Consider the following 232,106-nt stretch of genomic DNA (forward strand, 5'->3'; position numbering starts at 1 on the left):
GTGCAGTGAGTGGAGACTATCGTCTCATTGCAGTGCTTCTCATTGCATTGGCTCATGTTGCGGAGCACAGGCTTTGGGGCATGCGGTCAGTAGTTGCGACTCCTGGGCTCTTGAACACAGGCTCAATAGTTGTAGCACCCGGGCTTCGCTTCTCTGCACATGAGGGATCATTCTGAATCAGGAGAGTTTCCCACATTGGTGGGTGGATTCTTTACCACTGAGTCACCAGGGAAACCCCCCCCAGAATGCTTTTAATAAGCCGTCATGCACCCTTGTCATGGATTAATTTAGGATTTCCTTAGCAAGGAACAGAAGAGACTGAATAAAGGTAGAATAAATAAACTCTGACTGCAGAGGAGGGGCCAGCAAAGGATCTGGGCTTGGTTTGAACAGAGGGTCACCACAGAGACTCCTCGGAAGCCAGAAGCAAGGAGACGGATCCCTGGCATCGAAAAGAGGAGAAAGTCAAAAAGAAGAGGAGATTTTACAGTATCTCCTGTCACCCAGGTCAGTTTTGTTTTGGGTTTTTGTTTTTGTTTTTCTGATTAAGGAACTTGCTGTGAATGAGGTGATTGAGGCCAGTTCAGTTCGAAAACTAATCAGGAAGCATGTTCAGACAGAACAAACCACTGGTGTTATATTCAGGAATTTATAAACCCTCAACCTTCTTCAGCAGAACAGACTGTGATTTGAATCCAAACTCTCCTAGTGAACTAAGTAACAAAGTGCTTCAAGGAAGAAATCTCATTTTCTAAAAACAGATTTTGAGAAAATCAGAATTGGAGCCTCTGACAGCGTGAGGTCCTCAGGGGACATTATACAGGGTCCAACAAGGGTTTTTTTGTGAGAAACCACACCATAGGTCCAGGGCCTTTAACAAGTTGTACAGAGATACTAGGCCATGTGCGCTCAGTGCTCAGGGAGATGGTCACGGGAGATGAGACCAGGCAGTCTGAGAGAGCCAACGCAAGTGGCAGAGCCCACCCCCTCCACCCCCACTTCCACCTCCACCTGGGCAGCTGGAGGGAGGGTTTGTTTAGCGGTGTATGGGCACATGCACTCCCTTTGGTATCAGTTAGCAAGTCATTTCCTGATTTCTGTGTTCCTCTTTTGACCCTGCCAACTAAGAATTCACTCTTCAAGCATAAAAATCATCTCTGTTTAGGGAAAACCCACTATATGGTGACATTCCCCTGCAGTTGAGGAATTTCAGCCCTGGAAATGGCAAAGGACTGTCTCAACACTGCCCAGCTAAGCCCAGGATTCCCAGTACAGCCCACCCTGCCTGAAGCCTAAGCATCCAGTCTGCCTTAGGACCACGATTCCAGGAGTGCTTGTGGGTGAAACTACCTGAGTTCGCGCACACATGACCATGGGTCTAAAACTTGCGCACTGTCTTAACACTGAGAAATTTCCCTCACCCTGAGTTGGCCCAGTCTGGCTCACAGCTACGTACCTGGACTAGGAGACCCTCGGGAGGTCCAGATTGTTGTTTTTTAGTCACTAAGTAGTGTCCAACTCTTTGCAACACCATGAACTGTGGCACTCCAGGTTCCTCTGTCCATGGGATTTTGCAGGCAAGAATACTGGAACTGGTTACCATTTCCTCATCCAGAGGATCTTCCCAACCCAGGGATCAAACCTGCGTCTCCTGCATTGCAGGCAGATTCTTTACTGCTGAATCACCAGGTAAGCCCAAGCAGGCCCAGAGCCTGCACCAGTGGCTCTTTCTGAACCTATGCAAAGATTCCTCACTCACCTATTGTTAGCAAACTACCCTCTGTGTTCCTGGAGGGCTGTCCTGCACACAGATGGTGTTCAGTAAGTGCAGCCTTTAATAAATGCAGGCAGTATCATTTTCCTATATCTTGGCCTGCAACTACTGTGAATGTCTTACAATAATTCTCTTGAAATCTGGCCTCGGGTGCAGATTTCATCATACCCCTGCTGGGATAGCAGTAACCAAAGCTTTGTCTTACCAAACACTTCTGGAAGGGGACACTGCTTTATAGCGTGAACCCACTGTCTATTTTAGTCCTTCCTGGAATCCTGAGAAATATTATTATTATCCCAACATAAATGAGGAAACCAAAGTTTAGAAAGGTTCCACCACTGGTCTAATACTTGACCTGGAAGTGAACATCAGACAGGATAGCTGAACAAGTGTCTTTTTGTCTTTGCAGGCAGTACTAGTAATAACTCTATTATTCTGCCTCCTCAGGAATTCTCTAGAATTTCCCTAGGTCCTGACCTCTCTGGTGGTCCTGGTGACCTCTAGAGCTTCCCTTGGCCACAGGGTCAAGGACCTTGCAAACCAGCAGATCAGCCTCAAAGGAAGTCAAGGGCCCATGATGAGCAAGGACATTTTTGGTAGTCATTGACCCAGCCAGTGCTGGGGACTTAAGCAGGGAAACACTCTGGTGTTTGTCACAGATTCAGAGATCTGACAAATTGGCATTTGTTAAACTGATGGTTACACAAGGAATCTTCAAACCATAAAAATTGGTATCTCCTACATCCTAGAAAGAATACAACTCTAAAATTCTACCTGCTATTTAAAATGTTACTCCTGAAGTAAAAGCAGGGGGAGGAGGAGGAGAAGAAATCTCTACCAATTTTGGTTTCTATTAAATGTTACTAGAAATTGTATATTTAATTAAATATTTAAAACAATAAAGATAATTTCTAATATTTTTATGTATTTGGCTGCTCCCGGTCTTAGTCACTGCATGCAGAATCTTTAGTGGCATGGGAACTCTTAGTTGCAGCATATGGGATCTAGTTCCCTGACCAGGGATAGAATCCTGGCCCCCTACATTGGGATTGTAGCATCTCGGCCACTGGACCACCAGGGAAGTCCCTTGATAGCTTTTATAATATTTATAAAGTTTATTACAAGCTGTCTTCAGAGCCTAAACAGGGAGACTGTTAATTGCTTGATCCCTAGGCCCATCTAGATTGTGGCCCTTTGCCCCAGTTCTCTTATCTTATTGGATAAGAAACGGCTTGTGACTTTGTTCTAGCCTATTTTAGAACAAAGCATTTAGATTATATGTCTTTATCTACAGTCTGGTTGAGTTTTCAGTTAGTTTTTTTTTTTTTTTTTTCCCCCTTGGATAAATAGCACTCAGTTCTCATCTTCAAAGTAGAAAATCAGCCTCTTAAAAATGAGTGAATCATTCTCAGGTGAGGGATCTGAACATACTTTGAAATTCTTCAGAAAAGAGATGTATCCATGTAAATCCATGGCTGATTCATGTCAATGTATGGCAAAAACCACTACAATACTGTAAAGTAATTAGCCTCCAAGTAATAAAAGTAAATGGAAAAAAAAAAAAAAAAGAAAAGAGATGTATCATACACAGCCAAGTAAAAACAAATTGATTAATTTCAGTTCATTTTTTTTCTTATTAGATTGAAAATCCACCAGTGCCAAGTGCCCCATGACTATCTCATTGTTCATTTTCTGAACACCAATGAAAGGCCCTAGGAAAACTTGACCCTTGAAGGAATAATCCAACATATCCAAAGGAAAACAACTACTTGACCAGAACATTCTTTAACCACCAAAGAAGGAGCCCAGTCTCACTATACAAAACAGTTTAGAGCAAAACTATATAACTTCTGAATATAACAGATGGTAATTTCTACAGTCTGAACACTGCTATCAAATTGCTAAAGTGTTGTGTGTTTGTGGTTGAGGTTTCCTTCTTCGGTTTTACTTTTAGTTTAGCTTTGTTTTGCAAGAAAGAAAGAGGAAGAGCTGCCTAACCAGGCCACAGGATGATTCCGGGAGGCTTCAAGGTTCCTGGAGTTCACCGCCACTGACTTCAGCCAGCAAGTGCAAAAGCACTCTTGGCTGCCTCAGCTGCAACCTGCGGCAGTTTTTCCTTCAGTTTATAGCTTAGAAGAATTGTGCACCAGGGGCTCCTCAACTCTTCCCAGACCTGAGCCGTGCAGCTCCCTCTCTGGGTTCTGCGTAGTGAAAAGTGTGTATGTGAGTGTGGGATGTGTGTGTTAGAGGACAGAAGAGAAATGGAGAGAGATTAATCAGCTCTTGGGCCTCATTTCAGCATCCTTCAGCCTGCAGCTTCTGTTGCCAGCCTGAAGTCTCCTGATACATAATAGCTGCGAGATGAAGTCTCCTCAGAAAATCCTTATGACTGCTCTTCTGTTTTTTCTCCTGACCCTTCACACCTTGGTCTCTTCGGGCTATGACAACTGGACTGACAGCAGACACTCCAATAGCCATTACTGCATAGGTAAGTCATTATTCTGTGCATTTAAAAAAAAAAAAAAAACTCAACTGTTTTTACTTCTTATTTACTTCTTTTTTAATATATAAATTTATTTATTTATCTTTGGCTGCACTGGGTCTTCATTGCTGTGCTCAGAGTTTCTCTAACTTCAGTTAGTGGAGGCTACTCTGTAGTCGTGTTGTTCTGGCTTCTCATTGCGGTGGCTTCCCTTGTTGCAGAGCATGGGCTCCTCAGGTTCAGCAGTTGTGGAGTGCTTGCTTAGTTGCCACAAGACATGTGGGATCTTCCCAGACCAGGTGTCAAATCCGTGTCCCCTGCATTAATAGGCAGATTCTGAACCACCAGTGAGTCCTATTCTGTGTATTTTTAATGTGAACATCATGGGGTCAAATTCTTGGCTTTCATAGAAAACCACCTATTTAATGACATCCATGGCCAAAAGAATCCAGTTAATGTATCAATAACCTCACTAGCAGATAAAAATTTTGAGTCTTAAAGCATTCACTCTGTATGCAAATATGTGTGTATAGAAGTGTGCTTGAAATAAAAAGTGTTGCTAGCTTGAAATAAAAGTGTTGCACCTCATTGGTGATTGAAATCTTTTCCCCCTGGATGCCAACTATAAGAGCCTGAAATTCTCAATTGCCTTTCAGGACAACAGGCAGCATTACATATCAGAAAGAAGGTAGACTTTGATCTTAGGACTGCTGCCACCCTCTTCTCCTCTGCTCCATCCTGTATAATCTGAAAGCTTGAGCAACTTACTTAACACTTCCATGCCTCTGTGTTACCGATGAAATGAGGCACATAATACCCACTTCATGGGGATGCAGTGAGAATTGAGATCATACATGTAAATTTATGGTGTTTGCACGCAGTAAGGATTCAGCAATCTTAGTTTTGTTCTTTCTGTCAGTGAGTCCAGAGTTGGCAATAAACAGACAGTCACCTGAAAACATTGAACACTGGCTGAGATATGGCTCTTTCGCTTAACTTTTATTGAAGTATTTTATTTCCAAGTTGTTGTTTGGTGTTTTTGTTTGTTTGTTGTTGCTGTTTTGGAGAGGAGTAAAAGTAGGGTAAGACCTTTGATATTCCTATCATACCTAGAGATTCCCAACAGGCTTTCACAGGGTCAGTCCATGGAGTCAAAGTCTGAGTAGTAATTATTCAATGAGCAGATCCCCAAATAAAATCCTGGTTTAAGAAGCCAGAAAAAGAACTCGAGGCCTAAGTATAGTGGCCATCTCTTACAAATGAAAAGTTTGGATACAGAGTGTGACACATGAATTATTTCTGGAGACTGTAGAGAAAATATCTGATTTAGTCCTATTTCCTGAAAAAAAGAATCATGATTTCCAGTCATTATACATGGTAAAGAACGCATCCCTGGTTTCAAAGTCTTCTTTTAAATTAAAACCTTAAGACCCAGATTCCATGAGAATGTATTCTCCACAGGCCTGGAAGCAGAGATCTGTGGCTCCGTTGGAAACATGCCTAGGAGGTTGTCCCCACTCAATATTTGGTTCCATCCAATAATTATTTACCACTTTCTATTTTCTCAAAACAAATACCTAAAGCTTATAAAACAGAAATGCTCTTGAGAAAGGCTTAAGTGAAATCAGTTTTACTTCTAGGATAGTTGAACTGAGATACTTGGTCTTCCACTTCCATAAAGTAGACATAATATACTGATTTCCTTTCCTGCCCCATTCCCAATGAGACATAGAGAGTTAGCAAGAGGTGTTGAGGGAATCCTAGGATGTGGTTGTTTTGATTACATATTACTGCAAAACAAATTTTAAAATAACCATTTTGTCATACCACAATTTTGTGGGTCAAGTGTGCGCCTTCAGCAGTTGCGGTGGTGGGAGGTACCTCCTGAAAGGGGGCCTGGGGAGGCCCTTAGTCACTGGCCAAATGTGAAGTGTCTTAGGAAGCAGCAACGTAAGCTCGCTCTACTTTCAGCTGGTGGGAAGAGGGAGAGGCTCTTGGAGAGGGTGGGAGCAAAGGAGGAATTGCCGGTTGAACTTCTGTTAATCCCAACAACTTTCAGATGAAAAAGCAAGACTACATGCCTTCCAACTCATTGGTTCCCATAATCCAGAGTTTGCACTTAAGAGGTCAACCCACAGAGAGAGGGACTCTCCTTCTGGCTGTCAATCTAACTTCCTGGAAGAGAGAGTCTGGGCTGTCTTCAGATCAGTGAATAAGAGGCAGGTGGGGGGGAACAGAGTTCACAGCGCAGATGGCTGCCAGTTTCGTGGAGGGAGGTGGCAGCGCTCACGGAAGTGGGGACTGCCATGCCTGGAGAGATGCTCAGCAAGGAGCCACGGTAGAAGCTACTGAGTGACTGAGCCAACGTCCCCATCATAAACAACCAACCACAGCGCCTATGCCAGGACGAGCCTTTGCAGTGGGAACCAACCAGCAGATGTGGAGGGCGTGGCCTTGAACATGTTCTAAAAGCAGAACTAAGCCATGCAAAACCCTCATGGCCTCTTTCCCAAGTTTTACCACCATTTCTTTGCCCTGAACTATACATTTCATTTGACAAGCAAACTCTGATTCTACTATTCTGGAACGGGCATTGCCTCTTTCTGCTGCTTTTCAAATGTTATGAAATTAGTAATAAATCATGTTCATTTTTGCAAAACATTATTTTCTTTACATGGGTGATTTAGGGGCAAAATAATCCTTATGTTTCAAAGTTATTGACATTTAAATGTATTGACTTTTGAGGTTGTTTTTGTTTTTATTTAAGCCCTATTTGGTGCTCAGGAAGCTTTTTAAAGAGTTTTAAAAAAACACTTTATTTTTCATCATTCATGTTTGGTTAAATATATAAAATGCCTTCGAGTAAGTTAAAACTTCCTCTCCCAACCCCCATATCACACATACAATGGTCAGAGATGACTTTATGTTTGAATGATAAAGACGAAGTGATCCTAAGCTTTCAGCCAGCAGGAATGGTAAAGTAACAATGTCACGGACAAAAATAAGAAAGATTTAGACAGAGCCAGCAGAGAAGGTTGAAAATCTATGATCCCAATTTACATGGACAGAAATTTTATTTTCTCTATTTTTCTATATCTGAACACTTGTTCATAAATCACCACAGTCACTGCTGAGGACAGAAAACATTTCATCTTTCTACTCGTGGGTTCAGATTCAGTCTTTCTGGATAATTCAGGGCTCTTTTCCTTCTCCCCTCTCTGAGGGTTGCTCTCAGTTCTTGTGGAGAGATTGTGTGTCACCCTGACACTTACAGTCCCCGGCCCGCAGAGCTCCCACATGGAAGTGTCATGACTGGTGCAGCTCTTTGGCTGGTATTGGCAGTCCACAGTCACTCCCTGCTGATGCCTGCTCACCTCCACGCTCACAGGCCCTGCTGATGCTCGAGGTGTAGCCATACGCCCTCTAGTTCCCAGCTGCAGCTTCACGCAACCCTCTGCCCTTTGTCCCTCACTTTCCCACTTCCCCTTTCCTAAATCCTCTACCTTTATTTTTAGATATCATAGAATTTAACCCTAACCATGGTGCAGATGGTAGATTTCTGATCACCTCAATTTTCACTAAGCTCACATTTGCCTTTTGTTTTTCTGGCTTGTTCTGGGGTCATACCCCTGCAGAGAAGACCTATAAAGACATTCTAGAGAGAGGTGCACAATTCTGGGGAAAGATCCCAAAGTGCACAAAATTGAAAAATCCAAGTGGAGGGTATGCTTTTCCTCAAGATGAAAGTGAATAAATTCTTTTTTGGAAGGAAAGGGAGAAGCAGTAAACTAGATCATAGTTTAAATATATTATGAGAAAGAGGGGGAAAAAAATATCACAAAACATTAAGTGGAGTGAAATCCCCCAGAAGTTATAACGTACCCACCTCTTTGTTTATAAGCTGTTGTCCCAGGTAGGATGAACAGCAAAATGCTCACTGTGGTTGTGTGGTTATCTGTGAGTAATGAGGTTACAAATGATTTGTAATTTCTTTTCAGTGCTTTCTGAATATTCCATATTTTCTAGAGGAGCTTGCAAAAACAATAGTAAGACATGGTGGTTAAGAGTAAGAGAGCTTGGACTCTGGGCTCGGACTGTCTGGATTTGAGTCCTAGCTCTGCCTCTCTGTACACATTTGACATAAGGGCACAGCTTCACCCTCTGTACCTCGTGTCCCCTGTCTATAAGATGAGATTACATGGGACCCGCATCCTAGGATGATGTGGAGGCTTAGGTATGTGTTCATACCTCCATTGTGTCCAACTCTTTGCAACCCCATGGAACTGTAGCCTGTCAGTCTCCTCTGCCCATGGGATTGTCCAGGCAAGAATACTGGAATGGGGTGCCATTTCCTCCTCTAGGGGATCTTCTTGATCCAAGGATTGAACCCTGGTCTCTTACATCTGCATTGGCAGGCAGGGTTTGCTTTTCTTTTCTTTTTTAAACCACTGAGCCACCTGGGAAGCCAGGGTGATATAGAGGGCTAGTGAGTAAATACACATGAAGGACTTACAACTGTGCTTGGTACATAGTAAGTACCCAAAGGAGTTGTGATTATGTACTCTTTGGGAAATCAATTAAAAAAATTGAAAATATGCTATAGAAGTCCTAAAATTAAACCTAACATAAAGCAAAGAGGCCCGAGCAAACCGAATAATTACTTGTCAATCTTTATCTGTATAACTACAAATTCTCAAATCTTGGCTATCTTATTGAAAGATTCACTTATGGGAAAAAAATATTTCATAGTCTATTAGCTTTCTATTGCTGTGTAATAAATTGCCATACATTCTTCAGCTTAAGACAACATAAATTTACTGTCTCACAATTTCTGCACATGAGAAATCTGGACATAACATAACTGGGTTCTCAGAATTTTACAATGTTGAAATTGAGATGTCAACTGGGGTTGCAATGTGAGTTGAGACTCAGGTTCTCTTGCAAGTTGACTGGTTGTTGGCAGAATTTAGTTTCTTGGATTTTCAGGACTGAGGTCCCATGTACTTACAAACTGTCAGCTGGGAGCACTCTCAGCTCTTAGAGGCTACTCCTTTACAAAGGAAGTTAACAACATACCTATTTCTTTAAGAACAGCTAGAGGAAAAAAAATACTCTATGTTTACAGGGTTCACCTGATCATGTTGGGTCCACCCAGGATAACCTTGACTAACTCAAAGTAGACTAACTAGAGTCCTTAACTACATATGCAAAATCTCTCTTATCATGAGTGCTAAGTGGCTTTAGTCATGTCTGACTTGGTGTGACCTCATGGACTATAACCTACCAGGCTCCTCTGTCTATGGGATTGTCAAGACAAGAATACTGGAGTGGGTTGCCATGCCCTCCTCCTGGCAATCTTCCCAATCCAGAAAATCAAACCCAGGTCTTCTTTGTCTCCTGCATTGGCAGGCAAGTTCTTCACCACTAGCACCAAATGGTAAGCCCCTCTCTTATCATAGAGCATAGCATAATCACAGAAGTGATATTCAATCACATTCTGAGGTTCTGCCCTCACTAATCTTATCATTCTGCCAACTACTCATAGAAATGATTAAAAAAGAAAAGTCTCCAAACTGAACGCTAAAGAGTATTGCAAAAGAGAATGTATGTGACTTAATCCCAAAGTCATTCACCAAATAGTCATGACTATATAGTGGAAATTAATAGATGAAGAGTATGCTGTGGAGTTAGGGTTTTTTTGTTGTTGTTGTTTTGTTTTTGAGGGGGAAGGGGTTGATAGTCAAGCTTTTTCCTCCCAGTCTTCACACTCAGAATTTGGAAAGAAAAACAAATTACTCCACTACTATTCCCTTTCTCTCATAAACTAATTGTTCTTCAATGTTAGCAAAGTGGACAAATCTGAATCTTTCCCTAGACAAAGTCCGCTTTTAAAAAAGTATGATTCCCACAATTTAAAAATGTCAAATGTAAATTAAAACAGATTAGATTGCCCTTAAACATAAGCCCCAGATTCTTTCAGATATAAACAAGTGCAAGAGGGAATTCTGCTTATTATGGTATGAAGGGCTAGTGACCCCTCTGTGCAAAAGGCCAAGCATAAAACTGGAAAGACTGTCTTAAGCAACCATTTTGGGACACTAAAAATCAACCATTGGACCACAATGAATTGAGGAATATTTATTCTTGAAAAACTGCTTGCACTTCAGGAAGAACAGTAAAACTCTGACCTTTTTGCCTGAGGCTGCTCCATCTACCCTTGCCCTCAGCTTAGTTAGTGAGAACAGGAGTTTCACTACTGTGGAGCTGTCTGCAAAAACCAGCAGGTCTACTGCTAATGGGACAGACTTGATTCAGCCAGGATTCAAGGATGGCTTTGTTGGCTAAAAGTGATGGACTCTGTTGGGAGTTAACAAGGAGAACATGCAGTTTGCTAGTTTAAGGTTTTGGCCCTAGGTGGGACAATGAAGAGCAGCCAGAAATTTAACAGTGAAGCCCTAGTAATGTGAGCATCATAGAAGGCCAAGATAAGGTTTCCACACATCCCTGATTGATTTGGAAACTGTGCATGTGTTGGGAAGACCTGAAAGAGCCCAAGAAAAGTGAAGCCAATAGCCACAACTTTGAATGTATTCACCAACCGATTTAAATTCATTCCCTTTTCTTCATAAAATGTAAGAGGAAGGAATACTTTCCATATCATTCCATATTTTACATTAATATCAAATCCAGACAAAGACATTACAAGAAAAGGAAATAGTAGACCGATATCCTGTATAAACATAGACACAAAAATCCTTAAAAAACATTTAAAAACTGCATCCAGCAACATATAAAGTAGGTTATACCCCATGATCAAGTACCATTTATCCTAGGAATCCGTGGTTGTTTTAAGATCTGAAAATCAATTAATAAGATATACCAAATTAGTAGAATAGAAGCTATAACTACATTATCATCCTGATAGAAATTGAAAAATAATTTGACAAAATCAATCACCCACCCATGTTAAAACCACTCAAGAAGTTATGAAAGAAAAAGGAGCTTCCTTAACATGATAAAAAGCATCTATGAAAACTTATTACTAATGTTATATTTAATGAGGGAAGACTAAATGCTTTTCTCTCAAAACCAGAAAACGTGATAGATGTCTACATCACTATTTGTACCTACCATTGTTTTGAAGACTCTGTTCAGCTTCATAAAGAAAGAAAAATAATATAAGCAAGCAAGTTGGAAAGGAATAAGTAAAACTATATTTTCAGACATGTTCCTGAATGTATAAAATCCTAAGGTATTTACAATAAAAGTACTAGAATTAGCAAGTTTAGCAAGGTGGTAAGATTCGAGATTAATATAAAAATTAATTATATTTATTTATATTAACAGTAAATGTTTAAAAACTGAAATTAAGAAAACAATTCCATTCATAATATGATAAAAATAGGAATAAATTTAACAAAAGGAATGCAATTATTCTACTCTGAAAACTACAAAACATTGTAAGGAGAAATTGAAGGTGCTTTACAGAAAAGGAGAGATACTTCAGACTAATGGATCAGAAGACTCAATAGTGTTAAGACAGCAATACTCCCCACATTGATCTAATAGACTAAACACAATTCCTTCAAAATCCTAACATCTTTTTTTTTTTTTTAGAAATTGGCAAGCTGATTCTAAAATTTGTATGGAAAAGACAAGAAGCCAGAATATCCAAAAATTTCAAAGAAACCAGGTAGAGAGCTGACACTATCTGATTCCCTACTCCAAATCATACATAATTATTATTTCAAAATAGATCTTAGACCTCAAGGTGAAAACTAAAGCTAAAAACTTTCAGAAAAAGTACAGAAGAAAAAGCTTTGTGATTTTGGACTGGGTGAAGACTCTTAGAAATGACATCAAAAGAACTATACAAAAAGAAAATACAAGTTGTACTTTATTAAACATTTTGTTCTCCAGAAAACATCATTAGAAAGTGAAAAGAATATTAAGAAACTATATTCACAAATCATATAGACATCAATATAGCAATTATTATTTTAGTTAACACAAATGATAATTTTCACTTTCAGAATCCAAAATTTTAATGTATGCGTGTGATACTCAGCAGTGTATAAATTTCAAATTTCAGTAGATCTGGGTAGGAATCACTAGCTAACCTGTGAGCAGTTGAATCACTACTTGTCTGAAAGGCCTCTCTGAGTCTCACATTTCTCATCTGTAAAATGGGAAGTACCAATCTCATGAGGTTGCTGTGAGGATTAAATGAGATATAGTTTGTGAAAACACCTAGTAGAGAGCTGAAAGAACAAAGGTCTTTTCATAATTTCCTAAAACTTATTGAAGTAGAAGGCAACTATTAAAAAGTTTATTCAATGAGAAACTGTTTGATAAAATACAACTTATTGTTTTTTTGTAGTTATAAAAGAATATATGACTTCCGTAGATATTTTAGAAAATACAGATATTTTTAAAGAATGTAATGAACTGTAGTTCACAAACTCAGATGATCACTATTGATATTCAGGAATATTTCCTTGCAAAACCATCTAGGTTTATATTTATAATGAGTATAGATCTTGTTTTATTGTTTTATTTAATTTCTAAAGTTAGATTGTTAATTAGACAAGTAAAAGTAAATACCTTTTTCTTTCCTCAAAATGTCTGTGAGAAATTTGGCAGTAGTAAGTTGTTGCTGGCAGGTGAGAACTTTTCAAGTTAGCAATTAAGTTTGTGGATAAAAATGATTGGGCATAGTCTAAGATTATTTCTCTATCTATCCATTTACTCATTATTTGTCTATGCTTCTTTCTATTCATTCATCTGTCCATCTATCCACCCACCCATTAATCCATCTTTCTCTATCCATTCAATCTCTCTCTATCTTAAAATTCAAATATAGAAGTAAATGGAAACATAAAGTTATACTCTTCTGAAAGAAAATCTGATTGGTTAATTTCTTTGATAATAAGATCTGACTTTGCCATTTAGGTTTATACAGAGGACATTTTTCATAGCTTGAATGAACTATATCTGCAGCGCCAACATTTGACAAAAATGTCTGTGAGGTACACAGTAAGATAAAGAATTTTACCTCAAATGTTGCATAGGCAAAAGTGTATTGAAAAGAACAATATTTCAACTTGCAAATTGTTTCTGAGCATATTAGTTTTTAACAAGGTCTCTTTAAGTGAAATTGTAGTAGGTAGAATTAAAAGGTAAGTCTTAGTAAAACTTTTTTTTATATTTCTCAGAAATTGAGAAAGTGAAAGGCTCCATTGATTGGGCAGCAAATGTTTTTGCAACTCAGTTTTATCAAGTTTTTTGCTTTCAATACAATTGAAGGGAGACTTAAATAATTTCAGTGATTGATCACTTTCAGATTTTTGACATTTAACTAAGAGGAGTTAAGGAATTGAGTGGCACCAGCATATCAGAAGTCCTTCCATTCTCTTTTACTTATTTAAATAAGCATGTTTTCTCAGCTGTTACCTCTTTAAAAATGAAAAATAAAAACACTGGGGTTAGCAGATGTAAGCTTTTATACATAGAACAGATAAACAACAAGGTCCTACTGTATAGCAGAGAGAACTATATTCAATATTCTATGATAAACCATAATGGAGAATTATATATTTAAAAAAGAATGTATACACGTACATACATATATCTGAATCACTTTGCTGTACAGTAGTAGTTAACACAAATTGTAATCAACTATACTTCAGTTTAAAAAAAACAGACATGATACTTGACATGAACCTTGTGTCTTTAAATGAGTAAGTAATATTTTTTGAAAGTATAGGTATTAATTGAAATAGCCCAACCATCTCATTAAAAGATGTAATTCCAAGAAAATTTTACCTTTATTTAGAAACTGTTTATCAAACTGACAATACATATTGCTTAGACAAGTTAATTTTACTAATAAAGAAAATTCTATCCAGAGGAATTTTAAAAATACTTTCAGTGTTTTATTCACAAGAAAGTAAAGGCTTTATTTAGATTTTATACATATATTTAGTGTGAAAAAATACCTTCAACCATAAAAATACATTATATTGGGATAAAACTCTAGAGGAAGGAAAATTCAGTGAAGTAGACTTTTCACTGAAATATGAGTTCAAGGAAAGGAATTATCAATGCAAATTTTTCACTGCGGAAGAAGTATTTGATCATATATTTTTAAAGTAGATGAGAGTAGATATAAGTCATTATACTATTTAGATTCTTTTGGATACATATGGAAGATTAATGTAATTTTTCTATTTCAATATTTACAATCTCCCTGAAATTGTACCCGTTGCAACTAATGGAACTTATATTCCTTAATAATATTTTAACATCCATTAAAATGTGGAAGGGTACAAAGCTTTTCAAATTTTTTGGGGGGGTTCAGAGCAAAATGTTTGAAAACCATTGATCTATATTCTAGTGGAGAAGGAAATGGCAACCCACTCCAGTGTTCTTGCCTGGAGAATCCCAGGGACAGAGGAGCCTGGTGGGCTGCTGTCTATGGGGTCGCACAGAGTCAGACACGACTGAAGTGACTTAGCAGCAGCAGCAGCATACTCTAGTGCATGAAGCTGGTGGTCTGTAATCTGACCTTCAAGCCGCTTCATGATCTATCTCCTTCCTAACTTGCTTACTCTTCCTTTCCCATAGAACCTGGGCTCTAGTCTTAGCCAGCTCTTCTCCTTCTTACATTCAAATCTTTAAAAATACTAGTACTCTCTTCCTCAAGTCTTTTCCTGCCTTTTTTTCTGTCAAATAAGGTCCTCCCATCTCATAACACTCAACTCCTCCAGGAAAATGTCACTACTTACCAAATGCAGCATTAGTTTCTTTTTCCTCTGTGTTCCCAAAGCACTAACAGGTCCCTCCACCAAATACTTGCAGGTTGCAATGATTAGATTATTTTTCTAATCTTCAGCATTTCCTAGTATTCTGTGATTTCTCTTATTCTTTGTATACTCAAGCCTCTGAGCACATAGTGGACGCTAGTAAGTATGCATTGAATAAGAACAGGATGGATTGACTCCCAGTGTCCTCACTGTCATTTCTTTATCATTGTTTCTATATTTCTAAATTTTATAAATTTCTAAATTAGCCAAGCCCACTATTCTGTATTTCTCAGCACAGTCTGCTAATTTCCTCTTGCTGCTTTGGTTGGACTCTGCCCCCACTTGGATGCCCTTAGTCTTGTTCTCACCAGTAATTGTCCAACATAGTGCCTCTTTGACTGTCAGTATTTTTGGGAGAGATGGCAGTTTGAAACTTACTGAGCATTTTCTCGTAAAAATAATATTCCAGGTGATGATTGGGTTTAGGACACAGAGCCTAATCTGCCCAAATACATTGAAAATACAAGATATCTATAATAAAAGTAAATTCAACCATAGAAAAGTAAAAAGATTAGTGATATTACATGTTTTTCAAAAATAGGTTTCTGAGCTTATATTTTTAAAAAAGAGTTTGGAGGATAATGTTCTTTACCCTATGATGGTCTCAGTAGGTGGGGTAGAAACTAACCTTAAACACCTACTCTGTGCCAGGCAGCATGTGCATTCTATGTGTTGTGTCACTTAATCCTCACAAGACTTTTGCCAGGTTTTCAGATAGCCTTTGCCGAATTACAAGCCTCTGTGCACTTACACAGCAATCATTTATTAGCCTGCAATCCTGAGGGTTGGCATTTTTTGATGGGCATTGTTCAGTGGCCCTTGAGCTGGTCTTAGGAAGGCTCACTTCTGCGGCTGCACTCAGTTGGCACATGGTGGAATGACGAGCCGGATATTTAGAATGGCCTCATGGCAACTACGGAGAAGGCAATGGCACCCCATTCCAGTATTCTCGCCTGGAAAATCCCACGGACGGAGGAGCCTGGTGGGCTGCAGTCTATGGGGTTGCTAAGAGTCAGACACGACTGAGTGACTTCACTTTCAATTTTCACTTTTCTGCATTGGAGCAGGAAACGGCCACCCACTCCAGTGTTCTTGCCTGGAGAATCCCAGGGACGGGGGAGCCTGGTGGGCTGCCGTCTGTGGGGTCGCACAGAGTCGGACACGACTGAAGCGACTTAGCAGCAGCATAGCAACTTAACACACACACACATTCCCAAACCTGGTAGCTGGCAGACTATTACTGGACTTTCCCTTCATGTGGCCTCTCCAGCAGACTAGCTCAAACTCATGGCTGTGAAATTCTAAACGGGAAAAATTGAAGATGCAAGGCCTCTTGGGGTCTAGAGTTGGATCTGAAAAGCTGCCACTTCTACATACTACTGATCAAAGCAAGGTCACAAGGCCTGATTCAAAGGGCTGGAAAATAGACATCACCTCTTTGTGGGAGGAAGTGTAAAATGTCTGTGACCATTTTTAATGTATACCACAAAGAGAACTTTATTATTCTGTTCTGTGGGTACCAAAAATCTGGGTTCAGGGAGGTTAACAATCCTGCCAAATATAACAACTCATAAGTGATAGAAAGCAAGATTTGAATCCAGGTCTGTCTGAGCCCCAAATTCTTCACTCTCTACTGTACCATGACTTCTCTCTTCTCTTTCCTCCCCTCCTCTCTCTTTTCTTCTCCTACCCTCTCTCCCTATCCATGTCCAGACTGAGAGAAGAAAGCAGAAAAAAAGGTGAAAGTGTATTCACAGCTGGGCTGTGTGCTTCCCTACCTGGCTTGGTAACTAATATCTTAGGGAAACAAGGCTGACTGTAGGATCATTTTAGGTGATTGTTTTCCTACCTTTCTTTCTTATTTCCTTTTAACCAAAGTGAGAAAGTCTGGGGATAGAGGTTGTTGGTTAGAATTACAACATATAAAACTATATCCTCTGCTGATATAAATCTGAGAACAGAATTTAGGCACTTGTGGAGGGGCACCGGGTTGGGGAGGTGGGTCATATGGGAAATGATCTTGAAAATGTCATGCTGGTCCAACAGGGATGCAAGGACAAAAATCCGGGTGGGCTGTGACTCCAAAACCTGTGTTCTACACTTCTCTGGTAGAGAAACCAGAAATGAAAGAGTCATCCTTGATTCTACCTTCCTCACATTTCTCATCAGTTCATTAATAAATCCCCTTGGGTCACCTTCCACAGTAGATCCCAGATTTGTCTATTTTCTTCCACTCCCACTGTCAATCGTTACTCTATCCAATAAACCATCATCTCTCCCCAGGCCCTAAATAGCCTCCTTCTTCACCCCTCTGCCCCCATATTTGCCCTCTAAGATCCTTCCTCCTCAGGACAGCCAGCATGATATTTTTAAGACATAGATCAAACGGAAGAAGCCCCCTCCTCAAAACCTATTCACAGCTCCCCATTCCTCTCAAGTTGAATCCTTACCTCTTTTCCATCTACAAAACTCACGGACCTGACCTACACCTATGTCTGCACCTCATCTCCTAATGCCAGGTTTTCCCAGTCTTATTGCCATCAAGTGGGTATCAGCTCTTCCTGCCTGCAAAGCCTTCCTGGCCCCTCAAACTGCTTGCTCCTTTCTATTATAGTAGCCATATTTGTGTGTGTTCTTCAGAGACGCCTTCTCTATCAGCTCTAGCTAAGTTTTACACCATCTTTGTTCTCATTGCCTTCTGTTACTTCATCCTGTTCCTTTTCTTCATTGGACCTAAAATTATTTATAAGTGCATGCATGCCTCCTTGTTTATGATCACTTTTCCCTAATGGAGCACAATCTCTGAGAGGGCAGGAACCACATCAGTTTGTTCTCAGCATGTACTCACAGCTCAGCATGGTGCCTGGCATCCAGAAGGGACTGCATACTGCGTTCCAGTCTCAGTTCCCTTGCTCTCTAGCTATATACTTGGCAAGGACCTAACTTCTCTGAGCCTCTGACTTTTGGTCTGTACAATGAGAGCAATAATTCCTACAGTGATGAGTCAAGTTGTTGTGAAGTTTAAATGAGATGAAAATGTATGCAAAACTCTTTGAAATCTGAAGAGGATATTCTAGCCATGTAATGAATTATTTATGCCCCAACTCGGGGTCAAAAAGGAAGTGTAGTCAGGCCAACCCTGGTTCTGACAACTGCCAGGTGCTTTCAAGGCTTCTCGATGAAGTGTAGGCTTCAGACAAATGGGAAATCTAATAGACCTCTCTCTGCAGTTGGCCGCATCTCCAACTAGCACAGATATGATTATAATTAGAGTTTTAAGAGTTCTGTTTCATTTCAAAAAGATTTCATGGTACAATCTGCAGTCTACCTGAGATGTGTGTCTAGAAGCAGATTCCTGTGGCAGGTGCTTTTATTCTAGCCTATTTGCTTCTTTTCTTACAATGTCAGGGGTGTCTGTTTCTATTATACTCATTATTTTCAGTTGCCAGGTGAGAAGAGATTTTCCATATGGGAGATTTCAGATGGTGACCACTGAGCAAAATACATAGTTCTCACCCACTCTCATCACTTCTTAAATGAACAGTAGCTTGGACAAACTTGCTTCAGCAAACCCAGGCCTTTTTATTACCAGCCAGAGAATGGTCTATAATGGGAAGAATTACTCTGCTCATGCATTTCTCCAAGGGAAAACATTTTTTCAGCCTTTCAAGACAGTGAAACCTCTTATTAGAAACGATAGCAAAGTCAATTTCTCTATTCTTGTTACTAAAGGATTCAGGACACACCTCACTGCAGACCCTAAATTAACAACCCAAGGGGAGTTGAGCTCGGTGGAAATGGGCGGGGATGTCCAAGTGAGTGGGACTCAAATCAAAGCTGAGCCCAGCATGGGCGTTTACATATTTCAAGCCCCATTACCTGCTTTTCTGCAGAGTTCTTTTGATCATAACAACTCTTTGCTAGGCAGTGTGGCGATAGTGGCAAGATACACCCAATCTTTAGAGACAGTTAAGGGGGGGGGGGGGTTCTTTTTATTTAGGACTTGCCAAGTGGCACTATCTAATGACTTCCTATTTAAGCGAGTAGTGCTAAGGAGCCATGAGAGTCATCAGTCCTTGTTGGGACTGCTCGGAGTAAAAGAAAACGTCACCTCTGTAAGGACAAAGAAGCAGGATGGTCTCAAGCAGTACAGTTCTCTTTGCATTTATCCTTCCATGCCAAGGATGAAAACAAACAGGTACGTACCTGTGTTTCACATCCACTCTGAGTGACAAATGCTGCAGCTCATTGATGAGATTCTATGAAGTGACTGCTATGCAAGAGCGCAACCCAACCTCTACCGCGTTCCTCTTGGACCCTGAGCTGTGTGTTGTGACCATTTGCTGCAGAATCTGCTGGCTGACTTGGGAGGACCCAGAGGAGTCGGGTGGAGAGGGAGGTGGGAGGGGGGATCGGGATGGGGAATATGTGTAACTCTCTGGCTGATTCATGTCAATGTATGACAAAACCCACTGAAATGTTGTGAAGTAATTAGCCTCCAACTAATAAAATAAAATTAAAAAAAAAAAAAAGAGAGAGGGGCAGGATGAGGAGTGGAGCCACGTCCCGTACCGAGGTGGGACAGAGAGCAAGCAGTGTCGTCCGTGAGATGACCGCGCTAGAACGCACAGTCAGCTGCACTCGTTAGCCCTCTTCTCTGGAGGTCTTCACCGAGTGGCCACTGAACTGGCCCTCAGGGGGCTCTCTAGTCAGTTTGCTTCGAGTCAGCCCTCTTATCTCCTTCCTCCAAGCCAGGCACTCAAAGTTAGAAATAGGAAGACCCCAATCCTGCCCACAGGAACTTACACTCCAAGTGTAAACTCTTTTTTTTTTTAATTAATTTATTTATTTTAATTGAAGGCTAATTACTTCACAATATTGTGGTGGTTTTTGCCGTACATTGACATGAGTCAGCTACGGGTGTACATGTGCCCCCATCCCAGACCTCCCCCCACCTCCCTCCCCACCCCATCCCTCTGGGGTGTCCCAGTACACCGGCTTTGAGTGCCCTGTTTCACGCATTGAACTTGGACTGCTCCTCTGTTTCACATATAGTAATATGCGTGTTTCAACGCTATTCTTTCAAGTCATCCCACCCTCACCTTCTCCTACAGAGTCCCAAAGTCTGTTCTTTATATCTGTGTCTCTTTTGCTGTCTTGCATATAGGGGTGTCATTACCACCTTTCTAAATTCAATATATATGCATTAATATTGGTGTTTTTCTTTCTGTTTTTCTTTCTGACTTACTTCACTCTGTATAATAGGCTCCTGTTTCATCCACCTCATTAGAACTGACTCAGAAATGTTCTTTTTAATATCCAAGTAATATTCCATTGTGTATATGTACCACAACTTTCTTATTCATTCGTCTCCTGAGGAACATCTAGGTGGCTTCCATGTTTTAGCTGTTTTAAACAGTGCTTCGACGAACATTGGGGTGCACGTGTCTCTTGCAGATCTGGTTTCCTCGGTGTGTATGCCCAGCAGGGGGATTGCTGGGTCATATGGCAGTTCTATTTCCAGTTTTTAAAGGAATCTCCACACTGTTTTCCATAGTGGCTGTACTAGTTTGCATTCCCACCAACAGTGTAAGAGGGTTCCCTTTTCTCCACACCCTCTCCAGCATTTATTGTTTGTAGACTTTTGGATAGCAGTCATTCTGACTGGCGTGAGATGGTACCTCATTGTGGTTTTGATTTGCATTTCTCTGATTAGGAGTGATGTTGAGCATCTTTTTATGTGTTTGTTAGCCATCTGTATGTCTTCTTTATAAACTCTTAAGAAGTTCCAGAAGGTTAGGTGACTTGTTCAAAGTTACACCATTTTACGTGACTAATCCAGTATTTGAACTTTGTTTTTTAAAAAAGCTTATTTTTTATTTCAAAACTTCTCCCTTTTTAACTATACCACACTGCATCCTCTTATTACATTGCAACATAATTACTTATAATTATTTTAAATTGCAGTTATTAAAATGTATTTAGCTCCACCTAACTTAACAAGTGATTAGCAGAGACATAAATCAAGATTGAAAAATACTTTATAAATGTTATAAATATTCACATATATTATATATATTTTATGTGTTTAAAAATGAAATTTGTTTATCTCTGGATGATTTAAGTGATGTTTATCTTTTTAACACTGCTATTTTAAAAATATTCTGAAATGAGATTGCATTGCATTCATCTTTTGATGTTAGTTGCTCTTTTGTGTCCGACTCTTTGTGATCCCATGGGCTGTAGCCCCCCAGGATCCTCTGTACATGGCTTTCTCCAGGCAAGAATACAGGAGTGGGTAGCCATTCCTTTCTCCAGGGGATCTTCCCAGCCCAGTGATTGAACTTCAGTCTCCCACACTGCAGGCAGATTCTCTACCATCTCAGTCACCAGAGAAGCCCCCTTCTTTGAAAAGTTATTGGTAAAATAAAACAAAATATATATGAAAATGTTTTTAAGACTGTAAAGTGCTAATAAGTATCAGCTACTGAATTCACTGCCATGTAATAAAGCCCTCAATGCATGGATTAGGTTAAATCACATCTAATCCACCTTGGTGATTGAAGTTGAATGCCCCAGAGCAAGGTGCTCCCAGAGCAGTAAGACTGGTGTTATCAAGGTTGAACTATCTCAGATTTGGTGAGCCCAGCTTTGCCAAAGGGTACAGAACAACTGAGGCCAAAGCCTGATCAGGTGTTGCAATGTCTAGAAAGTGTAAGTCTCTCCTTCTTTATTGGCAATCTCTCATTCTATGGGAGGTTTAATTTCTTTCTGTCTAGAGAAGCCCAATTGTACTATTCACATCTGTTATCAGCCACTTTCCCTCAAGGATTCCTAGTGGGAATTTGGTTTTAATGACACTGCATGTGAACTTGGGTCCCCAGCTCCTTGAGAAGATGGATAATAGTAAGCTGATTACTGGGCCAGCCACCCTGGAATTTCTTTATTTTAGATGTAGTCCTTCTTTTGTCTCCTTGGAAACCAACCTCTGTTAATAAATGCCACTCCTCTTATCTCAATGAAGCTGAACACTTTCTTCTCAAAGTTACTGATCTTTGACCAACCAACCCCTTGTGTATAGAAGAGAGTCCCCTCCCTTTGGACAAAGAAGGTTTGGGCTCCCCTGGCAATTTAGGCTGGTGACAGAACCTTCTAGGGGTGTTAGCCTAGCAATTCTGAGCCTTAACCATTATCATACATCAAGGTAGCTTGAGGAATATATTCTTAATTTAACCAAAGGTTCTTTCTAGACACTTATTGTATTGGTACATGCTTTCAAGCAGAGTGATTTATAGCTGGGAGGTAAAATAATATTTTACAATAGTGTTATGATTTCAAGCTTCCCTGGAGACTCAGATGGTAAAGCATCTGCCTGCAATGCAGGAGACCCGGGTTCAATCCCTGGGTCAGGAAGATTCCCCTGGAGAAGGAAATGGCAACTCACTCCAATATTCTCGCCTGGAAAACCCCATGGTCAGAGGAGCCTGATAGGTTACAGTCCATGGGGTTGCAAAGAGTCGGACATGACTAAGAGGCTTCACTTTCTTTCTTTCTTATGATTTCAAAGCCATCTTCATTTGTACTATTATCTCATTTAATCATCACAGCAGCCCTACAGGAAACTTAATTACTTTGCAGTGCGGAAGCCAAGGCTTAGAAAGGATGCATGATAAGCCCAAGATTCAAGGGCAGGACTCAGTCCCAGGTCTTCTGACTCCAAATGTTGGGCAATTTCCACTGCTTTTCTGCAATTAAAAATCTGAGCCCAGGTCATAAGCTGAGCATGCGTAAGGTGGGAATGATCCTACTCACAGTGAAGCTGTCTACTGCAGAAGGGAGGGAGAGCAGACAGCAAAGGCCAGTGTCCACTGAGCTTGTCCTCAGTGCTGGCTGGCTGTCTTCTACACACTAACTCCTATAAATGGCATCTCTTTCTCCCATATGATCAAAATGAAATGGAAATAAAGCAAGATTCAATTACTTCCCTGAAGTCACATAGCTTAAAAGTGACAAAAGTCAGCTGATAACCTGTCTTTCTGACCCCCAAAGTCACAATTTTATCATATTTCACTAAAAACTCAGCACACTCATTCATGTGGTTGATTATAAAAATCATGGCAAAGAAAAGTTCTCTGTTTTGGGAAGGTTTGTGTTCTTCAGGACTCACATATGTCCCCCTTTCTCCTTCCAGTCCTCCAGAGAAGCTTTCCATGTGACATAGCTGACTTCTCTTCTGCTCCCTGCAGGGTGTGTGCTGGTGGTGTCTATGATTGAACAGTTCACTCAAGTTCACAAGTCGACGGTCCAGACCTCAATGGAGAGACTGTGCAGCTACTTGCCTGGTAATGTAAAAAGGGTCACTTGGCTATGGGTCTGATTCTTTTCTTGCTTACGAGCCATCATGAGTGAATGTATACCCCACATGAGTTTACAGAGGAGAATCTGACTGTGTTCTTTCTGTGAGTTGATATTCTTATGAGAATCATAGGAATTAAAAGAAACACACAAAAGAACACTCTAGGCATTTTCCCCCCAGACATTCATTTTCCATCATAACAGAATGAAATTGCTGTGGACATTTAGGGAGTAAAATGTCAAATGGCCAGTTTTTTTTTTTTGATGAATCATTTATAATGATTTGCCCACCTAGTGATCATGACCTTAAGTACCAGGCAGGCCAAAAAATCAATAATAAGTAATTTTCAATGATTTATGTGAATTTAACCACATATGCATTCTCAAATGCACAAACATCCCTTCTGACACAAAGCTTCATTTAGTCTGAAAAGACAGTGGATCTTAAAATTCCAACCAGGAAAATAATCTGGGAACACTCCATTGATATAAATTGGATCTCAATAAAATCCCTTACACATCCTGCAAAAGAAGGAAATGATCTGTGGTTTAAACAAATTGTATGTTGTTGTTTACTTACTAAATTGTGTTTGGCTGTTTTGCAACCCCATGGACTGTAGCCCACCAGGCTCCTTTGTCCATGGGATTTCCCAGGCAAGAATACTGGAGTGGGTTGCCATCTTCTTCTCCAGGGGATCTTCCTGACCCAGGGATTGAACCCGCATCTCCTGCATTGGCAAGTGGATTATCCACCATTGAGCCACCTGGAAAGCCCTTAAGCAAATTGTACAGTTGTTTTAAATTTCATCAGAATGAGAATATTGATTCTATTTCCCTTATATTAGAATATTCTTAGGTGTACAATCACTTCATTGAGAGTCAAATTTTCATTTACTTAATGTTAAGGAACTAATTCTTCAAAGATGCCTACAATATTATTTTTAAGTAAGATAGTTGGACTCATGACAGTTTTATCTTTGACTTAACAAATGCTGTGTCAATGGCATCAATGCACTTTTAGAAAATTTATTGCTCACAGTCACAATGTACACTCATAAGCTCATTATTGTATTCAAAAATAAAAACTAAGAGAAAATAATACACAAATACATGTGCTTGCAATGTCCCAGTCTGACTACTGCTAACATTTTGACATAATTGCATAATCTTTCTTTCATGGAATTAAAATGTGACAAATAAACTAGAAGGCACTTTGGCCTCCCCTGATCCCAGTTCCATTTTCCTTCTACCTCTCTAGAGAACCATTCATGTGAACTTGATGGATATTAGCTTTGTCAAATTTTATACTTTTACATTCACTTCATTGTCTGTGAATCTATAGATCATATATAGTATTATCTATGGGTAATTTTTAAATATTCTCCTGGTAAGAGGAAACAAATGCAGAAAACCACACAAAATAAATGCATAGTTTTATCAGCTATTGAAAGGTGAACATCTCTGTAAACATAGTCCAGAGGAACAGGGCTATGTTCAAAAAGGAAGAGATTGGTGACTACTCCGAAAGTCCCATCCACATGCTCTATCCCATCATAAACTCCTCCTTCTCCCTAAAAAAAAAGAAAGAAAAAACAAACAAAAAAACACCTGCTTGTTACTATAATCATCTTCTTGTATTGCTTTATAACTTTATCATCCAAATGGGTATCTCCAGACACCATAGTTTTGTCCAGTTTTAAAATTTTTGATGTACCTTTTAAGTCCCATTGTAATCTACCAGTTCCTTTTCCATCCCTTCCTTTTCCTTGTAAGTGAGCTATGGAATTTGCCCTGTAGTTGCTGCATTTTGTTGGTGGCATTCCTGTGGTAGGATTGACTATGTTTCTCTGCATCTGTATTTCCTGAAAATGGCAGCTAGATCTGAGGCTTGACCAGACTCCAGTTTGATTTCTTGCTTTAAGTGATAGTGTTTTCTTTCTTCAGGAGGCCATCATAAGCGTTTTTCTCTTTTTTTATTTTTGTGATAATGGCATTGTTGATGCTCTGTGACTAAGTCTGTTACTTCATTTGAGGTTAAAAATGGTGCTGTTCTAATATATCAATTATATTTCATTTAGTAGTTGAAATATATTGAGTCAGTTTCCCGCATCATCATCACCGTTTAGAGATGTTTTTAGATAGTCGAGTTATTGTCTAAAGTTCATTCCTTAGAAAAGACTCATGGGAGCAATATTCCCTGAATTCTTGCATGTATTTTTTCTCGTTACTAATAGTACTATATATTCTAAGAAAGGCAGGATAAATGCTTGATTCTTTTTCCCTACCTGTCAGTTTTCAAATATTTCATTGCCTTTGTGGTATCATCCCAAACTAGTCGTTTAGTCAGTCCAGTTCAGTTCAGTCGCTCAGTTGTGTCCAACTCTTTGCGACCCCGTGGACTGCAGCACACCTGTCCTCCCTGTCCAAACTCCTGGAGTTTACTAAAACTCATGTGCATTGAGTCAGTGATGCCATCCAACCATCTTATCATTTGTCATCCCCTTCTCCTCCCATCTTCAATCTTTCCCAGAATCAGGGTCTTTCCAAATGAGTCAGTTCTTCGCATCAGGTGGCCAAAGTATTGAAATTTCAGCTTCAGCATCAGTCCTTCCAATGAAATATTCAGGACTAATTTCCTTTAGGATGGACCAGTTGGATCTCCTTGAAGTTCAAGGGACTCTCAAGAGTCTTCTCCAATATCACAGTTCAAAAGCATCAATTCTTCGGCACTCAGCTTTCTTTATAGTCCAACTCTCATATCCATACATGACTACCGGAAAAAGCATAACCTTGATTAGACAGACCTTTGTTTGTAAAGTAATGTCCCTAGGTTTTCTTTAAAGTATCATTATGAACTCATGAATTTATATGCATTTGATGAGTTTCAGTCTACTTCAGTTATTATCCATTTGAAGCTCAAATTTGTCTCATCTTTGACCAGTGGGAACTTCTGTAAGTTGACTCCTATGTCCTTTTGACATAAGTCTAAGTAATCTTTGATAGCTTCCTCACTAACTGGTATAACAGTTATACTAGCCTGTCTTGTACATTTCCAAGCGCAGGCTTGAAATCAGTCATTTCTTTTAGATGCTCTGGTTTCTTTTAGTGGGAAATAATGTTAAGACCACAATCTGAGTGCATAGGAATGTCATTGCTGCTCAGTTGGTCATTTTTTCTAGACTTCTTCTGTTGACAGTGATAGAAAGCATACATTATACATTTACATATATTATTTTAAGATAAAACATCTAATGAGTTCATACTGTCACTTTAAATTCAAATTCAGGACTGCAGGATTTTTTCTTTGCATCTTCTGTCTCATATCTGTATCTTCTATCCACAGTTGAAGTCCTAGCTCTCATTGACAAGGGGATTGATTAAATTAAAATATCTCATGATTACTCATTTACCTATCCTTCTTTTCACATACAAGAGGCTCAGGATGTCAATCTTAATACTACTATTATTAATATATTTTATAATCCCTGAAAGCAGTTAAATTGTTTTTTGAATATTCTTTCCCCATATCTCTACACTTTTTAATCATTGTACTGTATTATTTGAGCATACAGCCATTACATATAATATATACATTCCCTTTGCACCCTCATTTAGTTTTAGTTCCATCAGCAACTACAAGATTGATGTTCACCACCAGCCCTTATGCAGATGTCTCTCTAGTCGAGTTACTATCTAAAGTTCATTCCTCAGAAAGGACTCATGGGAACAATAGTCCCTGAATTCTTGCATGTTGATAACAAGCTGGCTTGTCCTTTATACTTGAAAGTCAGTGTTTTTCCAGATATAAAAATCCTTGGCATGTAATTTCTTTCCTAAGTGTTTTAAATATGTTATTAAAAGTTTAATGATAATCTAATTTTCCTTTTCTTATAAGTCATTTACTGTTTTTGCCTAGCTAGTTCAAATGATTTTTTTTTATCTTTATAAAATTTAGTAATCTAACTAGACTATATCTTGGTGTCAGTTGTTGTATATTGATGTTCTAGGCACACAGTATGCTCTCTCAATGTGTAGCTTCAAATACATTTTTTTATAATCTTACAAATTTTTAGTATTTGCTCAGTTTTCTTATTTTGGTTTTCTTCTTCAGGGATTTATAGTATCCATATTTTAAATCTTCTTTGCCTGTATTTATGATTTTGCCTATCTCTTGAATGAATAATTTAACAATTTTTTTTCTTCAGCTAAGACAGCACAAGAGATGATTTATTGTATACATGTTACATTCAGCCACAACTGAGAAGATAACTAGTCCAAAAATCACAGGTCCAGGGCAAAGGACCAAAGGAACTCCTTTGATATGAGCAAGGTGGGTCTCTCAAAGGTGGTCAAGGTGATCAGAATAGCTATGGATGTTCCAGATCCACTGAGACAAGTTCTAGATAGTAGGCATGCCATCCAACAATTTGTACCAGCATTGCTGACCTCTGTCTTCCCTATTTTCTGCTTCTGTGGCTTCTATGGCTATACAGGTTTACTTGGACCTCTGCCTCACCTTTCTTCTTTTGTGCTTCAACCTGTGCATTCACTTCTTCCTCCACTTCATTCTCATGGCATGGAGGTTTCTCAAAATATAGCTTTAAGGCCGAGAAATTTATTTATTTTTAGTTGGAGGATAATTGCTTTACAATGTGTTGGTTTCCGCCATACATCAACGTGAATCAGCCGTGGGCGTACATATGTCCCCTCCCTCTTGAACCTTCCACCCCATCCCACCCTTTCAGGGAATCAGAGCCCTGGGTTTGAGCTCCCTGTGTCAACAGCAAATTCCTACCAGCACCTGTTTTACACACAGTAATGTGTATGTTTCAATACTACTCTCTCTATTCATCCTACCCTCTCCTTTCCCATGGTGTCCACAAGTCTTTCTCTATGCCTGCGTCTCCGTTGCTGCTCTGCAAATAGGTTCATCAGTACCATCTTTGTAGGTTCCATATATATGCATTAGTATATGATGAACACTTCTTAATCACTTCATTTATTTTATCATGAAAGTTTTCCTCTTTTTCATCTGCTATTTCTCTTACAATGTCAGCTATTGTATTCCTTTCTTCTCACATTCATTCTAATATGGATGTCATCTCTTTTATAATTTTATGTTCTTCCCTGAATTCTTTTATTCCATTTCTGAGTTTTTTTCAGTTCTGATTTCTGTTGTTCTTTCATGTCTTGTATCATTTTATTAATACTTCTCACTCATTTTAAAATACCATTATGTTTTAATCCTTTTTTTGGCATGATTTTCTGGCATGTTTTTGCTATCTGTAAGGATGTGATTCTGTTCCTTATTCTTTTTTTTCTTCTTATAATAACTTTGTATGGGAGTTGACCTAGATACATTTCTGTTGCTCATTTTTATGTGAAATTAGTTTTCCAAAACGCTTAGAAAGAGAAGTGGTTCAAGGCAGCCTCTCCAAATGCACAGAATTCCTTCCTCTGTTGTTTTTGTTGGTGTTAAAAAATAAACACATGGCTGCTTGCATTTTGAGATTTTCTGATTCTATCTTCCTGCCCACTTTTATCTGGATTTTCTCTTTGTTTTGCTTCTATCCAGCTCATTTCTCCTCAGTGTGAGCCTTATCCTGGAAGAGAGCTCTGAGACGAGTTTCTAGAATTTGAGGATGCCTCACCACTCAAACGCCTTCGTCCTTCTAACCTTGAGTCTTTTGTACTCATCTGCTACAGAAGTGGGTTAAACCTCATCCCTGCCTTTCCCACTTTCAGCTGATATTCTTAACTGGCCCACCACACTTTGTCATCAATACCCAGGCTGTTTTGGCGATTTGCCTATTTATCCCTTGCATCCCTTTGCTTTCTCCCACACTTGATAACCCCCAAGTTTCACAGTTGTGAGTGGTTTCTTGCTGCCTTAATTGTATTTGGGGGGCTCATGGAGATATCAGTTTTGCTGTAATTAATGTTCATAGTGTTTTGGTTTTCCTATTCGGAAGCTTTATTTATTTATTTGATAGAGATTCAGTGAAATATCAGAACTCTGCTTCCTCCACCACAATCTTATCAGAATCCTCCCTGTGGGGACCTCATTTTTACATCAATGCTTACTCTATATACCACTCTGCAACTTGTTTTTCACTCAACAGTATGTTTTTTGGATCTATACATGTCAAGATATACATAGACTTAGGTCGAACCTCTAAGTTATTCTACAGTCCTTCACCATATAAATTTCCCTTTATTCTATTTTTCCATCCCCTTATTATTGGACATTCAGCATCTATTATAAACCTTACTTTATATTCTCACATCTCTGAATTAAAGGAAGAAGAAGAAAATGTTATTATCATTTTACAAGGAAAAAAAAAATAGTCATAATTGTCATTAAGACTTGTTTTGACTAGTTTTCATTTCTGTGTAGTAGACCACACTGATAGATATCACCATTTGTGCCTTGGGTTTGATTTTCTCTTTTTTAGGCAAAGTTTTGTTGCTCAAAGGTGAAAGCGTGAGTAAAAATCCCATTTCTCAGATGATCCTATTCTAATGTACCAGCAAAACATAAAAATGCATGAACCAAGATTGCGGGTATTCAAGGTTCCATCTTGGGTCCTAGTGACTCTTAACAGAAAATTTTTGTTCAGGTAAATCAGAGGCTGAAAGTCAGATTCCGATAAAATAGTAACTGGCTGTTCACCAAAGGGAAGCAACGTAGGTATCTCTGTCTTCAGTAGCAGGTCACCTTACAATTAGAGGGGCTTTTCAAAGAATTCATAACCCTACTTGGGGGTATTTTCATTTTATTAATTAACATTTATATCTGGATGGAAATAAAGTACTCAGTTCAGATTAAAGGCTCTTTCACCTGACAGACATAAAGGCAGAGTGGATGTTACTGTTTCCATTTTGTGGAGGTGGAAGAACAAACAGAACAGTCATATGAATTGTGTAGGGTACCAGTGACAGTCTGACCGTTGGCTAAAGATTTCTCCTTCTAGAAGACATCATAGGGCTGTTTTGTTTATGAAATTTAAATATATCCACACTGCCTGAGTACCCCCAGGGTTGCCTTCTCTCTAGAGAACCAGGAGAATGGGAGAGAGGGAAGTCAAATTATGCACAGCAACAGTTATGATTTTTAAAATTACTTTTAAGTAATACTGCTTTACCTCCAAAGCTAAATAAGTTTATAAAACATAACCTTAGCAGAAAAAGCATGCAGCAACATTCTTGAGAATAATCACTCAGTAAATCCTGTTGGCCTTTCCTGTGCCTGGGAAGACAGTTTTTTCAAATTGTGCAAAGTATTTCTGACCTTCAGTTTCACCCACTGCTTTTGCCTCTGGCTCTCATTAGTAAACACCTTGGAAGAATCTCAGAATTGCTAATGGAAAAATGATTAATGGAATCATTCTCACTAGGGGTCAGCAGACTCCTATGCCCTCAGTGTCTTGCTAGAACTTCACTTTCTTGGGTCACCTGTGCAGAAATCTTATCTCCTTGGAGTATGATAGTTAAAAACTGATGTCAACTTAAAATGAGAAAGGCCACTCTCCTTGCATTCTGTAGGCTCTGAAAATCTACATGCAGCCTTAGAACACACAGCCACAGAACTATCTTGGTGGTCAACTCACTGTGTTTTAAATGTCTAATTAGTAAGTTGGTATATACCTGCCATAACTGAGGTAGATAAGGCATCAAAAAATGTCCTAAGTACATTGAAATACATACTACAAATAACTTGGGCTTTTGGAATAAAAGATTTTAATCTCTTACTGAACCACTCTACCCTTGGGGAAGCCTTCAATTCTCAAAGTTTCTTCTCATAGAATGAGGGTAAAAAAACCACTCCCTCAAAAATTTCTTATGAGAAAAGAAATGATGGTAAACCTAAAGGTGACTTACTACCTGAAATGTTCTAGGTTTTATTTACACCCATATATATGAATGCACTTAACATATGACGACTGTGCAATTGTTCCTTTTTTAACCTTCCTTTGCCCTTGGAAGTGGCCATACCTTTTTATCCCTACGCTGTTTCTAGTCCTTTTCATTCTGGAGAAATTAAATGCTCTTGTACCTTCCTGGTCGAAAGCACAATTTAACTGCTGACTTTTTACATCAGATAGGTTACTAGCACTATGTTAGTGTCAATCTTTTGGTCAGTTATAGCAATAACAGGTTATCGTCTAATTATGGCTGACTGGGCCTGATCAGGCTTTTTCTAGAGACTTTGCCTATCTCTGCTCTGTACTCTTCTAGGTCTATCTAGAGTTTAGCTCTCAGAAACCCAGCTTTTGTCCCATGTAAGCCATTTCTGCAGTAGCCTCTCACTCTAAACAATCACAGAATTTGAGGAAACTGATTGTTCAGATGGCCCTGCACAGAGGATTAGGAAAATCTTGCTGCCACTCACTTCAACTTGAGCAAAACAAGATTCTAGAAAAAATACACGCTCACACACACGTAAGCATCTCGTATTTTACCAGAAAGAAGAAAATTGTTCTCTGCCTTTCAGGCAACACTGCAAGTGTATCAAAGAACACCTGGTGTCAATTTTTAAATTGCTCTGCTCTTGGCTGAGCTAGTGCTACAGGAACAACACTTTCCAAAGTGCTTTACAAGTCCATGTAATTTTGAATGTCAGTTATATAATCCTCCAAACTTCCAAGACAACATAGTGAAGGGAACTGAATCCTATTCCTACATTTTTTAGATGAGGAAACTGAAACCCAGAAGGGAAATCAACCTGACCAAGGTCGAAGCCAGTTACCCAGTGCTGAAACCCAAGTCTCTGAGTTCTGGAACATCAGAGTTCCTTAGGACCCCTAAAAAGGAACACCCAAGGGGTGCTGTTTTTATTTTACAGCAGTAGTATTGAGATTTAGTTCAATTATATATGCATTTAAAGTGTATGCTTCAATTAGTAATTAAGCCACTCAGTTGTGTCCGACTCTTTGCAACCCCATGAACTATAGCCTGCCAGGCTCCTCTGTCCATGGAATTCTCCAGGCAAGAATACTAGAGTGGGTAGCCATTCTCTTTTCCAGGTGATCTTCCCAACCCAAGGATTAAACGCACGTCTTACTCACAGCAGGTGCATTCTTTACCATCTGAGCCGCCAGGGAAGCCCAAGAATACTGGAGTGGGTAGCCTATCCCTTTTCCAGGGGATCTTCCTGACCCAGGAATAGAAACGGGGTCTCATGCATTGCAGGCAGATTCTTTACTAGCTGAACGGAGTTGTACATCCATCACCACCATATATTTAAGAATATTTTCATCATATCAACAAGGACTTCCACCCACCTGAGGTGCCCACTCCTAACCATCCATTCCTTCCAGCCCTAAGCAACCACAAATTGACTTTCTGTCTCTATGAATTTGTCTATTGTGGTCATTTCATATAAATGCAATCACAGAAGTATGTTTCTTTCATTTAGCATAATTAATGTTCATCCGTGTTGTACCATGTATCAGAAAGTCATTACTCTTTATAGCCGAATACTATTTTGTTATGTGTAGATAGACTATTTTGTTCATCCATTCAGTCATTAATGGACATTTGGATTGAATTGTCTCCACTTATTTGATTTTGTATATAGATAATTCCACTACGAACATTCATGTGTAAGTTTTTGTTTGGAAATATTTGTAATTTTTTGCGTATATGCCAGCAGTGGGCTTGTTGGCTCACATAATAACCCTATACTTAACCTTTTGTGGACCTGTCAGACTGTTTACCAAAGTGGCTGTACCATTTTATATTCCTACCAGCAGAATATGAAGATTCTAAGTTCTTTGCAGCCTCATCATTTCTTGTGCTTATCTTTATTTTTATTCTAGCATATCATAGTGGGTATGAAGTGGTATCTCATTGTGGTTTCTAACATTTTCCTCTAATAGCTAATGATGTTGACCATTTTTTCAAGTGCTAATTAGCTATTTGTGTAACTTCTTTGGAGAATATCTAGTCAGATGCTTTTTGAAAATGTTTGGTACAATTCACCAGTGAAGCTATCTGGCCCTGGGCTTTCCTTTATGGGACATTTTTGATTACTAATTAAATCTCTTGTTATATCTGTATTAAGATTGTCTATTTATTCTTGTCAGTTTCAGCAGTTTGTCTTTCTAGGAATTTGTCCATTTTTTCTAAATTATCTAATTTGCTGCCATGCAGATGTCATAGTATTTCCTTATCATTCTTTTTATTTCTGTAAGGTCAATAGTAATGTGTGATTGGTTTTAAGTTCCTACTTTAAAAGCGTAATGAATTTGAAGTCTTGTGCTTTATCACACACACACAAAAAAAGTCCCATGAAATTATTTTAATATGAAAGTAGTATTTACATTGGGCTTCCCTGATGGTTATTTACCATTGAGTAAGAATCTGCCTGCAGTGCAGGAGACTCTGGTTCAATTCCTGGGTTGGGAAGATCCCCTGGAGAAGGGATGGGCTACCCACTCCAGTATTCTTGCCTGGAGAATCCCATGGACAGAGGAGCCTGGTGGGCTGCAGTCCATGCTGTCACAAAGAGTGGAACATGAATAAGCAATGAATACTTTCACTTTCAAGAGTACTAGAGAGAGTTTCCATATTTATCTTGTTGTTCCATTTCCCTACTCCCCAAGTAACTGGTATCCCAGTTTGAGGTAAACATGACAAGAAAAATTCTCAGGGAGGGTTTCCCATCTGTTCCTGGACAGTCCATCTATCCTAACCTTGCTAAAGTCCTCCTTGGAATTACGAGGGTTCCACAGAGGCTGACAAACTGGAGAAACAGGACCAAAGAGTTAACAGGTTTCATTGTGCAAACAGATTGATGCATAAAGCCTCCCTGTACTCATAACAGGGGAAGCAGGAGGAAGGAGATTGTTTAGGTAGTGGGTTTGCATGTGTCTATGTGTGTGAGTTCTCTCTGGTGTAGATGGCAATGCAGAGACACCTGTGACTGTTGGTATCTTTTTATCTCTGGAATACCAATAGCAAAAGCTAAATAGTCAAAATCAAGTCTTTTTCCCCCACCCAAATGAATACCAGAGAAGAATATTTTCAACAAAGCAATACTTCAGATTATTTACTTGCAGGCAAATCCTGTTTCTGTCATCAACAGACGAGATCCTCACCACGAGATGTTCCCTGCTACACAAAAGATAAAATGAGACTCCAGAATTTAACTGTATTTTTATCAAAAAATTAGCATTCTTTAGCAGGTACAGTAAGCAAAGTAGCATTTACATAAATCAGAGTTGGAAATGATATTTTCATGGATACATTAACTGTAACATTTCTCCCAAATCCTTCTAATTAATCACTTGAATTAATGATAAATTAAGCACTCAGCTTCAGTTCCTAGTAAAGATCATTATTGACTCATGTGTTAAATTTATCATAATAATCTATTTCTCCTGCTTTATCTTTCTTAGAAAAACTGTTCTTGAAGACCACTTGCTATTCAGTGGTACATATATTTGGACCAGACATCATAAAACTGTGAGTATGCTAATACATTCATCTGATTCCATTGCTGGAACATGGGGAGAGAGGGGAGGGCACAAAACTGGGAGACAGCTGGCTCCATTTCTAGCAGAATGTACTTACTGCACATGGGCAAAGTCCTATCTGGTTCTTGTTAATAGTGGAAAATTCAAACCTGACTCAGATCGTCGTTCTAGGCAAAGTCTCCCTTCAAATTACCATGTGGCAACTTGGCTCAGTTTCTCTCCAAGAGCCATTTCGGAAGAATTTTGGCCAATAATGCCAACAAATGAGGAGATCCTAGTGGCTGGGACGGGATGTTTGCCCCCTTCCCTTGAGCTTTCCCTACACTCCCTCCTGGATTCGCAGGCCATATGCGTCTCAGGTTCTTCTCTCCTTGCCTCCCACTTGCTGGTTTCTGGCCTTCTCCACTTCTCCAACCCCTGCCCCTGGCTTAGGGTCCTCTTTGTGTGCCGTTGGCATTTTCTGTCTGCTTCCTTTCCTCTACCTTTTTTTCTTTCTTGAGCTCAGGACATTGAATCAGATACATCATATTCCTGTTCATGGCACTTTCTCATCAAGAATCCAAACTTGGCTTTCTTGTATTTCTTATCTCGTTATTTACCTAGTTATCCTGAATAATGTCATTAGCCCCCAAACCTACCACCCAAAGCAAAGTCTGGACCTTGACAATAACTTACCCTAACCACAGGGTCTCTGTCTTTATTCTCATGATTTTCTCCACCCAAGTAATAAAGTCCACGCTCATCATTCTCTTGTTTTTCTTTTTGTATAGTTTCATATATACATATATTTTATTAATATAATATATTATAACCATAAAATAATATATAAGTAATTATTAAAACTCATTATGATTATTTTCTATATTCCTTTAAAGCATATTTTAAAATTTTATTTATCTTTATGAAGAGAGTGTCACATCATTCATAATCTTTGGGGACCTACCACTTAAAATTTTATGCCTAAGATTCATCCATAGATTTGTGGCATTGCTGTAGTTCATGCACTCTGAGTACATAGAATATCCCATTGTGTCTCTACAAGAGTCTTTTCCCTCACTCTCCCATTGATGGGTGTTTGGCTTGTTTTCTGGTTTTCTCTCTTGTGAAGAGTGCTGTTGTGAACATTCTTACATGGTTCCTCCTTTATATGCCATTAGCCTCAGAGCAGAGTGGCTCAGAGAAACCCCCCACAGCAGGGTAGCCTGCAGACAAAAGAAACTTAAAATGATACAGACCAAAGGGACAATCGTGCTCCATTATGCTGTACCCCTACCTTGATTTTTGTTAATCTCACTCTACTGTGGTCAGTGATTTTTGATGGACCCTGGACTGGGAGTGTTTAAAAGACAGGGACTCCCATCTTCTTAGCTCATATCTCTATTACTGCCACTGCCTTCTAACAGGACCCCAGGCCTCCTGGATCCCCTGTCACCCTGCAAGGCCATAATCCACATTCTAGCTGGTCAAATAGCTTCTTAATGCAAAACTAATTATGGCAATCTCCAACATAAAATTTTTTACACACTTTGCAGGATTCCTTAGCCCCCTGCACAAAGCTGTTTATGACCTGATCTCTGAGAACATGTTCAGACTCATCCCTGACTGTTCTATAGCATACCACGCTACAAACCAGTTGTAATTTTCCACACACACCAGAAGGTTTTTGCTTCGGGACTTTTGCATGAAATGTTCCCTCATCTCCTACTTCTGTGAATCTTAGCTCCAGGGTCACTTCCTCTGGAAGTTTCCCTGACTCTCCCCAGGCTAAGATAGATACCTCCAACACACACACACACACACACACACACACACACACACACACACACACACACACAAATTCTTCCTTTCCTATGCAAACTCCTCTGTGCTTTTCACATCTGTTTGTAATGTAATTCTCCATTTACTTTTCTGAGTTGTTAACTAGATTGAAAGACTTCTGAGAACTAAGACTACATTTTTTCATCTTAAGTAAAATATTAATACTTAAGCAAAATACTGAATATACAGAAGGAAGGATGAAAGGAGGAAGGAGGGATCTTTGTATCTCCAGGAAGAGAAGTCACTCAGTTGTGTCCAACTCTTTGCAACCCCATGAACTGTAGCCTACCAGGCTTCCATGTCCCTGGGATTTTCCAGGCGAGAGTACTGGAGTGGGTTGCCATTTCCTTCTCCAGGGGATCTTCCTGACACAGGGATCAAACCCAGGTCTCCTACATTGCAGACAGATGCTTTACCATCTGAGCCACCAGGGAAGCCTGTAACTCCAGGGCTTGGGGCAATACTTAAGCATAGAAAGTCTTTGATAAACATTTGTTAAATTGATTAATTCTTTTTAAAAACAAAATTGTCACCACAGATGAACTCTGACTAGACTGCTCCAAAGAAAATTACTTGAACATATTAAAAAAAAAAAAAAAAATTAGCCTATAGTGAATCTGTTTACACACCTAGTCTAAGCCAAGTGCGCTGGGGAAACATCAGCTTGGCCAGAGAGGTTTTCTTGAACTTGGATTAGGGAACTGGAGAGGTAAGTAGAAAGCAGCCACAGATGCCAAAAAGGGCAGTACAGACAGTTATCTAAAAGGGATATCAGAGATTAGCTACCAAGTGTGCTGGGAGTAATAGGGAAGTGGCCTGATTTCACTGGGACATCCATTGTTATTCTATAACTGGCCGGAGGGTGCTGAGTGCAAGAGCCAGGTAAGCATAGGATCAAAGGGAGGACAGACTTTGCACTAGTACTATAGGTGTGGACTGTACAAGAGACAATCCCCACCTCAAATAACTACAAATGGACACAGAGGATTGAGAAAGAATGGGCCCAGGAAGCCATTGAAAGAGTAGGTGATAGGGAAAGGAGGAAAGTTTTTTCTTTGAGATGATTCAAAGTTATAAGATGGCTAATTCTCACTAGCATGGGATAAGTCACTTTGAAGAAAGATAGATGTAATAAACAATCCCTCTTTGTGGTTCCATCCACTGTTAGTTTTGTTTGTGAGTAATTTTTCAGTACCCCTATTAGTTATTTGCTGATAGAAATTTCTCTTCCTATTGTGGCCTCTTCTTACAGTTTGTTTTAACCAATCACATGAAGTTCTGGGTTGATGTAGACCCTGAACATGACAATCTTATAATTTAGTTTTACCTAAATTTCAGGCTTCCAATATTAAATGTGTTTCCCAACCCAGAGGGCATCTCTCCTCATTATTTCACTCCAGTCAATTCTCAGTGATTCATGGACTAATTATTCAGCAATTACATTTCCTACCCACTGGCAAACCACAAAATATTGTTAGGAAGTGGGGCACCTTAGCTCTCAGGCATTCATTCCCCCAAGAACCCAGGTCAGACAGGTTGGGCTGCTTCCAGGAGCCACATTGCCCAGTTGGCAACCATGTGCCCAGGCCTCCTTGTTTTGACATCCATTGTGCCAAATATTGCCATATCAAACCTGATGCTGGTCTTCTGCTCATCTCCCTTGCTTCATAGTATCTATGCTCCCAATCATAAATTCCTATATTCCAACTTAAGAGCTCTCAGAGTTCAGGAGAGGCCTAAACTACTCACATGTTTAGAAGAAAAATGCAAAACAGAGTTTATAACAATTTTGATACACCTTAAGTGTAATTAATATATTTTTAAAGAATAAAAATATAAAGTATTACAATTGAGCCATTCACAAGACAATGCAAGAGGGTGGGAGGGAGGCTCAAGAGGGAGGTGATATATGTATACTTAACAGCTCATTCACACTGTTGTACAGCAGAAACTAACATACCATGGTAAAGCAATTATCCTCCAATTAAAAAAATCCTAGGATAAACCATAATGAAAAAGAATAATAAAAAAACAGTATATCTATATCTATCTCTCTATATATAATTGCTTTGCTATATAACAGGAATTAACAACATTGTAAATCAGCTATAATTCAATAAGAGTAAATAAGAAAAAGGATAACTACAAGATTTCTATAAACGATTAAATTCCTAGTACACTCTGAAGACTGTAGTCCAGAAGTGGGATAAAATTGTTAAGTCATATGAGGAAGATCTTCTTTCAATGCTATGAGTGTGTCTCTGTGACTATATATTAATGCATAAATCCTCCTTTGGAAGTGATGTCAAAGGTTTAAATTTGAGAGCTTTCATGTGTGAAAGGCCCTGTCCTTGCTCTCTGCCATAGGCTATCACTCTACCTGTCTGTCCAAACTTAACCCTGACCTTGCTTCCTTCTTCTGAGTTATGATAATGATGAACGATCATCAGCATTGACTTCATTCTACCGTGATCCTAATTAAATTTGTTTATTAGCTCTGCCAAATGTGTTGAAGTTTCCTCCCCACAAGACTTACTCCTGTAAAGGTAGTAAAAGGATATAAATTGAAATGTGACCATTTTGGTCTTATTTGCTGCTCTGGAAAAGAGAAAGCAATGTTGGGTGGGAATAGTTATTACAGGTTTGGATATTTCCTAAGTGAAAGTGAAAGTTGCTCAGTCATGTCCAACTCTGCAATCCCATGGGATTCTTCAGGCCAGAATACTGGAGTGGGTAACCTCTCCCTTCTCCAGGGGATCTTCCCAACCCAGGGATTGAACCCAGGTCTCCCACATAGCAGGCAGATTCTTTAACACCTGAGCCACAGGGGAAGTCCAAGAGTACTGGAGTGCGTAGCCTATCCCTTCTCCAGTGGATCTTCCTGACCCAGGAATCGAACCAGGGTCTCCTGCATTGCAGGTGGATTATTTACCAGCTGAGCTACCAGGGGTGCCCCTGGTAGGAAATTTGGAGATTTCCTAAGGATTTCACAAAGTATGTGTAGTCTAGGCCTTTTGTCCCATGGTTGGTCAAGAGCACACATGCTACTTAGCCACTTCTTTGCAGCTTGCACATTCTTGTCCTGTTACACTTGTCTGGACTATGAGGCTCAGCATTTTCTATTCTTGCCCAAAGGAGAGCTTCTCACTTTCAGTCTTTCTGATGATAAAACTCTGGTCTTAGAGAATTCGGGAGGGCTACCACATGCCCAGCCTCCCTCTCCTATTTTTCAGTTCAGAGAATACCACTCTGAATGAGGGGCCCCCATCTTCACTCTCATATTCAAGTTCACTTACTTGAAATTGTGTTCTATTTGCAGGGGAAAGAGAATAGGTGGACACCATTTGATGAGTTGGCTCTTGTGTTTCCGAATTGCCACAGATGGGATATTGGCCTTAGGTTAAAAAAAAAAAAATTAAGCAGAGCCCTATTTATCACCCTTCTGAGTCCACTAAATACCAGATTCCCACAAAGACAGCAGTCATCAGTTAAATAAATGAACCATTAAATCGAGAACAGATGTGTGAAAACAGTCACCCTCTCCTGATTTACTGACCCTGGGTAGATATTACTTTGGTAATGGACCTTGTGTGTCGCAAACAGCTTGTCCCACTGCTTAGCCACCTTTAAGTTGGTTACCTTCCCCTCCACCTCCCATGCAGAAACCCTGGAGCCAAATGGATGATTCATGATGATCTCGCTTTGCCCTCTTAACTCAGGTGCTCACAAAAGGCTGAAAAGCCATCTTGCCGGTTACATTGTTAGTCTCATTCAGCTGGAATGAAATTTAGAAACCATAATCTTAGCCTATGTTTTCACATACTAGTGACCTTCAATTTTTTTTTTCTTTTTTATTGAAGTATAGTTGATTTATAATATTGTCTAAGTTTCAAGGGTACAACAAAGTGATTTGGTTATACATATATTTTCTATTAATTTCCATTATAGTTTATTGCAAGATATTGAATATAGTTTCCTGTGCTACATAGTAAAACCTTGTTGTTTATCTGTTTTGTATGTTAGTCTGCATCTGTTAATCCCATATTCCTAATTTATCCCTCCCCGCTTCCCCTTTGGTAACCTTAAGTGTGTTTTCTATATCTATGAGTCTATTTCGATTTTGTATATAAGCTCATTTGAACTATTTTTTATATTCTACATATAAGTAATATCATATAATATTTGTCTTTGTCTGACTTACTTCACTTATGATAACCTTTAGGTTCATCCATGTTACAGCAAATGGCATTATTTCATTCTTTTTTCTGGTATCATTTAATTCTTTTTTATTCATTTTCTTGGTTTAAGAAGTGTGTTGGGAGTGGCAGGTAGAAAATGAATATGGAAGATTTGTTTTAGCCCCTTCAAACCTAAACATAAACCAAAATGCTTGAAGAACAGTATCCTTACACCATCCCCAGGGGAAAAAGTCAAAGGTAAAAAAATTAATTTACTTTAAAAGGAAAAGAGATGCTTTGATTACACCTAAGAAAATGATTTCAGGTGTTTAAGGCCATGTCATAAAGATATTTTTTGCTATAAGGCTCAGCAAACTTTAAAATATTGTTCCCATCAAATTACACCCCTGTCCATTTCTCCTATCTCAATTTTATTCATGGCTTTTCTAGAAAAGCATCCCAGTGCCCATGCAAGAGGCTGGCTTACAGCTCAGTGCTGTTAGCCCCTCTCTCCCCTCCCCCAGGACCTTATTGTAAAAGTAGAATGCAAGTGGCAGAAAATCGTTATGATCCAGCAGCTACACAGGACTGGACTCAAAGGCCATGCCAGAATCCATTCCGGGGATTTTTACCTTCTTTCGAAATTACTGCTGTTTTCTAATACCTGAGAGCTTTTAAATAGCCTTTGTTTTGCCCTATTTCCCACCAGATTCAGAGCAAATATGAATGCTGATGTGGTGTGTCACACCCTGGAGTTTTGTAAACAGGATCCTGGCCAACCCTTGTGTCACCTCTATCCCCTTCCCAAGGTGAGTGGTTTTTCATTCTGAATGTCAGATCGCTATGACATGCAAGCCCTTTGGGCATGTTGTAAAGGGAGGTTCAGCTTCACTGGCTCCGTGGTTTGGGACAGGGACCTGCAAAATGACATTTTTCATTACATCACCCAGAATAATATTCCCAAAGTTCAACTTAGATGCCTCCCCCATGCTGCCAAAGAATGTATTTGTTGTTTATTTGGGACTATAATCTAGACTTGGGCGGGCAGTACATAGGAAATCTGGCCAGCCAAGGTAAGGAGAGGTTAAATCCCTCTCTACCCCTTAAAATTCAAGCAAGTCACTTTTATAGAGTGACCAACTCATGCATTTTGCCCAGGACTTTTCTGGTATCAGTACTGGAAATCCCACATCCTGGGAAAACTCAGGCAGTCGGTCCCCCTAGTCTAAGCTTTATTGTTCTCACCCGTAATGTGGTCCTAATAAAATACCTAAAATACCTCCCTACTACTTTTATTGGGGAAAGTAGGTAAATTAATACATATAAAATGCTTAGTGCAATACCAACTGCATAAATAAGTATTAATAAAATAGTAGCTAATATAATTATTAACAATATCCTTATTATTCAGAGATAGCAGTTCAGAATACCCTGTGTGCATTTTATCATGTTGGACAATTTTTTATTGGAATGCAGACAGAGACAGGCTAATGTTGACACAATTTCCTGCTAATGCTGTGTGCTCAGTCATATCTGACTCTTTGCAGTTTCATTAACTGTAGCCCACGAGGCTCCACTGTCCATAGAATTTTCCAGGCAAGAGTACTGGAGTGGGTTGCCATTTCCGACTCCAGTGGATCTTCCTGACCCAGAGATCAAACCTGTGTCTCCTGCATCTCTTGCAATGGCAGGCAGACTCTTTACCATTAGGGCTACCTGGGAAGCCTTACCCATGCTATGAATGAAAGTATAAGATTAGATCCGGTTAGGTATCAAAATAGTGATTTTCAGAAACTTCTATGAAAAATAAAATAAAATAAAATTTTATGCCCCCTTTCCCATAATTGTAGTCTTTCTGTGTATAACATAACAGACTTCTGATTACTTGTCATTTCCTTTTTACTGTTATTTTTAAAAAAGGCTAGTTTAACACATTTTTGGCCTTGGCATGGTTTTATTGACTGGCAGTATTAAATATCATGATCCTAAAAGATGACGCTGTTAAAGTGCTGCACTCAATATCCCAGCAAATTTGCAAAACTCAGCAGTGGCCATAGGACTGGAAAAGGTCAGTTTTCATTCCAAACCAAAAGGAGGACAATGACAAAGAATGTTCAAATTACTGCACAATTGCACTTGTTTCACAAGCTAGCAAGGTTAATGCTCAAGATCCTTAAGCTATGCTTCAATAATACATGAATCGAGAACTTCCAGATATACAAGTTGGATTTAGAAAAGGCAGAGAAATCAAAGATCAAATTGCCAACATCCCTTGGATCATAGAAAAATCAAGAGAATTCCAGTAAACATCTTCTACCTCATTGACTAAGCTAAAATTTTTGACTGTGTGGATCACAACAAACTGTGGAAAATTCTTAAGGATATGGGAATACCAGATCACCTTACCAGCCTCCTGAGAAACCTGTATACAGGTCAAGAATAAACAGAACCGAACATGGAACAATGGACTGGTTCAAAATTGGGAAGTAGGTCAAGTACATCAAGAGTACGTCAAGACTGTATGTTGTCACCCTCTTATTTAACTCATATGCAGAGCACGTCATGTGAAATGCTGGGCTGGATGAAACACAGGCTGGAATCAAGATTCACAGGAGAAAGATCAATAACCTCAGACATGCAGATGACACCACCTTTATGGCAGAAAGTGAAGAGGAACTAAAGAGCCTCTTGATTAAGGTGAAAGGGTAGAGTGAAAAAGTTAGCTTAAAACTCAACATTCAAAAAATGAAGATCATGGCATCCAGTCACATCACTTCATGGTGAATAGATGGGGAAAAAATGGAAACAGTGACAAGACTTTATTTTCCTGGGCTCCAAAATTACTTTGGATGGTGAATGCAGCCATGAAATTAAAAGATGTTTGCTCCTTGGAAGAAAAACTATGGCCAACCTAGATGGCATATTAAAAAACAGAGATAGTACTTTGCCAACAAAGGTCTATCTAGTCAAAGCTGTGGTTTTTCCAGTAGTCATGTACGGATGTGAGAGTTGGACCATAAAGAAGCCTGAGCACCGAAGAATTGATGCTTTTGAACTGTGGTGTTGGAGAAGACTCTTGAGAGTCCCTTGGACTGCAAGGAGGTCAAACCAGTCAATTCTAAAGGAAATCAACCCTGAGTATTCATTGGAAGGACTGATGCTGAGGCTGAATTTCCAATACTTTGGCCACCTAATGTGATTCATTGGAAAAGACCCTGATGCTGGAAAAGATTGACAGCATGAGGAGAAGAGGGTGACAGAGGATGAGATGGTTGGATGGCATCATCGACTCAATGAACATGAGTTTGAGGACACTCTGGAAAATGGTGAAGAACAGGGAGTCTGGCATCCTGCAGTCCATGTGGTCACAAAGAGTCGGACACAACTGAGTGACTGAACAACAAGTATTAAATATCATAAGCCTGTCTCCTTGAGCAGAGAGATAGAGATGTGAATATTTGGGGTACATGTGCATTTCATGCTACCTTGATGATTGACTTAAACCGCTAGTTAAATTTCCTTTAATTCTACCTGAGAAGCTATTGGTTCCACTGATATCTGGAAGAGTTTGTTAATTTTAATTAAAAATTTTTCCATGTATTCAAATATCACACAAATATGATATTATATATTTGCTATTTGATAATGTACACAAGAAACATCTCTATGTACAAAGGCAAGTGATATGGGTTTCCATGATTTCCTTAAATAACATCATTTTATATATTTTCACACTCACAGCTATACATTCACAAAATGTTCAACTTTATCCCATTTAAAATGACATTCTTTATTTTTATACACTGTAGAATTTATACTCAAAATAGCATTTCCTTGTCCTCCCATCACCATCCCCTTTTCAATTCCCAATTCGGGAACATTTTGGCCATCCTTTCAGAGTAAGAGAAAGTTAGAGGATTTCATCTCAGAAATGTTCGGTTTCCTCCTCAAATTCACATTGCCAACCTCCAGCTCTACAGATGACCCAAAAAAGAGGAGCAGTTGGTGCAGTGTGGACAGTCATCTGCCTCCATGATTTCATTTAACAGCAATAACAGGTATTTATTGAGCAGTCACTGTGCTTATTCTTCATCCTCTTTAATCTCCCAAATACCCCTGGCATGGAGGTACCCTTGGATGACCCCTTTTCTAAGACTGAGGAAATTGATAGTTAGAAAGGTTATGGAACTTGAAACTCACTCCCCTGGGGAAGGACCAGAACTGGATTCATGCCCCTGTCCTTCATTCGGAGAGGCTGGTTGACCTCTTAACCTTTATGTCAGTGTTTCTTGAAAATCTCCTCGGGGTGTCTCCTTACAGCAGTTAACTGAAATTCCACCACCAGAAGTAACCAATGTTAAAATATTGAATGTTTTCCTTTTAGTTTTAAATAAATTATATTAATTTCTTTGAGAGTTATGATACTGTTGTATATACAATATTTTATTTCACTTTTCCCCCTTAATATTACATTTTGAGTCTGTATTTTTTTAAATGGTACATGTCAGACCTTCCTTTTATTCCCATGACACCCAAATTACACCTACAAAGCAAGTGTGAATTAGTAGTGAAGATACAGGTATAATTTCCAGCCCCCCAGAAGCCTTCCTCATGACGTTCCCAATCAATAACACCCCCCATTACAGCCACTGCTCTGAAATCCACCCCAGAGTAGTTTATTTATATGAAGATCTACTCTTGAATTTCATGTGAATAGAATAATACGATACATTCTTCTTTGTGTCTGGCTTCTTTTGTCTGTGAGATTCCTCCATGTTATTATGAGTAACAGTATGGTTGTATGAAGTAGTCACACAGTCATCTTTTGATGTTACTCCTGCTACATCGTCGCATCTAGTCCAACCAAATCTTGCCCTCTGTCCAATAAATTTTGCACATGGATGCCAGAAATTTCTTTCTATAAATAGATACGATCTTGTCACTCCACCCCAATACGTTTGCTGAAGCCTGAGGGCGCCTACCCTGGCTCCTTTAACACATCTCTTGTCAGAGTTCCTGTTTTTTCTTTCTTTCCTGGTGTTTGGAAACTTCCTCTATTAAGACTCCCTTCCCGGGACGGGTCTCCGTCCCTAGCTCTTTTGTCTCTCTTTTTATCTTTTATATTTTGTCCTACCTCCTTTCGAAGACAATGGGCTGTTTTTCTGGGCGCCTGATATCCTCAGCTAGCGATCAGAAGTTGTTTTGTGAAGTTTGCTCAGCGTTCAATTGTTCTTTCAATGAATTTGTAGGAGAGAAAACGGTCTCCCCGTCCTATTCCTCCGCCATCATGGCTCCTCCCTGTTTTTTCTTTCTTTGAAGTTGCTTTGTTTTGAATGATACACCTGTGTGATTGTCTGTGTGTTTCTCCCACTAGGCTATAACCTCCAGGAAGTCAGATTCTATCTTCTTTACACTGTATACCCAGTGTGTAGGACAATGCTTTATACATAACAAAGAAATATTTGTTTGTTGCCTCAACTTTCCCACCTTCCCTTCACCTTTGTTCTTAATAATCCCTTCTGCCCAGAATGACCCATCAACATCAAGCCCATCCTTCGAGCTCATCCCACTCACTGCCACTTTGTCTGTGAATAACTCCTAATTCTCTCCACAAAATGTTAACTCTCTTCTCAGTCATCAGCATGAAATGCTTTTTGAGTACTACCGCATGCTGGTGCTGTTCAGAACGCTTCATACGTAATTAACCTTATGAAGTAGGTGGTGCTGTCGGCCACACATTGCAGGTGAAGAAAGGAGGGCACAGATATGAAGATGTTATGTTACATAGGTTTCCTTGTTGAAGTGTAAATATATCAGGCAGCAGCTCTGCAACTTGCCCATCTTTGTCCCCTCCGTCATGTCAGGCACATGCTTGATATATGACTAAATGTGCCAGGCACTGCACTGTACCTGGGTGATCTCATTTAGCAACGCTCTTGGGGGAGTATATATATCTTACAGATGAGGAAACCGAGACTAGGAGATGAGTTGTTTCCAGTGTCACAGCTGGTAAATGGCAATGAGGAGCTTTAGCCCTGAGTCTGTTTGTTGTTGAAGCCCAAGTTCTTTCCAATGTGCTCTGTGCCTTATTGGGGTACTGGTATTTTGAGTCAAACCACCGCTCCTCGGCCAGCTAATTCCTCACAAGCAGTACTCTACACACTTGAGGTCTTGCTTTGTGTGTGTTTCAGATGCCGGTGAAATCTAGTGTAATGCAAGCCATTGTCCCAGTGAAATGCATTTTACATGGTGGAGGAATGATGGAGTCTCTCTGCTCCAGGGGCTTGCAGGGGGAGCCCCACAGTGTAGAACAATGGACATCTGACTTTAGGGGGGCCAAAATCAAAAGGTAGAACAGCTTGTAGGGATCCCCTGAACCTATATCATCTGCAGCAAAGTTGAAATTTCAGCCCACTTCTTGCCAGTCCTTCAGCCACATCTTTATATCCATTTCTACCGTGTGCTCCAAAACGACAGTTCCATCTGTAATTAACTGAAGCAAGAAACAATCTGCAGTGTTCAGTGGGCACCAGGAGGATGGAGTGAGAAGAGGGGGTGTGGAGGGGAGAGGAGGACAAGACAAGGAGAGACAAGAGAGGCAGGAAAAGGTGAGGAAAAGGAAACCCGAAGGCTGTGTTGTAAAGATCACCCAGACGGTTTTGATGGGTACTTTAGGGGGGTTATTTATACCACCCCTCCTCGTATTCACACACAAAGCAAGGCCCTGCCTACTGCTGCTGTGTGTCTCTGTGTGCATGTGCCTGAGCGTGATTATGATACCACAGCTCGCCAGCTGAAAACTAGATGTGGGTCCTCCACGTGTGCCCTGTTGCTTTGGACCTCTCATTTTTAGGTCAGAGAATAACAGTGCACACGCTCCTGCTCCAACTGGGCCAGGGGCAGCCTGGAGCCTCCTCAGTTTTATGCGGCTCCCTCCTGGTCCTGTAACTCTGAGATCCCCAAGCAGACCCTGTAGCTTTGAACAGATCCCTTTCTTCACCACCCCTGAGTTGGAGGGACAGGCTGCATCTACCAGCACCTCTAAGGCGTGCTCAAGGCTTACTTCACAGCACTTTGATCCACATTAAAAGAGAATTATATTCAGAACAGGTATGCTAGTGAAGATGGATTCTCCTACTTTGCTGGGGCCTCTGGCCCATTTAAACTACTGCTAAAGAGATCTGCTGCCTTAGGAAAGCAATCTAGACTTTGCAACAGCTTTTCTCACAATAAATCCAATTTCTGCAGGAAACCACCATAACTCTCCAGTGCTGAGTGTGTGGGCCTGTGGACACCCACAGGGAATCTGTGCTTCCCTGGAATCCAAACAACCAGGAAGCTGACATAAGTAGATTCCGAAGTAGTAAATTAGCACTTTTTATGAGAAAGCGATGGGCTTCCCAGGTGGCGCTACTGGTAAAGACCCTGCCTACCAATGCGCGCTATGTCACTTCAATTGCGTCTGACTCTTTGTGACTCTATGGACTGTAACCTGCCAGACTCCTCTGTCCATGGCAAGAATACTGGAGTGGGTTGCCATACCCTCCTCCAGGGGATCTTACTGACCCAGGGATCGAACCTGTGTCTCTTATGTCTCCTGCATTGATAGGTGGGTTCTTTATCACTAGCACCTCTTGGGGAGCCCTAATGCAGGAGACATAGGAGTGTGGGTTCAATCCCTGGGTCGGGAAGATCCCCTGGAGGAGGGCTTGGCAACTCACTCCAATATTCTTGCCTGGAGAATCTCACAGACAGAGGAGCCTGGAGGGTTACGGTTCATAGTGACACAGGACAAATTCTTGTTCAGTTGAGGAATAAACAAGCTGACCTTAGGAATTTATATATTTTAAACATTAAATTTATTAAGAAAATATCTGGTATCTTTTTTAATGGAAGGTAGTAGAGTTTAGGGAAAAAATTATAGATGAGCAGGAAATTCGACATTTTCTAAGATTTATTAATCACTAAATGTCATCCTACAATGGACAGCACCTTTCCATTCATAATGATGTGCTCAGCTCTGTGAGCTCACCAAATACTTTTAGATACATTACCATCTAATCACCCCCAAACTATTTTTAATAAGCATTTTATTTTGGAATACTTTCAGATCTACTAAAAGTTGTAAAAATATCATACCATACCATGGAGAGTACACCTTCACCCAAGTTCAGTTTCCCGTAATGTTAACATTTTACCATTACTTATTTAAAACTAAAGAAACCACGTTATTCTTGTAATTGTCATGCACTAATCCTTAGTCAATAGTCACATGACTATTTCTTACCAGGTGTCTCACTGGTAAAGAATTTGCCTGCCAACACAGGAGACGTAAGAGACATGGGTTCAATCCCTGGATTGGGAAGATCCACTGGGGGAGGAAATGGCAACCCACTCCAGTATCCTTGCCTGGGAAATCCCATGCACACAGAAGCTGGTGGCTATAGTCACAAAGAATTGGACGTGACAGAGCATACAGGCACACATGACTATTACTAGTCATTACTAGTTTAGACTTGATTTGGTTTTCACCTTTTTTTTTTTTTTTTTTGCTAATGTCCTTTTTTCTGTTCTAAGATCTAATCCAAGACACATGTTGCATTTAGTGTTCCGTTAATTTCCTCTAGTCTGTGACAGGTTCTCACTATTTCCTTGTTTTTCATGACCTGGACAGTTCTCAGAGTACTGGTTAAGTATATTCATATAATGTCCCTCGAATTGGGATTTGTCTGATGTCTTTATTTTGAGTAGAGAGACTTACAGATTTTTGGAAGGAAAACCACAGAGGCTAAGTGCCCTTGTCGTCACATTTTATCAGGGATACATGATACCCATGCTATATTCAAGGGGATATTAACCTTGATCAGTTGGTTAAGGTGGCATTTGCCAGGTTTCCTCACTGGAAAGTCACTATTTTTACCTTTTCCTTTTCTTTATTCTTTAAAACTGAGTCACTAAATCTAATGGAATGGGGGCTCCAAGCTTACTTCCTGGAGAAGGGAGTATCTATCTACATACATTATTTGAAATTCTTCTGCAAAGATGTGTGTCTTCTTCCCTATCTATTTATTCAGGTATTCATTTATGTCAATGTATACTTGTATATAATACTTATATTTAAGTATTTTATACTTTGAGTTATAATCCAGTACTGTTACTTATTTTCTTGCTCAGATTTTTTTCAGTGTTGGCCACTAGGATCTCTTTCAGATCACCCTGTGTCCTTTTCAACACAGTGCCATTTCTTTTTTTTTTTTTTCCTTTGCTTGTCTTCCTGCTTTCATTTTTTCCTCTTTTCCTTTCAAACTTCCTTATTTTCTGGTAATGCCAGATGAGTATTATATGGTCATCTTGTATTTTTTCTGCCCCATCCCTAAAATCCACCCTTTTCTAAGATGACTTGGTTCCTTTTAATGGAAAATGGTGTTTAGAAACCAAGATCTAGTTGCCGGGTATTCAAGTTGTTACTGGAATGACATTGCTTCTAGATCCTCCTGGTGGATAATTTAGTAAAGTATGTATGTATGTAACCTATGAATCTATCCATCTGTGTGTGTGTGTGTGTGTGCGTGTACTGATGTCTCCAACTTTAGACAGTATCACAGGGCCAAACTCTATTTTATAGATATAGTTATTAAAGATAAATTGGAGTTGAGGCTTAAGGTCTGGACCTAGGTGTCATATCTAGTGAGTAGAACCTGAACTTAACCTGGGGCTTTGGACTTCAGACCTGCAACTCTTCACATCAGCACGTGCGTGTCTGGCAGAGATTACAAACCACATTCAGAGGAGCCAGTGCTCAATATCAGAAAGTAAACATCTCTTGGTTTTAGTTTTAATGGAAATATTATGAAGAGCTTAAGTTCTAAGAATCTTGCACAAGGGTCCCAACTTTCTCCTTACCGGTTAAATCATTTGGTCAGTCATTCACATAGCCAGCCACACCTCAACAAACATTTCTTGAGCACTTACTGTGTTTTTCTAGCCCCACTGCAAGGCACATTGAGTAAGCTATCTCTGTTTAGCATCACAAATCTGCAGGACAGAAATGACTCCTCCATTTTATAGATAAATCCACTGAGACCTAGAGGATCAAAAGACTTGCCTATAGTCCTGTAGCTTCTACAGAATGATTTTCTTTTCGGGCAGCAAATATTTATAGAGAGTGAATTATGTAGGACAGTATTCCAGCAAATGAGGCAGGCAGTCACGATGCAAATAGTGATTCTACAAGGGAGGCAGACTTGTAAACAAACTCTGACGAAGAGACAAGTGTTCTAACAGAGGGTTCAAAGAGGAACAGAAAGCTCAGCAGAGCAGGCCTGGGCTCTCCCTGGAAAGGAGTGGAGATAGTTACCTTCAAGGTGCAGCAGGGGTTGACTACATAAGCAGGCTTCTGGTTACATCTGCCTCAGAGCCCTTGTTTTCGGGTACTTGGCTTAGAACCCTTGCAGTTCTCTGTACAGTCAGCTACTTCTCCTCCTTCAGCTTTCTGTTGAAATGTCCCTCCTCACACTCCATCTGAAGGTCTTCTTTGTGCTCTCACAGAGCACTTGCTTTCTTTCATAGCACTTGAGGACCATGTCTTTCTCACTCACCATCATGTTTCCAGGACTGTGCAATGCCTGACACATAGTAGGTGCTTTATAAGTTTTGTAAACGAAAGACAAGATGGAAAGGGCCTTTCTGAACATGTATTTGCTTTACTTCCTCCCTTGCAGTGGTTTATCTGGTCTCAATGGAACATACCAGAGTATAAAAGGTTTAGCTGATTTTAGAACATGAAGCAGTTTTTAGAAATATGTGGGGAGTCCCACCCAAGGGCATCTGGTTCAGTACTTCTGGGGTTGATATTTGAGCAGCTGCACTTCTACAAAACTTCTGATGAGCATTGAAGGGTAAAAACTGTTGGCCCAAGCCTGAAAGCTGCCATCAACAAGTCTGAAAATATCGTTTCTCCTCCTGCTGCTGGCCTTTTCTTGTCATCTGGAACTTTCCCAGATACCCAAGGTCACATGTCTCCATTTACCCCCAGCCTCATCCTTGGTTCCATGACTTCTGCCCCTTTTCTCATGGATTCATTAACAAACTCTGTTTGTGGGCTTCAAGTCTCCAAACCCCCACTGCTAAGACCTCTTAGAAGGGCTGAAGGAACTGAAGCTTTTAGAAACAATGTGTTTAGAGTTCACTCCTTTTATGGATTTTCTCATAACGGTTTGCTAATTGGGCCAAATTAAACTGAAGTTATCTACACCCAAGGAGGAAAAGGAGGATACCTATTAACCAGCTCAGGTTGCTCCCATTCCAAAAATTAATATAAAAATAAACCCCAGGACTCCCATTCCTCTCCAGCCACTATCTAATTTTTCCCTCTTCTAATTGAGGGATAGTTCAATATTGCGGTTATGAGCACAGATCTTAGAGTCAGACCACCTGGGCTCAAAGCCTGGCTGCATTTCTTACTCTCTATCTCTCCTTAAACAAGTTGCTCAGTTGCTCTGGACCTCAGTTTCTTCATCTGTAAAGTGGACATAACACTCAGGCTGCATAGGGTAGTTGTGAATATTTAACAATTTAATATATATCTCCAAGTGTATTTATATGCATACATACGTGTAAGTGTGTATATGTATTTTATAGTGGGGTAGGAGATTGAGTTTTACGATGGGGCTTTCTTTGCTTGTAATAAGCATTAATAAATGCTAGGAGCAGCAGCAACTTCCAGCTGTCTTTTAAAGAAGGAGAGCTTTTCTTCACTTCCCATTTGCTTCTCAAGTAATTGCGGGTTGGCCTCTAGCCCCATCACTCTAATGAAACACTTCTCCTTAAGGTCACCGATGACTTCCTAAACATCAAATCCAGGATCATTCTTGTCCATTATCCTTTGCGTTTAACACTGCTTGCCACTCCCTTCCAGAAATTTCTCTGCTCTTTTCTGGTTCTCCTTGCACAGCTCTGAGGCTACCCTTCCCTTCCTAAGCACCAGGACCCACCCAGCCAGAACTCTGCTCACTCTGGGCTTTCTCTCTGAGTAATTATAGTCAGGACAGTCTGGCAGTTAAGTACAGACTGCCCGATGCTGTTCTGCGGGGATCAGTGACCCTGGCCCCACCATATACTTGCTAAGTGATTTGAGATGTATCATTTAACTGCCTTGTGTTTTTTCATATGTTAAATGTGGAATAGAGTAAAGCCTACCTCCAAGGGCTAATGTGAAGACTACACAAATTGGCATGTGTGAAAATTCTTAGAATAGTGACTGATCATCATAAACATACAAAACATTTGCTCTTGTTATTAAGCCTCACAAACAAAGTTCAAGACTTTCCTCAGAGCTTCAGCCACTGCATGCAGCTGCCAGATAAACATCTTCTTTTGTAGGTCCCAAAGACAGCTTGAACATAACATGTCAGAAACTGGACTATTATCTTTTCCCCACATCAGCTATTCCTCCCATATTGCATATCTCAGTTGTGATACCAGCATTCACCCTTCTAAATGATTCTTTCTAGTCTATTCCCCTTCATCATCCTCAATTCTGCCTGCCTCATTCAGGGACTTATCATTTCTTTGGCCATCTGATGCAAAGATTGGAAAAGACCCTGATGCTGGGAAAGATTGAGGGCAGAAGGAGAAAGGGGCAGTAGAGGATGAGCGATGGTTGGATGGCATCCTTGACTCAATGGACATGAGTTTGAGCAAGCTCCAGGAGATAGTGAAGGACAGGGAAGCCTGGCATGCTGCAGTCCATGGAGTCACAAAGAATTAGACACGATTTAGCGACTGAACAACAATAATAATCATTTCTAGGGTGGAGTCCTGCAGCAACTTTGTGACTGATATCTCCACCTCCCACCTTGAAACCCTCAAATCCAGGCACCCAAGTGATGTTTCCAAAATGCAAATCTGACAATGCTCCCTTTCTTGCTTGAATACTTCAGAGCCATCTATCAAGGTCAAGACAAAGCCTGAGTTCCATAAACTATCCTGTCCTTACCTCCCAGCCTTGTTCTTGGAGGAACTGGTTCATCCACTTCTCTGCAGCAGCTCAGCACTTATCATTCCCATCACATCCTGCTTCTTCTCACCTCCCAACCTTGTTCTCCTTTCCCCTGCACATGTGATGCCCTTTCCCTGACTCATCTTTTAAGATCTAGTTAGTTCAGTCGTCACCTTCTTCAAGAAAACACTGGACACCTATGCTCCTAGTCCAGTGAGGATTAGATTCCGTTCCTCAACGTCCCCATGATACTAACAGCTCTATCCTAACAGCTAGCATTGCAGTTCCCAGCTTGTATGTTAGTCATTAGTTTATGTGCCTGGAACTTGACTACTGGACTATAATTGTCAGACTGGGACTGTCCCTGAGCCAGTTCTCTCTCCCCACTACTTGTTCTGGGTATAGGAGGTTGGCACACTGCCCAATAAATGTGTGTTGAATGAATGGATTACATTTGAACCCAGTTCTTTCTATGAAACAGGACAGTAATGCCTTTATAATTCTTCTCTCTATATTCCTTCCCAACGCTAGCTAGTGTCTATACTTCCAGTGTGTCTTCTTCTTTACCTCTTTAACAGACCAAACCTAATCCTTAAAATGCCTTGATCCCATTTTCTAGCAATAAAGTTTTTTTGTTTTTCTTTTTAAAAAGGATGTCTTGATCCATCTATCTAGACTTGGGCTTTCCTGCCACTAATCTTCCAGATGACTCATCATGGGCATCCATTTTGTCCTTTCCACCTCTTCTTTCTAAACAAGGACATAATTGTCTCCCAGAAATGCATCTCTGTGTTATTCTCCTATTGTAACAACCTAGAGTTCAGTATAATAGGAGCCCCAACTTGAATGAGTTTTGGAGGCATAAGAATATGCCTCCAAAGGCTACCACAGAACAGAGGCTACCACAGTTCTTGGAATCAAGAAGATGTTCAATAAATGGTGACATTTTTAAAAAATACAATGAATCCATGAATGAGCACTAAAAGCTAATTGGCAAGAGGGTGGAGTTCAGAGTCTCCCCTATTTGAAACCAAAATGTTCTCTAGTAACCAGCAATTAATCCTTTGTTCTTATTCAATAAAAGTAATCTCTGATCCTGACCTCCAATTTTTTTCAACATGGGGTGTGTGTATGCGTGTGTGGGGGGGGGGGCGGTAAATTTCTTTAATCTATCTGTGTTATTACAACTTGACTTTTTAATGTCAGGTACATATAAAATAAAAATGAATTAAGTGTTCTCAGTTTAGCAGAATCTCTACGTCAAACAAGGAAAGGAAATTACTTCTGTCATCATTGTTACCTTGGTGCCTCCATGGCTACTACCACGGGCAACTATAACAAACCAGTAGCTCAAAACCTGAACTAAATTGAAAAAAATCAAGCTTCTCTTCTCCTTCGGTTGTTTAGTCAACCTACCCAGCTTGCTGTGTTTGCTCTTCTGTTCTCCACACTAACTCTGTATAGTATCTGAGTGTTTTCTCACAAATCCAGGTCTAGAAGAAAACAAATTATTAAATTAAAAAAGGAGCCAATTGTGTGATCATCAGAGTTTTAGGTTAAGGAAATTTCCTTCCTGAGTGATAGCTGTTCTTCAACTGTGACTTGGCAAACCATTAGAAAATCAAATGTTATTTTTGAAGAGAACGTACATCCAAGAACAGTTTTTGTGTGTCTTAATATTCTGGAAGACTTAATAAAGTTTTCCAAATTACCTCACTTAATAAATTAGTGCCACTCCTGGAAGACAAACATATCTTTGATAACTGAGGCCAGGAATGGTCCTTGGGTGAAAAAGTCTTGACTGATACTGATAGACTTTCAAGTCATGGACAGTCATCCTGTTATTCTCATAATATACATTTACTAAACCCCTACTGTATGATAGGTACACATTAGGGGATGAAAAATAAAAGGTAATTGACAACGACAATTTGAGTGACTGTAACAGACCAAAAGCTGAACTAAGTACTTATCATACATCATTGAAAATCCTCTCATACAATTGAAGAGTTATTCTATTATCCCAATTTTATAGATGAGAAATCAAAATTCAAGTAAATTGTTGGTTGTGGAGTTGTTTACTTGACAGTGTTTCTAAAGTTCCTCTTTAAACATCTCAGGAAATTATGAGCAGTGAGATAAATTACAGGGGAATATAGCCATCTAGATGCAGAAAAGTCAGCCTAAAGCTTAAATTGGAACAGAATATAGTGTCTAAAAATAAACTCAAATGCATTTGAGATTTTTGTTTTTGATAAAAGAAAAAAGTAGCATTTCAAATCAGTGACAAAACACTGGAATATTCAGTAAATGGGTGGGATTAAAGACTAGCCATTTAGGAATAAAATTTAAGGTGGATACTTGTCTATTCTTTATGGCAAAATAAATCCCAAATGAATTAAAGGTTGAGTCATAAAGAATGAAACCATAAAAGAAGAAAAACCTAAGTAATTTTATTCGTAATTTGTGATCCCAAAGTCACAAAGGGAAATATGAATGCATCTAACTGGTGAAAAACCTGGCATATACAAAGTCAGAAGACAAATGGGAAACTGGGAAAGCATTTTTGTAATATGCTACACTACGAATGATTTTCTCCATGATTCAAAGAGCTCTTACCAAAAAAAAAAAAAAAAAGAGCAAGCACGGCAAAAAAAAAAGCTTATAGAGAAAGATCAAAGGGCCAAAAATATAGGGAGAAATGATGATCCTTTTCTCATAATTAAAAAAGCAAAAATTAAATGAGATTCCATCGACCTCTTATGTATTTTGCCTCCACAAAACTCTTTGAAGGTCATTAGACAAGAAATTATCACAGAAACAGAAAGGCTGTAAATATCAGAGACCACTAAATTAAATCGTTCCCTGAAGACTTGAAGGCTTAAAACTCTAACAGAACTGAGAATAGCATTTAACACCATTCTTGAATGTACAGTCTGCTATTCAGTCATTTCCCCCAGCATTTCAAAGGATTTAATAGACATTCCAAGCTGCATTTTGGTTTAAGTCCACATTTGGAAGCTTGGAGAATATGTCTACTCAGATTTAAATTTTAAGTCTTATTTGGAGGTCATTAAATTCTTAGAGATCTCAAGAATCCTCAGTGGACAGCACTAACAACACAAATGTTAAGTTACCCTTGATTTCTGATAAGGAGAAGAAATCAGATATTTCCAAGGTAGGTACTTAAATGGTATTCAAATTTGCAAACCTTTCTTACCTGCTTTTGAGAAGTTAAAAAATAATGGCAACTGTATCTCTCTTGAGAATATGCTTTCTTAGCCCAAGAAAAGCTAACGACCCTAGTGAATTTGAACAGTTCTAAAAGATACTTTGAGTTTTAAAGTTTTAATAACTAGTCTCTCAGCTTCCACTCTTAGCCCTCATCTTTACCTAATTAATCACCCACATCAGAGCTCAGATCAGAAATCATTTCTTCTAAGAACTTTTCCTTGATGCCCCAAGTTAGGTCCTCTAGGATTTCTCTCCTTTCATGGCTCTCCGTGCTTCTAGAAATTATCACAATTGTAATGAAACAGTTATACAATAAGATAAATAGCTGTAAAATTATGATTTAATGTCTGCCCCTTCTGTTAAGGTGTAAACGCCATGAAAGCAGATAATCTAGCTGATTTATTTCTTAAATTCTCTGTGACTTCCCCAGAGCCCAGAACATTTCACTACATATATTAATTTCTCAATAAATATTTGTTGAATGAGCAATATGGTATACAGAATAATGGCCTCCCCAAAGAAGTCCATATCCTAATCCTCAGAATCACAAAAGACTTTGCAAGTATGATTAAATTAAAGATCTAGAGATGGAGAGATTATCCAGGATTATCTGGATGAACCCTATGTAATCACAAATTTCCTTATAAGAGAGAGGCAGGAGGAACAGCATGGGATAAGACTGTGATAACAAATGCATTGGTCAGAGTGATGAGGCCATCAGCCAAGGAATGTGTATAGCTACTAGAAACCAAAGAGGCAAGGAACATATTTCTCTCTGGAAACTACAGGAAATGACAGGAAAAGTTGTGGGATGGGAATAGTGTTATTTAAAATAAGACTTTTTTAAAAGGTATTTCCTGGAGAAAAAGGATAGAGACAGTGTGACTAAATGTACAAATGATACTAATAGATACACAAGGCAGAATTGGCCCAGGATAAGAAAAAGAGGAAATTTAGCTAATGGTAAAATATGTATGAAGAAAAGATATTTAACAGCATAAGGGAATGCATTCAGAAGTGGTGGTGTTTTTCAGTTACTTTCACAGTTCTTTCTTCTTTCTTTCTCTCTCTCTCTTTTTTTTCCCCCCTTTTTGGTCCTCAGAAGAAGAAAATGACATAAACTGATGTGATTTTTTTTCACATATTCCAGAGTCATAAAACTGGGGAATGTGGGGATATCAAAATCAAACTGGACTTTGGGAGAGCTAAATCCTACATGTTGGAAAATAGCCACTATAGGTTACAGTGGAATGCAGATAATGTGATAAACCAGAAAATTCCAGTTGGACAGGCTACTATTTGTTACAAAAGGAAATGGCAACCCACTCCAGTACTCTTGCCTGGAAAATCCCAAGGACGGAGGAGTGTGGGTCCTACACTCCTACAGTCCGTGGGGTCGCAAAGAGTCAGACGTGACCAGGCGACTTCACTCACTATATAAGCGATGCCTCCATGGGTTTATACTACTGTGTGCGCTGGTGATCAAGCAAAGGGCTGGCCTTTCCCCCTTTTTAGACTGCTAGGAAGCCATGTCATGTTGTCCTTGGAATTTTCCAAGTCCTTGAGTTAAAACATGCAATATACGTATCCATAGTTCTTTGGACTATAAACTTCTAGAGTGAGGGCTTATATCTCTGTGAGCCGGTGTGATGGCTTCCTCTGCAATTCACTCATGAGACTCTGAAGAAGATTTGAAACTGGAATAAGGAAACACCGCAATCAAAGGGAGAAAGTAACGAGAAATTGAAAAGATTTGACCATAACAGATTGCAGGATCAAATGAGTATTTCCCGAACCAAGCCCCTCATTGTTGATGGGGAATTTGCTCAGATGATTGCTCTCAGTGAGTCAGAAACATCATTATGGCTTCCAGCCAGGAGAGTTTTATATCCGGCTCACAATCTATTCCCCAACTTTCTCTCCAATCACTGATTACAGTTGCACCCTCCATGCTGAAGTTGTAGTTTTCCAGAAGATAGAAGTGGGGTCCTCATGCCTTAGAAACAATGGCTTAAAAACGCTAAAGTGCCAACAGTGAAAACGCTACCAAGGTGAGAGAACAATTATCTTCATTTTCATGCTGATTACAATTTGCCCCCTTTGCCTGTCTTTAAGACAAGCAAACGAATGGCTTTAACAAATGCCTTTGAGCCTTTACATCCAATTTTACAGATAGCAGAGACTTGGAGGTTATATTATTTAACCATGGCCATCTGCAAGCAGAGCACGTGGTCCCAGTCCCTGAATTTCAGCGCCTTTCCCACCATTGTCATGCTGTTTTCCAAGAATAAATTAAGTCTGAAATTTTAACACAAGCCAGATAATATCACCAAGGCTCAGGGGAATGGTAAATTTAGTTCCTATGGCATGTGGATGATTTAACGCGAAGGATCACATGGTTGGGGAAGAGCTCCGGCTCTGTATGCCTAGCATCTACGCACCTGTGTGGAAATTCATGTAACCCAGGCACAAGCGTAGTCATGAGCACATGATTCATAATGAAAGAAAGAAGAAATATTCATTCAACCAGTCATTTCTCTGTGCAATCATTCATTCATTCATTCCATAAGTTCTTCTAAAGTATTTGTGTCATACCATGAATTATATATTAGGAATGTAATAGTGAATGACACATAATCCTTCTCTTTAAGGGTTTTGTATCCTGGGAGAGAAGAATGACAGCAAACTGGTAAGACTACAATGTAGAAAGTGTTAACTAGCAATTACTATTATCCCAGTTTTATAGATGAGGTAACCGAGGCTTAGTGTGGATAAATAACTTGCCCCAAGTTACAGAGCCAGTAAGTGATTCTCTTCAGATTCAAATGAGACATGTTTGACACAAAAACCCTTGCTTTTACTCCCACTCTGGGAGATGTTAATGGGTGTGCTAGAAAAGAAAATTGTTAAGTTTTAAAAGTTTGTGAAGTCTGTAAACTAAATTCCCTGCTGGGAGAGCCATTGCACATATTAGCATATTCAAGGGGTTGAGCCACTTTAGGGTAAGGAGTACCATTTGGAAAGGCATTTCCCAAACATTCAGATGTTTCAGTCAAAGCACACTGCACTGTATTGACAAGGATGGGAAAACATGCAGAGAATACAGTGTACACGGGATGCTCCAGATCTCAATATAATGTCCCTCAACATTTCAGGAGTGTGGGTGAATTAGAGAGGACACAGTCACAAACTGGTCCTTCTCAGGTTCTGTGATGTTAAAGAGTTGAATTCTGGTACACTCAGAAGTGAAGGAAATAAAGAAAAATGGTATTATTAGACATGAGTTTCTACAGGGAATAATTTCTAGTGATCAAGTTCTTTGCTATCAATTATAGCAGCAGTAGATTTAAAAATTACAGAAAGTGCCTTTTCTTCACATCACACTTTGACAGCAGTGACAAGCTCCCACAAAGGAAGAAGCCCCCTGGGACATAAAACGATGCTTTTAGACGTGAAATTTTTTATTGTCAAGGAGCAGGCGTTTATGAGGGGGTTTAGGGATGGGGAGAAGCTCACTGATCTACTCCTGATCTTTTCTAAAAGTTTATTAGGACAAGCTGCTCCTCACTCCCAAATTTAAAGGCATAAATTAATTTATAAATGGAACAAGGTTTGAAAGAAGCTGTTCCTGAGGACTTGACTGCCCACTGGAGGTAGTAAATGCATAAATAATTCCAGTGGAAGACAGAAGAGTTAAGAGAAAAGGACAAATGGGGCTTTGAGGCCATTTCTGTTATGTAGGAAGACAAATGGAGGGTGCTCCTCTGCTTTTAATTTTTTATCAAATAGTGGCATGTCTGACCTTTGGGTGGAATTTGCGGTCTATTATTATATCTGTGTTCCACTATATCCTACGGTGACTATTTTCTAATACATAGGATTTAGCTTTACCAAAAGCATCTTTTAAAAGCACTCATGATTTCTCTTATGATGGTATTGCACTTTAACTGTGGGAGACAGCACTGCTCTTGTCAAGCCAAGACCATACACATCTGCCCTCAGCATTCCAGGGGGGACCCAGAGGCAGCAATTATTCCCGGCACAAGGGGTCAGAAGGTACTTGGCAAGACCCTTGTCACTTCTTCTTCTCCTCTTTTTTCTTCCTTGTCTGTATTTCTCTCTAAACATTGGTCTCCCTAGAGAACTGAGCTGGGTTAAAACCAGATCAGTTCTCTCAAGGGGATCCAAATGGCCCTTCCTAAAAAGATGTTTCCAGCACCTTCTCTCTGTTTCATCTCACTTCCACTTACTGTGCTTACTGTATCTGTTCCTGGTGCCTCCTTGCCAGAATGGGAATTTCAGGAAGACAGGAGTGTCCATTCACCCCCAGATCTCAGGGTCCTCACTACATCCCTGTACTGGGAACAGATCATTTTCAATAAGCAACAGGGCAATGCGTATTGAGTTCTTTTTTTAAAAAAGCATTTATTGCTGAATTTGTACTCATTATTGAAAATTTAGGAAAAAGTTATCACCAACTATTATTATGGCATATCTCTTTGCAAGGGGCTTCCCAGGTGGTGCGGTGGCAAAGAGTCTGCCTGCCAACACAGGAGACACAGGAGGTGCAAGTTCGATCCCTGGGTCAGGAAGATCCCCTGGAGTAGGAAATGACAACCCACTCCAGTATTCTTGCCTGGAAAATTCCATGGACAGAAGAGCCTGGTGGGCTATAGTCCACCGGGTTGCAAAGAGTTGGCTGAACACACACACGCACATATTTGTAGCGTTTTGTTTTTTTCTTTTCTGTATGTGCAAAATCTGATAACCTATTTTACCTTTGGCACAATATCATAAATGCTTTCTTTCAGTTTTACAGTTGAGTACCTACAATGTATCAGGAACTATGCTAGACCCTATAGATGCTTGAGATGGGCCTCAAATGCAAAGGGTTATTTCCAAAGCAGAGAAACAGGGGACCCATAATTAAAGCAGAGGAACACCACCCTCGATGTTGTGGAGAGTGAACTTTGAGCTAAAAAGGGCCACCAAAAAGGAAATCATAACAGAAATTTGCACCTCCTGGACTGGGGCTTTCAGACCCAAAGACAAGTCACTGAGCTTAGCATAGCAGGCAAGAAGACAAAGGTTCAAATGGCGTCTGTTTAGGACACTGGCTCTGAGATCTACAGCCAATTTCTTAGCTTTTCTGTATCTCAATTTCTTCATCTGTAAAAAGATCATATACTCTCAGAGATGCTGTGAAGATTAAATAACATAATATTTGCAAAGCACTTAGTGTAGCATCTGGCACAAAGCAAATCCCTTATTAAAGAGAGTTATTAACATGAAATTGCTTTCCTGTGAGTTATTTTATCAGAAAGCTATAGAATAATGCATTTATTGCTAAGTTATAAACTTAAAAAACCTAACTTTGGAAACCCAGAAAAAGGAAAGATGGGATACAGGTTGTAATATTGTCTAACTTTATTTTTATAGGAGGCATGGAAATTTACACTTGAGAAGGCCAGACAGATTGTCAAGAAATCCCCAGCTCTGGTAAGCATCTGACAGGGAGAATGCCAGCATTGTCCTTGGCACCGTCACCTCCCTCTGGCCCCTGCTCTCCCACCCCGAAGACTAGGGGCTACTCCTGACACAAGCCGACAACACTCCACAGTTGAACTGGGACTCAAGTAGGAATATGAACCCTGTCCTCTTTTTTTCTCTTTTTTCTCCTCCCTTCTCTCTACAGCTGCATTTCTCACCTGCAGTTGGAGCTGGATAATCCTTAGCTGTGGGTTCTGCCCAGGGCATTGTAGAATGTTAGCGGTGTCCTTGCCCTCTATCCGCTAGATGCCCCCCCATAGTCACCACAAGCAAAAATGTCTCCTAGCATTGCCACATCATCCTCTGGCACTCACTGTTGAGAATTGCTGCCCTCCAGCAGATGATATTGGAGGAGACTGTAGCCTCCTGCTCCATCACTTTCTAAATATGTGATCTAGGCTGAGGCTCAGTTTCCCTATCAGTGAGAGGGGGACAATGACAGCGCTCCATTCTCAAAACTAGGTATCAGGGCATAAGAGAGTCCATGTGTGTGAAGTGCCTAGTATCATACCTGGGACTTATCAAGCACTCAACAGATGCTAGCTAAAATCATCACCATTATTATTCCCTTCCCCTAATTTTTCCTCTTTGCAATCATAGTTTTATTCAATAGACAGAATGCTTAGTTCAAACTGGTTATCATTAAGTAAAATATTTGACTTGGGCCCTGCTGGTCAATCAGCCCCAGATGAAAAGGAAGCAGAAAGGTAAACCTTTGAAGAAGTGTCTCCCCTGATGCTAGCAGTTCTGGCAGGAAGGAAGCATTCATCAGAGATGAGAGGACATGGCCCTCATCCTTGGCTCCTCCCTGCTGGCCCAGCTTATCCTTCACCTGATGCAATACATTCAAAGTAGTATTGATTTGGCAACATGGAAATAAAGGGGAGGAAAATTCCTTGTGGCTCAACCTGCCAGATTTAGCAAATAAAAACAGAAGATTAAATTTGAATTTCAAATAATGAATAATTTTTCATATAAGTATGTCCAGCACAATATTTTATTTGGCAACCCTACTTGAGGGGAGCACATGGGTTTTGAAGTACAAGTCTGATACATGGTGAAAGACAGCATGAAGACATTTCTATTGATTAATCAATCATAATGCCTGCATCGTCAATTGTTATTTAATTCAGTGAGTAATTAAAGGCCAACCATAGCTGGTTCAATTAATCTGCTTAAGACGTGGAGTAAGAAATTGAAGCTTCACATGAAACCTTGACCACCACCTTCAGAACCCTAAACAGACTGGAGAATAATGCCATTTTTCTTTTAATTCTTCTCAACATGCATCTAAAAATTTATTCTCAGAGCCTTGTTTACTTCACTAGCACAAACTGCCTTGGCATTGACTCAAAGGCTAATTAGGACTTTACAATTTTTCATTTCTGTCACCAAAATTGCCAGCATAATTCATGGGGCAGGATTCCAATCATGCCTTGCAAGAAGCCAAAAAAAAAAAAAAAAAAAAAAATCAACTGAACAATTCAACAATAAAAAAAGCTCCTCAAAAATATCCTGCAATTTATTTACTCTCTAAATTAAAGCTATCAAAGAAAAAATAATCAGGAAATGCAAATAAGAGTCTTTAAAAAACTGCTCAGAGGATAGTGGCTGCAATTAATTCCATTGTGATGGCTGATGTAACTGTAGATCTAGCCAGAATGCAGAGAAACACACAGTAGGTTGCATATCATTTCAGCATAACCTGTCAGAAAATCCAGACTGGGGAAGAGTTAAGTGTTATGGCTGGGGAGCCGGGCTCGGGGGGTTGGGGGGAGGTCTTCATGGATTTGGCAGATGCCTGAGCTTCTAAATGTTTAGAATACTTGAGTTAAGTCCTCAGTTTATTCTCACAAAAATGTCTACAAAGTAGCTAGCATCTTTTTGTTATCAACCCCATTTTACAGATAAAAAAACTAAGAATCAGATAGGTTAAGCAATTTCCTCATTCCACATAGCTTGTAAGTGAGAAACCCATCATTTAAGTTCAGGTTTAGCTTCTGCCCAGTTTCTAACCCTTCCACCATTACAATGGCTTTCAACCAGACCTCCTCAGTACTGAATTTCAGGAAGCACCATTCCCATCACAGGCTGTGTGACTATTAAAATTGTGCAGTGTACAATCTGCACAGCTGAACCTGATGGCCCTGATGGTAAACCTACCTACTCAACAGAACCATCTGGAGAGACTTTAAAAATTGCTACTGTTCAGACTTGCCCAGGGCTTCCCAGGTGACTCAGTGGTAAAGAAGCTACCTGCCAAGACAGAGACACAGCTTGGATCCTTGGGCTGGGAAGATCCCCCGGAGGAAGAAATGGTAACCCACTCCAGTATTCTTGCCTGGGAAATCCCATGGACAGAGAAACCTGGCAGGCTATGGTCCATAGGGTTACAAAGAGTCAGACACGACTGAAGCAATTTAGCACTCATGCAAATTCAAGTAAAATAATAAATGACAATGGTTTAAAAGTACTATATCTCTCAGAAATTCAATTTTAAGTTGGCTATGTACAGAAAGGGGCTTCCCTGGTGGCTCAGATGATAAAGAATCTGCCTGCAATGCAAAAGAGAAGTTATGCTCCCCCTTTGAGCCTCTATTTACCCCATTCACCACATTCTCATTTATTTAACCTCTGCTTATTGTTCTGTATTCATTTAACATCATGGGTTGGGCAAAGCTCCAGATGCAAGTAGAAGTTGGCTAAATAGATGGCAAAAATGAAAATGCTGCCTGAATCCTATGCCTCAGGACAGCCCAGATTTGGGACTTTCATTTTAGATGGGATTATATGCAGCCAGATGTGCTGTTTAAATCCATCTCTGAGATAATAACAGCCCCCATGCTGCCTCTGTCTAGTAAGGTTTGAATCGAAAGGAAGGGGCTGTCAAATATGCAAGTGAGGATCTCTGCAGTGCTGCTCTGGGTCCATCTAAGTTCCCTTTGCAAGTTTGTAAGAAGAGGTTAGTCCATACCGTGTGATGAAAAACCTGAATGATCAAAACATCTGTCTTAACAGAAGGAGTTCTGGGGATCCCTGGACAAGCTACATCACCTTCTGCCTATGTCCTAGATCCAGTTTCTGCACAAGGAATGTCAAAGACAGCTGCAGCCTTCAGGCTGAATTTTGACAGTGAACAGCTGTGCATTTTTTTCCACTGTATCTCCTGTGTAATAATTATCAGGCTGTCCTTATAAAATGTTTGATGTATTGGTTATCATCCATGTTAAAATCTGCATTGCCATTAGGTTAATTAGACCAAGGCCTTCAGACAAAGTAAATATAAAAACAAGTAACTCAAACTTTCAAATGCAATCTGATTCTGGATCTTAGAAAGCGTCTCTACAAATTGCCACCCATGTTATGGTATAATTGCATGCTGGTGTGTGTTTTGCAGTGTGTCTACGCTGCTCATCTCACTCAGTTACCAGCTCTCCAAACATCCCATCTTTGCACCACCATCCCCCTCCTCCCGCCTTCCATCAGTGATTCCTAACCAGGGGCAATGCTGTCCCCCATCACCTCTCCTGGGGACATTTGGCAACAATTGGAAACATTTGGAGGCTGCTGACTATAGTGGCTAGATGCCGGATATGCTGCTAAATAGCTTACAACGCACAGGACAGCCCACGACAAAGAATTATTCAGCCCTGAATGGCAATAGTGCTGAGGTTAGAAAGCCCAGGACCAGGCCTTAGAGTCTTTATCTGCCAACGGGCTTTTCTGTCCCCTCTTGCCTTCTCCAGGCTTTCCTGTCTCCTCCAGAGAGGTCTTTCTGAAATACAATGTGGTCTCTCCCAGGATTCCCCACTGCCCTCAGGGCAGCACATGATGCAGCCTTCCAGGCTCATCCTAATATGTCCTTCCTTCCATGGTCCACCGCATTCTCCTGGCTCCTTATGCTCCAGCCAGGTTGAAATGTCCTGCAAGATGCCAGCCCCACTCGTAGGCCCACAGCCCTGTGCGGGGTGCTCCTCTGCTTCTCTGGCTTTGGAGTGGACTCCAACCACCTGGGACCTTTTAGAAATGCAGATTCTGATTCGACAGAGCAACGGTGTGGCCAGAGACTCTTAGTCCTAAAAGTTCCTGGATGACATCCAGTGCTTCTGGTTTGTGATCACACTTTCTTCAGCCAAAGTCTACAGCAGTGGTTCTCAAACCTTAGTGAGCATCAGAATGACTTGCAGCTATGAAAACACAAATTCCCGGGCCTTCCCCAGGCTTTCTGAGTCAGTAGATTGTGGTGGAGCCCACGAACTACGTTTGTAGCCAAGTCTGCAAACTGCCTTTGAGTTGAAAAGCGTGGAGCATCTGTCTCTTCCTTTCTCGCCTGCCTCCTCCTCCAGTTCCTAGAAAGCCGTATTAATGCCTGGACCACGGCAGCCCTCACAGAGCATGCTAAGAGCTGGGATTATCCACCCCTACGCTCCACTAGACAGTAAGCTCCACGGCGACAAGGACAGCCTCTTCTGTCTCCACCTCTTGCATGTAGTTGAGGGCACTAGTCAGGATTGTTCCTCATTCAAGAAAGTTGTACCAACATCATGAAGATCCTCAGATATCTCATTTATAGCCAGAAATGGTTACATGTCTGCCTTTGCTAGGGTCAGAATACTGACAACTGTTAGTACCACTCACAGCCAGCTGAAGGACTCTCTAGGTTGGTGAGAATTGCCATATGCTTCCCCGCTATCCAAAAGTAGACCATTCCTATGAAGTCTTTCCTCAGGCTAAGCAGCAACTACCTTAGGACTCATCTTGCTAACAGATGCACACAATAAGTGGAGATCAAGCAAGAAGCTCACAGACACGGGTCAAAGCTCTGGCTGCCTGATACTGAAGTGTTCAGTGTGGTTTCTGGGGAAGGAGCTGGGAGGGGCCCCTCAGGCTCGGGGTTACTCACCGGCTCCACACTGGTTCCTGCAGAACAGATGATGAACCGTATTTTTGCTTTTCGCTTTTTTTTTCTTTTTTTATGAAAGTGAAAACTCCTCTTCGAATTTCTTTCAGTTCATGAAAATAGATACTAACGTATGTCTTTCATCGAATCAAGGTGGCGTGACGTGAACGTTAAAAAAGCAGGAGATACCTGTCTCCCTTTCTCTCTTTGTTGATAAATGCCAGTTCCTGACTTTTTCTACCCAGTTGTTTTTCCTTTTGTCTGCGAAAAGCATCACAGGAACTGCAATACTTCTAAAAGCACTGTTTAATTAAAAAAAAAAAAAAAAAAAGCCAGGGTTTTTAATTTATCCCCCAGCTAGAGTCTTATGTAAACTGCTGTCTGAAATCCCTTTGTTCAGGAAACTCTGGGGGGCTTCATTTGCACCCCTTCCACCCCTCCACCCCCCAGGGAAGGGGTTTTCCTTCTTCCTAAGCCATCTCTCCCATTAGTCTTTATCTCTTAATAGGACAGAATTATCTTATTTGAAAACAGTCTTTATTTTTCAAATCCTTTTTTAAAGTCACTGAAGAGAGTGAGGACAAGAATGTTGTCTAAGTAGAATGGACCAAGGTGGGCCTCTTCTTCTGGGCAGAGCTGGAAAAGATAAGAAGATGGGACTAGCTGGCTGGGGGAAGAGAGACCTTCAAGCAAAGGAGCCAGCACAGAGGTGCAATGCATTTAGAGTGTGGGGACAGGAACAAGGGGTAAATTGAGTTAAGTAATATGGCCCAGATTCTGGAGAAAGAAGAGTCCAGAAATCCAAAATGTGGAGCCAAGAAGAGAGGAAGTATCTTTAGAAACTGGAGAACCATTTCTTGAAATGAATAACTCTTTCTGTTTTTGCTTTTCTCTCCAGACATTCTCCAGAAGTGGTTCTGATATTTGTTCACTCCCATTTTTGGCCAAGATCTGTCAGAAGATTAAACTGTATGTATATGAATGCCCCCTCCTGAGCACTAACGGGGAGAGCATCTTTGGTGGTTTCTGTTTTTAATGATGAAAATGATCTTTAAGTTAAAAGGCATCTTTCTGAAGGTGAAAGTGTTTCTTGCTCATGACTTGTATAGAAACTAGAAGACTAATTAGCTTAGAACAAATCATTTTGGAAATAGACTGAATACCAGCATCTTTGAACCTCCAAGCCTGACTTACAGTCCTGGGCTGGAACACAGCCTTCCTGCCAGTACATGCTCACACCGGGGACGGGACAGCCCCTCCTTGATCCAGACGAGGTCGGTCACCCGTTCTGATGGGGACTCTGAGCATCTTTAGTGCAAGGCACTCATGAGGCTGGAAAAGGACCCTTGTTTTCAAGAGCACAACCTATTACCTAAAAACCCTAGCTCTAATATCTATGAACAAGGTTCCAAATGCAGAGATACTGTCCAGAGTTCCCAAGCCCTCCTGTCTCAGTTTAAAATCCCATGCTCCAGCTCACTCTAAGATTGTGCTACTGTCCAGAATATTGAAAGACGGAACAGTATCCTAGTAGGCACGTTGGACTAAGAGGCAAAATAGCACAGGTCCCCTTCCACCCAGCTCTTTCCCTTGTAACTGGGGCAGGGCTGCTGCCAGGCTGTGTACGACCACCATTCCCAGGGCCAGATACTGAACTTTCACTGCATTTCTGCACTGAATTCTCATAATTCCATCACTATTCCCATTTTGAACAGAAGAAAACTGAGTCTTACAGAGGTAATTTTTCCGGGACTTCTTTCCAGTGGTTAAGACTCTGCTTCCACTGCTGGGGGCATGGGTACGATCCTTGGTCAGGGAACTATGATTCCACCTGCCACATGGTGTGGCCAAAAAGTTTTTTTTTTTTTCTTAAAAAAAAAGTAACTTCTCCCAGCCACAAGGACCCAACATACACCCCCAGATATATTGGGCCACATTTGTTCTCTGGAAACATCCCCTTTTGGATTCCTCTGCAGTGCTGTGTCTTGAGCCAGCTTTGAGGACTTGGGCCCCTTCATGTCTCCAAACCTCAGTTTTTCCATGTCTCAACTCAAGCCAAAGAGCCATTTGGAAGGTTTTAAAGATGCAGACTTCTTGGTCTGAGCCCTGGTGGGGGAACATGGCAGATTCCTAGGCTCCTGGTTAACTATGTCCTCCCAGGTGTTCCCATTCTAGTTCTGGAGCCAGACACAGGTGTTACATGTACAGATAATGCTTTAATGACTCAAAATAATACTCCTCTGTAACATACTCATTGGGACCATGCCATCTGCCCGGACCCCTGTTGTTTTTATTCTCACTCTTCTGAAGGCAGTTCCTATTACTTGAGTGCATTCTGGTCCAGCCTGGCTCTCATTGTGAAGGGATAGAGGGGAGAACTCTCCAGAGATGAGAGTCAGGCCTTATACCTGAACTGAGAGGTTGGGTTCATGTCTTAGAGTTGCTGTACTAAAATACCCCAACCTGGGTAGCTTGGAACAACAGAAATATATTCTCTCCCAGTGCTGGAGGTTGAAAGTTTGAAAGCAATATGCGGGCAAGGTCCCTCTGAGACTCTACTCCCACTGACATTCCCTCAGAGACTCTGGATAGAATCCTCCTTGCCTCTTAGCTTCTGGCACTGGCTGTCCATCCTTGGGAACCCTGACTTTGCAGCTGCATCACTCCATTTCTGCCTTCCTCTTCGTGCATGGACATCTTGCCTGTGTGTCTGTCTTTTCCTTTTTTAACCAGTCATATTGGATTAGTTCAGTTCAGTGCAGTCACTCAGTCTTGTCCGACTCTTTGTGGCCCCATGAACCGAAGCACGCCAGGCTTCCCTGTCCATCACCAACTCCCGGAGTTTACCCAAATTCCTGTTCATTCAGTCGATGATGCCAACCAACCATCTCATCCTCTGTCATCCCCTTCTCCTCCTGCCCTCAGTCTTTCCCAGCATCAGGGTCTTTTCCAACAAGTCAGTTCTTCGCATGAGGTGGCCAAAGTATTGGAGTTTCAATTTCAGCCTCAGTCCTTCCAATGAACACCCAGGACTGACCTCCTTTAGGATGGACTGGTTGGATCTCCTTGCAGTCCAAGGGACTCTCAAGAGTCTTCTCTAACACCACGGTTCGAAAGCATCCATTCTTCTGCACTCAGCTTTCTTTATAGTCCAACTCTCACATCCATACATGACTACTGGAAAAGCCATAGCCTTGACTAGATGGACCTTTGTTGACAAAGTAATGTCTCTGCTTTTTAATATGCTGTCTAGGTTGGTCATAACTTTCCTTCCAAGGAGTAAGCATCTTTTAAATTTATGACTGCAATCACCATCTGCAGTGATATTGGAGCCCAAAACGATAAATTCAGCTACTGTTTCCACTGTTTCTCCATCTATTTGCCATGAAGTGATGGGACCAGATGCCATGATCTTAGTTTTCTGAATGTTGAGCTTTAAGCCAACTTTTTCACTCTCCTCTTTCACTTTAATCAAGAGACTCTTTAGTTCTTCACTTTCTGCCATAAGGGTGGTGTCATCTGCATATCTGAGGTAGTTGATATTTCTCCCAGCAATTTTGATTCCAGCTTGTGTTTCATCCATCCCTGTGCTTCTCATGATGTACTCTGCATAGAAGTGAAATAAGCAGGGTGACAATATACAGCCTTGACATACTCCTTTTCCTATTTGGAACCAGTCTGTTGTTCCATGTCCAGTTCTAACTGTTGCTTCCTGACCTGCATACAGGTTTCTCAAGAGGCAGGTCAGGTGATCTGATATTCTTATCTCTTTCAGAATTTTCCACAGTTTATTGTGATCCACACAGTCAAAGGCTTTGGCATAGTCAATAAAGCAGAAATAGATGTTTTTCTGGAACTCTCTTGCTTTTGCAATGATCCAGCAGATGTTAGCAATTTGATCTCTGGTTCCTTTGCCTTTTCTAAAACCAGCTTGAACATCTGGAAGTTCACGTATTGCTGAAGACTGGCTTGGAGAATTTTGAAACTTACTTTACTAGGGTGTGAGATGAGTGCAATTGTGTGGCAGTTTGGACATTCTTTGGCATTGCCTTTCTTAGGGATTGAAATGAAAACTGACCTTTTCCAGTCCTGTGGCCACTGCTGAGTTTTCCAAATTTGCTGTCATATTGAGTGCAGCTCTTTCACAGCATCATCTTTTAGGATTTGAAATACTCAACTGGAATTCTATCACCTCCACTAGATTTGTTCATAGTGATGCTTCCTAAGGCCCACTTGACTTCACATTCCAGGATGTCTGGCTCTAGGTGAGTGATCACACCATGGTGATTATCTGGGTCATGAAGATCTTTTTTGTACAGTTCTTCTGTGTATTCTTGCCACCTCTTCTTAATATCTTCTGCTTCTGTTAGGTCCCTACCATTTCTGTCCTTTATTGAGCCCATATTTGCATGAAATGTTCCCTTGATATCTCTAATTTTCTTCAAGAGATCTCTAGTCTTTCCCATTCTTTTGTTTTCCTCTATTTCTTTGCATTGATCGCTAAGGAAGGCTTTCTTATCTCTCCTTGTTATTTTCTGGAACTCTGCATTCAAATGGGTATATCTTTCCTTTTCTCCTTTGCTTTTTGTGTCTCTTCTTTTCACAGCTATTTGTAAGGCCTCCTCAGACAGCCATTTTGCTTTTTTCATTTCTTTTTCTTGGGGATGGTCTTGATCCCTGTCTTCTGTACAGTGTCACGAACCTCCGTTCATAGTTCATCAGGCACTCTATCAGATCTAATCCCTTAAATCTATTTCTCACTTCTACTGTATAACCATAAGGGATTTGATTTACGTCATACCTCAATGGTCTAGTGGTTTTCCCTACTTTCTTCAATTTAAGTCTGAATTTGCCAATAAGGTGTTCATGATCTGAGCCACAGTCAGCCCCTGGTCTTGTTTTTGCTGACTGTATAGAGCTTCTCCATCTTTGACTGCAACAAATATAATCAATCTGATTTTAGTGTTGGCCATCTGGTGATGTAGGGACCACTCTAATGACCTCCTAAAGGAAATCAGTCCTGAATATTCACTGGAAGGACTGATGTTGAAGCTGAAGCTCCAACACTTTGGCTACCTGATTCCAAGAACTTATTCATTGGAAAAGACCCTGATTCTGGGAAAGATTGAAGGTAGGAGGAGAAGGGGATGACAGAGGATGAGATGGTTAGATGGCATCACCGACTTGATGGACATGAGCTTAATAAGCTCTGGGAATTGGTGATGGACAGGGAAGCCTGGCATGCTGGAGGTCCATGGGGTGACAAAGACTGAGTGACTGAACTGAACTGAACTAATAACCTCATCCTAACTTAACAACATCTGCAAACATCCTCTTTCCAAGTAAGTTCCCATTCACAGGGACCAGGGGTTAGAACCTCAACAGCTCTCTTTGGTGAACACAGTCGAGCCCACCACAGAGGCACTTTTCCTATGTTCCTCCATCCTTCATCTCATGAGCTTCTTGGATGCTAAAAGCCACTGAACAGCCCCCATCTGCTTTGAACGTATCTCAGGAGAGGAGAAGGCTGTGCTTCTGACCCACATTCAGAACCTCTTAGTTTAAGAACTTTTCCTGGTTCATCTGCCCACATGAGTTCCTGTAAGCCAGCTGTGTGAAGTGCTGGCCTAGATCCCGGAAACAGTTATCAACACTGCTTTTCATGAATAGAGGTGGAGGCGGACAGCATCAGGATATGAGGAGTGGAGGGGGAATATGAGACAGGAAAGAAGGTGCTGGGAGACTGAGAGACAGCCAGATCCCTAGGTCCCCAGGCCCCTGATCATTTTCATCATGCCTAGCTCTTGTTGAATTGAGACTCCTGTCTCCTCCTTGCTGAAATCATCATTATATTTTCTGTGTCAAACATGGGCCTGCAGGACCAAAACAACATCTCTGCAATTGAACCACCTTTGAAACACTGAATTCAAGAGCATCTGTGACCAGAGATTTTCCTGGCCCAGTTTACAAGGGAAACTCTTTTTATGAAAAAGCAAAAGCAATATGTTTTTCTTCTTCTAAAAATCATTGTGCTTCTGGTATAATTCATACCGGGTCACAATTTATTCAGTGCTGTTTGGTTTATAAAGCACATTTAAATGCAACCTCATTTATTCATCAAATAACCTGTGGCTCAGTGATAATAATGACAAGGAAGAATAACCCAGTACTGTCTCTTCACCAGGAACTCTTATAAAGGCAGCCCTGCCAGCAGACCCCATTTTTGTCCCCCTTTTTAAAGATGCACATTTATTTTCCCAAAGTCACAGAACTAGTCATGGATAGATATGACATTTGGACCCAGAACCATTACATTGTCTGTGCCTTGACTCTGAGCCCCAGTTTTAGATGAACAAGTTGGTTCTAGTTCATTTAATGCCTGATCCACTAACACAGTCAGTAGGTAGTAGAGACAAGCCTACATGTCTTCGACTATATTAACCCTTCCGTAAAATCCCCTCCAGTAAGAATGCCTCTCCTGCTCCTTGCCTCTCCCTGCGCCCCCGTTTGTTCTAATGCCTTCAAAATGCAATGGTGGCATCTCCACCCACGGTAAGAAGTTTTCCAGCTCCCAGCCATGTCACTAGCCTTCTTGGTACCCCGTGCTCCCTGGCGCCTGCTCCTGCAGCCTGTTCTTCCCTGGGCGCTTCCCCATCAGTCTCCCACACCTACCAACAGCTTTGGAAGAGTGAGAACACCATTTCTTGGTAAGCTTTTTAGCCCTGGTTCCTACCGCAGTGCTTGACCTCAGTAGGGACTCAGTGAAGAAACAAGTGAATAAGCAAAGAAAAAACACTAATTTATTAGAGACAAAAATGTGTAGGATACCAGGCTACTGCCATGGGGCAACCAAGGATTTTGTTATTGTTTTGTTCTGATCAGAATTCACAGTGCCTATACACTGCCTAATTTTTTTTATTGCAGCAATGGTGAGTCAGGAGTGTCCCCTCTTAATATCAATAATGTATTCTTTTTATTGAATTTCCAAATGCTTAAGCCCACCTATGTATTATTTCACATAAATTCACACAGGCTATCATATCCTATGTTAATTGCATTTTTAATTCATCATTCTTAGCTTTTTTCACACGTTCCTTCTTGCTTATGCCCTGCTCTTGCTGCTCACCTCAGTCCCTATCCCCTCCACACAGTGAGCCGTGTAAACATGTCAGTATGTATCTTTCCATGGTTTTCTCTGCTTTCATTGCATCTTACAGCAATGCATGTAACACATCCACGTGCAGAAGAAACAGCCACTCTGACCCTGCACTGCTGCCTGGGATTCAAATGTGAGGCAGATACTCATGGATACTCATTTTCCCTTGTTTTCTTTTGTTGTAATGCCCCAGTTTCATGACATAGTTTTAGGCATTTTGAACTTGAATAGCTCAATATTATGTAACGAATAACATTCAGCTGCAGTCACAATTGCTCACTGGGTCAAGCTTGTCAGCCCAGACCCCAGGCAGAGGGCAGGAGCAGCAAGCAGGTGATTGGCTGTACCAGCCAAGGTGATAACTGGAGTTCTAGGTATTTTCACTGTAAGTTTCCTGTTTTAAACATCTTTGCTGCCACAAATATTAGTTTCACCATATAACTAATTAGTGTGAGGCTAATTACAAAATTAAAGAGGCTTTATTACTAAATACAAAATACCTGAATATATTTAAAGGGTGAAAAGTGGAAGTCAGTCGTGTCCGACTCTTTGTGACCCCATGGACTGTAGCCTACCAGTTTCTTCTGTCCATGGGATTTTCCAGGCAAGAATACTGGAGTGGGTTGCCATTTCCTTCTCCAGGAGATCTTCCCAACCCAGGGATTGAATCCAGGTCTCCCACATTGTAGGCAGACGTTTTACCGTCTGAGCCACCAGGGAAGTCCTTTTAAAAGGTGCGTAGATTTAACGGCACTAATGTGCAGGTGACTGACCTTATTTTGTGACTTGTACCTGAACACTTGTCTTCCAGGTCTTTCATTCTTAGTATTTTACACATTGATTCACCTCCTCATTCGGCATCACGTTTTTTCTTTTTGCTAAAATTTCTTCCTTTGTTAGAGGAGGTATCAATTTCCAAATACTAGGATGTATATTTATACCCAAGCTTTATATTGCATCCCATTCCTGTGTTTTTGCCTAGAAAGGAGCCTGGTGGGCTACAGTCTATGGGGTTGCAAGAGTCAGACACCTCTGAGTACACACACGTGTGTATTGTGCTATGAAAGCCTCTATACTGTTGTGTGATCCTGGCATCTTGTCACGTGCATGTTGATAAACATTCCAGAGTTTTATAGGAAATGTGAGTTCAAATCTGCAATTTTCAGGCTCTCATCCTCTTTCTCCTCCACTGTAGTGTGTTTAGAAATAAGAAACTGGCTCTTGGGGCAAATCATCATCATTTGTCATGATTTTTGTATGATACATATCAAAACAAACTATCAACCAGTCATTTTACCTTTTATGGCAAAATTGTCTTATGGCCAATTAGTTACACAGTGAGAATGTTTATAACAAAAATGCTTGCTGTGAAGGTACTTACAGCAAAGAAGTTTACAGTAAAAATATCTAAAAATAATGGACATGCAAAACTGGATTGGACATTGTGTGGCTGGGAACCTGAAAATCTGAAGAGAATCCATGGGTTGAATTGGGGATATATCCAGAAACTAAAATGTCATAAGAGCAGACAACTTAGGCCTGTTTGCCCAGTCCTAGAAGCCACTCTTGGTATAGCTGTTAGCACTGTGCATAATAAAGAAAAAAGCTAATATTTTGTGAATACTCATCACATGCTTGGCACAGGTCTTCCTTGCTTCACATGTAACAACTCATTTAGTCTTTGCAACAGTCCAAGGAAGCAGATACTGACATTGACCCCATTTACAAATGAGCCAACAGATGTAAAAATGATGAAATAATTTGCCTTAAGGTTATGTACAGCAGACCTGGGATTCAAATCCAAGGAGTCTAATTTCAGAACCTAGAGCTATGTTAAAGGGCTTCCCATACTTTTCCTTCCTACTAGAATGCCTGTCACTCAGTTACTTGCTTTGAAAATGCTTTCTAATCCTTTAACTTTCGCCTTAAGATTGCCTCCTTCCCTGTAGAGAGGGAAATGTCTTCCCTCTGCGTGCACAACCCTCTTAGAGAATTTTCTCCATAGCACTGTAGATATCTATTAATACATTGTTTTCCCCATCCATCACTGAGCTCTTCTAGCATAGGAAATGTATCTAATACTCATCCTTAATATCTAATATGATGTCTGCCACATGGTAGGGACTTCAAAAATAGCTATGGAATGAATGAATGAATATCTTGGCATACAACCAGGTACCTGTAAGGATACACAATGTATCAAATTTATATACAATTTTGAAGAAGCAGTGATAGTAAAAGTCAACAATGCTTTATCCAAAACCTTGGAGCCAATTGTAATTTGGAATTCAGAATTTCCCAGATTTTAAGAGAGTGACATATCATGTATATACTGCAAATCACCACACTCACTTATACTCTTAGCACCTCCTGATCAAACACATTTATATTTCAGCAGTGAAATATATGGATAGTCATATTAAGTAGGATATAGATTATGAATTGCCTTAGATTAGTTTAGGTCAAATTTTGCCACCAAATAAATTAGCTGCAACGTTTGAAAGTAAGAAACAACTCTTGGTTTTCAGGACTGTTTGGTATGTGGGCTATGAATGAGGGATTGTGGAGTTTATGTACATTGCAACTTATGAGATTTAGGATGGCCAATCTACCCATGCATGTCTAGAATGTATGGTTTTGTTTAGTTACTTCGAGCCTTTAAAATAAACAAGTAAAGGTTAATTTAATGACCAAACGTTCTAATTCTAGAAATTCATTTGTTCCTTCCTTCAAGGACAAACTCTCACCCCCAAGGTGGCAAAGGTAGGAGGAGATAGTTTTGGCATGATTGAGAGAGACCTTTCACCCAGCGCTTTTTCTCAGACTGATAATACGGCTGTTTGGGTTTGTTCATCCTCTCTCTCCTCCCTACCCCATCCCTCTCCCTCCTCCTCTTCCTCTTATTCTTTCTCTTGCTCTGTGTCTTTCCTCCTTTTCTCAACTAGGAGCCTAAAACAACTATCCAAGAGGTCAAATACATACATGGGAGAACCCTACCTATTCTTACAGGGGATGTCATCTCCCAAGAGGTCTATAAAGTGGACTTCTGGTGGCTCCACTATCCCAGAGCTCTTAAGACAGGCTCCACACCACCAGTTAGGCTCCATGCTGGCTCTGGCTGAATTTGCTAGCCTTGAGACTCTCAGAACTGCTGAGAAGCTCTTGGTTTAGAAGACCATTTACTAAAACCTATAAGGGAGCGTGTTACTCTCTCTACATTTTAAGTTCCAAGAGTAACCTCACTCTGCCATATGATGGCACTTGCCTGCTACTCTGTAAGTGATTCTCCTAAAGGGAAAACAGTGTTTACCATTTGGAAGCTGGGGAAAGTCTGGTAGTGAGGACTTAGGGGAAATCCTTGCTCAAAGGAGGTATCCGTAGTTTTTGGCATTAATTGCTTGATCATCAATCACATCAATTACACCCAGCTCTTGAAGGGGAGTGACAACTAAATGCCTAATGGGTCTCAGATGAAGTGATTTAAAAGAGGAGAATCTTAAGAAAAGACTTCTGTCCCAGAATGTGTAAAATGTGTAAAATCTCTAGTACTAAGTTCATTGACTGGACCAAAAATGTAGTCTCCTTTCCTGAGGACCTCAACAGGCCATATCGCATGCCCTCTAAAACTTGAGTTCATTATATTTTACTTACCCATATAGGCCAAGTAAAGTGTCAGAGAGAAAATCATTCTGTTGAGTGGAGAGCAGAAATAAGCAAAGTTGGGCTGGTACTCAATTTTATCTTTACTTTATAAATTTTTATTTAGGCCCTTAATTTTATCTTTATAATGGGGTTTTGTTAAGTAAACTCAACACAGTAATATCTAAACATGTCTGTGTTTATTTTCACAAACACACTTTCTTTTTTCTTAGCTCACAGGTGTTTCATTTTCTTTCTTCTAGAGCTATACAAAATTCTGTGCCATTCAAAGATGCAGATTCAGACAAATATAGTGATTTCCCAGTGAGTATTGTTAAGAGTAACCAGACATTCAGTAAATATTGCATTGCTTCCTATAAATTTCTTTCCTTTAATAAGACAAGATTGAATGCCATTTGAATGTATTATTAATTTGATAATATACCATTTTATAATGTTTATATACCTTTATGGTATCTACACATGGACCATCAAAGTGGATCTTAGTCCTAGACTGTTTTCATTTCCTGAAGCCATTCCCAGCTGTAATTTTCCATGGGGATAACAGTTATCTTGATAATAGGTCATGAATTATTTTCAAAATTCTTAAATATACTTTAACTTACTTTTTAAAAGTGTATATGTGTTTTTGTGCACATGTTTGATTTGGAACAGTTAGGATATACTACCCAAAGCAATCTATAGATTCAATGCAATCCCTATCAAGCTACCAACAGTATTTTTCACAGAACTGGAACAAATAATTTCACAATTTGTATGGAAATTAAAAAAACCTCGAGTAGCCAAAGTAATCTTGAGAAAGAAGAATGGAACTGGAGGAATCAACCTGCCTGACTTCAGACTCTACTACAAAGCCACAGTCATCAAGACAGTATGGTACTGGCACAAAGACAGAAATATAGATCAATGGAATAGAATAGAAAGCCCAGAGATAAATCCACGAACCTATGGACACCTTATCTTCAACAAAGGAGGCAAAGATAATATAATGGAAAAAAGACAACCTCTTTAACAAGTGGTGCTGGGAAAACTGGTCAACCACTTGTAAAAGAATGAAACTAGAACACTTTCTAACTCCATACACAAAAATAAACTCAAAATGGATTAAAGATCTAAATGTAAGACCAGAAACTATAAAACTCCTAGAGGAGATCAAAGGCAAAACACTCTCCGACATAAATCACAGCAGGATCCTCTATGACCCACCTCCCAGAATGTTGGAAATAAAAGCAAAAATAAACAAATGGGACCTAATTAAACTTAAAAGCTTTTGCACAACAAAGGAAACTATAAGCAATGTGAAAAGACAGCCCTCAGATTGGGAGAAAATAATAGCAAATGAAGCAACAGACAAAGGATTAATCTCAAAAATATACAAACAACTCCTGCAGCTCAATTCCAGAAAAATAAATGGCCCAATCAAAAAATGGGCCAAAGAACTAAACAGACATTTCTCCAAAGAAGACATACAGATGGCTAACAAACACATGAAAAGATGCTCAACATCACTCATTATCAGAGAAATGCAAATCAAAACCACAGTGAGGTACCATTACACGCCAGTCAGAATGGCTGCTATCCAAAAGTCTACAAGCAATAAATGCTGGAGAGAGTGTGGAGAAAAGGGAACCCTCTTACACTGTTGGTGGGAATGCAAACTAGTACAGCCACTATGGAAAACAGTGTGGAGATTTCTTAAAAAACTGAAAATAGAACTGCCATATGACCCAGCAATCCCACTTCTGGGCATACACACTGAGGAAACCAGATCTGAAAGAGACACGTGCACCCCAATGTTCATTGCAGCACTGTTTATAATAGCCAGGACATGGAAGCAACCTAGATGCCCATCAGCAGACGAATGGATAAGGAAGCTGTGGTACATATGCACCATGGAATATTACTCAGCCGTTAAAAAAATTCATTTGAATCAGTTCTAATGAGATGGATGAAACTGGAGCCCATTATACAGAGTGAAGTAAGACAGAAAGATAAAGCACTTTACAGCATACTAACACATATATATGGAATTTAGAAAGATGGTAATGATAACCCTATATGCAAAACAGAAAGAGACACAGATGACAGAACAGACTTTTGGACTCTGTGGGAGAAGGCGAGGGTGGGATGTTTCAAGAGAACAGCATCGAAACAGGTATATTATCTATAGTGAAACAGATCACCAACCCAGGTTGGATGCATGAGACAAGTGTTCGGGCCTGGTGCACTGGGAAGACCCAGAGGAATCGGGTAGAGAGGGAGGTGGGAGGGGGGACCGGGATGGGGAATACATGTAACTCCATGGCTGATTCATGTCAATGTATGACAAAACCCACTTCGATATTGTAAACTAATTAGCCTCCAACTAATAAAAATAAATGAAAAAAAAAAAAAGCCAGAGTCAAAAAAAAAAAAAAAAAGAACAGGATATCATAATATTCTCTGTGAAATTCAACAAGCAAGTAACAGATGTCACAAAGTTTCCAAAGTTGATGGGCTCTCAGATACTCTACCTGGCAATTTGAGAAATAAAAGTGTTGTTTCACATCATCATGGCTCTTGATCCTTTTGAATCAGACATGTCAAAAATATAATAAATCCATGCAAGTAACCCGTTTGGCTAGAGAGTTTTTAATTATTCAGTAAAATTAATTGTTGGACACCATAAACCAATTGCTTTGGGGCCTGAGAAAATTGATGATTAATAGAGAAAGTTCAGGGAGTTGGATGGCCCTGTTGTTTGTGGAAGTACACGTAGACACATACACATGAACACACATGTACACACAGACACATGTATGTGAAACATGCATTCGCATAACCACCCATGTGAATGTACGCGTGCTCACGTATTTGCAAATTCACACAGATGCATCCCCATACTTTCACATATTGGCACACACACACACACACACACACTCACACACACACTCACACACATGCTACACCTGTGACTGGCCCTAGTACCATATTCTATTTCACCTCACTCGGGAGGTCTTAGCATATTCATCTTAATTTCCTTAGTGATCTCTGGTGTTCCCAGACTATATTTGAATTTGAAACTGCAGATGTCAATACCTCTCTGACAGCTCTGACTGGGCTTCACCGTGGACAACATCAAAGCAGAACTGGCCCTGTGTGTGCTCTTCCCTTTCAGACACTGCGAGGCTTTCACTGGCGAGGGAGAGATTGCAACGACAGCAACAGGATGGCATACCCAGGCAGAAGGTAACGGTCTCTGCTCATCACTGATTTTGAAAATTGCCTTCTGAAAAGGAGGCAGGAGGCATAATTATCTCCTCCAGCCTACGGGATTCATGCTTACAGAGAGAAGGGACCTCCGTGTCCTCGCTAAAGTAAAACTCAATGAAAAAAAACAGTAATTGTTCATTTTATTGCCCCCCAAAATGCTCATCGAGCATGGCCAACCACTCTGCATCATGCTGCATGGTAAACAAATAGAAATACGAGTTTACAGTCTAGTGGAAGATACAAATGAGTAGGCAGGTTATTGTGGACGTTTATCCGTTCTCCTGCTCGAGCTCTATAGGCAGCCCTGGGCCCAGAAAGAGTAGCCTTTTCCACCAAGAGCAAGGCAAGGACTGCAGGGAGTGGAGTGCGGGTTTCATTTTAGTCCCAGGCTGATGTTCAGCCAATCACATCTCAGAACTCAAACTGGATATGCCAGCCTTCATCTTAGCTGTGACTACAGTGCTGAAGCATTAACCAGATGTTTGGGACTTTAGAGGCGTAACTCTAATGGTGTCGCCTGTCTGAAGAAAATAGACTGCAGATGTGTTCATTACGCTCATCAGCACCATTACCCAACCATACCGCCCATGAATGTAGTCAGTTGTGAAAAGGCTGCATTTGGTCCCCAGCTCCCAGCAAACACCCAAAGCCAAGAGAATGACAAAGCGGCCAAGTGAGGCTTCTGTGGGCCACAACACACAATGGTGTGTGGCATTTTTCCTTGAAGAACCTGTTGGCTATCAGTGACAATTGGTGTAGCACTCATTCATTCATTCCTTCATTTGTGAAGCTGACATTCAGAGTGATAAATATATGCTGAAGACTAATGTGGCTGTCTTCTCTGTAGGCCAGACAACTGGGACTCATATCAAGATTCAAACTGTAATGGCATTTGGGTAAGCAACTAAATTCAAACTTAATCCTATTCTCTGGCTTTCTGCCCTACTTACAAGCCCATTGCCTGTTTGCTTAGTCAGACCTAAGAAAGAAGATAAGACGGTAGGCTAAGGCAACTCTTTTTCTGCTGCTTGAAAGAGGGGCATAGAATCCAATCACACGTGAAAAGTGTCAATGATGTAATGAGAGCTGAGGCTCTCAGTCACAGCCACTGTAAGTCTTGTTTAAGGTCACTCACACCTAACCCCTTGATTCTGTCTGAAACAGTGTGAAATTAAATGGATCGTGGTATTAGCAAAGTTTTTACAGCAACCCAAACAGCTGGTGGTGCAAATCACATGCTGTCACCATTTCATTGCAGTCACCTTTTTCCTATTTCATAAGGCTAGCCAGGCAGAGTGGAAATTACCTGTAGTTTTCCCACTCCCTACCTCCCGAAGCATCTATGCTGCTACCATGGTTCCTTATGAATAATAGATTAGTAGCTTCCAGTAGAGAAAAGGGAAGAAGGAGAAAAGCCAAACACTTATCTGAAGATAGCAACAGCAGCAAATCAAATTTTGTGAGGTCTTGAGCTTATAGGATTTGAGGGGTCCTCATGAAGGAAAAAGTATACCAAATACAAAAGCAAGTATAAAAGTATGATTAACTAGAATGATAAAAGAAATCTTAACAAATTCCTGGAGTCTTGGAAATTCAGGTCCTTTTCTTTTGAGATCTCTTTTCCAATTTAACAGGAGTGCTTAAGTGGAAACATTGTTCTGGCTGCAGCCAGACTCCTCTCCACCTAAAACACTCTACCGCTCCCAGCTGCTCCCAGCACTCACACAGGCGGGGATCGCACAAACAAGGGGCTTTGAAGTTTAAGATTCCTCAGCTTCAAGATAAATTGCCTCTGAATGGCTGCCTAATTTGTCTGCTTGGATGAAGAGGAGAAAGTGTCCGTAAATAGTTTCTTCTCTCCAGGACACTGATGGTCTGTTGTTTCTGGGATATGGAGAGCAAGACAGATTGTATCCTCGAATAGCCCACCCCACCCACCCTATCATTAGTCAAATTGCCTTCTCATGAGGAGGGGAAGACATCACCCCTAGTCTTAAGGTATGGAGGTGTCAGGACCCCTAAGGCAGCTCTTGTTCTAGACTCAAGCTTAGCTGTCCTGTTGAATGACATGGAGGTTATTAGTATGTGAAGCTCCTATCTTGGTTCCATGACCCCATCCCCGCCTCTGACATGTGACCCCATCTACATATGGAAGACCAATAAGAGACTGTGCTACACCAGTGAAAATCTACCAGGAGCCCAGAGAGGCAAGACTCAGAGTTCATCATCAGTTAATAGGAAAAAGGCACATGACCTTCACACCTATCCCTTTCCACATAGGAAAGATGACTCCCAGAATCACAAAATCATGAACTCAGAGAGGATTTTGCAACCACCAAGTCCAACATTTTCCTAACTGTGTCCAGGAACTCCTCTATCGAGTGGGAGGTTAAAAGATACGGGAGGAGGGGTGCTATAGCCAAGTTTAGAAAGTACTGGGTCAGATAAACCTAAACAGTTTTCTTTACTTCTGAATTTCTCATCATCTTTAATGTTTTATTGCACACTGGGAGCCCCCAAGACCAGGAGAGTGAACACACTGTTTCCAATACTTCTCTGACCATCAGGCTCTTCCTAGAATACTGTTAATACCATTGCTATCTAGGGGGATCCCAGTGCTCTCCAGACCAGTTTGACAAGCAAAACAAAACAAAAACCATAACTATATATGTGTATTAACTTTTCCTTAGGGTTATCCAGACTCTGCTTGAACCTTCCAAGGACCAGTTACTCTACTAATGCACAGACTTAGCATTCGTGTTAGGAAGTGACCTCAGCTATCGTAACCCTGCCCAACTCACAAGCTCTGCCTCACTTGTGGGTTTCTCAGTGTCATTGTATCAACATGTGGGATGATGTCTTACTGTTTGGGCTGCCTTGCAAAATGTAGGATGATCAGCGGCATCTCTGGCCTCTCCCTGCTAAATGCCCATAGCTCCCCCTTCCCGCACTGTAACAACCAAAGATGTCTCCGGACATTGCCAAAGTCCCTTGGGGATGGTTGCAGGGCAGGGGCGAGTAGGGGGCCGCCTTAAAATCAGTCCCGTTGAGAATCACTGCTCTAGAAGCATCAATCCTTAGGCACTGGAGAAGTCAGGATACTTAGAGCTCCAGTTCAGAGACTGCTGAGCCCACTCTACCCCTGTGTCCCAGGCACTGAATGGACCCTCAGTGCTCCCTCCCAGTGACACTTCCAGCACTCAGAGCTCTGCCCTGCATCCTTCTGAGCAAGATGGTCCAGTTTCTGGATCTCTCCTTATTCCTGCCCCCAGGTCCTTAAAGCCTAACTCACTTACATAGAATGTTGCGTTGGATTAAGGGCTCAAGAGACTTTAAAGGATTTTATCTACTGATTTGCCTTTGTGCTTTAAAAGCCATCTGGGGAGGATTTTGTACTTGTGACTCATAAATTTAAAAGCAAACTGATAATCTCATCATTTCTCTCTTAAAGGGTGTTGATCCAAAAGATGGAATCCCATACGAGAAGAAATTCTGTGAAGGTATGAATGGTAAAAGTCAGTGTATTTATCCTAATAGAATATTCTTTTCTAGTCTGAGTCAAACTGAATCAAACAGACAAATGAGGAAGTGCCTGATGCTACAGCATAATGTTGACCAGTTTACATTTGTTTTCATGACAAATTAGAAAAATATATGAAAAAAATTATAGAAATGAGGCAGAATCTAGACAAAGAAAAACTGAGTTTAACTGATTCCTTTATTGGGTGACTAGAAAGTTATCAGAGGGATAGTTAGGGAGTTTTGGATGGACATGTACACACTACTACTTTAAAAATGGATAACCAACAAGGACCTACTGTATAGCACAGGGAACTCTGCTGAATATTGCGTAACAACCTAATTGGGAAACGAATTTGAAAAACAATAGATACATGTATATATGTAGTGAAAGTGAAGTCATTCAGTCGTGTCTGACTCTTTGTGACCCCATGGACTGTAGTCTATCAGACTCCTCCATCCATGGGATTTTCCAGGTAAGAATACTGGAGTGGGTTGCCACTTCTGTCTCCAGGAGATCTTCCCAACCCAGGGATTGAACCTGAGTCTCCCACATTGTAGGCAGACACTTTACCATCTGAGCCACCAGGGAAGTCCCTGTATATGTGTAACTGAATCGCTTTGTTGTACAACTGAAGCTGACACATTATTAATTAATCAACTATACACAAACATAAAATAAAGTTTTTTTCTTAAAGGCTATAAAATAGATACCACGGTAACTTAAATCTAGCACTTCTCCAAATAAGAAAAATAGTGGAGATGATAATCTTCTATCTTCTCTGTGTCCTTCTCAATACCACAAGGTCAGACATCTGGGCTTGTTTCAAATGGGTTAAAGGCTTGTATCTGGGTAACTTGAGGGAGGCCGCCAAACTATAACCGCTGAGAGTTCCCGAAAACACTTGAACAAAAACTCTGTATTCCAAATGCCCAAATGCCACAGACACCTGGGTCACCAGTACTCTCTGCACTCTTTGTTTAGTTGCCAAGTCATGTCCAACTCTTTTGAGACCCCATGGACTGTAGCCTGCCAGGCTTCTCTGTCCATGGGATTTCCCAGGCTATGATACTGGAGAGGGTTTCCATTTCCTCCTCCAGGGGATCTTCGCAACCCAGGGATTGAACCCGCACTTCTCACATCTCCTGCATTGGCAGGTGATTTCTTTACCGCTGTGCCACTTGGGAAGCCTACCAGTACTCTTAGGAGAAACTTACTAATACCAACCACATAGTACTGAAAGCATGGTACTGCTGATGCCCAAAGAGCCTCAAACAAGACCCTATGGTAGCATCACTAGTTTTGTTTAGGCAGTGCTTTTTCCTAACATTTAAAAAGATTTCATTCACTCGACAGGATATTTCATGAATACCTATTCCTATTATGCACCAAGGACTATACTTGGCTCTGAGTTTTCATGGGCAGATATGATATAGTCGTTGTCCTCAATCAACTTAAAGTCTAACTGTCTCTAACCTGCCAGAGGAGTAGGATAGAGGTAGAAAATGTAAGGACCCAATACTTAAGTCATACCATTTAGAAATGCTGTTGGATGAATAAAAGAATGAATTAACAAACAAATGAATAAATAAGCATCTAAGTGAAACCATGGTGTGAGGCTCTGGGGTCACTATGGGAAGTCTCTTGGATTCCCTAAATCCCATCCCCTCCTCGATGTCCTGGGCCTTTTCAGTCCGCAGTTGCATAGCCAAATGCTAGCTGTCCCAGAGTCCTGAGATAGGGAGCCACTGGAGTAAGGCTGGACCGTCCTTGGCTTGATTCAGGGGGTTTGTAGGTGGGGAAAGGAGTCTCTCCTGTCTGACTCTGGGAGGCATCACTGGATTCTTTCAGGACTTTAAGAATTTTGGAAGAGTACATGCATCACCCATGGGTGAATTCCTCAGAATCAGATTAAATGATTTGTAACCTCAAATGTACAAGGCTGCACAGTGACTTTATTTCTCCATTTCTCCATCAATCAGCCATAATTGTCCATTTGACGCTTTCGCCTTTATAGATTCAGGACTTTAAAAATCCATAACATGTTTGAAAAATCAAAATTGCTCCATGAGATCACAAATTCCTAAAGTGAATTATAATAGAAATGGGTATGCTTTCTAAGAAAGCAATTTTCAGGACCAAAATCTGGGCATATTTCTGAGTTCAGATAAAGTTTTGATGTTTTTATTCATCCATCATTCACTCAAGAGGTTGCACAGTAGTTTGTTTTATGCGGAACTAGGAAACACACCTGCATCTCTATAGCTTACTTGGCAGTTTCAGTGGCCTAGAAATCTCATTCAGCTCCTAAATGCTATGCCCCTCACCCTCCAACACTCAAAAAGTGGCAATGTATCACTGTTATGATGCTCCATGCACGGAATACACACCAGGGTATGTGCTCACCTAACCACCTAACCTGGAGGCTCCAAACCACTTGAGTGCGTAAATAATGCAAATAAACTGTGCCCCCTAGGTTCACAGCCCAGGGGAGTCGTTTTGCTGGGAGACTCAGCTGGTGCTCATTTCCACATCCCTCCCGACTGGATCACGGCTTCGCAGATGTCTTTGGTAAGTAATTTTGGCAGTAATCATCCCCGACGTGCTGGCCTTTGTATTTGTTTCCCCCTTGCTCTCTATAAATGTAATGCCAGTTCCAAACAGGTGCGAATTTCCCTTCTCAGCACAATCTGCCGTAAAAGGCACATCCGCTGCCGTTTCAGTTCAGTCCGGTTCAAACAATGCGATAAGAACATCACTCTCACAACAAGACCATCTTGTCCATTAGAGAAGGAGGATGGTGCTCCTGACAGGTGGGAAGGAATGTGAGGACAGTGGGGAAGCGCTTGTCACATGACCACCGTGGGATGTGGTTCCTTTTTCAACCTGCTAGAAAATGGGACTGCTGATCCAGAGAAATTAAACTACAGAAATGATCAATTCTTCCTTGATCCTTTTTTGCACAGTGAAGAAATCAGACATGAACCTGAACACTCTCTAACTGGGCCTCTTCCAGTTTCCTAAACTGGGCAAACACAGCACCCCCTCATAAGGATGAGAAAACAGAGAAACATTTGAATATAGAAAAAATGTTCATGATCTCCAAAGAGGAGAGTTCTTTCAAAAAAAGCTTGTGACAGGAAAGTGAAGTTTGTAAGATATTAAATCAGATTCTCAGTAATAATTTGAGGAGACAGCACTTGTGAAAAAGAAACAGTCTGAGACCAGGGAAGACTACTTTTAGGTGAAACAATAATTGGCTGATGTAAAAATGTGATGGCCATACTGACGAGCAAGTTACACAATGAGAAACAAACAGGGTGAGAAAACCAGTCAGCCCACTGGGGAAATTCTGAAACTCATATAAGCGGCATATAGGGTAGGTCCTGGAGATTGACTAGGAAACCCAGAAGAAGAGAATACATCAGACAAAGAAGTGGTGACCAAATTTAAAAAAAAAAAAAAAAAAAAAGATAATTTTCTTTAGTTGTAGAAATCCTTGACTTTAATATAAAACCCACTGAACTCCAGAAAGTGTAAAACAGACTCTCCTCATCATGTCTGACTTTTCATTTTTATTCCGAATATAAAGAATAATCTTGCAGTCATTCTGCTCTTACAAATAACTGGAGACATACTAGGAGACAAAAATCTTTTTGGTATCAGACTTCTCTCTCAACAGTAAATTTTGGAAAAGAGTGGACTAGCTTCTACAGCATTTTGAGGATGGTGTGTCAAAAATGCTCCACCTGCCAAGATATTGCTCCCACATAAGAATCACAGAAACACATTCCCAGTCATCCAAAGATTCAGAAAACATAACAGATTTATACCTTCTTGAAAAAAATATTTTAGGAAGTATTCCAATTTCTCTGAGCATGATATTACAAAGGGAAGGCCAAAAAAATTTTACTAGGTTTAATTATATAAAATTTTCAAATGTGTGCAAATGTCAAAAAATTCATAAAATTAAATGATAAGTGAAAAACTAGAGCAATATTTATAACATATGATAAGATTTCAGTCCTCTAATAATAAAGAGTTCCTGCATATCAATAAGGAAAAAACACTTTAATTTTTTAATAATCAAGAACATGACCAATAAATATAAAAACAGTTTCATCTTCAGTAGTAATCAAAGAAAAACAGGTTAAAACAGCAATAAGATATCATCTATTGTCTGATAAATAGGCAACGGTTAAAAAGTGATGAAGGCCAACTTTTAGCAAGAATATGGTGAAAGGGACATGTTCATTCACCACTAATGAGAGCTTAAGTTGCTAGAACTTCTCTGAAAGCAACTTGACAATATGCAAAAAGTGCACCACCATAGGCTATAGCCCACCAGGCTTACCCATCCATGGAATTCTAAAGGCAAGATTACTGGAATGGTTTGTCATGACCCCCTCAATTTTGGACATAGCAGAATTCAAATCCTGGCTTAGTCACTTACCTTTAATTATTAATATTTTCTCTGAACTTTAATTTCCTTATGTATAATATATAAATAATGAGAGATATTTCATTAGAAGTTCAGGATGATTTTGTGACAGATGTTAAAAATTGGACTAGTTATTTCTACCTAACTTTCAACTGAGACCCCGAGATAATGTGGGTCAACTATTCCCACCTTCCATAGTCAAATATTAGAAGGACTGCAGCAGCACCCACAGAAGAAGGGAGGGAAAACTATTTCTGCAACCTGTAGCTTGAGGCTGGGAATGGCTAGTGTCAGTGTGGCATCGGGGCTCAGCTGTCCCCATGGGGGAAGAGTGTGATGCTTCCCCTCACTATGGGAGGCCACTAAGTGACTTGGACAGGTGTCTTCTGAGACTGGGGTCAAAAAAGCTGGAGTCTGACACTCTTGTGAGTAATGTAACAGTGATGACTGAAGCATCAGGACAGGACGAGTATGTGTCCTGGGCAAGGACATGGACCCCCCGGAAGGGAGAACCAGCCTGGGCCATTGAGAATCTTGGAAATGATTTCCCTGGATTTGATATCCATGTGGGGACTAAACTCCAGATGACCAGGGGCTGGAACATGAAACTTAAGTGACTAGTGAAAGTGAAGAAAATGTACCAACTCCACACCAGGATTTATTAATTCACTAGAAAATAGAAATAAGAAACATATTAACATAAATAACATATTTTTATAATAAATAACCTTATTTTCCAAAATAAAAGTTGAATTAGAATAATAGCACTCTTTTCTACTTTTGTGAATCTCCTTGATATCTGAATAAAAGACAGCTAAATTAAAAGACGCTTGCTCCTTGGAAGAAAAACTATGACAAACCTAGACAGCTATTTGAATTCAAGATAGCATATGTATGTGAAAGTCACTCAGTCATGTCTGACTCTTTGCAATCCCATGGACTATAGAGTCCATGGAATTTTCCAGGCCAGAATACTAGAGTGGATAGCCTTTCCCTTCTCCAGGGGATCTTCCCAACCCAGGGATTAAACCCAGGTCTCCCGCATTCCAGGCAGATTCTTTACCAGCTGAGCCACAAGGGAAGCCCCATAGAACAAAAGGGGGATGCTAAAATTATCAGAGATTAATCATTGCAAGAAGCAACTGCTGATTCCAGAGCTAAAGAACAATAGGAGGAAGAGGTATTACCAGAAGCCAGAGGGAGGGGTGCAGCTGGTGCTTGGACCACTGCACAGCCTGTCCTTTCGCTGCTGAAGTCACGTGGACCAGCTGTCTCTGAACCACTGAGGAATGCAGAGAGGAGATGGAAGCAGCAAAGGGGGCTGGAAGCTAGAGGCTGCTGAAGAATGCTGACCTCAGCTAAATGCCAGAAAATAGCTCCTCCTCTCCTTCTCCTGCCCTTCTTGTCCATCTCCCACCTGCACCTCTCATTGGCAGGGAGATGCAGAGGGGTCTGGGAAGTGTAGTTTGCAGAGTCCAGCCCCATGGCACAGAGCAGAGAATAGAGGAGTGGGTTTGGAGCCCAGAAGCCATTGGTGGTAACCCAGTACAGGTGACTCGAACCCTTTCAGAACAAGTCTGGAATCCATTCCAGCCAACACTGGGCACCAAAAAGCAGGGATGTCCGAGGAGGTTGAAGTACAACAGGAATCCTATGTGTTGGCTCAAGGCTGGATGACTGGCAGGAAACAGCTGTCAGAGGCTGGTGCTGATTATTCAACCTTGTGGCTCCCATGGAACTAGAGGCCTGGTTTGGTGGTCGGCATAGCCTCAACCCAATGGAGCCTCATTTCCTCAGGTTCTTATTAACCTAGGACCTGCCTCACCCAGGGAGCCCACCCTTCCCCCACGCCACTGGCTGCTATTCACCAAAGGCCAGATCATCCCCTCCTCAACTTCTTTTAGGAATCCTTCCCAAAATTACATGAAGAGGGTAAACAATGGAAAGTCGTCTTTAAAAATGATGCTGTGCAACCTTTCTCCAACCTTCTGCACAGACAGAGGTTCTGAATTTGGATTCTGTACCACTGACTGTGAAACTTAAAAGTACCCACTGACCCCGAACCCCACCCTGTAATCCCTCATGATCTGGTGTTCCACCAGGAACCATAGTGGGATCACCTCTTCCAAAGCGAACATTTGGCTACGTGGCCTTTCTCAGGGTCCGACAGTGGGGATGCATATTAATCATCTAAGACCCTTCAGGAACCCCCAGCAGGCTCGATGCCATTCCTTTGCTGCGCCAACTAGTAAGTCATATTCTGGGAAGAGCAGTTAAGTGCTACAGAAAAACAAACTTTCATTGTTCATAGTAAGCCATTCTGCCCTTTAGGAGACGAGTCAATATGTCTTTGCTTTTGTCTCCCTATAAGACAGAAAAGTCTCCTGCAGATACATCACCCATCCCAACTGTGCCTGTCGAAAAGACTCACAGTCATGAATATCTTTCCTGCAGTAGCCCCTCTCCCCTCCTGCTCATGCCGTCCCCTAGCTAAAGCAGCGTGGCACCCAGGAGGCCTGTTTACAGCTAATTAGATTAGGAGAGTGTTCATCTGGAAAGATATTTGTAGTTCAATAAAGAGAGTGTGAAGAATCACCCTCGTTGTTACACAGAAACAAAGGGTTCTGAGGCTCACTCTGCCAGGGACAGAAAATCCTGCCCTCTTCCTCTTTAAAAAAGAAAAACAAAAAGCAAAAAACCTTAGCATCTCTCCAAGATGTCCTCAGCAGTCAGGTTCAAAATGAGCTTTCCATATCACACAGAAGACTTCAGCTTAGAAAGATTTCAGAAGCAGAGAGCAAATCTGAGAACACTTTCATGCTGTCTTATTTTATTTTCTTTCAAAGAAAAAACAATCACTGCTTGAGTTGTTTTGTTGACAAAGAAGGGAAGGTAGAGAGATCATCAAGGCTAGTAATAGAAGCTGCCCTCCTGCCTCTTCCCCCATCTGCTTGAAAATTATTTCCAAAATATTAAATGCTGCGTTTCACTGAACCAGAATTGCATGACGGGCTGGGGATTGGTGGGGAGAGAAGAAGAAGAAACGATTTCAAAATACAATTTCCCAAATGTTTATTTTGCCAGCAAAGACTGTTGCCTGTACTATTATAAAATCTTCACACAACCCCTGGCAGGCTGTTGTCTGTAGGGTAAGAAGGTGCAGATTGAATTTCGTGCTGTGTCAAGGACAAAATGAATCCTTAATCTGGCTGCAGAAAATGCATATTCACCCAGGAGCAAAGCAGCTTCAATCTTTCAAGCCCCTCTGCACTTCTTTCCTCTCTTGGAGATGATTTTGTAAATCAAGCTAGTCTACTCTTTATTAGCCCACAGACAACAGAGCCAGTATCTGAGCTCTCACCCTGCCTCTCACTACCCGGCCCTGCCTTCGCTCTCTTGATTTATCAGTGAGCATAAAGCTTCCATTAAGCATAAAGGCTGATTTTCATGGTGCATAATAAAATATGGAAATTCTACCTCCGCTAACTTCATGTCGACTCCAGAAATATTAAGAGTTAGGGTACTTTTTAAATTATTCTTTCAGATGAGGAAAGGATGTTGTTTAATAAAACTGAACAAAATTACATTTTCTGCTCCTCAGACATCTTAAAAGCTGACAGATTAAAGATGATAAACAATGAGGAATGAAGCCCTGATTCTAGTTATTTCTCATTTATTCTGTCAGGAAAAGAGAGTTGTGTGTACCATGGTGAATCCTTTTCTCCAACAGCAATCAGGCCACAAGAGAAAGAATGTTCTTCTTCTCCCTCTCCCTGTTTATGGGCCCAGGGCAGACGGGCTGTTGCTTTCAGCCCTGATCCATTCAGTGCTCCTTTCTTCCTGCTCAAGGTGAGCATCTGCGTCTCTTACCTGACAACAAAGTCAGGATTTCTTGCAGCCTCCTGTCTCTGAAATCATTGATGATCTTAGCCCTCTATGCCTTCTGTAAGGATTAAAAAGACACAAACACTGGTTGTTTTGAAAAACTACAAGCGGAAATTATTTTAAGCTCCATACTTCTGAAAGGCATTTATAATTACTCAGCCCACATGCCTGCTCCCCGGGCATCATAGATAGAGTTCTTCACATAGAGAGGCAGCGTGAGTCAGTAAACACCTGTGCAATCCAGTGTGTTGTGAAGACCAGAGAACAATCCTTGCCCTCTAGTTAATTATATCTACCATTTTGCTTCACTCTCCCTCAAGTTTCTCGGCCATAAAATAGCTTTCATGGCAGTGATGCTTTATAGAGGAAATGTTTAGAATCTCAAATCTATTGGCATGGAGGAAGAGGACAATTCTAGCATTTAAAAATAATTTTGAATGGTTGGAATTGATTGTTATATACTAGTCGTTCACTGGTTCCTTCAAATAGTTCCCTCCATGCCTCTCCTGGGGATTACCCAGCCCAGTCCTTGCCAAAGGCTAGGAGTCAAGTCTGGCTTCTTTGTGGTTTTCTGGGGATTTTTTACTTAAGGCAATGACTGGAGGATTGGTCAGAGGTAGGAGCTAAACCATCACTCCTAGAGGAAAATCATGGGGAGCATTATGAAACACAAGGTCCATAGAAAGGGTCATACTGAGTGAAGTAAGTCAGACAGAGAAGAAATATCATATGACATCCCTTATATGTGGAATCTAAAGAAATGATACAAATGAACTTACTTACAAAATAGAAAGAGACTCACAGACCTAGAAAATGAACTCATGGTTGCTGGTGGCGTGGAGGGATAATTAGGGACTCTGGGAAGGTCGTGTACACAATGCTATATTTAAAATGAATAACCAACAAAGACCTATTGTTTAGCACATGGAACTCTGTTCAACGTTATATGTCAGCCTGGATGGGAGGGGGTCTTGGGGGAGAAAAGGGACATGTTTATGTATGGCTGAGTCCCTTCACTGTTCATCTGAAACTATCACAACATTGTTGATTGGCTATACCCCAATACAAAATGTTTTCAGTGTTTAAAAAAATGAAATACAAGGTTCAAAGATTCCAGAAGCAGAAATTGGAGATGGTATCACCAAGAATTTAAAGCCTGGTTGATAAAGAACCCAAAGGAAAGTAGATCAAGAAGAACCAAAGAGTAAATATACACAATGGAATATTACTCAGCCATTAAAAAGAATGAAATAATGCCATTTGCACCAAAATGGCTGAACCTAGAGATTATTATATTAAGTGAATTAAGTCAAAGACAAATGTCATATGATATCACTTATATGTGAAGTCTAAAAAATGTTATAAATGAACTTATTTACAAAATACAAATAGAATCACAGACATAGAAGACAAACTTATGGTTACCAAAGGGGATAAATTTAATAGGAGTTTGGGAGTAATATATAAACACTACTATATATAAAATACATAAACAACAAGGACCTACTGCATAACACAGGCTATGTGCTAAGTCACTTCAGTCATGTCTGACTCTTGGCACTATGGACATGTAGTCCACCAGGCTCCTCGTCCATGGGACTCTTCAGGCAAGAATCCTGGAGTGGGTTGCCAGGCCCTTCCTAACCGAGGGATTGAACCCAGGTCTCTTAAGTCTCCTGCATTGGCAGGTGAGTCCTTTACCACTAGCCCCCCTGGGAAGCCCATAGCACAGGGAGCTATATTCAATATTTTGTAAAAACCTATTATAGAAAAGTATCTGAAAAAGAATATGTATATGTATGTAGTATGTATATACAATTGAATCACTTTGCTATACACCTGAAACTAGCACATTACAAGTTAACTATAATTCAATTAAAAAAAAAAAAAAAGAACCAAAAAGGTCATGATTTCACATTGATAACATATCAGCCAGAAAAAAAGGAAGGGTAGGTCATCCCTTCTTAAAAGATTAATTATTAATCAAGCAGAGTAGAGGCTCAGCTGCTGTGAAAGAATCTCCAAATTAGTGATTTACGATGGAAATATACTTTCCTCTCATATAATAAGGTGTGATGAGAGCTGGAGGGTACCGCACAGAGGGTGGTCAGAGTAGTCAGGAACGTCAGGATTTAGATAATGCTTGACCAATAACAGCAACTGGTTAAAGGAGGAAGGAGAAGAAAGAGCTTGTGACAAGCCCAGAGGTCCGAGGGGCCGCAGGTGGCTGAGTGGTGGGAGAGAGAGGACCAGGAGAAGGGACTGGGGCAGTGGCTGGTGCTACGTGAGGATGGTGTTGAACAACCGTAGTAACCTGTAGAGCAGCCTTTCTGAACTCTGGCTCGTGACTGCAGCCATTTAGGGCACTTTTAAAAAATAAGGATTCTGGGGCCCCAGCACAAACCTACCTGAGCAGAATCCATGTTTTAAAGAAGCTCCCCGTGAGATCCTGGGATACACTGCTGAAGACGGTGGGGGAGGGTGAGGAGGCAGGGATGCTGGCCAGAGGCTGCAGCACTGACTTAAGTTGGAAAGATAGAAAGAGAGGTTGTGTGACAGTTTCTCAGGCAAAGGTAAAACAGGGGAGGGACGAAAATGAGAGCATTTTTGTGAGTGAGCTAGTGGGATGGAGAGCGCAGCTCAAGCCTGCTCATTAGACACCCCAGTAACGGCTTCCCCTCACCTCACCTCTGTAGTTTGACTGTGGACTTTGGGCTTCTTCTAGAATCTAAGGCTGGATGTTGCCTCTCAAAAGAGGAAAACTACCCCACCCCAGACAAATGGCAGCCTGGCTGCTTCAGAAATGACCAAACCTTTAGAAAATCCAGTGATGGTATCTGAAGACTGGACTTTTATATTCACTCATTGTTATCTGTTCCGGGTCCTTAGAGGAGTTATTTTTTCTGTTTGTGAAAGAATTTTTTTCATTGGCCCCACAAAAGATTGATTTGCAATTATCTTTGTGTAAGAACGTGACATTTTGAACTCTTGTTTTCTCACTTTTATGAATTTAGATATAGTTCTTCAGTCCCTCTGGAAATGATGATGAAAGTGAAAGTGTAAGTTAATCAGTCAGTCATGTCTGACTCTTTGCAACCCCATGGACTATACCCCACCAGGCTCCTCTGTCCATGGAATTCTCCAGGCAAGAATACTGGAGTGGGTTGCCATTTCCTTCTCCAGGGGATCTTCTCAACCCAGGGATCAAATCCAAATCTCCCGCATTACAAGCAGACCCTTTACCAACTGAGCCACCAGGGAAGTCATGAAATGGTGATGGAAAGAATTTAATTCTGTATGAAAAGTCCAGCTACACAATGCATTTTCACTGGCTATGGGGCACTTAGATAAACGCTCATTCACTGAATCAATAAATCATGGGATTAGAGCTTAATAATAAATAATATAAGAGGGAATAGGAAAAGACTATGAGGAGCTGATGGTATAAAAATAAAAAGAGCTATTTTCAGGCAAAATGATGAAAGATTGTTGCCTTCCATACTGTCCTCTTTATACTTATTGGTCATATTTGCTAGAATTCTATGTTTGACTATATCTTCACTGCCCTCACAAGTTTCTGGACTGGCATAGGGTTAAAGATATGAAATGTTATACCTCCTCCCTGAAAATTACTTATTTAGCTTAAGTTGAAGTTTAAATGTGCATTGAATAGCCGTCATCCCAGGAGCAGAAAAATCATTGTTACTGATCTGCTCTTATATAGTATGCTGTAGGCTGCTGAATTTAGAGGTAATTTGTTACATGGCAATAGGAAACTGGCAAACTTGGGGTTTGGGGTTGGTTGGGAGGGTAGTTTACTGGCCTTCTGTGTATATAATATGATGAATTTAGCTTTGTGAGTTTCCATATGGCTTTGTTATTGTTTAGTTGCCAAGTTGTGTCCAACTCTTTGCAACCCCCTGGACTGTAGCCCACCAAGTCCCTTTGTCCATAGGATTTTCCAGGTAAGAATACTGGAGTAGGTTCAGCCATTTCCTTCTCCAGGGGATCTTCTCAACCCAGGGATCAAATCTGCACCTCCTGCTTGGCAGGTGCATTCTTTACCATTGGGCCACCCGAAGCATATGGCATAGCTAATGCTTAAACTCTTTTTCCCTACCCCTCTTTGACTGACTTCCTCTTACTAACCTTACAGGGCTTACATTGGATAACACTACTTTTAAGATTCCTTCTCTAAATATCCACATGTGGAATAGGTACCCTTTCTATTACCCTGACCTTCTTGTCGATACCACTAACAGCTAACTTTTATTGAGTATTTACAGTTCTAAACTTTAGGTGTAGGTTATCTTTTCTAATCCTCTCAACCTTCCAATGATATAGGTGCTGTTATTTGTCCATTCTATAGACAAGGGACTGAGACACGGAGGAGTTAAGGAAAGTCTTCCAGGTTACCCAGCTGGGGAGTGTTTATTTTCTGTGCCCCTCCAGACAGAATGCTCGGCTGGCACTTGCTGTGTTTCTCAATCTCTCTCTCTCTTTTTTGTCTCTCTCTCTCTCTACTCTTTAATGAATGATAGGGCCACAGGGACTTTGACAGTAGACTTATCCCACTGCACATGAAATTCTAAAGTTTGCAAATCTAACTCAGAGTTACATTACATTCTTGAAGTTGTCTATAGAAAAGTGCTGGCTGCACGATTAGTGCTGCTTGCTCGAGTTACGCCTGCAACTACAGAGGCAGAAACCCAATGAAATGTCCTCTCCTTGTTCTCCCAGAACTTCATCTGCCAGGGCCTTCTGGCAGGATTTGGAAGATAAACCTCCAGAGCAGCAGAGTGCCCTGTTCTCTCCCTGTGGCTGCCTTTTCTCAGCTTGTGTCAGGCCAGAACAGGCCCTGGGAATGTGAATGGGGTGTTTACAGAGGTGTCTATGTAGGGCCCACATATAATTTCAGTATTTATCTGCAAAATACTCACTCTGCCTTCTTCATAAGTTATGTATGGCTTCCATAAAAGAGACAGAGGAGGAAAAGTTGGAGGTAACTCTAGAGTTATGTATAGATTTCTGAACTTTTTATCTGAAACAGCATCCTAAAGACCATTCCTCAGCAGGAAGCTTCATTTTCAACAACTAGTAAATCCAGTTAGCTAACATTGTGATTCTTGGAGATCTGGCAGCTTAAGAGAAAAGACCAGATACAAGAAGGCTGTGAAAAGATGTGTCCAATACTGGAGTGGGTAGTCTTTCCCTCCCCTAGGGGATCTTCTCAACCCAGGGATCAAACCCAGGTCTCCCGCATTGCAGGTGGATTCTTTATCAGCTGAGCCACGAGGGAAGCCCAAGAATACTGGAGTGGGTAGCCTATCCCTTCTCCAGTGGATCTTCCCAACCCAAGAATTGAACCGGGGTCTCCTGCACTGCAGGCAAATTTTTTACCAACTGAGCTATGAGGGAAGCCTATGTTGTACCAGAAGCTGGATTCAAATCCCAGCCCCTACTATTTATCAGCTCTGTGATTTGGCAGTTGTCCAAACTCCCTCTAAATTCCCTTCACAGTAGTTTTTCTGGGGCCCACTGCCCAGTGTAAGGGATTCATCGACTAACAGAAAATACAGAAATCTTCCTCAGACTGGAACCAGTGATGGGGGTGGGGGGTGCCATTTAAGAGGTCCTTTTCCAGTATCTTTGATTGGGATAAAGCATAGTTGTTTAATTCACTTCTATTCATATGAGACCTGCGTACTTGTTCGTTTTAAGAGGTAATATTCAGGATCTGATAATGGTAATTGTTCAAAAAGTATGTGTGGAATAGAGAGAGGGGAAAGAGAGGGAGAAAAACTAATCCCCGCCTCACAGAGTTGTTCCATGAGGTTGAACAATTTTCATAAGTTTCCTGTCTCAGTGCCTGGCACGTAAGGGGAACTTGAGATTAGTTCCCTTCCCCACTCTGGTCTAAAATGCAAAAGTTATCTGGGAAACAGCACATTCAAACACCAAAAATGGGTGTACGTTCGTCTATAGGATTTGTTGACTTTTAAAAATGCACAATGTGAGAGTTGCAAGTTAAATTTTATTTGGGGCAAAATGAGAGACAGCATTTCAGATAGCTCTGAGAAACTGCTCCAAGGAGGAAAGGAGGGAACTAGTATACACAGGAGCTTTGCAGCAAAGAGCAGGTAGTCAGAACATCATAAGATTATTGTTAGTTAAAGAAAACCAGATATTCCAAGTTAAGGAATTTAGCCCTTTTCTACGTATGGGAAGATGTAAGGATCTGGGCTCACCAAAATCTTTGCTTTGACATGCACCTCAGCAATCTGGGGTTGTATCCTGTGTTTTCACATCCTGAGTTTCCTCAGGGCTCACCTTAGGGAGTGGCTGTAGTGTGATGGCAGCTAGATGGCAGGTATTCTTTTCCTTCCTGAGTTTCCTCAGGGCTCACCAGCTCACATAGGAGAGCTGCAGTCACTGGTGACTGAAATCCTTGTTTACTGATATGGCAGGAAATATTCCATTTCTCAGATTTATGCACAAAGCAAAGCCTAAAGAATGGGACCAGAAGAAGAAAGTGTGTGTGAGAGTCAAGGAAGACCCTTAAAGTTTCATAGACTAGGTATTCCTGTAAGAAAAAGGCTCTAGAGTTGTGTAGGGGAGGTGCAGAGGAGGGGCAGTGAGGAAGGACCTTCCTGAGAAGGCAGGAGGTAGTTCAGTAGCATGGTGGGATTGAAAGGCATAAAGCAAGGGAAAAGCCTCACCTATGCCACCTGCAGACCAAACAGGACTGGGAGCCCCATGGTCTCAAATGCTAAACAGATATAGCTATTGTCTCTGATTCCCAGGTCTTGAGACTCTCACTCCATTATCAAAAGATGAACAACAACCTGTTTTCTTTGAGAGTTCAGTTCCTGGGAAATAAATTTTTAAAAAGACTTGTTTAACTGTTGATGATATCTTTGGTATCTTTTTCCAGTAGCAGTTAGCTACAGATTTCTCCAAGTGATTTTGTACTTTTCAAAAATATTCAATTTAGGTCTAACTCAGTTAAGAGTTTTTTGGTTTTTTTTTTTAAAGAATACACTGTGCAAAGCCTTGCTGGATGGGGAGGGCTCAAATGTAAACAGTAAAATAAAAGTAGCAAGAATATTCCCTTTGTTATTGAAAGGCTGACAGAACCAGATATATGGGTGATGGATGCCATTATTCTCTTTCTCTCACTTAAGATGGCTTTATGAAATGAAAATATAAGTTGCTTATTGAAGCTAGGGCTTAAAATATTCCCAAACCCAAAGTATTATACATACTGAAATTAATTAAAATGAGAACCAGTGAGGTTTCTCAAAGTATGGAAATACAAAGTAATGTTAAGTGAAAATATTACACAAAAATGCTATACACTTGCCAGTTATGATATAAAACATTTTTATGTCATTGATAAAGTCAGAAGAAAATTTGAAGCAATGCAGTAGTTGATTTAATACTCACTGAGTTTCTGGTGCTATTTACAAGTTTGGAAATTTTTCTTGGTAAATATTAAGTCTTTCCACATATGTACATTTAAGCTACACTTAAGATGAGTTTCCTGAGAACATAATGCTCCAGAGAAATAAGCAGGAGTTGATGAGGGAGATCTTAATTTGCATTTTTCCTGCCTTAAATGCTTGAAATATCTTGAGTATAATGTTGCGTGAATAAGGCTTTTAGTGTTTAATGTGATATGACTTAAACATTCTCTTTCTGCTAGGGTCTATAAAACCTTTGCTATTAATGGCTGTTACTTTTCATTTTTATCTACCAAATTTACTAAGGAAGAAAAAAATATGTGAGGTTTCCATTTATCTGCTCAAATCTTTTCTATTATTTCTGGCAATAAACTTTATTCTTCTTAAAACCAGAAACAACCCACTTGGAAAGAGAAATGGTAGGTGATCCATCCTCTAAATATGATGCTGTCTTGATCCTCCCATCCTCTAAATATGATGCTGTCTTATCCTGTGCCTCTTTTCTAGTCAGTGATATCAGAACTGGAACACTGGTAAAGCTATATTTTCCTTACTTTTGCACAGCTAGTAGTAGTAAAACCTTGCCATAACACCATAAATGAAGTCTGAGATACTAGACCAGGAAAACACAGATTTGCATTATTTCAAGGTTAATCAAGTAACAAGGATATGCCTATACAGGTGACCTTCCTGGGCCTTTCAGGGCTTCAGCTGTGGGATGCAGACACACCCACCCTGATCCCAGTGGCAGTTCAGCACCAGCCGCTGTCCACTCCTGATAGGGATAATTCCAGGACTGGGGAGGGAGGGCTTCCTGGAGAGCGGCAGAGTCCAGGATTCTCCAAGGTAGTTGAGACCATTTTTTCAGGTTGATCCAGAGAGAACGACTGGGATAATACTGGGGAATGGAGACAACCCTCCCTTCTGAAGATAGGTTTGCTGGCCATTTCCTCACCAGTCCTATCCCTTTCTCAACATCTTTTCTGCCTTGACCAGGAAGATAAATTTTTTTACCTACCTCTGATTGAGAATGGTGGCTGCATGGAGTATTGGAACACATTTCCGGTATGTCATATCCCAACCATGAAACTGTACTGAATTTGCAGAGTCAGACCCAGAAATCAGATCTCCTGATTCCTAGAACAGGCTCCCTCCCCTATTCTGCTAGCACACTTCAGAGCTACCACCCCTGACATTATTATTCCAGGTTTCCGAGGATATCAGACACACCACCCTATGTTTGAAGAGTTCTTGCCTACCACCTTCTTCTGAAGGGAAAGCAGACCCACCCAGAATCAGAAGCCCAGTTCCATACTCAGTTTTCAAAATCTGGGGTTTTCATTGTGCAGATGACTGAAGAAATGGTGATAGAGTAATGTGGGGGTCTATTGTGTCATTCTTAAGGTTTTAATGTGTTTTTACAGGCTGCTAACTTACTTAGCACAGCTCATAAATTCTGCCTGCATTTCTCAAACCACTTGCTTCCTCACTATCTTGACTTAAAATATCTTATGAGTTTCATCCACTCTATTTGTTTTTCTTGTCTTTTCCAGTAGAATTGAATATTCTCAAATCCTACAGCAAACATATATTATAGGCAGACAGACCTAGGGAAAAAATAAGATGAAAAAGCAGAGAAAGAATTTTATTTTAGTGTCAGGAGAAGCAGAAACTAAAAGAGAGAGTAGCTGAGTCATGGTAATGGTGGAGTTTAGAGCAGAAAGCGGTGGGTGCTTCCTGCCAAGCGGGGACAAAGTATCAGTTGCTGGAATTGCATTGTCTGTGGAGACTTATTGGGAGCCTCCACATGTTTGTTTCTGCTCCTTTGACACAGCTAAATCATAACAAATACAGTTGTATTCCAAGCAGCCACCCCTCCCAATCACCTCACACCCACTTCCAGACTCCACTTGTGCTGGAAATCGCACTCAGAATCGTAATAATGCTGGGGACCTTGGGATTGGCATGTGCAAGGAGAAGATGACTGAGGAAATGGGAGTGAGGGAAGTTCACAGAGCCATGGGGAAAAGTGAAGGACACCATGGGATAACCACTGTATATGAATATACTTACTACATGACTTATTCTGAGAAGGGTCTATATCTTGGACCCTCATGAGAACTATAAGCAAATTGTCCAGTTCAGGCCATGTCATCGTTTCTTAGGGCTACCACAGCACAGCACCACAAATTGGGTGGCTTAAAGCCACAGAAATTTATTCTCAGGTTCTGTAGGCTAGAAGCTGGAGATCAGGATATTAGCCGGAGGATTCCTCCTAAGGAATCCGAGAGAGAATCTGTCCTGTGCCTGTTTTCTAGCTTCTGGTGACCACTGGCAATCCTTGGTGTTCCTTGGCTTGTGAAAGCATCACTCCAGTCTCTGCCTTCATCATCACATGGCCTTTGTCCAGTACCCATGTCTCTTCTTCCGCTTCTTATTAGAATCCCTAATCATACTGGACTAGAGATTTTATCCAAATGGAGATTCCCAGGTAAAATACAGGACACTCAGTTAAACTGAATTTAAATACGCAATGAATAATTTTTTAAGTGTAAGTATGTTCCAAATATTGTCCAAGACATAATTATACTAAAAACTATTCCCTGTTTAACTTAATTCAATTTCTTGCATATTCACTTTTTTAATTGTGATAAAATACACATAACATAGAATTTATCATCTTAATCATTTTAAACAAACAATTTTGTAGTGTTATGTATATTCACACTGTTGTACAACCAACCTCTGTAACTTTTCATCTTGCAAAAACTGAAACTCTATACTCATTAAACAGCAATCCCTACTTCCCCTTCCCTTAATCTCTGGCAGTCACCATTCTACTTTCTGTCTCTATGAGTTTGACTACCCCTAATATCTCATATTCAGTCCCTGGTTAGTAACTGTGCACACACACATGATACCTCATATAAATAGAATCATGCAATAGTTTTTTTTTTTTTTTTCAACTGGCTTCTTTCACTTAGCATAATTTCCTCAAGATCCATCCATGTTGTAGCATGTGTCAGAATTTCCTTCTTTTTTAAGATTGAATGGGGTTCCCTGGTGGCTCAGATGGTAAAGAATCTACTTACAATGCAAGAGACCCAGGTTGGATCCCTGGATCAGGAAGATCCCTTGGTGAAGGGAATGGCTAACCATTCTAGAATCCTTGCCTAGAGAATTCCACAGACAGAGGAGCCTGGCAGGCTACAGTTCGTGCAATCACAGAGTCAGACTGAGCAACTAACACTTTCACTTTCGCTTTAAGATTCAATAGCATCCTGTTGAATATGTATACCACATTTTGTTTATAGAATTCAAATTTAACTGAGCACTTGCATTTTTGCTAAATCTGGTAATCCTATTCCAAACACATTATTCTAGGTGAGTTTTTTCTAGGAATTAGACCAGAGGAGGGGTTTATCCCAGAGATCATCTATATTAAGGAACAATCAGGAGACACAGCTAGCAACATTTTTCTTTTGTGATTTTGCACAAGTCATAGAATGTGGTTCAAAGGAATTCTAATTTAAATTAGAATTAGAATTCCATGTCAGGAGTTCCTGAACAGGAGGCTGTGCAAGATTTGCAGGAGTTCTGTGAACCCCTCAAAATCATCTTCATGAGAAAAGGAACTGTAAGAATTTGCAAAGGTGTCTAAGAACCCCCACCCACCCAAGGATGTCAGGAGACACCATCCTAATGACTGAAGGCATAGCTGTGAACTCAGGGAAGGCATTTTTGCTGAAGGCTTAAGTATCATTAGTTTTCAGAAGATCAATTTTCTGATTCAGTTCAGTTCAGTTGCTCAGTCGTGTCCGACTCTTTGTGATCCCATGAATCGCAGCACACCAGGCCTCCCCATCCATCACCAACTCCTGGAGTTTACTCAAACTCATGCCCATCGAGTCGGTGATGCCATCCAGCCATCTCATCCTCTGTCATCCCCTTCTCCTCCTGCTACCCAACCTTAAAAATGGAGAAAATCTCAGAAATCAAATAGTTGAAAGTTTACCCATGTCCTGAAGCATCTCTCTCAAATGACGGATGAGTGTGAGATGCCATGCTTCTACATCTTTCACAGGAGCTGAATGGAAGTCAGTTTAAGAGTGGATGGTGATCTCTAAATTTTCTGATGATGGTTAACCTTAAGAGGTGTATGCTTTAAATACAAAGTCCCTTAAAGAGATTAACAAAGTGAGAGAGAGACAGGCAGAGGGCACTGCCTGAGCAATAGACAACCTTACTCCCTGTTGAAAGCTAGTGACTATTTTGATAATTACTACTTTGTTTTTCCTTTAGAAATCCTTCTTCAATTTACCAATAGCTCTTACCAATGAGCTTGACTGGCCCCAGCTATCTGGCACTACTGGATTTCTGCACTCCACCAGCAGGTATGTATGTTTGCACACCCTCAAACATTTCAATGTGTCTATGTAAGGAACAATAGGAGATGAGGTTTGTTCCCAAGATGTTAAAATGAGAATCATTAGAAACTGCTTCTGGAACACAAGTGACACAACAAACCCACCACTGACATAGAGTATCTTCTGATGTTAATCATGCAAATTAAATTATATCAAGGAACGTGCACTCCTGCTTGGGGGCTCTAGAGTTGACCTCTGATAAAAAGTACTCTAGCACATCACTGAATTTTTCTGACTCAAGAAACGAAGAAGTTTACTTTCTTATTTACACCCATATATATATATTAACATTTTAAAAGATAACAGGCAAGTCTCAAAGTCCTAGAATCATTGTGGCTTTAATGCTCTGAAGTTGAAAGTAGAGATGACGCATGACAAGTCTGGAGTGTCAACAGACCCAGTGAGCTCTGTGTCCCTGGGTGTTGACTCGGGGCCTGGGAACAGCCAGTACCCCCCTTCCTTTCTGCATCTATTCTGTCCTCAGACCAGAGGGGTCCTCTCTGATCAATATGATCCCACTCATTTCCCAATCCTATTGGAGTTTCTACCCATCATCCTGTCAGAGCCCAGCAGGAGACAGATCCTCCTTAGAGAGTCAGTGGGGTAAAAGGGAGAGGAAAACTTGCGAGTCTTCAGAACAAATGGCTTATAATTCTTATAAGGGCTTTGCAGAGAGATTCTGACCCCGTGACACAAAGGAAGGAACCATCTAGCTGTGGCTTATGTGAAAATCATCTCTATCCTGAGCTAGTCTATGCTGACCTAACACCTTCTCGTATTAGGCTCTGCGTTGCTATTTACAAAATATACCCTGTTCATGGAACTTGCTCCACGTTGACTCTCAGCACTGTCTTCATCAGCTTTATTTCCAAGAAGGTGCACACCCTGGCTGGTTGGCCACCTGCCCTGCGAGGTTTTTTCTCTATACATTTGTGGGGGCCCAAGCTATCTGGTTGTCTTTCTCTTGGTGTCTATTTGCCACCTGTTTCTGTGTTCTCTACCATGCAGCTGCAATGACAAAGAATATATTTAACTCCTTTTTATAGAACAGGAAATTCTCTGTCTGGAATAAGAGTTGCAGTGGATCCCCATTAAGCAAAAACACAGCAGCATGATAGTCCCAGGGTGTCACCATTCAGTATGTCCCTTGTAGCAGTCGCTTCTGTTAAACCATCTCATATACTGTCATGCAAATTATTTTTGTTGTTGTTCAATAGCTAAGTCATGTCTGACTCTTTGTGACCCCATGGACTGCAGCACGACAGGCTCTTCTGTCCTCCACTATCTACCGAAGTTTGCTCAGATTTATGTCCATTGAGTCAGTGATGATATCTAGCCATTCTATCCTCTACCGCCCCCTTCTCCTTTTGCCTTCAATCTTTCCCAGCATCAGGGTCTTTTCCAATCAGTTGGCTCTTCACATCAGGTGGCCAATATATTAAAACTTCAGCTTCAGCATCAGTCCTTCCAATGAATATTCAGGGTTGATTTCCTTTAGGATCGACTGGTTTGATATCCTTGCTGTCCAAGGGATACTCAAGAGTCTTCTCCAGCACCACAATTTGAAAGCATCAATTCTTTGACACTCAGTCTTCTTTATGAATTACAACTGGAGTACATGACTAATAGAAAAACCATCACTTTGACTGTATGTACTTTCGTTGGCAAAGTGATATCTCTGCTTTTTAATACACTACCTAAGTTTGTCATAACTTTCCTTCCAAGGAGCAAACGTCTTTTAATTTCATGGCTGCAATCACCATCCATGGTGATTTTGGTGCCCAAGAAAATAAAATCTGTCACTGTTTCCACTATTTGCCATGAAATGACGGGACCAGATGCCATCATCTTAGTGAGAAAGTCAATTCCTAGGCAGGTTGATAAGAACTCCAGGGGTCCCCAAGGAAAGAGGGGTCTGGAATTCTCAAGGTGGAGGAAAGGACAAATATTTTTCCCTCTACATTCCTTAGGATTATATAATAATAATGTATCCTGCTTGAGGACAATTTCTGGAAAAAACCTTCTGGTTAATCCTGCTATCTTAAAATGTAAATTATGGGAGTGAGTCTAGTAAGGTTTTTATAACCTCCAGACATTCTTTTGATTCACTGTATTAACTAATTAAAACGTATATAATTCCATTGCTAACACTAGCGAGGGGGCACTCTTTCTGCCTCCTCCTAATGTCTATGTCAGAAGCTTTCTCTATCTCTTTTATGCTTTAATAAAACTTTACTACACAAAAGCTCTGAGTAATCAAGCCTCACCTCTGGCCCCAGATTGAATTCTTCTCCTCTGGAGGCCAAGAATCCCAGTATCTTTTGTGATTCAGCAACAACCTTTCATTAGTCTTTTTACTGTTGTGTTTTAAGCCAGGTTTTTCACTCTCCCCTTTCACTCTCATCAAGAGATTCTTTAGTCCTTCTTTACTTTCTGCCATTAGGGTGGTATCATCTGTATATCTGAGGTTGTTGATATTTCTCTCGGCAATCTTGATTCCAGCTGTGATTCATCCAGTCCAGCATTTTGCATGATGTAAAATGCATCTAAGTTAAAAATAAGCAAGGTTACAATATACAGCCTTGATGTCTTCCTTTCCCAATTTTGAACCAATCAGTTGTTCCATAGCTGGTTCTAACTGTTGCTTCTTGACCTGCATACTGGTTTCTCCGGAGACAGGGAAGGTGGTCTGGTATTGCCATCTCTTTAAGAATTTTCCACAGTTTGTTGTGATTCACACACACAGTCAAAGGCTTTAGTGTAGTCAATGCAGCAGAAGTAGATGTTTTTCTGGAATTCCCTTGCTTTCTCCATAATCCAACAAATGTTGGCAATTTGATCTCTAGCTCCTCTGCCTTTTCTAAACACAGCTTGTACATCTGGAAGCTTTCAGTTCATGTATTACTAAAACCGAGCTTGAAGGATTTTGAGAATCATACTGTTCATGGGGTTCTCATGGCAGAGTGGAGTGGGTTGGCATTTCCTCCTCCGGTGGACCCATTTTGTCAGAACTCTTCACTATGAACTTTTAGCCTTAGGTGGCCCTGCACATCATGGCTCATAGCTTCACTGAGTTATGCAAGCCCCTTCGCCATGACAACAAGGCTGTGATCCATTAAGGGAATGCAAATTATCCCTTCAGATAACCTGTGCTAAGCCAATCTCCTTTAAAGAACGAAGAGTTATGAAGTGTGTAAAAATCACTAAAGAGAGATTGGCATTAGAATGAGCATCCTCTTCTGGCAGAATCTGAAGAATAAGTAGAACATTGACTTAGAAGCAACGTTTGTGAGAGATGTGGCAGCTGCCTCGGGCATTTTGAGCAAATGTTCCTTTGGGTCCAAATGCTTATCAACATGGGATGAAATTTATGGATTTCTCTATTCAACTGGATCTCTGGAAAGTGCCTCCTGCCTCACCCTTTAGATGTTCACAGTGTTATTTGGAAAATGCACCTTTGAAAGCAAAAAAAATGTACTTTTGAAAGCAAAAAAATGTCATTTGGAAGAGAGGATGGTTGTTTTCCTTTCTTTCTTCTGTCAAACCCTCCACCCACTCAGAATTTAATATCTCCTTTATGAGATGAAAGTAACTCTAATGGAAATTACATGCATGCATTAAGAGACAACATAACCACTTAGTTTTACAAATCTTTACATCACTCAGTTGAGTCAACATTAATAAAATCTGTTCTCTTGACTCTCAGGCTTCAGAAAATTCAAAAAGTAATATTCCTTAAAACTATGTGCTTTCTGAAAGAAATTGAGTAGGTTGAAGGCAAAAACAAAAAATGAGGCTGGCAGCTTAGGGGCTGGGAGCCTGACAATAGGGAGAACTCTATAAGCAAGAAGAAAAATCTATTTTTTAAAGATTAAAAATAGTTACTTGTGTTCAGAACACTTTCAAACACAACTAATGTGATAGGAAAATCCTATTTCAGTTAAAGAAGCCAAGGCCCAGTAACCTATATAGAAGGATATAAAACAATACCAAAACTTCAGGAAGGAAGAACTTCTTGTTTAAAAGCAATATATTAATAGATGAGGGATATTAAGAGATACAAACTTCCAGGTACAAACTAAGTGAGTCTCAGGAGTGAAGTGTACAGTGAGGGAAATATAGTCAATAATTATGTAATATCTTTGTACAATGATAGATGGTAACTAGACTTATCATGGTGATCATTTAGAAATGCATAAAACTATTGAACCACTATGTTGTGTATCAGAAACTAACACAGTGTTATAGTTCAATTATATTTCAAAAACAAACTCATAGAAAAAGATCATATTTGTGGTTACCAGAGGATAGGAGGAGGAGTAATTGGATGAAGACAGTCAAAAGGTACAAAGGTACAAACTTACTGTTATAAGATAAATATTTGCTGGGGACATAATATACAAAATCATAAATATAATTAGTACTACTATACATTATATATGACAGTTGTTTAGGAGAGTAAACCCTAAGAGTGCTCATCACAAGGAAAGTAATATTTTATGTTGTATCTATAAGAGATGACGGGGCTTCCCAGTTGGTGCAGTGGTAAAGAATCTGCCTGCCAATGCAGGAGACGCAGGAGACATGGGTTTGATCCATGGGATAGGAAGATCCCCTGGAGGAGGAAATAGAAACCCACTCCAGTATTCTTGCCTGGAAAACCCCATGGACAGAGAGCCTGGCGGGCTACAGTCCATGGGCAAATAGTCGAACATGACTAAGCGACTGAGCACATACGAGATGATAGATGTTCACCAAAGTTATTGTGATAATCGTTTCATGATAGGTGTAAGTCAGATCATTCTGTTGTACATCTTTAACTTAAATGGTAATGTGTGTCAACAGAGAAAGCAACATCTAAAATTCCAGAGCACTGTGAGTCTGTATGTAGCGTAGAAGGAAGTCTGTGTTTACAGATGAAAGGGTGCTGGTTCTGTGCGGCTGCAAGTGGAACATTTACCATTCCTGGACTTCATTTTTGTGATGAAGGGGAGTTGCACCTGCTGATCTCTGAAGTTCTCTCTGTTATTCAGGTTTGGTTGCTGTTAGGGCAACATGATGTTCGAGTCAATGTCCTTCTTTAGCTGTTGCTTGAATTAGAACCGTTAGGAAAACTGCTGGGGAGAGATGCTCCTCCTTCTTGCCACCTTCTATGCTTTTTTCCAACCCTCAGCTAACTGGGGCTTGTGACTAATTTTGTGGGTCAGAGTCTGAAACGTTCTAGGAACCAAATTTCTGTAGGGCCGGGGTTACTCTGCAATAGAAGTCGAGCTCATGCATAGTAAGCCCTGCATTAGGTGTTTGACCAGCTATTAATTAAAGTGGTTCTTCATTATTATCTTTTATGCATACTATTTTCTCCAAACAATGGCCAGAGTGGGGAATGGGTGACTCCAAATCCTTAACAGAAATAACCACCTGAACCCAACACATCTAACCTGAGCATTTATGGTTATCCAACTCCCCTTCTGAAAGTTAGGCCTTCAGAGAAGAACTTCAGAGAAGTTCTGCCTGCCAGGGCTAAATGATAAAGAAGTTCTTCAAAGCTGGGAGGCAGAACCAGCTGGAGGGAAGAGCAAGGCAACAATCACAACTTAAAAAAAAAAAAAGTAATAAACTGCCATTAGCCTTAAAAAGTCATGAAAGCCAGGGCCTCCCTAGTGGCTCAATGGACAAGAATCTGTCAATGCAGAAGACACGGGTTCAGTCCCTGAGCCAGGAAGATCCCACATGCCACAGAGCGACTAAGCCCATGAGCCACAACTACTGAAGCCTGCATGCCCTGTAGCCTGTGCTCTGCAACAAGGAAAACCACCACAATGAGAAGTCCCCACACAGCAGCTAGAGAGTAACTCCCGCCTGCCGAAACTAGAGAAAGCCCGTGCTCAGCAATGAAGACCCAGTACAGCCAAAAATAAATAAATAAATTGATAATTTTTAAAAAGTCACAAAAGCCAAAAGAACCAAAAGCAATGACCAAAGTTACCATATCAAGCTAGAGAGATAAGAGTGAGACCAGTGGGCCAAGATAAATTGGGGCAAAGTAGATGGAATTTTCTAGAGTAGCTGTTGCTCCCTCTGCTTCTGACTTAAATTTGCTATTTGGGCCAGAAACAAAGCAAACACTTAGAAAGAAATAGACAAAGCCATTGTTATAAGTGGCACAGTAATGCTATTCAAGGACATTTAAACACACATTTTTGATGAGAAGTGTCCTAGAATCTGAGTGTTAAAGGTTATCTATTCTCTCCAACCCAATAGACATTATATGAGAGAACAATTTTGAAAAGCAGTGTATAACTCCAAACCAAGTCACTTAGAGCATTAAAAACATAAAATTGGAGAGAAGGGATTTGAAGCTAAGATTTGCTAACCTAATTTCCTGTTTGGAAAAAAAAAAAAAAAAGAAGACATGTACGTACGAGGCACTAATGGGCTTAATAACCTTATTAAATCCATTATTCAAAAATTATGTGTGATATAATTGCAAATGATTAGCCATCTTATAATTATACTTTGCAAAACAAATAATTAGCCAGAGAATTGGTAATCTGAGGTTGGGTGAGGCTGACTGGAGTAGGAAATAGACTCCATCAGTGATTTTCCAGGTGTGGTCCATGGACCTTTGAGGGTGGGTCTCTAAGACCCTTTCAGGGTAAGAAGAGTATCCTCTCAGCAATGCTAAGACAATAGTTGTCTTTTGCACTGTGTAGCCATTTAACTGAGGTAAAATAGCAATGGTGAGTAAAACTGATGACATATGAGCATGAATCAAAGTTGCACTAAGTCATAATAATAATCATAGTGGTCTTCACCTCCACACCTCCTAGATTAAAAAAGAGGGGACATCTGCCCTTGAAAATGCCACCTATAAAATAGGAAAAAAATATTAATTTTATTAAAGTAAGTACATGATTTTTAAGAATGTCATCTGATGAAACAGAAATATGCATAGAACACTTCTGCTGCAAAACAAAACATGATGTTTGGCCTAAAGAAAGGCACTTGTGTGAGGGAGTTGAAAACTGAATTAGTCAGTTTTTCACGGAACACCTTTTATTGAAAAAGACTGGAAGACAAATTATAGTTATTTAGACTTGGATATATGGCAGGTATTACATCTACAATGAATGAAATGAGCTTGTCACTTCAAGGAAAACAACTGACAGTATTGGTTGCCAATCATAAAGTTTGAGCTTTCAGAGAAAATTTAGAATTTTTGAAAAATTCTGTCTTCTGCTATGAACTTGACAGCTTCCTATTACTCCAAGTCCTTTCTAATGAGATGCATGGTGCTAGCAACAGGTATGATTTTTCAATATTGTGTCATAAGGTGTCCTGTATGGATGTGAGAGTTGGACCATAAAGAAGGCTGAGTGCTGAAGAATTGATGCTTTCAAATTGTGGTGCTAGAGATGACTCTTGAGTGTCCCTTGGACAGCAAGGATAGCAAACCAGTCAGTCCTAAAGGAAATCAACCCTGAATATTCATTGGAAGGACTGATGCTGAAGCTGAGGCTCAATACTTTGGCCACCTGATGGAAAGAGCTGACTCTTTGGAAAAGACCCTGATGTTAGAAAAGATTGAGGGCAGGAAGAGAAGGGGAAGACAGAAGATGAGATAGTTGGATGGCATCACTGACTCAATGGACATGAACTTGAGCAAACTCTGGAGATAGTGAAGGACAGGGAAGCCTGGCATGCTGCAGTCCACAGGGTCACAAAGAATCAGACATAACTTAGTGACTGAACAAGAACAATAACGTCATAAGTTGTATCAACATTTGGAATACCTGCATAACTCGGTGAACCAATATTTTCTAAATGACCAATGTTTGATATAGGAAATCATGCCATTCAAAGGACAAGCTAAATCACTTGAATGTAACATAGTGCAAAAAATCCATTTCAGATTCCATATGGCAACTAATCAGTCTTTTAAGAGATAACTACTTGCTGAGCTTTGGTATAGAATCAAAGAAGGCTATTGGTTGTTATCTAAAAAAGGATATTAAAATTTTACTCCCTTTTCCACCTAAATGTATATTTAAGACAAGATTTCCTTCATATAGTTCCCTTAAAAGAACACATCACAACAAATGCAGAAGCAGATTTGAGAACCCTGTTGTCTTCTATTGCCAGACATTAAAGATGGTAAAATGATGCCTTTCTTCCCACTAATTGGGGGAGGAGTTGGGAAAAAAATGTTTTTAGAAAACAAATATTTCATTTATGTTAATATGGAATGGATTTATCATTTAAAATGATTAATAATTAAATGATCTTTTAAATTTCTAAGTTTTAATTTCCAGTATATATATATATTGACAGCTATAACTCACATAAACAAAAGCTCTCTGATTTCCTCAATAATTTTAAGAACATAAAGTGGTCCTGAGAGCAAAAAATTGAGACCTTCTATTACAGGGAATGAGCGTGAAAAAGAAATGTGGCTGAGGACAGTGACTGGGGGATGCCAACATGTAGAGGTTTGGGAAGAGAAGGAACCACCCTAAAAGGGAAAGGAAGCTAGAAGCAGTTAGTGTCCTGGATGCCAAGTGAAGAAAGTATTTCCAAAGGAGAAGTGCCCAGAAGCTAGATGGTGGGAGAGGGAGTGGAAGATGAGTCCTGAGAAGAACCACTGAGTGTCCAGACGGTGATCATGGTGACACTCTGACCAGACACATTTCATGGGGCAGAGATGGAAGTCTGATTGGAGGGAATAGGTTCAGGTTGTAATGAAGTAAATGCAGATGAACATACACAACTCTAAACAGGTTTTACTATCAAAGGGAGCAGAGAAGTGAGGTGATAGCTCATGGGGAATAAGAGATAAGGGAGACATTTTTAGATGAGAAATTCTACTACATGCTTGTAGAGATAGAAAGATCCAGAAGAGGGAGAAAGGCAGACAAAGGCAGGAACAGTTATTAGACAAGGCAGGAAGGGACGGAAGGCAGGCATTAGAGGCGCGGCTCGGGGCAGGAAGGGCCGTCTGAGGATGCTGACTCCTAGCCCAGCACTCTTTCAGCCTTGTGCTGACAGACCTCTCCACTGAGACAATGTCCCCTTTAACCCTACTTATTTTTTAATTTATTTATTCAAACCATGAACACATTTTTATTTTACGAAAAGTACTGAGGTATGTAATAAAAAAATCAAAGCCCTCCCCTAATTTCATTCCCATTCCCAGAAGAAAGCCCTGTTAGCAATTTAGTGTGGTTTCCTAACAGACTCTTTCTATGTGTTTGTACATGAAGAAATAAATGCTTTGTTGGGGTTTTCCCATAAATGACATCATACTGTGCAAAATATACTATAAATTAATGCTTCCATAATACTTCTTGAAGCATTTTCCATTCTGATGCAATTCTGCATGATATTTCATAGTATGGTTGTTTCATTCTCCTACTGATGGACAGTCAACTTAATTCCAAGTCCTCACGAATTCCATTAGTTCTCTAATGAATTACCTGTGGTTCTCTTTATGACTACATATAAGAATGTCTTTAGGAAAAAAGTTGCTGGATCAGAAGGTATACATTTTTAATTATTTATAATCTTTCCAAAAGGGCTGCACCAATTTACATTCCCCAAAATGTTGCATAAGAATACTTGTTGCCCCAAATCCTTTGTCAATACTGAATATTGCCCATTTTCTTAATTTTTTCCAATCTAACAAAAAAGTATTTTATTGCATATTGTTTTATTATTGCATTTTATTTTATTACATATTTTTCTCGTATGTAACCTCTTGATTACAAGTGAGTTTGAATGTTTTTCGTAGGCATTTAAGCCTCACCTTTGTCATATCTAGTTACTCCCATTTGTATTTCACCAACCAAAGTTAGGAGTCAGTTCCTTGGACAGCATCTTCATACTAACCCCCATCTGACTCTACAATTCTCTCCTGTGCTCCTATTTTGCTCCTTCAATACCAATATCATCTCACTTGTCACAACTGGTTACTCACTGTCTCCCCACTCCACCCACCCCACACCAGACCCTGCATCTCCAGTACAGGGATCAGGCTTGACTTCGCTCTGAAGCCCGAGCCCCTGGCACATTATGTGGCACTGTGGTTGGTAGTCGATAATTAGAATCACTGAGTAAGTTCATAATGACATTACTTTACATTTGCAGAGTGTGGTACAATCTACAAACCTCCTTCCCTTGCAATTTCTCAGATTGCCTAAATCAAATCAGATTTGCAGGAATTAACATTTTAGGGAAAACGCCAGGGACAAGGGAGGAGGAGTATAAACAGCATGAATTGAATCACCAGCTGCATAACGGGATGCATATAAAAATAAATCAGTGTAACTTAAGCCCTTGGATTTCTAAGTGTGTTCTAAAATAAATATGTTCCACAAGAAATTAGCAAAAAGTCATCACAATATTAAAACAACTGCAGTCAACAAATTGGAAAAAATAAGTTTAAAGTAAAATTATCCATTCAGTAGTCAAATAAAAAGAATAAAACAAAGGAAAGATCTGCTATTTGAAGAAATTAAGCATTGATGTGAGTTTTTGTCTGGAATGATATAATTTGACTGCAATCTAGATTGATCAAAGTATATGTACAACCTCCAAATTTTTCTAGTAGGATTCTTGTAACTGACTGAACTTGAGATTTTAGGCTATGCCATAATGCTCAAATATAGATCACAGAGATAATTCATCAATGTTCTTCAAAACCTGTTCTGTGAAGCACTAGTTCCACAAGATGCTAAAAGGTATTACACACATTTTTAAGAAGATTCCTAGGTCAAATAAGTTTTGGAAATGCTGATTTAAATAAAGGAAAACAAGTTTAATCAGTGTAAGGTTTATCAAAGCCTTCAATAAGCCCCAAAAGCTTTGCTTAGCTCCAAGGTATAAATATGAAACATTTCCTAAACTAATTTGACCACAGAACTATGTAATGTGTGTGTGTTTTATGAGAAAGATATACATCTCAAGAAACTAGTGTTGTACAGAGCTTTGAGAAACACTGCTGAGATTACAAAAACAATCTTCTTCTATGCCACAAGTGATCTTTTCGGATTTATAAATATCCACAACCTTAAATCCCCCAGTTTTATCACAGTTTAAATGTTTACCCTGATACAGTGGCCCAGAATCACATCTGAGGCTGCAAACATGAGGGTGGAGAGAGTTATAATGCTGCCAGCTCAGAGAAGGTCAGAGAAAGGAATCTTTGTGGAAAGTTAACAGGTAAGAAGCTTCATGTGAGTATAGCAGCTCATGAATTATTGAACATGATGCCCATGAAGTCTATTTCCCTGTACTATTTTGCTGCTCCAGATTCAAAATCTATCATGCTGTCTTGCTAATCTTTTCAAGTCTGAACTCCTAGGACCTCCTCTGTAGTCATCCTCACCCCTGCAAACTCCCCCTGCATAATTAGCCCATTGCCAGACTCTCTGAATACACAACGAGTCATATTCTACATGTTTATCTCTCTCTGAAGCTGAAACCTTGGTTCTTTTCTGATGCAGTGAATTAAGGTTTCCACAGGGCTCTGGGCTGTGGCTAGTATCAAAGAACTAGAAGGAATTAAAACTCTTTAATCTATCTCCCTGGCCCCATGCTGGCCTGACCTTCAACCACTTGGAAAGAAAATTATTCACCCTTTTCTTAAAACTTCCTAGTCATAGAGGTCCCTGAATAAAATCTGTGTAGTCTCTAAGTTATCCTCCTTTATCCCTGGACACTCCCCAGGCCTAATCCTTCCCATGAAATGTTACCATTTATCTCTCCCTCACCCCGTTGCTAGCCTTCCAAGCCCCAATGTTTTTGTCTGTGGCTTACTCCCTGATATTCAGCTTGATGGTATCTCAGAATTCATACCCAAACTGACTGTGCTCCTGATGAGCGTTCGGAAAGAGATTCAGAATCTTCATAAGGACTTGATACATCTCTGTTGCTTCAATAATATTATATTTGGTTTATCCCCAAAACCTCTGATATGCTAAGCCCTTTGGGAAACTTTTTTTGTTGCCTCTCTCCAAATGGGTTCTGCTCTGAGTCAACAAAGGAGGTGACCATTTTTTCAGTTTTAAAGCCACCCATTTGTCTGCATTATTCTTGAGGTGTGTTCTTGGTCTTACTCTTTCTCTTGTTGTGTTTTTCTTTCAGTCATAGTGAAATGGAGTAGGGGTGGTGGTCCTTAGAAGGTTCTTAGATAAAGTGGGTTTTTGTGTATTTTCTGGGCCCATGTTGGGAAAAGCTACTAGTAGATCTAAGATATATCTGTTCTGAATGTTGGTGTTAGAAATCAAAACCTGACTAGTGTGTCAGTGAAATGGCTGTACTTCCCAGGCCCTACAATAGATGGGGCTGATGAAACTGGGACTTTAATATGGTGAACTTTCAAGCCTACTCTGAGCTTTCACGCCTATCTCAGACAGTGTGGAAGGTGTAAGAAAGAAAGCTTTTAAGCACTCCTTCTCCGCACTCCTCAATTACAGAACTGAAGCTGTCACCTCTTCTACTAACCCGTTGTACTGGGTTTTCCTCTGTTGGACTGGGTAGAACAGAGGAAAAATAGAGAAATAAAGATCATATGGGAAACTTGAGTCCAAGAAGAGAGGGGGGAGCAAACAGACGGGGGATGTGAAACCAGAATGGTGATCAGTTAACCTTACTATGCATGGTATCCTCAGCTTAGCCTATTCATTCAAGTTACACTGGCCCTGTATATAAATAACTTTCTATTAAGCAATCTTTTCTATTTGTAGGCATCTCAGATATTGTATTACAGGCTTCTCAACATATTGTATTGATCCTTTTATCTTCTTAGAATCCCTGAGCACTGCATGAGAAATTTAATTCCTAAAATTTTTAAGGGAGATTATGTATTGAGAATGAGGATGAAAGAAAATAGTGTCTTTGATTAGGTGAAATGGTTTCTAGTACTTAGTACAAAACCTTATCTCCAAAATTCAGAAATAGTAATTGTGGCCAGAAATAGTAATGGAGCTATTCAGCTATTGGAAAAGATTTCTATACTTTTTCTGTAATGAAAGAATTAGAACTGTACCTATATTATTAATATCCACACTATTTACTCTCCATGAGTAGGTCAAGAGCAAAACAGTATTTTGGTATATAAATTCTATCTTTAGAAATGATTTTTGATGTCAAAAATATATTTCTGGCTAAATATTGGTAACAATTACTTTCCTAAAGGAAAATAACCCCTCTTTATTGACCGTGAAATTATTTTAGCATTGAACTCAGATCTAATGTCCATTTCCCATCTGCTTTTTTGAAATATAATAAAACAGTCAACGCAGAGGGCATAAATGATGCAGTGGATAAAGTATTCATTTCAGGCTTCTGGGTAGAAGAGCAGATTGAACAAAGCATTTACTTCTCTCCCTTGAGAAACCCCACTAAAATGACAGAAAATGAATTTGTCCACAAGGACAAAGAACAGAAAGAGCCAACAGTCACAAAATGTTGAAAGCCAGAAACACAAGGACAAGTGGTAACTGACTTAGTCTATTCAGGAAAGTTGCATCCCAAGCTAGGAGGATGGAAGACTGAGAAATAAACCAGTCTACACTGCAGAATTGCAAAGGACTTGGGAACTGGCTTCATATAGTAGTTCTAGACTTGAAAGTGAGGCTAAAAACAAGTGGTAGTTGGAAGAGTAGTTGGAAGATTACTGAAGAAGTAGTAAGATCCTCAGATCGGTTCCTTTCCCTTATTCTGAATGAGACTAGGGTTTATTCTCTGGAGATAACAAAATCAAGAGCTTCTGGACTGGGTGTGGTAAGGAACATCCTATGAAAACACAAGCATACTGAATCTAAGGTCCACCCACTGCTGGCCTCAGAAAGCTGGCAACCCAGCTGGAGACTAGAAGACCCTTCTCTGGGGACATCCCAAGAGGAAGGAGCCCCAAAGACTCTGACAGCAGTGGTTCCTTGAGAAAGACCCAGCCAGCTCACCCACTAGCAAGGACCATAGATAGCAAGCCACACCCAGTAGGCCTACTTTCCAATCCACTTTTAAGATTTCAACTGATTTCCACTTTTAAACATAAACCAACAACCTAAGATCATTGGATATATTAGAAAAATTTCAAATGTAAAAAACAGCATAAAATAAAGAGAAAAACAACTTAAAGAAGACAGAAACTATGTTAAAAAAAAAAAACAATTTTTAACTCTAATTAGAGTCAAACCTGATTTGGTGTCTGAACAGCAACAACAACATCCCACTTATAAAAGTAATTAAAATGAATATCTTCAAAAAGACAAGAGAAGATATTAATTCAGGTAACAAAAAAGATAAATTATACTAGTGATATCGGAAGATTTTCATAGATGTATTGAAAAAAAATCAAGTTGAGGATATTATCCAGAAAATAGAGTAGAAGGCAAAGAGATAGAAAATAGGACAGAAAAACTAGGAAAATCAGAGAACCAGACTAGGTGACCCAATACCCAAATAACAGGAGTTCTAAGAAAGAAAGACATCATCAGTGGGATAATTCAAGAACATATCTCAGAACTGAGTGACATGAATTTCCAGGTTGAAAGGATCCATCAAATGTCTAACACTGAATGAAAATAAAGCCACGCCGAGCCCATCATCACGACACTTCAGAACACTTAGAATAGACGCTACTCAAATTCTTAAAGGATTGCGACACAGAATAACTTCAGACAATAACACTAGGAGGCCAGGAGCCAATGAATTGATTCCTTCAAACTTCTGAGGGAAAATGAAATTAACCTAGAATTCTATAAGCATCCTTTCTGGATATCTATTATTGTGTAACAAAGTACCCCAAACTTCAGTGGCTTAAAACAAGTCATTATTATATCTCACAGTTTGGCACTGTGAGAAATTCAGTAATTCAGGCAGAACTTGACTGGCCAATTCTTCCTCTCCATGTGGCACTGACCACAGACACTTGATGATATTCATGTAGTGCTGGGCTGGAGGGCCCAAGATGGCTTCACTCATGTAAAGAGTGCCTGAGGAGGGGTGACCAGGAAGCTGGGTTTACCTGGGCCTCTCTTCCTTTCCAGGTAGGGCTTTTTTTTTTTTTTTTAATAGACTTTAATTTTTTAGCAATTTTAAGTTTACAGAAAAATTGAGCAGAAAGTACTGAGAGTTCCCATGTATGCCTCATCTTCTCAACTCCCCCAATTATTAACAAGCTGCATTAGTATGGTACATATGTTATAAATGAAGAGTCAACATTGATACAGTATTATTAACTGAAGTCCATAGTTTATATTAGGGTTTTCTCTTTGTGCTTTCTATGAGGTTTGACAAATGTGTAATGACATATATTCCCCAATACAGTATTATACAGATTAGTTTCACTGCCCTAAAAAGCCCCTGTGCTCTACCTGTTAATCTTCCCCTCCCTCCTCATAACCCCTGGAAGCCACCAATTTTTTTTTTTTACTGTCTCTATATTTTGCCTTTTCCAGAATGTCACATAGTTGGAATTATGTAGTATGTAGCCTTTTCAGATTGGCTTCTTTTACTTAGCAATATGCACTTAAGTTATCTCTGTCTTTTCATGCCATGACAGCTCACTTCTTTGTATTGTGACTAATAGTCTATTGTATGGATATACCTGGTTCATTTGTCTATTCACCTTTTGAAGGACATCTTGGTTGCTTCCACTGTAAGGCTTTTTTACATGATGTCTTCAGAAAGATAGATTTCTCAGATGGAGGACCAGGGCTCTAAGAGACCAGAGTTGCCAAGAATATTAAAAGCCAAGCCAAAACTGGCATAGTGTCACTTCCACCATATCTTATTGGTGAAAGAAGAAACAAGACAGCCAAGATTTAAGGGTAGGATTGTCAAAGATATGAAGCCATTCTTAAATCTACCACATTGGCCAATGAGCACTCTGATGGTCCTAGAGGCCCGTTGCCTTCTTCCTATTGGTAGCTTAGCAAGAAGTCAAGGGACGCCTCCTTTTCAACAAAACAATTACCTTTCCCAGAAATCTATTATTACTACTATTACATAGTGACTTATATACTCAAGAGTTTTCTTTCTGTAAGAATATACAGATGTGCTAGTCTAGCTCTGTACTGTCTGAGACACCTTTTTATGAGATAGTGAGAGTTCAGAAACCAAATGAACACTGCTACTTCTTTATTTGAGTTTTTCCCCCAATAAGTCCTATTAACCCTATTTTTGTTTATACTTATGGTGTGACAGGCTGTGATTCTGGGCCCACCCTCCACGTCACCAGCAATACCTCACCACCCTACACCTCACCAAGTCAAGAAGTAAAAACAGTTTCAGATAGACAAATGCTAATAATAATGTTACTTCCCATATAACCTTCAAATATAATATTTAAAAATATACTCCATCAAAAACAAGAAAAATGTGGCCTTCCAGGAAGTGAGATATCCAATAAATCAGAAAGAAGTGAAGAAAATTCCCAGGAAGATGAAGAAGGCAGCTCCCAGGACATGTGCTACAAACAAGGGTGACAGAGTAACAAATCCAAATTAAGCAGATCAAGAGGTTTCAGGAGAGAATTCCACAAGAAGATGAAATTACTAAACTATATGATACATCAGAGCATATTGAAAGGAGTTCAAACATTTATAAAAAGATTTAAGAGTAAATTGATGTTAAATACTTCAGAACTTTAAGCAGAGAAACAAAAGCAGCTATTAACTCCAGGGAAATAAAAGAATTGTGAAGAGAAGAAAAAGCAACCATAGATCTGTTATAAATAGCTAAAGCTTCTTCTTGATAGTGAGAGGTGAGTAGATAATGCCAAAGGCTAAAAATCAAGAAGTAGCCTTGAAAGTATTTTATTTAGAAATAAGGAAGAAAATACAAAAATACTCAGCCAGGGACTTCCCTGGCGGTACAATGGATAAGAATCCACCTGCCAATGCAGGCCACATGTGTTCAATCCCTTTTCTGGGAAGATTCCACACGTTATGGAGCAGCTAAGCCCCTGTGCCACAGCTACAGAGCCCGCGGAGCTAAAACTACTGAAGCTCATGCGTCTACATCCTATGCTCCACAACAAAGAGTAGCCCCCACTGGCTGCAACTGGAGAAAGTCTGAACACAGTTACAAAGACCCAAATTTTTAAAAAATTTTTTAAAGGCTCAGCCAAATAAGGTTGAAATTAACTGCCTCTTGAAATGGAGAAACAGGCAGGATGGGGAGTGTGAGATTGCTGTTTACCACTGCAAGGCTTGTAGATTAAATATAGTTCAACTATTTTGTTCCACAACTTCAAGTCTTTGCTCACATTCATTTTTTCAATACTGCTTGCTCTGACAACTCTAATCCTAGTTCCCATGTCTCCTCTTTTTTTTAATAGCAATTACTGCATTCTAGCATCCTCTATAATTTGCTTATGCATGATGTTTAGTGGGGTTTTTTCCCCTCCCAGAATTTCAGTGATACAGGGGCAGGGGTCTTTGTCTTTTTCACTTACCAGTATAATCCAGATGCCTAGAACAGTGCCTAGAACACAATAAGGCTCAATAAACATCACTCAGGTAAAATGAATTGATTTTGAAAACTATATGCATGGGTGACTTTGATATTAGAAAGGTAAAATAAGTCACTTACCTCAAAACTCTACCACAAAGCAAAAATCCTATAATTAAAGTATTGCTCAGAGATCTTGGTCTTCTATTAACATTAAGAAATGTTATTAGGATTTCAGGGCTTCCCTGGTGTCTCAGATGGTAAAGAATCCGCCTGCAACACAGGAAATCCTGAATTGACCAAGAAACCCTGGTCAAGAAAATCCGTTGGAGGGAGGGCATGGCAATCCACTACAATATTCTTGCCTGGAGAATCCCCATGGACAGAGAAGCCTGGCGGGCCACAATCTATGGGATTACAAAAAGTAGAACAGGACAGAGCGACTAACACATATATGCCATTAAGATTTAGCGAGGCGTGTGGGGCACGGATTTGGAGTTTTTATTATAGTTGATTACAATGTTGTATCAACTTCACATGTATAGCAAACCTATTCAGTTGATTACAATGTTGTATCAACTTCACATGTATAGCAAAACTATTCTTTTTCAGATTCTTTTCCCTTATAAATTATTGCAGAATATTGAATATAGTGTATTGGGTATGGTCCCCTGGGCTATACTCCAGGTCCTGTTCCATTATCTATTTTATATACAACAGTGTGTATGTGTTAATACTAAACCCCTATTTTATTCCCCTTCCCCTTTCTCCTTTGATAACCACAAGTTTGTTTTCTATTATCATTAGTTTTCTAGACTTCAGAAAGAACACTACCTGCAGTGCATTCCAAATATGTATATATTTGGGATACAAATATGTATCCCAAACCTGATACATGCTTACCTGTCTGAAGCACTGAAACAGTTGGCAAGCACTCTAATACAATGAGTGAAACTTATATAACACTTAAAAATAAATGGTGATTTATGCAACCTGCCTGACTTCAGACTCTACTACAAAGCCACAGTCATCAAGACAGTATGGTACTGGCACAAAGACAGAAATATAGATCAATGGAACAGAATAGAAAGCCCAGAGATAAATCCACGAACCTATGGACAGCTTATCTTTGACAAAGGAGGCAAGGATATACAATGGAAAAAAGACAATCTCTTTAACAAGTGGTGCTGGGAAAACTGGTTAACCACTTGTAAAAGAATGAAACTAGAACACTTCCTAACACCATACACAAAAATAAACTCAAAATGGATTAAAGATCTAAATGTAAGACCAGAAACTATAAAACTCCTAGAGGAGAACATAGGCAAAACACTCTCCGACATAAATCACAGCAAGATCTTCTATGACCCACCTCCCAGAATATTGGAAATAAAAGCAAAAATAAACAAATGGGACTTAATGAAAATTAAAAGCTTTTGCACAACAAAGGAAACTATAAGTAAGGTGAAAAGACAGCCCTCAGATTGGGAGAAAATAATAACAAATGAGGAAACAGACAAAGGATTAATCTCAAAAATATACAAGCAACTCCTGAAGCTCAATTCCAGAAAAATAAACGACCCAATCAAAAAATGGGCCAAAGAACTAAACAGACATTTCTCCAAAGAAGACATACAGATGGCTAACAAACACATGAAAAGATGCTCAACATCACTCATCATCAGAGAAATGCAAATCAAAACCACAATGAGGTACCATTACACGCCAGTCAGGATGGCTGCTATCCAAAAGTCTACAAGCAATAAATGCTGGAGAGGGTGTGGAGAAAAGGGAACCCTCTTACACTGTTGGTGGGAATGCAAACTAGTACAGCCACTATGGAAAACAGTGTGGAGATTTCTTAAAAAACTGGAAATAGAACTGCCATATGACCCAGCAATACCACTTCTGGGCATACACACTGAGGAATCCAGATCTGAAAGAGACACGTGCACCCCAATGTTCATCGCAGCACTGTTTATAATAGCCAGGACATGGAAGCAACCTAGATGCCCATCAGCAGATGAATGGATAAGGAAGCTGTGGTACATATACACCATGGAATATTACTCAGCCGTTAAAAAGAATTCATTTGAATCAGTTCTAATGAGATGGATGAAACTGGAGCCCATTATACAGAGTGAAGTAAGTCAGAAAGATAAAGAACATTACAGTATACTAACACATATATACGGAATTTAGATAGATGGTGGCGATAACCCTATATGCAAAACAGAAAAAGAGACACAGAAATACAGAACAGACTTTTGAACTCTGGGGGAGAACGTGAGGGTGGGATGTTTTGAAAGAACAGCATGTATATTATCTATGGTGAAACGGACCACCAGCCCAGGTGGGATACATGAGTCAGGTGCTCGGGCCTGGTGCACTGGGAGGACCCTGAGGAGTCGGGTGGGGAGGGAGGTGGGAGGGGGGATCGGGATGGGGAATACATGTAACTATATGGCTGATTCATGTCAATGTATGACAAAACCCACTGAAATGTTGTAAAGTGATTGGCCTCCAACTAATAAAATAATATTAAAAAAAAAAAAAAAAAAAAAAAAAAAATAAATGGTGATTTATGTAAGGTTGTGAGACAGGAAGTCTATTTTAATGAGAAGATAAGCAAAAATGTCTGAGTTTAATTATTATTCATTAGTTTATACCTGGTCTTATTTCAAAAAGGATTTTAGGAAGCCTATGAAAGTATGGAGAACATAACATTAAATTGCATTTAAATTAAATTAAAATTTGGCAAAAGAAGATAGAAAATCAAAGATGGGACAAAGAAGAGGCAAGGGAGTGACTTAAAATATGTGCAGTTATAGCCTGCTACTGGTTGAATATTCGTCTCTAAGTTCTGTGTCCATTACTATTATTGAATGTTACATAAGAGATTATGGAAAAACCCAAACAAACTCTTGGGCTAGCCCAATAGATTCGGCTATAAGTAACAGAGAAACTCAATGTCTGGGAATTTAAATAAGATAACAGAGGAGTTTATTTCTCTCACATATGCAATCCAGGTTCGATATGGGAGCTCAGCTCTCACCCCTCTGCCTTCTCAGTGTAGAACTTATCCCCGTAGTCCGAAATAGCAGCTATCCTATTGTGGGCAGCAGAAGGAAGGAAAAGCACTAAGCAAGGTCACCAGTTGTTTCCGGAGATGCATTCCCAGAAAGTGTCCCTGGAGAATTCCGCTTCCATCTCATGGTCCAAAGCTTAGTGAGGTGGACACTCCTAGCTGCAGGTAAAGATGAGTAAAGCCATCATCATTCGGGGAGCAGACACGAGTCCTACTAAAACTTCTACTGAAAGAGATGAAGGTGGGGGGAACTTCCCTGGTGGTCCAGTTAAGACTCCCCACTCCCCATGTAGGGGATGCAGGTTTGACCCCTGGTTGGGGAACGGGGATCCCATGTGCCACATGGCACAGCCAAAAAGTTTTTTTAATTAAATTAAAACAAATTAAAAAGTAAAATGGGAGAAGGGGGAGAAAGGAATCTGAAAGACCACAAGAGCATCTGCCACAGCTTCACAACAACCAAAAGAAGAACGGGAACATGGTCAGGTTTGAAGTAATCAAGCTGGTAAAAACGATCAATTGCTCAAGAGATTTACAACAGCTCTTGGTTAAAAGGTTAGAAAGGGATGATTGGAAGTCTTCATTAAAAAAATGAAGAAATTTGATCTTATCACATCAATGCAACCCATTTTGTAGAACTGTTCTTGTAACAATTCCTAGTGATGTATTGATAGTTTAGAGAAAATGTGTCTGCAGATATTTGATTTTCTGAGTTCATTTTCACATTTTAAAAAGTCACAATAAAAACATGCTTCTTTGAACTCTATCATGTAAATGTCCTGAAATTAAATATACACATATATGTTTCTTCCAGAATTAAAGAAAACTCTATTTACCTTCGTTTACGGAAAAGAAACCACTGCAATCACAGGGACTATCAGAATATTTCCAAAAATGGTATGTAGTGTTCCGTTTAAATCTTCACCAATGTGCCTGTAATGATTAGTTTTATCTCATGAGTACCCAAAAGCAGAGAATTAGATAAGAAGACTAAAATGAACAAATTCCCTTTCTACTACCATTGCCTTTTCTGAGAAGGGGCCTTGGGTTCAAAGCCTTTCACCCACGGCAAAAGAGAACGAGACAAGATGCAGTCAAGGCAAAGACTGCAGGGGCGTCTCAGTCATCCAGCGGCAAAGTTCCAGAAAGGCCAGAGTGAGGACTTCAAGGTTCAGGAGGCAAGAACTGAGTGAGCATTACCGGAACAAGGGCTGATTGAGATCCAGGTCATTGCAAAGACTCTGCTTTCCCTATGGTGCAGCATCACCCACATTTCTACCGGTCTTGGGGTTTTAAGAAAAAGAGCTAAGAGTTTGTGGCTGAAATCCCCCAAAGCCATTTTATTTATTTTTTTTTTTTTTAAATATTATTTTATTAGTTGGAGGCCAATCACTTTACAACGTTTCAGTGGGTTTTGTCATACATTGACATGAATCAGCCATATAGTTACACGTATTCCCCAACCCGATCCCCCCTCCCACCTCCCTCCCCACCCGACTCCTCAGGGTCCTCCCAGTGCACCAGGCCCGAGCACCTGACTCATGTATCCCACCTGGGCTGGTGGTCCGTTTCACCATAGATAGTATACATGCTGTTCTTTCAAAACATCCCACCCTCACGTTCTCCCCCAGAGTTCAAAAGTCTGTTCTGTACTTCTGTGTCTCTTTTTCTGTTTTGCATATAGGGTTATCGCCACCATCTATCTAAATTCCGTATATATGTGTTAGTATACTGTAATGTTCTTTATCTTTCTGGCTTACTTCACTCTGTATAATGGGCTCCAGTTTCATCCATCTCATTAGAACTGATTCAAATGAATTCTTTTTAACGGCTGAGTAATATTCCATGGTGTATATGTACCACAGCTTCCTTATCCATTCATCTGTTGATGGGCATCTGGGTTGCTTCCATGTCCTGGCTATTATAAACAGTGCTGCGATGAACATTGGGGTGCACGTGTCTCTTTCAGATCTGGATTCCTCAGTGTGTATGCCTAGAAGTGGTATTGCTGGGTCATATGGCAGTTCTATTTCCAGTTTTTTAAGAAATCTCCACACTGTTTTCCATAGTGGCTGTACTAGTTTGCATTCCCACCAACAGTGTAAGAGGGTTCCCTTTTCTCCACACCCTCTCCAGCATTTATTGCTTGTAGACTTTTGGATAGCAGCCATCCTGACTGGCGTGTAATGGTACCTCATTGTGGTTTTGATTTGCATTTCTCTGATGATGAGTGATGTTGAGCATCTTTTCATGTGTTTGTTAGCCATCTGTATGTCTTCTTTGGAGAAATGTCTGTTTAGTTCTTTGGCCCATTTTTTGATTGGGTCGTTTATTTTTCTGGAATTGAGCTTCAGGAGTTGCTTGTATATTTTTGAGATTAATCCTTTGTCTGTTTCCTCATTTGTTATTATTTTCTCCCAATCTGAGGGCTGTCTTTTCACCTTACTTATAGTTTCCTTTGTTGTGCAAAAGCTTTTAATTTTCATTAGGTCCCATTTGTTTATTTTTGCTTTTATTTCCAATATTCTGGGAGGTGGGTCATAGAAGATCTTGCTGTGATTTATGTCGGAGAGTGTTTTGCCTATGTTCTCCTCTAGGAGTTTTATAGTTTCTGGTCTTACATTTAGATCTTTAATCCATTTTGAGTTTATTTTTGTGTATGGTGTTAGAAAGTGTTCTAGTTTCATTCTTTTACAAGTGGTTGACCAGTTTTCCCAGCACCACTTGTTAAAGAGATTGTCTTTTTTCCATTGTATATCCTTGCCTCCTTTGTCAAAGATGAGGTGTCCATAGGTTCGTGGATTTATCTCTGGGCTTTCTATTCTGTTCCATTGATCTATATTTCTGTCTTTGTGCCAGTACCATACTGTCTTGATGACTGTGGCTTTGTAGTAGAGTCTGAAGTCAGGCAGGTTGATTCCTCCAGTTCCATTCTTCTTTCTCAAGATTACTTTGGCTATTCGAGGTTTTTTGTATTTCCATACAAATTGTGAAATTATTTGTTCTAGTTCTGTGAAAAATACCGTTGGTAGCTTGATAGGGATTGCATTGAATCTATAGATTGCTTTGGGTAGAATAGCCATTTTGACAATATTGATTCTTCCAATCCATGAACACGGTATGTTTCTCCATCTGTTTGTGTCCTCTTTGATTTCTTTCATCAGTGTTTTATAGTTTTCTAGGTATAGGTCTTTTGTTTCTTTAGGTAGATATACTCCTAAGTATTTTATTCTTTTTGTTGCAATGGTGAATGGTATTGTTTCCTTAATTTCTCTTTCTGTTTTTTCATTGTTAGTGTATAGGAATGCAAGGGATTTCTGTGTGTTAATTTTATATCCTGCAACTTTACTATATTCATTGATTAGCTCTAGTAATTTTCTGGAAGAGTCTTTAGGGTTTTCTATGTAGAGGATCATGTCATCTGCAAACAGCGAGAGTTTCACTTCTTCTTTTCCTATCTGGATTCCTTTTATGTCTTTTTCTGCTCTGATTGCTGTGGCCAAAACTTCCAACACTATGTTGAATAGTAGGGGTGAGAGTGGGCATCCTTGTCTTGTTCCTGATTTCAGAGGAAATGCTTTCAATTTTTCACCATTGAGGGTGATGCTTGCTGTGGGTTTGTCATATATAGCTTTTATTATGTTGAGGTATGTTCCTTCTATTCCTGCTTTCTGGAGAGTTTTAATCATAAATGAGTGTTGAATTTTGTCAAAGGCTTTCTCTGCATCTATTGAGATAATCATATGGTTTTTATCTCTCAATTTGTTAATGTGGTGTATTACGTTGATTGATTTGCGGATATTAAAGAATCCTTGCATTCCTGGGATAAAGCCCACTTGGTCATGGTGTATGATTTTTTTAATATGTTGTTGGATTCTGTTTGCTAGAATTTTGTTAAGGATTTTTGCATCTATGTTCATCAGTGATATTGGCCTGTAGTTTTCTTTTTTTGTGGCATCTTTGTCTGGTTTTGGAATTAGGGTGATGGTGGCCTCATAGAATGAGTTTGGAAGTTTACCTTCTTCTGCAATTTTCTGGAAGAGTTTGAGTAAGATAGGTGTTAGCTCATCTCTAAATTTTTGGTAGAATTCAGCTGTGAAGCCATCTGGTCCTGGGCTTTTGTTTGCTGGAAGATTTCTGATTACAGTTTCGATTTCCTTGCTTGTGATGACTCTGTTAAGATCTTCTATTTCTTCCTGGTTCAGTTTTGGAAAGTTATACTTTTCTAAGAATTTGTCCATTTCATCCAAGTTGTCCATTTTATTGGCATAGAGCTGCTGGTAGTAGTCTCTTATGATCCTTTGTATTTCAGTGTTGTCTGTTGTGATCTCACCCTTTTCATTTCTTATTTTGTTAATTTGGTTCTTCTCTCTTTGTTTCTTAATGAGTCTTGCTAATGGTTTGTCAATTTTGTTTATTTTTTCAAAAAACCAGCTTTTAGCTTTGTTGATTTTTGCTATGGTCTCTTTAGTTTCTTTCGCATTTATTTCTGCTCTAATTTTTAAGATTTCTTTCCTTCTGCTAACCCTGGGGTTCTTCATTTCTTCCTTCTCTAATTGCTTTAGGTGTAGAGTTAGGTTATTTATTTGGCTTTTTTCTTGTTTCTTGATGTGTGCCTGTAATGCTATGAACCTTCCCCTTAGCACTGCTTTTACAGTGTCCCATAGGTTTTGGGTTGTTGTGTTTTCATTTTCATTTATTTCTATACATACTTTGATTTCTTTTTTGATTTCTTCTATGATTTGTTGGTTATTCAGAAGCGTGTTATTTAGCCTCCATATGTTAGAATTTTTAACAATTTTTTTCCTATAATTGAGATCTAATCTTACTGCACTGTGGTCAGAAAAGATGACTGGAATGATTTCGATTTTTTTGAATTTTCCAAGACCAGATTTATGGCCCAGGATGTGATCTATTCTGGAGAAGGTTCCGTGTGCACTTGAGAAAAAGGTGAAGTTGATTGTTTTGGGGTGAAATGTCCTATAGATATCAATTAGGTCTAGCTGGTCCATTGTATCATTTAAGGTTTGTGTTTCCTTGTTGATTTTCTGTTTAGTTGATCTATCCATGGTTGTGAGTGGGGTATTAAAGTCTCCCACTATTATTGTGTTACTATTAATTTCCTCTTTCATACTCGTTAGTGTTTGCCGTACATATTGCGGTGCTCCTATGTTGGGTGCATATATATTTATAATTGTTATATCTTCTTCTTGGATTGATCCTTTGATCATTATGTAGTGTCCTTCTTTGTCTCTTTTCACATCCTTTATTTGGAAGTCTATTTTATCTGATATGAGTATTGCGACTCCTGCTTTCTTTTGGTCTCCGTTTGCGTGAAATATTTTTTTCCAGCCCTTCACTTTCAGTCTGTATGTGTCCCTTGTTTTGAGGTGGGTCTCTTGTAGACAGCATATATAGGGGTCTTGTTTTTGTATCCATTCAGCCAATCTTTGTCTTTTGGTTGGGGCATTCAACCCATTTACATTTAAGGTAATTATTGATAGGTGTGGTCCCGTTGTCATTTACTTTGTTGTTTTGGGTTCACGTTTATACAACCTTTCTGCATTTCCTGTCTAGAGAAGATCCTTTAGCATTTGTTGAAGAGCTGGTTTGGTGGTGCTGAATTCTCTCAGCTTTTGCTTGTCTGTAAAGCTTTTGAATTCTCCTTCATATCTGAATGAGATCCTTGCTGGGTACAGTAATCTAGGTTGTAGGTTATTCTCTTTCATTACTTTCAGTATGTCCTGCCATTCCCTTCTGGCCTGGAGGGTTTCTATTGATAGATCAGCTGTTATCCTTATAGGAATCCCTTTGTGTGTTATTTGTTGTTTCTCCCTTGCTGCTTTTAGTATTTGTTCTTTGTGTTTGATCTTTGTTAATTTGATTAATATGTGTCTTGGGGTGTTTCGCCTTGGGTTTATCCTGTTTGGGACTCTCTGGGTTTCTTGGACTTGGGTGGCTATTTCCTTCCCCATTTTAGGGAAGTTCTCAGCTATTATCTCCTCGAGTATTTTCTCATGGCCTTTCTTTTTGTCTTCTTCTTCTGGGACTCCTATGATTCGAATGTTGGGGCGTTTCACATTGTCCCAGAGGTCCCTGAGGTTGTCCTCATTTCTTTTGATCCTTTTTTCTTTTTTCCTCTCTGCTTCATTTATTTCCACCATTTTATCTTCTACCTCACTTATCCTATCTTCTGTCTCCGTTATTCTACTCTTGGTTCCCTCCAGAGTGTTTTTGATCTCATTCATTGCATTATTCATTTTTAATTGACTCTTTTTTATTTCTTCTAGATCTTTATTAAACATTTCTTGCATCTTTTCAATCTTTGTCTCCAGGCTATTTATCTGTACCTCCATTTTGCTTTCAAGATTTTGGATCATTTTTATTATCATTATTCTAAATTCTTTTTCAGGTAGATTCCCTATCTCCTCCTCTTTTGTTTGACTTGGTGGGCTTTTTTCATGTTCCTTTACCTGTTGGGTATTTCTCTGCCTTTTCATCTTGTTTAGATTGCTGTGTCTGGAGTGGGCTTTCTGTATTCTGCAGGTCTGTGGTTCCTTTTATTGTGGAGGTTTTACCCAGTGGGTGGGGTTAGACGATTGGCTTGTCAAGGTTTCCTAATTAGCGAAGCTTGCGTCAGTGTTCTGGTGTGCGGATCTTGATTTCTTCTCTTTGGATAGCAATGGAGTGCCCAGTAATGAGTTTTGAGATGGGTCTATGTGTTAGGTGTGACCTTGGGCTGTCTGTATGTTGATGTTCAGGGCAATGTTCCTGCGTTGCTGGAGAATTTGCGTGGTATGTCGTGCTCTAAAACTTATTGGCTCTTGGGTGGTGGTTGGTTTCGGTGCAGGTATGGAGGCTTTTGTACGGTCACTTATTACTTAAAGATCCATGTAGTCAGGAGTTTTCTGGTGTTCTCAGGTTTTGGGCTTAAGTCTCCTGCTTCTGGATTTCAGTTTTATTCTTCCTGTAGTCTCAGGACTTCTCCAACTATACAGCACTGATAATAAAACTTCTATGTTAATGGTGGAAAGTTTCTCCCCCGTTAGGGATACCCAGAGAGGTTCACCGAGTTACATGGAGAAGAGGAGAGGGAGGAGGGAGATAGAGATGGGCAGGAGGAGAAAGAGGGGGACTCAAGAGGAGAGAGACAGATCTACGAAGTTGTCTGATCCCAGAGTGTTCTCCGTAGCCCAGACACCCACAAAGATTCACAGAATTGGATTGGGAAGAGAAGGGGAAAGGAGGAAATAGAGGTGTTCTGAGGTAGAAAACAGAGTCAAGATTGGGAGAGAATAATCAACACATTCGTGAATAAAAATGGGAGCTGAATATTGGATTCTTAAATGTTCACAATTTATACCATATACTGAAAAACAAAAATTAAAAATCTAGAGTAGAGGTTAGACTCTTAAAAATACTATATTAAAAACAAAAACCAAAACACACAAAAGAAATTTTAGAAATATATATGAAGTTTGGTATAAAAATAGGGCTTCTCTTCTTTTTTTTTTTTTTTTTTTTTTTTTCCCTTTCTTCTGTAAGGTTATAGTGGATTGAAAATGAAAATTAAGGCGTAGTAAAAGGAGTGCTAGAGGGCTTTAAAAGAAATAAGAGAAAAAGAAAATAGAAGAGAAGAAGAAAAAAGAACAGAAAAAAAGAAGAAAAAGAAAAAAAAGAAAAAAGAGAAAAAAAAATTGTTTTGCCTAATTAAAAAAAATCGTAAAAATCTATGAAATTTAAGGAGTAATGGGGGAGTAATAAGGAATTTTTAAAGGAAAATAAAAGAGAACCAAGAAAAAAGAAAAAAAAAATTTTTTTTTTCCTTACTTAAAAAAAAAAAAAAGAAAAGAAAAAGAAAAAATATATCTAGGAATTTCTCTGGAGCTGTTGCGGTCAGTGTGGGTTCGGCTCAGCTTCAGATAGCTCCTCGTTCCAGCTTACACTTCTCGATATCTACAGGCCCTTCCGGTGTAGTCAGTCGGTGGTTTCTTCAGGGATTTTAATCTGTTGCACCGGTCCCTTCTGAAGCGGTTCCCTTTATTTGGGTTCTGTTGCCGGTCTCTCTTCCGCGCCTAATTTCCGCCCTGACACAGGGGGCGGAGGTGGATTCTTATTCAGGTAGCTAGTTCCGTCGTGCTGCAGGGAGGGGCTGTGCGGGGAGGGGCTGTGTGGGGAGGGGCTGTGCGGGGAGGGGCCGTGCGGGGAGGGGCCGTGCGGGGAGGGGCTGTGCGGGGAGGGGCTGTGTGGGGAGGGGCCGGCTCTCCCGGGAGAGGCTTGCGCTCTTTTCTCGGTCTGCGCTGCTCAGGCTCCAGGCTCTTCTGTCTGAAGCGCGCGCCACGCTGCGCGCGGCTCCAGCCCTCGGGCGATTCACAAAAGCGCGGCACACAAAGCTGGGCCCGCGCTCCGGCCCACGCCGCCCGAGCGGCCCAGGCAGCCAGGCGCTTGACGGGCGCTCTCTCCCCGGGTGCGGCGTGTCTTCTGCCCTGCGCGGTCCCAGTCTCAGTCCCCGCCGGCGCCAGTCGGGCGTGCGCGCCCTCTGCCCTCCGCGTCCCCAGCCCCAGTTCCCGCCCGCGCCGGTCAGGCGCCCGCGCCCTCCGTTTCGCCGCGACCCTCCTGGCGGACTTCGGCCGCCCAGAATCTCGGTCCCTTTGTTCTGCGAACGGCCGGCAGTGTGTTCGGGCCGGTTAATTTTCTCTCTCTCTTTGCTCTCCCACAGTTCAAGCTGGCAACTCACAAAAGCTCCCTCCGATTGTCCTCAGGGCGCTCAGGCCCGGACCCTGCCCCAAGTAATGCCGCCTGCCCCTCTCTGTTCCGCCCCCACTTGCTGGTGGCGGATGCGGGCGTCTGGGGTACTTTTCTGCTGGGAGTTGCTTTTAGGCTCGTAATCTGTGGATTTTATTTATTCTATCCCTCCCAGTTAGATTCAAACTCTTGAGATTCCAACACTTCTCCCAGGCCCGCCAGTGCGAGGGTTTCCCGGTGTCTGGGAACGTCCTCTATTAAGTCCCTTCCCGGGACGGATCTCCGTCCTTAGCTCTTTTGTTTCGCTTTTTATCTTTTATATTTTGTCCTACCTCCTTTCGAAGACAATGGGCTGCTTTTCTGGGCGTCTGATGACCTCAGCTAGCGATCAGAAGTTGTTTTGTGAAGTTTGCTCTGCGTTCAGTTATTTTTTTGATGAATTTCTAGGAGAGAAAGTGGTCTCTCCGTCCTACTCCTCCGCCATCTTCCCAAAGCCATTTTAAAAAGGAACTTGTTTTCAGAGTGGTGTCATGACTTCCAAGTCTCTATCCACTTCCCGTGTGTCTCACACATCTGTGTCTTCTGAGTTTGCCTCTTCCATGTGTGGTTCTCACCTTCCACCTTGGACCCAGATTCAGTCAATTGCCACACAATTTTGACGAAACTCCTGATTGATAAACCATGACCTTCAGTTCAGTTCAGCTCAATCATTCATTCGTGTCCAACTCTTTGTGACCCAGACACGGTGCTGGACTGCAGCACTCCAGGCTTCCCTGTCCATCACCAACTCCCAGAGCTTACTCAAACTAATGTCCATTGAGTTGGTGATGCCATCCAGCCGTCTCATCCTCTGTTGTCCCTTCTCCTCCCACCTTCAATCTTTCCAAGCATTGGGGTCTCTTCCAATGAGTCAGTTCTGTGCATCAGGTAGCCAAAGTACTGGAGTTTCAGCTTCAGCATCAGTCCTTCCAATGAAACCATGGCCTGGCTACTGCCTAATGAGCTGCCAAGCAATGTTTTGTGACAATAATGCAGAGATGGCAAACACTTAGTGTGTGTGTTGCCACTCCATCTTCCAAAGCCCGGGGAAAGTATTCCTAATACACCTTGGCACTCTTGTCTGCTGCACTCAGATTCCACCTCAGCGATTCGCACAGTACAGCACATCTGACAGTCATCATCAACAGATTAGACTTGGCACAGAAAGTTAAACCTATTTGCCATCCCTGTGCCATCTCTAATCAACTAGAGTATTACAGAATTTCCCAAGCAGTACAAGTTTTATCTAAGTATATGACCTACAAATAACATTTTTATAATATATATTCTACACAGAACAAATCTTCTGTTGTAAGGACAACAGCCCTTTTCTTACTGATAAAATAATAGCTGGTGTTAATCTCTTACCAAATGCAATAACAATTTATGTAAAATATTTCACCTAATTCTTCCCACAAATATAAAGCAAGTATTTGTTATATAAAACATATTATATTATATTATTTTGTATCATATTGTATTTCTTCAATTCTAAGATACCACTGACTGTTAGCTCTGTGGAGTGCTAAGGAGAGGAAAATGACAGTGACTTCCCTCGTGGCTCAGCGGTAAAGAATCTGCCTGCCAATGCAGGAGGCGCAGGTTCAATTCCTGGAGAAGGAAGCTCCTCTGCAGAAGGAAATGGCAACCCATTCCAGTATTCTTGCCTGGGAAATCCCATGAATAGAGGAATATGGCAGGCTACAGCCCATGAGGGGTCACAAGGAGTTGTACACGACTTAGGGACTAAACAACAACATATAGATTGCAGCTCTCAACCCAGTATCAAATGTGTTAAAATACATTTCTTAGAATTGAGGATCTTTAATGATATCCACCTGGACCTGACAGAAGCAGAAGCTCTTAAGAAGAGTTGGCAAGAATACACAGAACTGTACAAAAAAGATCTTCACGACCCAGATAATCATGATGGTGTGATCACTTACTTAGAGCCAGACATCTGGAATGTGAAGTCAAGGGGGCCTTAGGAAGCATCACTATGAACAATGCTAGTGGAGGTGATGGAATTCCAGTTGAGCTGTTTCAAATCCTAAAAGATGATGCTTTGAAAGTGCTGCACTCAATATGCCAGCAAATTTGGAAAACTCAGCAGTGGCCACAGGACTGGAAAAGGTCAGTTTTCATCCCAATCCCAAAGAAAAGCAATCCCAAAGAATGCTCAAACTACCACACAATTGCACTCATCTCACACACTCAAAATTCTCCAAGCCAGGCTTCAGCAATACATGAACCGTGAACTTCCACATGTTCAAGCTGGTTTTAGAAAAGGCAGAGGGACCAGAGATCAAATTGCTAACATCTGCTGGATCATCGGAAAAGCCAGAGAGTTCCAGAAAAACATCTATTTCTACTTTATTGACTATGCCAAAGCCTTTGACTGAGTGGATCACAATAAACTGTGGAAAATTCTGAAAGAGATGGGAATACCAGACCACCTGATCTGCCTCTTGAGAAACCTGTATGCAGGTCAGGAAGCAACAGTTAGAACTGGACATGGGACAACAGACTGGTTCCAAATAGGAAAAGGAGTATGCCAAGGCTTTATGTTGTCACCCTGCTTATTTAACTTATATGCAGAGTACATCATGAGAAATGCTGGGCTGGAGGAAGCACAAACTGGAATTAAGATTGCTGGGAGAAATATCCATTACCTCAGATATGCAGATGATGCCACCTTTATGGCAGAAAGTGAAGAAGAACTAAAGAGCCTCCTGATGAAAGTGAAAGAGGAGAGTGAAAAAGTTGGCTTAAAGCTCAACATTCAGAAAACTAAGAGCATGTCAAATAGATGGGGAAACAGTGGAAACAGTGGCAGACTTTATTTTCTGGGGCTCCAATATCACTGCAGATGGTGATTGCAGCCATGAAATTAAAAGACGCTTACTCCTTGGAAGAAAAGCTATGACCAACCTAGACAGCATATTAAAAAGCAGAGACATTACCTTGCTAACAAAGGTCTGTCTAGTCAAGGCTATGGTTTTTCCAGTAGTCATGTATGGATGTGAGAGTTGGACTATAAAGAAAGCTGAGCGCCAAATAATTGATGCTTTTGAACTGTGGTGTTGGAGAAGATTCTTGAGAGTCCCTTGGACTGCAAGGAGATCCAACCAGTCCATCCTAAAGGAGATCAGTCCTGGGTGTTCATTTGAAGGACTGATGTTGAAGCTGAAACTCCAATACTTTGGCCACCTGATGTGAAGAGCTGACTCATTTGAAGAGACCCTGATGCTGGGACAGATTGAGGGCAGGAGGAGAAGGGGATGACAGAGGATGAGATGGTTGGATGGCATCACCAACTCAATGGACATGAGTTTGGGTACGCTCCATCAGTTGGTGATGGACAGGAAGGCCTGGTGTGCTGTAGTTCATGGGGTCGCAAAGAGTCAAACATGACTGAGCGACTGAACTGAACTGAACTGAATGATATCCACATTGTTACAGCTGAGAAAACAGGTGTAGAGAAGCCAAGAATTTTGTCCAGATCCCATCAATAAGAAGTTCATAGCCAGAATTTGTACCCAGCTTGTCTCACTCCACCAAGACACCAGCAAAGATAACACAGTCACCAGCTTATCAGCTGAGACTGACCTGCAACAAGAGATCAGCTTTGTCTCTCTGTGTATGGACATGCTCAACAGTTTCTTGGAAAGTTGTCAATGAATCTGGCTAAGGATCACCATAGACATAAAGTGAACACTGGCCACTTGTTGCCCTGTTTTTCCTTCAGTGAGATATTCAGACAGCCCCAGTGTTGTCAAAAGTTCTGTCAACCAAGACTGTAAAAATCAAAGAACAAAAACACCCACATGGAATATTATGCAGCTCTAGAAAATGAGGCTTAAAGCATCATATTTTTTTTAGACCTACTAGGAAACCATTGCTTCCTATTTGTACTTTTAAAAATTTTATTTGACTGCATCGAGTCTTATTTGCAGCACCTAGGATCTTCCTTGCCTCATGCAGGATCTTCATTTTGGTGTACAGTCTCCCTAGTTTTGGCACACACTGTCTCCCTAGTTTTGGCTCACAGGCTTAGTTGCTCTGCAGCACATGGGATCTTAGTTCCCTGACCAGGGATGGAACTCATGTCCCCTGCATTGCAGGTGGATTCTTAACCACTAGACCACCAGGGAAGTCCCCACATGCTTTTACTTAGAAAGACAAAACACTGCCAAAAGAAAAGTCAGGATGTAAAATTGGATATTGCTTTAATTTCTACTATATTTTTAAAAGAAAAGAAAGATAGCTGCACATAAGAAAATATACCCAAATCATAATGTTTGATAAATTATGGGTGATTGTTTTTTCTTTTTTTTTAACCTGTTTCCCAAAGATTTTGGTTTTATATAGAAATAACAACAACAACCAAAAAAATCCAGAAGGAAACCGGGCGAAATAAAGGACTTGTCCAAGGTCCCCTGCTGAGGGGACATGTTAGCTGCAGAATAAGGAATAGGATTTGGCCAGAAACACAAGCTGGAAGCTGTGCTCTCCCCATGTGCCTACAACGCCAGCATCTCTCTCTCACAAGACCCAGGCATGTCATCTCCACATCACTTTGTACCCACAATGAATGCAGCCATCTTTTGTAAAATCAAAAAGACCAAAGTAAAATTCTCTGAAAAGTACTTAGTACAATTTATAGTCGACATCTCTCCTTTTGTGGTACACTGTCATGACAGCATTTCTTTAAAATTCAGATTGTGGAGATAAAAAGAGAGAAAGGATATGGGAGGAGAGCCTAATCATGAAAAAACATGCGTGTCAAAATTTGATTGAAACCCATGGCTTCTGTCAGACTTTTATCTAATGAATAGATGCTGGGGTGGAGTTGCAGGATGGGGCGGGGGGTGGTATTTCCTTTCTTTTCTTTAAATTCACAATCCTTAGAAATACACAGAGTATATACTCTGTCTGGTATAGCTTCTTTTATTTTTCTAAGGATGTAATTTAAAAAAAATTTTTTTTTAAGTTTCTCCTAGTTACTCATTATTTAATGTTCTGGCTTTATTCTCCAGCTCCTCTTCCTGTTTTCTGCTGCTTTCCTCACTATGGATTTTTCCTTTGATATTATGCAGCATGTAACCTGACTACCAGAGCCAAGTTATTTCAATTACTCCCCAAGGTTTTTATTAGATATAGAAAAAGTCAGCTTTTTACAGCCTGCATACTTATGGATACACTTATTTTTCAGAACCAGTGAGAGAGAAATAGGAAAAAGGGAAGAAAGAGTTGAATGAAATATGAAAGCATTTCTTAAAAATTGCATAGTGAGAATTAGAGAAACAGCTCCTATTTTCCTTTTGATATTTACATACAAGATCTCAAAAATTTCTATAGATACCTCTACCATGAACCATTGTAAGCAATTATACGGCATCTTTGGAGAAGGCAATGGCACCCCACTCCAGTACTCTTGCCTGGAAGATCCCATGGACGGAGGAACCTGGTAGGCTGCAGTCAGTGGTCACTACGAGGTGGACACGACTGAGCGATTTCACTTTCACTTTTCACTTTCACGCATTGGAGAAGGAAATGGCAACCCACTCCAGTGTTCTTGCCTGGAGAATCCCAGGGATGGGGGATTCTCTATGGGGTCGCAGATTCGGACACGACTGAAGTGACTTAGCAGCAGCAGCATACGGCATCTTAAAATGTAAACAGTCGAAGTCATCTTAATTTGGGTACTCATTCTCTGGCACTGGGGGCTAGGCACACCCGAGATTCCTGCTAAGCCTTCTTTACAATCATCAAAGGGGAGGGGTTGCAGCACCCCTTACAGCTCCCAAAACAGCATGGGAGTTGGGTGGGGGTCAGTGTAGGGTCAAAACACCGTGGAGTGGTCTGGGTCCTCACAGAACAGCACCTTACTTCTCAGAGATGCAAAGTAAAGCCCAGAGAACAGACAGCAGAGGTCTTCCCCTCCTTGTTGCTTCATAGAATCTTTTTCCTTTGTGTAAAAAATAGCAGACTGGTTTTGAATTTAGGCGCTGGAACTGGTGTGTGACTTGGACAAATTATTAAATTTCTCTGGTCTGTTTCTGCATCTATAAAATGGGGATCACGGTTTGATGAGCACAATTGCCAAAGGTGACGCAGGGATCTCATTCTTGGTTGCCTAGACAACAAGCCAGCTCCAGTGGGATTCTTCGCCCCATCCTCCTGGGCAAAAGGCTGCATCTAAATTCAGTAAGATGAAGGAGTTCAGGGGACAAACCCAGCCTTGAAAGTTTGCCCTTTCCCCAATAAAGCCAATTCCTTAAACTATGTCACGTGACATGAAGGAATTCATCACAAAACCCACGAGTCTCCCTTTGCAAAGTGGGGTGATAGCAGTCCACACTTGAACTTAACTGTGTTAAGGTTGAATGAGGAAATACATTGCTTCTTGATCATTCATTGTTGTTGCTAAGTTCATCACCTGGCCTATTATTTACTCAGCAATTTGAAAAATCAGTCACTTTTTCAATATAACATTTTTTACGAAGTAAGTAGATTTGAAAAAACAAAAATAAATGTAAAAGACACATGTTCATGACAGAAAGACTTTCAGAGTTCAAGGGCAGAAAGAGGGGCATCTAGCATTGAGTTTCCTGGCCCATGGAAACAGTGGCAAGCAGGAAGGTAATGGAGATGGGTGAGGGGCAGCCGGCCTCACCTGGAGAATCTGGCAGAAAGAAGGGAGCTTCCTCTGGGAGGAAAAAGCCAGGCTAAGGATAGGAGTGGGAGGTGATGGAAACTGATAGATAGCAGGTCTAAGACTGATAGAGAGGAGCTGGGATGAATGGTAGAGGAGAAATGAGGGGACTGCAGAAGGAGCCCTGGGGAATGGAAGGTGGGTACAGCCTGGGGTGCAAGGTTGGGGCTCCCCTAGAAAGGCTGGAGGAGACAGCAGGCAAGGGCAGGGTTACGGCAAGAAAGTGCTGAGGGTGGGGCAGTGAAGGACTGCTGCACTGAGATGGGTGGGGCAAGAGATGGAAGCTATGGCTGGAAGGGGCTGGAGAACAAGCCTTGACTGGTTGAGCTGGAAGGTCTAAAACATTTTGGAAGGAGCAGAAACAGCTGAGGGGTTTCACCTTCTCTCTAGTGATGATCACCCATCAGACACTAGAGCTCTAAGCATGGATGCCAGTCAGTATTCAGTTGGGAAGGTGGACACAACAAACATGGACCCCAAAACCACTTCCTACACCCATGCTGCATGTTCTAGTCTTTGGGACCCCATCACTGGGACTCAGGCCTCGTGCTCAGGGAGGACTGAATAAATACTAGCTCTGGGAACTTCCCTGATGGTCCAGTGGTTATGACTCCATGCTTCCAATGCAGGGTTGAAGGTTCAATGCCTGATCAAGGAACTAAGATCCCACATGCTGCACGGTGCAGCCAACAAATAAAAAGCAAAAATAAAGGGGGAAAATAGTTCATCTAAAAATGATTGTATGATTTAAAAAAAAAATACTAGCTTTTATTCAACCCTCACTGAAGCCCTTTGTCCCTGCCTCTGTGGCTGCATGTCCTCGCTTATGGCTGAGTCATTTGCTTCAAGTCTGGCTTCCCCCTCTGACACTGAGGACATGTACCCGCAAGCCTGAGCTCAGACTCTGCTGCATGTAGTAGGTACCTGTCAACCCAACATGCTTTTTTCAAACTAATAACTCTCAGGGGTTACATTTAACCTTTGAAGAGAGGAAAAGCATACACACAGTAATCTTTTGCCAACCTGAATACCTTCATGGTGGGCAAAAACTCTGAGTGACAAGATTACACTCCATCTAAAATAAAGGGTAGAAGAAAACCAAATGTTAACATGGTATTCAATATCAGTATGTATTTTAAAGTAAATAAAAATTCATAAGGCATTGCTTCCAAAATAAACAAGGCTCTTCTGCTTCAAGAAACAAGCAAATCCCAACCCTAAATCTCCATGGCCACAGTCTGCCGAGGAGGGCATCTGACGGGCTTAGGGGTTGCACTGAGGATCTCTTTACAGTTTGCAAACGGGACTTTATTGGCTTGAAATAGAATGTCTTTTTTTGCCGGCAACCTCCTTCATTTTATTTTTGCAAGTTTAGCAAAACTGGTGTAAACACCTGTTTGGGGTTGTTTTGTTTTCAGAAAGTCAAAAGTGCTGAAGAGTGTGTTTTCTTGAGGGGCCCATCCATACAGTGAGAGATTGCCTCTCTCTGTGCACCCATATGTTAACCCACTCAGTGGGAGAGTGGGGCACAAGGGACTGACTGCAAACATATAGATATGAAAAATGGAGAATTTTAACATTTGCCAAAGTGCATGTGTTTGCAGATTCATCTACCCAGCCCAACCCAACCTCAAGCCCCTTACCACAAACCAGATTTGATCTTGAACTGCCTGGCATCTCTACCCAGCCCCCAGCCCCCACACCTAAAAAAAAAAAAAAAGAATTCATCTTGATGTTTTCCCTGTTTAGCCTTTAGTTAAACCATATGGAGAATGGGAGAGAATCTGACAGACCTGGAGAAACTAAAACAGGGGGGCAAAATTCAGGGCTGCATGTGGAATTTACATTCAGACCACCTACAGGAGAATGTCATAGGAAGGCTGAATGGGTGGAGTGGGGAGGAGAAGAGAAAGCTGGGTAGTGATGGGGTGAGGATCCAAATCTAAGGTAGACTCCTCTCCAAGGAGGAGGGCTTGGAGCAGAATCAGAGTGAAAGGGAGTGGAGAGAAGTAACTTGCCCATGGTCCATTAGCTTGTTAGAGCTGAAACCTGTGCCTGTATCCTGGGCACACCAGCATGTCTGTCCAGGCTCCCCACCAGACCATGCTGTCCTGCTTTTGAATTCTAGTCTCTAAGGTCACCATCTTACTTGCTGGTACACCAATACCTGCCTTGGAGGCCAGGTGAAAGTCGGAATTGGATACCTTGACCCAGCATTCTGTGTCAGCTTTCTTTATCAAAAGTGGTCCTCTCAGAAAGGGATAGAGACAAGAAAAAGAAGGATTAAGAGAAAAACTACAAATGAAGTATTAATTCAGGCTTAGCTGAATTCAATTATATATACAAGGGCTTGTTATTTATACACCCTCCCAACCCCTCCCCCAAATCTTTGTATTGGAAGAAAAAAGGTTTTGTACTTTAACTGAGCAACTGCTACTGTAGTCTACTGCTACTGTAGTATTTAGTTATAATCTGAATTAAATCATGAAGAAACATAAGACAAACCCAAAATGAAGGATATTGTATAAAATAATTGGCCAGCACCCTTCAAAAGTGTCAAGGTTGTGAAAGACAAAGAAAGACTAAGAAATCAGCCCAGATTAAATGAGGCGAAACAGACATTAAAAAAAAAAAAAAAAAAAAAAAAGACAAACATGAAAGTAAGTACAACATGTAATCCTGAATTGGATCCTGGCCCTGGTCATCAGTGAGGCAATTAGTGAAATTTGAATGAGGTCTGCAGAGTAGACAATAGTATTGAACCAATGTGAATTTCCTGATTTCCATCACAGTACTATGATTATGAAAGATGCTCAGATTTCACATTTAGGGAATCTGGATGAAAGGGTATGTGCAAATCCTTTGTTCTATATTTGCAACTTTTTGTTTAGTATTCTAACTTACAGAGATTATTTCAACTTTTTAGAAATCATTTCAAAGTGAAAATTTTAAGACAATTTTTTAAAACCACAGTGTATTGGAAGGGGCAAAGAAGTCACCTTTGCCAAACAGAAAGAGGACCTCAGTAAATATTTGATGAACCCAACCACTGGGTGGAATATTTGGTCTCAACCCAAGATGTTGAGAAGAAATAACAGAAATTATTTATAACAAAACAACTAGGACATTTCTGCTTGGGAGCTATGATCTAGTGTGATCACAACAACAAAGAAAGATTTTAATACTGATTTTTGAGATGCTTGATCTAAAAGGCAAATGTGCACAGATATACTATAGGACTGCAGGCATCAAAACTTGTTATTTCTCTCAAAGACCAAAAATACTTCCAAGATACAGCACTTAACTATAATAGAAACTTTTGAAAGAGTGATTTAAAAAGTTTCTATTTTAGTGTGACATATCTCATATAGAGGGATACATTCCCCTCCTTTTATTAGAGGACATCGTTCCAATTTTTAATACTTTCTGGAATTTCAAAGAGTCATTAAAGAATGAAGATATTATGATTCCAGTGGGACTATTTCTTAGGATTTATCTACACAGCCCTTTCTGGCTTCTGCTTGTCCCATGCAACACATCAAAGTGGGGCAGTGTAACTGACAACAATTATAATACAAAGAATGATGAGCATATGCTTGAGATTCTTCTGTTAGGTCAAGATTTTCATTCTGTACTTCTTGAAACAGCACACCTGCAGAGGACAGATTCAGAAGCAAATACTTTACACTTTTATATGTAACTCTCCATGGCAAGGGTTCCTGAAGTCCTAAAGGGTCTCTTTTCAATCAATCCCTTTCGTTTAGGACTCAAGATAAAGGCCATGATAGGGAAAGTTCACTGCTACTTGTGTTGATAGTTGAAATGAACTTGCTGGATTTTTGTCAGTTTCAAAGCATCTTGGGCTGTGCCTTTTACCACTGGTCTTCTCTTCTATTTCCCTTTCTCTCACGTTCCATTGGATTTTGCCCCACCACTCTCTCTGTTTCCTCCCCAATATTGCAATAGGTGCTAGAAACAGAAGGGTGAACAAGACAAAGTTCCCATCTTTAAGGAGATCATAAGTAAACAGAAAAGAGAGACAAGATGGAAACAATTATGGTTCTTATAAAATGACACTAAAATAGAGGGATATTGAGGCCTTCTGAAGGTAGGAACCACTTAGCTCTGCCTGGAGGAGAGGTAATCTTCAGAGAAGATACATTTGAGCAGAGACCCTTGCAGAAAAAAAATAGAAATCCAAAAACCATGGGGAGATGGTGACTTGGTGCATAGATGCTCCAAGGGCAAAGTATCTTTGGGGGAAAAGGAGGGAGAAGTTAAGCATAGCTGAAGGATACTTGTGAAGCTATGTCAAGTTTTGAGACTAGCAGGTAGAGTAGAGTGACTCTGGAGAGGTTATGATATTCTTCTAAAAATACATGTTTTGGGGAATCATTTATCTAGTTTGTCACAGAAATTCAGAACCACACTTGTGATTTTGAAAGCATTTTCAGTAGTAGAAACACCATCAGAAACTATCAAAACAAACAATTATTAAGTACCTACTATTTTGAGTTGGAGGTCAATGTACTAGTTTGAATATTTCTGCTTATTACAAGCAACACTTTTAGAGAAAAGAAAGAATTTAAATTTCTCATGGCTAATTTTTTAAACTAGGTTATACAAATTGTGCTCTTCAAAATACTTCCTACATTTATAAGCAAAATCTGCATTATTTAACATTTAATTAAAGTTAAATGACATTATTAAATTTATTTTAGGTGATTGTATGACACCACATTTTTCATGAACTATTTATACTCTTTATAATGCATTCAGGTTTCTGGTTCCGGGTATAATGGAGTAAGCACACTCCACCCTGTCTTTCTGAAGAAATGCAGTCATAAAACCTAGACAGAATGTATGGGAAAGGTATTGGAGGGCTCTGGGAAAGTAAACAGAAGAAGAAAACCAGAATCAGGAGTACAGCCAACCCAGCAGTGATGTTGGCATTTTGTTGTCCTCTGATATCTTCCAAACTAGACGCAATACTGCCCAAAATCCAGAAGTGAAGAGTGGCATGAACAGGTGGAGTTAGAAGAAACCCTCTAGTTCTCACTCTAGAAGTGGGAAAGGAGTTTCTTCTCAGTGTCAGGGCAGCAGTGAGGAGGTGCCTAGAATTCTTGGTGGGGGGTATTAGTCACTCAGTTGTGTCCGACTCAATCCCATGGACTGTAGCCTGACAGGATCCTCTGTTCATGGAATTCTCCAGACAAGAATACTGGAGTGGGTTGCCATTCCCTTCTCCAGAGGATCCACATCTAACCCACACCTCCTGCACCGCAGGCAGATTCTTTACCTTCTGAGCCACCAGGGACAGCCTCTCTAATGACAAGAGCTATGTTCCCAGAAGGGTAAGGCAAATCCCCTGTCACTCATTTTCTCACTCTGTCCTCTTATTATGAGGTCCTATACCATTTAAGGGACTAGATCTGATAGACAGAGAGCCTGATGAACTATGGACGGAGGTTCATGACATTGTACAGGAGACAGGGATCAAGACCATCCCCATAGAAAAGAAATGCAAAAAGGCAAAATGGTTCTCTGAGGAGGCCTTACAAATAGCTGTGAAAAGAAGAAAAATGAAAAGCAAAGGAGAAAAGGAAAGATATTCTCATTTGAATGCACAGTTCCAAAGAATAGCCAGGAGAGCTAAGAAAGCCTTCCTCAGCGATCACTGCAAACAAATAGAGGAAAACAAGAAAATGGGAAAGATTAGAGATCTCTTCAAGAAAATTAGAGATACCAAGGGAATATTTCATGCAAAGATGGGTTCAATAAAGGACAGAAATGGTATGAACCTAACAGAAGCAGAAGATATTAAGAAGAGGTGGCAAGAATACACAGAAAAACTGTACAAAAAAGATCTTCACAAACCAGATAATCACAATGGTGTGATCACTCACTTAGAGCCAGACATCTGGAATGTGAAGTCAAGGGGGCCTTAGAAAGCATCACTACGAACAAAGCTAGTGGATGTGATGGAATTCCAGTTGAGTTATTTCACATCCCGAAAGATGATGCTGTGAAAGTGCTGCATTCAATATGCCAGCAAATTTGGAAAACTTGACAGTGACCACAGGATTGGAAAAGGTCAGTTTTCATTCCAATCCCTAAGAAAGGCAATCTTAAAGAATGCTCAAACTACCACACAATTGCACTCATCTCATACTCTAGTAAGGTAATGCTCAAAATTCTCCAAGTCAGGCTCCAGCAATATATGAACCATGAACTTCCAGATGTTCAAGCTGGTTTTAGAAAAGGCAGAGGAACCAGAGTCAAATTGCCAATATCCGCTGGATCATCGAAAAAGCAAGAGAGTTCCAGAAAAAAGTCTATTTCTGCTTTATTGACTATGCCAAAGCCTTTGACTGTGTGGATCACAATAAACTGTGGAAAATTCTGAAAGAGATGGGAATACCAGACCACCTGACCTGCCTCTTGAGAAACCTGTATGCAGGTCAGGAAGCAACAGTTAGAACTGGACATGGAACAACAGACTGGTTCCAAATAGGAAAAGGAGTACTTCAAGGCTGTATATTGTCACTCTGCTTATTTAACTTATATGCAGAGTACATCATGAGAAACGCTGGACTGGAAGAAGCACAAGCTGGAATCAAGATTGCTGGGAGAAACATAAATAACCTCAGATATGCAGATGACACCACCCTTATGGCAGAAAGTGAAGAGGAACTAAAAAGCCCCTTGATGAAAGTGATAGAGGAGAGTGAAAAAGTTGGCTTAAAGCTTAACATTCAGAAAACTTAAGATTATGGCATCTGGTCCCATCACTTTATGGGAAATAGATGGGGAGACAGTAGAAACAGTGTCAGACTTTTGGGGGGGATTCCAAAATCACTGCAGATGGTGATTGCAGCCATGAAATTAAAAAACACTCCTTGGAAGGAAAGTTATGACCAACCTAGATAGCATATTAAAAAGCAGAGACATTACTTTGCCAACAAAGGTCCATCTGGTCAAGGCTGTGGTTTTTCCAGTGGTCATGTATGGATGTGAGAGTTGGACTGTGAGGAAAGCTGAGCGCCGAAAAATTGATGTTTTTGAACTGTGGTGTTGGAGAAGACTCTTGAGAGTCCCTTGGACTGCAAGGAGATCCAACCAGTCCATCCTAAAGGAGATCAGCCCTGGCTGTTCATTGGAAGGACTGATGCTGAAGCTGAAACTCCAGTACTTTGGCCACCTCATGCGAAGAGTTGACTCATTGGAAAAGACCCCAATGCTGGGAGGGATTGAGGGCAGGAGTAGATGGGGATGACAGAGGATGAGATGGTTGGATGGCATCACCGACTCGATGGGCATGAGTTTGAGTAAACTCCGGGAGTTGGTGATGGACAGGGAGGCCTGGCGTGCTGCGATTGATGGGGTCGCAGAGAGTCAGACATGACTGAGTGACTGAACTGAACTGAACTGATACTGAGTTAATCTGTGAGAAGTGTACATGAGAGTAGGGGCTTTAGGACCATGGAGGGGAGCCCAAGGAGCCAGAAAGGACCAAGAAGCTTCTAGAGTCGGAGGAATTTGGGAAAGCAACCTCATAAAGTAGTGTATGAACTCCTGGGCTTAATCTTGAGCTGAACATGTACAGATCTGATCCTTAATTGCACACCAAAGACTCTGAGAACTCAACTTCGACATAGACTGCTGTCCAGGCCCCACTCAGTGGCACAGACCTGAGACTAATCAGAATAATACTACAGAGGCTTTGCGAGTGGAATGGACATTGAAATCATAACCTCCCAGAAGGCTGGGTAGAACTTGCCTCCTGAACCTGAGTGGATTGCCTAACAAGACAAAAGTACAAGGCTCAGAGTCTTTTAATATCCAAGATGCCAAGGATAAAATCCAAAATTACTCAGCATATAAGGAACCAGAAAAATCTCAACTTGCAGGGGAAAAGAAAACTAACAGATGTCAATGCCAAAATGTTGGAACTATCTGACAAAAAAAAAACTGTATAGCGGAGGTTGTAAAATGCACCTTACAGTCCTTTTTTACAGGTTCTCATATAAGAACTAGATCTTTTGCTTTTATTTATTTTAATTGGAGGCTAATTGCTTTAGAATAATGTGGAGGTTTTTGCCACATATTGACATGAATCAGCCATGGATGTACATGTGTCCCTCCATCCCGAACCCCCTTCCCACTTCCCTTCCCATCCCATCCCTCTGGTTTGCCCCAGTACACTGGCTTGACTTTGAGTGCCCTGTTTCATGCATCAAACTTGGACTGGCCATCTATTTCACATATGGTAATATACATGTTTCAGTGCTATTTTCTCAAATCATCCCATCCTGGCCTTCTCCCACAGAATCCAAAAGTATCTGGATCAAGCACAGAATTTAAAAATTACAGGTTATTTAAAGACCATTAAGAGAGTCTTACCAGTTGATTTGAACATCCAGAATATGAATCACTTGCTGCCGTAGTCAATACTGATCCACCAGTCAGGATGGCTACTATCCAAAAGTCTACAAGCAATAAATGCTAGAGAGGGTGTGGAGAAAAGGGAACCCTCTTGCACTGTTGGTGGGAATGCAAACTAGTACAGTCACTATGGAGAACAGTGTGGAGATTCCTTAAAAAACTGGAAATAGAACTGCCATATGACCCAGCAATCCAACTTCTGGGCATACACACCGAGGAAACCAGATCTGAAAGAGACACGTGCACCCCAATGTTCATCGCAGCACTGTTTATAATAGCCAGGACATGGAAGCAACCTAGATGCCCATCAGCAGACGAATGGAAAAGGAAGCTGTGGTACCTATACACCATGGAATATTACTCAGCCATTAAAAAGAATTCATTTGAATCAGTTCTCATGAGATGGATGAAACTGGAACCCATTATACAGAGTGAAGTAAGCCAGAAAGATAAAGACCAATACAGTACACTAACGCATATATATGGAATTTAGAAAGATGGTAATGATAACCCTATATGCAAAACAGAAAAAGAGACACAGATGTACAGAACAGACTTTTGGACTCTGTGGGAGAAGGCAAGGGTGGGATGTTTCAAGAGAACAGCATCGAAACATGTATATTATCTAGGGTGAAACAGATCACCAGCCCAGGCTGGATGCATGAGACAAGTGCTTGGGCCTGGTGCACTGGGAAGACCCAGAGGAATCAGGAGGAGAGGGAGGGGGGAGGGGGGATCAGGATGGGGAATACATGTAAATCCATGGCTGATTCATGTCAATGTATGACAAAAACCACTACAATATTGTAAAGTAATTAGCCTCCAACTAATAAAAATAAATGGAAAAAAAAAAAAAAAAAACAAACAAACACTGATCCAGCAGTGAAACTGTAAGCTGAAATTTACTCATGAAAGGAAAATCAATACTGGCATTATGGGAAACCCTACTTGCAATGTAATAGTGCCTTATTTAAAAAAGACGAGCCAAAATTCAGACTTGTGGCCAATAAGGACCCTGTTCTTTCCTTTCTTGATGACAGGTAGATTCTCCATTGGACTACGCTGACAAATAAATGTCCCTATTTCATAGTCAGAACTTTTCCATTTCTCTGATCTATCACTGTAGAGACCAGGTAGGAACCTCTTAGGGGCATTGCCAGTTCTTTGAATGCTGCTCTTGTTTTGCCACATTTCACAGGCTAGGAATTATCTTTCTCTCCCGCTCACAACTTTCATCTCCAACTGCTTTACTAAGTATTTTCTGTAATAGTAGTAGCAGTAGCAGCAAAAAAATCAGCAGCATGGAGGAAGTCTACATATAGGAGAAGAGAGAAAATGGAGCTTGGGAGGGAGAGAGATACCGAATGATGATGTGGCTGGTGAAAGAGTAGCAGACATAGGAAAGGGGGACTCAGGAGAGACAGTGACATGGGAATTATGTAAACTCATTACATAATCCCATAAAACTGAGATTTCCAAAAGAAAATGGAAATCATGGAAGTATAACATCTTTGGAGCAAAGAAAATTCTTTGCTCCTATTACAAACACCCACCAGAAAAAAATAAACATTTGGGTAAAGAAGTATGCATACTTCCTCTCTCCTTGGGTGGATGTCTGTGATTGCTGCTTTTATATCTACCTCAAGCCATTGCCATTGGCCTGCCATATTTGTCTTGGCAGCAGAGAGATCGGGGTATGTGGGCCCAGGGAGGGGCTCTCCATATGGCATGCCACGGCAGGTTTTCATTTCCATTTTCTTCAAGCTCTGTGGGTACTCTGCACCCCAGTTCCCAGTTGTACTCTGGATAATGAGGGAAATTACTGACAACCCCTGACCTGGCCCTTTATTATTTCTCCCACTCATGACTTGAGTTTTCATTTCTCATTAAGAGAAAAATCAAAGAGTGAGAATTAAACACCTCTTGATTTATTATCTTACTGAAAATGAGAAGTTGAGAGTCCTGGAGCTGGCACTGAATGAAGGGCTCAGCTGATGAGATGAGTCAGCCACTGTAGGCTCCCAGTGGCTGTCCTTCTTATCTTCCCTCTTGAGAGCAAAAGGGAACAACCTCATGCCCAGAAGTACTTTGAGTCTATGTTTAGGACTCAGTGTTGTAAAACCTGGCACCTTCTCTGAGCAGAGATAACAGGCTCAAATCACATTGAGTTTTCTGGTTTGGATTTGCAACATTACTCCAGTGCTCAGTCATGTGTCTGCCCCCATAGATGGTAATCCTCGGGCATAAAGTCTGTGTCCAACTCACCTGTTAATTCCCTACTATGTGTCAGGCATATGGTAGGTTCTCAACAGATGAATGGAGAGTGTGAATAAATGCTTCCATGCTAAGCTGAACTGACAGCCCTTAATTTGCATGTCTGTGTGCATATTTAATACTACCCTGAACTGAGAGTCACTCAGTGGTGTCCGACTCTTTGCGACCCCATGGACTATACAGTCCATGGAATTCTCCAGGCCAGAATACTGGAGTGGGTAGCCTTTCCCTTCTCCAGGGGATCCTCCCAAACCAGGGATCGAACCCAGGTTTCCCGCATTGTAGATGGATTCTTTACCAGCTGATATATCAGGGAAGCCCCACCACAAAAAGGAAACAAAGAGTGTCTGACGATTCCTAAAATAAATTAAATGTAGCATTGTCATATGGTCCAATGATTTCAAAAACGTAAATGAACCTAAACAGATACTTGCACACCGATGTTCATAGGCAGCATATTCATAATAATCAAATGATAGAAGCAGCTCAAATGCCCATTGACAGATGAATGGATAAACAAAATGTGGTATGTACATACAATGGAAAATCACTCAGTCTTTAAAAGTAAAGAAATTCTAACATAAGCTACAAATGGAGGCCCTTTGAGAACATTATGCTAAGTGAAATAAGTTCAACACAAAAAGATGAATAAGGTATGATTCCACCTATCTGAGGTACACAGAATAGTTCAATATATACCAACAGAAGGTAGAATGGTGTTATCAGAGACTGCTTCTACTTGTTATGACAGGGAAATTCTAGAAATGTATAGTGGTGATGGTTGCATAACAATGTAAATGTATTTAATGCCACTGAACTGCACACTCAAAAAGGATTAAAATGGTTTATTATGTTTATGTGTTGTATATTTTACCACAATGAGCGAGGAAATAAAGCAATGTTCATTTTTATGCTAACATTCTGGAATCAGCCAAGAGAACATCAATGCTGCACATATAGCTTGCATCTAGTTGTATGTGGAAAAGGAGGCCTGCCCTGCATGGTCACACAGTTTCAAGGGGACATGGGCTAGTTAGTTCCTAATAGCTGTGCACTGCCCCTTTCCCCAATTGTTTCCACAAGAAACCCACTGGCTTTCCTCCAAGCTTCCAAGGCTAGAAGTTACAGGAAAATCTTCCTTTCCACTTGAACTGTACCATCCACCTGAGGGTTACTCGCCAACTACTGCAGACTATCTTCCAATGGACAAAGAAACAGTGAACTTATTTGGGGTCACTCTTTCTAGCACCCAGTCTACAGAAGCCATGTCACATAGGGAGCCAGAGCTCATCCTTACAGAAATGCAACTCTTCAAACAATTAGTTGTGTGGCGCTGGGAACGTCACTTTAAGTGAGCCTCAGTTTCCTCATCTATAAAATGGGGACCTACTATGCCTAGGGCTTCCAAGGTGGCACAGTGGTAAAGAATTTGCCTGCTAATACAAGAGATGCAAGAGACAAGCACACAAGCACCCATGAGCATGCAAACACACACACACACACACACACACACGCACACACACACACACACAACGCCTACCTCGTAGGGTGGTGCTAAGGCCTAAATGAACTAATAAGTGTTTAGCAGAGTGTTCACAATAAAAAGAGCATTCAATGAATACAGTTTTCATATAAGAGATTCATTATTGGTGGTACCAAGAGTAGGGGAAGGAAGTCATATGTGTCACTAAGGGAGCTTAGATATATCAGCTCTACAATCTGAATCTCACACAGGCCAGCCAGTCAGGAGGAGCCTCAGGAGTGAGCAGGAGCACCAGCAGGTTATTAAATGGGAATTTCCAGGGAGATGTGCAGTTCTCAAATAATCCTTTTTACTGTCCCTCTCATTCCTTAACTCATTCCTTAATCTGTGGATAGTTTCTGTCTCTGCTGATAGCTTTACACCTTTTTCTCACATCTATTAGAAAGTGTACCCATTCACGCTCAGTAAATGTCTTGAAACCTGTGAATCCAAAAATGTTAGGATTATGTTAATATAATGCCAAGTAAACAGAAGTCAAATTAAGAAAGTTGCAGAATGAAGTCATTCCCATCAGTATGATGGTTTGGATGACCTTTGACCATACAATGATGGTTCTTCCATGATTTCCGTCAATCAGTCAATGGTTTGGATGACCTTTGACCATACAATGATGGTTCTTCCATGATTTCCGTCAATCAGTCAAATTCTCATACTGATAGTGCTGACTTGAATTTACTAACTTTAATTATTTTCTCAATTTAACTATTCAGGTGCATCCTCCCAAAACCTGGAGAGATTTATAGAAAGGTAAGTGAAAAAGGGAGGGATATAAGAAGTTGTTCTAGGTTGGGTTTCTATTTTGAAAAATTAATAAAAAAAAAACTCTCTGTTATTATCCAGTAGCCACTTATACTGAACATCCATAACTTGTTAGTCACTCTCCAAACACTGGGAAATTTTCACTTCTTGGGCCAGTGACCACAGGATGTGGTTAATTTACATGTATACTTTCAAAAGGATCATAAAAATGTATACAAAGTGGGTAAAACTTAGGTCTGGCCCAAGTATCTGAAAAAGACAAAAAAAGACTGTTTCTTATTCCCGCTTTATGAGTGAGAAAACAAGGTTTTGCTCATATTTGACTTAAAATTCATTAGCAAGGCCTGGGGTGTCCAGAATAGGAACCTTGAGAAACCTTTGATTTTTCAAAGTTGACTATGTCCACAGCTGTCATGATGTCATAATGTCCTACACATGTGGACGTAAGTACCTCAGGAAACTGCTCTGGGTTTACTGATGACAAATACTGTGAAACATGGTAGTGTGTCCCCCTACTGGGGACTTCAACCTACTCTAAATGTAGGTATGTATTTATGTGGTCTTTTCCTAATGGAGAAGTGGGTTAAAGATTATAGAGAAGAGGGGAGGTGGGAATGGAGACACTAGAATGAAATAAAAACAGCAAAAAGTTACCCAGGGGATGGCCATTTGAAGATTCTTTCACATGTTGGTTGTTCCCAAAGCTAGGTTTCCAAGTGTTCGATATTCAAATTCCATCCATGGCTTCTCAGTTTATCTAGGAACCAGCTGTTGGACTATCCAGCCATTGTCATATATGCCATGATCGGAAATGATGTCTGCAGTGGGTGAGTTACTAAAAAATGTTTGGAAGGTTCTTTGAGTTTCCCCTCATCTCCACTGCATTACAGTAGCCTGCTTCCCTATCTTAACAAGTCCTGGACACATGTCGACTCAATAGAATCAACCTATAGAGCTGAAAGACCCTTTGAAAAATATCTGATCCCATTAATTCTTTGCTCTGCTTCACAACAAATGGGTGTGTCATGATCAACTCTGAATTACATCACAAGACATATGCTACTGCTAGCCAAAAATCCAAGACTGAGAAGCGTGACTTTTGAAATGAAATAAAGCAAAATCACAGCTATCCCATAAGAACAGCTTTTTCACTCATCTTCTGATTTACTTACTCGTGTGGCTGAGATAGCATAGACTTAGAGCTTTGCAAAGAAACCTACACATAGTTCACAGCCAATCCTATTTGTGCCCATGGCCCATAGTAAGAAAGTGGTTTTGCTAAACTGCTAATATCAGTAGTGATTTCAAAATGTTGAATGCCTTCTTTCTCCCACAACATTTTGGAAGGCTTCTCAAAGTCTGTGCATACCCCTAAGAATATGCCGCACATGTGAATGCCATCTGTCCTGTGATCATGGCCAAAAAGAAAAAAAAGGTGAGATCAGATCTAAAACAACTCCCCAGTAGCCACCCACCCATCATTTTGGAAAACAGAAAAGCAAAGCCAAGAGAGGTGACATGAGTCGTCCAGTTAGTGATGGATGGCAGAGCTGGACTCCAACCCAAGAGGTACCAGAAGCAGGCCACCCTGCTCACTGCCCACCTTTTGCTTTCCTATACTTCACTCACCAAGAGCTTCTTAAGCTTGTGCTAAAGACGTGGTTGAATATTATGAAATTGTGTTTGCCCTCATGGATACCTCCCTGAGAGCCTCAGAACTCTTTTGGTGAAGGAGGTGTAGACCTAATCAGTGAAGTGAGTTCAGGGCAGGAGATTCCATGCTGCACCCCAGAGATACTCATGTGCCCTGCCTTAGCAGCCCCTAGGCTGATTTACCACTCTGCCCAGAATCCCAAGTCTGCCAAGGCTACATTCTGGGGACCCAAGTTAGCTCTGTGATGAGCCACCTGGTACTCTCCAGTACATAGCAAACACCCCCAAAACCCTCTATGAACCAAGAGCCATACCACTCTCTGTATCATCTCATCCCCACACCAGCCCTAAGAAGCAAGTGCTATAGCTCAATTTTACAAATGAGGAAACAGTTTCAGCAAGGTTATTGAGAAACTTACTTCCATAGTTAGTGAGGAACAAAGATGAGAGCCCAACAAGTTTCTCTGGCTAAATTCTGTGTTCTTTCTACAGTCCACACTTGTCTCATTTGCTTTCTTTTATGTACATGCTTTTAAAAGTATGTATTGACCACTTATGATGTGCCAAGCTCTGTGCCTGGCTCTAGGATACAGTGGCAAAGAGGCCACCATCCCTGACCTCAAAGAGCTTATGAAAGGTAAAGCAATGAGTTTCAGCCCCCAGTCCTATCACAGAACAGAAAAATCCAATGGTCAGATCAGCCAGTGCCCCTCCAATCTCTGGTTCCTATCCCCCGGGAGGGGACAGAGAGCAGGCTGGTTATACTGAGTAAAAAAAGCACCTGCAGAAAGACTTTTAGTCCAAGAGCCCCAAATCCCTGAAACTGCGTGTTTTCAGCAGAAGCTGCACATGCAGAGGTCCCTCCAGCCTGGCCCTGCTCTTCCTTTTCCAAGGAGCCAAAGGGCAAGTAGACATCAGCCAGAGACCTGTGCCAGCCTCCTTCCGCACCGGGGTTCTGGGCAAATAAACAGCAAGCATTTGGGTGAAAGAATGGAGTTGGCTGTGTGGGGTGTCCCCACGGTGCCCATTTTGCAACGTCCTGTGGAGGGGTTAGAAAAATAAAGACAGATGGCAACTATACCTCCCATCTGCCAGAACATCAAGGTGGAGGAGATTACCCCAAATGAGCAAAGTGATTTCATAAAAAGCTCAAGCCAGCAACAAATTGCATAATAAGTCCGTCCTGAAAAAACTTTTAGGATATTTGCTTGACTTTTTTCTTTTCTTTTTTTTTTTTAACAATGATCCTAGTTCTCTGCTTCTTTCTCTATTCTTTAAACTCATGTAAGTAATAAGGACTTGTTAAATGAATGAAGGTCAGGATTGGAAAATAGTTTTTAGCATCAGGAATTCGAGAAGAAAGGTAAAATAGACAAACTTAGCTTTGTCATTGTAACTCTACGTAACTTGACTTAAACTAACCCAGCTTTCTTGGGCTTTTGCTATCGTTGCCTTCAAAAACTGCAGAATGTGAGTGATACAGAAAAATTTCCTGGAAATAGGGCAAGTATGAGTGAACTACAGCAGCAGAGGCTTGGGTAGCAATAGGAGTCCTTAGAAATCAAAGTGGCCTCAAGAGCCTCAGTTCATAAAGGGTGATTACAAACCTTCCCCAATATCCCAACACGACATCCCTGGAAATAATATAATTATTGGAAATGTGATAAATGCATATATAGATAGATATCTATATTCATATATATATATATAAGCACATAACACTAGCCACAGAAATGGATCTAGTTCCATTTTTTAGAGTGGACCTAGAAATTATAAACTGAATATCTTTTGCCTAATGGAAAGAGCCAAGGCCACCCTACAGAGGTCGTCTGTGTCGCCAGCTCCCAAGCATTTTTCTGCAGTGCCGTTGTTTCAGATGTCATCCAGGACAGCTGGTCAGCACTGCATTAAGAGGAAGCAGCCAAGGTGCTGATAACAGACTCCAAGGAGTCCAGCTGCCAGAAAACAATCCATTCCATCCAATCAAGGGTAGAAAACCAATAGATAAGGGAAGGGACAGAACTTCTGCTCAGAGGAATTTTCTCTCCCAGCATCCTCAGTGGAAGTGTGAGTGGCCAAGAGAATAATAAGGAATTTCTCAACCAGCCAGGATGTTCCAGGCCACATCCTCTTTTAAGGGCCCCAGGACCTCTATGCATCAGGTAATGTGGGCCCAGTGAGTCCCCTCCCCATTCCTGGTCTATGTCAAGAGGCCTCTTCAAAGAGTTTGGGTGGGAAGTCAATAATGTGGTTATAACCGGCGGGCCTGGAGAAAAGGGCTGCCTCAATTTTCCAGGCAAGGATACTGGAGCAGGTTGCCATCCCCTACTCCAGGGCATCTTCCCGACCCAGGGACCAAAACTGTGTCTCTGGCATCCCCAGCATTGGCAGGTAGATTCTTTACCACTAGCACCACCTGGGAAGCTTTCTCTTACCTGGATGTTCAAAAGCACAGAAGCTAGCTGTGGGTGAAATCTGAACACTCAACCACAACAAGTCTCTGGGCTCTTGCTCTGATTCTGGGCAATGTTTTCTGCAGAGTCTGTTTGCCTTCCTCCTCGAGAAGGGGCACACCTGCCACGAACCAGGTGCCATCTGGCTGAAACACCTGCCAGGCTAATGAAATGATGGTGGCTGGCCCCGCACCCAAGTCATGAGGCTTATTTTGCATGATCGGGCACAATTCATTAGGATGAGGACAGAGTCTGAGCCACCCCAAAAGCAAGGCTCATCGTCTGTTCCAAGCCCACCTCTGTGGTCCTGACGTGTGAGAGCATGTGCAGGGCACCATTTTCTCTTTCATTATTTTCTTGGCATAAGCGTCTTGTCTCTCAATCTGGTTTTCATATTTCTCCCCTAAGCTCTGTCCCCGCAACCCCTCACCTCTCCACGAGTGACTGGTGGGTGCTCACCAGTGGGTGAGGAAGGATGCAGGCACCGCGGTAGCAGGCAAACCCAGGATGGCAAAGTGGATCCGACATGGGCTCCAGAGCATCCTGGGGAAGAGGTTTCAAGTTTCAGCTTAGCCCAGTCAGCCTTTGACAACAGGTGGCGCTAGTGGTAAAGAATCTGCCTGCCAATGTAGGAGATCTGAGATGCAGTTTGACCCCTGGGTTGGGAAGATCCCCTGGAGGAGAGCATGGCAACCCACCCCAGTATTCTTGCCTGGAGAATCCCATGGACAGAGGAGTCTGGTGGGCTACAGACCACAGGGTCGCAAAGAGTGGGACACGGCTAAAGTGACTTAGCATGCCCACAAGGCCTGGGAGGTGTTTCCCAAACCACTGGAACTCTTTGATCACTAAAATGCTAATACTAAGTCCCCTCAAAAATCACCAGGGGAGAAAGAGTACACAGATAAAAATGGCATTGAGAATTTTTCAGATATAGAGTCATAGGGACCTTGGATGGCATCCAGAAGAGGTGACCAACCATCTGCCTCTCAGACCCTTCTGAACTTGCCTGAGCTTGCAATGCACACGACAGGATATACCTGGCAATGCACACGTGTAAATTATCTAGGTGTACGTGATGTAGCAAAGATGACTGGAGGCTGTTCCAGCAGAAACATCACGGCTTCTATTCTGACTTCAAGCCATTTTGGTTAAGCTTGCTTATTTTGTGAGGTGCCCTTTCATAAATGCAAATTAGCTGAGATTCTTTATCATCAGGGTTGTGTCTCTGACCAAAAAAGAATCATTAAAGAGGGAGTTTGGGAGACTTTCCTCCCTCTTAACTCATCTCGCTTTTAGGTGGCTGGCGAGGCTTAGCTCAGCATAACTGCTCTGTGCCAAAGTGCTGTTGTATCAGCAGAAAAAACCAAAACCTGAGATGCCAAGGCAAAAGTTAATAGGTGTGCATGCTAGCTTTACCACTGACAGAAGACAGGACACAGACTCCCAACTTGCTTTGTTTCACCCCTGCTGTTGCACTCCAAACACACAGTGAAGGTAAAACCTGGTTACTCTGGGTGGATTCTCCTGGTCTGAACAAGCCCACAGGGCAGCCCGAATCCCCTCCACACATTGGGGTCCTTCTAGTGCTGTTGAACCTCTGCAAATCAAGCCTTACCAGTCTTTTACCCCTAGTAGGTAGGCAACCTATTCTCAAATCCTTCTGAGTACTTTTTTTTTAGGTTACAGAGCCTTTTTGTTCATAAAGCCATATAGTTTTCCCCAAAGTAATAAAAGCCATAAATATAGAATTTTGTTCTACATCCTGGGGTTTTGTAAAATGGGCATCTTTCTCCCTTTCCGCCTATCTCTTTATCACAAAGCCCAAGGAACTCACTACCTAGTGTAGATGCATATACACCGACCGCAACAAATGCCCCAAACATCAGACTTGCTCCACCTTTTCCCCAGGATGGGGACAGGATGCTCACCACAGACTGGCCCATGTGACCCTCACATGCAGGGTCAGCCTGTCACCCTTGGGATAGCAACAATGCGAAAGTTTTATTTGGCTAAGTGAAATAGGTAGAGCAGAGATGACATAAGATGACAATATTTTCTGCCCCTCACATTAAAACTTAGTTTTCTTTCTTATTTTAGAAAGAATAAAAATAATATGAGGACCCCTTTCATTTGGATTGTTTCTCTGATCACAAAATAACATCTGTTGTAAGAAGTTCAAATAATACAGGGTTTAGGAAGGGAGAGTTATGCCAGAGTTATTCCCTACCAGCCCCCACAAGCCTGCTCTGACCTAACCAATAGAGACAGCTTCCTATATTTGCATCCAGATTTTTTTTTCTATTCAAATTCTAACTTACAGGCTGATTAATGTTCATTGAAATAAAATATTATTATGCTTAGTGCTCTGCAATTTGCTCTTTTTGATCAACAATATTTTTCAGCAGTCTTTCCCATGTTAATACATATAGATTATTCTCTTTAAAAATTTGTTTTAATTCACATATTGTAAAATTAACCATTTTAAAGTGAATGATTCAATAGCATTGAGTACATTCATAATGTGGTGCACCCATCACCTTTATCTAGTTACTTCATTCCTTTGAATGGCTGCATGGATGTACTATAATTTAGGTAGCCAGGCTTTTTAGTTTATTCCAATTTTATTCTATTCCAAAAAATGCTGCAATATTTGTATGTATATTTTTGCACATTTGTGCAAGCATTATTAAAGGACAACTTCCCAAAAGAGAAATGTCAAACAAGGTTAATTGTTTAGCCAACTTCAAATTTTGATACATTTTGAAAAATTCCTTCCAAAATGACCACATGGATATCCATTTAGGAGCAGGTCCCTTAAAAGTGACAATAGTGAATACCCCTAGGGACATCTTTCTATTCCCTCTTCCCATGTCTCTTATGTCTGGTCCAACTTGTGAGTCATGAACTTACTTTTTCCGGCTTAGAATCTGCATTTAATGCCCTAGGGTGGCAGTGACAAAATACTTCAACCTGGGTAACTTCAAACAAAGGAAACATTCTCCCACAGTGCTGGAGGCTAAAAGTCCGAAATCAAGGTGAGGGAAGGGCCAGGTTCCTTCTGAAGTGTCTGTGGAAAACCCTTCTTTGTCTTCTCATCATTCTGGGGGCGCCCTGCAATCCTCAACATTCCTTGGCTTGTGGCAGCATCACTCCAGTCTCCACTTCCAGCATCACATGGCCTTCTTCCCTATGTGTGCTTTCCTCTTCTTAAAAAGACCCTGGTGATTGGATTTAAGGTTCATCCTAATCCAGTATGATCTCATCTCAACTGATTATATCTGCAGAGACCCTGTTTTCAAATAAGGTCACAGTCTGAGGGATGCTATTCAATCCATAGACAGGATCATTAGGTAAATCTGAAGTTTTAAGAACTTAGAGAACATGATTCCATTTAGATTAACAACAGGCAGTTTAAAGCCTACAGAGTAGATGAAAATCATAGAAAATTCTATATTCTCTCTCGCAGGTTAATGCAGGTTAGTATCTTAAGTCAAATTTGATGTGTACTTAGGGCTTGTACAAAAATCAGTTGTGCAAAAAATAAACAATAGTAGGCTTATATATTAAATCCAAAAAATGTTCTAGAATCCCTATTTGTACCTTGCCTTTTAAACATAACAAGAAAAAAAAGAGAGACACAAAGAAAAGAAGGGAGATTTAAATGAAATTTTCAATGATTTATTTCTAGTATTTTGTACATTTCTTATCTTTGCTCTTTGCTCTTTTCCAAGACAAATGAAATAAATCAACCAGCTTAAATTCAATAAATGTCTGATTGAAGCTAAAGATTTGCTACTTTTAATTCACTTATGATTTACATCTTTGTCTTAAATTCTTTGATTTTAGGACTATGCTCTTATAACTACTTTCATTTTCTGTTTTCACTAACTTTTATGGAACAAAGAGTTAAAAATAAAATTTTAAATTTAAAATATCCTCTATAGAGCACAAGCACTACCACATAGAGAAAGGCAGTGATGAAAATTTGAATTGTCTGCTGACAGATAATGTTGCAGGAGTATAGCCTGGAATAGCAGTCTATCGGGAAATTCATGAAAGTTCACATTTAGTGCAGAAAGGAAGGATGTAGTGTGGACACATAATGTCACTTCATTTCTCAGTGAAAGTCTGTTTCCCTGACTATGACATATATGAAAAATTTTAAAGGCCAAGTTGCAGATCTCAAAGCACCAAACAAATAATAAGCAGTGCCAGGCTCCTTTGATTCCATTAACTGTGTGCAATAGTCAGGATCAGTGACGTTATACTGCAGGAACAAACAGTCCCTAAAATCTTAATAGCATACACAATAAATATTTACTCACTCACATTACATTGTCCATCAGGGATCACCATGGAGCTCTGTTCCAGGACTCACTGGTGGAGCAGCTGCCTTCTAGAACATTGTTCAGGCCCATAGCAAAGAAAAAGGCCATCCTAGAGGCTCTCATACAACCAAACATGACAAATGTCATTTCTGCTCACAACTCGTAGGCAAGACCTGTCAGTGGCCCTCCTAATCACAAGGAAGTCCAAAAGTCAGAAATATTTTGCATATAAATAACCAGTGTGTGTGTGTAAGAGAGTGTGTGTATCAGGCAGGGAAGTATATTTGCATTTATTTATCCTTATAACCTACTAAGATATTTTCTGTTTCTTTTGCCAACAGGAATATTGATCCTCTCCCAGAAATGACCACTCCTGAGAAATTGTACTCCAAGGTCATGCAGACTCTGCAGTATCTAGATTCCCACCTGCCAAACGGCAGTCATGTTATTTTACATGGCTTACCAGATGGAAGATTTCTCTGGGATCATTTGCATGACAGATATCATCCTCTTGGTATTAGAGATTCTTTTACTCTTTAACAATGTCAGTGTATTCACAGTTCAAATATATGTAGCTCAACTGCATAAGAATACACCTAAAAGGTCACCAGAACCAATCAAGGAGAGAGTACCCAGGTACAGGATCTAAAGGTCAGTATCCAAAGGTGGCCAGAAACATATCAAAGTCAGACAGTGCAGACACAGTGAGTAAAGAATTTGGACAAGTTGAAAGGTATGAGTTTAAATAAGGAAACTCCTTCACTGAAGGTGAGATTCAGAACACAGAACAAGCCAGCGAAGCCCAAACAAGAGACAGAAAGGGGACAAACAAGCCCAAGGGAAGGATTTCTCCAGACCTCAGTGGTGAGTGCCCCCTGGTGGCCAGAATTCTAATAGGTTCTATGAACCTGAATCTTCCCTGGTAGCTCAGCTGACAAAAAATGCACCTGCGATGCAGAAGACCCTGGTTCAATTCCTGGGTTAGGAAGATCTGCTGGAGAAGGGATAGGCTACCCATTCCAGTGTTCTTGGGATTCCCTGATGGTTCAGCTGGTAAAGAATCTGCCTGCAATGTGGGAGACCTGGGTTCAATCCCTGGGTTGGGAAGATCCCCTGGAGAAGGGAGAGGCTACCCACTCCAGTATTCTGGCCTGGAGAATTCCATGGACTGTATAGTCCATGGGGTCGCAAAGAGTCGGACATGCTGAGAGACTTTCACTTTCACTTTCTGTGCACCCTGGTGGCAGCTGGGAGTTCTATAGGACACAGTCCTCCAGAAGCCTTGCTCCCTGCTTCTGCGTTCTTGGAATGCTTGGCTCTGAAATGCTTTAAAGTTCCAGGAAACTTCTAATAGCATGTCTAGCATTCCAGATGCTTTACAAAGATTGTGAAAGTAGTAATAATTCACCTTGGGAAGAGCTGCCATTACTGACCCTTAAAACAATTCTGTAAGATAAATGCTTCTATTAATTCCACTTGATTGATGAAGAAAACTAACGTTCAGAAAGCTTGCGTAGCTTGCCAAATGTTGCACAGCTTATTGTATATGTAACCTGGGTGTAGCAGGGTTCTTTTTCTGTGTTTCAGGGAACAATGTCCTTTCAAAAATACTCATTGTATGCCATGTGCTGTTCAAGGCACTGTGTAACCATCAGCGAACACTATAGTCAAAAATCTCAGCCAGCATAGGCTTAGGTTACAGTGGGGAAAAGATTCCAAAAGTCAGAGGAGGCTGAGTGTTACTAGAGAAAATTAAGCAAAGGGCAGATGGGAAGCACTGGCCTCAGGCCTCTCAGAAGGGCATCCACAAGGAGAGGCTTGGGGACCATCATCTCAGCCCCATATCGACAGCACCTGTGCCAGTCTGTCATGGAAAGAGACTGTCCCTTCCCTGGCATTGCCAGGCCTGCCTCCTTAGACCAACCCTGGAGGTGCAAACAGTTTCTTGTGAGTCAGATGAGCAATTCAGAGGGGGTGACCTGAAAGTCCTTTGTGTCCTCCATGGTGGATGGAGGAGAGAGCTTTCCCATGCACCCATCACATCCCTGTGTCTTTTCAGTCGTCTCATGTCCTCTTCCTGCAGTTCCTGCTTGATCCAACCTCCCTACCACCTCCCTCAGCAAGTTCCACCCCTCCCCACATAAGAGAAGAACAGGGACCCTTCAACCAGCTCTCAAAGGGCTCTGATCCCTTCACTGAGTTCCCCGTACTGGGGGACGATAGTAGATATCCGCATACCACACTCCCTACCAATGAGACTAAAGTCATTTTCTTCTTCAGTTATGAAACATACTATGAATGTTATTACTGTCTAAGAGGACACAGTTTAGCCTCTCATGAGGAAAGCGTGTCCCATCTGTTCACATGGCTTCGACCACACCCTTAAGAAATGACTGTGTGATGACACAGTGAACTTTACTCCAATCTGGGCTGCCTTGGACATGTGAAGGACAACCACTTGGGCTAAGAATAGCTCTTTGAGCCATTGGGAATGAAAATTTCACTTCCCCTAACAGATGTTTTCAGATTCCCTGGTGGCACAGATGGTAAATAATTCACCTGCAATGCAGGAGATCTGGGTTTGATCCCTGGGTTCGGAAGATCCCCTGGAGGAGGGCATGGCAACCCACTCCAGTAGTCTTACCTGGAGAATCCCTATGGATAGAGGAGCCTAGCGGGCTACAGTCCATTGGGTTGCAGAGTCGAACATGATTGAGCGACTAAACATGGCACAACAGATGTTTTCAGATTCCTAGATTTCGCCCATGCTAAAAAATGCTTAGGGAAGGGAACTTGGAGGCAGGAGAAATATGCTCCCAATTTACTCCATCACACCAGTATGGACTTGACTTTGGGTTTTCTGACTTCAAATCTCATTCCCTTTCCATGAACTGCAGTTAGACTGCATCCATAAGTTTTTTCAGATATGCCATGCAATTCTCTTGACTCAACCACAGTATTTAAAAATGACTCCATGTAATTTGGAAGAGAGCAAGGAAAGGAAAATGGTGACTGATCAGGGACTCAATCACTTGGAGGATTCTCTCAGTCCCTCATCCAGGGACTACCCACCCAACCCCACCCATTATCATATCACACCTGGAGATACAGGGTGCTACCAGCATCCAAGGGTTAGAATCCAAGGATGTTCCTAAACATCCTGCAATGCACAGGACAGCCCCTCCACAACCAGGAATGTCAACAGTACCAAGGCTGAGAAACCCAGCTCTAGGCTTTGTCTTACCCTCAAACAGCCTCCCTCCAGCTGCTGATCTAGACCAGCATTTCACAGCACAAAAGCCAAAGGTGGAACAAGTGTGTTCCATATCAACAACCCTAGTTTGGTGCGTTGGGGCAGGGCAGGGGGATCCAATTGGGGAGAAAGTTGAAACCACCTAAAATTTCTAATGTTTTTCAGTTATTATTCCGATCTTAAATTATCCCTGCTGTCTGGTTGCCATGGGAAATAAGTTTTGAATTCCTCAAGAAGCATCAGGGTCCTTCCTAGACAGACTGGGGAAGTAGGTGGGATTCACCCAGAATCCTCATTCTTCCTCTGGCAGGCTCCTAACTCACATAAGATGAGAAGGTTGAGTAGGGGCTGCTGCCTTCGCATAGTCTCCATTCTGTTCCTGCTCCCCCTCCAATCTTTGGATCTTCGTTCCCATAAGACAGGAACCAGCAGTGAAGCAGCTTAATGCTGGGTCAGTCTCAGGGCTTGGTTGCTCTGCCCAGGTTGGGGTGAGTCTCACCTAGCCAAACACCTGAGTCTGGTTCCCGGGGCATAGTGCTCAGGGTTGTACAAGAACTTAAGAGGAGGTTTCCATTTATTTCTGCCTTTAAACCAAGAAACATGATGATGATGATAATCTGTAGACTTGACTTTAGCTGCCCTTAAGGATTAAGAAAGAGGCCAGGGAGCAAAAGGGATTAGGGAAGAAGCCCTAGGTCAGTGATTACATTCTCTGCTGCCTCAATAGTACAAGTCGGAATTCAGCCCATCTATTTAGGAAAGAGGTTAAATGCCACAGCATCAGATCAGCAGGCAGTGGAGGCCCAGAACAAGAATGGGTGTCTAGCTAACTCCCACCAGGGAAGAAGGAGCTAGGATACCCTCCTTAGCATCATTCTTCTTCGCCTTGTTTGTAAATCACCGCCTGGTAACTGCCTGGCTGCCAAGGGCTGTGACAGCCCCACACTCTCTACTAACAATTAGAATTCCTGGTGAGAATGTTCTGTCTTTTTGAGGAATTACCAGAAAGTAGGTCTCACACATTAGGATTGTACTTGCATAGATCTTTTGAGAAAGTTTGTATTTGACCAGGAATGTGTCCTCTCAGGCATAGCCTATGAGGAAGGCAATCTTTCTGTTAATATGTCTGAGATACCAATTATCTAAAGATGATACTAAGGTGAAGTCCTTGTCCTCTAAGGAGAGGGAAAAACAACTACATTGGGGAAAAGATTATACAGATCCTGACAGTAAAATTACCCTGGGGCCAACAACACTTGTACAAGCATTCTGGGAGCTATCCAAAGGGTTAAACTGTGGTCAAGAAATCTGGGAGTACTGGCTACAAATAAGTCTGCCATATGGCCTTCCTTGAAGGGCCTCTGCCACAAAACATCGGCAATAACTTCATTTTGCCTCAATTATTCTTAAACTGAAACCTAATGCATTTTAAAATACCCCACCTTCCATTTTTTTACTAGCTTCATCTCTGTTTAAATTAATGTGGTTGTACCAAGGTTTAACACACTTAGATGGTACTTCATGAAGGTGTGGCTGATCTTTGTTGGTACTAGGCTTTTATTAGTACCAACTTTTATTTTTATTTTTTAGTATCAAGCTTTTATTAGCACCAAAATTTCAGTTATGGTCCCAACATTAAATACACTCCAAAAACTGCCCTAAAGAACTTACACATGACTGAGATATGAGCTGCTACTATAGCAGCTGGGGTAGAAGATACTCTTTGATCTTAAGAGGGACTATAGGGTATCCATTTGGCCAACCCATGGGCTCCCAGCCCTTACACACACACACACACACACACACAGATTGTTCCACTATTGTGGGACATCCCTCCTGTCCCTGTCCTGGGCTTTCATGACCACCTTTCTTCATCAGATTTACTTTCTACAAGGAGCTGTAGACACCACCTCTTTACATGTAGATACAACATTTAGGTAGGATCAGTCTTTATACCAGGGCTCCTCAGTATGGAAAAATACCATTACAGTAACAGGGATAAAAAGTAATACATAAAAAGAAAGAACAAATAACAAACTGACAGTTTCAATCAATGGAAAAAAAGCATAAGAACCATTTTCCTTCTTCCCCATCTTTCAACCATAAGCCCATCACAAGCACTCTCAGTCAGCCTTTCACATGACCAGACCCAGACACCCTAACCTTTAATAGGCAGAAATACCAGAGAGAAGGGAAACCAACTCATTACATCTCTCCCATTTATCTTCTAACTACAGTTAATGTGCCCTTATCCTGTCCACAGACCTACCTACTCACCTAAGAACTTCTTCTCCATCAACCTGATCCGATTAGAGACAGAACCAGAATACCCAGGAGATAGAGGGGAAGGAACAGGGACTGGGAGATGATCCAGAAGGAGGATATGCCTTGTGGTTCATCCTAACATGTGCTGGGGCCTCAGCAGTAGCATAGTAGCAGGGAGTAAGCTGGGATGCAGCAAGGCTATGGATCAGCTTAGCCCCAACAGGGAGTAAGCTGGGATGCAGCAAGGCTATGGATCAGCTTAGCCCCAACAGGGGAGATAGCAGATGACTTCTCCAGCATCCAGGTGCAGCAGGATAAACTCCAGTCCCTGTGGATATCAGTGAAGTCCAGTCTTTCAGATGAGGAAGAAGAGGGTGTAGAAATGTTTCTTATGGTCAGGCATGAGGTGCCACTTCCAGCAGGTTGAAGAGACTTCAGCCACTGGGCAAGGGAAGGAGAGAGAGAGGCCACCAGGTGAGAGTCAGGGGCAAGCAGGTTGTCAGGGCCCCAGCCAAGCTCTCTAAGTTTTATTACATGGCCCCAGTACCAGCAAAGAAACAAGATGGCAGAGGGAAGGCTGGCACTCAGGGGCTGGATCAGCAAGAGCCAAGGCCTCCCGGCAGTGGAGAGTTAAGGGTGGAGATGCAGGTTGGAGGTGTCAGTCATTGCAGCTGGGCTAGACTGAGACAGGCAGGGACACACACAGAAAGGAGGCAAACTGCAAAAGTACATGCACACACACACACACACACACACACACACACACACACACACACACACACACACACGAGGGAAAGCAGACTCAGTGATGGAGAGCAGGATCTTGCAGAAAGATGGGAGTTGAGAGCTCCATGTGGAGTCCATAAAGTGAAAGTGAAGACAAGAGCCAGTGGCTTGGGATTCATCTAAAATGTGAAAATGCAGACGCCTTTGGAGCACAGAGAAGGCCCTGCGTGTCACTGTGACTTTAATGGCGATAATAAGCCTGCGGTTTTCCAGTCCTGGGATTCACTCACCCACCCAGAGACATAATATATTTTCCCTCTACGACAAGAAAATTGAATCTATCTTTCAGTCTAACTGATCTGAGGTATAAGTGAAAAATAAGACTGTATTCTATCACCTTCAATCTTTCTCTTCGCTCCGAGATAGGCCCTATTATTTTCCTTTATTTTTTTGGGCGTGAGAGAAGTGTTAATGGATAAGACATCAGTCATTCACCCCTGAGATGTGGGAGAGCCTGGATTTTGTGTCCCAGCTGCAGCATGAAAGTTGAATTGCCACTGGGGTGAAGTGGGAGGGGAGCGGATGGGGAGCAGGGGATATGGTAGAAAGACCAGGGGGTGGGAGGTGTGAAGAGAAAATAAATTATGCCCCCAGATTCTGGGTCTACAGTTGATATTTGGAAAGACTCTGCATGAGCTTGCATTTGGTGCTTATCACTTTATTCTTATGTACTTCTTTAACTTGCACCAAAAGCACCAAAAATAGAGCCCATCTATTAATGGGGGCTCAAGTAAGAGAACTGGTGGGCCAAGAAGGGGTATAACATACTAGCTGCTCCCAGTAGATGGCTGCCCAAGCATTTGTGGAAACCTTCAGTTCACCAAACTATAAAACAGAGCATGATCAGGCCTTCAGACACTTGATTGTCCTGTTATAATTGGAATATATATTTAATTGGGTCAGACTTCAGTGTTTCATAAACACAAAAGGAGGATTTGGTCAACTACACCTTGCATGCTCCCTGGGTCCCATGTTGGATACCATTGCCAGGAGAAAGCCACTGCTCTGCCAAGTCCTTCGTTAGTGGTGTTCTGGTCCATATGGTGCCCTGTATCCCTCTCCCTGGAGTCCTGCTCTAGCCCATGATAAGAGCTCAAGATGGGAGTGAACTCCTTAGGGCTTCTCCTCAACTCTGGGTATCAATTTCTAGGGAGCTCAGAAAGAAGGAAAGCCTAGGCTTCCTCAAGAGCAATACCAAGTGCAAAACCCGGGAGGATCCCTGGGGACACCAGCCTTCTGCAAGGGAGGCAGGATCACCCATCAGGGTCCCTAGTTGGCTGCTCTATCTCAGTGCATGCCACAGGCCAGATCCCTCTGTTTTCCAGGCCAGCTCAACAAGGACGTGACCTACGCGCATTTCTACTCCTTCCTGAACTGTCTCCAGGTGAGCTCACGCTGACTTCTTCCAAGGCCATGTTCCTATGACCTGCACCATTCTTCTGTAATCAAAGTGTTTTCCTGCTCTCAGGTCAGCCCCTGCCACGGCTGGATGTCTTCCAACAAGACGCTGCGGAATCTCACTTCAGAGGTAGGGCTGTCGTGGGTCCTTTGATCCCATCTTTGAGTATTTTCTACCTGTGTTTGCTGCAGGATTTTCACTGGAGACGGGGTTTTGGCAGGGCAATGGCCTCCAAGCTGGTGAATTAAAAAAAAAAAAAATTCAAACACTTGGATGCTTGAGGAGCCAAGAGAATGTGGGGTGCCCTGTCTCCCCACTCTGCCTCACTGAGCCTGTCATCTTGCCATGGTCCTCAGTCCCTGTCTCTGTGTGTGCCTCTGTCTCATATGCACATTATGCATCTGCGCACACTCACAGATGTCTGTGAAAGCTTGTCCTAGACATTTTGTAGAGTCAGAGAAGTGAGCAAGGTTAGGTATACACAGAGCTGGAAGTCTCCCAAAGCAAGGGAGGACCAGATGCCCCAGAGCCTTCCTTTCTTCTCTGAAAAAGGTTCCCACATTTCTTTCACAGATGGTAAATAATCTCTTTGGAAGGGATTTATTTAAAAGTTTTTACAAGGGAAATATGTTTCAATTTTTTAAAACTTTGGAATGTAAAACAATACAAAAAACATTAGCAAAAATCACTCAAAATTTCACCACCCAAAATTAATATGTATGTCTTTCCAGTATTACTTTCATATCTAGTCATTTTGGGGACTTTGCCTGCATAGTATCAGAACACATGCATTGCTTTATACCTGCTAATGTTCATAATTATTCCTCCACATCATAATTTTGTAATCATTTTAGAATACAGAGTACATGAATATACCATGGTTTATTTCATCCCTTGGTGTTGGACATATGAGTTGTTTCTAATTTTCCACTATGATATATAGCACTGTGATGAACCTTTTTATATATAAAAATGTATGTCTTTGTGTATCATGTCTATTTTCTTAAGATAAATTCCTAGAAAATTATTGGGTCAAAGAGTACACCAGATCTGATCTGTATCACCAAACTGTTCTCTAGAAAGGTTAAACAAATTGACATTCTCAATCACATATCCCATGGCAATACTCTTTATTATCACGATTGTTCATCTTTTCCTTGACAATACCATGGGGAGAAAATGGTATCTTATTACTTTAATTTGCACTGATTTGGTTCCTAATGAATTTTAACAGTTTTGTACGTTCGTTGGCCATTTGTGCATGAACAGAATTTAATATGCAGAGCTGCTCTCTGCTGATGACTTGCAGTGGGGGTGGGAGTGGGAACTATTGATTTCTTTGTTCTGCCTGAATTATCTCCCTAAAGCCCAAGTCTAGGTTTCATGAAATTCTCCCTGTTTCCTTTGTATTCAGAGAGCAGAACAACTCTCCACAACGCTGAAAAAAATTGCAACCAGTCAGAAATTTATGAACTTCGACCTTTTCTACTTAGATTTCGACTTCCAAAAAAGTAAGTTTTGCTTGGTTTAGGTATTGACACAAGACAAAAGCAGCTGCCACCATTTAGAGCCTTCCTGGGCAAGGTGTTTGTTTACAAGTGAACAGGCAGTAGCATGGACAGGGTCACTGTTGCCCATCCTGACACATTAATAGCTCTGAGTATTGGAAGAAATAAAGTATGAGACTCTTTCTGGAAAGGTGGAAACTTAGCATCACCTCCTTATTTCACCACTATTTTAGAATCCCTGCAGCAATAGAGCCAGTGACCAGTCGGAAACAGCTCTGGGCTGGGAGCCAACAGGTCAGTGAAATCATCTTACTTATTCTTGACAGTTTAGTAATGCCCCGCTTATGAATGGGCTAAGGATGAGTGTGACAGGCCTGAGGGATAAGCTCATGTCTCTTCCCATGGGCACTGGATTCCCTAAGGACTCAAAGCAAGGCAGATTCCCAGCCTCCACACATGATAAAACAAATCAGAGTCTCAAAAGGAGGGACTTCAGATGCCTATGACAAAATGGACAAACCATATCCCAACTTTCTGGAAAGAACACTGCTGCTGCTTTTCTAGCACTCTCTCCAAACACTGGGGTCACTGACGAGTGGTCACAAGAAAGCAAGCATGATTACCAGATTTATCCTTTACATCTTGACTCTGAAAAATTATTATCTACTGACTTTAATCCTTCCAGTCCCATTTTCATTTCTAAGTAATTGTTACACAAGACAAAAGCCTCTGTTGTTTGACTACCAGCTGAGATGATGCTAACAAAAAGCTTTGCAGTATGTGCAAAGGATGGACGATTTCTCATAAGGAGTTTATCATCTCTATCTCCCCACCACCAACTCCCCCAGCCCAAGCATCTGGGATGAAGCAGATGGCCATCATGAATTATCAAATATTGCATTAGCTGACACGTTTTGCATTGTAGACTTTGGTACTTCAATTCTGAACATCTTTTCAACAAGACTGATCTCTCTTAACTAGATTTCCTGCCTAGGTGATACATATTTCCCTCATGGGGAGAGACATTTTGATAAATAACTTCTCATTAAAATGCAGAGTTAAAGCCTCATTAATGAATTCCTGGTGAAAACAAATGTACCACTAAGTAATCTTTGATCATCACCAACCCTGAATGTAGATAAAGTTTTTAAAAATATAATAATGCCTAGCATTCACTAGAGACTGTCTCATTTCCACAGTAATCTCTAGCGCTGTCATTTGTTATCTTTGGGACTACTGAAAATTCCCTGAACATTTTCAAATTCTCCCTTCCAGACCTGGAAACAGAGACACTGTATCTACATAACAAGTCTTGGTGATGATTGTGTGAAATAATGTATAGTCCTCCTAAATGCCATGCCTGGAACATAGCCAGCACCCAGGAAAGAGCACCATTCTCTCATACCCTGGCCACTTAATACACAGTTCAGAATGAACAGGATCCATACACCAGGGTGGCTGGTTATAAATGCAGAGCCCCAGGCCCCACTCCTAATTAGGACCTGCCTAATCAGAGTCTGTCTGCATCTGGACATAATCTGCAGATGATCCATACACGCATTAAAACTTAATCAATGGGGCTCTGATAATGCTCCAAGATTAAGAACTTAGTCACTTAATCATCATATTTTTACTAAGCCCTCCTATGTGTTGTACAGGTGCTGGGAATCTAGTTAACAAAACAGAACAGTCCTTCTCTTCATGAAAGATATAGAGAAAGGGGCTTCCTCCCAGACCCCATCCTTACCAGCATTCCACAAACTTGGAAGCAGAAGTTCCTTAGCACATTCTTTTTTTTTTTTTTCCTCAGAGCATTCTTGTCCTCAGAGCAGCAGTAAATGCAATTTAAGTTTCAATTAAACTGAACATGCTACATCAACCTTACTGAGAAACCTCCTAGGTATCTCTCCTTGTTTGTCAATTCTCATCAATTGTTCAAGGAACTTCCTGAAATTTTTTAATTTCCTGATACTGAAGGCCCAGTTTTGGTACAGGGATTTCTTTGCCTTCTCCATATGAGTTTAGTCTTCACTAGAGAAGACCCAGTGGGAGGGAGAGGGGAGACAGAGGAAATGGTACCCTGGGATCTGCCTCTAGAAACATCCAATACAGCATCCCACATTTAATAGCTGCGTGCCACCATGTGCCCTTCTGAAAGAACTGGAATTTCTATCTAGTTTTCAGGAACTATGGTGACGTCTTCACCTATGCTCAGTGTTAGATTACTCCAAAAGGAACGCCTACCTTGAGACTTTAGCATTTTTCCAGGGCAGGCAGAGGACGCATCCACTCCAAGATCCATCTCCATGGATAGCCTTCAACACACGCAATTAGTCATGTCCAACTCTTTGTAACCCCATGGACTGTAGCCCAACAGGCTCCTCTGTCCATGAAGTTTTCCAGACAAGAATACTGGAGTGGGTTGCCATACCCTCCTCCAGGGGAATCTTCCCAATCTAGGGATCAAACTCGCATCTCTGGTGTCTCCTGCCTTGGCAGGTAGTTTCTTTACCACTGCACCTCCTGGGAAACTCTACAGAGTCATTTATTAAATCTGCAGTCTCAGCAGTCACATGAAAATCTCTGCTCTTATTTCTATACTGCATTTGAGCATCACAAATGTTACTTTCATATGTAATTCACAATTGTACACCCTGAAACAGAGCAAATGACTGTTGAGGGTCCCTGTCCCTCGAGGGTAGACATGAGACCTGTCTGTTCTCCACTCTAACAGCCTCAGTCCAGCTCCAAAAGATGATTGCTCACCTCAAAGACTTTTTCTGTCTCTCGCTGACTCATCCTCCAACTGGTTATGAGCTAAACAGAGGCAGTAATTTTTTCTCCCTTCAGGAAATGCCAGCTTAAGCAGGTGATGTCCTTTTTCTTCATCTCTACCACACCTCCCAAATGGGGAAAGGAAAATGCCACTTGACTGACAAGGCCATTTTTTCACTGACACTTTAAATATTCCACCAGCTGCCCTCAGCTTCTAAGACAATTCAATTAGAATAAACCTGGTTCCCCCATGTGTGTTTGTAAAATGACCAATAACAATGAAATCTGACCAGAATTCAGATTTCTCTTTAAGTATCTGCTAATATTGCTGTTCATCAAGGAACTAGCAAATGTTCTACGAGTCTTCTCCTGTGATTTCTATTGCATCTCTGAAAAACTGGTCATTAGCAAAGTTTTGACTTTACCAATAAAGAAAATATAGTACGTACCATATCCCAAGAGATCGTTCATACTGATTCAAGAGCTTTAAATCAGCTTTAAACCATAATACCCTGCTTGGACTTGCCATGCCAAAATCAGTCAGGAAGAAATAGAGACCACTGTCTACCATTGTATTTATTCTAAAGAGCAAAATTTCACCCTGAGATAAACAAACCAGAAAGGGTCATTCTATCTAACTCTGTCTGGTCATAACACAGGTGAAACCTTAAACTCTTGCTTGTGAGTTCCTGACTCTTCCTGTAAGTGTTGTAATTCTGATGTCTACAGATATTTACTGACTGGTAACCCTCAAAGACAGAATATCATTAAGAAAATGATCCTACATTATGAGATCAAGCCTCCAAGAGAGTAGAAGGAATGACCACTCCTTTTCATTTTAAAAACAGTCATTAATTCTGATGACTGAATTTGTTCCATGAAGTATAATATCCATCACCACCTCTCCCTGCCTCTAAGGGAAATAGTTTTTCATTTAGTAGTTAGTAATGCACATAATTCTTGCCTGGAGAATCCCAAGGATGGAGGAGTCTGGTAGGCTACAGTCCACAGGGTCGCAAAGAGTTGGACACGACTAAGTGACTTCACTCACTCACTCATTCAATGCACATAAAATTCAAATCAAAATGGAAACAACCTAGACTAACTTTAAGCCTGGTTAAGACTAGTATTTAATCACACTAGAGAAACATGGGTATAAGAAGTCTGGTATTTATAATATGGGGCTCTCAGTAAACATTTCTCTCCAAGAACACCATTTTGGCTTAAACTTATAGGCTCAAATTTGTTTCACTTATGGGCTCAAATTTGCTTTCCACTGTGGATTTTCCAGCTTTCTAGATCACTGTAATTCCTTTCTTAATGTTCTCTTAGCCAATAAAGGCACAAGTTTAGATTGAATTTGTTGATTAACCTTCTCTGCAAACAAGGAGAGCCAGAGAATACTGTAAGGAACTTCCTGCCCCTGCTGGATCAGAGGATGTGTGGGTGATCCAGCTCAGACCCATGCCTTGCTGTCCATCTTGTTAAAACAATCCTCATGTCTTATTCATCCAACTCTACAGCTTCTCAGCAGGCTTTCTGAGGTCTTCACTGGGCTTGCTTCCCATTGTCTAACACGGACTGGGAATTATTTAACACTGAATCGAGATTCTTTCTCTCTTTCTTTTCTTTATCACACTTGTTCAGCGTAAGGGAAACCAAACTAAAAATAAAGGGCAAAGCAAGAGAAAGGATTGAAAAGTTCATTGAGAACTTGAGTGAGGTGAAAGAACACGAGTAGCATAGAAGCGAGGTCACCTCTCCCGTGACAGATAACCCGGGAGGCTGATGTCTTAACCTGGTCTGGACCTTTCTGCATCATTATTTTTTGTTTTAGAAACTCATGGGACTGCAACACAGGGATAAGGTCGATCATGCAGAAGAGCAAAAAGTATGGAGGGGGCTCAGTAATGGGTGACACTGACTTTGAAGAAACTCTTCCAAATGCTTGGTGCTCCATTAAGGGTAATTGGTTGGATGTTCAGATTGGCAGTGACTCAGAGAATCAGCGTAAAATTCTAAAGCATAAAAGCAGGACCCCCCCAAAAAAAATGAGTAGGAAAGTGGCCCATGGTCCCCTGGTCAATCAAAGAGGAGAAGGAACAGCCTGAACCAAACACGGGGAACTCACAGCAGGTAAGCCAGATAAGCAGAGCTGGACTGGAGCAGCATTATGCACCCAGGACAGCACAGCCCCACAGGTGCGTCAGTTTCAGGTCCAGAGGTTAAGGTGCAGCAGCCAGAATTGAACCTGAAGCAGAAAATCTGGTTCCAAGGTCATGCCTGAAAAACAGAACAGCCAGGCAGACTGAAGCTGGAGCCAGGCAAGCTTGCCCAAGACTCTGTCTTTCACAGAGTACCTGTGGCCAACTGCAAGAAATTGTTGAGGTCTGCAAGCTGGTTCAGCAGAATAAGTCTTCTTAAGGATTAGTGTGGTTTCAGCATCATTGCAACTCTAAGCTTCCTATCAGAAGATCAGATATATACTATTCCTTCAGAGAGATACATTACCAGCATGAAGCAGTCTCTCCCTTGGGACCACATGTGGAGGACACCATGGACAATGTCCTTGATTGAGTTTCACGACAAATGCAAAGGCCATTTTCCAATAGCTGTTTCTTCTAGAACCCTCCAAAAAACCCCAGTAAAACACAAAATATAAGAGGGTGGCTCAGTGGTGGCCATTCAGGCAGGGGAAAAGCCAACAGGAACTGGTGATCCAGTGTAAGACTCCAAACCACCAGCAGGGATTGTCTCCTGTGCTCTGAGAAGGGTAGCAGTATTTGCAGCCCCTCTGGGGACAGGGATTGGACTGCAAGTATAGATGGCCTGGCGTGATATTAGAACTAATTACAAAAGCAGCGTAGTATTGATTCAGCTCCGGGGAAGTCCAGCTTCTCTTGTCCAGTGAGAGCCCCTAATAGCATTTTCATTCTTCCTTTGGGGCAAAGGGAGATAAACAGTGGGGGGGAGGTGGGCGGGCAAGAGGGCACAGATCCCTGCCCTTGAATTTTTGCAGAGTGAGGAGGGAAGATGGAGTAGGAAATGGCAACCCACTCCAGTATTCTTGCCTGGACAATCCCCATGGACAGAGGAGCCTGATGGGCTACAGTCCACAGGGTTGCAAAGAGTCAGACACAACCGGGTAACTGAACATATATGCACGAGGAGGGAAGAACTGGGGGAATCACAGCTGTGCCCACTCCTTTCTCAGGACACCAGGGAAGTGAGGACATGGTGGGCTACTCTAGTAAGGGTAGGTCTCACAGTTTTCTCTTTGGAGATTTTCTGGGGATTTGAAATTTCCTTGAGAAATCCTTATTGACAATAAGATTTTACGATTATGCCCGATGTCCGAATCCCCGAGCGGGAAGAGAGAAGGCTTCCAAGACAATGCAACTCGCAAAAAAGGGAAGTTTATTACTGACTCAAGCCAGGGCCTTCTGCCCCACCCATCACAGTGGTGCAGGGTCAGAAAAAGCCCTGAGCCCAAGCTGTTACGCAAATTTATAAGATATGCATAAGCAATTAGTAGCTGGCTTAAGCGGATTGGTTACATGTTTGCAAAGCAATTCTATTGGTACAGACTTTCACGGGCTTTTTCAAACCTGGGCATTCGCGGGCTTTTCAGCTCTCCCTTTGTTTCTTACTGGGCGCATATTGATTGGCTGGCTCCAGGTTACCTGATGGGGAATCTTACCATTTCGGGGGAAGCTAAAACTTAGGTCCAGGCTGCCTGTCATGGTATTAACCCTGGCAGCCTCACATTACGATGTAGAGTTTGTTGTGCTGTTGCCTTGGGGCAACTGACATTCCTGGGTTTCACCCCTGTTGAAGAACAGTTTTATCGCTGCTCATCATTTTAAGGCTCATAGTGTTTTCTCTGTAGCTCTCCTCTACATGTGCTGTTGAGATCATTTTATGTAATTATATTTCTGAGAACTATGTGAGTTTTAATGATGATGGCTTGATACATGCAGGCAGTGTCTGAAAATGGCAACCCATGAAAGGAGAGGTTAGCTTAATAGTTTCCTCTTGTTTCTGAAATTCTGTTCTGGTCACTGAGAAATGAGATGGACTTAAATTACTGTTGAATATTTTACAGCTCACCCTTCCCTCCCACCCCCCTTACTCTACAAACCACATTCATCCAACACTCTCACACATTTTTCTTCTTGAGTTAAAGGGAAAAAAATGATACAATGGAAAGATCACTTCCATTCAGAAAACCCCCATCCTGAGACAATGACTCAGAGGCAGATGTGGCTGGGTAAACATCAGCCAGGAGGAGCGTCCTTCACAGCCCTTATTCTGGGTGTTGACCATTGCTCAGAAAAGCATGTCTCTAATTCTGTGTGTGTCTGCCCTGCAGTTGTGAAGAAGTGGCAAAAGAGAGGTGGGCAGCCCTGGCAGCTCATTGAACCTGTGGACGGATTTCACCCTAATGAGGTAAGAGCAATCACGTGATGGCTGCTGAAAGTTTATTTTTTCATTATAATTAATGCATCCATATGTTCATTTTTATCCTGTTTTATTCCAGAAAGAGTTTGAAGTGATGTGCATACATGTGGAAGATAGAAGATAAACATAAATTAAATTAATACTCATTTTAAAGAATAAAGTAAAAGTCAGAGTAAAAGGGAAATAAGATAGAAATAATACCTGTATTCCTGACTTAATGTTTACAATTCACGATTTGTCCCAGAAATTCCTAAGGTACTGCCTGCGAGGACCCACAAAATCAGCTCCAGGCTTTCCAAGGGGCTGATGCAAAGATAGGCATAAGTAATGGCCTTCAAAAGATTTAAAAAAATAAATAAATTAAGCACTCAGAAAAAAAAAAGTCAGAAGGATTCCTGGAAATGAGTCCTGTGAGAAATTTCTTCTACAGATCATTCTAGAAAATGAGGAGAATTGTATGAGAGGAGAGCAATGTCCTTGGCAATATCCTGCAGTAAAAACTGTTTCCCATCTAGGATTCCAAGGGACAATTCTGGAAAGTAGTTCTGCTCTGGTCTCTTCACAGAGCAAGGGGAGCTGGATGGTGGGATGCTGTCCCCTCCTGTCCTCATTCTGTTCATTATCCTGGCTGGAGTCAGGGAAGTTCCTCTTTTATCTGTTCTATATATTGGACTTCTTAATAATATCTCTTTATATAAAAAATAGGAAAAGGAGTGGGGGTGTGGGTAACTCTGCTACTTGTTACATTTTGGTCAGTCAGGCCACAGGGAGGCCTGATCATCCCCTCAGAAGCTTGAAGAGAACTACGTTCTCCTTCCCTCGAGTTTTAGGTTCCATGAGTACCCATGGGCAGGGCTAAGAGTTGTCTCAAAAGAAAAGGAAGAGTGCCACTCCATCATCAGATGGATGGACAGAGGAGTCCCATAGATGCTGGGTCAATTTTAAAGTGCATATTAAACGCCCATGTATTAAATAGCAACAACAAAAAATATCTAAGTAATGCACTTCAGAATATCTAAGTTTCCTGTGTATCACTTGGATATGTTGACCCAAGAGAATTATTGGCTAGAAGCTGCTTAAATATTAGAGTTTGTCCCCTCCCCCCAATGATGTCCTTGGTTTTAGAATAGTTCATGTGGAGACCTGCTTTCTGTCAGTAATGAGGTAGTAGTTCTTATCGTTCTTTGTACATCACAGAATTTTACCCTCTGATTCTACAGAGAACAGGGACGAGAGGAGATAGTCAGATAGGGAGTAATGAGGAACAAACTAAAAAGAAGAGGGTCAAAGACAGCTTTGTTGTATCCCTTGGGACATATCTGTCTGATCTATCAAAAGAGTATTGTGTCCCTGACTCTTAAAATAGCATTAGGGTTCAAGTTCTGTCAAATTGGGGCTCTTTCTTGCACTCAAACGGCTTCACCAATAACTGAAGGTTGTAAACAGAGTCAAAAGCTGAAACTCAGTGTGTGCTATAATCTTGAGTCATTCCTGAGAGATTCGTTCACATGCTGGGAGTGGGTGACCGAGTGGGCCACAGTGGGCGGAGCTATGACTAAAGTGGATGATAATGGAGAGATATGCCTAAAGCCTGCCTAGTTATCCTGTATGTTGAGCTGAACAGTCTAGATGGCAAATTGCCATCCAAGAATGTTTACTGAGTGCCTATCCGGTATCAAATACAGTGAGAAGTCAAGGATGAACAAGAAACTACCCCTGCCAGTTAAGATTATAGGATAGAGTGGGAGACTGAGAAGTAAATAGATAATTAAATGTAGTCAATGCCTCTAATTTGCAAGCACAGATGCTAAGAGAGCATTATGGGAGATGGGATGGAGCAAAGGGGTATGAGAGAAAACTTTTGGAGGAGGGAACTCAGAATTAAGACCATGAACTTGTCAAGTGATAGGAAGAGGGAAGGGGCTGCAGAAAGGGTTCTGAGCCAAAGAAAGTGCAAGGGCAGGGACCTTAATACAAAAGAAAGCACAGCACATTGGAGGAAATAAAAGTGCTTCAATGTGGCTGAGACACAGAACATGAGAGTGGAGTGGAGAGAAAGGGATCAAGAGAGAGATTTAGGGACAGATCACAGAGGGTCTGTAAGGGATTTGACCTTTCAGATATGGAGAATGGGGAGTCATTGAAGGTTTTTTTCAGCAAGAAGGAAAAATACCCAGACTTAGGGCTTCCCTCGCGGCTCAAATGGTAAAGAATCTGCCTGCAATGTGGAAGACCTGGGTTGAGTCCCTGGGTCTAGAAGATCCCCTGGAGAAGGGCATGACCGTCTGCTCCAGTATTCTTGCCTGGAGAATTCCATGGACAGAAGAGCCTGGCGGGCTATAGTCCATGGGGTCGCAAATAATCAGACACGACTAAACGACTAACACTTTGATTCTTTCACTTTGTGCTCTAAAAAGATACCTGAGGTGGCAGCATGGAGAATGGTTTGGTCCAGAGGGAAGGAGACCTGTTTGGAGTACACTTTTGTGTGGGAGAGTGTGGTAGCCTGAACAGAGGTAGTGAGAGTGGGAGAGAGAAAGCCTCTATTGGAGTGATTCAGACAGTTAAATCAACAGAACATGGTTGTTTATTGGATGTGAAGGTGAGAGAGAAAGAGATGCTAAGAACTGGGAAACTGGATAGATGATTCCATTGCCTGCTGAGATCAAGAACACCTTTAGGGGGACAGGGTGGTTTGAGGAGGTGTTAGTAAAAGTTGCATTTAAAGATCCTATTGGATGTCTCTGCAGCAAGCTCAGGAAGGGATCTGAGCTGTAGATACGGATGTGAGCAGCATCAGAACAGGGTTGTGACTTGAAGCCTTCAAGGGAGCCTCCGAATATCCCTATATACTCTCCTCCCAGTGGCGTGCCCTATAGCAGAAACCATGTTAATGGATTCTTCTAGACCATGGGGAAGCTATGGGAGTCCACCCCATTTCCATCTTGAAAGAGCTAGTTGGTCAAGGCTGAGTCACAGGACCTCATGTTTATGGCACAGACATAATACCAACCAAAAGAGTAGACTCAAATCTTTATCAAGTGCCGCCTCACCAGCTCCTGTACATCTGAGCTAAACAGTTGATACTGGCCCCTCCCACCAAGAGGGGAGCAGGCTTTATTTTTTTGGCCTATCTCTTTCTAAAACCCTGCTGGAGAAGCAGAGGGGGACAGTGTATAATCACTATTGATCCAACTGTTCCAATTTTCTCAGAGAGACAAGTGTAATTAAGTATAAACATGGATTTTGTTGAAAAGTTCAAATTTATGATAGATATTAATTTTTGAGCCAGATTGTATTCACCATCTAAGTGACAGTAAGCAAGTATAAAAAAATCCTGATATACTAACAATCACTTTCTTTTTTTAATCTCATTCCCAAAATGTAGAACATAATTTTAAGAAATACCTTCTTCATTTTAAGGGGGTAATGGGACTAGAAGAGTATAATGCAAGACCTGCTGATTGAATGAATTTGGTGGGTAGGAAGGAGATGACTCACAGAATTGGACACCTGGATGAAGAGACGTGAAAATACCAAGTCAAGGAACTCAGAAAAAGGATAAGATTCAGTTCAGTTGCAAAGTCGTGTCCAACTCTTTGTGATCACATGGCCCACAGCAGCCAGGCCTCCCAGAGTTTATCACCAACTGCTGGAGCCTACACAAACGCATGTCCATTGAGTTGGTGATACCATCCAACCATCTCATTCTCTGTCATCCCCTTCTCCTCCTGCCCTCAATCTGTCCCAGCATCAGGGTCTTTTCCAATGAGTCAGTTCTTCGCACCAGTTGGCCAAAGTATTGGGGTTTCAGCTACAACATCAGTTCTTCCAGTGAAGACCTGGGACTGATCTCCTTTAGGGTGAACTGGTTGGATCTCCTTGCAGTCCAAGAGACTCTCAAGAGTCTTCTCCAGCACCACAGTTCAAAAACATCAATTCTTTGGTGCTCAGCTTTCTTTATAGTCCAACTCTCACATCCATACATGACCACTGGAAAAACCATAGCCTTGACTAGATGGACCTTTGTTGGCAAAGTAATGTCTCTGCTTTTTAATATGCTGTCTAGGTTGGTCATAACTTTTCTTCCAAGGAGTAAGCGTCTTTTAATTTCATGACTGCAATCACCATCTGCAGTGATTTTGGAGCCCAAAAAAATAAAGTCTGACACTGTTTCCACTGTTTCCCCATCTATTTCCCATGAAGTGATGGGACCAGATGCCATGCTCTTAGTTTTCTGAATGTTGAGCCTTAAGCCAACTTTTTCACTCTCCTCTTTCACTTTAATCAAGAGGCTTTTTAGTTTCTCTTCATTTTCTGCCATAAGGGTGGTGTCATCTGCATATCTGAGGTTATTGATATTTCTCCCGGCAATCTTGATTCCAGCTTGTGCTTCTTCCAGCCCTGGTTTCTCATGATGTACTCTGCATATAAGTTAAATAAGCAGGGTGACAATATACAGCCTTGACATACTCCTTTTCCTATTTGGAACCTGTCTGTTTTTCCATGTCCAGTTCTAACTGTTGCTTCCTGACCTCCATACAGGTTTCTCAAGAGGCTGGTCAGGTGGTCCAGTATTCCCATCTCTTTCAGAATTTTCCACAGTTTATTGTGATCCACACAGTCAAAGGCTTTGACATAGTCAATAAAGCAGAAATAGGTATTTTTCTGGAACTCTCTTGCCTTTTCAATGATCCAGTGGATGTTGGCAATTTGACTCTCGTTCCTCTGTCTTTTCTAAAGCCAGTTTGAACATCCAGAAGTTCATGCTTCATGTATTGCTGAAGCCTGGCTTGGAGAATTTTGAGCATTACTTTATTAGTGTGTGAGATGAGTGCAATTGTGCAGTAGTTAGAGCATTCTTTAGCATTGGCTTTCTTTGGGATTGAAATGAAAACTGACCTTTTCCAGTCCTGTGGCCACTGCTGAGTTTTCCAAATTTGCTGGCATATTGAGTGCAGCACTTTCACAGCATCATCTTTTAGGATTTGAAATAGTGCAATCGGAATTCCATCACCTCCGCTAGCTTTGTTCATAGTGATGCCCACTTGACTTCACATTCCAGGATGTCTGACTCTAGGTGAGTGTGAGTGATCACACCATCATGATTATCTGGGTCATGAAGATCTTTTTTGTACAGTTCTTCTGTGTATTCTTGCCACCTCTTCTCAATATCTTCTGTTTCTGTTATTTCTTTCCTTTATTGAGCCCATCTTTGCATGAAATGTTCCCTTGGTATTTCTAATTATCTTGAAGAGATCTCTAATCTTTCCCATTCTCTTGTTTTCCTCTATTTCTTTGCATTGATGACTGAGGAAGGTTTTCTTATCTCTCCTTGCTATTCTTTGGAACTCTGCATTCAAATGGGTGTATCTTTCCTTTTCTCCATTGTTTTTCGCTTCTCTTCTATTCACAGCTATTTGTAAGGCCTCCTCAGACAGCCATTTTGCTTTTTTTGCATTTCTTTTTCTTGGGGATGGTCTTGATCCCTGTCTCCTGTACAATGTCACAAACCTCCGTCCATAGTTCATCAGGCACTCTGTCTATCAGATCTAGTCCCTTAAATCTATTTCTCACATCCACTGTATAATCATAAGGGATTTGATTTAGATCATACCTGAATGGTCTAGAGGTTTTCTCCACTTTCTTCAATTTAAGTCTGAAATTGGCAATAAGGAGTTCATGATCTGAGCCACAGCCAGTTCCCGGTCATGTTTTGGCTGACTGTATAGAGCTTCTCCATCTTCGGCTGCAAAGAATATAATCAATCTGATTTCGGTGTTGGCCATCTGGTGATGTCCATGTGTAGAGTCTTCTCTTATGTTGTTGAAAGAGGGTGTTTGCTATGACCTGTGCATTCTCTTGGCAAAACTCTATTAGCCTTTGCCCTGCTTCTTTCTGTACTCCAAGGCCAAATTCGCCTGTTACTTCAGGTGTTTCTTGACTTCCTACTTTTGCATTCCAGTCCCCTATAATGAAAAGGTCATCTTTTGGGGGTAGTTCTAGAAGGTCTTGTAGGTCTTCATAGAACTGTTCAATGTCAGTTTCTTCAGCGTTACTGGTCAAGGCATAGAGTTTGATTACCATGATATTGAATGGTTTGCCTTAGAAATGAACAGAGATCATTCTGTCATTTTTGAGATTGTATCCAAGTACTGCATTTTGGACTCTTTTGTTGACTATGATGGCTACTTCATTTCTTCTAAGGAATTCCTGCCCACAGCAGTAGATATGATGATCACCTGAATTAAATTCACCCATTCCAGTCCATTTTAGTTTGCTGATTCCTAGAATGTCGATGTTCACTCTTGTCATCTCCTGCTTGACCACTTCCAATTTTCCTTGATTCATGGACCTAACATTCCAGGTTCCTATGCAGCATTGCTCTTTACAGCATCAGACCTTGCTTCTTTCACCAGTCCCATCCACAACTGGGTGTTGTTTTTGCTTTAGCTCTATCCCTTCATTCTTTCTGGAGTTATTTCTCCACTGATCTCCAGTAGCATATTAGGTACCTACCCACCTCGGGAGTTCATCTTTCAGTGTCCTACCTTTTTGCCTTTTCATACTGTTCATGGGGTTCTCAGTGGAAGAATACTGAAGTGGTTTGCCATTCCCTTCTCCAGTGGACCACATTTTGTCAGGAGAAGATTGGAACATTCTAAATTTGGGGTACCTGCACTATATCCAGTCACTAGATCAAGTTTATGAGTTCTGATCTCAGGAGAGGGGTCTGGCCTGGAGACACAGGTTTGGGAATCACCTGCTTCTAGTTGAGAGTTAGAGACACTGGCAGGGATGAGGTTGGCCCAAGGGATCAAATTATGAAGAAAAATAAAGATCAAACAGGATTAAGATTGAGAAGGTGTTTTAGTTGTCTACTGTTGCATACCAAATTATTTTTAAACCATGCACATTACTTATCTGACAGTGTCTGTGGCCAGGAATCCAGGCAATGTGGGTTAACTGGGAGTCCTGCTCCACTGTCTCCCAGGCTGCCATCAAGGTGTCTGCCAGGGCTGGGTGTCATTTGAAAGCTTAACTTGGATCTGCCTCCAAGTTCACATGCAGAATTTAGTTCCTTGAGGCTTGTGGAACTAAAATGTTGCTAGTTCCTAGCTGGCTGTTGCTCAAAGGTCACCTGAGTTATCTGTTCATCAGTGAGTACAAAACAGCAACAGAGAGTATCTGCCAGCAAGACAGAAGTCACAATGGTACACAACCTAATCTCAGAGTAGTGTTCCATCACCTTTGCCATATCCTAGAAGTTAAAAGCAAGTGTCAAGTACTACCACACTCCAAGGAGAGGATTACACAGGTGTGACTGCCATGAAGCAGGAATTATTGGCTCTCCCAGCAGGACCCACTGGAAAGAAGACCTGGAAGGTCACTAGATGCCTATGGAGACAGCTGATGTAGTAGAGAGTTGGGAATAGCAGTCAAACTGCTGCCAAAATGCAAAGAAAGTTTGTCCTAGAAAAGAAACATCATGGTAAAGACCCAAGACCCAGATTTGTAGTCTGTGGGAGGTGCAGCAATTCTATCTGTTCAAACGTCCACCTTTCAAAATCTTTGCAAAATTAAATAGCTGAAAAGGCACTTAAAACATCTCTGAGTCTAAAATCAGACAATAGTTAACAGGAAACGTGGAAAGAATCACAAACATATCAAGTTCAGTTTCCTTGACTATGCTGAGACTCTCTAGTTAAACATTCCTGACACCTCCTGCCTTTAGAAACTCCATCCAACAAAGCTCTCTGCAAAATAGCCTCATCTCCTCTCATCAAGAATGGAGCAACTCAAACCAACCTCTTCAAACTCTCCCTGCAGGCAATGAATCTTCCATGACATCAACTCCCTCTTCTTTCTTGAGCCCTGATGCGTTTACACTGCTGGAAGCAAACATCTATATATATAATCAGTAGGTTGGCTTTAAATCAGTTTAATAGCCTCTAGATCTTCATTTGTCTCAACACCTAAGTCCCTGGGACCCCAGGTCCATGGCAGACTTATGGAGACCCTCAAAGAAGGCAGCTCTGCTGGCAGTGGGGAGAGAGAAGAGGAAGGGCCTGCTGGGCCAGGAAGCCCTCAGATAGCAGTCATTTAGGCTGGTCACCCATGTGTCAGGGACCGTGTTTGTTCAGTTTGCTTTATATACCACCTGGGAGCAGTGGTTTGAGTGGTCACACACTGAATCAGCTCGGACGGGCTGGAGCTAGAAACTTACGTTTTTCCTTAAATGTTTTAAAATACAGCTCATACCACTATCACATTGTAAGCTTACAAATTTAAAATTAATTGGGAACAAAAGCAACCAGGTCCAATAGATTGTGTTTCTGAGCAGATTAAGAGGCCAGGGAAATAAAACCATGCCTTCCCTGTGGTGAGGGCTTCCCTGCAGGCACTTAAAATCAATCTTACCAAGATAGACTGGATGTGTTCTTCCTGCAGAAAAAATAAACTCAGAGATTTTTCACTTTGGTCTGGTAGAACCCCAGTGTTAAACTTAGCAATTTACAAGGTTGGTCATAAATCGTTGGTGAAGTCTATATAATCTTGCCCTGAATTGCATTTATTCTTTAAAAATATTACAAAAAGGAAACAACAAAATTCTGTAAAGCAATTATCTTTCAATTAAAAAATAAATTAATTAAATATAAATATATATTACAAGGTAGTTACTGTTTAGGGTTTGTTTTTATGGCTGTCTTACTAAAGAGTTCCATTTTTATAACAAAATATATACAAATATCTTCTGAAGTGGGAGTGTGGAGAAATCTCAGATGATGTCCAGCTATGAGCACTGCTTGGCTTCTATCATGTCTGCATATGTGAGCAGATCATGGGCATGTGGGCTGAATCTGGCATGGTGTATTTGCCTGGAGGACCCGTACTACCTGCAGAAGAACTCATCATAAGTACAAATATGGTTAGGCAAAGAAGCGTGGCTCAATTTTAAACTGTTATCAGGAGGGAGAGCAATTCTAAAAGCCACATGGTGGCTGTCACCAAGGGCTGAAGCAAGGAACAGCACCAAGTCCCCACCCTCCAACTCCCGTCTCCATGGACTCGTGCCCGTAGGGAGAGCAAAGGCTGCAAGTAAAAACTGAAAAAGCTACTCACCTAAATACATAAAACAATGGGAGGTTAAGTCACCCTGCTTGGTCACCCCTTCTGTGAGAGTTTCAAAGAGGAAACTTTGCAGTGGGCCAACAGCCATCGCATGGTTTTGCCACCATGAGGCAGATGAGTGGGTGACATTGCCCCACATAAGCACTGGGGCTGCAGCGGTGCCTGCAGACCAGCACCAGTGCCCATCGGATAGGGACTTACCCAGAGTAATGGTCACACTGCTAGCACTGAGTGGCACCTGGACCAAAGCAGCACCGCCCTTGTGGCAACCATCTGGACTCCGTGGCTGGGGCCACGCGAGAGTACAGGCAGCTGAGTCACTGCCAAGAAGAGACAAGGAAGAGCCTGCCTCTGTCCACCACAATATTTCACTCACCCAGGACCCTGCATCCCCTAGCTTTCTGCTGGACCAGTTTCATTCCATGCACGTGTCTGGCGGGGTTAGTGAATGAGGCAGCCTGCGAACCCACCCTAGGCTGCAGATTCTGTACACACTAGCAGCAGGAAACCATCTCTACCCCTGTCCTGAGGACAGATGTTAGGGAGACGTGTGGCAAAAATCTCTATCGGTGAAATAAATTAGTTTACATCTATCTGATGGAATATAGTGCCATGAATAAAAATGATAGAGATCTACTTTCAGTGACATGCAAATATGTTTGTAATATAGAACAAATTAATAAAAGCAGATTAAAGATTGGTGGGATGATTACTCAACTGAATGTATTTGTCAACACTCATGGAATTGTTTACCAAAAAGAGTTAATTTTATTGTGTGTAAATTATTCCTCAAAAAGAGAAGATTATAAAATATTTACAGAGGGATCCAACGTTTATATGTGTGTGTGCGCATGTGTGTGTGGCTCAGAAAGGCTCAATGCTAACAGTGACTCTCTATTCAATCAAGGTGCGTTGTATCCTGTTTTTCTTTTTGCTTAACTATCTTTTGAATTTTTTCTCAGCTGAATAGGTGTTGCATTAACATTTTAAATTGTGAATAGGGAAGCACAAAAGATATTTGTGTTCAAGGACCAGCTCATCCAGGGTGATGAGGATAGCTGAGTCTTGTCCTGAGCAGTGCATCATGGGAGTTACCAGAGAAGATTGGTTTTAAGCAGCTCATAGTAGGTGCTCAGTACACGTTTCTCAGACAAATGAATAATTATAGTGGGTCATTTTATCACAAGTTTCTAGTTTAGTAATAATGATGCCATTCTCATTTTAGACCCAAAATATCAGCAGTGCACACTCATGAATATTTTAATCTCCATTAGAGTGACAGCCGACTAATCGCTTTCAAACCAAACAGCTACTCATACTCACATCTGAGCTCTTTCCTTTTAACTTTCCTCCGCTTGTCCTCATCCCCATCTCCTCCCTTATTAATTCAGGCTGGGAAATAAATGACCACAAGTACCTTGGTACCACATAATTATTGGGAAGACTGCTTAGGTATGTCAAAAAATAAGAACCTGTCATTTTCCACAGACCTAGAAGGAGGCTACTCTGTTGAGAAGTGGCAGGAAAAACAGTCTGAAACCAGTCCTCTCTTTTGAAAAAACCCTGACTGCTTTAGTGTGTGAGAGATGATCAGGTCTTCCAGTAAACCTGCTGGCCTGATCGCCTCTTTAGGTCTGAGTGTGTGTGTGTGTGTGTGTGTGATTCATGTTGTATGTGGTAGTGGCAGGTGCGGTGTATGTGTGTTAGACACCACACAGATATAATTAAGATTACATTGGTGCACGCATGGAATTTGGGATCCACCTCAGAAGGCTCAGAATGTATTAAAATACCAAGGATATTTAATACATCGACTCAACCAGTTCTAGTTTTTTTCTAAGTGCTAAAATCTTACACACAATTTAGACCCAGATAAGTCATTAGATCATTCACTCATTTTGCAAACGAGAGAATTTCAGCCCCCAGAGCAGAAGAAGGCTGCCCACATCCGCGGGGAGCTGGCAGCACTGCTCACTGGCAAGATGAACAGGATGTGCCCTCTGAAGACAACGTCCATGTGCTTCTGAATAAGTCAGGGGCATCACTGAGCATCCGCCCTGAACAATATGTTCCCCTCTGAAGCCTTCAGCAATCACATTCCTCTATTCATTCAGCTTTAACCAACCCCCCCAACCCAACCCCAGGGAGATGTAGCCATCTAGGCCTGAAGGCTTGTCCAAGCCCCATTTGCTAAATGAAGGCATTATGTGCAGAGAAAGACTCCTCATCAAAGACATGCTAATGACAAGCCAGAGGACTGAACACCAAGAATGGATCCTGGTGACATTGTGAATAAAGCGACATACAACAATGGAACCAGGGAGTGGGCATTGCGCTGGAAGAGTCCGGGACAGACCTGTGAATTAAGCCTGTACATTCCTCATCCTGGCACTCCAGCCACACTCTTTATGCCCACAGCCCTGCCAGGGGACCCATTCAGCCCCATGTCCCAGGCACCCCTGGTCCTCACCCAAGGACCGTTCTCTTCTGTACCTCTGAGCTTTTGTGTGTGCTGCATCCTCCATCATGTACACTACTTCCCTCTTGATCCATCTGGTGAATTCCTCCTTGAAAATTCAACTCAGCCATCACACTCTTCAGAGAGGACCTATCCTTTCCTCCCACCCAGAAGAGTTGCCACCTCTTCCCCTTCCAGGTGTGAGCACCCCTCACAGCCCTCCCTGTGGCTTTGGTAGCATCATTCTGCATGTCTCAGTCCCTCACTAGAGGGAGTTCCTTGCAGGAAGGCCTGTAGTAAGCCTGTAGTAAGTGTTAGCTGTCCACAGGTAAGTGCATAAACGGCTTTCTGAGAAAGTATATTTGCTGTCTATTACCAAATAACAAATTTCCACAAAGGTAGCAGCTTACAACAATACACATTTGGTTCAGTTTCTGTGGGTCAGAAGTGCTGGCACAGTTTCACTGGGCTCCCTGCTTAGGATTTCACAAACATCTACGTTCTCACTTGGAGACTCAATTGGGAAAGATTTGATTCCATACCCACTTGGATTGTTGGCAGAATTGATTTCCTTGTGGCTGTAAGACTGAAGACCCAGCTTCTTACTAGATGTGAACTAGAGGCCACCCTCAGTTTCCTGAGATGTGGCTTCCCAACATGGCTCCTAACTTCATCGGCCCAGCAAGGAGGTCTCCAGAGCAAGTCTGCCAGCAAAGCAGAGTCGTAGAGAACACAACACAGTCACTGAAAGGACATCCTTGATTGTGCTCTGTTGCTTAGAACCAGGTGATAGGTTCCACCCACATCAAAGGAAGGAGATCATACAAAGACCCAAAGGTAGGAATCCTTGGGAGCCAGCCTAAGGTCTGTCCACCACTCAACGAATAGAGTAAATCTTCCTGATAAGTTCTTTACTTTGGTATAATCCCCCTTTTACTTTTCCTTTGGGTTCTGGCTTGCAGGTGGTTTCACAGCTGTTTGCAGATCTCTTCTGGGAGAAGATGCAGCGCCAGTGGCCCCACGTCCTGGGAAAGGAGAATCCATTCAATCCCCAGATTGAGCAGGTGTTTGGAGACCAAGGGGGGCACTGAGGCCCCAAGGACATGTGCTTCTGGGGAGGCAGCAACTTGGGTAAACTCATTCAACAAATGGTTATAGGGGCTGCTTGTCACAAACTCACAAGACCCTCTACAGCAGAATCTTGTTTTTCTCTCATTTAGGAGCTCATCTAAATAATGGTGTGACTCTGTGCTCCCAGGATCAGTGCTCCTGTAGCCCTCAAGTGACCTTGAATAAAGTGCTGTGGGTGCCATTCCGAGTGATGGAGTATCTGTCTGTGCCCCTGAACGGCTAGTTGTTCTAAAAAATAAATAAGAACTCAGCTTGAGTGACGTTCAGCAACTTACGCAGGGTCTTGGTGTGTCAGGAAGTGACCCTCCTTCTGTGGCTGACTCCTTAAAGATGGCTCTTCCCAGGAAGGTTGCTGGCTGGCTGCCAAGGCCTCTCACACCAGAACATGAAACTACAAGCACAAAATTAGGTACAACTTGAATACTTATTTAGAATGAGAGAAGAAATCACAACAAATTACAAATTTTTAGGAGTTAACAAATATAAGCTCCACAAAGTCTAGGGGGAAAATGACAACTTTTCTTTCTTTAAAAGATTTTCTTACATTCTTTGGCTACATAATCTGATCACCTCTTCCTATAATAATGATTTTGTAATATGATTGTTTATAGATAGAACAGAAACAACTTTTTCTTATTATTTATATTTAGAAGAGTTTCTTTCAGCCACACAACTCATCACTGGTGAAGTTGTGTAAATTTCTAGGATGGTTTTCAAACTGAGAAGACCTCAGTCAAATTCCTTTTGTGGAGGGGTCATCAAAGACACACTCCTTTTTTGTAGTGCTGGTAAAGCTTTGTGTTCATATAAGCACACATATAAGAATTTTGATAAATTCTATTGCACATCCTTCTCGTCAATGTGTCACTTTCCCAGCGCTGATGGATATGGGGGTCCGTGTCTGTATGGCACCAGCATTCCACCTCAGAGCAGGCCTGCCTCTCTACATTCTGCGCTCAGGAGCTTGCTTGGCACAGCCCAAAGTGTGGGCCAGTTCTCGCCAGGGTCCTCAGGGGCCGGTGAATAAAGGCTCCAGCCTCTTCGTTTAGTGCTCAGTTTGGGAATATTCTGTGTGCTTCTCAGGGGGTCTCGACAGAACCAGCCTCCTTTGCTCACAGGAGCCATCGCCTTACATGACTCTTCTTTCTTCCTTGTGTCATTTTCCTCACTTCTCCTTTCCCACTTTTGGGGATCGCTCCCCAAATAAACTGCCTGCACATAAATTTTTGTCTTAGTAAAGATGAAATTATAATGACAGTATGTGTATAATTGTGTATGCTTTATTACCTTACTATTTTTAATTTATTTATTTATTCCTGATAGGGAGACACTTCTATTTTGTCCAGGCACCAGCATGAACCACATCTCGCAGTCATCGTATCCATGATCGGAAGACCTTACCCCGGACTAGCTCCCAGCTTTGTGCGTTTCACACCTCATTCCTCCTCCATGATCCACATACTCCCCGTGCCAGGAGCTGTAGTACACTTTCTCCTCCTGTGATCTGACCGCTAGCCCTGCACTTTGTCCCCATGCTGGTGGACAATAGGAGCGTACCTGGAAGTCCTTCCTGCCCCAGGATGGCTGGCAGTAACCTGCACAGAACTAACAGCTAACCACATACATAGTGCAACCTAAATGGATCTCCATTTCACTTTCCCCAAAATTCCCATAGCTTTTCCAGAGCCATGGATAAAAGGGAAATTGTGACAGAGAGGAAGCAGTTGTGTTAAAAATATCTTACTTTTGTCAATTTTACAAAGCATAGGACCCGGTGAACTCATTGTTGGGGCCCCTTCCAGGGCTTTGGAAGAAACTCTAAAACTTAATCTTTCTTAGATTTATGGTAAATCCATCTCTGCTCACAAGATTAATCTGCCAGGTTTGTGTGAGCTTCAGTTTGGGGGGCCAACACACTTAAAATATTGTCAATCCATTAATTTCTGTCACCTGAGTCAGATCCTTGGCTCAAAATGACCAGCATATGTCCCCAGGAGGTAGATCAGCAGGGGACCAACAAGCTCTCAGGAGGCTGCTGGTTTGAAGCAGGAAATACAAACTTGGAGAATAGATTAAAGATGTGAGGTGTTGGACTGTGGTGGTGGTTTAGTTGCTAAGTCATGTCCAACTCTTGCAACTCCATGGACTGGAGCCCACCAGGCTCCTCTGTCCATGAGATTTTCCAGGCAAGAATACAGGAGTGGGTTGCCATTTCCTTCTCCAGGGGATCTTCCAGACCCAGGAATTGAACCCAGGTCTCCTGCATTGCAGGCAGACTCCTGCATTGCAGGCAGATTCTTTACTGGCTGAGCTACGAGGGAACTTGGGGAATAGATTAACGATGTGAGGTGTTGGGCTGTAGACACCTGGTATACCTGTCTCCTCCTGGTTCTGATGTTTCAACATTTCATCTTACTTCTAAGCACTAAAATACCAACACTCGTGTTGTTTTGTTATTGTTTTTTTAAATCTGAAATCTAAATCATTCAGTCTCAAAATATACCCAGAGAACACTGCACTAAAATTTTGTATTCCTGTAGAAAGGATTCTATTAAATCCCCTCTGCTTAAAATGCTTCCAAGTTAATTCATTGCTATTCTAATTTTTATTTCCCAGAGTACCAGTGAAGTTGATCATCTTATATTGCTTTTGCTGTTGTTGGGGGCATGCAGAATTCATTTTAGGCCTTGATCTTTTTACAGAAGGCCCTGAAGGAATAGAGTTATTTTATTGGGGTAAACTAGAAGGGGGTATAGGGAGATTTAGAGGGTCCAGGGAGGGAGTTTCCAGGGAAGACTGACCTGAGTCTGATCACCTCCTGTCTCCCACCCCAGATGTCATCTTTGTCCTTGCTCCTTATTCCTATTTAAATTCTCTTAGAGACTGAACTCCCACCTTAGGGATTATTTAACCAGTTCCATCTTTCTCACTCTCCATGTGAACCAGTTCAGATGGGAGAATGGAGGCCCTTGGGTTCTGAGCACTGGCCTCCTTCCTAGCACAGCAACAAGAAACCAAAGGATGAGAGAAGATGGTGCTCCTTTCTCACAAATACTGCACAAAATAAATACTAGGTATCACTACTGTCTCCACAAGAACTGGACTCCCAAGTCAGGTCCACTCCCCTGGATTGGGAGTCCAGAGTGAGGCATGTCCACTTAGGGCTCCATTTTCTATACTCCAGTCCAGACACGTTTTCTCTGAGATCCAACTCTGGCTTTCTCTCTGGTTTGGGGATATCCTGTCCTTGTAAGGTGTTGTGTGCACTTCTGATGACTTCTGAGTGTCCAGAATTTATCGTGGAGCCATGGGGGACAGCTTCTATCCCATATTTCTGTACTGGTGTCCCCTCGAGCTACTATCGTCAGCCTCCAGTTTTTCAGAATCGTAGTGTGTTAGTGCTGCCCTCTGAGAGGCACCCTCTTTATTGGGGTAGCTTGCACCCCCTCCATGCCCTTCCCCCAACCTGGAGTGTCCTCCTAGAGACAAGCACCTGAACCTGAACAGAAGCTCCAGGAGATGAGAACCTGGCCAGTCAGGCTCACTCTGTATCCACAGGCCTACAGCAATACCTTGCCATGAAGGGGTGCTCGATAAGTACCACTGAGTGAAAGAATGAATGAGATATTAGAGTTGCTCTCCAGGATACACTTCCTTATATCTTGCTATTAGGCAAAAAAAAAGGAGCGTTTTTCTGCCCCATTTGAGTTAGCCCCATTGAATCACACTGCTTATAGTGAGAAAGGTAAAAAAGAAAAGCAATCAACACGGGGAATGCTTTCCTTTCTGGGCCCCCTTGGAGGAGAGGCATGATCTTCATCTAAACACCCCAATACTATATTGTCATTTGTTTCTCCTTTGTTCAGATTAAAGACTTCTCTTACCCTCTGCTGTTGAAATTTGGTTTCTCATTTTCCACGTGAATAATTATCAAGAACTTTTATCCCCACTTCCTGGGCATTTTTCATTTGGTAGAGCCTTTTGGGTTCAGGCTCTCATGGAAAAATAAAATTGACCCCCAGCAAGAGCAAATCAGCTTAAAAAATCTTATCTGAGATTTGTATTGATACATAACAATGCAGGAAACATAAGAGACATGGTTTCAATCCCTTGGTAGGGAAGATCCCCTGGAGGAGGGCATGGCAACCCCACTCCAGTATTCTTGCCTGGAGAATCCCATGGACAGTGGAGCCTGGCAGGCTACAATCCATAGGGTTGCAAAGAGTTGGATACCACTGAAGTGGCTTAGCCTGCATGTACATAATGGGACCAGAGCCCCCAGGAATTTGCAGCAGCTATGCCACTCCACCCCCTCCCTGAATTAGTCCCACAAGAGAATGGATTCTGAACTGCAATCTGTGGGAACCACCTTCTTCCAGAATTAAGAGGGCCTATGAACCTGAATGGGAAAAATGTCTATAGTACCCTCTGGGTAAAATTTACCATTTCCTTTCATTATGAATGGGGCAACAAAACACTGTAAGTTTATAGCTGTATTGTTAGCAGTCTATCACAAATATTTTCACATCACTTTGTTGCAGATGCAATCAATTTTCATTACTCAGGACAGTTATATTCTATAGTCACCTTGGACACTGAATTAGCAAATGCTGAACTGCTGGTCCTAGGGGAGAAAAGGGTTACATACCTGTGAGAATCTGGATGCAGCATCATGGTCAATCAATCAATATATAATCTTTCTTTAATGTGTGGTTTTCGTTTAAAGACACCTTTTAAAATTTATAGTTGATTGATTGACATTGAACTCACACCCAACAGCCCTAGACCTCACATCTGAAGGAAGCTTAATTACCCACCTGTTTTCTTCATAAGGCACATCTTGGTCTCCTGCACTTAAGCACACAATGTAGCATTTCAGCTCTGCAGTCAGGGCCCATTTTAAACAGTGGAATCACCAATGGAAAGCCTCAGTTCAGTTCAGTTCAGTCGCTCAGTCGTGTCCGACTCTTTGTGACCCCATGAATCAGAAAGCATAAACATGACCAAAATGAAGCAGTAAATACATTGTAGAAAGGACTCTTGTTTTCAGTGTGAGAACTGAAACAAGAAGTCAAAGTCCTGCCTTTTTCAATCTCAGCATGGAAACTTGCAGGTCAGGTAATGGAAATTTCTCATTGTTCAAATGACCTCAAAAGTGTCATGAGTGTTAACTGGGAGGTTACAAATAAATTTTAGCCAGTACATGAATTTACAGACTCAGAATTTGTGAATAATGAGGGATGACCATATCTTGAAATATCATTTATGGCCATCAGTACTTTGAAACACCTGTAGTTATTAGATCCATTGTAAAAGAAGTACATATGGGAAGAATGGGTACATGCATATGCAGGGCTGAGTCCCTTCACTGTTCACCTGAAACTACCACAACATTGTTAATTGCCTATACCCCAATAATGGATGCCCATTTTTAAATATTTCAAAATATTTTTAGTACTGTGATACTTCGTTTCGATATGAAGGGTTTCTTTAGTAACCCTTTGTGTTTGCAATTTAAAATGTTACTCTGAAAAGGGATCTCCAGCTTCCCCAGTTTGCCAAGGGGCTGCATGACACACACAGAGTTGTATGCTCTGGGATGTGTTGCTTTGAGGAGGAAGAACTCCACAGTCTAAAATGTCTGGGAGCACAGCAGAATTTCTCTGCTTCCTGGGAAGTCACAGGGTGAAAGTTCTACAGTAAAAAGCTCTGTTTAGCTCATCATTTACCCAACATTCTTGACCAAGAGCCCCTTCTCCTCAAAGGAGAGCTATTAACACTCTGTGGTCATCATGCTCTACAGAAACACCTTGGAAGATGCTATTTAAAGGAATTAACCTCTAACACACTCACCAGCAGTATCGAGAGAGAATTTCCCAGGCATATTTAGACTAGAACCCCCACTCCTCATCTCTTGAGTAAAGCAGGATGTCTTTGGAATTCCTCTCATTGCAGCAAAAGCTTTCCTGGTAGAACTAAAACTGACTATGGCAGCACTTCTCCTAGGCCCTGAGACAAATGTATAGATTTCCTGATAAATGAATGCATCAATATGCTATTAACATGTCAGTTTTCTCATTAAATCTGATTATAGAATCTGTGTTTGCTTAACAGGATGAACTCCTCAAATCTGGACGATCTGGAAGAGGGTCTAGCATAAATATTCTTATAAGCCAGGGCTCTTTTAATCTGGTCTTTTGCTTGGGGTAAAGGAGTTGGGGGGGGGGCGGTTTTAAACACTTGCTTTAAAAGCTTGCTTCTGGGTCACTTCTTAAAACTGCAAAACCAAATAATAAGAGCCTCATCATCATGAATCTGTCATTAAAGAGGATTTCACTCTGAAGCTCTTGGATGGATAGAAATGGAGAGGAGAAATAAAGAGAACACAATGAGGTTTGCTAAGGATTTCTTTGGGCATTGTGCTCCTGGCTGGCTGCTTTGTTTATACTTAATTACGTGGACCATTCATAGGAACCCTTTCAGCCTCAGAGCGCTGCAAATGTAACTCATGGGTTCACAAAGCTGCAGTCAATAAACTGCAGCAGAAAAATGGGCGAGAGGGTGCACCAAGGGCTTCTGTGGCGGCCAACGCTCAAGGCAGCTTCCAACCCGGGAGACCTTCAGCCTCCCCCTGAGGACTCTACCCTCTGAGATGCACGCTTGGCACAGGCTCAAAAAAAAAAAACCAGGTGTTAGTATTTTCACAGTGATCTCCACACTGTACCTCTGCAAATATCAGCCAGAGCCTGGACACTGAGCGAGGCTGCTAAGGGAGCAGAGAGCTTTTGAGGAATAATAAGCGGAGACTCCAGGCTCATATAACTCCATGATAAGGACGAGACACCATCCTGCTGTCTCCTGGAGCTGGGGGACACATCAAAACACAACCAGTGGGAATTTCCGGAAGCAACAGGTTTTGGAATCACTTGTCCGGGTTTGAATCTTGTTTAAGCTTCTGGTCCCTCAGTTACTTCTCTTCGGAATGAGAGCGTTAACACCTGTTTCCCAGCATTACTGAGAACATTAAGGACAACAGTGGATGCTTACAGAGGGCAATGCGACATGTATTATCTCACTTAATCCTTACAAGGACATAAGGCAGGTCTACCATGATTATCTGTTTTTTTAGAGGGAAACGGAAACAGCAATTAAGTAACTAGATGGAGATTGCACAGCTAATATATGATAAATCAGAACCCTGAAGCCAGGCCGTTTGGCTCCAGGCTCCATGCTGTTAGCCAGAGGTGAGCCCGCCTTTGTTGAGAAAGATAATGCTTGCACAACAGGGGAGTGGTTGATCAGCACTTGCTCTCATTGTCTCTCTAGCCAGGGTGTGGTTTGGCCACCACAGAGGCTGGAGTCTGCTTTGTCTATAGAGGAAGCCAGAACTCATCAACAGACACAGCCTGGGCCTCTACAGGCTTACTCTTCTCCTGCCAGTTTCTTTTAGCCTACAGCCCAGCCACAGGGAACTTGCCACTACAAGCACAGGCAGTGGGCAAGTCTCCACCAGCCGCCCTCCCTGCCACTCCTTCCACGGAGACTAGCACCTATCCCCACCACTGCAAGCCAGCCCAGCCCAGAGGGGAGGTGCAGGCGGGCCAGCCACACCCAGGCCTAACACTGTCGAGGACAAGCTGCCGCTTTCACCTCTTAGGTCTCAGAATCGCCTTGCATGGTCCAGGTTTTGCTGCTACGAGGGAGGCTCTGGGGGATGAGACACCATGTGGAAGAGAGAGGTCACAGGGAGAAGACCCAAGGTGTCCCCAGCCCACACCAAGGCCTCACAGGTGTGAAAGAGGATTTCCTGGACCTCCTAGACTAGCCCTCCACCAGCTGGATGCAGCTGGACAGGCATTCCCAGGCAAGACTGCATGGAGCCCAGCCAACCCACAGAATCATGGGGTATCTTTTCATTTCAAGCGTCTGAGGTTTCCAGGGGGCTGTTCTACAGCAACAGTGAAGCAAACTCAGGCCAAGCCTCCTCGCAGTTCCAGGCCTTTCAATCTGCTCTCTCCTGAGCCTTCCGTCCTTTCTCTCACTGGAACACTCCTGCTTGTTCTTCAAGATCCAGCTCACCTCATTCTTGTCATGGATGGGAAGATATAGAACAGACACACAATCTGCCGGAAGGCATAAGTACCTCTAGGACAAGGTTCAGTTGCCTATGAGTGAAACCCCAAAGAGTAACTTTAAAAAGAGAGAAGGTTAGGGGACTTCTCTGGCGGTCCAGTGGCTAAGACTCCATGCTAACAATGCAGGGGGCCCAGGTTCATGCTCTGGCCAGGGAACTGGATCCCACATGCCACAACTAAGACCTGGTGCAGCTAAATAAATGTTTTAAATATACAAAAAAGAGCTAGGATGTCCAAACCCCGGGCCTGCTAAAAGAAAGAAGCTTATTTCTCACATAAGAGACTTTCAGTGGTAGGTGGCACAGGCTGGAATGAGGCTGCATGTTGCCAGTTGCTCAGCTCCTTCTCTATTTTTGCTGCCATCTTCAGCATGTAGCTTCCAGTCAGTTCAGAAAGGTTTCCTGAGCAGCTGCTGCCTGAACTGCTCCTGGGCCAGCAGGAAGAAGGGCGAGGGGAGGACCAGCCGCATCTCCTCCCTGGAGGACGGCTTCTACTAGTACCTTAGTAGGCCAAGCGTTAGTCACGTGACCACCCAGCTCTAAAGACAGCCAAAAGCTAAAAATTCTATCCACTCAAGTATGCGGCTGAAAATAAGGAGCTTACTATCAGGAGAGAAGGAAAGATGGATATAGGAAAAGTAGCAGTCTCAACTCAGGGTAAATTAGAACCCCCTGGAAGGCAACTGAGCACTACTACCAGTAACGCACATGTCAATTACCTCCATCCCCTGCTACTCAAAATACGGTTATCAGACCGGCATCATTAGCATCAACCAGAAACTTGTTAAAAATGCAAGATCTTTGGCCACCTTCTAATGATTCTAATTGAATTATAACTATTCTTGGATGATTTAACTGCACACTTGAAAGAGTTTGGGAAGCACTGGCCTAGAACAGCAGTTTTCAACCTTGGTTGTATGTCAGAATCACCTAGGAAACTCTCTAAAGCCTCCTGATGCTTGGGTCCCACCTACAGAGCCTCTCATTTAACTGGTCTGGGTGAAATCCAGGCGTTTGTGATTCTGAAAATCTCCTGCTAGTGATTCTAATGTATAGCCAAGTTTGGCAAATGATGGCTCTAGGCTATTTGGGGGAAAGAATTTGTCTCCTGAGTCACCCTCGTGCTGCAGCCTCTCATCTGCCTCTCCGAAAATTGGAGCCTCTGCTCTGTTGCTCACACTTCACCCCGCTCTCTGCATTTCGGCTGTGTCTGTGCACACTTAGTGGTTGGAAGTAATGCAGGGGGTTACATTGTAGTGCCGATTAGCAGGGACATAAAACTGCACATCCCCCATCCCCGCCTTTCAACAACCCCCACCCCACCTGGAAATCCTCCATTGGTCTCTTGCTCCAGGCTCACTGGCCACCTAGCATATTGGTCAGTTCTCAACTTCTCCCTTGAGTCCCTATTTGAAGGTATTCCTGGAAATGTATCAATTTTTACTTCATTGTGCAGAGCAAATTATTTCTCCTCTTACTCCTCTGAGGTCTATCTTTTCACATTACAGGATTCATTAGGGCGATTACCAAAAAATCTACTTTGAAGAGAAAGAATGCCACTCCCTTGGGAGACAGAAGTGGCTGTGGAAGATGGTGTTTGGAATAATAATAGTAAATAATTCTTCTTTACTTTCATGTATTTCAAAATCTTTTAGAATCCATACTAGAAACACTGACACATTTATAAATTTACTTCTTTATAAAAGTAAATGTTTTATAAGGCAAAAATATACCATAAGTGGGCTTCCCAGGTGGTGCTAGTGCAAAGAAACTGCCTGCCAATGCAGGAGACATAAGAGACGCAGGTTCAATCCCTGGGTCGGGAAGATTCCCTGAAGGAGGGCACGGCAACCCACTCCAGTATTCTTTCCTAGAGAATCCCATGGACAGAGGAGCCTGGCAGGATATTGTCCATAGGGTCGCAAAGAGTCCGACACAACTGAAGCAACTTAGCATGCACACACACCACATGTAGAGTCAAAAGACAAATGGAAAAATATAGGCGAGGGAATTCAATTCATTTCACAAAGAGCTAATCATCTTCCCAACATATGAAGAATTCTTAAAAATAAAGAAGGAAAAAGATAATTCAAATTTGAACTTGGCAGAGAATGAGTGGAAAAGTTCACAGAAGGATCAAATGCCCCTTACGCAGAGGAAAATAGGAAAATATGTTCAACTTCAATCATAATTGGATAAATATAAAATAAAACTACCCTGAGAGACTTCTGGTTTCTGGTCTGGCCTATAATGAACTTGTAAGTTGTCACTCCATCCTAATAACAAGTAAAAAGCTGAACAAACTAAAAACCTCTTAGATCTATCAGAAAATTGAGGTCACAGAGCAAACCACTGCACCCAAAGTTGGAGACACAGGCAGATACAGAGAACCACATCTTACAACCTTCAAGGAAACTAGTACTGAGTACATCGTGTCTAGCTTTCAACAAAAAATTAGAAGACATACTTAAGGCAAAAACAAAAAGAAACCCACAGTCTAAAGAGACAGAGCAAGCATCACGCAAAACTCAGATATGACAAGGATGTTGAAATTACCAAACTGGAAATTTAAAATAGCTGTAATTTTAAAATAAAGGCTAAAGAAAAAAGATGGGGGGAAAAAGAACAGAATATATAAGAACTGTAAGACAACTATAAAAGGTATAATATACATATAATAGGAACACCAGGAGAAGAAAGAGAAAAAAAAAAAAAAGAAATATTTGAAACAATAATGACTAAGAAAGAAAAGAAAGAGAGAAAGTGAGGTCACTCTGTCGTGTCCAGCTCTTTGCGACCCCATGGACTGTAGTCTACCAGGTTCCTCCATCCATGGAATCTTTCAGGCAAGAGTACTGGAGTGGGTTGCCATTTCCTTCTCCAGAGGATCTTTCCGAACCGGGGATCGAACGTGGGTCTCCCACATTGCAGGCAGACGCTTTACCATCTGAGCCACCAGGGAAGCCCAGTGACTAAGAATTTACCCCAAATTAATGTCAGACATCAAAGCTCAGATCTAAGAATCTCAGAGTACACCAAATAGGATAAATGCCCTGCTGAAAAAGCTACAGAGTCACATCATTTTCAAATTGCAGAAAATAGGAGATAAAAATTCTGAAAGGAGACAGTGGAAAATGACAGCAAATGGTATTGGAATAACTGGATACCCACATGCAAAAAAAGTGAATCTAGACACAAACCTTACACAGTTACAAAAATTAATTCAAAATGGGTCATAGCCCTAAACACAAAACACAAAACTATAAAGCATAACATAGGAGAAAACCTGGATGACCTTGCGTTTGACAAGACTTTTTAGATTCAACACCAAAGACACAATCCATGAAAAAAACCATTGATAAGCTGGACTTCATTAAAATTTAAAATGTTTGCTCAATGACACTGTCAAGATAATTAGACACATGTTATAGAATGGAGGAAACTATTTACAAAATATATATCTGATACAGGACTGTGATCCAAAATATACAAATAATTCTTAAAACTCGACAATAAGAGAAAAAAAACAATAAAAAAATGAACCAAAAATCTGAACATTTCAGTTAAGAAGATACACAAATGGTAAGTGAGCATATGAAGAGATTCTCAACAACATATGTCATTAGGGAATAGCAGATTAAAACAACATGTTACCACCAAAAATCTAATGACAAAAATCCAAAATACTGACAACACCCAATGTTGGTGAGGACGTGGAGTAACAGGAACTCTCATTCACCCTTGCTGCTGGGAATATGAAATAATACAGCTATATGAGAAGGCAGGCAGTTTCTTACAAAACCAAACAACCAAGCATACTCTATGATACAATCCAGCAAGCCCACTTCTTGGTGTTTTCCCAAAAGAGTTGAAAACTTAGGTCCACACAAGAACTTGCACATGGATGTTTATAGCAACTTTATTCATCATTGCCAGAACTTGGAAGCAATCAAGATATCTTACAGTAGATGAACAGATAAATTAGCTATGTGATACAACCAAACAATGGAATATTCTTCAGTGCTTTAAAAAATGAGCTATTGAGCCACGAAGAGACATGGAAGAAACTTAAATGTATTTTACTAAGTGAAAGAAGCTAATCTGAAAAGGATACATATTGGAATTCCCTAGCAGTCCAGTGGTTGGACATCAAAGTTCAGATCTAGAATCTCAGAGTACACCAAACAGGATAAATGCCCTGCCAAAAAAGCTACACAGAGGCTTTAGGATGCTGTGGCTTAACTGCCAGTGCCCAGGTTCAATCCCTAGTTGGGGAACCAAGATCTCACAAGTCAAAAAAAAAGAAACAAGAGAAAAAGGGTATGTATTATATGATACCAGCTATATGACATTTTGGAAAGTGCAGCACGCTGACTAATACTACATTGTATACTTGAAGTTGTTAAAAGAGTAGATCTTAACAGTCCTCATCACAAGAAAAAACTGCAACTAGATATGGTGATAGATGTTAACTAGACTTATTGTGGTAATCACCTACAATATATACATATATTGAATCATTATGTTGTAAACTGAAACTAATATGAGTTTATACATAAATTATACCTCAATAAAAATACACATGTAATAAAGCCCTAAGTACATTTTTAATTGAAATAATTAGAAACATTCTTCTTTTTGCCCTTTTCATTTTTATTCTGTTTAATAATATATAATATTTTCAATTTTAACTTTTTAATATTTATTTTTAATTAGAGGATAATTGCTTTACAATATTGTGTTGGCTCATTTTAACCATTTTTAAATGTATAATTAAGTGGCAATACATACAATCATGATGTGTGCAACCATCTCTACTATCCTTTTCTAGGAATTTTTCTTCATCCCAAACTCAAAGTCTGTACTGATTGAACAATAAGTCCCCAGTTCCTCCTTCCCCTAGTCCCAGTAACCTCCATTCTACTTTTTGTCTCGGAATTTGCCCATTCTAGGTGCCTCATATAATGTACCTCATATTCTAGGTACCTCATTATAACCATGCAATATTTGTCCTTCTGTGTGTGGCTTATTTCACTTAGCATCATGCTTTCAAGCTTCATCCATGTTATATCATGTATCAGAATTTAATCCCTTTTTAGAGCTAACAATATTCAGCTTGTATGCATTTACCACATTTTGCTAATCTGTTCATCTGCTGATGTACACGTGGGTTGCTTCCACCTTTTGGTTATTGTGAATAATACTGCTAGGAACACTGGCCTACTAGTATCTGTTTTCAATACTTTTGAGTATATTCTTTGGAGGGGAGAATTTCTGGATCATATGATAATTCTATATTTAACTTTTTGAGGAGCCATTGAACTATTTTTCACTGTGACTGCAATATTTTACATTTCTTCCAGAAATGCACAAAGCTTCCAATGTCTCCACATCTTCAACCAACACTTGTTAATTTCCATTTTTATTTGTTTTAAATCACAGTCATCCAAACATGTTTAAAGTTGCGTCCTATTGTAGTGGGTCAGCTTTATCAAGAAATAATTGACAAATAAAATTGTAATATATTTTGAATACAACGTAAAAAACAATAAAGTACAATGTGATTTGTGCACTTCGTTGTATGTAAATTTTATCGGCTGGTGGGCAGCTAGTGAATGCATTGATACCTGTAACTGCTATTAACCTTTATAAAAATGTCAAGGAGGATTTTTTAATACCTTAAGGATAATATATAGTTATATGTACACCTATCAATGAATCATTTTTCTAACAAATCTTATCTATAAAAGGTCACTGGAAGAATCCATGAAAATATTTCAGAGTTTATTGTGAATTGTAATATTTTTACAGGCATATAAAGAGTTTTGTGTTCATGCAATTGACAAGCTATTGGTTGAATTACAAGAAGAAACATTAGAGAAGAAAAAAAAAAGACTGTAAGCTCCTAAACTTTAGAGTATAAATGGGATCATAACTTGGAAGAACGAAAGACATAAGGGAAAGAGAAAAAGGATAATTAGGATGCAAAAAAAAGAACATGGCTCACGAATTACCTTGAAAGCATAATTTTAAAACACAATTATCTTAATTCATTCCCGTCCTGAGAAAATGTACAGAATAAAGCCAACAGTTCCTCCCTGGCTAGCTGACAACTTTATTAAGCCAAGTGACTTCTAGCAGTCCCCATTCAAAGTAGCAGAATCCCTTTATGGGAGGCCAGGCTGGTGCAACATTTGCAAAAGAAAAGTGCAAGGCATTAATTAGATGCTAGGTTATATTGCAGATGATGTCAAGGCTGAGTAGCTGTGTGGACCAAGAACACAAGAGAAATGTCTAACCACTGGAAAATCTGACATCTGCAGTGCTGACTGTTTGCTTTTCAGCGCTGCAGCCCTGTTTGCTTCCCAGCCAAACAAGGCTGCTCTGAAGATGCCAGAGAGGGGCTTTCTCTCCATCATGGTGGAATAGTTCACTGCGCCATCATATTCTGTATCACAGACCCGAAAGAAAATAAAGACTAGCACAAAATATGGGTGGAAAACTCAAAACTGGCAAGGAAGCTAAAACATTTTAGAATATTCAAAATTTTTAGTAACTCTGGGAGACAACGCAATATTTTGCCTTTTGGAGTCAAGCCAAAATTTGAATGTTGGCTCTGCTGTGTGACCTGGGGAAAGTTATTTAACCACTCTGACCCTCTGATTCCTGGGTCTCAGATTCTTGCTTTTAATATTGCATTAAATTAAATTCTCTAGTAATTTAATATTTAAATTAAATTGCATTCTCGGATTCTTGCAGTTAACATAGAACATCTGTGAGATTTAAATGAAATAGCACATGGAAATCATCTAATGTAACTCCACAACATTTATATCTACATTCCTCAAATCCACAGATAACCAAAAGGTTTTCCTAACTTATTTGGGAGTGAAAGCTGACCTGACTGGAGGCCATTTAGTCTTCATCCCACTTAATGAGAACATTCATGTTTCTCTGCAGAAGCATTACTGTTCTGATTAGGGGGAGTGCCCTAGACCCTTCTGGAGTATTATATAATATGTGGTTAAAACACCAGATTAACTTTACAAATTCCAAATATTCTGAATCCCAAAGCACATCTGGCCCTAAGAATTTCAGAAATGGGATTATGAACCTATCTGACATCTTCATTTTATTAGTACTTTATAGAGTCCCTATTCCTACTTCATGGCACAGCAAGACCTTCTATGTATGGATTTAACTTATGTTGAAAGACTTTATGTGAGTTGATTGTGGTTGCTTTATGTGAGTGGATTCTATTACATAAGTGCTTCCCTGATGCACTCAGATGATAAAGAATCTGCCTGCAATGTGGGAGACCCAGGTTTGATCCCTAGATTGGGAAGATCCCCTGGAGGAGGGCATAGCAATCCACTCCAGTATTCTTGCCTAGAGAATCCCCATGGACAGAGGAGCCTGGTGGGCTACAGTCCATGGAGTCGCAAAGAGTCAGACATGACAGAACTAAGCATACCTATGTATGATATAAGTGAGGCTGGGGTTATGCTCAAGAGAGAAGCACAGTTTCTGAGCACAGGCTTCTGCTACTTCCAGACAGCCCTTGATTATCCAGGGTACAGAGTTTAAGGAGGAAAAATTATGGTCACTCCTGTTCAGAAGACACCACTGAACAAATGAGGGGATCAAGGAAGAGGAAACAAGATGACCGTACCTTTGGCTCAAGTCCACCAGGAAAGCCGAGAAAACAGACCAGCAAGTTGCAGTATGCCTCCCAATTGAGGAGCAAACAGCTCAATTAGAGAAATCACCTGATGAGCTAGTAAGCGCATTAAAGAGTACAGCTTCTGAGCAAGTTTTCATATTAAATGGCTGGTTTACAAAGCAGCAGATGGCAAGAAAATGAAAATGTTAAAAGATCTGACTTGTAGAAATTGGCTTTTAAAAGTTGTATAAATTAAATATAAAGTGTGAGTACAGTTACAGGAAATAAGTAGCTTTCCATTCATTTCAGCCTGCTTAATTCTTTGGCATAAATTGTTCTGAAGATGTTATACACTTGCACTCATTTTAACTGAATTAATAATAAAGGCCTCAATTTAGTTAACAGTTTAGGTAACCAGTCTCTAAAATGTCTCTCAGATACAGCTTGAAAGGATGCCAAACCAACTTGGCAAAACCTATCAGAGAAGTATGGGCGCCATCCTCTGGTGGCACTCAAAGCTACAAATGTATTCCTGCACCACTTTCAGCTGCTACACATTCAATCCTTAGACTGAAAGAGGTTATTTGATTAAGTCAGTGTTACTTCCTCCAGTGCTGAACTCCTTCCAAAATTTCTATAATCAACTCTGTAAATTCACTCTAATAAACTGAGATATTGTCATGTTTGAAGGTGAAAGAGTAAGTCACTCTTTGCGACCCCATGGACTGTGGCCCACCAGGCTCCTCTGTCCATGGGATTTCCCAGGCAAGAATACTGGCGTGGCTTGCCATTCCCTTCTCCAGGGGATCTTCCACACGCAGGGATCAAACCCAGGTCTCCTGCATTGCAGGCAGATTCTTTACTGTACGAGCCACCAGGAGAGCCCTATTGTCAAATATACATTACAAGAAAACATACATAAAAAAAGCTTTATAAGGAACTATTTTATAAGAATCAACATACATGCTCACGAGTATATACTTGCAGGTTCCCAACATTCAAATACTTTTAATCCTTTCACTCCACCTCAGAAAACTTCAAAAAGTATTTGCACATATCAAGTAAATAATAAAGACACCATTTTGAGTCATCATTCTTAGCATTCAAGTGTTGCCTTTGGGTTAGATGTGAGAATTTGAGAGATTTGGAAAATTGTGGCAATCATGGAAATAAACAAAGGCTACCCAAATGAGAAACAGGCAAAGACAATTTACTCAAGAATTGCTATAGCAAAGGAGTCAGCCACCATCTTTCACTTGTGTTGGCTGAGACTCAAAGGCAGACAGAGGAGTGGGAAAGTTTTATGATGGGAAAAGGGGAAGGCGTCAGGAGTGCTCTCATTCTAGGTGGTTGGCATGGGGAAGCTTTGGCAGGCTACCTAGAAGCACAGTATCCTACATACAATTGGTTAGGAGCACATGTTTAGCTTTCTCAGGTTGGTCCTAAATTGGAATTGGAGTCAGAAATTAGGGAAGCTGTCAGTTGTTAATCAAGTCTTGACCATCTGGGGTTGATTGTTACAGAGGTTACTGTTTGACTTCCTGGAACAGTTACTAGAGATATGGCCCCACTTTCTACAAATCTAGATAGCAAACTTGCTTCCTAGGCTGCTTATTATAGATAATGAGCGGGTTTTCTTGGCTGGTGGCTGCAGACCATGGGGCAGAGTTCTATTCTTATGTGTAGTCTGGTCATTGTCTGTTTTGTATATTCAGTCTTTCATGCCAAACGCAACAGCTGAGAAGCTGGACCCTGAGAAGCAGGAGCCCTGTCATGAGTGCATCAAAGCCAAGTCCTGGGTCCACATCACTGCACTCAGTTCCCCTTGATCAGACAAGAGGCTGCAGTCTGTTAAAGCCCTGCTCTTGGTACTTCTTTGAGACAATAAAGAAGGATGGGAGGAACTAAGGAGAAAACAACAAATAGCATGTAGAATAAAACACACAATATTTAAAAGTGCAAAACAGCATCAAAAAGCTCCTGCCGCTGGCCATTGTTATTCTCACTTAGAGCAATGGTAACAACCCTCCACACCAGCATCCCTGTTAAAACTCTAAATTATCCCCCAATTAAAATAAATACATTTATTTTTAAAAAAATAATAAAACCTCTAACTTCTCCTCTGAGGCACTTAACCAGAGAGGCTCAGGTCCCCTGCTCCCCTCGGAGCAGGGAAACTCACAGGACCCTGGATAGAAAGGAATTCATCAGACAAGCATGCTCCTATTGACCAACCCCACACCCCACCCCATGTGGCTTTGAGTCCTAGGGAAAAGGGAGTCAGCATCCCTTAGAGAATCTGGTCATTGTCCTGTGTCCTGAGTTTCTGGGCCTCAACGTCTCCCCATGTGCTGGTCCCAGCAGTCTCTGCCTAGGTTAGGGAGGCAAAACTCCTCAGAGGCCTGGGCTGGGAGCGGCCACCAGGGCAGTGGCTGGAGACCCAGGCCTCCTGGACACAGAGTCTGGCTCCTCCCACTTCCCTCGGAACTTCAGAGGCCCCTTCTGGGCCCGTGGATGCCAAATGGAAGTAGCTGACTCCCCTCAACAATGGTTTTCTTGGAAACAGGGGAGTTCTTTAAGTCCATGTTCTCAGTCAAAAAGGCTGTGAAGAGGCTTTTAGAAGCTCACTGTTTGCAGCTGCAGAAGAATCCGAATGAAGGAGACTATTTGTGTCCTCAGAGCTTTTTCTTGGCACCCAACCTCACTCAAGCGGTAAACAATCTGCCTGCCAATGCAGGAGACACAGGAGATGGGGGTTCGATCCCTGGGTCAGGAAGATCCCCTGGAGGAGGAAAGGACAACCCACTCCAGTATTCTTGCCTGGAGAATCCCAAGGACAGAGAGCCCAGAGGGCTACAGCCCATGGGGTCACCAAAAATCAGACGCGACTGAGAGCCCACACATGCAACCACATCCCATTCGAGAGGATAACCAGGCCCCAGGTTGAGGAGAAGCTGCTCAGAGGCTCCTCTTCCGTTCTCTTGAGGAAACTGTGCTTGAGCCCCTGGGTAGGGAGAAGCCAGAAGCAGGATGCCAGGGAGGAGGGTCCCTGGACTGAGGTGAACAGTGAGGGTACGGTATAGTCATGGTGCAGCCAGGAGACCCCACCTGCCTGGGACCCAAGTGAGGACACTTATTGCTCCCAAGCGGCACAGCCGCCTGCCTCAACTTACACAGGTGCCCATCACTGAGAGCTCCAGAGCTCAAACCACATTTTGGACCTCAATTTTCTTTTATAATATATGTATTTCTTCCTTTGAGAAATAAAAATGGGAAATATTTTATTCATTAACTTTTATAAAAATAAATAGAAATAATATTTATTTTATTTTTAAAATAAAAATAAAAAATATATGGTTTAGTCACTAAGCCATGTCTGACTCTTGTGGACCCCATGGGCTGTAGCCTGCAAGGCTCCTCTGTCCATGGGATTCTCCAGGCAAGAATACTGGAGTGGGTTGCCATTTCCTTCTCCAAGGGGAAAAACATCTACCTATATTTTTAATAGATAATACACTCATGGAGATGAAAAATAAAAATAACATACAAAGGTAAAGAATCTTGTTTTCATCCCTAAATACACATAAATAATAATTTCTACTCATTTTCTCCAACCTTCCTTTTTGCAAGTACAAGCAAATACGAATCCACCCCCTCTCCTCTCTGCAGCTTGCTCTTATATTTAATGATAAATGTTGAAAATCTTTCCACATCGGTTCATGGAAAACTTGAACATCTTCTTTCACTGCTGCATGATATTCCATTGTAGGGTCCCAAGTGGCTCAATGGTAAAGCATTAGCCTGCCACAGCAGGAGACAAGGGTTGGGAAGATCCCCTGGAGAAGGGAACAGTTACACACTCCAGTATTCTGGCCTGGAAAATTCCATGGACAGAGGAGCTTGGCAGGTTATAGTCCATGGGTCACAAAGAGTTGGACACGACTGAGCATACACGCAGGATGGTGATATTCCATTGTACCATTGTATAGATGTACCCTACCTTATTTAACTACCTCTCATTGATGAACATGTGTTGTTTCCAATTGTTATTTCAAAATTGCATTGTGTATATTTTATTTTGCAATTGTACAAATTCATCTGTGCAATTCCCAAGATTGGAATTTCTGAGCCATAGGGTGCACACATGCTCAGTAGTGTCTGACTCTTTGCAACACTATGGACTGTAGTCTGCCAGTCTCCTGTGTCCATGGGATTCTCCAGCCAAGAATACTGGAGTGGGTGACCATTTCCTCCTGCAGGGGATCTTCCCAGAGATCAAACGCCCCATCTCCTGCATCTCCTGAATTGGCAGGTGGATTCTTTACCACTGAGCCACCTGACAAGCTCCAAGCCATAGAGTACACACATAATTTTGATAGATTTTTTGGAGAGGGGAGAAGGAAGGATTTATTACTTGCAGCAAGTAAGGAGAACACCAGGAACATTTCCCAAAGCTGTGTCTCCTCATTTCAGATGAGGAGACAGATATTGCCAGCTTGCCCTATAGGGGTTGCACTAATTTGTATTTTTACCAGCAATGCAACTATATGCAGAGTCTGGGACAAAGTACAGTGAAGACTTACATGCCATTTATAGAAAAGTATATGTAAAACTTATAAATTAAGCTCACAAGCTGCTAAATAAAGTATATATGTTCTATTCTAATGCCGTGAAAAATATACCTTCAAAGGACCATAACTTCCAGGTTGAATTTAGAAATCACGGGTTGCTCAGTTACACCACACAACTTGGTGAGCAGTCTCTGGTCGGCAGCTGCTCTCTTCTCTCTCAATCCCGGAGTCCCACACTCAGGGGGCCATGCATTCCATGTAGACACCCACACCTCCAGTCCCTATTCATGTCACCGTCTAAACAGCCACCCCTCAGGGTCAAGGAAGCATGTCATCACGGTTGACCTCTGAGAGGACGACCCAGAAAAGAACCACACAGACCCCTGAAGCAGACTCTGGCCATTTCAGTAGGAATTTCTAAGGACCTAGAAGCCAGGAGCATGGCTCAAGAGGGGAGGTGCAGGTTCTGAGTGGACATGTGCCCTTGGCCTGACAGAGGAAGTGCCTGTTTGGATGTGGACCAGGGCAAGAAGAGGCAGGTGTCTAGAGCCTGAAGCCCAAGAAGGAACCTATTGTCTGGAAAGCCACTTTCATGAGTCTTCATAAAGAAGCAAATCTTCTACTATGCTCATGTCCTGCCTCCTAACAGACTCTTATCCTAGCAGATTCTGGAGTAGGACTTTGAATACTCCCTTGGCTAAGAAAGGTATTTGTCTTCTCTAAAGGCCTGCCCAAGGACAGAGAAGAAATATAGGCAACCATTCAGGCAGTGTCCAAATTCAGATTCTTATGCTCTTAGCAATAGTCACAAGTTCTTCTTTATATAAATCCAAAGCAAAAATGAAGTTAATACCACAGTTTCAATTAGTCTATCTCCACTGAATTGTCTGGATTTTTAGTTCCAGGGATATGATCATTCTGTATTCTTGTACTGACCATCAGGAATAAGTTTGGCATCTCATTATGCCTTAAGATAAACATGGGTTATAAACTGTAGAGCTAAGAAGCAGGAAAGAAGGAAGGGTGGAGGAAGTCCTCTCTGGGAGTTCTTTGTTATTTACCTTTTATAAATTAATTCTCAACAGCCATTGATTCTTTGTCAAGGTCAGCAATAACAGTATCTTTCAACCATGTTATGTTATTCATTTGAAAACATATCAAGAGCTACCACCTGGAGATGACTTTCCTGTTTTGTTGTCAAACCTATCATTTAACTTTTCAGCTATTTTTGCTTGCTGCTCTACGATAAACAGTAGAATCTAAGAGTTCACTTTATGACAAGGCCTTAGATTTTTCTTAGAATATTTTCAGCCAGTAAGCTCAAAATAGGCCTTTACATACAAACAGAATTTCTTGTATGCAATCTTATTGCGACAGCAGAAAAAATGTTAAAAATTAAAATTCAGAAGAAGCCCTTTTATCTAACACAATCAAGTAATTGAAAAAGTCAATTACAGTGGGAAAGCATTATAAAAGATTACACACACATATCAAATATTCATTTTCATTCATCCAGTGTATTGTGAGGACAAGGCCTTTCATTTGAGCAGAAGTGTGCAGAATGAGCTATAGGGCTTCTGCCTTACGTAAACAACCAATGTGCAATGTTCAGGTCCCTAAAAAGAATCAGAATTTAAAGGCACTTGTAAAGTCATCTCAGAGTACTATCCTTCTAGATTTCTCTTACTTTCCTCTCTTCTGCTTAATATGATAGTAGTTCTTTATAGAACTCATAGTTCTCATAGGAAAAAAAAATTCCCCTCTCCCTCTTTCAGTTTATGTAATATTTAACTATGTCATTTACAATAACATTTACAACTGGCATGATCAGATTTGGGAACAAACAACATTGACTCTTTTTCCATTTGCTTGTGGAAGCAGAAATCCACACACATACTGGAAAGCAGCCTACTGGCATCTGGATAGTTATTAGTCAATAGATTTTGCCAGGGGGATGAGCAAATTAATATAATCAGACAGTGGAGTGAGGCTTTTGGTCTGTTTTTGATGCCTGCACACACACACACACACACACACACACACACACACACACCCTGGCTTCTCAGGAGTGTGATGCTAAGGAATATCCTTTAGTTTTCCTGAGAAGAAGTTTATAGGAGTGCAAATGAAAGAAACCAAGAGAAAGAGAGGGTTTTGTCTGGGGAAAAAAAAAAGCCAGGAGAGCTCGAGGGTTTTGCTGTGTAACCAATTAATCCAAACTAAGGAGCTTGAAACCTCACCCATTTATTATCTCATTGTGGATTTATCTCACTTGATCTACTCACAAAGGATCAAGTCTAGGCTGGCTTAGCTGGTTCAGGGTCTCACCAGCTGCACTGAGAGCTGGTTAGTTACCTTCCTGAAATCTGGGGTCCTTTTTTGAGCTCACATGGGTGTTGGCAGAATTGCGTTCCTTATGGTGATAGGATGGAGGTCGTCAGCTCACAGAGGACTCTGCCGTTTTCTGCCACACAGCTCTCTTCAGAGACAATTCACATAATAGCATCTGGCTTCTCTGAGGCCAGTAGGAGAGTCTCCTTCCAATCTGCTAAAACAGTCTTAGGTAATGAAACCACAGGAATACATCTCATCACATCAACCATATTCTACTGCTTAGAAACAAGTCAGAGGTCCCTCCCACCCTCACTCAAGGAGAAGATCACACAATTCCATGTCATTGAATGGGAGTCACCTTAGGGTGTGTCTGCCAGAGGAGGGGAGGGGTGACAACAGAAGAGCCTGGGGACTGTGTGGGGACTGTGAGACCCCGATTTGGGAGAGTGACAAACAGAATTTAGGTACATATGCGTTTGGGACTTGGGGGAGTCAGAGAAACTTACAGGGCACATTTTGGCAATTTGGCATGATAATACCCTCTACCCAGTCTCTGGGAATATTCAGTGACAGTTTGTGTTGTTCTTCAAAGATTCTGGAACCAAGTTTGGGTTGCTTGGTTTTTTTTTTGTTTGTTTGTTTCTGTTTAGTTTGTTAAAAGCTTAATTCTCAAACTAATTAAAAAAACCTTTTTCTCTTACAATTAGAAAACATAAAACAAAGCTTTACTTAACTATTTAATGAGGAGGTCAAGAGAGAGGCAAAACAGCTGGCAAGAAAAGCATTTGAGAAATAAGACTATAATAGTGAGAAAATGAAAGCAAAAATGAGAATGTCAGGTTAGGTATAAAATTGATTAACTTCCTTTAGAGCAACAACACCATAACGTTTGGGATTATCTTCTATCAGGTCAAACACACACGTACCCATGCACACCCACACCATATCAGCTTTTATAAGTTAACTTGTAACTTTAAGGGGCAGTTAAATGGATGGACCCTCATCAGTTGTGGCTAGTTGGTCAAAGCAGTCACATCCCCCAAGAGAATATTCCAGGAAATAGCAGGATATCTAAAAATCAAAATGATGCAGTTATATTTTGGTGAAATATTTTGCTGCTTATGGCACAGATGTAAAGAATATTTATTAATGTTTTTAAAGTTAGGAATAAATATGGTTTAGCATTATTGCCAGTTTACAGATAATGAAACTAAAGTTCAAGTAAGTTAACTTAACTGGCACCAGACAGATAGTCCAACTCTGATCTGTCTTTCCACTATACCAGAGAAATCTAACTAGATAAATACTATCTGTTGAATAAAGGAAAAGACCCACTTTTGTCCTTAGAATTTCAGGACATTCTAGAAAACTAGTGAGTTACTACAAGAGTACTTGGTGGCTGAGTCAGTAAAAGAATCGGCCTGCAATACAGAAGACCCAGGTTTGATCCCCAGGTGGGGAAGATTCCCTGGAGAAGGAAATTGCAACCCACTCCAGTATTCTTGCCTGGTAAATGCCATGGACAGAGGAGCCTGGTGGGCTACAGTCCACGTGATCGCAAGAAGTCAGACATGACTTAGTGACTAAATTACCACCACCACAAGAACATTAGATGTTTTGGGTAGTAATCACAATGCGTCAAAAGTCAGTTTTCATAATACATGTGAAGGCTTTACACAGCTTTATCTTTACATAATAAAGATGATGACAAATTTCCTACAGGTTCTTTTTTTTTTTCCTACAGGTTCTGAACTGGCATGTATATTACTTGTCAATAATAGAAATGTATCATATATCAACAAAAGTAATGGTATAAGAAAAGAAACTCTACAATGTGTAAGGAGAACGGCACAAATATCTTCTTTCTTTTTTCTTATGGTGTCTGTCAAATTCAACCAAAAGTCACATTTGAAAGACCATTTGGAATCATCTGAAACTTGTAAATAGGCAGAAAATATTACAGTGTCTTATAGTGTCATGCTGGACTTGACTTCCTATTAATTAGGCTATTTCACAAATCTTTGGGAACAAAGTTTAATTTCTAGGATTTTGTTCACTGGAGATGTAAATAGTCTATGTTTATTAGAACAGATAACATCAAAGGGAATAACTTATTGTCCTGCTGGACATTAACCAGTTCTGTATCTAAACCAGCAGTCTTTCTAATTACAGTCTCTAAATATCTTATTCCTGAGTGCTCTTTCATCTGGTTTTAGTGTCTTACCAGTTTCCCCATGAATTAGTGAGTTACAGAAAATCACTGACATATGTTCATTTTATATTTATATGAATCATGATATTTTCTTCTTGAAAATTATAGATTATCAGTCTTCATGTCTCCAGTGTAAATAGGAGAAACTTGATGGAATGACCACTAATTTGGAACTAGAACACTTAGATTCTATCACTTACTAGCTACATGATCTTCAGCAAATCACATAAGCTCCTTGAGACTCAATTTCCTCATCTGTTAAGTGGGAATAATAGTATTGCCTTGTCCACAAGGAATAATAACAGCTCTGAGAGTCAAACAAGGTTATGGAACCGTCTCAGTGAGTGAATATCTTTGTTTCCAAGTGAGAGTTTACTGATAGCTTTTAAGCTTTTGTAACAAAGACTGCTGGTTTCCATGAAGGGAAGCTGGTAATAGGATTCCTCAGAGGTTTTGAATTTGAGAATTGAATCACAGAATTGGCCTTTCATCCTCAGAAGTAGGATGCACAGTAGCCCTGTGCAGGTAAAAATGGGCATCTTTAGGCTCTTCAAATTTTTGCTCAGGAGTTTTGTTTGTTTAGTTAAACAAGAAAACAGCAACCTTTGTATCTTAAGTATTTTCAATAGTGTGTGTGCTAAGTCACTTCAGTCATGTCCTTCCTTCTCTTTGCAACCTCATGGGCTGTAGCCCGTCAGGCTACTCTGTCCGTGGGATTCTCCAGACAAGAATACTAGAGTGGGTTACCATGACTTCCTCCAGGGTATCTTCTCAACCCAGTGATTCTTTACCACTAGTGTCACCTGGGAAGATAGAACCTAATCAAATGGAACAGAAGGTGAATTCACCATTAACATCATCTACTCCCTACAATATCTCCAGTTCACAACCAGGCTGTCCTTTAAAATGTTTCTGCCTTATGTTTTGTCAATTATACTTTATATTTAGTAAAATGATCTGAATTCTTTTTTTCCCCTTTTTCATCCATATCTATTTGAAACAACTTCAGTGAGATTCTCCTCCCAACCAGGTGCTGGAAGGAGCTGGAAATACAGGCATGAAGAAACCCAACACCTGGCCTTGGGGTGATCAGATAGGACTCAGTATTTTAAAATAATAAGACATGGTGGCTGCCAACATTTTCATATCTCAGAAGTAGTACTCTGTTGAAAAAAATGTACAACACCAGAGTTGCAAGTTTTACTTGGGGCAAATGAGGATTGCAGCCTGGGAGACAGCATTTCAGATAGTTCTGAGAAACTTCTCTGAGAAGGCAAGAGGGGAGCTAGGATATACAAGAGTTGTTGCAACAAAGGGCAGATAGGAACATCAAAAGATTATTGTTAATTAAAGAAAACCAGATAACCCAAGGTAAGGAATTTAACACTTTTCTATTTACAGGAAGATGGCAAGAGTCTGGACTCACAGAAGTCATTTCTTTGATATGCATCTCAGCTACCTGGGGCCAGTATCCTGTATTTTCACTTCCTAAGTTTCCTCAGGTCTGAACATAGGGAGCGGCTGTAGTCTGATAGCTACTCAAAGGTAGGTATTCTTTTCTTTCCTGTATTTCCTCAGGGCTCACCAGCTCACATTGGAGGGCCGCAGTTGCGGATGACTGCAACATCTTTGTTTACTGAGATGGCAGGAAATATTCCATTTCTCAACCCTTTAGTAAAGAAGCTCAAAGCTATCAGGCTGTGAAGCCTAGAATCGACAACCTTCTTCAGGGACAGAGATACTGATTCTAAGCCATAAGCACAACCTGCCAGGAATCTGCCATCCGTTTTTCTCTTTTTCTTTTTTTCACAAATGGACTGTTGGGCTGTGAAAAACCTCCTGCTTTTAATCCAAAGGAACTTAATATCTTGAGGGCTTTCAGGAGACAACAAGAGATTGTGGCCACAAGTTTATCTTCCTCACTAATTTTTCTGTGTTAGGGAACCATGAGTGGAAATGTAAAGTTAAAGCAGCTAAATCCCCCTACAATTGCACAAAGTGTGTTGAACCATACACATTATTCTCTGTGTAAAACCTTTCTCATTCTTTCTTCTACCTGCAACTCTAAAACAGAAAAGAAACTTCACTTTCAAAACTCAAAGATTTGTCTTTAACTACCCATGGCAAATACAATATAGTGTTATAGTAATAGTCGCTCAGTTGTGTTCTAATCTTTGCAACCCCATGGACTGTAGCCCACCAGGCTTCTTTGTCCAGGGAATTTTCTAGACAAGAATACTGGAGTGGATTGCCATTTCCTTCTCCAGGGGATCTTCCTCACCCAGGATCGAACTGCTCATCACCTGCATCTCCAGCACTGGCAGGTGGATTTGTTAGGTAGTTAGAATAGGGAAAAGGAGTTCAGAATGGCAGTGGCTGAAAGACAAAGAAGGGAAAAGCCCATGAAAATAGAACAAGGGAAGGTCCCAGGACAGGAGTGAAAGCCTCAGGTAAAACAAACAGCCCTCCTGGCTAGCCCAATTTACATAGGGCAGGCTCAGGGGGAGGAGAAAAAAACAAATAAAAAGAGGAGCCAAAATTGAGTTGGAGGTGGAGGGGCTTCTCTTCTCTTCTCATCTTTTGGGTTGGCCTGCCATCATGCCTCGAGGACACATTTTCCTTTGCTTTCTAAATAAAACTGAGCTGTAACACGGAGCTGTAACACTGGTCTGTCCGTCGCTTTAAATTTTTGTTGTGACAAGATAGAACCGAGAAATTACACACTCCCGCCGACAGATTCTTTACCACTGAGCCACCAATACAGTGGATTGTGTCAAATCCTGGCAGAGCAAAGACCATTTCACAGTCAATACATGGCCAGATCTAGCCCAGGGCCCACTCCAATGGCTGTTCAGTAAGGCTTTGTTAAGTAAATGAAGGAAAAAAATGCCCACTCTTTTTAGTAGGGAGGTGAAGTCAGAAAATTATTTTAAGTAGGGTAACTGCCCAGTTTTGTCTGGGACAGAGGGCTCTCCCAGGACTGTTTTTTTTTTTTTTTTTAAACTGGAGTATAGTTGCAATATTGTGTTAGTTTCTTCCACAGAGCAAAATGAATCAGTCGCACATATACATATGTCTTTCTTTCTTGGATTTTATTCCCATTTAGCTCACCACAAAGCTCTCCTAGTATTTTAATGCTAAAACCTGGGAGTTTTGGACAAACCAGGACAAGTTTGTCACCTGCCTAAACAAAAGCTTTCCAGTAAAACACAGGAGTCAACATTAAGGCTCAGATGCTTTTGAACTGATTTGGTTTAAGTTTTCATTATTATTTCCCTATTTGGGGCCAACAAAATACAGATACCCTTGCAGTTCACTTTATAACACTGCTTCTTTGTATTCTTTCTTCACCTGACCCACACCAAGGCTGAAGACCTGCTTCCAAGCCACAAACTCGTGGGCTAAAAACACTTAGGAAATGTGCCTTTGGTCCTCTCATGATCACATAAGACACAGTTTGGAAATATAGAACATTTAGGGTGAAAAACTGATGTCTGCAAACTCACTCAAATGGTGAGCAAAAAAAGAAAAAAAATATATAGATTTAACTTTAAATATATGTAAGTAGAGATAAAGCAAAATGTTAACAACTATTGAATCTCCTTGGTAGGGTTATGAGTAAAATTCACTGTGACATTCTTTCTATATTTTTCTATATTTTTTCTATATTTTTCTATATTTTTGAAAAATTTTAAAGTTAAATGTTGGAGGCCAGGGGAAGAGTGAATCTGAACAATAGATTGTTTACAGCAAATACCTGAATCTTCACTAATGGTCTATGCCTACATTGACTTTGCTAAAATTATTTCAATTCATTTTATTTTGATAGTGATTTTCAAAACTTTGCATGTGTGCAAAGATTGTGTGCTCATTTTTCAGGAAGTAGACACTTCCACAGGTAAAGAGTGGAGGTAAGGAATAATACTGAGATATTGTTGGTAGATGCCAGTGTGTTAGATACCTGAGATTTGGAAGATATGGCCATGGATGTCATTATAACTTTTAACACAACAATGTGCTTCACTTTTGCTTCAGCCACAGTGGTGGCAACAATCTAGAAGAGTAATCCAAGTCTTTGGGTTGTCATCTTCAATAATGGTATTATTATTCCTCTATTGAGGGAACTCTGCTCAATATTCTATAATAACCTAAATGGGAAAAGAATTTGAAAAAGAACAGATACAAGTATACATATATATAATTGAATCATTTTGTTGTACACCTCAAACTAACACAATATTGTTAATCAACTATACACCAATATAAAACAAAAACTAAAAGAAAAGAAAAATGCTCTTCATTTGAAAGACATGAATTCTCACATTACAAAATCTCAGCACAGTGGATAGAAAAAGAGTCCACAAAGGCTCATCACTTTCCTGAAATTTCAGAAAACTGGAAATAAAGAGAAAACCCAACAAAGCTTCCAGAGAGAAAAAACAAGTCACATCAAGGGATTGAAATCAGAATGGCTTTGGACTTCACAGCTGAACTGCTGGAAACTAGAAACCAATGGACCAAAGTCCTCAAAGTCTAAGGAAAAAATATTTTTAGCCTAGAATTCTGTAACTGGCCTAATTACCAGTGAAGTATGATGGTAAACCAATGACATCACACCACTTAGTTCTCATGAATGTACCTTCCAGCATCTTTCACAGAGGCTTCACCAAAACCAGAATTTAAAGCACAGGAGAGGAAGAGATAGGATGTTAAGAGCCAGAGGGAGGGGGGGGGGGGACAGATGTGCTGGTCTTATAATAAACTTTGTAGAAATATCAGGCCCTTAAAATTTGAAAATAAAAATTGAAAACCTGGCATATTGCAACAATATAAAAATAAATAAATGAAGGAAAGATTGAGGGAAACAACCTAGAGCAAACAGTATATCAAATGCATACTCTCTGACCTCAATTAATTCTAAAAACTGAATCACAAATTTGGCTCCATTCTTCCAAGGTGATGAGATACACAATCAGTTACAAGATTTATAGTATCCATAGGACAAACATACCACAGCTGTTCAACAGAAATGCAGCTTTTCCTAATACCTGAGACAAATTTCTCCCGTGGGCCCTCCTAAAAAGGACACTGCATAATGTTGCAGTATGTATCCTTGAAATATCAGAACAAACTATACAACACTAAATTTCCCACTGCATTTTCTCATCATGCCCATCGAAATAGGCAGATGGCAAAAATGGAAACACAATTAGTACAAGTGCTTGAGCCAGAAGTACATGTTCCAAAGGCAGCGTTAAAAATGTTTGCCCTTCAATCAGTCCTCGATGAGCATTGCTTCTCACAACCTGGATTGTTTTTTTTTGTTGTTCCCTGCATCTCCGTATATACCCCAGGTTGGGGTTTAGAAACATAAAGCAGATCAGACAAACTCAGACAGACCAATGGTCTGAGATTTTTATCCTGCTTGCAATCTAACCAGTTAGCCAGACACAGATTCATGGGTGTTGACAGAAGACAGCCCTGGGTTATGGATAAAGGACTGTATCACTTACAGCAATAACAGTAATCAGAGTAACAGCATTTGTGCCAGTTACCTAAGCCCCAGTTCCTGCAGGATAATGCAAAGAGGACCAGATGACACGTGTGCATCCTCTGGGCTGCATTACAGGAGAGGAACCCTGCACTTAAGAAAACTGCATCTTTTATAATGAGCTGTATGTCTTTCTTTTGTGCTCAAGAAAGACACTATCTCTATCTTCCAAGCTTGTAAACAAACCTGTTCTTTGCTCCAGAGGCAGATACTTTTACTTCCAAGGCTTTCCGCTATACACCATCTGAGGGAAGACAGTCTAGAACTAACTTGCAAGGGAAGTACAAGTTGTGCAGAAATGCAAGAGAACCAAGGAAAACTGTCTGCCAGGTGGGCAGGAGGAATGACAGAAGGCAGGTCCGAAGAGAAAGTCTCAAGAGAAAACTGTGGGCGAAAGAGAAAAGGTATTCCAAGCCTCAACGAGACGCGAGGTTCAGATCATAACAGTAGTTACCACTGTTTCAAACAGATGGAGCACCTTTCCTCTCCCAGGTGGCTCAGCACCCTAGGGTCTGGCTTTATTTCTCAAGCTGTACGATGCTGGCAGCTAAAAGAAGGATGGAACATTGAAGTACATAGGACACAAGCCAAGTGTCTCCAGAAGAATATTCCCAAAAGCTGCAACAAATGTTATACTTACATCGCATTGGCCAGACCTGTCTCATGGCCACTATAACCTTCAGGGGCAGCTGGGAAATGTAGTCTTTACTCTGAGCAGCAACATGCCATTCTTTGAGCTCTATCACTACATCAAGAGGGGGATCATTATAGTCTCTGTCACACCTCTCAAGGCGTTTTCCAAAACAAGGACATTTGCTACCCCAAAGAAACTCTGAGCCACTGCTAAAATACATTTTTTAAACTTGGCATGCTAGAATTCTGTGTGAACACCCTTAGAGATCTCCTAATATTACCTGCTAATTTTATAGGTGTGTGATTATTATATATTTTAATTTTATATAAGTGTGATTTATGCCAGACCATATATGAATGGATAAAGAGGTTGTGGCACATATATACAACGGAATATTACTTGGCCATAAAAAGAAACACATTTGAGTCAGTTCCAGTGAGGTGGATGAACCTAGAGTCTATTATACAGAGTGAAGTAAGTCAGAAAGAGAAAAATAAATATTGTATATTAATGCATATATATGGAATCTAGAAAGATGGTACTGATGGACCGATTTACAGGGCAGCAATGGAGTCACTGACATAGAGAACAGACTTGTGGACACAGTAGAGGGAGGAGAGGGTGCGTGAACTGAGAGAGTAGCTTTGAAACATAAACATTACCTTGTGTAAAATAGATAGCCTGTGGGAATTTGCCGTATGACACAGGGAGCTCAAATCTGTTGCTCTGTGACAACCTAAAGGGGTGGCAGGTGGGAGGGAGCTTCAGGAGGGAGGGGACAAATGTATTCCTATGGGTGACTCTTGTTGATGTATGGCAGAAACCAACACAATATTGTAAAGCAAATTATCCTCCAGTTAAACATAAATTTAAAAAATTAGCAATCGATTTTAATTGGTTTAATGCAATTCATGTGGTAGACATATATTGAGCACCAACTGTGTATCACACACCATGTTCAGTATGATCATCACCTCACTTAAGGATCAATAAGTTTCCATTAAGGGGCTGAAGCTGCATGCCCCAAGTCAAGCTTCATAAAGGATTTTTACATCACAAAACCTTCAGAGTTTTGTTTCCACTTTACAAACCAGGAAGCCAGAGGCTCAGAGTAAAAAAGTAGTTTGAAAAAAATCCCCAGTGGCTCAGTGGTAAAGAGTCCACATGCAATGCAGGAGATGCAGGAGACAGTGGGTTTGACCCTGGGTTGGGAAGATCTGCTAAAGGAGGGATGGCAACCCACTCCAGTATTCTTGCCTGGCGAATCCCATGGGCAGAGGATCCTGCTGAGCTACAGTCCATGGGGTCACAAAGAGTTGGACACGACTAAACCAACTGAGCAGAGAATGCAAGCACAGAATTAGGTTGTAGAAAAGTAGTTTACACTTAAGTTTCTTTCTTTTCTTTCCTAACTTGGTGTTCTGTGCCAAGGTGTATTCTTGCATTACACTATTCCTTTCTCAACAGACTAGCCAAAAAGTAGATAAATGATTTGATCAGTGTGTTTTTCCTTTGGTTTTTATTCTCAGGAGATTTCTTATATAAGATTTCCTACATTTCTAAATGTTTTCATTTGACTGGGACAATTAAAGTTATGGTGACTCTTTCTCATCAGCTTTAACATTGACTTTGACTTACAATACATTGTTAGGGGCTTCATATTATTTTAAGATTACATTACAAATTTCCACAACAATTTTTAACTAGGAGATGGGAAGATGTTCTTTCTACAATGTTTATTTCAAATGCACCGTGGGAGGTGGAGTCAAGCAAACTGAAACTTGCCTATCAGTCCCAGGGGGCTCATACACTTCCAAGAACTGAGCAAAATAATAGGTAATATGGAGCATCTAAGTAATCCCATAAGATTATTATACCATCTAAGTTTTCACCTTACCAGTCTGGAGTTTCCTGCTTTGTTAAACCTCTTTTACTACACCTAAACCTTTGAATCTTGTGAAGTACATATTTTTTAAATGACTTCACTCACATGAAAATCTAACATGTGGAAGAAAGCAGATTAAGTCCATTTTCCACTTTTATAGAAGTAAAAGTTGTTTTAACTTCTCAAGGAAGTCTTAAAACAAAAAACAAGAAAAAGATGTTATATTCAGTGGAGGCAATTCTAAAACTGTATCATTACCGTTATTTTCTCTATGACAAAACTTCAATAAATGCCATAAAGTGTTATTTGTTGCCAAGAGAATTTCTAGACATCTTTAAATTCCCAGCAACTTCTAACTTCTGTTCTGACAAGAACAGAAATCTTGGTGTTGGGAAGGCAGCTAGCCTAATCAGATTTATATCTGCCTCTGTCTAGACCTTCTTGGGCAGCTAATTCCACAATAAACAATCACTGCCACTTATCAGGCATTTACTTTGCCTTTTTACTGGTCTGAGGCCTTAATATCTATTGTCTTATTTAATGCTCCCAATAGATTATGTTGTAGGTACTAGAATATTCAATTTGTAGCTGAAGAATGCTCAGCTAGTAAAGGAACTGAGTGTAGATACAACTACATATAAACAAACATTAATCTCCCTAACATATAAATTTACAAATCAAATAATAAGGATAACTGAAATGTGGGCAAACAGTACAAATGTGGAAGTCACAAATGAAGCAATGCACAGGACTAACAAACACATGGAAAGATATTCAAACTCACATCAAAATTGCCTAAGTGATTTAAAAAACTTCATCAGTTTTTTGGGACACTTCTTAATAGAATTAATCAAAGAAAAAAGTTATTCCATAATAGAAAGGATTGTTTAAATTAACATAATTAAAGCCCACTCAAAGTGCCTGAGAACTCTGGAAATTACATACTGCTAAAACTCTATCAGTGGAACCAAGATGGAGTAGATACATTTCTTCCTATTCCTCCCTTTAAGTACAGTCAAAGTCCTGGGCATTGTATGTAAAACAAACACCAGAAGGCTCTGAGAGATGAAAAGAAAAAGGCAGCCAGCCCATCTAGAGAACTCGAGACCCAAAGAACAACATGATGGTGAGTTCTCTGGATTTTGCTTTTGTGTGATATATTCTGGACTGGATGCTGGAGAAGCTGGCAACCCAGAGAGGTCAATGGCCGCAAGAAAAGCCCAAGAAAAACCAGTTCTGTCTCTAGTTAAAGAACCAGAAAAGAGACAGTCTAGCAAGACAGAAAACTTTTAGACAACAGTCACCCTATCCCAGCCAAACACCACAGAAAAAGCATGGTCCCACCACCATCCATGCAAAGGCCTGCTAGGGAGTTGAGACTTCAACGCTTGAACAGCTTTAACAAGACACACTTACTGTGTCAGTAGAGTCTATGTCATTTTCCTGGTGTGTAAAAACCTCCCCAAACTAAAAGAAAAGGGACAATTCAAATAGCCATTTTCCTGGACTCTCAAGGCAAAATAACAAATCCTTTCTGCAGCCATTCTGCAAATCAGGCGGTTCTCCTATCTCTGCTTTCAACAAAAAGGAGTTAGCTCTAAAAAAGCAAAGCTGCTAGCAGTTGCTGTAAATGAGAGGCAACTGTGAAATATATAATACAACATATTGTATTGTATTATATTGTACTAATACAATATATAATACAATAATCATACAACCCAGGGAGGGACTGAGCCAGTTTACCAGATAAAGGGTGTGTGACCTGAGGCCCCCGATTCTCTGTTAGGGACATTAGATAGGAATAGAAATCCAAGCACACAGACCCAAACTGAGACTCCTTGGAAGTCAGGAGCAGGCAGTGGAGAAGGAACGTCTTCCTGTTGGCTTCAGCATCACTGACTGCTACCCTCCTCAGGTCAGTCTCCCGCAGGGCACTTGCTCCACACCAGGGAACCCCAGTGTAACCAATCTGCCCGGTCGTCATGGATGAGGTTGCATTTATCCCTATGGCCCCCACATTTATTTCTTATTTTAGTTTTTTGGTTTGATTAACTACACTTGTGACAATCTGAAAACTGAGGGAACTATAAACTGATCATCCTGGTTTTACTGAGATCTGATTACTGACATTTTCCTGGTTAGTCCTTAGTAACCCATGTCAATCAGTTTTTTCAGTTAACTTTTATAGGAATCTTTGTGGACAGATTCTCCACTTGCAATATCTTTAAAGTGGATCTGTTATTTTCTCCCCATTTTTAAAGCAATTAGCCCATTGCCAAAAGGTTTTAGCAATTTAAAGTTGGAACTGCCTTTCTGGGATCTAATTCCATGGACCAGTGGACACAGCCGAGCGAGATGGTGACACCAGCGCTAGGTAATTCCTCGTGAGGGCAGGACCAGCTCTTCTGTGTTGCTGTCTCTATGGGAATAGTTGGCTTTGGGCACCTTCCACACCAGACTCGCTACCATTCAGAACCTGAGTAATGCCTATGCAAAAAGCCGACAGATTCCTAGAGGTTTAACGGTTTAAACCTCAAACTTTGATTCTAGGTTTGGAGAAATGGGAGTGAACTGAAAGGGCAAGCAATAAAATAAATGACCATACCAAATAGCCATAGACTTCCAATGCCACTCCACTCCTGTGGCCAGTGATCAAAACAGATCAGAGTAACTGGAGAGGAGAAGAAGCATAAGGAGCAGGGAATTCACCAGCATTATGTGAATTCACCAGCAAGATGTATAAATCACTTGTATTTACATTGTCTTTATGGAACTAGGGGAATAGAACTGATTATCTGTTTTAGAAATGTAAGCCATTGTTCACCTCTAATTTTTCATCTGACAAAATGAGCAGCTTAAATTCCATGAAACAAACATCTTTGTAAAGACTATGAACAAAAAAAGGAAAAATGAAGGAGTTAGAAGTAGTGGCAGGGCCTGCTGGAGGTCCCTGAAAATGGGAGAGGGGCATAAATGCTTTTAGGGTTCAGACTCTTTTTATGATATAAACTGTTAGGGTTTAGAGACTCTGCTATAGTCAGTCATGCTCCAGCTTCACGTTGAAACAGCTGTGGAATTTTCCACATTGCAGTTGCCTCAGCCTTCACGTGGTTCCCAGTAGCCAGTATATTTCATGAAAGAGGAGTAAAGCCTACAGATCACTCCATATTCATGTCCAGTCCTACATGACTTCATAGTTTGGGTGCCCCAATTCTTCATTGCTTAGTCATAAAGTTCCCACGAACATGCTGACTGCTGGGATGGGGTCTAAACTCCACTTGTCATCCGGGTTCTATCACCCTTCATCCTGCTTCACAAATGCATCCTCCTCCATCTCTTAAATTCCTTTTTACCACTATCCTCAGGTTTTCCCTCACCTTTGACTCTTCCCCATCAGTATAGTAACAAAATATCCTTCCTCAACATTTCCCCACCAAACTATTGTCTCATTGTGCCTTTCCCTTCTCAATCCAATACCCTGTAGTCTTTATGAAGGAGGAAACAGACAGAACAGGCTCCATCTTGAAAGCAGGACTCCATCTTGGGACGGACTGTGGACTTTGAGCTATATGCCCAGTATCTATGGAAACGACATAACAACTGGAAAACCAGGCCCCTTGGATGGAAGAGCCCCAGGGCTCGCACCTAGACTCTCTGTTGCCTAAAAGAATACCCTAATTATCTGTGTAACCGCATAGAATCATAAATTCTACTATGCTTATTGCAGTATGACCACAGGCCTATTGATAATTGTCCACTGTTAACTACCTAGGCTTAAGGCACATGAATCATGGGTTAACTTAGATTGTATCTTTCTTTTCCTTTGTTCAGACTAGTTTCAGGGAATTTGGGGAGGTGGGTTTGGGCACGTACACTTAGGATATATAAGGTTTTCAGAAAAACTGGTTGGGGTCCTTGGCTAAGAGGAGACTCTGCCTTGGGCCTGCCGGTGTAATAAACTGCACTCCACTATCTGCATTGTCCTTCTGAGTGAGTTTGTTTCCCAGAACGCATGGCTACATTTACTCAGTCTTCCACTCAAAGTTTCACTCTGAGTTTAAAGTGTTCACAAGTGCATGAACATGCAAAAAATGAAAATATTTTCATTGTAAATAAATCAAATATTCTAGAAATAGAGTCGAAAGTCAAAGCGTTTTTCCATCCGGCACTAACTACTCCCAACCTCTTCCTGTTGCACTTTTCCATATAAAATTAGGTGCGGTTCCTTCCCCACTTTCATCTGGGTATTTGCATATTTGTATGTTACGTATATAGTTTCATGTTGCAGGGCATATCCTTTTCCCCCATAAGTTGTTCTGAAAAGTTATATCAATATACATATACATGGTTTCCTTTTCTTCTTGTTGAAAGGGTGTGCCATGATTTCCTGATATTTCCAATTTTCTTCCCTTTTTATCTCTATTTTTCCTCTTTAAAAACAGTATAGTAAGGGTCATCCTTTTATGTATCTTTGCTCATCTGAAAGTTCATCTGAAGAGAGTGGAGAGGAAGGAGTTACAGTATCTGGGGTTCTGGGAAAGAAAGAAGGCAGGTAACACATAAATTTCTTGCAAATATGCTGAAAAAGACCTCCTGGCTGATAGACCAGTGATATTTGCTAGATCTCTTATCTATGGAATGCTCTTAGTAGGATGTGGCTGGTTAAGAACTGCTATGGTAAATAGAATTTATGGATTCATGAGGCAAGACTCCTGAGTCACACCAGCTATATAACTATATAGGGCACAAAATGGCCATGTTGCCTTGTCTCTAGGCTCCCTGCTGTGTTTGATGCCCCACAAATCTCACGAGTGATCTTATCTATTACTTGTTCAAAGTAGGAATGAAAGGTCCAGGAAGTATGCAGGATTTTTCAGATTTCTTGCTTAGCCAGTGCCTTGATCACTTGTGTTCTTGAAATTATGAGTAAAGCTCTATATGGATAAGATCTCTGACGCATGTAAGTATGATCTGACATACTGATCCTGTGTGTTAGCATAGAGATTACTGGAGGATGGCAAGCTGTCATCCAAGAAAGTTGTAGCAGTTTCCATTCTCGCCAAGAACACAGGTTTCTCAGCAACACTGACTAGTTCCAATAATCTGAGGGCCAATAACCCACTGCCATTTAAATTTGTATTTTTGCTAATTAGTATCATTTTTATATTTTGTTGGTTTTTTGGATTTGTGTATGTGTGTGTGTGTGCATTTTCTACTAGTGATATTTTACTTCTTTTTAGGATAAATGTTTTCTTAATTTGAGAAACATCACAGTGTAATAATAAAGTATGTGGACTCTGGGTTCAAATCCTGAATTGCCACTTGCTAACAAGCATGTTGCCTTACCTAAGTTCTAGTTTCCTCACTCAATGCCTATTTCATATAGTCACATGAAGATTATACAAGATAATGTATGTGAAACACCAAGAATATCTCCTGGTACATAGTAAATGTTCAAATGATGACAGACAATCAAAGAAGCTCTTTATATATTTTGTATATTACTTCTTGGATTATTAAATATGTTGTGAATATTTTCTCCTAGTCTGAAGCTTATGTTCTTACTTTGCTTAGACTTTGTTTAAATTTGTCAGGAAGGAAATTTTTTATGCAATCAAATCTGTCAATCTTTTCCTCTGTGGATTTTGCTGTAACTTGATTTTTTCAGCTGAACCATTTTATCGAACTTGACCATTCCAAATTTCAGCTGTTTTCTTTAACTCATTTTTTGATTTTGTGGTCAAATCATAAGATCCTCCTTTGGTCTCCGCAGACATCACCCTTGTATTTCTTTCACGGAAGATAATCATCAGTCACTCATTTTTCACTCTTCCATAAAGATCATGTTCTTTTTGTCCTGGCTTCCCTTTCTACATCATACCCCCAGACTGACTCTAACGTCTCAACAGTCCCCGCCAACACTGGCAGATGACACTGAAATTTTCAGAGCAGTATTTTCTACTGTTTGACATATTTCTAACATATGTTCCATAATCACCTTAAATTTCTTCTGAAACTGAGCTTTATATACTCCCTTTACGTATACTAAAATATAATGCCTGCTAAGGAATACTGTTGGGCCTTTTTCTTTAACAGCACAGATGGAATATTTTTTAACTTTTTATTTTGTATTGGGGTATGGCTGATTAACAGTGTTGTGATGGTTTCAGGTGAACAGAGAAGGGACTGAGCCATACATATACAAGTATCCATTCCCTCCCAAACTTCCCTTCTATACAGGCTGCCACATAACATTGAGCGGAGTTCCCCATGCTATACAGCAGGTTCTTGTTGTTTACCCATTTTAAATATAGCAGCGTGTTCATGTCCATTCCAAACTTCCTGACTATCCCTTCCCCTCAACCTTTTCCTCAGCAACCATAGATTTGTTCTCTAGGTCTGTGAGTCTGTTTCTGTTTTGTAAGTAAGTTCATTTGTATCATTTCTTTGTAGATTCCACATACAAGGGATGTTTTGCCATATTTCTCTTTCTCTGCCTGACTTACTTCACTCAATATGACAATTTCTAGGTTGGGATGGAATGTTTTTAACAAACAAAAGAGAAATATGATGATGAACCAATAATATGCACAGACTCTCTCTAGGAGGACACCGCAAAACTGGCAAAAGTGGTTGTGACAAGAGGAAAAGACATACTTTTCACTTAACTTTTCTGTCTTCTGAATTTTTGTATAATGATGTATATACTTATTCAAAAATAACACAAACCTACAAATAAATAAAAGGGAACTTGTCATCAATCCCACCAAATCTATACCCTGTTTTGGCTGGTGATGTTACTCATCTACCCAGTCTCTGCTAAACACTTGGGAATCATCCCCCTTCTCCTCAGATGTGCGTCCAAGTACCATATTCTATCAAACTGACTCAGAAATGGATCCTTCATCCACCTCGCTACTCAACAGGGACTCTAAGAACACACAATGTGCTAAGCACTGGGCAGAGGTAAAAAGATGGAGAGAAGGCGAGGGTGGGATGATCTGAGAGA

General features: G+C 40.9%; 1 protein-coding gene across 2 annotated transcripts; it reads left to right on the forward strand.

Annotated features, from left to right (window-relative positions):
• The first annotated feature begins 3,816 nt into the window (after positions 1-3,816).
• On the forward strand, positions 3,817-192,293 carry AOAH (acyloxyacyl hydrolase). 2 transcript variants are annotated; one of them, XM_065939088.1, is made up of 22 exons: positions 3,817-4,262; positions 23,368-23,463; positions 34,879-34,945; positions 41,662-41,761; positions 62,626-62,685; positions 68,535-68,605; positions 78,695-78,755; positions 81,610-81,680; positions 82,552-82,600; positions 85,156-85,204; positions 87,701-87,795; positions 105,316-105,407; positions 126,800-126,882; positions 154,460-154,496; positions 155,261-155,335; positions 163,287-163,459; positions 170,575-170,633; positions 170,718-170,777; positions 172,063-172,159; positions 179,304-179,380; positions 191,945-192,113; positions 192,203-192,293. In XM_065939088.1, exons 1-21 carry the CDS (start codon positions 4,136-4,138, stop codon positions 192,071-192,073), a joined length of 1,728 nt encoding a protein of 575 aa, XP_065795160.1. In that variant the 5' UTR covers positions 3,817-4,135; the 3' UTR covers positions 192,074-192,113; positions 192,203-192,293. The 2 variants fall into 2 exon arrangements, with proteins under 2 accessions (XP_065795160.1, XP_065795161.1); XM_065939089.1 differs by having other exon boundaries at positions 3,817-3,989; positions 4,074-4,262; positions 191,945-192,283.
• Positions 192,294-232,106: the final 39,813 nt, after the last annotated feature.

The sequence above is a fragment of the Muntiacus reevesi genome, chromosome 6, assembly GCF_963930625.1.
Source record: "Muntiacus reevesi chromosome 6, mMunRee1.1, whole genome shotgun sequence".
In the NCBI taxonomy this organism is placed as follows: domain Eukaryota; kingdom Metazoa; phylum Chordata; class Mammalia; order Artiodactyla; family Cervidae; genus Muntiacus; species Muntiacus reevesi.

Coding starts and splice junctions, on each gene's coding strand:
- AOAH (XM_065939088.1), top strand. CDS start 4,136: ATGAAGTCTCCTCAGAAAATCCTTATGACTGCTCTTCTGTTTTTTCTC. Junction 41,762..62,625: donor ACCTCTATCCCCTTCCCAAG/GTGAGTGGTTTT, acceptor TTATTTTTATAG/GAGGCATGGAAATTTACACT. Junction 179,381..191,944: donor ACGGATTTCACCCTAATGAG/GTAAGAGCAATC, acceptor TCTGGCTTGCAG/GTGGTTTCACAGCTGTTTGC.